We start from the raw sequence: 288,358 nt of genomic DNA, 5'->3' as shown, positions 1-288,358 counted from the left end.
CGGAACGCAGGGCAGGGCAGGGTTGTGGGTTGTTTCTACTCCTTTTATGCCATATAAATTGTGTAAAGGGAGTGGAACAGGACAGAGAATCTGCCCGAATGTATTGATTGTGGCCCTTAGACAAATTATTTCAAAAAGGCCAGTTCGACCCTCAGGCTGAAAAAGTTAGATGCCACTGTCTTGAAGCAAGACATAAGAGATGATTATTATTACATAAGAATGACCATATTGGGTCAGACCAATGATCCACCTAGCCTACTTTATGGTCTTCTGAAAGTGGCCAATACCAGGGGCTTCAAAGGGAATGAACAGAACAGGCAATCATCAAGTGATCCATCCCCTGTCACCCATTTCCAGCTTCTGACAGTCAGAGGCTCTGGATGCCAGAGCATAGGGTTGCATCCCTGATCATCTTGGCTAATAGCCATTGATGGACCTGTCCTCAATGAATTTATCTAATTCTTTTTTGAACCCCATTATAGTTTTGGCCTTCACAACATCCATGGCAAGATTCCACAGGTTGACTATGTATTGTCTGAAGTACTTCCTTTTGTTTGTTTTTTAAACCTGCTGCCTATTAATTTCATTGGGCGACCCCTGGTTCTTGTGTTATGTGAAGAAGTAAACAACACTTCCTTATTCACTTTCTCCACTCCATTCATGATTTTATAGATCTCTATCATATCCCTTCACTATCCTATTGGCTCGTTTCCAAGCTGAAAAGTCCCAGTCTTTTTAATCTCTCCTCATATGGAATCTGTTCCATCTTAATCATTTTTGTTGCCCTTCTCTGTACCATTCCCATTTCTAATATATCTTTTTGAGATGGGGTGACCAGAACTGCACCCAGTATTCATGGTGTGGATGAACCATGGATTTATACAGTGGTAGTAAGATAGTAAGACAGAAAATATCAATATCTTTCCTAATGGTTCTTAATGTTAGGTTAGCTTTTTTTGTCTGCTGCACATTGAGCAAATGTTCTCAGAGAAATATCCACAATGACTCCAAGATTTCTTTCTTGAGTGGTAACTGCTAATTTAAATCCCATCATTTTGTGTATATATAGTTGGGATTATGTTTTCCAATGTGCATTACTTTGCATTATCAAAGTTGAATTTCATCTGCCATTTTGTTGCTCTATCACCTAGTTTTGTGAGATCCCTTTGGATCCCAGTCTGCTTTGGAATTAACTATCTTGAGTGATTCTGTATCATCGGCAAATTTTGCCACCTCACCGTTTACCCCCTTTCTCCAGATCATTTATTAATATGTTGAACCGCACTGGAGCCACTACAGATCACTTGGGGACCCCACTATTTACCTCTCTCCATTCTGAAAACTGACCATTTATTCCTACCCTTTGTTTCCTGTCTTGTAACCAGTTATTGATCCATGAGAGGAACTCTTATCCCATGACTGTGTACTTTGCTTAAGAGCCTTTGGTGAAGGACCTTGTCAGAAGCTTTCTGAATGTCAAGTACACTGTCTCAACTAGATCACCCTTGTCCACATCTTTGGTGACGTCCCTCAAAGAATTCTAATAAATTGGTGAGGCATGTTTTCCTTTAACAAAAGTCGTGTTGACTCTTCCCCAGCATATTATGTTAGTCTATAATTCTGATTGTTACTATAGTTTCAACCAATTTGCCTGGTACTGAAGTTAGGCTTACTGGCCTGTAATTTCTGTGATTGCCTCTGGAGCCTTATTTAAAAATTGGTGTCACATTAGCTGTCCTCCCATCATCTGGTACAGAAGTAGGAATCACCAGATGGTGCTGCTCCACATCGTCTTACAAATTATTTGTGTGCTGGCTCAGCTCAATCTCTGAAGAAATGCTGTGTTGTTAGTTTTGGGAGACAGCTCCTTTTCGGGGGGAGCTGTTGGAACCAGCAAGGGAATTTGCTGTCTTCCTTAATCTTCCTAACTACAGTCAATTCTTGGAGCAGAGTTGCATCCTGGAAACACCACATTGGTGTTTGTGCTGAGATCTCTGCAATAGGGAATTTACTGGGGGTCATTGGTGACTCTCTCTGATGCAGAACTGGTGTACATAACAGTTACACCAAGAAAATACCCCAACTCCATGTGACATTTTCTCCCCCAGTGAGAAGCCAGCCTGATAGGAAAAATGGAGGGGCACATGGTGCAGGTGGAATGTAGCTCAGGAGGGGAGGGTGTAGCAGTAGCTGAGCGCAGTTCAAAAGACAGAAAAAGAAAATGTCCAGAGTAGCTCAGCCACTCCAGTGGGGGTGAGAAGAGATGGAAAAGCTGAACATGGCTTGAGAGGAAGAAGTAGCTGTTAGGGGTTTTTTTTTTGTTGTGTAACCACAATTGCAGGACCAGGAAAACATGTGAAACATTTGGCTTCTACCAGCAGTAAAATATCCTGTACATATAAATAAGTTATGAATATTATTCACAAGTGTAAAAGCACCAGAATTCCAGGCAGCGAAGGATGAGAGATATTTAAAGAATAACCGTAACCAACTTCGTCTTAACAGATTCCTGGAGATGGAGTTTAGGGATTGTGCTATCACAGTAAAAAGAACATCAAATCTTCATTGATAAGAGTCTCTGGGATGGGCTCATCGAGAGGCGCATGCACAGCACAACTGAGACTATTCAAGGAATGCCACCTGCTGCACACAGTTGGAATGACTGACAGATTGGCGCTTATTCCATTCTTCCGTTTAGACCACCTATTGAGCAAGGGACACTGGACAGTGATCATAATGGGATAAATATCATCACAGAAAATGTTAAGTACACCCATTCTGTATGTATGTGCATGTATACTGAAAAAATCAGTCTGTAATATGTGAATAGTTAGGGCAGCTATGCAGCAGAATGGGCCTGAGCCAGTACACACTGAAATCAATAGCAAATCTCCCATTTATTCCATTTACTAATATTTGGAATTCTACTATTTTGTCTTTAAATTGTAGCTATACAAATGTGTGTTTGTATAAACATGCTTTCCTCCCCCCCCTTAAGTTACAGCAGTGACCGCTAAATAAATTCCCAGGCGAGATCACCACTTGGTAACATTTGTGCACAGTTTAGCTATCGCCACTCTAAGTTGTCGTCTTTTGAAAATGCATTCCTTTCACTAGGATGTTTCTGGTCTGCTAAATATCTATGAATATTGTCGGGGGGAGGTAAAATGTGCTGTCTGGATCATATATTATTCAGCAAATAATATTCCTGTTTTTGTTGAATAATTTATTCTGCGAATTTTTTTTCTCAAGGGTTCGACCAGCTTCAGTGTTGACATAATGGAAATTAAATTATGCTGCTTTTCCCCCTGAATCTGTATGCAACTGACTGTATGCTTTCTGGTTCATAAAAAACTGATTAAATAAATCATGGAATGTAACTTATCTCCAACAGAAAGTTAATGAAATTTCACTGTTCCCCATCCCCCATGGTGGTAAAATCACTGTTTTATATTGCAGTCTGCAGACACATATATAAATCCAGGTATTTATATACATGGACAGTCATGTAACCTTTTCAGGGAAAGGGGCTTCCACAATTGTTCTGTCTGGTTGTGTAAGGAAATTAATAAGTAATGCTCTATATGGTACAAAGTTAAAGGGAGAAAAAGGAAAGCAATTATAACTACCCTGCTGTAAAATATCAAATTTAGCAATATAGACAAGCAAATTAGAATTTAACCAGTATTTACTCCAATATCTTGCCATGGATACAGTAGCTCAGAATATGATTGCTTTTGTCTCCTTAGGGATCTGTTTTATCATGGTGTATGGACCATAAATAGTGCAATACAGGTGATCTTCTTCTACCCTTTGTAACCAGCTTTTCTAGGTACTATATGTATGTAACTTCTGCTGGCCCCTGGTCAGGCAAAGGGCAAGCGTAACAATAATACCACACTCTCTGTCCTGTCTGAGCTGATTTACAGCACTGGTAAGTCCATCCCTAATAATAGAGCGCTGAAGCCAAGGAGCACTGTAAGGCAGAACAGGGACTTAGAGTAGGCAGAAAGATAATTGCAAGTTGCAGTATAATTAAATGTTAATGTCAAGTGCAAAATATTTAGGAGCTGACTGGTATGTGTCAATGCCTATTCGCACAAAACACATACACATTTCTTACAGGTTTGGTTGACATTAAAACCAACAATCTCAAAATATAGTCCAGCTTTTGAGCCTGATGCTGCAAGGTACCAAGTGTCCTTAATTTCTATAGATAGCAGGGGAATTGGGGGTTCTCAGCAGTTTCAGTACAAAATAAGCATCTGACCCTGCAATCAGTTACATAAATTGCATTAAAAATGCTTGGTTATTTGTCTCTCGAGTATACTAATATTTAGGCAGATTCTCACCTGAGTTAGGGTTTCTTTGTTGGCAAGATAAATTCCCTGGCCGGTGTTGCCCTAAATTTCATGGGAACGGGGGACAGCTTTGTACATGTGTTATGTACAATGACCTCACAGTGAGGTGCTAATCTGGATTGGGTGCACTGTAATGCAATAATTTGTATTAAAATGTGTTATGGTTAGTAATAGACCAATTAATACAATTAGAGACATCTGGGACCCAGATTTCAGATCTTGACTATCCCAAGGCTTTTGGGATGTTTGAGATATATGGGTCAGCGCATTATAGCAATAAGGATCAGTTGTAATGTTCAGATCTGGATTCAGATTCTGAACCCTTCAAAATTAAGGGGAGGTTTCATCTTGGGTTAAGTTGCAGGCCCATCTCTATGGAAAACTTTTAAAATAAATATATATGAATGTAATGGAACGTATTAGCCCTCATAATGGTTGGTTGCCAGTTTAAATCTAGCTCAAGTCATTATTGTTTAAAAAAAAAAAAAATCCCCATCTAACTACAGATTCATGGTCTATATGAAATAACTACACTGGTCTCAGTCAGTTCTTACTGGATGTGTATCCATGTGTCACAAACCATCCACACATTTGGCACCCTTGATCCAGTGCCTATATAAGTCAATGGGAGTCTTTCCATTGATTTCAGTGGGTGTTCTATCAGGACCTTAGGTCTTATCTACATGGACAAATTTACCAGCAGAACTATAGCAGTATAATTGTACCACTATAGTTATAATGGTATAACTCAGTGTGGACACTCTTATTCTGGAATAAAAGTGTCCACATGGAAAGTTACACTGCCATAACTGTAGCATTAGAATTATACCAGTATAATTCTGCCAGTACATTTTCCTTTGTAGACAAGCCCTTGATCACATTGGAGAATGAGCTACCCTTTTACCTACAAAGCTGGTGCCTCAAGAACTGCATGTGGGCAAGACAGCATGAGGAAGTTGCAGTGCTACTGTCTATGCAGTATTTATTCTCTGCAGAAATGAAATAAAGAAAATTCAGGGCTGCCATTCCAGTGCCATTCATGAGAACTACGTTCAGTAAAGTTTTTTTTTTTTAAACAAAACTTTATTTTTAAAAATCAGGAATGTTTGAGCATCCATTACTTAATGTGTGTGGGTGTCTGTGTATAAATACACAGAGAATTTCCCCCCAAAAAATAAGAGAACAGAAAAAAAGACACGAAAGGGAAAAGAGAATGCCATCTCGGTTTTAATCTACTAGGAATCAATCAGATTTCTAAAAAGGTAGCCAAAATCTTTCCAAATTTTCATCTTTTCCAAATGGTTAGTCTTCAAAATGTTACCCACTCTTTAGCTGCCAGATCAGCCATGTTGTTGAGCCAAGCTTCTACCCCTGGAGGCAGATTGTTCTTCCATCCAAACAATATAAGCAGTTTGGCTACCAGCACTGCTCTAGAGAACCAAGCTTGCCATGAGTTAGGGAAGTTCTCAACCTTTCCAGACTACTGTACGCTTTTCAAGAGTCTTGTTTGTCTTGCATACCTAGGGTTGTCAGGTGTCTGGTTTTTGACCGGAATGGCCAGTCGAAAAGGGACCCTGGTGGCTCCAGTCAACTCTGCTGACTAGGCCGTTAAAAGTCTGGTCGGTGGTGCAGCAGGGCTAAGGCAGGCTCCCTGCCTGCTGTGGCTCTGTACAGCCCTCGGAACCAGCAGCATGTCCCCCACACCGGCTCCTAGGTGTAGGGGCAGCCATGGGGCTCTGCACGCTGCCCCCGTCCCAAGTGCCAGTTCCGCAGTTCCCATTGGCTGGGAACCACGGCCAATAGGAGCTGCAGGGGTGGCACCTGTGGACAGGGCAGCGTGCGGAGCCACCTGGCCACACCTCTGTTAAGAGCCAGAGTGGGGACATACCACTGCTTCCGGGAGCTGCTTGAGGTAAGCGCCACCCAGAGTCTGCATCCCTGACTCACTCCCACGCCCCAACCCCCTGCTTCAGCCCTGATCCCCCTCCGAATCCCTCTATCTCATCCCCAACCCCACCCCAGAGCCCGCACCCCAACTCCCTGCTATAGTCCTGATCCTCTCAGCCCCAGGCAAGAGCCCCCTCCTGTGCCTCAAATCCTCAGCCCCACACCAGAGCCTGCACCCCCAGCCGGAGGCCCTCCCCCCACCCCAACCCCCTGCTCCAGCCCAAAGCCCCATCCCGCACCCTGAGCCTCTCATTTCTGGCCCCAGCCCAGAACCCACACCCCAACCCCCCTGCCTCAGCCCAGAGCCCCTTCCCATACTCCAAATCCCTCGGTTCCACCCCCAGCCCAGAGCCCCCTCCTACAGCCCAAATCCCTCATCTCCAGCCCCACCACAGAGCCGTCACCCCCTCCCACATCCTAACCCACTGCCGCAGCCCTCACCCCCTCGTGCACCCCAACCCCCTGAGCCAGTCCAGTGAAAGTGAGTGAGGGTGGGGACTGTGAGCGACATGAGGGAGGAGGGATGGAGTGAGCAAGGGTGGGGCCTTGGATGAGGGGCAGGGCAAGGGTGTTCAGTTTTGTGTGAGTAGAAAGTTGGCAACCCCCAAGTTTCACCTCACTTAAAAACTACTTGCTTACAAAATCAGACATAAAAATACAAAAGTGTCACAGCACACTATTACTGAAATATTGCTTCCTTTATTATTTTTACCATATAATTATGAATCAATTTGAATACAAAATTGTACTTACATTTCAATGTATAGCATATAGAGCAGTATAAACAAGTCATTGTCTGTATGAAATTTTAGTTCATACTGACTTCGCTAGTGCTCTTTATGTAGCCTATTGTAAAACAAGGGAACTATCTAGCTGAGTTGATGTACCCCCTGCAAGATTTCTGAGTACCCCCAGGGGTACACGTACTTCTGGTTGAGAACCTCTGAGTTAGGGAATTTCCAAGATGATGGCTATATCCCAAAACACAGTTCTGGAAAGTAATTTTTAAGGAGGTATATCCATTATCTCATTAATCCTCCAACCTATTTTTAGCCAAAAGAATTGTATCCTCCTTGGACAGTCCTAAAATGTGTGAGCCAGAGTGGCTCTGGGAGACTTGCATCTCCAGCAGCGCTGTGACAAGGCCTATCTACTGTAGCTGTTGTGGGGATCAGTGTGAACGAAATATATATTTCTGCCTTAATTGTAGATCAATAGTAGAGTTTTTAATGTTTTGCAAAACACTTTCCCACTCCCCTGTGCTTAGCATCAGCAAAGGGAATCGGGTGACCAGACAGCAAGTGTGAAAAATCGGGATGGGGTGGGTAATAGAGCCTATATAAGAAAAAGACCCCAAAATTGGGACTGTACCTATAAAATCAGGACATCTGGTCACCCTAAAAGGGAAGCTGTTTGTAACTTTCACCGTATATTAAGAATTCAGACTAGATTGTGATCTCTGATCTAGCATTGCTTGAAGCTTCTGACTTACCCTTTTTTGTGGAAGACACAAGCTTGAAGTTGCTGAGGTAGTTGTCAATGGAGATCCTTTAAAAGTGGTGCTGTCTCCCCACTGTCTTTGGGTTTTCTGCTTTTATTGGCTTCTCACCTGATTCTGCAATGGCCTTTTAAATGAAGAAAGCATAATGGGTAATATTAAAAATCTGTGAATTTCGTTGTTACTATAGAGTCAAAGTTTAATGTAGCCAGATTACAAAATAAGAAGATTTTTAAAATTCATGGGCAATCTGATGTTGAGAGAAGAAGGCAAGAAAGTACTCAGGTATGTCTGCACTGCAAAAATAGGTGGGTGGTTTTTGTTTTTGTTTTAACTCAGAGTAGCTAACCCAGGTTAAAATAACAGTGATGACATAGTAACTGTGCCTTCAAATTCAGATTGGCACCTTGAGTTCAACCCCAGGCTACCCTATAGGCTTTAGCTTGAGCTGCTAACCTGAGTTAAAAGTACAGTTGTTGTCTTCACTGCTTAGCTAACCTGCTTTTAAATAACCGTGAGGACACAACAACTGTACTTTTAATTCAGGTTAGCCACTCAAATTAAAACCTATGGGGGTAGCCTGGGGTTCTACTCAAGGTGCCAACCTGAGTTAAAGGCAGAGTTATCATGTCATCACAGCTATTTTAACCTCGGTTAGCTTCCCTGAGTTAAAAAGCATACCTTTATGCAATATAGATATATCCTTAGACAAAGAAGGTGGAGGAAGCAAGAATAGGAAAAAATAAAATGAGTGAATTTATTAGCCCAAGACTCTTTCCCCTCCCCCAATGTTTATTTATAGTTCCTTAAATACAGCACCAAATTAAATTGTTATAATAAGACTTAACTCTCAGAAATTAAATCAGATGATAAGCAGGCACATATTTATATTGTCCTGAAATAGGCCCTTATTCAGCCAGTGCACTTAAACACATGCCTAATTTGGGCAAATGCATCATCCCAATGAAATCAGTGTGATTTACAAGCTGAAAGTTATGCATGTCCTTATATATCTTGCTGAACTGGGGCCCTTATCTGTCAGTGTGAGACATCATTTTCTTTCCTCATTTTTACAGCAAGAACTGCTTTTCATCTGAAGTATAAGAAAGGCAGTGTGATCCAACAGACAGGGCAATGGACTGGACCTCTGTTTTATTCTCAGCATTCATTCATGGTGAACTTGAGTAGATCACTTAACCCTAAATGTTCAAACCTAGGGGCCTAAAGTTAGGCATTTATATTTGAGCACCTAAATAAGGTTATTTTTCAGAAGTGCTGAGTATCTGTGGCTCCCATGGGCTTCTTTTCTGTCACAATTGAAATCAATCTGAGAGTTGTTCAATGGGATTAATGTGAAAGCTCCTTTTTTGTTGTTTGGTTGGTTTTTACATTTCCTATAAGCAGTCTAGTAGAATGTTTTAGGTCATTATCCCCTTGAAAACGGCAACTATGGTCAACTGGCTGCTTTCCAGAAGGGGACCATATGATGTGTATGTAAACTGTGGCATATTTTCTGGTGCAGGATTCCTTCAGTTTTCCCTCTACTAACCCCAACTCATGGTCTGTTATCCATGGTTTATTGCTGGTACTATGTCTTTTCCCCTGGGCATTGCTGAACTTAAATTCTCTTCTTCATGTACCACTCTGGTGCCCTGCCAACAATTTTTTAAAAATGTTATTTCCTGGTTTCAGAAAAGGTTTTGATGAATTCAGCCTGCAGGGTTTGCTTGAGCTCCCGTGACAGCAACCCAGATGATTATTTCCTGCCACACAGAGTCTATTTAAGCAAACTTGTGCTTAGTTTAGATTTTCCAGGCCAAATTCTTAGCTGATAGAAATTGTCGTAGCTTCATTGACATTGCTCATGCCATAAACAGATAGTGCCCATCTAGGATGTACTTCTCAGGATGAATACGCAAAATCATTTATCCTGTATTTCAGTCCAGCAACATAAAGGATCCTCACTGTTATCTTTATTTTTGTTTTCACCATCTCAGTGCTATTATTTCACAAAATTATCATATGAGTATTTCAGATGACTTTGAGTTTATGTGCACCTGAACCCATTATATTGTATAATTTATAGTTGATATGAAATGACAATTTCTAGCTATTGTCATCAACAGAACTTTATTGTAGATAATTACTCAACTGGTATCATTCTGAATGAATTAATCAGATTGAAAATCCACTTTAATTTTTGTGGCACTCCAACCCTGAAAAATGTAACCATACACATTTTCTTCAGCAAATTGTAGCTATTCATTTTTTTTTTTAATTATTAAACTCTTTCAGGTAAATTTTGCCTCCCAGAACTCAAACCTGTAATGCCCATACTCAGCTTGTGAGATTTAATTAATTCACAACGCAAAATGGAATTACTATAGGTATATTGCTCATTCGTAGATTTGCTGGGATGGCAGGTTTTCACTAATTTTCAGGGGTGCAGGTAGGAGCATATATAGAAATTAGGTGCTTGAGAAACTTGGGAGCTTCCACATTCCGTACTATTATTGGAAAGAAGATTTGCTCTATGCTTCTGGGAAGAAGAGAGGATATAGAGTATGTCCCTCACGAGACCCGATGTCACATGAAGGTGTAGTTTTCCTTATTGAGGCAATTGTCAATACTTAGAATCACTGGGTATGTCTACAATTACTGGGGATCAACGCTGCAGTGATCAATCCACCGGGGGTCGATTTTAGCAGATCTAGTGAAGACCCACTAAATCAACTGCAGATCACTCTCCCATCAACTCCAGTACTCCACCAGAATGAGATGCGTAAGGTGAGTCAATGGGAGAGTTTCTCCCATCAACCCAGCACGGTGTAGACACCACAATAAATCGACCTAAGCTATATCGACTCCAGCTACATTATTCACATACCGGGAGTTGTGTAATTTAGGTTGACTTAATCCCATTGACTTCAATGGGACTACTGACAAGTTTAAAATTAAGCAAATGTTTAAATGCTTTGCTGGATCAGGACCCTAGCGCTCAGTGCCATGCAAATTGAAGCCCTACAGAAAAATCAACTATTACCAACTTCAGTGGCTGTTTTTGTTTTATCTTTGTGTACTTTAGTCATTTATTATCCATATACTAACCCATCTCCCCTAAAAGAAATTCTTGAAGTGAAAGCCTAAAAGTATATCTTCCATTCTCTTAAATTACTATATATCATTTATAGTGTGAGATGGAAGCCAGTACCTACCGTATTGGTTTTCCTGTAAGTATCTATCTTTCTGCTGAAATTTTCCAGAAAAAGATAAGCAATATGAAGAAGACAAAGTACCACAATAAACTCTGAAAAAGAAAAGAGGAAAAAAATAGGCAATACTTTTGAGATACAAATACATTGTTTCACACAGAGATGATATTCATTGGCTACAATAGCTTATGTATTCTTGATCTGATGAGTAGAATAATTACTATCCACACATATTGAAAGAATTTATTTCATGTCCTGCTCAAAAATGAGTTGAAGCAGAAAAGCAATAAAGTATACTAAAGATAGAAATATAGACAGAAAAGAAAGCAGAAGGAAAAATTATGCTGAGAAACAATGTTGAGGGCAAGCGTGCTGTCGGTAAATTAATTCTTTCATAGGCTATTAATTATAGGTTTAGTCACTCTTTGTTAAAGCCTTATTGTCCTAATACATTTAGACATGGAGAAGTGGTGCAAGAAGTGGTGTCCATGCGGTTTACGAGTGGGTGCAGAAAAGCCACTGCATGCAATTCAATTCCTCCTTTTACATGCTGTGGTTTAAAAATCGCTGCCACTCCCCATCTACCATTAAATATTTTTAGCGTATCCTCAGTGTGTTAAAATCATTTATATTATTGTGCTTAGACTGGTTTATTTGCATTAATTTTCCTTTAATCCATCTGGAGTTGTTTATTGACAAGTGTTGCAGCATATCATTGTGTAATTGTTGTTTTTGTTTGGCTGTGCTTGCTTCCTGTGTATGTGCAATGTCAAAATAAAGGCAGATCTCAAATACTGCAGGCTGTACATATTAAGGGTCTGGCAAACCTGTCCCATGAGGCCACAAGTAGTTCAGTGCAAGATAGAGGCTGCTCTAAGTTGCGACAACTGGGGAACTAGCCCCAGGATGAGGCCAAGATTGAGTGAATTCCTAGCATGAGTTAATGCTCCCACTCCTAGAATTAGCTTACACTGGTTCCCCCCCCACTACTCCATTGAAACTCCCAGAGCGAGATGAGGAGCTTAGGGTGAAACAGCAATTGGGAACAGCATGGAACCACAGATCCTGCTGGTGTTATACTGTCAGACAGGTGAAAGGGTAGAACCAGGAGTCAGTGCAGAGACACAGGACATGTACTAGTAGATCTCGGCAAGTTCCCTCACCACTGATGAAATAATCAGTTGAAAAATCCACAAATCCAGACTTGCAGAGCTCCTTTTCCCCTAAGCAGGATCTACCTGGATGGAGGGTGTGATGTTCTGTACCTCAGGGGAAAACCCAGCGCCTCCATGTTCATCCTTATAATATGATTGTGTTGTATCTAATGCAAAGTTTGTCATGTCCATTGTCTTCAGAAGGCTCGTGATGCCCTGAGCATTGTTGTTATAGTAATGTTATAGGTTGTAATTTCATGTATATAGTTATGAGGCTGAGAATGTGTCCTCATGGCTTAAAGCAAGCCCAGGCAAAAACTCTCCAAGAGCAGAGGGGCAGTTGACACCTCATCAGGGCACGTATGGGACAAACCCAGCCCAGCCTCACAGGAACAAAGGACACTGGCCTAGGCGACAACAAAGGATCTGTTGGACTCTTGAGTGAGTCACCCCCCCCCCCTTCCTTTGGTCAGTTTGGGACTGCAATGAGGTAATGCTCACCTGACTCTGAAGGGGCGGGGTCAAAGCCAAGAGGGAAGAAAGAACATGATAAAAGGGAGAGACATTTGCCATGCTCTTCCTCTCTCTCCCACTTCCATCTACAAACATCACCACCAAATGACTGAAGCTCTGATCAAAGGGGAGAGTCTGGTTGAAGGGCAACCAGCCAGCCTGTGTGAGAAGTATCTAAGTTTGTAAGGGGATTGAAAGTATTAAGATCAGCTTAGAATGCGTTTTGCTTTTACTTCATGTGACCAAATCCGACTAGTTATGCTTTGACTTATCACTTAAAACATATGTTTCATAATTAATAAACTTGTGTTTGTTCCACCTGAAGCAGTATGTTTGGTTTGAAGTGTGTCGGAGACTTCCCTTGGCATAACAAACCTGGTACATATCAATTTCTTTGTTAAATCGATGAACTCATATAAGCTTGCAGTATCCAGTGGGCATAATTGGACACTGCAAGATGGAGGTTCCTAGGGTTGTCTGGGACCAGAGGTATTGGCTAGTGTCATTCACTTGCAACTAGCTGGGAGCAGCTTACATGCCAGAGACTGTGCGTGAACAGCCCAGGAGTGGGAGCTCTCACAGCAGAGCAGGGTAAGGCTGACTCCCAGAGTCAAGGATTGGAGTGACCTAGTAGATCATCAGTCCAGATAACACCAGGGGAATGTCACAGGGTAATTTGGTCCTAAGAATTTGCAGTGAACTACACACTAACTTTTATTCTTGCTGTTAGCTACTAGTAAATGTTATCAGACCCTTCAGACTACTGAAAAATTCCATAATACCCCATTAATTTCTTCTAACATGAAGAAAAATTGTTACAGCAGTATCAAGAAAATAAATAGTATTAAAAGTGTTTTGGGGACAGGAGAGCATACGTGATTGGAAAGATGACATTTTAGCACCCATATACAAATAGGAATATAGAATTTAAAAGTGAAGAAAATTTAGAGTTGTAGGGAGCATGATCATTGAAAAACACTTAGAAAATGCACAAGGACTCTAGCTTGAAAAACAGGCTTACAAGAGATGGGGCATTTGAGCTACCTACTGGGTTTAATAGTCAATAGACAAACTTGTTATCCATTAAAGCTTCCCAGAAAAATCTTATGAAGTTTTTCCATGTACCTCAGTTACCATTATTTTGGCTTTCCAGAGCCCCTCATTGTGCTTAATTCTCTACTGCCTTGCACCTTTTGTAACATCTTGCACTCACTTTGTTCAGGTGCAAATAATTACACAAGGATCAGGCTTGGCAGAATTTTATTTTGATGGATTATATTAGTTTATTTTTAAGCATTTTTTTTTAATTTTTATTGATTTACATTTTCACAGTTGCACAAGATGAGGGGCTCAACATCACGTCAAAATATATGAAGTAAATATCTATCTATCTATCAAACTCTAATTAGTTCTCAAGCAGCATTTTTCTTTCTTTGCCTCTCTGTTAATTCTGATTATTATCAATGGAAATATTGTTCGGTCAGTCTGTGCCTGTGTATCACAGACTGTGTCACAGAATGTTGTCAAGCGTCACCAGTGTGGTGCTTTGCTCTATCCAATGTTGATAACTGTTAGCTGCATGTGTGTGTTCGCTCTGTGTGCTGTCCCGGCTCTGTGCAGATAGTTGGCACAGCTGACCCCGAGAGAAACCCCAAGGACTACAGACTCCAATAAGGTACGAAGGCACCCTGCCAGTTTATTGCCAAATGAAACAGTCTCTAGCTCCCCAGATCAGATGTCTACAGTTCTGCTAGTACATATGTACTTCCTGACAATGGACCGGCTCAGTCAGTGGCGGGATTTACCACTGCCCCCTAGGCCAGACAAATGCAACCCCTTGGGGTACATTCTTATTCACAGGTACAAACAAGTTACACCTCACTCCTGACTTATTGAGGTACAACCCCGCTACATAGTAAGGGGTTGCCTATCACCTTGTACATGTTGGTTCGATCAAAACAACCCCATCCATCATCTTACCCTTTTACCCTGTCTTTAGGATGGGTCAGCATGTTCCTTGTTATCTGTGTGGAATGTGCTAGTATCGGAGTGTTCTGGTACCATCCTGGCATATGTTTATATCTCTAGTGTCCAGTTCCTTGTAGATATGTGTGTTTTGCAACATCAGCCCTCTCCTTGCCAGACTCTGAGCAGGGCCTGCCTCTTGCTCACAGCTTAACTTTGCTTTATGTTAACAAGGTCTTGACCATCGCTTTAGTTCAGGCCTTAAGCCTCATACTGGGCCTCTGATACAAGGGTTTATGTTTCAGGGCCTCATCTAACAACATATGTGGTGAAATTGAAATTTACCAACATTTACTGATTAAAAATCTAATCCTTCAAAGACTACCCATAAATGTTGGGCTCAATTCTCCATTTATTTTGCATTCTATTGATTTAAATGGAGCTACTCCTGATGTGCCTCAGTGTGACATAGGGTTGCCAACTTTGGTTGGATGAATGTCATGTGATGAAATCTCCAGGAATTAAAGATTAATCTTTAATTAAAAATTTCCTGGAGACTCCAGGACAATCCTGGAGGATTGGCAACCTAGTGTGACAGGCGAATCAGGCTTGCATACAGCCTGGATCTGTTTCTTCTCTCACTAACACCAGTTTTAGAGAAGTGTAATTCCACTGACTCCAGTTAACTAACTCTTGATTTACATTGTTGCAAGTGAGAGGAATCAGACCTAGGATGGCTAAAGTTGCTAATAGATTTTCCCTACCCTGAATCTTTGCCAAATATGCATAGACTTTCCACGAAAAGAAAAAATCTGCATGAGAATTTTCCAGAAGATGTGTTTCTTGGGTAGGCTAAAGAAAGGAGTCGAAAATAGAGTGTCTAGTAGGAAGTTAGTCACAGAGATAGCTATGGAGCTGCTACAGGACATAGAGAAAGGTTGTTAAAGAGACAAGGTGGATGAGGTAATATCTTTTAACAGAAAAACTTCCATTTGTGAGAGTGAAACTAGCTTCTGAAGTTGCGTTGCTCAGCTTCATTGCCATACTTGGCCTTGTGGCTCGTCAGTGCCCTGGGGTGGCCAAGTACTTTCTCGTATAAGTTATTTAAACCCCTAACTTGGCACTAAAAAGAGAAGAAACTAATTGGGGGGAAAAAATAGAGTGGCTGTGTTGGAAACTACCCTCTATGGACGGACTGACTGTTTCAAACAGCAGGGTTACTTTCAACATACACTTATTTCCATTGCAAATATTAGATGGGAAGCTGCTTAACATTCTCTATGTAGGTTTTGCAATAGAAGGTAAAAGCTGATGGCCCACAGTTCAGTTGAATGCACCAGCCAGCTCTTTGGAAAATAGGAGGATCTGAGCTAAAATTCTCAAGTATCTTAACAAAAAAAAAAAAGGGGGGGGGAGGGTTGGGGGTGAATTCTGTTCCCACTTACACTGATGCAGTTAGATTTCACCAGCATAACTGAGGGCAGCATTTGGAACAACTTGGTCCACAATGTAATTAAGTTCAACATCCTTGGAGGAGGCAATTTACCAAATACTAGCCCAGTGACACTACCTTTTAGAAAGGAAGATTTGTATTTAAAAATGAGGAACTTAATCAAAATGGTACTGCAGTCTAAAGTAAAGAAAAGAGAAATTCCTTAGACGTGACCTGGATGCTACTTAACGAAACAATGCAGAGCCTCAGAAGTCATGCATACCTCTGAATACAAAAGGAAGCAGGAAGGCAAGAAATAAACTAATATGATTATATGGCAAGGGTCAAGAGGTTATTCTAGCCAAAGAGAGATCCTGCAGAAACTGAAAATCTACTCTAGTAAAGCCTTTAAAAAGAAGCATAAACTATACCTGGCAATATGTAATGAGGTTATTAGGAGGGCTGCAATAGAATTTGAAGGGCAAATGAGTAAAGATATTAAAAAAACTAACAAGAAATTATTTCAGTATATCAGAAGCAAGAAGCCTGCAAAAGAATTGGTGAGTCTTCTGGATCACCAGCGGTTAAAAGGAGCAGTTAATGAAAATAAGGACTTGACTTGACTCTTGTCTGAGGTGCCAAAAAAGAGGAACAAACTGATGACAAACGAAAAAGCACCAGGTCACCATGCCCAAGAGTTCTGAAGGAACTTAAGAATGAAGTAAGTGGCTGAGCTGCTTGCAAAAATATGGAGTCTTGCATTAAAATACCTATTATACTGGAGGATAATAAATTCATAGATTCCAAGGCCAGAAGGGACCACTTTGATCATCTAGTCTGACCTGTATAACACAAGCTGTAGGACTTCCCTGAATTAATTCCTGTTTGACTTTGAGCATCCCTTTTAGAACAGCATTTAATCTTGACTTAAAAATTGCCAGTGATGAAGAACCCATCCCAAGCCTTGGTAAGTTGTTCCCATGGTTAATTACCTCACTGTTTAAATGTTTGCACCTTATTTCCAGTCTGAATTTGTCTAGCTTCAATTTCTAGGTATTAGATCTTGTTATAAAATGTTGTATCTATATTATAAAAAGGTTGTATAGGTGAGCCAGGGAACTACAGCCCAGGAAGTCTTTCTTGTGTACCTGGTAAATTGGTTGAAATTATAGTTGACATAGAATTATAAAACCTAGAAGATCGTGATATGGTATAGCCTAATTGTCAGGGCTTCTGCAAAGGAAAATCATAACTCACTAATAACTTATAATGCTGTGAATATGTCAATAAAATGGTGGCTAAAGAAGAACCAACTATGTATTTTCATTTAGACTTCCAAGAGGCCTTCGGTAAGATCTTCTCACAAGAGGTCAGCCTTCCAAACCTCCTTTCGCAATCCTTCTTGCACATACCCCTTTCCCAACATAAACTTTTCCAAAACAACTACTGTACCAAATATCCACAACTACTACTGCTGGGAACAAGAATTTGGTAAAGGAGTATATGCAGAAGGGCCAAAAGAACACAGAGATGAGGTTGTGATGCATGGTCTGTGGCGGATGGCAGCTATAATAATGGTCAGGTGTGTGCTTGTGAGTGGATAAGAGGGTATGGGCTGTTAGGTGGCTTAAATTTTCATTTCCCTGCTTTTGTAGGTTTATCATCAGCCACGTTACAGTAAGCCTAACTTGTTCAAAATGATGTTTTTGTATATTAATATAAATCACTATGTGCTCACCTAGAACACTGTTTTCAAAAGGATATAGCACAAATAGATGAGAATGTGTGAGAATGATTGGGGGCATAAAAAAGAGTGAGAGTGAGAGAGTCCAAAGACTGGTATTTGTCTTAGAGAAGACAAATAAAAGGGGGCATGATAAATATATGAAAAATAACAAATAGTCTAGAGAAGGTAGATTAGGAACTTCTATTCACCCTTTCTTGTAACACAAGGACAATGGGACAAACAATGATATTGAAAGGTGTCAAATTCAAAACTGACAAAAGGAAATAACTTTTCACACACAATTAGCCTGTGGACCTCATTCTGACTTCATGGAATCTGGATTAGATATTTATATGGATCAAAAGAATAACAGAGTGAAGATTAAAAGACCTCACAAGTTGGCAGGAATATTAAAACCTCATGCTTCAGGGCATAAACCAGCTTCTAACTATTGGAAGATTAGGAAGAGATTTCACTAGGAGTAGAAAGAAAAGGAGTACTAGTGGCACCTTAGAGACTAACCAATTTATCTGAGCATAAGCTTCCGTGAGCTACAGCTCACTTCATCGGATGCATCTGATGAAGTGAGCTGTAGCTCATGAAAGCTTATGCTGAAATAAATTGGTTAGTCTCTAAGGTGCCACTAGTACTCCTTTTCTTTTTGTGAATACAGACTAACACGGCTGCTACTCTGAAACCTGTCACTAGGAGTAGGTAATCCTATAACTGCCTACTGCAGAGTTTCCTGCATCTTCCTCTGAAGAATCTGGTTCTGCCTGTGCCAGGATACTGGCCAGGATAGACCACTGGTCTGATGTTCTATGGCAATTTCTATGGAAACTCTTACTCCATGTAAATGTTATTTTACACTGCAATACAAGTCTTATGCAGTTTCATTGTGGATCAAAATTGTGCCCTGTACTATTGTTAAATCAGTGGTTCCCAACCTGTACTTTGTACTGGAGTTTTGCCTGAGTTAAGTTTGCAAGATAAGACTGCAAGATACACACAGCTGGTGACAGATATGCGGCTAGTATTCAGAGGCTCCCATTCCTTTGCTGAACCAGCTAGAATACACTTCTCTCACAAGGTATGAGCTAAAATCTTGATGATGCTCCAGTGTCCCTTTCATTGCTGTATAATCTTGGGAGCAAATTCTGCCTTAGTTCAATGGATGCAACCCCCATTGATTGTGGGGTTGTGCGAACCCCACCTGTGTAACTGAGAGTGGAATTTGGCCTCTGGTTTTACTGGATGGAACGATAGAGTCTACTAATGTTCCCCCAAAATTTTCTTCTTTCCCTCTCAGCCATGTGGTTCAAACTGAAAGTCTGAGTGCTATGCATATTCTTATTTAGACTTCTATCTCAGAGATTCCAGACTCCTTGATCTAGCTTGCTATAACCAGTGCTGTACTGAAGACACAAAATAACCAATGAGTGGCATCCAGAAGATCCACGATTTCTTTTTCTGAGGGTTGTCTCAGTGACTCAGAAATACAGAAGTTCTCCTTGAAAAAAGTGAACAGTCATTTATGTGATTAACTAGAGCTGGTTGGTTTAATACTAGAAAATAATAGTTGATAACTATATCACTGACATTTGCCAAATAATATATTCCATGTATAATACTGAACCAGCTCTAGTGCTTGGGTGCTTTTCCATATCTTGACTTGCATGGAGGTATTAAAGAAATTGGACGTCAGGGACCACATACTTAGAGCAGACAATGGTATGGATGTGTAGCTACTATATGTTGCAGCTAATCACATCTGCTCACCACCACATAAAAAGATAACATAAAAAGTTAAGAAAATCTCTTTTGAATGAGTTCTGTAACCTTGCTTTAGAAGAAATTCTAACATGGTTACACCGTTAATTTTTCCCCCTAGCCATTCGTGTTGAAATATTTTGTACAGATTCATACTGTGTGTTAGAATCTTGGACTAAATATTAGAAATGTTCTAGCATTGAAAAGCTAGGCCCAAAGAAAACAATCCAGGGACCTGATCCTGATCCTTTCTAAGGTAAATCTATTATTTGACTTTTAAATGGAGTTTCTTCTGAATACAAAGTACAGGACTGGTCCTCATATTTGTTACCAACATCCCCAGGAGTAGTCAAGTGACTCAATCCCCCCTTACTGTAGTGGAAATATGTGAGTCAGTATTTTGCAATACTCAACCTTAACACCTGCAAACCAATCTCACTGAAATAATGATGGCCTTTTACAAGAGTGAAAGAATATAAAATATGCAGCAAGATCAAGAGATATATCTGATTTTTTTTTAAACTGAAATGAATGTGCCTTTGCATTTTTTCTCTTGGTCTGGGAATGCATCTCTTCATCTTCCTATGGCAAATAATCCACGGAAAATTTGGTCACCCCTGTCAGATTAAACAGTCCACTTATCACATAAATTCTCAGTGAACTTTTGTTTTTTTCACAAGTTAGAAAACGTTCAGTATTGCATAATAACTATAAGCATGAATATTTGATTACAAAAACTTCCATAATTGTAACAAATCTGATATACTGCTGGAATCCATTAGCTATTCTGTTTACTCCATAAATGTACATTTTAAAATATCTATTGAAAGCTAGTGTCCCCAAAGATTTGAAGCTGGGTATTTATTATGGAGCTAGGTTTTGAATATAAATGATGTACTTCCCTGGGAGTTTAGTCAACATTACATTCACAATGTGTATTTCTAGATTTAATGAATGTTTATGCAACAGCATCACTCTTGCTGCTTACTCTTATGTGATGAACTGCAGCTACTATTCTGCAAACACTCCACTGTACTGCGTTTGAAAGTTACATGAATATGCCTAGTCTGATACACAAATAAAGTAGATTACATAATTTAAAAAAAAAACCCATACAATCTGGTAGTAAATACATGTTACTCTAACTCTGCTAAAACTTTTTGGTGTTTTGACCACTTGCAAGAAAATCTGAAATTATCCCTGGATTTGTAAACAGACTGTTACACATCACTAACTTTCTTTAATGCAGTGAAGATCTGATTTATATGTGCCAAGATTATCCAAATGTATGGATATAATAACTTGTACTGTGCATACCATTGGTTTTTAATCTGAAATTTGGGGGCTCTTTCAGATGTAAATAAATTTGCTGTCTGATTTGGGTGAACCAGTCTAGCACTAATTTGGTAACTATAGCAGAAAAAAGGGCAGATCATCCAAAATGCTCCTCACCAGAGCAAAGAGCTCAGCTCTCCTTTGGATACTTAAATATAGTGACCAGATTTTTAAAAATGGTCAGCACCCTATAAGTCCCAGGGAGCGAAGCTGTTGCTGCCGAGCACTTTTGAAAGCCCAGCCACTTAGTTAGGTTCCTAAATAGGAGCTGTTGTATGTTGAGCTCTTTGGAAAATCTGGTCCTAAATGGAAAATACACCAGACCTACTGTGCAGTGAAAGACCAGGGATATGTGTGCAGCCCAGCTGAAGATGGAACCTTAACTATTGAATGGGTGCCGGCAGTTTCAAAAACACAGAACATGGTGAGCGCTGACAGAGGTTGCAAAAACTATTTAAAGGGCTACCGCCCTATTTCTATATACTACATTTGCATTTCCGGACTTTTTGTGAGCTGAACAGTGCAGTTTACTTAATTTATGTGGGGGAGGAAGGCTGGGTTTTGTGTTTTAGAGCTTCTCTCTCCCCTTCCCCCCCCCCCCCACCGCTTCTTTCCCCCAAGGTTAAAAGAAAATTAAAGAAAAATAATAGGGTGCTAGCTGACTTGGAGAATTTCACCAGAACAGATTATAAAGTCCTTCAGCCAGAGCTTCTGAATATGGTAGATCCAATAAACTCTGCCAACTTTGCCAGAAATGCTTGTGAGCCCCCTGAGTCTACACAGACTACTATAAATATTTCTATTGAAGTCAGTAGGACTATTTGTGATAGTTACATGTAGTACTGTTTGTGAGATTGGACCCTAAAGCAGATAGAAGAGCAACTGATGATAAAAAAAAACGAACAATTTTATATCTTTTTAATAAGGCCTAGATAATGAGACCAGTGCTGGACCTAATTTGCCATTGCCCGGCACCTTTGACTCCAGTACAAAGTGAGTATAGAAACCTACCATTCTGATATGGTGTTGCAAGGTGCAGGACAATGGTGAATCATGATCCTTTTTGCCAGATTTTCTCTCTCAGAAATACAAGCAGCTCATCATGCCTCTTTCTTCCTGGCAGACAAAGTCGGTGAAGTCCAGTAATGAATCTGACCGAGCTGATCATTTTAAATCTGCCAGTATAGTATGAAAATGTTCACACCACTAGGGTATAATTTTTTTAAAAAAATATTCAGAAGGTTAAAGTGATACTGTCAGCTGCATTTTTAAAATAATTTTTCTCCCCTTGCCAATGTTTATAATATTCTCCTTCTAGCTTGAAATTATATCATTTCCCAGGTGTTTTGCATTGGCCTTCTCCAATTGGAAAAAAATCAGTTCTGCTTTCCTTTTTCCTTAGCATTACAAAAGCCCTTTAGGGCTCCCCTTTAAAGAAATCTGTGCAGTTATTTAACACAATATGCAACTTTATACTTTATAAAAATACTAGGAAATACACACCTGGAAGCTGTTTGAGAAGGAAAAGAGAGAAAAACAAAAGCATCATCCAACACTTTTAAATGAAAGATATACTACTTTTTGTAATCCTCTTTAAAGTTTACACACCCAATCACGTTAATAATTTGTTCTTCACGTGTGTCTCATAACCACAGCCCAGAGAGAATAGTGCATGGCAGTCAGCCTCCCCGTACTTCTAGTTGTGCAAAGGCTGTGCCCCCGCACTGGTTACGCCCAATTATGAGGTGCAGTTTATTCAGCTGCCAGCTGAATATGTATGTGGGTAAGGGGGGGGAGTCATGTCCCCAACATCTCAGTGCACTCTGGGATTGCCATGTACTCCCAGGAGTATAGGGAAGGAGCAGCACAAGGACTGCAGTTCTGCCTGGCCTTTATGATAGTGCACAGAGGGTGGGGGCACACAAGGAGCTTTCCCCTTTGTACGGGCCAGTCAGAATCTAATAAGGGTCCCAATCTACACAGTAACATGCAACCAGTCATAAAACCCATCCTTCAGACAGAGCACCACACACACTGAATGACAGGACATGTTTTATGTGTCTTTCGTCTCACTATTGCCCATATGAAACAGCAGTAAAACTCACCCACCATGACAAGGGCTGAGGAAAACAACACAGGAAGCTTCTATATTAGAAGAAGAAGCTGCTTTATTTGTGCTATGTTGCTCATCATGATAAATGCATCAAACAGGAACTAAGCAATGCCTCTTCACACCCCTGACTCCTTTAGCTGTCCTGGCAGAAGTCTGTAGTGTAGATCTGCCCTAAGCAATTTGAAGAAAGTTTAGAAGGAGTCCAGAGTGGTGCCCTACACTAAGTAGCAGTTTATTCCAGTCCCTCAATGTTTGTCAGTCAAGGTAAACTCCCTCTAGACTTCCTTAGACTCCCAGGTACCAGATTCTGATGTCATTTACACTGGTGTAAATCTGAAGCAACTCCACTGACTTCAATTTTATGCTTGTGCAGCTTTGGGTTCAGTATGTAAGGCAGTGCAAGTTAGACACTCAAGGCTCCATTGCCCTCCCTTAGATCCAGTCTACTGCTATTGAAGAAAGTTGGAGGAGATGTAATTCGCCTGGCAAGAAGCCAACAGAAGGTGTAAAAGGATGCGAGTTAAAGTAGCCCAGACACAGAGGCTTCAGTGGAATTTAAGAGACCTGGATTTTATTCCCCTGATTTGCTTTGTGACCATGGGCAAATCACTTCACCGCTTTTCCCCCCGCCCTTCCATGTTTTTTTTTCTGTCTTGTCTGTAAGCTTGTCAGGACAGAGAAAGTCTCTTTATGAAGTGTGTGTGCATAACAGAGCTCCAGTTGGTTAGGGCCTCTTGACACTGCTACAGTACACATGGTAATGTTGAGGCGAAGACTCCTGGCATACATAACTTCTCCACTTGGCAATTGCCATTAAAGTACAGAGCAGATAACGTCTCCAGGATCTTGGTAGCCACATGCACTATTGCATTACCATAGCATTAAGGGACTCCTACTGCAGCACAAGGAGATACGATTTAATCTAGAAAAATTCCTTAGGCTAATTCCTGCTGTCTAATTCCAGGCAGTCGTTACCAGGAGAGTTAAGAACATCAGGCATGTTACTGGTCTGTGCTTGAGACAAATTAAGTATAAGGGAAACCAAGAATTCCCCCCAAACCCCACATAAAATATTTGAACCATGTAGGCATACACACTCCTAAAGGCATTGCTGAACTCTGCCTATGAGTAGTAATCTAATGACCTATTTTCCAGGACTGCAGTAGCTATAAACAGCCCCAGATGTGTAAAAAAGGTAACTAAGCTTTATTTTTTTTTGTAATGGATTTTGTTTGTTTTTATTCCTATGCTCCCATGCAAGCGAGATAAGTAGAGCATGCTTCTTACTCCTGCCTACAAATTTCTCTTCCTTGATCCTTCTAAATCCCCTGTTGAAATGGATTCTGTTCACACTTCCACTGGTGTAATTCTGGAGTAACACCATTGACTTCACTGAGGTTACTCCAGAGCTAGACTTGTATAGCTGAGAAAAACTGGCTCTTTATTTTTTCAGGGTCTTGACTTCATATTCTTTCTCCCTTCTTGAATTCCAGCAGGAATTTCCAGTTTGCTGCCTCCTGTTTGCTGTTGCTGTTATAAAAATCTATCCTGCTGTTTGGTTTGCACTCACTGAAAAATTTGAGCTGTTTTTCCAGTTCCCACGCAGAGCTCCTAAACTAAGCCTGTGAAGCAGCTCATCAACCAACTCTCTGGATAGATCACAGGCTATTGCTTCATGTTCAGCCACCCACCACTCCCCAAAGAAATGTCACCTTGCTGCTTCTCTGGTAAGCTACTATTCTCTTGGAAATTCCCATGCACTCCCCCGTCAGCTAAAGAGGAAAAGAACAAAAGGGTATCTGGTATGAAAGAACAAGTTACATCGAATTATATTGAGCTCAGTATGTTAATTAATTTTAAATGAGCTCGGTATGTTAATTACTGCTTCTGTCTTTATGGATATTCTTGCCTTTAATCCAAAGGAGTGGTTGAATTCTACAGCTAGGGCTTCTAGTTTTCAACAACGTGCTCCAGACTGTACAATACAAAAATAAAAGGGAGACTCTTTCCTGAAGAGCTTACAGAGCATCTGTGAGCTAAATGTGATCAAGTAACTTGCTGGAAGTTAACTATTGCTCCAAAGATTACCTATTTTGAAAACAAATTACATGTGGAAAGATGATAACTGAGATGTAAACATATAGATATTGCCAGACTGCAGCTGGTAAGAGGAAAGCGTCTGCATGTAACAAATGCAGGGGTTTAAGAAACATATTTATTGAGGATAAAGGAGAATTAACTGTTCCCACCATCTTTCTCTCCCCCAACACACCCACAGAATCACAAGTGGAAGTTTAGAATGTGGAAGCAAAATAGGTTTTTAAAAGTACAGATTTCAATTACACATGGTCAAATTCACATAGAATTTCTGTTTCTAATAAGGGAAAATAATTCTTGGTTACATTGTACAACATGGATTTTTTCTTTTATCTAATAGCTTCAGTCTTTATCCCAAAAAGTCTGATTGTGATAATATGTATTAGCATATGCAATTCTAATGAAGTCAGTGGGATGATTTACCGTAGAAAGAACTATGCCTCATTTCAGGTTTCAGAGTAACAGCCGTGTTAGTCTGTATTCGCAAAAAGAAAAGGAGTACTTGTGGCACCTTAGAGACTAACCAATTTATTTGAGCATGAGCTTTCGTGAGCTACAGCTCACTTCATCGGATGCATCCGATGAAGTGAGCTGTAGCTCACGAAAGCTCATGCTCAAATAAATTGGTTAGTCTCTAAGGTGCCACAAGTACTCCTTAACTATGCCTCAGTAAGTGGTAGGATTTAGGCCCCAGTTCTGCAACATTCTCCATGCAGGTAGACTTCTGTTCCCATGTACAGCCCTATTGACTTCAGTGGGGTCCTGCACAGGTGCTAGGATCTCCCCACATTGAGTAGCTTGCAGGGTTGGGGCTTAAGTTTGTTTGCTAGGGAGCAGGTAGAGAACTAGGTACGCCTTGTCACAGTTTAGGGCAACTGCACCCATGTTCCCCCCTCTGTGGTCCCTCAAGGGCACCCACTTAAATATTTCTGGCTCCCAGCCATCATCTCTCCTGATCAGAGACCTATGTCTCACTCCCTTCTGATGGGGGATTTTAAGGCTGCACAGCTCCCTGATTTACACTGTGATATCCCCAGACTGCCTAAACAGACAGGAGTCTGAGCTTTGCTTTCTCTCCAAAGATTATGACCCGTGTATTGCCTGTGGTTACAAGTTACCACACAGCTTCTTCTCAGCAAGCACATTTATTCTTAAGGTAAAAGCATTGCAGAGAAAACATGAAAATAAAAAAGTGCCTCCATGCATGCTAAAAAGCTTAAAAGAGGTCACCCTGCCCCCCAATCCAACCTAGAGCTCTGATAGGTTTCAGTCTTTCAAAGCCCACATCTGGGTTTTCCCCAGGGTTACAAGTTCATATACATTTTAGATCGAGAACCAGGACAAAGGCTGGGTAGGTCAGCTGTTTCTTTATACAAAGTGGGCCTTTGAGCTTGGCCTTCCATAACAGGTGATCAGCAGACAACAATAACCCTCTGCTCAGGGCATAGCTTCAAAAGGCTGGGTTTTTGCATAACTGGAGTTGGGGAATATGCATTAGCCTCTCCCTAGTATTCCCCAAGAAATTCACTTACTGTTTATTGTCCATACTTGTCAGCCACATTTTCAGTATAGTCTTTTGAACTCCCAGGCCTCACATCTATCACATCTCCCCCCTACAGATGTTACATACAATCCAGGCCCACAATAATACACAAACATAATACAATAAAGGATATTGTAATCCAAGAATATTACAGGAAATTGCCATCTCTGTCACACTCCCATCTTTCCATGTTGGTCATATGTAGCTCTGTACACATTTGGGGAAATATTGTATTAATGTATATCTATAAAATGACTGAGGTTAAAGTTATTATAGAGTCTAGAATATTGTGCTTGGCTGGATGACAGACCAGATCAGTTTTAAGGAATCTAGCGCACTGGTGGATCATTTAATTAAAACTACGAGACACACAGCAGTTTTTGGAAATCTTCATATCCTGTGGATTACCAGCTATAATAAATGGATTCTGACTTAGATTCCTGAGAACTTCTTAGAACAGGAACCATGGCTGCTTTTCTCTTTGGAAAATGCCAAGCATGTTGTGGCTGCTACTGGAAGTAAATAAATTAACAGTAATAAATAAGTGAAATGATTGATTTTATAATATCTAGCTATGGCTATCAGAATCCAGACTAGGGAAAAAAACCCATATAGATATAATTAAGAATAGGATTTGGACTTTTATGAACACTGGAAGAAGACACATAAGTCTCCTCTTCATATTCTGTGCTGTTTCTGAAACATGTTGATTGTAGGTATATGGATACTCATATCTAGATACCTTCCAATAAAATAAAGAGAGAAAAATTAACGAAAAAGCAAAACTATTTAAAATTGCCTAGTGCCTCCAATCTTCAGTACTTTATGGGACATAGTTTAAAATAATAATCTTTTACGACTAAAGTAAATTTGTAATGGCTCGATTATGACTTACAGCTTTTCTGTTTCAGAAATATTACTCTGTTGCATTTTCATGTACCAGCAGATAGTACTAAAATTGACTTGTTCAGATCAGAGCATCAGATGGATTACCAAACTAACTGAAGAATAGAATTAATGGAACCATTCTTACTGTCAAGTATCTTATCATTCATACACAGTAGATAAGTGTGGCAACTGCTGTAGAAGCTGAAGCCGTGTGCATGTGTTTAAAGGAAATAAAGATATGTAATTATTGTAAAAAGCCACTTTATGTAAAATTCCTTCATGTACAATATTCCCTCTGTCCTCAACTTGTACCTCCTTTTCCCCCTTCTAAAATGTGATACTTAAATGTTACTGCTGAAAATATGGTGGTCTAAACAACTCAGTCATCCTGGCCACTAATTTGCTAATTGGCTACTGGCACTTCCTGCAAGGAATATGCAAAGCAATAATACGTTCTGAAACTCAGTGTAAAACCACTTTATCTAAAATGATTTTATTACTATTCTTATTTATTTGTATTACAGTAGCACCTAGGGGCCTTAACTGAGATTGGAGCCTAGGGCCTGTACAAATGGACAGTAAGAGACATTCCTGCCCTGAAGAACTTACAGCATAATTAGATAAGGCAGACAAAGAGGATAGAAGGAGAAAAAGGCACAGACAGGTGAAGTGACTTGCCCACACTCACCTTGATGGTTAATGGCAGAACTTGGAATAGAATCCATGTTTTCTGAGTCCCAATGCAGTGTCTAATCCATGTTGCCTCTCAGATTTCCCTTCCATCTGAAAACATTAATTTTGCAGTTAATTGTATTCTTGGAGTGATAGGTCAGCACAATCTAGCTGAAACAGCCTTTTAGGAGGTTCCCTCTGAAATACATGCAGTCCACAGATAAGCAGAGATATGCGGAGACAGGTAGCTCCATTTCATGGAGAATTTCAGAATTTTGAAATTTGGGTTTGTTCCAATTTGGAACAAACCCAAACATTTAGAAGTACTCTGCAAAAGGGAAAGCCCTGAAGTCCTCAACTCTGGGGCAGTCTGCCTGGCTAACTGGCACAGAGCCATGGACTCTGGAAGCACTGGGGTCCCCAAATCCAGGGTGGTCTGCATGGCTGGCTGCCTTGAAGCCATGGACCCTGGAAGTCCAAGCTATTGACAAGCCACAAGCTTGGGAGCTGATGTTCCCAGTCTCCCTATCAACCCACCTGGTGGCTGTGGAGGAGCTGGGAGCCCTCCTCTACAGTAGCTTACCAGGCAAGCTGCAGAGGAGCTTGGGAGCAGGGTCTCTCAGGACTTCCGGGCTCTCAGCTTCCCCACCAGGCGAGCTGCTGAAGACCCAGAACCCTGGAAGCCTGTGAATTTCAGCAGCCCACCAGGTAGGCTGCTGAGAAGCTCAACAGACAAGCTGGCAGGAAACCAGAAAGGTTGCCACTGGACCAGCATGAAAATTGAACCACCTCTGCAAAATATTTCGATGAATCAATGTTCTGTGACGGAAACATGTTCCGTCGCATATACAGCTCTAGAAATAGTTATAGTGTCTGAATTTTAAGCTATAAAACTGTACTTTACCTCTGATTTAATAGAAGAAGAGCAAGTACCCCCACCATGGGCCTACTAAACCAAAGTGTCCGAATGCTGCAGGGGAGCAGTGTTCCCTCTAATTTTTCCCACCCATGTGGGGAATGAATTTTGTTATGTGCACTGTTATGGAGGTGATGTGTGACACATCACCTTCATTTCAGTGCACATAACAAAATTCATGTGGTGGGGGTGGGGCCGAGGGGTTCAGAGTGTGGGAGGAGGCTCAGGGCTGGGGCAGAGGGTTGGGGTGCAGGGGTGTGAGGGCTTTGGCTGGGGGTGTGGGATCTGGGGTGGGGTTGGGGATGAAGGGCTCAGGGCTGGGACAGAGGATTGGGGTGCAGAAAGTGAGGGCTCTGGAGTGGGGCCGGGGATGAGAGGTTTGGGGTACAGGAGGGAGCTCAGGGGCTACGGTGGAGAGAAAGGACTCCCCCCAGCTCTCTCTCCCCGCAGCAGCAACAGCACGTGGGCTGGGGGGGAAGGGTGCCTCTCCCCACTGCGGCTGCTCTGGGGTTAGGGCTGCAGGATAGGTGCCCCTCCCCCGGCCCAAGCAGGTCCGGGTCGAGGGAGGGCTGCCCCGGCTGTGGCTGGAGCTGGGCCACTCTGGCCTCACCACCCTGCAGGTCTGGGCTCCCCGGTCACAGCTGGGGTCGGGCTGCTCCGGCCGTGCCTGGGGCCATGCCGCTCCACCCCAACCGCGGCTGGGCCCCATCCGGCCGCGCCGCCCCAGCAGGTCCGGGTGACTCCGCTGGTTCTGGGCCGCGCTTGGGGACGGGGGAGGGGTGCCCCACGCCCTGGCAGGTTAGGGGCCAGGCTAGGTGTGGGCTGGGGGAGGGGCGCCCTCCCCCGGCCACAGTAGGTCCCCAGGCAGGTTCCTTAAGTTCTTGCGCAGTGCTAAATAGGCTGCTGCATGGCCACGCAGCTTGCAGGGAACTTAGAGGAACTCATAATGTTGGCTGCATTCTCACTTGGAAATACATGTAAAGGTTTCAGACCCACAGTTAGGAAGTGTTTACTCTCACAACCAAATTGTGCCATTAAGGGCCCAGTTTTCAGAGGTTCTAAGTATCCACAATTCCAGCTGAAGTCAGCGGGAGCTGTAGGTGCTCAGCATTTTTGTAGATCAGGTCCTTGAAGCACAGGCTTGTGTTGGGGTGATGTGGAGCTGAGCCAGCTCATGAAAGCTCTGAGAAAGAGTGGGCCTCAGGAGGCACAAGTCTCTTCCTCCACTGCCCAGTGTGCAGAAGAGCGTGCAAACTTGTACCAGCTTTTTAGAACAATGCAGCCTTGTCCCCTGTCCACATCCAGCCAGTTCTTTGGGCCAGAGCAAAGGTGGAGGAGCAGAGCTATGACCCACCACCTCCCCGCCCCATTGAGGCACTTTGTTTCATTGGGCGTGCAGGGAGGAAGCACTGGGGAAAGCGGTACATTTTGAGAGTGGCACTTGGTGGCAGAGGAGGTACTGGATAGGAACTTGGGACATTTTGCAATGATATTTTTTCTTTGGGCTTCCGGGCTGACCACTCCTTCTTGCTTTTCTTGGGAATTTCCTTTAGTGCATCCCTTACTGGTAGGCATTTTGTGCTCTGCGGTGAATTACATTTCAAAAGGAGTCCTAGTTAATCCTTTCCCTCAGTCCTTAATCTCAGACTCTTTTGCAATATTTTTCAGCTTTGGAAGCAATCTTGATTGGAGGAGCCATGCCCCCCGTGACTGTCAGGTCTGACCATCTCTCCTCTGAAGCCTAAGAGGAGGAAAGCCCATAGCTGGAAAGGTGAGCCTGGAAGCTGAAAGGAAAAAAACACCAATGTGTAACATAAATTTATCCTTCCTGCACATGTTCATGCTAATCAACCTTGGTGATAGAATGTTCCCAGAAAGGAAACACTAAATGGGCAGCCAAAGTGAATTCACTGGAAAATTAAAGCAAATGTTCAGGGTCATGTATTTGCCCAGCTCTAGTTGTGATTGTGATCTCTTTTTGCCCGGTGTGGCCAGAGCCTAGTGAGAGCGCTACCCAGGCCCAGCCGTGATAATTGACAAGTGTGTGCAAACTCAGCCTATTGTTTCAAATATCACACATGCACTTAATTGCTTGTTTCAAATATGAAATGGATCAAAAATGAACAGACGAGTAAAGTGAAATACTCTGTAGAATTCATATCACTAGTCTGATTTTATAAATACTCTGGGGTACATTCTTCTCTCATTCAATGCTTGGGAGTCCCATTAGTGTTAATGGAAGCTACGTGAATGCACTGAGAGAAGAATATCCTCCTCTGAATTTGAAGAGGAACTTTCATACTGGGTCATACATGAATGAAAGAAAGAATATTTATATCACAAGCAATTTGCTTTGCCAGGGAATGGTTAGGAGGGCAGAGGGAATAACAAGCAGCGTAATGATGGGGTTATTAGCAGTGGGGACTTAACAAGGGAGTTAACAAGATAGTGGATTTGGAAGAAGTAACAGGGGGAAGAGGTATTTAATGGATGGAGGTTGTCACAGTTCATGGCAACTGCATCTGTATTCTCCCTGTGTGGTCCTTTGAGGGCACTTACTCTAGTCCCCCAGCTCCTCAGCCATCACCCTTCTTGGGCAGAGACCTGTGTCTCTCTCCCTCCTGACTGGGTTGCACAGTTCCCTGTCTACACTGTGATATCCCCAGCAAGCCAGGCTGTATCTGCACTTTGCTTTCTCTCCAGACGCTATAAACTGCATAATGGCCAACAGTTATAACTAACCACACAGCCCTTCCTAAGCAAGCCCATTCATTCTTAAGGTGGAAAGCATTACAGAGAAAATTTATTTAAAACAATAAAAGAACCTACACACATGCTAAAAAAAACCTTACCAGAGGTCACCCCAACTCCAGCCTTGGGCTCTAGAAGGTGTCCGTCCTCCCAACCCTTCCACAAGGATTGGAGCCCTGCTTGGACAGAAGATTCTGTCCATTTGCTGGATCAGAAAGAAGGCCCTGAGCCCATTTAAACTCAGGCTATTTATCCAAAAGCTTTTTCTTTGTCTGTTGGTCTCTGGAAAATCCTATTTGCACTAGTATATGTGAGTCTTTCTGGGAGATGGTACCGCTCCGGAAGGGTTACAACCTGGCTGATTTGTCTTAATCACCATCCATTGCTTTTAGTTCCTGGAGGAGCTGTTGTAGCCCTCCCCCATGAAGCAGAATACATAAACCATTCATTTAAAACAATGGACCCCAAAGATACTTAAACTTAATTCAGTAAGTTTCCCCAAGGATATAAAGGAAACTGCCAGATCTGTCACAGAGTTAACTAAATAATAAATGGACAGGGGCTTTGTCCATCAGGAGAATCATTGCAAAACAGATTTTATGTGGAGGGGAAACACATTTTTAAATTTAAAAAACTGGGACATTATCTTTGGCCCAATGGATTTGAGGTAATTGGAAAGTGGAGTATAAGCAAATGACTCTGCACAAGATTTTATGTGAATGATGTTACCAATCTTCTATCAGCTCCTATTAATTCTACATCCAAAGTGTGCTCCCATGAGGACACTAAATAAGCTACTTGTTAAAAGCTGCTGATTTCCAACATATATTCTGTTCTGTTTTCCTGGGCCAATGGATCTGTTCCTGTAGCTCAGCTGTGGGGAGCCAGAGAGGAATGGGGAAAGAAATTTGTCACTAGGAACCTGGGCAGCATTTTCCATCTCAAATTTAAATTCTTTATATGTGTCCTTTGGCTCTTTAGAAGGTTTATTTTGGTGTCTACTAGATTCTGTTATTCATTTGTATACCAAGTTCATTTATGGAGCATTGCAAGTACAACTACTTCTACAGGAAAAGTAGGTCATAAACGTTTATCACAAGGGTAAATTATTAGTTTTCAGAGTAACCTGTGAGTGTGACTTCACAAAGCATTTTCTTGCATATACTAACTTATAAACTTGAGCACTTGCTCCAAGCTGAAGCAATAGTTCAAGCCAATAATTGTTTAAAGTCTAATTAAATTATAAATCCCTTAGGGCAGAAATCCGGTTTTCTTCTATAATGTATAGGACTGAGGATATTGTTGGTGCTTAACAAATACATAATAATATATTATTTATTACAGGTGACACCTAGAGTTAAGGTTGTCTGACATTTTCCATTAGAAGATCCTGTTTTCAGTCACTTATAACTTTGCCAAACTTCAACCATTTAGGATGAGTGTCCATGCTAGGTGTCTGCCTCAGGCAGTTTTTCTGGTTTTTTGGTGTGTTTTGGGAGTGGGGGGGGGTTGTTGTTGGGGGTTTTTTGGGGGGGGGCACCATTTCCAAGATCAAGGATAGGGAAAATACATTATTTTGCTCATGTTAAAAAATTCTGGTGACCTTTTCTTTGAAAAGCTCAAGGGTCCCCAGGCTTAGGAGTAAGGAGTGTCCTTTTTGTCAGGGTTATGTCTTTCGCTATCCCCATGAAAATGTGCTCAAATTTGACCAAGTTGCAAGACTCTGAAACACTGCTGTTTGCACATGCTCAGTAGAGACTTCTTTGATTTTAGCAGCTAAAATCCCTGAAGATTCCATTCTCACTGAGCATGCTCAAGCCTCTCACAGTTCCTAGTGCTAATCAGACTCTGCATACACCCATCCCCACAAAGTGACTGATGTGCTTCATCCCCTCACAACTCCTATATGTGACTAGAATACACATGTTCCAGCCTAGGACTACAGGGGTGAAGCTAGACTTTCCCTGTAATTGCTGCTTCCAGCTGCTCCAGGCTCGGACAGGGCCAGAGACCTGAACTGAGAGCAAGGAACCTTTCTCTCTGGTGCTCTCAATGACTCTCCTTCGCCTGCTCGCACCCAGGCAGTATGGAACACAAAGTCTGATTTGAATGCATCAGATCTGGAACTGGTGGGGAGAGAAGCCTGGACTGGGAGCTGGTGAAGGAAATTGTGGGTGGGACTGGGAGCTTGTTGGAGTGTACATTGAGTTTGCTGGGAGGAGGGGAGGAGACTGGGACTAGGAACCAGTGTGGGAGGAGTGGCGGTAGTGTAATGAATGAGGAAAGAAAGAAAAAGGAGGGTCTCAGGGTTAAACTAATTGAATGCTGCCCTGGCAAATTAGTTTCGATTCTTTGTCTCTGCCACAGAGCTCCTATGCAATGCTGGGAAAATCACTGAAACCAGACTTTTCATTGGTGGTCACTAATTCTGTGTACCTCATTTTCTGGGTGCCCAATCTGAGACCCTTGGATCTGATTTGCAGAAGTGCTGAGTACTCACAGTTACAATTTAAGTCCATGGGAGCTTTGCTTTGAACATATAAAATGCTATTTTAATGCTAAATACTCTGAAAAATGAGGTCCTAGGTGTCTCAACTTGGGCACCAAAATTAGTGGAAATTTATTACTTTAATCTCTCTGTGCCTCAGTTCCCCATCTGTAAAATGAGGATAATGTCCCCTCATCTCACAAGAGTGTTGTTCAGATAAATTCATTAATATTTTTGATATTATAGTTATGAATGCCACAGAGAAGCCCTTTAGGAAATTAATATTCCTGTCTTCATACCAGGGTTTGAATAGCATACAGTAAATAACGCCCAGGACTACACATTGAACAATAAGGAGAAAACAAAATTTTGAATAGCTGCTCATTCAGAGAGAACTATCCATCTTGTGCACTGAATGAGTTAGGAAAGCTTGTGAAAAAAATAGTATCGTGATAATATAATTAAATGACTGGATTTTGACACACAAGGGAGCCAAATTAAGTTACTCTGGCATTTAATTCTGGCATTTCCTAACTTTGAGTGCTTGGTTTCACAGCCTTAATAATATTCCTTTAACATAGGTAGAGGTGGTTTTTTTGTTTGTTTGGGTTTGGTTTGGTTTTGTATCTTTTCATTATGTTTTCTTTATTGTACTCAGAAACTGCTCAAAGGCAAAAACCCCAATCCATATGAAGGCTAAACTCATGTTGAGTTTATCAAGCAGACCTCAGATTGAATATTTCCTTAGGCATATAAGAGACACTAAGAACCTTCTGGTTTGACAATTTAAATGTTAACAGCTGCTCTGGACTGTTGGCTGAATGACTGTTGGCCGAATGATATTGTGAAAAACTGTCTGTGCTGATCCATGTTTGCTGTCTCAAATTAAGTGGAATGCTCCTTTTAATCAAATCATTGTGTAACATGTTTTAGTTGTGATTAATTCACTGCTGCTTGACTCCTGTTTTACACCAGTGCAACACCATTGATTTCAATGTTTTGTTTTTATTTAACACCTTATTTATCTCAACATTAGTGTAAGTAGGAAGACACATACATATATCCATTGTGTATCACTTAGAGTGCATTCTGTGTTGCTTAGTGTCTCTTAAATACATAGGCCCAGATTCTCAGTTGTGCCCTCTATGAACTGAGCAGAAAAAAAGTGGAGGTCACAAAAGAAGTTTTTTGGAACTCCCTGATCCTAGGGCCCAGATCTATACCGGCACTGTCTCTGGTGTAATTTAAAGCAGCCTCTGGGCTGACTACACCAGCCTGGGACTGTTGGAGCAGAGTTATACTCCTCCCACATCCTCATGACAGGAGATTGCTCATCTGGCCACTTTTAAACCAGAGCAGCTCAAAGCAGCCAGACCAGGGGTTAGGACCTGAGCCCTGTGGAAACATTAACCAAGTATTCTGCTTGCTAGCTGAAGATTGGAGATTTTTCTTCAAGACTGGATGTTTTTCAAAAAGATCTGCTCTAGGAGTTATATTGGGGAAGGTCTATTGCCCATGTTTTACAGGAGATCAGACTAGATTATCACAGTGGTCCCTTTAAGCCTTGGAATGTATGAATCTATCATTTTGATCAGGCTATAATTAGATTCTTGTGCCTTTGATCATTTCCTGATGCACATGAAGAAAATATAGCAAAAAGATCCAACCACTTGTAAGCAGTATCTAGTGCTCTCAGTGCTCTTCCTGCTGGGAAGGAGCATAACATATAAAGTACTCTAATAGGTGCGCTTATCACTACTCGTGCCTACTTGCGGCATAATTATTCCATACTTCAAAATATTTTTTTTTAACAACTCTCCACCCCAACATACAGCTTTCAGACTGTTCAGCAATATCACAGACCTGTGTTAAGATGAATAAAATAAAGGTGCCAATTTGCAATCTGACTGTACATTTATGAAGATCTACTATTAAAAATGAGAGGAACCAATGTTGGGTTAAAATGTGGATTCTGGATGCAATTTTTGTGTTTTCCAACCATGGAGTTGCTAAACACTGTGTCCCAGGTCCTTGGCTGCAACAAAGTAGTGCACAGAGCAATTCAGGGGTCTAAGGAGGGAGGCAAAAGTGGCTTTAAGACATCTTTATGCTTCGCCAATCCTAGGTGAGCTGTGTACCATGCCAGTGTCCTGACATAAACTGGAGCAGCCTGAAGACTTGTGCTAGTTTCCTGTGGCCCCAAGGACTGTTCCAATGGTACCAACTGCAAACAGTCCCGATACAGCAAGCAGGTCAGCTGCGTAGGGTGATGTGCTGACCATTTCCCCGTATGCGAGTCACAGGGATGGTGAAGGGAATACTACACTAACTCTATGATCTCCAAAAAGCTCCTCTACCCTGAGGTAATCCTTCCATGGCCAACTCTTCTGTCTTAAGGGCTGTTCCGCACTGGCCATGCTATTCAACAAGGCTATAGTCAGTGGAGAATCTAGCCTGTGGGCCTGATTCTCCACTGCCTTGCACCTTGTATAGCAGTTTACAACTGCGTAAAGGGAATGTAAAGTGGGTGTAAAATGCTTCTATTTTGATTTGGGAGGCTTTACCACTGTAAAGGGTAGACCATAACAGGGTTCAAAAAAAGAACTAGATAAATTCATAGAGAATAGGTCCATCAATGGCTATTAGTTAGGATGGGCAGGAATGGTGTCCCTAGCCTCTGTTTGTCAGAAGCTGGGAATGAGCGACAGGGGATGAATCACTTGATGATTACCTGTTCTGTTCATTCCCTCTGGGGTACCTGGCACTGGCCTCTTTTGGAAGACAGGATACTGGGCTAGATGGACCATTGGTCTGACCCAGCACAGCCATTCTTATGTTCTTAACTGTAATTTACACTCACTTTAAGGCACTGTACACTGAAAGAATGATGGAAAGTGCTATTAATGTAAATGAGACTCAGACCCACTTTGTATAGGTTTAAAAGACAACCCAAGGGGCAACACAGCAGAGAATTGGGCCATGTAGAAAGCACCTCAAATTACTTAGGAGAACAACAGAAGCACAGATAAAGAGGACGTGGGTCACATCAAGAGCAACTAATCCTCCTCTTAAAAAAGAAAGTTTGTGGGGGGGAATCCATAATTCTTTTAAAAAGAAAATTTTGTTTAAAGGGAAAGTGTTCACATGATAAACTGAGTATTCTAGAGTGAGAGAGAGCTTCCTGTGACAATTCAGCCCTGCTAATCTCTCATGGCATGTCTACACTACAGCAGCAACAGATGCATAATTACGGCCCTGCAGCTGTGCCGCTACAGTGTAGATGCTTCCTACATCAATGGAAGGGGTTTTAGGGTCAATGTAGGTAATCCACCTCTCTGAGAGGCGGTAGCTAGGTTGATGGAAGAATTCTTCAGTCATCCTAGCTGCATCTGCAGCAGGAATTAGGTCACAGATCTGAGCAATGTAACTAAGTCAACCTAAGTTTTAGGCCTCTGTAATGGGGAGGAATCTCTGATAATATTAGAGGTTAGCAACATGTCAACCATCTCCTATACACAATCTGTGCAATTGATTATGTAAGCCCTGACTAAAGTAAACTCTTGAAATCTGTCATTCTGTGAAAAACTTCCAAAGGCTAAAACTGTTGTTTAAACTCCAGTGATGGGGCCGATTTCCAGCTTGGCTGATCTATCTGTTATGTTCTGTCGACCTAAAATTGCCATGATAGTCTCAGTTGGAAAAGGCATTTCTTATTTCCTGCCCTCAACTGATGTGTAGTGTTACTGTGCACTGTTAGGCAGCGGCCATTTCTCACCTCCGAGATGGCTGTATTTCGGTGGGGAGTGCTGTATACAGGGCTAGACTGGGCCTCGCCTTGCATAGTTATTCAAGGGAGGAGGGTACATGGAACTGCACACAAGCTCATAATTAACCAAGGCACAATTCCATGAGGCACCATAGCACCCTTTTTTGTTTGCGCTAACCACACAACACTAGTCTATCAGAATTGAGGAAGGTAAAACCCCTCCCCACCAACCAACCAAACTGGCCCAGCTTGAAGAGAAGCATATACTTCATCCTTTCAAAGGGCGGCACAGCTCTGGTATGCAAGCCCCTACAAGAATTCTGGGTGAATCAGCCAGAATTCCTCCAAGAGCTCCTGCTGTAGTATGGTTGCCCAACCTTCCCCCCTGCAGCGTGACCATGGGTTTAAGAGCTGCAATCTGATCATAGCACTTTGAGATCTTTCTGGTTGCATTGCACTATATAACTGTCAGTCACCATAATTAAATTCAGCACATGAAAGCTGCTTACTGTGGCTGGAGTTCATCGGGTGTCCAGTGTGTTTGTCTTGGAAGTTTCAAAATCTGAGACTGCCCTGCTACTTTTGGTTGATGGTCTCCTTCTGGCAATGGACATACATCAGATGTCCATGACAACTGTGTTTGATCTTTCACTGCCCTTTCAGAGGGATGAGCATGAGGTGCCATTGAATCATCTGTGGGACCTGGAAGGGATGGCTTTACAGTGGCTCCATTCATAGGAGGACCCAGAGGGGGCTGTGTCAGGCCATTGCTCATTCTGCCCCAGGACTCTCATGGGTAACATCCTGTGCAGTTCCATCTCATCACCGTCATCCCTGCTCACTGTGAATATGTAGCTACTGGGGGGGATTGTGGGGTATTTCGGCATGCAATATCATTCCTTTTTCACATCGAACCCAGATTTTGCAGTATCCTTGCTATTCTGGTACTTAAATGAGTTAGGTTCCTCCATGAAAACTAGCTGGCTTAAACTCAGTCTATTTAGTGGAGATGATGTTTGTGGGCAGGGGAATGGATAGGTTTATAAAGAACAAATAATTCTAGCCCAAACTGAATTAAAAAAAAATCTAATTACAAAATCAATGGATGAGGGCAATGAACTATAGGTAATACGAGGACCTTATTAAAGCATTTGATGCAATGGGTGTATTCACAAATTAAATGTTTCAAAAATTCATTCAGCATGGTTCAGATATGAATGCTTATGGATTGAAAACCAGATTGCAAACAAAGGACAAATTGTATTAAATTGGGACATTAGGTGCAGGAGATTATTTATTATTATTACTAATATTTATATTACAGTAGTTTACACACATGTGAAGACAAGATCTCTGCCCCAGGGAGTTTACAGTCAAAGGCACCTTTCTGAAAATGGGTATGCATGAGCAGAACACACTGCTGTCTCCACACAGAGTCATTTGCAGGACGGAGACAAAAGAAGAGACATTTTTATTGCAATTTAGGATACTGCCGGGATGTGATGGGATACACCCCCACTCCCTTAGTGGAAAGGCTAATGAGTATTCCTGCAATCAGGCAGCACCAATTAGGCACACCTGCAGAATGTGCTCCACCTTGAGAAGTGATGATTAAAAGGGATGAGACTGGCCACAGTGGAGGGAGTTTTACCAGGAACAGGGAAGTTACTAGAGGAGTTTTCCCAGGAAGAGGGAAGCTACTAGGCACTGCTAGCGAGCCCTAGTAACAAGGGGAACTCAGCCTGAGGCAATTGCTAACCCGTTCCTTCATCCTCACCTCCTACTTGAGACAGATGGGCACTACTTCACTTGGTAAGAATGAAGGCCTTGGAGGGCTGCTTCTAGCCAGTGACTTGTGGTGGTTCTGGGAAATGCTGCCTGGGGCTAGAGACAAGGGGACTGTACTCTGTGGTCTAAAAAGACTCTGGGAGTGAGCTGAACTCCTGCTGGGAACAGTAAGATTGTCCAGGAGAGGGGATTTCTCTAGGGGACCCAGGGGGCAAGATACTATGGCTTAAGCCTCATAAAAAAATACAAAGGGACCTGGAAAGGTTAGCATTATGGGCTGGCAGCAACAACAAAAGGAGAATCAACCTGGGAAAACAATCCAAAATAGGCTGTTTTTAATGGCTGGGAGGAACATGGAAAGCAATAATAGCAAAAGGAATGTAGAAAAGTGTCACCGAAATATCCTCTGCATCAGAATCATCTGTAATAATGTAACATAAAAGGTCCTTAATGTGGGTTTAAATGTAACTTACTCACATTTCAAGGCCTCCTTATGCTGCCACAGAAATAGAAATGAGAATTCAGGTCCTATTGTCTTCAGGTAGGAATTTTTAGTTAGGGTTAGGCTTACTCAACCTCTTCTATGGCAACCATAACGCTTCTTAACTTTTCTGACTCTCATCTTACAGATTTGCTCCGCTAAGTTAAAAGTCATGAGTCAGACTCTTTACAATCTGGAGCTATTTTTTTTTAAATGATTTTTAAACTTCTCTTACCCACTCCAGATGCCTGTGCATATGCAGGCCTGCCACTTAGTGCTGCCAGCTCCTCCAGATATGTAGAGTAAGGGGACGCTGGCTGCTCCAGCGGGAGCTCATGCTGGCACTGGCTGCCTGATGATGAAACGCTTCAAGCTCCTCCCCAAACACCAACATTTTAATTCATTCCTTCTAGGCCTGCCCATCCCTGAGCAATTAATTGTGCGCCTCTTAACTCCTCATGAACTTTGCCTCCTCCCAGCCTCTGCATCTGTCCTTGGCCCTTCAGCGTACTGCTCCTTCTCCAGCTCCAGGGGTTCTTCATTCCCCTTTTCCAGGGCTGGGAGGGAGGGGAAGGGCTGCAGCAAAATCAACTTCTCCCTCTTCCTAGGCCTGGGAGGAGCAGGAGAGAAAGCACCTGCTTGAGGTCTTCAGTCCCCCACCCTTCCTTCTTTCCTAGGCCTGGTGTTAAAAAGATGAGGCGGAGGAGGAGCAGAGAGCAGACTAACCCATTTTTCCAGGACAGGAGGGAACAGAGCTGCCCTGAGCTACAGGGATTTTTCTGCTTTCCATCCTCTATCCAAAACCCCATCTTGGTTCCTGAGGGAAGGCAAAGAGCTCTGTCTCCGGCAGCAACCCTGACTGTCTATTCTTCCCCTGGAGATGGGTAAGGGGAAAGGTAGCCAACCAAAGGGCGTTTTCCTTTAGACTGGGCTGGAAATCACTAGCAAGCTGGAGCTTCTGGCATCACTGGGAGACTAGCTCCAGCAGGGGCCAAAATCCAGGTACTCAGGATGACATCATGAGACATGGCAACAGTGCTAATATATAAATAAAATGTGCTATATATTTGCTATAACTGCATTAATAAATCATGGATATGTTGTAAATGCAAGAATGTGCAATATGCAAAAGAATGCTTGAAATATGATGGTACTGTTGCTACTCCAACCACAAATGTCCTCAAATCCTATATTCTCCTTTAAACTAAATCAATAGCTCTTTTACTTTCAGATGTGATGGTTCCCAGAGCAATTTATGCTGGCATAGTTTCTTCACAAAGAAGGAAAATCCTTCACTTGATGTTTCACTTCACTGGCTTGATCCTGCAAAACTTTGCTTGTCTGAGAGAGTTACACAGGTGAGTAGTTCCATTGATTGCAATGAAACTGCCAATTTAGGAATTATGCAGCTGAGTGTCTTCAGAATTGGGACCTTAGTTACTCTACATTTGATTTTTCTGCACTGACCCTGTTGCATTTGGGTATGACCACATACTCGGGGAAAAACACATTTGTGCAGGCAAGGCCTTTACATGCAACTTCATGGCATTTCTGTGTGTTCGTCTGGATGTAATGCGGTAAACTTGAGCGCTACATCCTCTCAATTCCAAAATCTCAGGGAATGTTCTAGGCACTGATGAGCAGAACCCTGATGATTCTTTTGAAAACTGGAAGACTGGAAAAAGCTATTTGCATTTACAAAGTTCTTTGCTCTGCCTGCTGAGATCCACCAAACAGCTGTGGGGAGATGCTCAGCCAGCAGCGGGAGCCAGAGGGCAGGAGGCTTCCTTTTCCCCTCCCTCCTAGCATGCTGCCTCCCCAAAGCCTGCTGCATGATGGGGGGAGGGAAGAGTGGGAGAGAGAGAACAGTTACTGTTCGGGAAAGGTACTTGGGGGTTCGGGGGCGGGTGAGGAGAGATGCACAGAATCCCTGGGATCTAGTTGAATGGGGAATGTGAGTGGGGGCAAGAGGGAAAAATAGGGGGCACACAGAGCGGGGAATGGGAGGTAGATAGAGCCCTTGTCATGAGGGAGGGGACAATGTGGGGGAGAAGTCCCTGCAACAGAGGGAAAATGGGAGGGTGGCACACAGGGAGCTTCTGTGTGGGAGGGGTACTGGGGGAATGGAGGGATGCAAGGACCCTGTGGTCTTAGCTTGCAGAAACAATGCAGTGGGCAAAATTCTTAGTTTATTTCAATTTCTTAAACTCTTAACAGTGCTGAGAAGTAATTCTGTATTTCCTGACTTGCGTGATTAAAATCTTAAATTAGCTTAATGTTTGCGTGTGACTAACTTTTGAAGAAAATAAAATGAAAAAAGTAGTTTTTCGTTGTTGGTTGTTTTTAAATAAACATACAAACAAATTTTAACCAAAGAAGGAACTATAGAGTGGCACAATATAACCCCACCTCACTCTCATAAATACTACTAAATGTGATTAAGAGTTGCAGAATCTTTTTGCCTGATTAACCAGTAATAGTTATCAGTAGTCCTGTTACACTTTATTACAAACTATTTGGTTAACTTTTTTTGTACATTTCTTTTTCATTTTTGTTTTATTTTTCTCTAATGTTTGTATTTAACAACTACAGCCACATGCTTGCAAACACTTGACCACATGAGTAGAAAGGTGGCTAGAAAGCTGGCTAGATCGTCAGGCTCAACAGGTAGTGATCAACAGCTCAATGTCTAGTTGGCAGCTGGTATCAAGCTGAGGGCCCCAGGGGTTGGTCCTGGGGCTGGTTTTGTTCAACATCTTCATTAATGATCTGGATGATGGGATGGATTGCACCCTCAGCAAGTTCGCAGATGACACTAAGCTGGGGGTAGAAATAGATATGCTGGAGGGCAGGGATAGGGTCCAGAGTGAACTACACAAATTGGGGGATTGGGCTAAAAGAAATCTGAGGTTCAATAAGGACAAGTGCAGAGTCCTGCACTTACGACAGAAGAATCCCATGCACTGCTACAGGCTGGGGACCGACTGGCTAAGCAGCAGTTCTGCAGAAAAGGACCTGGGGATTACAGTGGACAAGAAGCTAGATATGAATCAACAGTGTGCCCTTGTTGCCAAAAAGGCTAATGGCATATTGGGCTGCATTAGTAGGAGCATTGCCAGCAGATCGAGGGAAGTGATTATTCCTCCTCTATGCAGCGCTGGTGAGGCCACATCTGGAGTATTGCATCCAGTGTTGGGCCCCTCACTACACAAAGGATGTGGACACACTGGAGAGAGTCCAGCAGAGGGCAATGAAAATGATTAGGGGCTGAGGCACATGACTTAGGAGGAGAGGCTGAGGGAACTGGGCTTATTTAGTCTGCAGAAGAGAAGGGGGGGGGCAGGGGAATTTGATAGCAGCCTTCAACTACCTGAAGAGGGGTTCCAAAGAGGATGGAGCTAGGCTGTTCTCAATGGTGGCCGATGATAGAACAAGGAGTAATGGTCTCAAGTTGCAGTGGGGGAGGTTTAGGTTGGATATGAGGAAAAACTTTTTCACTAGGAGGGTGGTGAAGCACTGGAATGGATTACCTAGGGAGGTGGTGGAATCTCCATCCATAGAGGTATTTAAGGCCTGGCCTGACAAAGCCCTGACTGGGATGATTTAGTTGGGGTTGGTCCTGCTTTGAGCAGGGGGTTGGACTAGATAACCTCCTGAGGTCTCTTCCAACCCTAATCTTCTATGATTCTATGAGTAGCTTTACACAAGAAAGTACTTACTGACTTCAGTGGGAATTAAATACGTACTTAAGTTTTATTTCCTGAATTGAGATGCTTGCTTAAAATAGTGACTATAACTTAAGTCAGAACCAGACTTTGCCAAGGTGTGCTAACCTCTCTGAGGATTCTGTTCTGTTATTTATAAGTTCTTAGACTACCCTCACCAGTGTAATATCTGACCCACTCAATAAGGACTAACATCTCATAGTTAATTCTTTTTCTCCTCAAGTCAGGACTTCATCCCCAGCCATTTTTATCTGGGCATGCCTGGCCTCCATGCCTACCCTCCATTTGGATATCTTCTTGTGTGACATCTACCCTTGCGTTTCTACCTCTGTCATTTTTCTACTCCATTATTTTTAGGAGGTGGCTAGCTGGCCCCCTCATATTCTATAGCCTGGCCAGTTGCTCCTCCCACCTCAAATAAGATCCCAATAGTAATGATATTTCAGCCAGATTGCACATACAGTATTTTGGATCTCTGGTTAGATGGTTGGATTATAGGCAATGTGGCCAAGTTAATGTTACTATTACAACCTTGGGTCAGAACCTCCGCTGCTATAAAGTAATGTAGTCCCACAGACTTCAATAGAATTATGCCAGTTTGCACCAGTTGAGGATCTGGCTTCGTAACTTCTGCATTTCCTTACATTGTAATGTTCGCATTTGTAACCTTAATGTTGCATCAATATCAATTTTTTTTCTATTTTATATGTGAGAGCAGTTATGTCACAGTTATATCCAAGTGTAAAAATATACTGTATCTTTGACATAGAGGAACCTCAGCACTTGCAGTAGAAAGGAGGCCGCAACATTTTCTGGCAGGTAACGTGATTTTAGTAAGGCTTTTGACACAGTCCCACATGACAGTTGTTCCCTCTGTCCATTGAAGGTAGGACAAGAAGTAATCAGATGAATCGGAAGCAAGGGAGATTTAAGAAATCGAGAAAAAACTTCTAACGCTAAAAATAGCAAGCAGTGGAGCAGGCTTCCAGGGGAGGTTGTGGGATCCTTGTTGTTGGAGGTTTTTAAGAATAGGTTACACAAATACCAGTTAGGGATGGTCTAGGTATATTTGGTCCTGCCTCAGCACAGGAGGCTGTGTTAAATGACCTCTCGAGGTCCCTTCCAGCTGAACATTTCTATGATTCTGTGCCTCTCAAGGAAGTGAAGCATGTGTTTCAAGCACACACGCATTTTTCTGTTGTGACAAGTGGTGAGCCAACAATTTAGCAGTTTTAGTGGCATGTCAGTGCCATTTACTGTAACGTTTTGATGTTGCCTTTTAAGTTGTTCTATTTAAACATAATCATATTTCCCTTTTCAGAGAAAAAGTGCCTAGCAATCAAATAGTTTACAGGAAAATAAACACCTTCCTTCTGAATGGAAACAGGAGGTAACTGAAACTGAAGAAGCACTACCAGCATGCACTCTGGGTGGCCAGAGAGAAATGGGCAGGTAAGGGATGCCAGCACTCGCTCTAACTGCTTACCTAGGAAGGTCATGGCATGGAGATCCAAAATCCATGGTATCCAAATTCAAATCTAGTTCCCCATGTAATTTACTGGATAGAGAAGCTAACTTTGGGCCAGGTTCTAATCTCATTTGCACCAGTGTAGCTTTACTTGCCTCTTATATCGTGTAGGCATTTATTTACACATGTGTAAGATGCACCCACTCTGATTTGGTAGCATTTTATATCCACTTTCATTAACTTTGCACAGGTGTAAATGACTGAGTAAGGTGCATGGCTGTGGAAAATCAGGTCCATAAACTTTACTGTGGAGATCTTGCAAAATGGTAGGCATGCCATGACAACAGTGCTGAATTGCAAGGTATGTCCTCAAAAGATGCATGTGTGTGATATGCCTCGCCCTTGCATTTGTTTGCTAAGATCTTTTTTTGAAAAAATTTAACTCCTCAGCATTGGAGCCTTTGGCATGTTAGTAATTTAGCGTTAACAAAAGGTTTAATTTAATATATTTAAAGGTTTAGCAAAATCATTGGCTGCAGCTGTCAGGGGGATGTGTTAGAACAGTGGTTCTCAACCAGGGATACATGAACCCCTGGGGTTGCACAGAGATCTTCCAGGGGGTACATCAACTCATCTAGATATTTTCCTAGTTTTACAACAGGCTACATAAAAAGCACTAGTGAAGTCAGTACAAACTGAAATTTCATAGAGACAATGACTTGGTTTATACTACTTTATATACTATACGCTGAAATGTAAGTACAATATTTATATTGATTTATTTTAATAATTATATGGTAAAAATGAGAAAGTAAGCAATTTTCAGTTATAGTGTGCTGTGACACTTATTTGTGTTTTTTATGTCTGATTTTGTAAGCAAGTAGTTTTTTAAGCAAGGTGAAACTTGGGGGTATACAAGTCAAATCAGACTCCTGAAAGGGGTACCGTAGTCTGGAAAGATTGAGAGCCACTGTGTTAGTGGACGCCACTGTGTTAGTGGACCCCACTGTGAGAAAATAACAGTAGTATAGCAATCAAGCCTTTGGAAGAAGAGGCCCCAAGATAATTTTAAGCAAAAATATGAATTCAAGAGATCATTGCTATCCCCTTTTTCATTTAGTAGGGGACTAACCTGCAGACTAACATCAAAACAATGGCAAATGGTACAAACATGAGAGCTGAACACAACTAAATAGTTTAGTGCTGGCTTTTGACACACCACAGCAAATACCCTGCATATGGCCTGCCTTTCGCTTATGGAGAAGAGAGAGTACAAACCATTTTGTTTTTAATGTTTAATTTTCAAAAGGTAAACTTGTATATTCCCTATATGTTTGACATTTTGTAAGGTATGTTTATGCAAAACATTCTGTTTTCCAGTAATTCTGGCTTAGTATGCCCTGATAATCAAAAGGTTACAAATCTGATAGCAATTTTTGTAACCAAGTTTCCCCTGCGCCCCTCTTGAATGTTTTGTTAAATGTGTACAGGAAAAAATCCTCTCCTGAAAAAGCAAGTCTTGCCCCCACAACCTTTGAACTTTCAAGCAGATCCTTTGCTCAGTAGGCTATAATGGAGTACTAGAAAATATACTTTTTAAAATGTCAGACATGTTAGTACAATAGCACTGAACCACAGAAATGCTTCACAAAAAACCACTGAATGAAATGCCTTTCAATTACGTAGGTGTGATAAGGTGGTTATTGAGGAATTTAAACAAAGAGAGCATGCCATGGAAATAGTATCCTATGAGAAGCATCTTGTACGCTCACACGATTCAGTAGGCTTTTAAATGGATGAAATAAAAGAGAAAAGAGATTTATTAAATACACATGTGAACTACATTATATTTATGCGGATTAGTATGGAATCTGTAGTTAAGAAAGATTTGAGTAGATTTAACCAGCAAGCATGAGATGAAGGACAGAGTGGAAAATAAGGGCAAGTTTGTGAAAAAGGTTACTGATGACCTGTCTGTCTCAGTTGAAGTGGTACACATACAAAAAATGGCAAAAGTGCAGAGATGTTGAAGAGATAGTGTCACCACTATAGGGTGAACTGCACCTTAGACTCCTGTTAGTTCCTCTCAAATGCACCCCTTACATGGTAAGCCTGGCTTCCGGCCCCTCACTCTGGGTGAAACCATGTGGCCAACCACTCTTGGATTGGCTCTCTGGGCTGCAGCATTCTGGTTCCCAAGGTTTTAACAACACAGGCCCAACTTTGTTTTGATGATGCTGTTTCTGTCATTGCAAACTTATCCTGTCACAGGTTCCCAGAAGGAAACTATAATAGGTGCCAAAACCAAGCATGATTTATTCATTCCTCTAAAGTGCAAAGCATATAGAGCAGAAGTTAAAACAATAAATAAGAGGCCTATATGCATCAGTCTGTCTTACACCTTTGTAAGTTCCCCTCAGCCCAGCTAATACCATCTCTGGCAGGGAGAAACAGACTGCTCCTCCTACTGCAGTTTTTACCTCTCTCCCTTTGTGTGAGTGTTTGCCAGGCAGTCAGCTTTCCACTGACACACATTGGGCAGCCTATCTGAGCCCACCCAACCCCTTTCCTTTTTCTAGGATCTTTGAGGTTTTAGACTCCCTTCAATCCCAGGCTTTAGCTTTGGGGAGAGTAAAGCATTCTAGCCTGGATGGAGTCAGACAGGTAGTTTCTTCCCTATTGATGTGTCTAGCCATCGTTTCTTCAACGAGCCTTATCATTGTTTTGTTTTTTGTGGGTTTCAACCTTACCCACCTCCTTTAATTTAATTCCTGGCAGCCCACCCAGTTAATATCAAACAGATAACTTGAGAGGCATATGATATTTCTAAAAAAATAACACACATGACTCTCTCGTTCTCCACAGATGGTGAGAGCCAATCCTTGATAAAAAGACAGAAGACCACATTGCATTTTCAATAGAGAGGTCATCGGGCATGGAACTCACTTCTCCTAGCTGAACACAGTCAGTTGGGCAGCCTTCTGGGTAAAAGGGAACAATGTGAGGCACAATATGAGCAATAAGTAGGCTTTTTAAAGGCTTTTATTCTGTGAGACAGGGAAGACAGTCATTGGGCTAAAATAGTCTTGGGTGTTGGTGTTTTAATCATAGATTAATGTTTTAAAATAAACTATAATAGCTGTTGTATATAAATCCTTCCCCAGGTGGATGTCTTTAACAATTTCTTGAGTTGCTCAGGACTGTGATTCATCTTGTTACGCACATCCCCCGTCTCCAGCAAAAGGAAGATTTCCTTGTGCTAAACTGAGTGTGAGTTCCTTGACACCACCACCCCTTACTTTGCCTTGCAGGTTAACAATAAGCGCACCCCAAGTCCCCTTGAAGCTTTCCCCTGCAGTGTCCACCCCTTAATCACAGGATATTCACAGAGATTACCAGGTAAACTGTCCCCAAAGGAACAGTGCACACACCAACTTGTCTGGTTCCACGGAGGATTGGTTCCAGAATAACATCACAGCACTGAGATACATTTGTAGTGAAAACAATCATAAGTTTATTAAAGGCTAAGATTTAAAAGAGAGAGAGAGTAAGGATAATGATGGAAACAGAAATAGTTACATATAAAACAAGAAGCATAACATGTTTCCTAGAGTCTAAACTTAATTGAAACAGGCTAAAATCCTCTAGTTTCTCACCGAAAGCAACCTCCCAGCATCTCCAACCAAAATGGCTGTTTCATGAATGCAGAAAGTGCTGTCCTTTGTTGCTTCCTCAGTGAAGGATGAAGGAGTGTCTCTTTGCCTTCCTCTTATATTCCCCGAAGCCATCAGTTTGTTCCTAGAATCAAGAGGATCCCTGTGGTTTATTCCCTGGTGTACTGGCTCCATGTTAACATCAATATGAGGATATGATGGTGCATGCAAACAGGCTTCCATTATGCTGGGTTACAATGGCAAACCAAGGCAGACCGGTGAATATGCATACTTTGGCTGGTCAAACTGCTCATCAACGCTGCTTTGATTCAGACTTTAAAACGTTTTCCAATATATACCCACAACTCTTTACAAATCATCTGTATGTACATCTTGCAATGATCATGAGGATCAATATGACATAAGCTTTTAATAAATACCTCACTTGTCCCTCTTGGCTTGAATACTGTGAAAGCAATGGGTTGGGTGTACTGAGTTTGTCAGGACCGTTAAGAGTCTTTCCTTCACAAGAGTGAACCCTTTGCCAATTGGCTACACTAGAGAGTTTACAGCAGCGCGACTGTAAGCTCTCCAATATAGCTGCTGTAAGCCGATGGGAGAGAGCTCTCCTTTCAGCTTAACTATTCCAGCCCCTATAAGGGCCAGTAGCTACGTCGGTGGGAAAGGCTCTCCCGCCGACATAGCGCTGTCCACACCAGCGCTTATGTCAGTGTAACTTATGTTGCTCGGGGGTGATTTATTCACCGCCCTGAGCAGCATAAGTTATGCTGATATGGGCTGTAGTGTAGACATAGCCGTAGGGTCACAATGTCACCTGGACTTATTTCCCAAGGTTTTGCATGCTTGCTAGAGGGAGAGTTTTATGGTTGGAGGACAGCAGGGCTGAGTTAAGACCTTAAGGTGGTGAATCCATTTCTGATTATCCCCTCAGGCTGGTAACCAGGAGTGGGAAGAAGGTCATATCAGGAAGTCATGCTGGTGGGGATAGTAATTTGTGTGTAATCCTCAATATGTGTTCTCAGTGAGAGGGTGCAGAGGCAGGAGAAAAAAGCAGGTGGAAGGGGAGGTGCCAATTTTGAACTGTTTCTCAGGAGAAACTGCTTAGCAGGCTTGTCCAGGCTGCTGGGAGTAGGGGAAATAAATAGTGGGCTTGCCTACTTTAAGGTGTTTATGCCTTCTTTATGATTTCAGGATTCTGGGCCCTGCTGGGGATTTGCCTGGTCCTGGGTGTAACTTTGAGGAACCACAAGGGCTGCAGTGAGTTGTTATAGCTTCCGGTGGGCTATTCTCTCGCAGAAACTGGGAGCATTACAACCCCCTTCATGTTCTGCCTAGCTCCTGTGTCAGGAGCTGCAAGGGGGGATGGCATAGGACTGCTCTGCCAGTGCTATATCACCAGAAAAGCCCTTTTGCACAGCTGTTTTCTTTTCTTTACACTCCTGAAGCAGCATAAATGGGCTGCAGTGGCAGACTGAATTGGGGCCAGAGTATGAAGTGCTCGGACTCTCTGTGGGGTTGTTGCCAGATGGGTGCTCATAGAATCACAGGGTTAGAAGGGACTACAAGGGTCATCTAGTCTAACCCCATGCCAAGATGCAGGATTTGTTGTGTCTAAACTGTCTAAGATTGATGGCTATTCAGCCTCCTTTTGAAAATCTCCAGTGAAGAAGTTTCCACAACCTCCCTAGGCAGTCTATTCCGTTGTCCTACTGTTCCTACATTTAGGAAATTTTTCCTGAGATTTAATCCAAATCTCCTATGCTGTAGCTTGAACCCTTTTGTTGCCCACCAAATCCAGGAAAAGTCTCAGGAGCAAAATCAGGACCTGTACATGGCCTTCATTGATTTGACAAAGGCCTTTGACTTTTGGCTGCCCTCCAAAATTTATTACAGTCCTAAGGCTTCTTCATGGTCAGATGACTGCCACCATTCTCTGTAATGGCCTGGAGACAGATCCTTTCATCAAAACTGGGGTTAAGCAAGGATGCGTTATTGCCCCAACTCCGTTCTCCATCTATTCAGCAGTCATTTTGGTCCTCATTAAAGACTGCCTCCCCACTGGAGTTGACATTCAATACAAAATGGGTGGGAGGCTTTTTAATGTTCAGCGTCTCCGCTGTTAGTCTAAAGTCCTTAGGGCTTCAGTATGCTGATGACTGTGCCATCTTCGTGCACACTAAGAAGGACCTTCAGTCCACACTGGAGTTTTTTGCATAAGCTTGTCAAAGCCTAGGACTCTTATTTAATATTGAGAAGACTAAAGTGCTCCATCAGTGTGCTTCAGGCCTTGCACATGACCCACCACAAATCACCGTCGAGGGCCAGACTTTGGAGACAGTTGAGCACTTCTGCTAGCTCAGTAGCCAACTCTCTCAAAATGCAAAAATCGACAGTGAGATCAGCACAGCATCCAGTGCACATGTGCCTCCTTGGGAAATTGCTCTGATGCATTTTCATGGATCATGACCTACAGAAGGACACCAAAATTCAGATCTACAAGACAATTGTTATTCTTACACTTCTTTATAGCAGTGAAACCTGGGTGACCTATTGATAGTATCTCAAGTCTGGAGAGGTACCTCCAGACTCCAGTGATGTCTCTGGAAGATCCTTCACATCAAGTGGGAAGATTGTGGCACTAACACCAGCATCCTTACTAAAGCCAGTGTCCCCAGCATTGAAGCAATTGTCCTATGCACCAACTCCTCTGGGCTGGACATGGTGTGCAGATGCCAGACTCTCGCCTCCCAAAACAAGCCCTCTACTCTTAGCTAAGTAGGTCAGAGATCCCATGGTGGTCAGAGGAAACGCTACAAAGACACACTGACAGCATATCTCAAGAAAACTGACGTGGACATCACAAGCTGGGAGGAGCAAGCCACAACCGACCTCAATAGCGCCACATCCTCCATCAGGCAGTGGCCTGCTTCGAGGAGAAACGCCTTGCCCTTGAAGCTGAAGAGCAAAAAGGAAGGAAAAAGAAAGAACTTGCTTCCAGCAGGCAGCTGACCCACCAGAAAATGTCTGTACCTAGTGTGGGTACATCTGTGGTTCCAGGATCAGACTCCTGAGTCATCTTGGGACCCATATGTAAACCTTTGGTAGAGATCATCCTAAAATTGAGGGATTGCTGATGAGTTTGAACCCATTGCTGCTTGTGCTGCAAAGAACAACTTTTCTCCATCTTTTTTATGGAAGCCTTTCAATTATTTGAAGACCGCTATCATATCCCCCCCCCCCTTTGATCTCCTCTTTTCCAAATTAAATATACCCAGTTCCTTCAGCCTTTGCTCATATGGCCACTTTCCATCCCTTTTGATGATTTCTGTCACTTGCCTCTACATCCTTTCTATACATTGGTGACCAAAATTGGACATAGTAATCCAGCTGAGGCCTAACCAGCGCCAAGTAGAGCGGTACTGTCATCTCCCATGACTTGAATGCTATGCCTCTGTTAATGCAACCTAAAATTGCATTTGCTTCTTTTGTACAGCTCCGATATCTTTTTGTGCTGCTGCCAAACCAGTTTCCCCCTATTCTGTATTTATGTATTTTTCCTTCTCTAAGTATAGCACCTTACTTTTGTCTTTGTTGAATTTCATTTTGTTGTCTATAGCTCAGTTCTACAATTTATCAAGATCCCTATGAATTTTAGTTCTATCCTCCAAAGTGTTTGCAGCGTTCCCTAGCTCTGTCATCTGCAGATTTGATCAGTATGCTCTCTATTTCTACATCCAGATTATTAGTAAAGATGTTAAACAACACAAGACCTAGAACAGATCCCTGTGGAACCCTACTTGAGACCTCCCTCCACTCGGACTTCATTCCATTAATAGTTACTCTTTGTTTGTGGCTGTTTAAGCAATAATGTATCTACTTAATGGTAGTTCTGTTGAGATGGCAATTCTCCAGCTTACTTATCATGTCCTGTGGGTCTGTGTCAAAAGCCTTGCTGAAGTCAAGGTGTCTTATGTCCACCACATTTCCCCCTATCCTCCACATCAGTTACCCTGTCAAAGAAGGAAATCAAGCTGGGTTGGCATGCTTTCTTCTTGGCAAATCCATGCTGGCTGTTAGTAATTTACCCCTTCATCCTCCAGGTATTCGCAAATTGAATGGTTTATTCATTGCTCTAATAGCTTCCCAGGTATCAAAATTTCCCGCTCCTCCCTTTTTCCCCCTTTTTCAAAAGGGGGAAATCCCTTCTCCAGTCTTCTGGGACCTCTCCTGTCATCCTTGAGTTTGTAAATATTATTGCCAGTGGCTTTCATTCGGTTAGGAATGAGAAAACATAAAAGTAGATAGTGGGACTCTTGTAGGGATGGGGCAGAGATACTGAAAACAATACACTCACCGTAATAGTCGTTCAGTGCAAAACATGAACAAGTGTACTCATCTTAGATACTCGGATAGTATATGGTGATTAGTGTGGTATCAATGACTTAACAGATCTTCAGTGTTTGAAGGGTTAATTGAATCTCTGGGGTAGTGTCTGGTTAACAGTCAGTTACTGATTTAAGGTATAATGACATATCAGTAAACTATATTCTGGCTTATTCCACATCTGCCTAGTGTATGTCTACACTACAGACTTAAATCTACCTATGGTAGGTTAATTTACAGCCAACGCAGTAATTACTGCAGTGGCTGATGTCCACACTACCCTTCTTCTGTTGGTGTGCATCCTCACCAGGAGTGCTTCCACTAACTGAAGAGGGGCAGTGTGGGGGGCTGAGAGCCAGAGCTCTCAGCTCCATGCAGCTCCCCACAAGGAGCCCAGCTGTCCCACTGAGCTTCTCGCCTCCCTGTTTCCAACTGGGAGCAGGGGGCAGCCACCTGGGCTTCTCACCTCCCTGAACGGGGAGCTAGATAGGGGCAGCTGGCAGGGAGCCGGGGGTTGCCAGGCTCTAGCTGCCCAGCTTTCTTGTCAATTTCACTGCTCCAGCATGAAGCCCTGAAATTGAGAAGTCGTCCAACAGCTGATGTAAGTAGCAGTGTCTGCAGAGACAGCCCTGCCCTAACTGCACTGATATAAGCCCTATGCCTCTCGTGGAGGTGGAGTTATGTCGGTGTGGTAGGGCACTTACATCGGCGGCTAAGGCTGACATAATTAGATCAACGTAAGCTGCCTTATGTCAACCTACCTGTATAGTATAGGCCAGGCCTAAGACCCCATTCCCCCAATAAGACTCTGTTCTATTCAAGGGGTCGGCACTAGTATATCTCCTTGAGTGACTAAAGTCTGTGAGAAATATAAATCTAAGCTTGCCTATTATAATATGTCATTGTGCAGTGGACAATATAAACAATATCAATAGTTGCTGCCCAGAGTAGTTAAATTTGCCACAGTTTCTGTAATTAGTAAAAACTGTGGTAAAGTCAAATACCATGGTGTGGTAAATGCTGAATTATTTAAAGCTACTTGCTGTATCCTGGCTTCTCCTACTTCTAAACTTTCTATGTACCTGTATGGTAGACTCAGGAGTAGTACAAAGAGCTCCTGTTCCAGGACTAGGACTTGTAGGTACTATGGTAGTATAAATAATAACTAGTAATTATATGGAAGCACCTTTATACAATATCACCTGTTGCCAAGTATGGATGCTTTATACATACCCTGTAGAGGGAAGATATTGAAATTTTAAAAATTAGTCCCTTTTTGAAAGTACAATAGAATCAAAAGTAAAATGTTTTAATAGCCCTTCCTTCCATTCGTTCATTTGATAGGTGACTCATGTACATGGGATTAATTTTAGATGCAGTTGTGACAGGTTGAGTCACAGAAACCACCTTGGGACTGCTGCCTGTTGTGCTGGGACCCTCTGAGCCCGTTTTCCCTGACAGCTTAGGACTTCAGTACCTTGCCTTGTTGAGCCAGACACACTAGCCTGCTACAAACACAGGCCCAGGTCCAAACCACGTCCCCCAAAAGCTGCAGGCTTAACTGAAAACAGCTTAAGAAGTGCTTCTGTCTCCAACACCCAGATACCCAGTTCCTAATGGGATCCAAACCCCAAATAAATCCATTTTACTCTATATAAAGCTTATTACAGGGTAAACTCATAAATTGTTTGCTCTTTAGAACACTGATAAAGAGAGATGCACAGCTGTTTGCTCCCCCAGGAATTAATTACTTGCTTTGGGTTAATTAATAAGTAAAAAGTGATTTGTATTAAATATAAAAAGTAGGATTTAAGTGGTTCCAAGCAATAACAGACAGAATGAAGTAAGTTACCAAGCAAAATAAAATAAAACACGCATGTCTAAGCCTAATATAGTAGGAAACTAAATGCAGGTAAATCTCACCCTCAGAGGTGTTCCAATAAGCTTCTTTTACAGACTAGACTTCCTCCTAGTCTGGTTCCAGCGATCACTCCTACCCCCATAGTTACTGTCCTTTGTTCCAGTTTCTTTCAGGCATCTCTTTGGGGTGGAGAGATTATCTTTTGAGCCAGCTGAATACCAAATAGAGGGGTTTCCAGGGGTTTTTATAGTCTTTATTTTGTGGGTGGCAACTCCTCTTCTCCTCTGTAAAATCCCCTCTACAAGACGGAGTTTTGCAGGCACCTGGGCAAGTCACATGTCTATGAATGATTCAGCTTTTTTGCAAGCTGACACCATTGTTTACATATTAGTTTGAACGTTCCCAGGAAAGCTTAAATGTGGATTGGCATCTCCCAAGGTCCATTGTTAGCTAAGTACTCCCAATTACTCGAATAACTCCTTCACACTATGTTGACCAAATCTGCCTTATGTGCTTCCTACAGCAAACACTTTAAAGACAAGTATAAAGTTAACGCTCATAACTTCAGATATAAAAATGATACATGCATACAAATAGGATGAATACATTCAGTAGATCATAACATTTGCAAAGATATGTTACGTGGCATATCTAGCATAAACATATTCCAGTTATGTCATATTTACACTCATAAGCATATTTCTATAAAGCATTATGGAGTGCAACATCACAGCAAGTTTTAAAGTATCTTACTTTTGTGAGAAGGATTTTGCAATGTGTTTCAATGAGACCTTTAAAATCTCACTGATTTATTTTTTGAAATCTCCCTCATGCACAGGGCATGAAAAGATTACCAGGCACCTGCTACTAATAATACTCCATAGCACTTTTCATCCAGACATCTCTAAGTGCTCTACATAGGTGGCTATGCATATTTATTTCCATTTTACTGATGGGAAAAATCAGGGCAGAAAGAGATGAAATGACTTGCCCAAGGTCACACAGCATATCAATAACAGAACAAGGAATAGAATCTAGATTTCCTGATCTGCCTGCCCACCCGCCCTTCTCTCCCCCCCCCCCCCCCAGGCCTGTGCCCTATCCAATGAATGATGCTACCCCATATTATCTAGAGGACTAAATTTAGTAGCCAGAGACAGATGGGAAAGGACCTCACTAGCAAAATCTAGAGGCAAATCCCTGCTAAGAAGCTTGCTTCACCCCTTTCTGCTGGAAGTGTACGTGGATTCCTGTCATGGTGCTGCCCCGGGACACTGCTTGAAGGCCCCATTTTTAAATCTGCATCTAATTGTAGGTATCTGATAACTTTTGAGTCTCACCCCAGCCTCCAAGTTGCAGAAGGGCTGGTAGGTTGGAAGGTGGGATGTCTGCTACTTTAGTCTTCTCCTGCCCTGTGAATAGTTCTATTGCTTCTGCTGCTACTGATTCAACAAGCAACAATGTGAAAATGACACTATTCTTGTAATCCTTTATGTCTATTCCCTGGGTGTATTCCCAGTTGTCAATTTCATTCTGCTGCTTGGGATATCTATGAGCACGGCAGAGACAATAGAGCTGTCTGTCTGCAGACTCTGGAATGTAGCACTTCATTGGTTCACATCTGAAAAATTATACTTGCACTCTAAGGGTTTGTCAAGGTTCCTTCCCCACTCTGAACTCTAGAGTACAGATTTGGGGACCTGCATGAAAGACCCCCTAAGCTTATTCTTACCAGCTTAGGTTAAAAACTTCCCCAAGGTACAAACTTTGCCTTGTCCTTGAACCCTTTGCTGCCACCACCAAGCGTGTTAAATAAAGAACAGGAAAAGAGCCCACTTGGAGATGTCTTCCCCCAAGCCCTACACCCCCTTTCCTGGGGAAGGCTTGATAAAAATCCTCAACAACTTGTACAGGTGAACACAGACCCAAACCCTTGGATCTTAAGATCCATGAAAAATCAATCCGGTTCTTAAAAGAAGAATTTTAATTAAAGAAAAGGTAAGAGAATCACCTCTGTAAAATCACGATGGTAAATACTTTACAGGGTAATCAGATTCAAAACATAGAGTCCCTCTAGGCAAAACCTTAAGTTACAAAAAGACACAAAAACAGAAATATACATTCCATCCAGCACAGTGCATTTAAACAAAAGGAAATCTAACTCATTTCTAGCTTGATTACTTACTAACTTTACAGAAGTTCTGAGTCTGCATTCCTGATCTGTTCCCAGCAAAAGCATCACACAGACAGACCCTTTGTCCCCCCCAGCTTTGAAAGTACTTTGTCTCCTCATTGGTCATTTTGGTCAGGTGCCAGCGAGGTTATCCTAGCTTCTTAACCCTTTACAGGTGAAAGGGTTCTGCCTCTGGCCAGGAGGGATTTTATAGCACTGTATACAGAAAGGTGATTACCCTTCCCTTTATATTTATGACAGGGTTAGAAACATTTTTTTCATAAAAGCTTAAATTCTTCAGATACTGATGAATTAGTGCCTGCTATCACCAGGAAAGTTTTATATTCACCGTGGGGAGCTGGGCTTTTCAAGACCTCCTTATTCAGACTGATGTAGGTTGACAACACTGTTTCACCTATAGACACGGGGCTGGTGTACTCTGGGAACTTACATTGGCATAGCTACATCTCTCAGGAGTGTGAAAAATCCATAACCTTGGGAAATGTAGCTATGCCAACCTAACTCCCAGTGCAGACAGCGCTAGGTTGATGGAAGAATTCTCTCAGGGAGGTGAATTTTTTACACCCCTGAGAGATGCAGAAGGGGTTTTCCTGTCAGTGCAGGTAGTGTCTGCTGTAGGGGTTTAAGTGTAAGCATACCTCTGGATGATCTTGCAAATATACTATAACCCCAAAACATTCTCATCTTTTTCCCAGGGGTATTGAATTTGTTAAGTAAGCGTGCATTGTACGTCACACATTGCTGTCAGGGATGTGATATTATTTGTATTCAAGTAGCACCCCAGAGTCCTAGAGAGGAAGACTGGCCCAGTGGTTAGGGTGCTAGCCTGAGACTCATGACACCTGGGTTTAAGTCCCTGTGTAGTGTTGGACAAGTCACTCTGTATCACTCGGCTTCTGTTCTCCCTTTGTAAAATGAGGATAATAATATTTCCTAGCTTTGCAGGGATGTTGTGAGGATATATACCTTTAAAAAATTGTGAGGTGTTCAGATACTATGGTAATGGCGGCTATATAAGTACCTGAGAGAGACAGAGAGAGCCCAAGCAACGGACTGGAATCCTGTGTTGATGACACTGTACAAATGTACAACAAAAAAGCAGTTCCTGCTCCAGAGAGTCTAAGTGTAAGACAAGCTAGCTGAGGAAGCACAAGTAAACAATGAGACAATATAAGATAGACTTAATGGGAGGTCAGTTAATTAGGTTTGTTCTGTTAAAAAAAAAATGTGCTGGATCCAAATGCAATATAAAGGAGAATCTCGTCTAAAACTCCAGTGGCAACAGAAACTTCAAATATCTGGTTGTTAGGATAATATATTTTAAATAATAATTAAAAAGCTGTCTGGTTTTTAACAAAAGGCAAGGGTTTTTTTTTGTTTGTTTTGTTTTGTTTTTTTTTTAACCAGCGATCCACCCCCTTTACTTCCCTGCAACAAGAGGAGGAGGAATCCCTCACCACAAATCTTCCCCATTCAAGATGACACACGCAAAATCTATATAAACAGCTGATGTAGTAAACCAATCAGCGCAGCACGACTAGAACAGCAAAACCCTAGGCAAGGGCCAAAAAAGGGGAGCAGCAGCAGAGAGCATTAGGCGCCTCCTCCTCGTATTTCCTCTCACGCCCACTTCCAGCAGAGGAGGTTTTTTGCGTTCAGCTTTTGTCGCTTTATTTTAAAAGTTAACTGCGAAAGAAAGTGCAAAGAGTTTGAGCATTGGGTGAGTTTCTTCTTTTAATCTCGTTGGGGAAAATTGTACGGGGAGGGTTGGATGGCCGGCTGTCCTCAGCAGGGGGAGGTTTTATTGGTATGTTGCAATGGGAAGGAGGAGGGGATTAAGCGTAGCTGCTAGCGAACGGGAAAACCCAGAGAGCAGAGGAAGGAGGACACAGCATGTGTGACCTGCCAGTGGCAGCAAGGAGGAACCTCCGGGATCTCCGCGTCAGCAGCAGCAGCCCCAGTTATGCGCGTACATGGGAGTGTGTGCGTGTTTGTGTGTCTTCTCTGTCTGTGCTGGAGGGATGGGCCGCTGTAGGGGGGAGTGCGACACACACCTGCGTGCCCACTGCATTGCATTGTGACAGCGGCCCCTCATGTTGGGGTGTGAGAATGCAAATAGCTTTGTAATAAGTTTTCTTTAGGTTCTTAATCAAGTCCTGACTTTCTGGTCATGTCTCCTAGGAAAAACAGAATTCTCTTTAATAAGACTTTAACAGCTGCTTGCTGCTGCTGCTGCTGTTTGGGATTAATTGCTTCATGGTTGAAAATGTCTCCAGTAATACCAGTTGACCAAATAAGATGTCATGATACAACTTAACATGGTGCTGCACCATCTGACACGTTCTAACATGTTGCATGGGCTGGTACGGTGCTACATCATCTAACGCTGTCCCGAAAGCCTGACACACTTTTGTGAAGTCTGGCGCAGTGACGCTGTGTTTGGCACAATGCTGCATGGCTCCATTGTAGTGCTGGGCAGCCTGTTTGTTATGTTAACACGACTTTATCTGACATGGCACTGCCAAGCCCAGTGTGGCCCTGGGCACTTTGGCACGATGTCACTTTTGCAGGGTAGGGATGGTGGGGGCAGTGTGGCTGGGCTGGGGGAGAGGGAATCCTTGCTGGCTGTTTTTTTTTTTTTTTTTTTTTAAATCTTAGCCTGGGTGCGTATCTAGTTTCACTTCTGTCCCTTCCCACCAGCCTGCGAGGAAACCCCCTCAGTGACCCCTCCCCCTCCCTTGCAGACAGGGAAGAGGGCGGGACCGGGAGACCCGATGACGTCACTGGACCGGGCCGCTTCCTGCAATAGAAAGTGAGAGACGGTAACCCCCCCCCCCCGCTCCCCTCCCCCCGGACTCGGAGCCGCCGCCGCCGCGCGCCTCCCCTCGCGCTGCCCAGCTGCTGCCCCCAGCCAGCCCCGTGAGTGATCGGCCGGGGAGCCCCCAATGGCTGCGCCGCCAGCGGCCCGCCCGGCCCCGCTGGCCTGAGCTTCCCGCTCCCCAGGGGGACCCGCCTACCCGCTGCCCCCTCCGCACAGCCCGGCCCCAGGGACGCCTCCCCCTGCAGCCCAGCCCGCTGGCCCCTGCCCGGGACATGAGCGGCTCTGCCCAGCCCGCCCCGTGCAGGGAGCATCCCCCGCTGCTGCCTGCGCGCCGGGGCGGGACTAGTGTCAGACAGACAGACAGACATCGCCCAGCGGGGGCTCCCTGCTGGGGCCTGGGTGGGTGGGTGGGTGCGGGCGGCGTCAGCGCTGCTGGGGCGGTGGGTGTTTGGGCGGGCCGGCCGGGGCTGTTTCGGGGCGGCACGGTGGGGGCGGAGGCCGGGGCTGTTTTGGGGGGCTCGGGGCGGCACGGATACTGGAGCGGTGGGTGTTTGGGCGGGGGGCTCGGGGAGGGTGGGTGCGTGTGTGGGGAGGGTGTTGGGGGCTGTGCGGATGCTGGAGCGGTGGGGGCTTGGGGGGGGGTCTGGGGCTGTACAGATGCTGGAGCGGTGGGGGCTGGGGGGGCGGCACAGATGGGCGGGCTGGGGGCGTTTTGCACGGCTGCTCAGGCAGGGGAGGGAGCCAGCCCCGGGTTATGTTTGTCCGAGGTTGTCAAGTGAAGGAGGCTCCCAGGCGCCGTGTTTCCTAGCTGCTGCCTCCGCCGCTGGTGCCCCCTTACACCGGAGCCGCCGCCATCAGCCGCGGCAGCCAGCAGGGCCGGCTCCAGCCGCCCCCCGGAGGAGGCCGGCAGTCGGGGGCACAGTCCGGCGCCGCTGTGAAGCCCCAGAGCGGGTCCCATGCGCCCGGCGCGGCCTGGGGAGCCGCCCCCTCCGCCTGTCTGAGCCCCGTGCGAGCCGCGGCGGCGCCCAGACACGCCACGGTAGGGCGATCGGGGCGGGCGGGAGGCAGGGACCAGCAGGCCCGGCTGCAGCTGCCGTCTTCCCCCACCCTCATCTCCCTGCCGGGGGGCTGCGGTTTGTGCGAAACCCGCCTTTACTCCTCTTCCAGCCGCGTGTGTTTGTTTCCCAGCCGGGCTCTGTGAGTGTGTGTGTGTGTGTGTGAGAAGGAGAGGCGCCCGCAGGCAGGCTTTGCTGGGTTGTGGCAGGGAGTAGGCAGGCATCCCGGTGATTCCCCCCTCCCAGGCCTTCCCATCTATTCCCCACCCCCAAAGCCTCTTCCCCGGGTCGGTCCCGGTTTGCGGTGGCTCTCCCCCTTCCTGGCATGTGGATGGATGTGTGCAGCGCTTTGTTCGGTGCAGCGTTGCAGAGGGGTTTTCCCAGGCTCCTCCCTCTTTATTCATTCATGTTTTTCCCCTTTGCAACTTGTGTTTGCAGTTCTCATCATTTCGTGCTTCTCTCGCTCTCTGCATTTTTTTAATCTTTCTTTTATTATTATTATTTTTTAAATCCTTGCCTCTAACTTACTTTGCTGGTGATCATGGTATGGGCATGTTTTTAGGGCAGATAACTGAGGAGGAAAAAGAAGATTTCAGATTTCTTTAGTTTTTAAAAGATTTCTACCTGTACCCTTGCTATTTGCCTGATTTTCCCCTCTCTTCCCCCCCCCCCCCCCCGCAGCCAAAAAATCTTATTATTTTATTGCTGGTGGAAAACTAACCTATGGAGTTTTAAATATTATGTAACATGTCACTTGTGTTGCAACTAAACACTAGGAGATGTTCTAAGAAGCCCTGTTCAAATATATGTCAACATTTTGAAACTTACTTGGATTCTTAACTTTAAGCACTTAAGTGGTATACCTTTTACAAAGGTGCCAGGTGATTACCCATAGCTCTCACTGGAGTTTATTATTATCATCAGGATTCAGAGATGCTCAGCACCTTTTAAAATTTGGCTACTGATGTAGGTGCCTAACTTCAGTCACCAAAGCTTGAACATTTTGATGGTAAATGCTAAATTTCATTTATAATATATTCATAATTATACCAAACATATTTTAAAGGATGACCAACTTAAACATCACACTACTGCATGGGATTTTATTTACATAATAATTTATTATTACAACTAAAAGAAATTTGTGAAAAAAACCTATTTTCCAGTTTTCATTTGTGTAGTCAGTTCTCTTTTTTTGTTTGAGTCTTTCACACAACAACAGATAAGAGAAAAACGTTTAAAATTAATAGCAATGTGTCATTGTAAATACAAAACAATCTGTAAGCTTCAGGAGTAGGTGTAGTAACTGAAACATATACACTTTATTATTGACTTAAATTATTTCAGGTTTATGATGTCCTTTTATAAACAAAGAATTGGAAACAAAATACTATATCTTTGTTGCACCTTGAAGATAAGGTGTGTGAGGATGGTCTTTATCTCCCCTTTCCTTGTCAAGCAGTTTCACTTGCTACCTAGTCCAATTAAAGGCTCAATGTCAAGTAATTAAAAAATCCTTACCTGTGTTGTTGTTAGTACTGTAGACTTTATATTTTAAAATTAACTCTATAGTTATATGGATTACTTTTTCATTCTGTTTAGCTTGGATAGTGGAAATGTACAGGTCAATTTCAATAAGCAGTTCTCATACATGAGCAGGATGCTGCAGTTTTAGGGTTGTAAACACTGCAGAGAGATTTAAATCCAAGCAAAATACTGTTTAAATAGAAATAAAAAAATCATGAGAACATTTCTTTGTATTAAGCTTTGTAGAACTGGGGGGGTGGGTGGGAAATCTAGCTCTTGTGATTAAAATACTTATTTGTGTCCCTTTAAATATATGGAAAACCGAGTTGTGGAATATTAGAAGAGTGTCACTTCACCTTGGTCTATTTCAGATATTGGCCTTACACTTAGACCCTGATGTTGCAGTTTCTTTGGTGTGGGTGGACAGCTACACCTATCTAGAGCTCTATTGATTGGCTTCAGGGTGGTTCAGGAGTCTATCCGCATGCAAGATTGGGGCCTGATTTTGTTTTCAATGTTATAAAGAAATGTTGCAATGAAATCACCAGCAAAATTTCTCCTGACTTTGTCACAACTGCAGAGTCCTACAGATACCTAGCGTCATGGAGGGGAAGGAGTGGGAAGTATATATGAGAGGATCTCTAGTACAACATATTTCTGTTCACTTCCTTTCATCATGGGTCAAGATCTCAAAGCCTGAGGCTGAGTATTTTTGTGGGGAAAAGTGCATGTTTTTGGATGTTAGAGAAGAAACTGGTAAATGGTATGAGCAGTCTGTCAATGACATCCTTTTTTGTAACCCTGGAAATCTGTTTTTGCTAACAATAGCGATAAAAGAAAGTTTGAGTTTCTTGGAATGAAAGATGCTATACAGGTACAAAGGATTATTATCTGTGCTTTATTAATTTGTGTAGCAGCTTTAGGGTAAAAAGGGTAGAGAAAGATATGTTTTCATATTAACATTATATGTCTCTCTTAAAAAACAAACACCTTTTTTCTCCCTCTCTTTTTAGCACATGGATTAATTGACCCCTTTGGCAGATTTATGGAGCTGCCTTTCCTCTGCTTGCTCTACTTGCTATATTGGGGAGGAGAAAGTGGCCTCTGATTAAAGCAAAATGCCTCGGACAAAACAGATACATCCCAGAAATCTGAGAGGTAAGAAGCTCATACCTAAGAAAGCAAAATCTCCAGGAAACTTGGGAACAGTTTAAAATGGAAAATTAAAGGAACACACAACTTGAAAACCAAAGTTTCTGTCTGAAAAATATTTTACACACTAGTGTTAGATGTAATGTCTAAGATTACTGTAATAGAGACAATTTTGAGAGAGGTTGGGGGGCACTTTTTCCATTCTTGTAGTTTGTTTATTTTGTGCATGGACAGCACGTGGCTGTTCTACAGATTGCAGAAGTGCCCAACATAGACTAGGAACTTTGCAAACACAGAGGAAGACGTGGTTTCTTGCTGCAGAGAGTGTACAGTCAAAGGCCATGTCTACGCTTACAAGCTTATAGCTGTACTGATACAGCTGTGCTCGTGTAGCTGTGTTATGCTGACTGACATAATAAAACTAGCGGTGGTAGTTATGTCGGTGGGAGGGTGTCTCCCACTGATATAGTGCTGTGCATGCTAGCATTATCATCAGAGTTTCTAGTCTTCTACAATTAAGTGAGTCTTTCGTTAAAAAGCAAAGAACTCGTAGAAGGAAAATCTGGATATAGAGTAAGCCCAAATTGTGTAAAATGATTTTTTACAAGCGTTCCTTAGCACTTATCGTTATAGTTAAAATTGCTTAGAGAGGCTATAAACTATATATATATATACACACACATTTATTATCATCTTAGGTTATAGAAATGAAGGAATTTTAAAAATCAGTTTACTTTTCATTATTTATATTGTTTCCATTTCTCTCATCTTAAATAATGAAGCAAATTTAGTCAGTTTCACTTCTGTTTGGTCAGTTTCACTTTTCAGGTTTAGTGTTGCTTTATCACTGTTTGCAAGCACTGCAGGAAATCTCTGCTTAAAATAGTTGTTTTCGCTGGAATTTTGTAAAGTAGAAGAAATATTTACATATTTTAATTTTAGAGACTGTTTACAGTGTCTCTTTTAATAAATAGAACTTCTAAATGAATCAGACATATGTATGATGTAATCAGTTATGGCAGTTGGTTCAATTAATGATTAGATCTGCCAAAAGAAGAAATGTATGGATTCTAAGATGAAACTCAATGAATATTTTCAATTTCAATAAAAGCATAATTTATTAACAGTATAAGATTAGGAAATCTTTACTGTATTTTAGGGAGGGCATCATGTACTTTGTTCGGTAGGTAGATTGTCAGCATCTTAAAATCACTTGTAGCAATAGTTTTATCATCTCTCCCCACTCCTAATGAATGGACTTACCTGACTTCTCCCTTCCCTATTGCAAGTGTTATGTACTCAGCTTCTGAAGTTCAAGCAATCTGAACGTTTTCACTTCCATCAGAGCTCCTTACAGGAGTCACTATTAAACATCCTGTAACACGATCTGTTTCCAAATGTGCTATGTCTGTTGCACTTACATCCCGGGCCACTCTGGAGAGTGAGCAACCATGACCAAGAATTTAACATTTCTATTGCCTCTTAGAGACTTGAAAATAATCTCCTTTTTAGTTAATACTAGACTTTTCATAGCATGGGATAAAGTTTAAAATCGTTGTTTTAATATGTTCTTGTGTTTTAAAAGTTGGTTGATTATTGCATGGTTTGAGAGAATGAAATAGCATCTGTTGATATTAAATCCAGAGATAAGATATCCAGTGAAATATGGCTTTTTCTTCAGGTGAGGTGAATTTCATTTACTCAGGGTTTTAAGTAAAGACATTTGACTATCACTTGCAGACGAGATGTGTCCCTAAAGCATTCTTTAATTTTATGGGCGTTGAGGTGGTTGGTTTTTTTGTTGCCTTTTCACTGTATTTATATAGTGCTGTACTAATCTGACTTTTACAGAGGGAAGAAAATTTAGCAAGAAGACAGGACGTTGGAAACATTATTTCACAAATAATTATGTGAGAATAAGATCATCTAGTCACTTGCTTTCATGATTATACAATACTGACATAGGGGTTTTTATGTCAAACGGGTAAATGAGCATTAAATTGGAACAGTCTCAGTGGAACACATTGCATATACCTGCTTTGTATCATTTTGTTTCCCAGCATTAATCTTCTCATTTCTTTATGACTGTGTTGAATATATCCTAATGTGATGAAAATTTTTTAGTGACATATTGAGTGTTTTGGCCAAAGGTCTCAAAGATATTTTCAAACCTAGGCTCTTGATTGTTTAACCTGAAGATGTTAACTCCAGCATTGGCGATGATTGACAAAAGTCTGAGACAAGTTGTATGTTCTCAGGTCTCAGAGTAATAGGATAATTATACTACCAAAAATATTCAGTAGTTCCAAATGTAAAGTCCAAAGGCATGCCCAGGTTAAAGCAATGACGGTCTATGCTACCCATAGGTTAAACTAGAGTAACGGTTCATAAACAGAAGTTCTCTGCACTTTTCTAGTTAGTGCTTTGTTTTCAGGCATTTCTGTACTTTTCTAGCCTTATGAGTAATCTGATGGGATATCATGCTTCTAACTAAGAAACATCAGCACGTTTTAAAGAAACAAGAAGAAAACATAGTGTTTTCTCCAATAGCTAGGCACAAAGACTAAAATCATTAGGTGTTATAGTTCAGTTCCTAAACATCTTGGAGGTTACATTTTCTTACCTATTCCTTCCTTTTCATCTTTTGAATACTATTCATGTCTTATTTAATACAACAGAATTATAAAGGGAAGAATTGACCGGTGAAGAGAGCACTCTATGCAGCTAGTTTGTCTATTTTCATGGGACAGACCAGATTAGCCAGTTGTTCCACAAATATAACAAACATTTCTCACTAATCTATTCCCCGAAGTGTAATTACATTAGAGACTCACTTTTAGCAGTGTTGATTACATTTGGTATTTGTTGTCAAATGGCTGTGCGGATATAGAGCAAAACATTCACTCTCATGCTTTTGCTTTCTTGAATATTTATTGAAGGTCACAGTAGTGAGGTATTTGTAATTAAAGCTGGTTGTTTATTATTTGTATTCTGGTAGTGCCTAAGAGTGCCGTCATGGACTAGGGCCCCATTGCACTAGAAGCTGTATAAACACGGAACAAAAAGATGGTAGCGCACAATTTGGTTCCAAAACTATGGGCCAGCTTCTTTATAATTATATTTTAAGAGTATGAATTTTAGTTATTGCTTGTATTTTCCCTTTACCATCAAATATTTTCTACTTGAAGCAGATGATTGTTCTGTCTCTAAAGCTTAACAGCCCTGTTAGGCTTTTAACATTTTGTGTCTGCTAAAGAAATCTGAGCATAATGTCAAACTAAGTTATGTTCTACTGTAATCTAAACAGTGAACAGAAGTTGATTGGAAAGCTGGATATGTTCTTCCACTGACTTCAATGGAGTTGAACAAGTGTTCTGTTAAGTAATGAAAGTAGAGGGTTCTTTCAGTATGGTTAAAATTAGAAACTATTTTTCAGTAATGAAAGGTGCCAGTGTAGATTGAAGATTAACAGGTTGATCTTTCTTACCAGTATTTTGGCGCACATTTCGATATAGCTTGTAAATCAGCTGCTGTGCCAGGCTTACAAAGCATGACTAAGAGTAGATTTGAATCAAGTGCCTAACACTTTAAAAAAAATAAAAATCGGATTCTGTATTTTAGTTTTTCAGTTTAAAAAACTAAGAATAATGTTGACATGCTTTTTACTTCTGTTACTACTGCACAAATAGTGCTTTGTTTACAGGCATTTCTGAGGTGTCATTACTGTGGTGCTGGTACGTCTCAAAAATTAATGATTTAAGCCTGTACAGTGTACCTGTGAATATCAGAGATAGGGGAACATTAACTTGTCTGTCAAGTCAAAGAAAGCTGAGGCACGGAGAGGATAAATGACTTGTCCAAAGTCACATAGCATGTCTATGGCAAAGCCAGAAATAGAACTGTCAATTTCTGGACTCCAGGTTGTGCTTTGCCAGAAGATTTCACATTATTATAGAAGTGCCCATTGAGTCTATAAAGGTTGGGGCTTCTGTACAGCACATACTTTGTTTTGTGTAGCTTTTTTGTACAAATTATTCCAAAAATCTTTACAGAACTAGGGAGGAAAAATGGTCTGGTGGTTAATGGTCTGGCCTGAGACTTAAAAAATTGGTGTTCAGTCTCATGGTCTATCGGAGACCTGGGAAAATTATTTAATCTCTCTAAGTCTCAATTTCTCATCCTTAACATGACAGTAATGATACTTCATTTTCCCCCACACTTTTGTCTGTCTTGTCTATTTAGATTATACGATACTTGGGGGGGAAAGACTGTCTTGTACTATTTGTAAATACAGCACCTAACAGGGTGAGGCCAATCTTGAGCGAGTCCTCTAAGTGCTACTTCAACACGAACAATATGTTCTATGTAATTACATACAAAAACACTGTTAGTAGAACGTTTACTGTTGTGAAATACTGAAAAGTTAAGAAATGCCAATTAATTCCCCTTGTGCACATGCATTATGATACAGTCTTTAAATATGTGATCACATAATTTTTTCCTCCGTGCACAGGATTGATTGTGCTCATGAAACGAACCAGAGTTGTGTAGTGAAAGAGACTGTTGTCTGTAGGACCCCTGCCTCATTTGTTGCAGAAGCTGAAAGTTGTGTATCATATGATGCAGAGGATTGCAGGAAGAGAGAGGATGATCTCATGGTAAGGCAGTTGAATGCTGCCCTGGGGAATTGGATTCTACCACTGCTTCTGCCACATAATTTCTATGTGATGCTGGGCAAATCTCTTTAAAACAAACTTTTCACAATAGGCCACTAATTATATGTTCCTCATTTATTAAAATAACTCAGCTGAGACACATGGGTCCAAGTGCTGAGCTCTCACAATTGCAGCTGTTCAATTAGACCTGTGATTTGAACATGATGTGGTAAAAATGGTCTGAAAAATCAGGTCCTAGATATCTCAAATTGTCAAAAGTGTCGTCTAATTTTGGGTAGACAGTCTCTTAATCACTGTGCCTCAGTTCCCCATCTATAAAATGGAGATAACAATATCACTTCGCCTCACAGGGCTGTTGTAAAGATAAATTAATTCGTTTGTGAAGCACTCAGATACAACAGGGAGAGCACTATGGAAAAGTTGATGAGGAAACGAATAATTTTGTGTTCTGTTCAGGATGTGCTGTAAACAAGGCCTGGAGCCACATTTTGTATGATAAAGATTAAAAGAAATATTTAATAACTATCCAGTCCGTGAGTATTGTCCATCCTGTGCTCTGAATGAGGCAGGGATTCTGTGGATAAAATAGTATGTGATCATGTATTTAAAGAATGCGTGTGCCACCTTAATTCTGACACTTTCTAACTTGTGAGTGCTAGACGATGCAACCTTAGCATTCTTTTAATGTAATTTTTATATAATTTCCTAAGTTTTTGAAAAAGCAAAATGGAAAAAAATAGTCACATTGAACCACATTGACCCTCACATACATAAGTCATTAATAGGGTTGGGACCTCTAGAACTACAGCACAGAAACTTCTATCACCTGAATTAATTGAGTAACTGGTAGCGCTAGTAGGTTGCTATCCTCTGTGTGGACAAGCCACTAGAGGTGGATGAGACACACTTTTGTCAGTGGACTCTGCAGCTCTTTGTTCTCAGCAGAGGAGTGTTGAAATGTGGGAATCCTAGTTCAATTCCAGGTTCTGGAGAGGAGTGTGCTCTATAATTTGTATTTCCATCCCCCTCACTGGGTTTCTGTCCCTGTTCCTCTTACTCCGTTCCTTCATATACACCCTGGCTTTGGGACCCTCCCACCTTGCAGGGTCCCAGAGCCTGGGCTCTAGCCCGAGCCCTAATGTCTACACTACACTTTTATAGCCCCACAGCCTGAGTTAGTGGACATAGGCCAGCCACATGTATTTTATTGCAGTGTAGATATACCCTGGGTTTGTTAAGCCTTTGAGCCCAAGAAAACTTTGGCTTGTATTTTATGACAGTTCAGTAAGCTTTTATGTGAACATTTAAAGAAAAAAGTCTTTTTGCTGACTGAATAAAGATGCTTTCTTACACTCAAAATAGCTTCTGTTTTTGCATCTAATCCATATATGAGATAATTGCTTTGGTATTCTGCAGAAAAAGTTATTTTGAAAAGTAGCCACTACTTATGTGTAGCCATCAGGATTTATAATGAACTATCCAGTAGGCTAAAATAGCTGTAGTGCAAATATCTAGTTGGAAACTTCTTTAGAATTTTATGAGGGAGTGTGTAGTGAACATCCTTATGAACAGTAGTTAAGATTTTTGGTTTCAGCTCTTTCCTAGTGGATTTTTTCTTTAGAAAAACAAAAACGAATATGTAATTCTGAAGACAGTGACACGTGAAGGTGAGGAAATGTATAGACTCAGTATATGTTCAGGCCACTGTTACTACAGAGGGCTTCTGTGGTATTTAAGCCCAGCAGATGTGTTAGGTACGTAGCTGCCTTTTTAAAACAAACTTGTGACTTGTCTACATCTAGCTCAGTCTTTGATAACATTCATTTTTTCTTAATGTGCACCTTGCTGAACGATGAGTACTTTACATGCATCATCTTTTAAAACATAATTTAAATAACACTTTTATGCTGAGAGCAGAATTGTTGGATTTTTTCCAATAATGATAGGCAAAACACTGCTTTAGGTAATGGGAAGCAATAACATTTTACATGATGTATTGCCCTACTTAAGCAGATGCCTACATGCAAATGCAGTCACCTGTCTGTTAGAGAGCAGTTGGTGGCTGACACCCAGCACACTGCACAGTAGCTGTGGGAAAATGAAAACCACTTTGGTCAAACTGTCATCCCTCTTTGAACGCTTCCCAATAGCCCATTCTTACCCGCACAATTGCATTTATTCAAGAGACTGTGGAATTGAATCTTTTTTTTTTTTTTTTTTTTTAAATCCCAGGTTTATTTTATGGGATAAAATTGAGAGTCCAGAGGAGAGCAGCAAAAATGATAAAAAGTTTAGAAAACCTGACCTATGTGGAAATTTTTAAAAAATAAACTGGTCATGTTTAGTCTTCAGAAAAGAAGACTGAGTGGGGACCTGGTACAGTCTTCAAATACATTAAGGGCTGTTGTAAAGAGGACTGTGATCAGTTGTTCATGTCCATTGAAAGTAGGACAAGAAGTAATGAGCTTAATCTGCAGTAAGGAAGACTTAGCTTAGATACTAGAAAAAACTTTCTAACTAGAAGGGAAGTTAAGCTCTGTGGAAGCTTCCAGGGGAGGTTGTAGAATCCCCATAACTAGAGATATTTAAGAACAGGTTAGACAAACTTCTGTCAGGGATGGTCTAGGTTTACTTGGTCCTGCGTCAGTGCAAGGGGCTGCATTTGCTAACTTCCTGATATCCCTTCCAGCCCTACATTTCTATGATTACTTCTTCAATACAGTAATCTTCATTTGAGACTCTTTTGATGTTCAAATAACTTGATTTCCTATTGTGCAAAAATGTTGTATTTGTGCTTCTAAATGTTAAAGGGAATTTCCAGAGTTGTAAATTTTCCAAGAGCTTGTTTTTACTTGACTTACTGATGTAGAAATGGGGGTGAACTAGTTAGCAGGATTTCTGATTCAGTAGTGGCTCTGTGAGGTGGCATTTTTTTTTTAAATGAAGTCTCTGTATGGTAGTTGTAAATAGTGGAAATCAAGATTTAGTGCACTACAACAGACCTATAAACTACAGTCTAAAGCACTGAAGAAGATAAACAGGGCAGGGTATAGTATTTTTCCCTCTTTTTCATTCCTTAAGTGCAGTAACATCGAGTGTTTACATTTCATAAAATAAATTGGTCAAATGTTTGGAATCTGCTGTGACACATTTGTGGAGGAAGTGGGGAAACTCTTGTTTTGTAGAAACAACAAGGAGTTCAGACTAACTTTACAGACTAACTGATTAAAGACTTAATCTGATGCATCTGAAGGAGTGGGGTTTTTTACCCTCAAAATCCTATGCACAAATAAATCTGTACATTTGTTAGTCTTTAAGGTGCCACCGGACTCCTTGTTGTTTTTGTGGATACAGACTAACCTGGTTACCCCTATGATTCTTGTTTAGTAGGGCAGGAGACACAGTTTGTCTTATAAGTACATTTAAACATTATTCTTAAAATTTCTTTGACTGAAGTTGTTCAGTGTATAAACTGACTGAGTCAGCACTTCCCTTGTGCAAGTCGGTAACAGACTAAAACAAATGTTTTTATAATGATACACAGGGTCATGAAAACTACTTTTTTAAATGTTAAACTCAAGAGTCCTGTTTACCTGAATATGACCAGCAAAACCAAATCCTTTGGACTTTGAATTTCTAAGTAATGACTGGATTTGGTGACCCCTGGATTTAACAGGCTACCCTCACTTATTGTTTGTTACCATGAGAAGGGATGAATAGAAGTTTTAAAGAAGTGATTTGTAGTTTAAACAGCTGCTGAATTTTAGTTTTTCTTAAATAAAGAGCCCTATATATTTAAAAGAATAGGACCGTATTATACTGCCCTCTCTTATATGGCCCAATGGAGAGATGACAGTCTGAAATTGCATGACAAAAGATTGGGAGCAGCAGTGCTGTGGTATGATCTCATGACATCATGTTGCCTAGTTGTTGGTAGCTACAACTGTGTGTGAGATGCATTCAGTTACCTATGAAATAGGTGGGTTAGGTCCTGCCAGGGAAGAAGTCATGGAATGTCCAGTCTGAACAGCATGTTCCCTTTGATTATTGGCATAACTTGAAGGTGTGGGAAGTAGCATAATAAATCTCAGCGTTAGCTTGTCTTAACCAGTGAGCCTTGTCAACCCAGAGGGGAGGTCTTATGCTTGCCTTGAATTCTAGAGATGCCTTTGACAGGGGCAAAGTAGTGTGCAGAGCCAAGAAATAAATATATATATAAAAAAACCAGAAATAGCATGGTACTTACAATGTCACTTTCTATGAATTTTTGGCTTGTATGTCGTTTTTAGGCTATACCCCTACCTATTCAACATCACTGGTGGCCCTGCTGAGTGTAAAGGAGTATGTCTTAATAGCAAAATGCAGAGTTTAAAACTTTTATCCCTTCTGCAAGATTTTCGACAGAAGGAGAACTTCTGGCCCATGACTACCAAACACAATGATGTTTACACATTATAGTGTTTTTAAAAATCCTGAAGATTTTGTTTTGTTAATATAATGAAAATATTGCATTTTGTGATGTGCCGAAAATGTAATTCCTGAGACATCTTGTTAAGAAGCACAGTTAAATACATGTATTGTAACCAGTGTGGATAAAAGTCAATGATTTTTTTAAAAAGTCAAAAAAATCTGATTTTTTTAATTTAAATTGGATTTTTTTGATTAAAATGCTTTTTGAGGGAAAAAACCTATCTAAAGATAGTTTTAATTAAGATACATTATAGTTCAAAGATATCTCATCATGGAATAGGGATTATAAATTCTAATTCTATAGTATGAGACAATATATTCATGTGGCGTGGGCCAAGGGACGTACTGGCCATTGCTTCCCACAGCCCCCATTGGCTGGGCACAGCAAACCGAGGCCAGTGGGAGCTGCGATCGGCCAAACCTGCGGACGCGGCTGGTAATCAAGTCAGCCGGGCCCGCCAGGGGCTTTCCCCAAACAAGTGGCGTCCCAAGTTTGGGAAACGCTGATGTAATGTTTAAGAAAAGTTTTGTAAATGAGTTCCAGTAGTTCATGGATTAGGGACCCAATTTTATGGAGTTCCAGGGGCTTCTGTATAGTCTAGCAGATCCCATCAGAGGTGCTTAGTTTTGCAATTTTCAAACTGTGAATTTGTGTCTCCAGAGATAACATGCTTGTTAACAGCAAAAATGTTTTAAATAAATAATATATAGAGGTGAGAAATAACAGACCTCAATCCTATTGTCCCTCTGCAAATTTGTGTACATAGTCAGTCCCTTACCTCTCTCTAAAAGTGCGAAGTTTCAAAAAGTTCAATGAATAGAAGATTGTTGGGGAATAGATCTGGACAAGGAGAAAAAGTCTGGAGATAAATGTGAGACGGGAGGGACAGGCAGTAGAAACAAAAGTGAAACTGTTTGAGCAGCATATTCCAGAAGTCTTGAAGTATTTCTGAGTGTAGCCTTCGTGGATTTGAGATCTGCCATGCCATTCTCTCACTAGAAGGGAAAACCTATAATGGCAGCACGCCGTAAAAAAGACCCAATTTGGGTCTCATCTGTCTTTGAGTTGTGAAGAATATGTATCAAGGTTGTAACAACCAAAAAGAATGCACTTTTATGTAGAAATCCATGCTTAAATCGAGTCTTCCTGACTAGTGATTTAAATCATGATTTAAATCAATTTGATCAAATCCACCCTGATTGTAACAGTACAGTTTTGTTTACTCTGAGAAAATATTCAGCCTCTTCAGTAAAAGACCACAAGAGGTAGAACAAGAACCAGGGATAGTTGATATCTCTAAAATACCTTACCAGAGTGTTTTTATAACTTTCTAATAAGATGTTGTCATTACTATATAATGGGCTGTCTGAGGTTTCCTTAAGTATTACATAGAATCATTACTTAGATGTTGCTTCTGGGAGAAATAATCTCTCTATGAATGGATATCTTTTTTTTTCCCCCCTCCCTATGATGCTCTTCTATTACCTAGTTTAACTAGAAATCATCTGAATTGCTTTTTCTTGTTTTTCCTTTCTTTGTAGCCAGATATCATCTCTGGTGTAATGCCTTTGCTAATCAAATCTTAAATTGGTTTTAGAAAAGTATGCATATATTGTGCTTTTATTTAATTGTATCTAGTACCTGTCCAGCTACGCATTTCAAATGATATTGTCCATATATTCTTTCTTGCCTCCTTCCTCTAAGAAGATTAAGGTTAAGACATGACCTGAAGCAGTGATGTAACTTGGAGATATATAATAGGCTTTTTTTTTTTTTTACCATTTTCTGAGTGCATCATAGATTTCATTTTCCTCAGACTTCTGAATTATAATTTATTGCTCATTATATGGGCACATAGATATTCAGGTTCCTAAACTGATGTTTCAGATAAGCATCACAGTTGAATTTGAGCATGTTCATTATTAAGGTAACACAAATAATGAATAATACAGTAACACCTAAGAGCCCTAATATGATGCTGTCCATATACCATTATGCTAGGTGCTGTACAAACACAGAACAAAAAGAGAATGCCTGCCCCCAAGAGCTTGTTGTCTAAATGATTACCATTTTAACTGTTAAATCCAGATCTGCTTCCCTATTAAAAGTTGAATATTCTGTCTTTTGAGGGCTAGTAGTTGTTTGTAAGTACCTGAGTGTGCTCAGAAACTCCAAGATATGTTTGTCAACCTGTGCAATTTATTCTTTTTGTGTTGGGTCTGTGATTCTTTCAGTTGGCTAACTGAATTTTTTTCAGTTACACATTAACTAATTAAAGAGTTTCATAGTAATAAGGTGACTTTTCCGTAGCCATATTTGAAGTGTTTGCCTAAGGGTCTTGTATCCTCATAAATATGCACATTAGTACACAAATGGACTTGTGTACTCTGGTCCCAGAACTCCCACTGATGTCAATGGGAGGTTTGCACAGAGATCAAGGCCTTTTATCTAGTAACTGTACGTGTAATTTTTTTTTCAGTATTCTTTCAGTATTACCGCTTTCTGTATCTGGTTTTGAGGAAAGCATATTCCCATTTAGGACCACTGCTATTTTTGCCTTTTGTTTCTTTTTCTTCCCTATCCTCCTCCTCCTCTCTGTTTCTCTTCCCTATTTGTCTCTTCCTTTTCCTTTCATTTTTCTGCACGAGCTCCCAGTTCCCTCTTTCCTATAGCCCTCACTCTTGCCCCTTTCCCATTCCGTCTCTTAAAATGGTCAACAATGATATTAGTGTCAACGTTAGGCTTCAGAATTGATATTCAGTGGGATTAATATAGTGAGTAAGGTGGTTTTTTTTTGCAGACTTAGGAAGAGAGCACTGTATCAATTTACAGTCTGTTCACATTTGGAAATTTTCCAATACGAATGGCCATACTGGGTCAGACTGATGGTCCATCTAGCCCAGTTATCCTGTCTTCCAACAGTGGCCAATGCCAGTCGTGTCAGAAGGAATGAACAGAACAGGCAATCGTCAAGTGATCCATCCTCTGTTGTCCACTCCCAGCTTCTGGCAAACAGAGGCCACAAGGGGTAGATAACCTTGTTCTTTATGAAAGCTTAGATTGAACAGAATCTGCATATGTATATGAACACATCAGACTTGCAGGGTGAGTGTTTGGCACTGCTGGTCCAGTTGGTGTTTAATAGAGGGCACTATGGATTTTCCAATTTAACTTGCTATAGTGCATAGAAAACTTAGTAGACTAAATCTCTGTGGTGTATCCTCTTTATTTACATATTTTACATTTTTATTAGTTATATTTGTTTACTTTGCCACAGAAAGTAATACTTAACTTTCCCAGTAAATGTGTCTATTAAAAGAATTTTTTCAAAAATAAAAAGGAATAAGCCATGAATAATAATGCTTGAAAAATATTTGGAGACCATAGGACAAATAACCAACCAGTCAATTACCACCACAGTGGCTAATGAATTATTCAGGAAGTTTGGGGGGGAAAAAAAGTGAAATTTATAATGCACTCAAAGTGGTAACAAGTAATTGATTATTATTTCCTGTCTCTACAAACTAAATGTACTCCGAGGAAGAAGAGTGAATGTATATATGGTAGCATTTAAAATGTCTGCACAGATACACAGAGGAATGTTCTTAAGATTTGATTGGAAATGTAGGCTTAAAATGAGTGACTGTAGGAATAAAGCATTTTTTTAAAGTTGTGCAAAAAGAGTGGTACTTTCCCCTTTTATTGTAAAATATTTTAAATCTAATAGTTTTCAATTTGCATGTTTTGTGTCTGTGCTTCAATACTGACTAGCTTTTCCTGGCTCATTAGGAATAGCCTCCTATTGGAAGTCCTTTCTGGGACACTTACAGAAGTAGACCTCTTATAGGAGAGCTCATGTCCATTAGCTTTGGGTGACCTGCATTTCTTAGAGCCTCCATGTTTGCCACATATTTATGAGTTAATGATTATGAATTTTAGGACCTGTTACAGAGTGAAACCAGGCATACTCAATATCTGGTATTGTGCCCAGACATTAAAAAGCTTGTAAACTTGTAAATGTTTGATTTTTTTTTTTTACCCCCTCCCCCAATGTGAACAGAGAATTAAATTGCTAATGAGTAGTAATTTAGTAACGCTCTTGCCTTCTGCGGCCTTGTAAAGTTTTAGTTTACAGATTTTAGTAACTATAAAATGATATTTAAAAATCCCTGGATACAGTGTGAATCCTGATAAGTTAATGTTTTATAGGCAGAATATAAGAAATTAAAAAGGAGATGTAGTGATAAATGTTGTCCAGAGCTGAGTTCTGGTTAACCACTTATATCTGCTGTAGTGTTTTAAAAAAACAAAAACTCTTAAACTTTCTGGTTTAAAGGAAAGGGATGAAGAAGAAAAATTGTGCCTCTTACTACCTGAGCTAAGAGAAGGGTTAAGCTAGATGCAGTCATGTACTTGTATCTGTGTGTTAGTAGGAGTCCTGTTTCTCACAAATGCTGATGTAAATGTCTCTTGAGCCAGTACTAGAACTAATCAGCTTTTTCTCCATTAGGCTTTAAAAACAGTTTTGGCAACAGTAACTAAGACAACATGTTTAAAGGAGAACCTCTATTAAATGGAAAGAAGCCTGTAGGCATATTTGACTAGTTACATCTGTATTCTGTCTTTAAATGTTGATGCATTGAATAGCTGCTTATATAACGTTAAAAATAAGAGGATGCCATAGAATTTGTTTTAAAGGTGGAGATAAATTTCCTTCAAGTACCAAAGGCAATAAATAATGGAGGAAAATATATTGGGATTCTTCCTCCAAATCTTAAAAGAGAAAATTGTGCGTTGGTATTTTCACTGCCACTTGCAGAGCTTCTGAATCCACTGTGTATGTGAAACTTCTTGAACATCATCTGTTTATGGGGGCTTGGCTACACTTACATTTTATAGCGCTCTAACTTGCTGGCTTAGGGGTGTGAACAATCACCCCCCTGAGTGCAGCGAGTCAGAGCGCTTTAAAACTCTAAAAGCTTTAAAACAGGCTCCAAGCGCTGTGAGCTGCGCTTGGAGCTAATCCCCTCGTGGAGGTGGATTACCAGGAGCTCTGGGATAGCTCTCTCCCAGCGCTCACGCGTGACCACACTCGTACTTCAAAGCACTGCTGCGGGAACGCTCCCGCAACAGCACTTTGAAGTTTCCAGTGTAGCCATGCCCTGGGCTGGGTCAGTCACAATCTAGTTTAGATTTTGGTAATGTGCTGAATACACCCCAGGCCCTTTGTAGTTTCTTTAAGAGTCACTTCTGATTAGAATCCTCATCTGAAGCTGCCTTTTCCTTGTGCAGTATTCACTTCCACACCTACCAGTGGATCTCTCAGATATTACGGCTACTGTTTTTGATGTCACGGTAATGTGGATTTCTTCCTCACAGTTTTTTCAGATAAACAAAGATTCCATTAACATTAATTGAAAGTCCCAGAATATTTTGATTCACCCATTAGTTTATTTACACTGATCATTTAAGTCTTATGTGACCAAGAAAATAACTACATCCTTTTGGGTTGCAGCTCCGAGAAAAGCTGACATGCTACAGAAATGTTGGCCTGCCACGTAGGCACGTAATAAAAAGTGAAAATCTGACAGCTGTGTGGCTAAGAGCAGTGGAATTGACACAAGCACATTGAAAATTCATGCAACAAGCTCATGGGAAAGTCATGCAACAGGGACATTGTGTCAAAACAAATTCAGGAGTGAGGCACAAGGAGTCCCATTTTCTCCATGCTTGTTTGTTTTTTTTTTAAATTGTTCTTTAATCTTCATTTTGGTGTTAGGGTATTACTCTCCTGAAGTGAACAAGTTATAGGAGTACTAAACAGTTCCCCAAAAGATTTTTGTGTAAAATGATGAACTTTTGAAGTAACTATTAAAGGGAGAAGGCAGCAGGAAGATGAACAGTTTGAGAAATAGCCATAACACTTCTTCTGTAAGCAACGTTAAATGTGGTACTGCAGAAGGAGAAAAAATGCTCACCTACAATACATTTGAGAGGGAGCCCAAGCATGGAAAAACTAATCTCTTCCCTTCACCCAACCCTTCAATTTGCACAACATCTTCATTATCCTTCTTCAGTCTCCCCAAAACAGCTGTTATCCTTCCCTATCCTTGATTCCAGAACCTATTTATTTTTCCAGTATCCTCAAACATATCTGCTTTTTGTTGCATTGGGCTTTGAGTGATTCTTCCATTGTAATTTACAGAAGCAAGGTTTTCTGGGTACATTTAATGCTGTTTTGGCGGGTAGGGAGAGGATGGCTTATTTAAAGCACTAGGCCATGAAGGAGTGGTGATGGTGACAAACTTTTTCAGTTTAATTCTCCATACTGGAAAAATCCCTTATGAATGGAAGATGAACACATTGGTCCCTATCTTTAAATGTAAAGTAGATGTTCAAGAACATAGTAATTACTGACCATCAAGTTGATTAGCCTCATGATAATATGGCTGGAAAAATTTTCGAGAAAAGACTTTGGGAGGAGCTGAAGCCTCAACTAATGTGAGTTTATGCTAAGAGGGTCAACACGGATGCAGTGTTTAGAGCCTGATTATTTGATGAGGAATATGGGGAGAAATATAAGGAATTGTGCTTAGTGTTTGTGAATTTAAAGAAGGCTTATGACAGAGTTCGTAGAGAATCCTTATGGTGGTGCCTGCAGTCGCACAGTCTGCCAAAGACACGTGTTCAGACTATCATGGACACTTATGAGAGTAGCATAACAGTAGTGAAAAGCAACTGTGGCTATAGTGAGTAATTCACTGTGAGGGTAACTGCATCAAGGATCAGCTTGGAGACCATTTGTATTTATGATTGTAATGGACACCTTGATGCAAGAGATTAGGGGAGAGGCTCCATGGAAACATTCTTTTTGCCAATGGCATCATGTTGTGCCATGGAGATTAATACGAACTGGAAAGGGCCCTAGAACTGTTAATTAGTCTGTGCAATAATTTAAATATCTAAGCCATGATGGGAATGTGGATGCAGATGTTAGGAGCTGCATGAAGAAGAGTGCTTTGTGTAGATGGAGAAAGTTGACAGGAATTCTGTGCAATAAGAATATGCCAAGAAAACTAAAGAATGAAGGGTATAAGATCATGACTAGGCTAGCCATAATGTATGGGTCAGAATGCTGGCCACTGAGGGAGAAAAAAGAACTACTACTTCATGCTTCTGAGATGAGCATGCTAAAGTGGACGCTGGGTAAAATGAGATGTACCTTTTCATTACTTAGTCTAAGCCAGGATGCAGGTAACCCCTATCACAGAAAAGCTGAGGGAGTATCGAGTCAGATGGCTGGGTCATGTGGTGATGTGAGATATGGGAGGTGTTGGCCAGAGAGTACAAGAGCTAGTAGTGAAGGGACAACTACCATGAGGAAGACCTAGAAAAATGTGGTTGGAGATGCTGAAGGAGGACGTGAAGCTTGGAAGACACATAAGACAAGAACACTTGGAGATGAAGAACAGGACAATGCGAAGTCAAAGTCAGCAGAGGATGGATAATAAACTATTTCAAGAGCATTGAGGGTACTACAGGCAAGCATTAGAAAATATGCATAGTCAAGCAATAGAAAAAAGACTTAACTCCTGTGCACTGCTGGGGCAAATCCAAATCAGATTCACAAATAAATTGTCTTGCCTTTCTTTCTTTTTTTTTTTTTTTTCTTCTCTGCACCTTTTGAAACTATCCTCAGCGGCTAGTTTTGCAAATGCAAGTTTCCCACTTTAATGAGTAATTTCCAAAAATAATTGTTCAAGTCAGCATCTTTTTCAATAACAGTTTAATATTTGACATCTTACAATAGACTGTATAATAGATTTACAGGTTGTCAGAAACTAGGGTTGCCAGTTTAGTTGGACAGATTCCTGGAGGTTTCATCACATGACATAACCTTTAGTTAAAGATTAATAAGGCTAAGATTTAGGCATGACTGTTTTTTAGTAAAAGTCATGGACAGGTCACGGGCAATAAACAAAAATTCACGGCCCATGACCTGTCTATGACTTTTACTATAAACGCCCCTGAGTCAATCTTAGCTGCCCCAGCCCTGCTGGGGTGGGGTGGGGATGACCCTTCCCCCTCCTCCCCCGGGGGGGCGCTGCTGCTCTAGTGGGGGTGGGGAGGGGCATGGCTGGCCCTGGGACTGCCTGAGCGGCTGGCTGAGGGGTGGCTCCAGCAGTGGCTGGCATGGCTGGCCCCGGGACTTCCACGACCTCTGTGACAAACTCGCAGCCTTAAAGATTAATCTTTAATTCCTGGAGACTCCAGGACAATCCTGAAGGGCTAGCAATCCTGTCAGAAATAGAAATCTCTTTATTCTAAGTATGTGTTATGTAGAGTAACAGCTAGTATAAAGACAGGTTTCAGAGTAACAGCCATGTTAGTCTGTATTCGTAAAAAGAAAAAAGAAAAGGAGTACTTGTGGCACCTTAGAGACTAACCAGTTTATTTGAGCATGAGCTTTCGTGAGCTACAGCTCACTTCATCGGATGCATAGCATATCGTGGAAACTGCAGAAGACATTATATACACACAGAGACCATGAAACAAAACTTCCTTCCACCCCACTCTCCTGCTGGTAACAGCTTATCTAAAGTGATCATCAAGTAGGGCCATTTCCAGCACAAATCCAGGTTTTCTCACCCTTCCCCCCCCAGTATAAAATGAGTGAAAAAATGATTTGGCTTTAAATAGCATCCTGTAACATAATTACTGTTATAGTTTCTGAAGAGAAGAAAGAAATGTGCCTTTTTGGACTCTCCTGGAAAAATCCTAAACTTTTTTGGTGGATCTTCTTACTTAATCAGCGTTGGCAATACATTGTTTTTGCTTGTTTTGCACCCTTATAAAATATGCTATATAATATGTGTGTTCTACAACATAATGTGTACATACGCACTCACTGGAATTTACGTAAGAGTAGCCATACTGGGTCAGACCAATGGTCCATCTTCTTGTCTTCTGACAGCGGCGAGTGCCAGATGCTTCAGATAAAAAGGAGAAACAAAATAGTTTCCTTACAGGTGTCTTTAGAATCATTAGTAAAATATGCCTTTTACACATGGACTTATGCACCACAAACTTCCTGTGTGCCCTTGAACTAGTAATTTAGGCCTGGACTTTTAAAGGTATTGAGGCACTCAGCATTGCAATGCCTAACTGATTTAGGAGTCTAAATCATTTTCAGTGCCTCAGTACCTTTAAAAACCTTATCCCTAGTCTCCCTCTGCCCATTACCTTGTCTGTAGAGAGGTGATAATAGCATTACCCCATCTCATAAGGATGTTGTGAGGAGAAATGCATTAAAGGATGTGTGACACTCAGATACTATAGCCTTGAAGGCCATATAAGTACTATAGATAGCATGATACTGTTTAAACCATTATTTCTCCAGAGACAAAGAGAGGGGTGCAATCTTAAGGTAAGGCTAGGAGAGTTAATTATGCATGTTGTTTGCCCCTGTTTTCCTCAATAGAGATAGAAAACAGCTGGCTCGCATGAATGGCTCTCCAATGCTGATACAATGATCAAACCTAGCAGTTCAGTAGTGTATGACAAAGAACCCCCTCCCTTCCAAAAAAAAGCCCCCCAAAATGGGCCTGAACAATGGCCATGCTGAAGAATTGAATTTTTCAGTGTATGTGGATTAGATTTATGTTAAGGATTTATATAAAAGATTTGTATTAAATAGTTAGAAAATGTAAAAGAAGTAAATAGTAATGTCAGTTCTTATGATTGGGGTAGGAGCAAGGCAGTACATCTGAGGTGCAGTGTATGATAGATTTAAAGATGACTATCAATTTAAGTGCTAGTTTTGTAATTTAAAATTTCCCTGTGAGGTGTGTCTTTCTGTTTATGCAAATACCTAACTCTGACTGATATAAGTGCTAGGTCATACACGTGGAAAGGAAGAGATGAGTAAACATGCTGGTTTGGTCAAATGTTGTCTTTTCTTTGCGCGCTCTCTCTCTCTCTTTTATTATTTTTTTTATTATTATCCCCTTTCAATTTACATAACATCCATGGAAATAATTGTGCATGCATTTTCTTAAGGCTAACATAAACATCTCCCTTCCTTTTTAACAAAAAATTCAAGCTGCGGAATATGTTGGCTACATGAAAACCCCTGTGAAATGAAAGTTATTTAGGTTGCAAAGTCAAACACTTGAAAGTTAGGAAATTCCAGATTTATGATTACCCATGCAAATTGTGTTCTGCTTCCATGTACATCTGTCTTGTGCTCTAAATGAGGCAAATGTTCTATGGAAAAAATTAGTATTGATCATGTAATTTAAAGACTGGATTATAATGAATACGTACAAGAGGCAGAATTAAGGTTATATGGGCCAACTGTACATTTGACGTTAACTTTAGAGGCTTGACTTTGCAACCTAAATTATTGTTTGTTTTATATAGCTTTTTTAATATGAAAAAGATTTTAAAAAATTCACTATGTATAATTATTACAAGTTCCTTCTCAATCATATATCATCAGAAGGGTTTGAACCCCGAGCCTACAGTACCGAAGCACAAGTACTGTGATTTGACCTAGAGGATTTGCTACCTCCTCTGTCATTAAGAAAAGCATGTTATCCCAGAGGGGAAGATGGGTTTCTGTATCCGGGGGAGTGGCTGTGGGGAATTTGGCTTTGTTCTCTTCCCACACCAAGAGTTTGAGGAGCTTCTACTCCATGTAGTGTCCCTGGAATGGGGGCACTATTCTGGAGTCATAGATAGAGGTGGAGGGGAAGGCTGGCCTAGCTTCCCACCCACTCCTGCTACTGTTCTGGCAGCTCCCATGCATTCCTAGTGCAGTGGTGCTGGTGCTGCTTTGGTTGTGAGGTCAGTGTGACCCAATAGAATGTTCATGTTCAGTTATTGTTGGGCATGCTGCCAGTGGTGGTTTTTTTTTTTTTTTTGAAGAACCCATGTGAGAGAATGGAAATAGCAGTTTTTAACCATTTATAACTCTGCCAGCCTGAATAGAATTTCATGGGACAAGCTTAAGAAACCTCTCCAGGTCTCTACTCAGGCTTAAAGTACATGATTTCTCTAATGCCACCATTGTTTACAGCAAGTCCTTGGAAGTCAACATGGACAAAATAATGGCAGAATTAGAGCTTCTCATAAAATCATTGAAAAGTCTTTTATAATGGAAAGTGTTAAGCAACCTAAATACAGCGGTAGCTGTTAACTCCCTCTGTCATGCCGCATGTCTGAAACAAATGTACTGTGGACATATATCAGCTTAGATGGAAATTAACTATTGTCTGTAGGTAATATCTGAAATGGAAAAACATGTCAAAGGAAAACACGTCTATGTCCAGTGCAAAAAAATTCTTAACCTATTTGTACTTTAAATTGCAGATATAATACTTTCATTTAAATTTAAAAAAGTGTGATCTGTATGTTGTAATGCTCTCTTGACGTTTCTCACTTGCAGATAATTTACACATTAGTAGGACATTGTTTATGCAATGTAAACATTTGTATTAGTCTGTGAAGATTGTTAAACTAACCGGTTCAGGTAAAATGACTTGAGTTTTTTAAATGATATGCTGATTTAATATTTATTGCATAAGTTGTAAATTTAAAATGAATTTTACAGTGTTTCCCTTATCATGGTCAGTGATATTATTTAAAGGGTTGTTGTAATGAATGAAGTGATTGTTAGTATAACCAGTTATTTTTTTTTGGATAATGTCAAAAATAAAAATGAAACTGAGATTGAGTAGGAAAATATTCATAAAATGGTTGTTAAACTAGTGTTGAAGATAGAAGGTGGAGTGATTTGGTTGTTTGTTTTGATAAGACTTTAACTTATCTTTCATTTTATGGCAGAGATAATGCCCTTATCTGTTTTCATCTAATACTGATGAATACTTACAATTTATGAATGTAGTGGGGAAGAAGATATGAAATACAGCAATGTGAAAATATGCCTATTGAAAACATGGGTCCATAGTGTGTGTCTGTTTCTCTTCTCCATTATTTCTTGTTTTCTGTGAAGAACCGTTTTCCTTACTCACGAAGAATTGGATTTTTGAAAATGCCTTGGGAGTACAAGTCCTATTGATTGTCATTTGCACTTGTGCTCCAAAGATGCTTAGGCACTTCTGTAATTCCTACCCTGTAAATGAACCAGACTTAATGCTCTTTACCTCAACTTTCTTTTTTTGTTTTTTAAAATGATGCGTGTTTTTTTCAAACTATCAAAAATCCTCAATGGTGAATTCCAAATGTGGGAGCCATGGGTTTAAAGCCTCAAATGTTTTTCATTCCCAGAAACAGTCCACGTATACTCAATGGTGGATTATGCAGCTATAATGAAGGGAGACCTTCTGTTGATGGTTACCAGAGTGAACCTGTACTAACTGAGCCAATTGTCTGACTTGTTCTGGTGGTTTGTCTTTGGTCACATACCATCTCTGTTCATCTGGGTAGGCTACAGTGGTTTAAAAAAAAAATCCAAGTAACTGTGGAATATTCAGGAATCCTGCAAAGCCAGTAAGGGAGGCAACCTCAGTGGGGCATAAGTTTCCTCCATGTAACAGATGCATTGTTTTAATTGGGGCCCCTAAAATCTTACGCAGCAGGCAAATGGACATGTTTATGCTTGGAAGCAGAAATAATGGGATTTCTTCAAGTGACTGTGTGGTGGTAAGAGGCACTTTTCCTGTGAATTATTTCTGACTTGAACTAGAACAATAATTTAAATAATGACTCTTCCCAAAGTTTTTGGGGTCATGAGAAACAAAAAATCTTTTTAAAACATGGTCAGGAAAAGAAGGGGTCTAATTTAAAAAGGATAAAGGGCCAAGACTGATCATTCTAAAGATTATTCTGGGGGAGGATGAGGGAAGCTGAAATGTTTTAAGGCTTTTTCTTAAAGTGGGGAAAGAAAGGACAAAATAAAAATGGATTGCGGGGGGGTGGGGGGGGGAGGAGAACAGGTTTAACACAGCAGAAATATTGCTGCCTTGAAATTATAGTTACAATAGTGGAAACTCAAAGTGAGTTGGATGAGAGTCCAGATATTCATCAGTACAGACCTCCAATAATAGAATTTGTATGTAGCCATGGCCAATACCAGTAAATTCTGAGAATCAGTATTGCCGAGAGAAAGACAGTCTACCACTTCATAGAACACGTCTACGCTGCAATTAAAAAACCCGTGGCTCGTCCACGCCAGCTGATTTGGTCTTGAGCTAAGGGGCTTTTTACTTGGGGTGTAGATGTCCTGTAGGGCTGGAGCTCAGGCTCTAGGACCCTGTGCAGTGGGAAGGTCCCACAGCTCGGACCTTAGCCTGAGCCAGAATGTCTACACTGCAGTTAAATAGCCCCTTAGCCTGTGCCCTGCGAGCCTGAGTCAACTGACATGGGCGTCTAATTGCTTGTTAGGATTGGTCATGGAGCAAATCATGGTATTCTTCCTGTCACTCACTGGCTGAACGAGTCCCATGTGATCAAGCAGGCCTGCTCAGCTCGGCTGGAATTGTTTTCACCTGGTCTCTCAGAGAGAAGGTCTGCATTTCAGTTAAATTGTCCTCCCTTACTGGGAAGTATGGGAAGGGAAAAGTTTTTTCTTCGATCCTGTATCTGCCTGATTCTGGCAAGCATTGGCCTACTGTATTTGTCATCTGCTGTAATTACTTTGAGAGCTGTTATTTCTATTTTTTATTTCTCCTGATGTCCGTATATCCCAGTTTTACAATGGGATGTTTGTTTCACTGAGTTCCCTTATGCTATCAGCCTGAGGGCTCTGGTTCACTATTCCTGGATATAGGGCTACGTTCGTTAATTTCCACAATTAGGGGAAAGTTTCTGAACCTTTGCAAACTCTTTATTTAATAGTCTGCCTGAAATACCTACTTCCCATTTTTACAAGGGGTAACATGTTTTACCATTGATCTTGATCACACTAAGGAATTCTTGCAAAAATTCCCACTGGGGCTACTATGGGGCCAGTTCTACTGGTGGTAGCAAAAGTGTGAGCCCTTCTGTAGATAGGGATATAGCAGCTTTTTTCCAGCCTTTTTATTACCATGTCAATTAAACCTACTGCTGCTTAATTAACCTGGTGGGAAAAATGGTGGAAGCTTCTGGAGCCTTGTCTGTATTAACACTCCCACCAATGCAACTGCAACAGTAATAACACCTGTGGGAATTGTTTGCCAAAATTCCCTAGGGTAGACATAGCCGTTGCTAGCCGAATCTTCTCTTGTTGCATCAGAACCAAGCCTACTGTGTGCTGTTCCTGGATGGAGGCCTGTACTTCTAGGCTTGTAATACCCTCTGGAATACCCACAGTTCTTTGAAAACTGCTTTACTATTTGATGATAGCCTTCTCTGTTGGCATATTATGTTGGCTTCAGCATCAGTCGTTCACCATATCATGAAATGGTTATTGCCAGTAGCAGTACCAGTCATAGATGAAAAAGATACATCAAGTGGCCATAGCTGGATGGAGAGGGTCGGGATTGTGTAGCTTGTTTAGAAATGGTCACTTTACAGCTAGACATTTCCACCTGAAAACTTCTCAGAGCTGCTTCCCTGAAATTTACTTTTTATTTGTCAGATTTGACCAGGATGAAGCATTGATTAGGGAGAAATGTATAACTATCAGAGACTGTGGAGAAGGCTTAGCACCGGTATAGCAGCTGCTTCCAGTTCTGGAGAGAATTCTTTGCCAAATTTTTGAAATCAGTAGGAAGCCAAAATTGTGGCTATGAGACTATGTAATGGGAAGGAGAAGAGCAAGAACAGCAGGTTTATATGCACGCTGGTAAGAAGGGGAACAAAATGTTTTGGATCCAGGTGCAGGAGACTAACTCTTTGCTCTATGGTAGCTGTGAATGAGGATCTCCCACTTTAACATCCTGTTTCCCATTAATTACAGCATAACATGAAGTACTGTGTTCTGTATTCAATTCTGGACTGAGGGCAGAGGCCTGGTCTACACTTAGAACGGTCAACCCAGCTACATCACTCAGGGGTGAGAGAATTTGTATCCCTCAGAGATGTAGTTAAACTGACCTAAGTCCTGTTGCCCTGAGGGGATGGATTTATTACAGCAATGGAAAACCCCTTCCATTGCAGTAGCAAGTGTCTACAATACAGTTGGGTAGCTGCAGTGCTGCTCCTATACCACTGTAGCATTTGTTGGGTGGGCATACCCAGAGAGGTCACAAGGAGTGGTAAGGAAAATGGTAGTGATTGTGCTTGTCTTGTGCTGTTCCATCATCCAAGGAGAGGGAGACTGAGTACAGCCATATCCCCATTCAGCATCAGTAATACCAACTATGAGTGGTACAACTGGCAGAATTTTTTAAAAACAAATCTCCTTGTCATTGAGGCAGAGTGGTTTTAGTTTTGTAGATGGTGCCGTGTCACACCTGCAGTTTGTTGCAGGATCCAGGACATTGGGCAGCATGAGGTTGGGGATGGGTACCCATTCGTTATACGAGCTATAGCAGAGAGCCACCTCATCCAAGTCAACTGTTGGAACAAGTACTCTGTTGCTCAGAAGTAGGCAGAATTGAAGCAGCGTGACCTATCCCTGCATTGTGTGGGAAGGAGTGGCAGTGTTTATGAATGTACAAAGTAGTAGATGTTTCTTGTACAAACACACAGTTTTACCTCTTACAGACTTACATCTTCTGATTCACACGTTAACTGGTCTGATAATGTTTTCGAAATGCTGCATGAACTGGAAATATTTGCAAAACTCATAAAGAGTACCTCTTGTGTTGTCAGTGCTGTGGGAACTGCAAAACAAACCAGTTTTGTCACCAAGTTTGCAAATGAATCACTGGCATTATACCTTGAGAACTGGATGTCTTGTATTTACTTTGTATACATGCAGTTTCCCTCTTGCTGTTAGTATTCTGTGCTGTGGATATGGAATATTTATTTATTTATTTATTTATTAAGCAGAATACTTATGATAAATATGGAAAGTTACGCCAGGAGGAAAACACAGTGGAACAGTTGATAAACCAGTCAGTATTCTGAGAGGACAACTTCTGTTCGTGGTACTGAGAACATTTCAGAGCTGTGAGAAGTTGTGAATGTTGATTGGAGAAGAACTAATGATTTATAAAAATCAGGACTCTCCTCAGTCATAATATATGCGATTCCTGAATTTGTTTGTTTGGAGATGCACAGTAGAAAACAATATGAGATTAGTTAAATAATTGTATTTACAAAAGTAGTTTTTATGAGTGTTTATGGGTGGGAAGTGCAGACCATAAAGCTCAGTGACTTTTTTTTTAATGTTTTTGTGTAGTTTGCTTCAATGAGGGCATCTTGGATTTTATAGCATTTTTTTAAAATTGAATAATTTATAGTAACGTATGTTTCATTCAGTTATGTATAATTACTACTTTTCAAGTTTATCTGTTCAAAAGAGAACGTAAGTATTTGTCTAAACTTGGAAATTTAGTTTGGATTAAAGTAGAGTCCAAATTAAAAGTGCAGTAGCTATTCCTGAATAATTCCATTTGTCGATACACTTACTCCAGAATAAGAATGTCCATACATGGAGTTATTCAGGAATAGCTGTTGAATAACTCCATGTGTAGACAAGCCTTGCACATCCATCTAATTTTTCTTCTTAAAGAACTTAAGAACGCCCATACTGGATCGGCCTGAAGGTCCATCTAGCTCAGTATCCTATCTTCTGACAATGGCCAATGCCAGGTGCTCCAGAGGGAATGAACAGGTAATCATCAAGCGATCCATTCCCTGTCGCCCATTCCAAGCTTCTGGCAAACAGAGACTAGGTACACCACCCCTGCTTGTTCTCGCTAATAGCCATTGATGGACCTATCCTCCATGAACTTATCTAGTTCTTTTTTGAACCCTGTTATAGTCTTGACCTTCACAACGTCCTCTGACAAAGAATTCCACATGTTGACTGTGCGTTGTGTGGAAAAAATACTTCCTTTTGTTTGTTTTAAACCTGCTGCCTATTAATTACATTTGGTGACGCCTAGCTCTTGTGTTAAGAGAAGAAGTAAATAACACTTCCTTATTTACTTTCTCCACACCAGTCATGATTTTATAGACCACTATCATATTATTCCCCTTAGTCTTCTCTTTCCCAAGCTGAAAAGTCAGTCTTATTAATCTCTCTTCATATGGCAGGTGTTCCATACCCTAGTCATTTTTGTTGCCCTTTTCTGAACCTTTTCCAGTTCCAATATATCTTCTTTGAGCTGGGGCCACCACATCTGCACATAGTATTCAAGATGTGGGTGTACCATGGATTTATATAAAGGCAATAAGTTATTTTCTGTCTTCTTCTCTGTCCCTTTCTTAATGATTGCCAACATTCTGTTTTCTTTTTTTGACTGCCGCTTCACACTGAGTGGATGTTTTGGAGTCATTGTGGATAGCTCTCTCAAGAGCTCTTTCTTGAGTGGTAACAACTAATTTAGACCCATCATTTTTTATGTATACTTGGGATTATGTTTTCCAATGTGCATTACTTTGCATTTATCATAATTGAATTTCATCTTCAAAGCCACACTTAAGACTGAATGCTTTTACCCTTTTTGTTGTTAGAAGTACATAAGATTACTATAAGATCAAGTGGGTAAAGAAAAAACAAATTGTGTACTTTGTATGTAGTCACTTCTGGATAGTTGGTTGACTTGTTCAGAGTGGTTCTGTCACACAGCATTAGGGGAAGGATTTTTTTAAAGAGGAAGTGTGATGGTAAAACCACTGACACTGGCAGAGAGAGTTAAGAGTAAGGGTCTTATCAAATTAAAAGGCAAAAATCTTCATTAAAGCAAATTTAGGGTTTCCTGATGATAGCTGGTGCCTTTCCAAAACATCGAGATCAGCAAAACTCAAATTTCAGGAAACCAGGAAATACAGAGTTGAGGTACATGCACACACAACCTTAACTCTGTCCCTCTGGAGCTTGCAGAAGCCACTGCAAACTATCCACGTTCACTGCAGTCTTCTGTTTGTGAGTTGTAGCTGTTTTTTGAATGTCTTGAGTTATGACAAGGCCAGGTTGGTAGATGCGTGTTTTGTGAGATGAGGAGCATCGCAGAGCTGTAATTGTGAGATGAGATGAGGAGATCAGGGTTTGTGTGTACCCCATGTGTGTAAGGAAAGGAAAGGAGAACGTGACTACCTTCAGGAGCTAGTCTGCATCATTTTATTTCAAAATGTTACAGGTTGTCTCAATAGCAAGACACTGGGAGGTGTTTCTTGCCATGGATATTGTCAGTAGTGAGTGCGGAGGTGAGAACGGTCTGTGGGTTTCATGATGGGTAAGAGACCACATAGGTTTAGGTCGGGGCAGGCAAACTTTTTGGCCTGAGGAGGCCGCATCGGGTTTCCAAAATTGTATGGAGGGCCGGTTAGGGGAGGCTGTGCCTCCCCAAACAGTCAGGCATGGCTCGGCCCCCCACCACCCAGGACCTCTGCCCCATCCACCCCACCCCTTGCTCTTTGTCCCCTGACCGGGCCCCCACCCCTGACTGCCCCCTGCTGCCCCATCCAACCCCCCCCCTCCTTCCTGACTGCCCCCTGGGACCCCTGCCCCCATTCAACCCCGCTGTTCCCTGCCCTCTGACCACCCCAACCCCTATCCGCAGCCCCTGGAACACTAGTGGCTGGCGGCACTACAGCCGTGCTGCCCAGAGCACCGGGACAGGCAGCTGTGCCATCCACCTGCCACACCACTGTGCAGCAGAGAGCACCGGGTCAGGCATCATGCAGATGCGCTGGCGGCAGGAGCTCGTAGCCCCGCCGCCCAGAGCATTGCACCAGCAATGCAGTGATCTGAGGCTGCAGGGGAGGGGGAACAGCTGGGGAGGGACTGGGGGCGAGGCTCCTGGGCCAGAAGCTCAGCGGCTGGGCAGGAGGGTCCCATGGGCTGGATCTGGCCCGTGGGCCATAGCTATCACTGGGAAGCCTTATCTGTGGTGGTAAAGCTTTTTGCCATTTAATCTCCTAGGGTGTGGTTTTTTTTTTTTTTTTTTTTTTAATTTTTTTATGTATAAACAAAAAAACCTTGTTAGTAGGAGTTAGGAGTCATCATAGTAGTTATAGGACAAATAGACTATCCATCCTGGCCCTATACCCTTCTGCTGCTTGTTGCTCAGTCCCATCAACCAGCCTTTCCCTTCCAGTCTGGCCACCCTCTCAGCCAGCTCCCACCATGCTGTTTTATCCACACACACACAGGCAGGGGAGGTGCCCCTGGTGTATGTACATGGCAGTGTACCCAGGTTTCTGACAAACTTAGCCTTGGACTCTGGCTTTCCCCTTATGGATAAGAGAGCATCAAAAAGCTCTTTTAAGAGTCATCTCCGTTTTCTGAAAAGGAACTGGATTCTGTGTGCTTCTCGGCCTTACTGGATTTCTGCTCAGATCACTCACTCCCCACTGTCCCCCTATTCCTTTGGTAGATGGTGCACCCAGCCCTGCATATCCATCTGCAGCATAGGAGGTTATGAGAGGTGTGAAATGGCCCATTCATCTCAATGAGGTGCTCTTAGCTGAAAGAGGATACCCAGGGGAGATTAATACAGCCTGAAAGAATAGCTGTGAGATGTGTGAACTGCTCTGTTCATGTCACTGGGTGTTCCCAGGCCCCCTCCCCACTACTAGAGAGTGTTAAGCATGCCCATTCTCAGCTCCTCACAACAGTGTTTTTGCTTCATCCTTTGAGCATGCCTGTTCTTAGCGCTCCATCCAGAGGGGTCCTCAGGCTTCCCCAGATAGTGGCCTACATTGGGGTGGCTAGGGTGATGGGCTCAGAGCCCCTTAGAGGTATAAGGCACCTGAGGGCTCCAGCTCACGTGGGTGTGGGGCTCAGACACCCCCACTATGGCAAGCCTCTCCCAGAACCTGGCTTACATAGTGGGGAGTGAAGGAGGGATTGACACTCTCCACCCAGAGGGCAGGGACCCCTATATTCCAGCTCACACTGGTGGGGTACGCAGGGACACACACACACACTATGGTGCTGACAGGCACCCCTATTCTTTTCCAGTCCCTACCACTCACCCCGTGTCCCCTTCCCACCAGTGTCTTTTCCCCCTAAGCTGAGTCCCCCAGCCCCTCTCACCGCCTCTGCCACCCATCCACATTTATCTCCCTCACCTGATGCATTCTCACCCCTATTCCCTCAACTCCTCCACCTGCTAAAATGCCCCTTCCTGCCAGCAAGATTCACATGTCTGATTTTTGTTTTGTTACGTTAGTGGGATTACTTTCCCTCAAAACCAACAGAGAGATTTTAGCAACGTGCCTTCCAACCTTTTCCAGATTTTCAGCCCACGGCGGGACTCAAAACTCACACTGGCTGGATGGGCTAGGTTCAAAGGACTACTGTTTAGCCCATTGAGCTGGCCAACTGATGTAAAACTTTATAGATTAAAAATGCTGTTAACTCTGTGTCTCCATGCTCAGTGTAAGTCATTAGGCGTGTGAGCCTTAGCGCCCCTAAGTGCAGAAGCAACTCTTTTTTTTTTTTTTTCTTTTTTTTCTTTTTCAAACTATATTTTAATTTGATATCCTCCAAAGGTCTGGTGTAGAGGCGATGCTTGTGGGGGGGGGAGCGCGGGGGGCGGGGCGGTACTCAAGGTCATGTGCCCCCTAGATTTCTGCCAGGGTTTGTCGGCCCTGCTCAGTCACATTGTGCGGCCGGGGCCCTGCTCCCTGCTTGGCAGCTAGGAGGGAGGAGCAACAGCTGGAAGCTGCAGGGAGGAGCTGCTGCTTTCCAAGAAGGGAGACTGAGAGTAAAGGGGGGGCCCTGCCTGGAAAGGGCGTGGCTCAAGCTGTTCCGGGGCTGGCCAAACCTTTACAGCTGCAGCACTGTAAGTGTAGACAAGCCCTGTGTCAACTTTATGGCTATGTCTATACTGCGGACCTTAAGTGGCATAGACAAAGCCTAAGAAAAGCTATGTTTTTCAGCAAAAAGAAAAGGAGTACTTGTGGCACCTTAGAGACTAACCAATTTATTTGAGCATAAGCTTTTGTGAGCTACAGCTCAGATGAAGTGAGCTGTACCTCACGAAAGCTTATGCTCAAATAAATTGGTTAGTCTCTAAGGTGCCACAAGTACTCCTTTTCTTTTTGCGAATACAGACTAACACGGCTGCTACTCTGAAACCTATGTTTTTCAGGAGCTATTTCTCAGGAACCCGTTGTTCAAGCTGGATCACTGACTATATCTTGCACCCCCATGAGGCATACCAAATTTCAAGGCAATCCAATTAACCGTATGGACTTTAAAGCACTTAGAATAGTCAAGGTTTAAGCTGAAAGCTTGTCTGAAGCTTAACTTTAGCAGAGCTGCTGCTCTGCTGTACTACTACTTGTCTTTTAATTTACTTGATTTCATGTTGAATTTGTCCCTTTAAAATTTTGTCTTAGTTTGCAGAAGTTGAGATAAATGTGATTTTGTGTGTGTGTGCTTTTATTAATCATCTGGATTACATGGAGATAGCATAGTTTTAGCACCTTCACGCTGTTTTCAGTTTTTTTTTTTTTTTTGGTTTTTGGTTTTTTTGTAATGTTGCTTTACACTCTGTTTGTTTGTTTTTAGAAAGAGCAGAGGAAATAGTTTTTCTGTAGATGCATGCTGTGCTTTTCAGCATAGTGAGTTCTTTGAAACATAGGGCCCAATGTTGCAAGTATTCTGCATTCAGAAGCCCTACTGACTTCAAAGAGAGTTCAGTGCTTGGAGTGCTTCCAGGTTTCAGGTCTTTAGAGGTGTATCCACGGGCGGCTCTACCAATTTTGCCGCCCCAAGCAGTTGCCACCAAATTGCCGCCACTGCACCCGGAAGAGCGGCGGAGCTGCTGCCGAATTGCCACCGTGGGACACGGACTTCCGCCCCATTCTGAATGCCGACCAAGTACCTGCTTGGAAAGCTGGTGCCTGGAGCCGGCCCTGAAGGCATGGACTTTGCCACAGAACCTACCCTTTCTCCCAAAATTGTGGTCCCAAATCTACGCTTTCATTACAAATTGCTTCTTTATCATCCTGAAGGACACATTTAGAAGGTTAACAGCGTGTAATCTTAATGTAGTGTTGTCTGTCTGAGGCCTTGTCTACACTGCCACTTTACAGCGCTGCCACTTTCTTGCTGGGGTGTGAAGTCAATGGGAATCTTTCCGCTGACCTCCATGAACTTTGGATCAAGCCTAAGTGTGAAGAAAAGAAGTGATACATGTCCTTCCCTGTGCCAATAGCTTTAGTAGTCTCCTACATGCTCAAAACCCAAACCGCTTTTTCAGGAGCAAAATTATTCAACTATCTCCCATGCTGCTGCCCAAACTCCAGAGTTTGGGAGCTATGGGGAAGGGGCAGAGAATTAATATATGTATACACTTTAAGGCCAGAAAGCCCTGTTAGAAATTCTAGTCTGACCTCAAAGGAGCCTCAGATTTGGGGTGTTGGGAGAGTGACATTGGATGAAGAGCCCTCATGGGAGACTGGGACTGGCTGAGTAATGAGATTGGCAACCGGTGGGGATGCGGGGGAGGAAGACACATCTGACAAGGAACCAGGGTGTGTGGGTGTGGGGGGGGAGGGGGAAGGCAGGGAGAACTGGGACTTGCTGGACAAAGAAACCGAGACAAAGCCAGAGCATAGGGATAGCTGATTGCACAAGGAGCCCATGGAGGAGACTGGGAATGGGAGTCAGTGAGACAAGGAACGTGGGGGGTGAGGTGAGAGAGACATTGGATGAAGAATCAGGAAGGGGTAGCTGAGATGGAATGAGCAAGGCAACTGGGGATAAGGAGCTGAGGGTAGGGGCAGGGAACTTGGAATGTCTGGACAAGGAGACTGGGGATAAGGAGCAGAAGGTCTGGGGGAGGGGACTGGGAGCAGGGATGGGGGAAGTCTGGGAGTGGAAAAGTAGTGGGGCAGAGGGGATCAAGCTGGGGTGGAGGGAGCAGAAAGTCTATGCTTACTAAAAGCATGCTTCCCTCAGAGCCTGGAATGGAATCCATGGTTTCAGAGTCTTACCATTCACCTGTTGTAAGTAAATGTCTGTGAAACCCAATGACAAACTATCTCATTTCACATTAGTTCTGGTCTGTATATAGAATTTGTTAGTCTCTAAGATGCCACAAGTACTCCTTTTCTTTTAGCCTACTACTGCTATCAGTTACTCTGTTAGTTCAAGTGGCAGAGGTCTGAGCAGTGGACTAAAGGTAGCAATTCTGCTGATGGCCCATGTGGATGTCACTATGATCCCATGTGATGGAGTTTGTTTTATTTCGGTTTCAGGGGTCCTGTGGAAAAAGTAGCAGTGAGCATGTAATTAAAACTATAGCATGGTGCATGTACACAGTGGGGTTGAATTAGGGTTCTAGAGGCAACCTTAAATCTGGCATTTCCTAACTTTTGAGTGCTTCACTTAGCAACCTTAATAATGTTCTTTTAACTTAATTTTGTGTCGGTGTCACTGTAGATTTATTTATTTAGTATGTCTTTTCAGTAGTTTGCCCTGTACGGCTAGTTGCTTAGAACTATACTAAGGAAATTTTGCGCGCAAGATTCTTCTATCTTCCAAATTAAAAATATTGCCTTTCAAAAGGTGCGAAGACAACACCAATAAGCAACTCAGCAAGCTTGAATTTTCTTTCAGTAGAGGAGGTTCATTATTAGCATGGTAGATTTGTAGTTTATAACTTGGCATATGTGAATCTGAAACAAAGATAGCTATCTAATTTTGTATGTGACCTGTATCACCATAGGATCTAAGTATCTACCAACACTGCTGGATACCAGTTTTTCCTCTAGTTTGTTGAGACCATAATTTTAGCTTTATACTCGCTTTCTGTCCCCAGCTCCATTTTGCTTTTGCACTTTTCTAAAGAGGTAAAATTACCATTGTCAGCTTTAAAGTTTTTGATGGATCAGAAGTTCAATAAAAGATAGTGTTTTGGAATCACATGAAAAGTAGTGAGCGGAGCACATTTTGCAAGCTTCCGTTTTGCATACAGAAATTAAATGTGTAGGGAGGGCCGCACACTTGCATATGTTGTTTGCATTTTTGGAGGGTGGTTTTTTTTTTTTTTTAAGTTTTTAGCTATATATAACTGAAGGTGGACACGGTCACCAACAAAAAGTAATAGTGCACACAAACTGCTTGATAATTCCAAACTGTTTTTCTGCTCCTTTCATGTCTGCAAACTGCTAAATGCTATCCTTCCTGGTAGCTAAACAGCATTCTCTGGCGTGATTTTTAACTTCCTCTTATGCCTGTGTTACAGACTAAACAGATGCTTTTTTCTAGCTGAATATAGTGGTTAACAAGCTATAGATTACAACTCACAACATGCCTAAAGTAGAACATTTTTTGTATAAAAAAAAAATGGGAGCCACTGAAAAAGGAGATGTGGGGAGTGTGTGTGTGTGTGTACAGATTCATCCAGATATGAGAGAAGCTGGGGAAAGTTCAAGGGCCCAGTATGTTTTTCCTTCTGATTTTTTTTGAACCACACCCTTTATTTCTTTATTGATTTTCATTACTAGTGTTGTGGGTCAAAGGCCATCTCTTTTATGTGTTTGTGTACTGTGTAGCATAACGGTGTCCTGTTATACGACTAGAGCCACTGGGCACTTCCATTACGCAAGTAATTAATGATAATAAATTCTCCCCCCCCCCCCCATTCCATGCTCAGAAGGTAAAGTTAGGTGATTGTCTCTTCCTAGAATGGCATTGTTGCTATTCAGAAGGAATAGTGGTTCCGTTGTACATAGTAGATGACGACAAGTTACCATATAGCATGGTATGGTTCCTATAATAAGAGACTGAGGGTAGAGCTCTCCAGTCTATTACTTTGCTCTGCAGGAGGAGCACAAAGCAGCTTTAAAGTAGCTGGTGAATTCCCCACTGTGCAGGGAAACTCTGCTGCAGTACAGCTGGAGAAAACCCCTCCTACACCAGCGGCCGCCTCTCCCTCCCATGAGAAGGGGAAGGAAGCAGATGTAGTGGGGAAGGATGGGCAGGTGAGGTGGTGTGGTGAAACAGAGAAGAGTTAGGCCCAGTCTTCTACTGACATTAGGCTCCTCCCCCTTGCAGCCCTACATGCACCAAGTTTGGGTAGCTCTGACTCAGGGAACCACAAGTGACAGCTTGGACCTTGAGTGGATCACTGTGGACTACGTGGCTCTGGGAAGAAGGATAAAGGAGTTTGAGGCGCAAGTGGTGTTTTCGTCCATCCTTCCCGTAGAAGGAAAAGGCCTGGGTAGAGACATGGGATGGTGTTCCAAGAAGGAGGAGTGCTAGGCAGAGACGGGCTCCACCTAACGAAGAGAGGGAAGAGCATCTTTTCGCAAGCAGGCTGGCTAACCTAGTGAGGAGGATTTTAAACTAGGTTCACCGGGGGAAGGAGACCAAAGCCCTGAGGTAAGTGGGGATGTGGGATAGCGGGAGGAAGCACGAGCAGGAGAACGCGAAAGGGGAGGGCTCCTGCCTCACACTAAGAAAGCAGGACAAACAGCAAGTTATCTCAAGTGACTATACACAAATGCAAGAAGCCTGGGAAACAAGCAGGGAGAACTGGAAGTCCTGGCACAGTCAAGGAATTATGATGTGATTGGAATAACAGAGGCTTGGTGGGATAACTCACATGACTGGAGTACTGTCATGGATGGATATAAACTGTTCAGGAAGGACAGGCAGGGCAGAAAAGGTGGGGGAGTTGCATTGTATGTAAGAGAGCAGTATGACTACTCAGAGCTCCGGTATGAAACTGCAGAAAAACCTGAGTGTCTCTGGATTAAGTTTAGAAGTGTGAGCAACAAGGGTAATGTCGTGGTGGGAGTCTGCTGTAGACCACCGGATCAGGGGGATGAGGTGGACGAGGCTTTCTTCCGGCAACTAACAGAAGTTACTAGATCACAGGCCCTGGTTTTCATGGGAGACTTCAATCACCCTGATATCTGCTGGGAGAGCAATACAGCGGTGCACAGACAAGCCAGGAAGTTTTTGGAAAGTGTAGAGGACAATTTCCTGGTGCAAGTGCTGGAGGAACCAACTAGGGGCAGAGCTCTTCTTGACCTGCTGCTCACAAACCGGGAAGAATTAGTAGGGGAAGCTAAAGTGGATGGGAACCTGGGAGGCAGTGACCATGAGATGGTCGAGTTCAGGATCCTGACTCAGGGAAGAAAGGAGAGCAGCAGAATACGGACCCTGGACTTCAGAAAAGCAGACTTCGACTCCCTCAGGGAACTGATGGGAAGGATCCCCTGGGAGAATAACATGAGGGGGAAAGGAGTCCAGGAGAGCTGGCTGTATTTTAAAGAATCCTTGTCGAGGTTACAGGGACAAACCATCCCGATGTGTAGAAAGAATAGTAAATATGGCAGGCGACCAGCTTGGCTTAACAGTGAAATCCTTGCTGATCTTAAACACAAAAAAGAAGCTTACAAGAAGTGGAAGACTGGACAAATGACCAGGGAAGAGTATAAAAATATTGCTCGGGCATGCAGGAGTGAAATCAGGAAGGCCAAATCACACCTGGAGTTGCAGCTAGCAAGAGATGTTAAGAGTAACAAGAAGCGTTTCTTCAGGTATGTTGGCAACAAGAAGAAAGTCAAGGAAAGTGTGGGCCCCTTACTGAATGAGAGAGGCAACCTAGTGACAGAGGAAAAAGCTAATGTACTCAATGCTTTTTTTCCCCTTTCTCTTCATGAACAAGGTCAGCTCCCAGACTGCTGCACTGGGCAGCACAGCATGGGGAGGAGGTGACCAGCCCTCTGTGGAGAAAGAAGTGGTTCGGGACTATTTAGAAAAGCTGGACGAGCACAAGTCCATGGGGCCGGATGCGCTGCATCCGAGAGTGCTAAAGGAGTTGGTGGATGTGATTGCAGAGCCATTGGCCATTATCTTTGAAAACTCATGGTGATCGGGGGAAGTCCCAGAAGACTGTAAAAAAGCTAATGTAGTGCCCATCTTTAAAAAAGGAAAGGAGGAGGATCCTGGGAACTACAGGCCAGTCAGCCTCACCTCAGTCCCTGGAAAAATCATGGAGCAGGTCCTCAAGGAATCAATTCTGAAGCACTTAGAGGAGAGGAAAGTGATCAGGAACAGTCAGCATGGGTTCACCAAGGGCAAGTCATGCCTGACTAATCTAATTGCCTTCTATGAGGAGATAACTGGCTCTGTAGATGAGGGGAAAGCAGTGGACGTGTTGTTCCTTGACTTTAGCAAAGCTTTTGACACAGTCTCCCACAGTATTCTTGCCAGTAAGTTAAAGTAGTATGGGCTGGATGAATGGACGATAAAGTGGATAGAAAGCTGGCTAGATTGTTGGGCTCAACGGGTAGTGATCAATGGCTCCATGTCTAGTTGGCAGCCGGAATCAAGTGGAGTGCCCCAAGGGTTGGTCCTGGGGCTGGTTTTGTTCAATATCTTCATCAATGATCTGGAGGATGGTGTGGATTGCACCCTCGGCAAGTTTGCAGATGACACTAAACTGGGAGGAGAGGTAGATAGGTTGGAGGGTAGCGATAGGATACAGAGGGCCCTAGACAAATTAGAGGATTGGGCCAAAAGAAATCTGATGCGGTTCAACAAGGACAAGTGCAGAGTCCTGCACTTAGGACGGAAGAATCCCACGCACCGCTACGGACTAGGGACAAATGGCTAGGCAGCAGTTCTGCAGAAAGGGACCTAGGGGTTACAGTGGACGAGAAGCTGGATATGAGTCAACAGTGTGCCCTTGTTGCCAAGAAGGCCAGTGGCATTTTGGGATGTATAAGTAGGGGCATTGCCAGCAGATTGAGGGACGTGATCGTTCCCCTCTATTCGACATTGGTGAGGCGTCATCTGGAGTGCTGTGTCCAGTTTTGGGCCCCACACCACAAGAAGGATGTGGAAAAATTGAAAAATGTCCAGCAGAGGGCAACAAAAATGATTAGGGGACTGGAACACATGACTCATGAGGTGAGGCTGAGGGAACTGGGATTGTTTAGTCTGCGGAAGAGAAGAATGAGGGGGGATTTGATAGCTGCTTTCAACTACCTGAAAGGGGGTTCCAAAGAGGATGGATCTAGACTGTTCTCAGTGGTAGCAGATGACAGAACGAGGCCTAATGGTCTCAAGTTGCAGTGGGGGAGGTTTAGGTTAGATATTAGGAAAAACTTTTTCACTAGGAGGGTGGTGAAACACTGGAATGTGTTACCTAGGGAGGTGGTGGAATCTCCTTCTTTCGAAGTTTTTAAGGTCAGGATTGCGAAAGCCCTGGCTGGGATGATTTAGTTGGGAATTGGCCCTGCTTTGAGCAGGGGATTGGACTAGATGACCTCCTGAGGTCCCTTCCAACCCTGATATTCTATGATTCTATGACATAGTGGAGAATCAGGGCCTTAATTTCAAAATACCAGTTTTGCCAATAACAAATGTTCAAAGATCTTGACTCAGTGCCTCCCTGCGGTGCCCCCCCCCCCCCCAAAAAAAAGGCTTGAAATCAAAAGATTCTTCTTTGAGTAGTATCCTTATGGGTGCGCTCCACTGTAGGTGTGCTTGTGTCCCTGAGCTTCTTATCGGAGCACTTCAGTAGCAGTGTCCATTAGGCCTGCACATCCACTGTCTCTCCTCATGCCCCACTACAAGGCTAGCCAACATGCGCGAGCTAGCCCCCCTCAGTTCCTTCTCAACTGCCCCTGGCTAGAGACAGAACTATTAGCAATCTGTTTCCAACCATTCCCTTCTTTTGCATTTCTATAGTTAGTTAGTCTTTCTGGTCTTAGTTGTTGTTTCTTCTTCTTCTTCTTCTTCTTCTTTTACATTGTTCCGGAACAAAAAAGCAAACAAGCAAGACTTTTATTCCCCCCCACCCTCCTTTTCGTCAGGGACCCTTCCCTCTACAGGTATGCCTGGTTCACTGGGCATTAAGAAGTCCCTCTCCTGCAAAGAGGCCATCCCTGTAGCAGACAAACTCTCCCAGTGCATATCCTGCCTCAGGGAAGGCCACATTCCATAGAAGTGTGGTCTCTGCCAGCAGCTCAGACCCAGGTCTCGCAAGGACAGGGAGTTGAGACAGAAGATCATCTTCATGGGTCAAAAGGCCCTCCAACTCTCCCTGGACCTGCACTGAGAGTTACCTGGCAGACGTGAGTCTTTCCTACAACCCTCAAAATACTGCAGACCCCTCTCGCAAGTCATCAAAAAAGAGAGGGAAATCCCCAGAGTGAGCCCTGTGTCAGCTGTAAACTATTTCTGGCATGCTTGGTATCCTTGGTATCATCGGCATTGAGACAATCCCTGCCTGGTACCCATGGCTCATGAAGATCTGGAGTAGCAGGTGCTGTTGATGCACCTAAGGACCCGATGGGCACAGGCACTGAGTCCACGGCACTGAAGGACAAAGACAGGAGCCAGCACTCCACTAAGAAGATGCTGCCGAAATGTGCCATACCAATGTGGCACCATCATCAATGCCCCATCCAGCACCAGAGTGGTCGGTGTGGGCAAGATCTCTAACCCCCTCAGTACCAGCACTGGCACCGAGTCGGTCGGTACTGCTGGAATTGCGGCACTCGAGAGACCTCCACATATTCGATGTATTGGAGTCTGCTCTTCTCGGTACCAGGACCTCGGCTGGAAGTTTTCTCCGCTGCCCTGCCATGCACACCCGCTCTCTAATGCGGTCTCGAACAGCAAACCAGAGGAGGCAGTATCTCATTACTTCTGTCATGCTCCCTATGGTGCCCACTACCAAGAGGGCCCCTCAGCATATCCTCAGATGGCCCACCACCACCACCTTGGTATGGCCAACCATGGGCACCACCACCCCAGTGGCCATACTGGGATCCTTGGGCTGCATATTGCCCCCACGCCTCTCGGGCTTTTGGCCTCACCCTTGACCATGGCATTCAGAGCCTTGGAACTGCCAGAAGAGATCGTAGAGGCGCAGGAGGGAAGCATTGAGGAAGATGCGACTTTGAGGACCATACATTCCATGAGGCTAGTCTCTTCCTCTGTCGCCGTCTTCAAGAATTTCCCTATCTCAGAAATCGGTAGAGCGGCGACATGGGCGTCCGTCCACACCTTCACAGAACATCATGCGATCACTGGGGACTCCGCCTCCGATGCCATGTATGGCTCCCTCACAATAGTGTCATCTGTTATTGACCCAACTCCGAAGCCCCAGAGCTCTGGCAGGGGTACTGCTAGGAAGTCACCTACAGTGGAGCACCCAAAGGGATGCTACTGAAAGAAGTAGTTACTCACCTTGTGCAGTAATGATGGTTCTTCAAGATGTGTGACCCAAGGGTGCTCCACTGTAGCTGTGCTTGTGTCCCTGCGCTGCTGATTGGAGAACTTCAGTAGCCGTGTCCATAAGGCACTGTCTCACCTCGTGCCCTGCCAGCGCATGCAGGGTAACCCACCCCCCCTCAGTTCTTTCTCTACCGCAGAGTCATGGACAAGAAGTCCAAAGTAGAGGGCGGAAGGGTGGGTTGTGGAGCACCCATGGGGGGGAAAGGGGCAGAGAGGTACATCTCGAAGAACCATCGTGACTGCACAAGGTGAATAACTTTTTTTTTTTTTTTTAAATAATGAATTTGGAGTTAGTTATTTGCCTTCTGGTTTTTGAGCCTTTAGGGTTCACTTACTTTGCATTTTTAAAGTTTTCTCTGCAAATATGAAGGCTAGAAACTCAAAAAAAAACCCACCAAAAAACAAACAAACAAAAAAACTCCCTAAAGATGAGATTTTCATTCAGCCTCTTGGTTCTAGCATCTGGGGCTTTAAGAAAAACTCCAAACATTGTGAGACTTGTGATGAAATCACGAGAGTTGGTAACAGTCTTCAACCTAAGTAGCTACGCTCTCATTTTAGTAGGAAAGAACTCATCTTCAAAAACATGTACAGCAGTCATTGGCCAAGGTTTTTAAAAACAGGAGCCCAAAGTGAAGTTTCTAAATTAATATTTAGGCACCTAAATAAATGGCCTGATATTAAAAAATCCTAAGCACCACTAAGGTCAGTGGGAATTGTTGGGTTCTCAGAATTTCCCCAGATCCTAACTTTAGGTTCTACTTTTGAAAATGTGGGCCATTAGCTTTTTGCAAGTTAGTGAACCCTGCACTTAACAACCACCTCACTTACATTGTCTCTGTGGCACAGGCTGCCACAGTCTGATGAAGCAACTACTGTCAAGCAGCTATACTTGTGTCAAAATTTAGGTTAAGATTTCATACTGTGCACATTATGTAATATCCTTTTTGTGTGCACATGCATATAATTGTTTTTTTTCCCTCTGAATATAGTTGTTAGTTACTGCTCTGGGAGATTTCTGAGAGTGCGTGGTTTTCTGATAAATAGTTTTTGTACAAACCAGGAGGAACTGGCCTCTCCTTTCAAAATGAGTTTAGATGTAGTGCTTAGGTACTTTCCAAATGAGTAAAGCATGACATCTTATGTGGTGAGCCAGTGCAAATCCTGTACCCTGTCAAGTGTGTCTGTTATATTTTACAGCCCTTGTTTGTATAAGGTTTGGGGTATTTTGAAAAATGAGGATTACTGTAACCGTATATAAATAATGGTATGACCACAGATCAAAGGTTCATTTATTTTTCCTCCTGCTCAGGATTATATGTTTGCAAAGACCAATGTTGTTATAGTGATATGGGCTGACTGAAACAGTGAAAGGATGTAAATTCAGTTAAGGCATACCTAGGCCCTGTCTATGCTACAAAAAATTTGTCATATGCAGTTTTGAAGATCAGTTTCAAAAACCATTGCAGGTAACATAACTACGCAGGTGGATATGGATAGGGCATGACCTTTTGAAAACACACTCAGGATCTGCAAATTTTTGTATTGTAGACATAGCCTTAGGCAATAATAAGTAAGGCTATGATTTGGTCACAGCAGTCACGGACTCCGTGACTTTACTGGACTGCTGTGACTTCTTGCGCTGCGGGTGATGGAGGCGTGGCTGTGTCCGCCCACCATGGTGAGGGGCTCAGCCTGTCAGTTCTTCCCTCTCCCCCATAAGACTCCATTCCTCTCCCCTACTTAGCCCTGCCCGGTTAATTTTAGTAAAGTCACAGATAGGTCATGGGCAATAAACAAAAATTCACAATCTGTGACTTTTACTAAAAATAACCGTGACAAAATCTTAGCATTAATAATTAGTAGACCAATAATATGGTTACAGTGGTGTTCTGTTATGACTACATTCTGTTCCAAAAGAGCCTTAACTCTGAAGACACTTGCATTTTCTAGACTGCTTATAAAAGCTGTGTATGTACTATGTATGTACCCAAGTGTGTGTGTATATTGTGGATGAGATCTTTGCCCTCACTCCAGCCACTTTATGCTGGAGAACCCAGTTTTCTCCTCCCCTGCTAAAAGCATCTGAGGACTGCTCTCGCTTTTCACTGGTTGGTGAAATGAGGGTTTGCCACACAGGGAAATCTGAAGTAGGATTAGCAAAATGAGCTGACAACTGTCTGAGGACTCCCAACTGTCCTGCATGTAGGAGCATGGGTCACCTCAGTGCTAGTTTCTATTGCCCATTACTCTGCTCCCCCAAGCACCTTCATACTTCTATCTTCCTTCCAGACCCTCATGCTTGGAACACAATCCTGATTTAGACGATGAAGCCATTACTCTGTCCTCCTTTGCATCTTTGTGCCAGACCCCTTTATTCATAATACCTTTGGGAAAGTGCCAACTGATAATGGCAAGATGGATTGGCCAGTGAGGACTTCTAATAGCGAAATAATTTACTGGACCCTGGTGGACGCATGTTCCTATTCCTGTTTCCATTGCCCTTCCTTCTGTGTACTACTTCAGTGTTACAGTCACTTGTTGCATCTTGTCTTTCTTAGATTGTGGGATCTCCAGGGACTGTTTCTTAGTCTCTGTTCACTCGGGCTTTGATCCTGATTGGGACTTCTAGTTGTTACCATAATACAGGTAATTAACAGCAATAAAAGATCTGATTCCCCCTCTGAGGGAAAGTGTGATTAAAAAAGCCTCTTCTTCCCCATCCTCAGCTTCTTTTCTCCATTAGGAGCAGTAGGAAAGAAGAGGTGGCAATTTTTGCTTTTGCTTTCCTCTTCCCTACAGGATCCACACTGCCAGCTCTCCGTTCCTTCCATGGATATTGGGAGAAGAAAGGGAGTCTGCCCTGCCAGCAAAATCTCCTTCTTAATGGAGTTAAAAAGAGAAGTTTAGCCCCATCTGTGGAGGAAGAAAATAGCTCTGTTAGGTTCCTTTCCTCTCTGGCATTCAACTTAAAAGCCCAATTCTAACTCTGAAGACCCTGCTGACTGACAGTGTCACAGCAGGTGTGACCATTTATGTGTATTATGGTAGCACTTAGAGATCAATTGAGAACAAGGTCTCATTGTTCTAGGCACTGTACAAACGAACAAAACAATGTCTGCCTCAAAGAGCTTACAATCCAAATAAACAAGACAGACTAAGGGGAAAGTGATGTAACATACATGCAGAGTAAAGATGCTCAGCAAACATCATGTGTAAGGATACAGTTTTGTCACGGAGGTCACGACTCTAACAGACCTCCATGACTTCCGACTCGAGCTAGGGCAGTCCGCCCCCCACAGCAGTGGGGCTGGGGCTTCTGTGATTTATTGTTCATTGCCCACGTCCTGCCCGTGAATTTTAATAAACATTTCGGTGTCAAAGTCTTAACCTTAGTCATGTGTCATACATTGGTGAATCCATAGGAAAGTCCAAACTAAACAGGACACAGATGTACCAAATTTCTTCCCCCTGCTATGGGCAGACTCCTCCTCCCATCAGCTTCCTGTTGATTCTTGTCTTACTCACATGCCTGAGCCCCCAAACTTCTTACCAAATCAAGCAACTTAGTCTCCCCTAACAGGTAGCCAGCTGACAACAATCAGCTATATGTTGCACTAACTATCCCTTTGACTCATGGCCAGATTGTAGCTGGTACCAACTCCAGGGTCGCAAGCTGTGGGCGTGCTTAACGGATCTCTGTCCCTTACATCTCTAAACAGCGTGGCTGGGGAACATAAGCCCTACTCCTTTCTAGTGCCCCATTGGACTAGCTGCTAGAAAGCATAGGTGCCGACTCTGTGGGTGTTAAAAAAATTAGTGGGTGCTTAGCACCCATTGGCACCCCGCTCCCCACCTCCCTCCCAATGCTTCCTGCCTGCCACAATCAGCTGTTCCATGGAGTGCAGGAGGTGCTGGGTGGGAGGGGAGGAGTGGGGATAGGGCGTGCTCGGGGGAGGGGGTGGAACTGGGTGGGAAGAGGTGGAGTGCGGGTGGACCGGGGTGGAAATATGTGGGGTGGGAGCAGGGCATGGGGCGAGGGGGGTTGAGCAACCCCAGGGCCCAGAGGAAGCCTGTGCTTGAAAGGGTTTGGAAGAACAGGGTAACATCACATCATGGGAGACTGGAAAGGATGGCTCATGGCATATGGAAATTGGAGGTGGCATAAGAATGGGAAGATTGAGATGGAGGAATGGATGAAGAAAATTCATCATAGAGAGACTAAGAAACAAGGAAAATATTGCATTGAATTGAAAGAGCAAAAACTTGAGGAAATTGGCAAATTAAAAAAAAAGAGTGTTTATGAAATCTTATGCCAGGATTTCAGCGAAACATACGTTGGTGTTTGATTTAGATGTTGCGGACATGACCTGGCTGTGGATATAAGATGGGTACAGAAAAAACAATATTCTTGCACATAAAGGGGGAGATAACTTGCTGGTTTATGTGGGTTTTTTTTGGGTTTTTTTACATGATCAGTGCTGACATTTAGGCACGTTTGCATATGTTTTAATGTTTGTGTTTGGGAAAAACACATTGTGAAGTTACTTTTAAATTCAAATTTTTGTGTGTGTGAATAAAATTTCTTTAGAAATGTCTTAAAATCTTCTAAACCGCAGGAAATCTCATTATTTAAAAAAAATGCCTAGAGAAAAAGGTGACTAGATCCCCATTTTTATTTGTTTTTCCATCCAGTCTCTGTCTTGATCAAGTCTAAGTGATGATGCTTATAAGCGCCATAAACTGCACACTCTTGCTTACTTTTGTTTGAATGGCCATCGGCCTGCTTGGAGCCATAACCTTCTTTTAGATAAATTACATGCTATGTCCCCATTATCCACTTTGTGCTCTATCCCATCAGCATATGAGGCCAAGATCTGTAATGATGGCCAGTATTGGTGAACTTCTCTTCCTGTTTTGGTGTACTTAAGCCACTCCCTAAGGAAACCCATATTGTTCCCCGGAGAATGTGCAATCACTTGTACTAACATTTAGTCTTTCTACACTATGCTTCACCAAAGTTCTTTGAGTATGGAGACTGAATACTAAAGAACTCTTATGACATTTATGCTATTTAAAACTTGCCACACACGCACAGTAAATGTTTCCTTTAAAAGGGGTGGAGAGGGGGCGGAAATCCCTACTCATTTAAAATAACTTATTTTCCAGATTGGACAAGAAAAAAAAAACTGTTGGTCCTCACTGCTGGCTAAATGCCTGTAAAATTTCACCACTATAATTTTTTCCAGTAATTCCAAAAACTATTTGTTCAGCTGGTTTTATTCACAGTAACATTTATTAGGGCTCTTTTATAAAGCTAGGTGGCTAAAATATATGTTTTATAATGCTGGGGTGATGTTCAAACAGCTTTTCTTATTCATGATGTGACTCTTTTTTTTTGGGTGGGGGAATAAATTGTACTGTGGGTGAACATCCCCTGGAGGTATATTAGCAACTTTGTACTGTTGAGTTGCTGGAAAATGGATAGAAACAGAGTAATTAGAGAAAGCAGCAGGAATTCACCTTCTATTATTTCAGACAGGTTATGGACATTGAGCCGTTTCTAACAGGCCTGATGCTGTTTATGAATGTTTTGTGCTATTTTCAGAGATACACAGAGCTATTCATGTTAGAGATGACAAGAGGAAAGACTCCCTTTGGTTGGTCCCCTGCCAGAGTTGACAAGCTATTGTGCGAAAAGGTGTAGGTGACAATTTGCTTACTCCTCAGTTGACTGCTGCCATGGAGATGGGCAAAGTATATTTCCTGTAAGCCAGAGCATTAATCAAATACATAGTTTATTAGTTTGCAGAGTTTGAATCAGCTTCTAGGTGATAGGCCAAAGACTGTGGAGAAACAGATCAGACTCTTCGGGCTATTTTTCTCCTTTGGTGTTCTACTCTGAAAATCCTTGTCTCAAACTCAAAATAGAAATGTTTTTAAATTAACATTTTTTCCACTTACGTCATTTAGGATTTTTTTTTTGTTAATTTTTCTAGAAATAGAGACAATTGCATTGACAGCATGGTTCCCAGCTCCTATGTGCTAGGAGGTGCTTATCATAAACACGTGTACTGTTCTGAGCATCTGGGCAGATATTATCCTTCCCTGTGAAGGAAGGAGCAGTGTTAGAGTTTTCTAGATGCTTTGTCTCCAAAGAGCTGCACAATGTTGAATGCATTATTTGCTGTTAATGTATTGTTTGAGTGTTAAAGTTAATAATGGCATTGTTTTCCGAAGTGCTGAGTACCTACAGTTTGTGTTTTATTTATTTCTGTTTAAATAATTTAAAAAAAATGCCTGTACAATAGTCTAGGTGCCCTAACACATAATTAATACTACCTCAAAACCACAGCATTAAAATAGTTATTCAAGAAGGAACTCTGCTAGTCTGCCACTTACAATAAAAGCACCTTTCCACCCTTTTGTCATCCTGGGAATCATATCCTCAGCCCTCTCCAAAAACCCTTTTGAACAGATTTTTTTAAATGTTTTTTTACACAGTAAGCCTGTTTGTAGGATCAGACTTTTAAAAGATGCTATTCATTTTATACTGTTATGACTATTTTATATGTATTGTGTTAAAAACCAGGGGGGAAAATTGAGTGTGACTCTTTACTTGTTTATCAGATTGTACAGCTAACCTGAATTTGTCAGTATTACTTACATTATAAGGGAGCAACATTTTGATGCACTTTGGTTGAGTATCAGAAGGGTCTTTGTCCCTGGTTACTTAATTGTTCAAGTCAATAGTAAATTCTCTAGGCATAAATATTGGAGTTGATACTCACTTTGCTGTACAGGAGAACAATTTGTACAGAAATGGATAAGTATGAAATTGTTTTTTCCATGTATATTTTAAGTTAAAACATTGACATAACTGTCAAGCTAATGCATCCATTACACTAATGTGACTTAATATCATTTTGTAAGGCATTTCTGTGACATGAGCATTTCTAAGATTTTTTATTGCATTTACCGAAACCAGTTTTTTTCATGAAGTAACCGTAAGTTGCATACCAAACACTTTTTTACTTTGTCTTGTAGAACCTCTGCAGAATATATTGTAGGGTAGCCTAGACAGAGACAGGGTATCCACCTCAAGGATATCCTTGTTGAGTCATACAACTGATCATTCTTACCTTAATGTGCATAACATTTGAAGTATGTCATAGGGCAGTCCCACTTGGAGTGCCCTCTTGCAGCAGGCCACAGCAGGACAAGTGTGCCTGCCTAATTTTCCCTCTCAGGTAACCCAATAACTTCATGCAAGGCTTATCTTCTAGTCCATCAACATGGTTTGTTACTAAAACATAATTCAAAACAGTCCATAATAAAGGCCCCACAGATGTAGTCTGTTTCTCACCCTAGTGTAAGCAGTCATCAATACTCAAGTTATCTCATCTCTTGATGCCCCATGTGTCACAAATTGTCACCTTAAACCATGCCTGGACTCTCTCAGTGCTCTCATGTGCTTGTACCAGGACAGCCATCCCAGCCCTTCCAACTGGAGTGCAACCCCAGTCTTCCCAGCAGGAACCCCTATAGCCTCTCAGCTGCGAAGCATCCTGCCAGGAGAGTATCCTTCACTCCCCCGGCCCTCTTAAGGATTCCTCTGGGTCTGGCTCTCTCACTCTGGAGATGTCAGCAGGTAAGACCTGCTGCTGCTCCCCTGTCTTCAGGCTTTTGGCTCTTGGATGTGGTTCTCTTGCTTAGAACGAGCAGGCAGCTCGCACTGCTGCTCCTCTTGCCCTCACTCTTCTCCATCCCTCTGGCCTTGGCTCTCTGGCTTGGGGACACCAACTAGCATTTCCCTCTTGCTGATCTTTTGCCCTCAGACTTCTCCCAGGAACCATTTTCTGCTTTCTTCTGAGACTCCTCCAATCTCCCGGTCTCTGGCACCTCTCACCTGCCCTTCCTGATTGAACCAGTCTTCTCTGACTCACTGGGCCCTTGATAGCCCCCTGTCTGCTGCCCTGCATTTTAATTGGCCAAACGGGAACACCTGTCCAGGCACCGGTGAGCTGGACCTACTTTATTTACCATGGCCAGCCGCTGTGTGACAATGCGCTTTAAATATTCTTTGGAATTTGATATTTTTTAGAAAATGTGAGATTTTTAACCTAAACTTGGCATTTTGTAAAAATGCTAATTTTTCTCTAAGATGCGTAATAGGTTTGAGGAAGAGATTACGTTTCTTCCCAAGACAGAGCTAGCAGATGGTGATAAGCAAGCAGACGAGGTTCCGAAATAGTCACCACCTGGGAATTTTAGTCATCTTCATTCTGGATGGTACAAGCCAGTGTAAGCCTCCTTCCTCTTAAAGATGTTCTACTTTTACTAATATTTTGCTTCAGTGGGTTGACTGCATCTCAAAAAAGAAAATAGTGTTTGCTATTCCTGTTGCTAACTTCTCTATCGCTGCAACAGATGTTGAAAGCATGTTTCTTCTTCATTAGGTCTTTTAATAAAGCTATCTTGAATTTACATATGGTTTAAATTTGCTGGGGCACTCTGTTTAAATATAGGTTTCAGAGAAGCAGCCGTGTTAGTCTGTATTCGCAAAAAGAAAAGGAGTACTTGTTGCATCCGATGAAGTGAGCTGTAGCTCACGAAAGCTTATGCTCAAATAAATTGGTTAGTCTCTAAGGTGCCACAAGTCCTCCTGTTCTGTTTAAATATGATTCAAACATAGCTTTTGTTAAATCTGGTTACAGCATAGTTTAAAGGGACAAAACCATGTTAGGACTATATTTTTTTTTTTCCTCAACCATGTATTAAAAACAGTTGCAAAACTACTTCAATCCATCCACAATAGCTCTTTAAACTGTGTTAGAATCTGGTTTAGTGTGAACTCTATTTTAAACACAGCTATTTAAGCATAAATACTTAGAGGACCTTGATATAGTGCCTTTCATCTTAAGTATCTTAAATTGTATTTCATCTCCTCTGTTTCCCTCCCACAGTTGAACTGCATTTACCTCTGCGGTGGAGTAAGGCAGCTGGTAACTACCCAGAGCTACACTGTACAACAGCTTAGAGCAGAAAATGAAGTAAATCCTATCCAAATGAACCTGCAAGAGGAGTTTGGAATTTAGCCAAGAAGCTGGAGTCAGCTGTCTTTGACACAGCTGGCCCTGAGTAGATCCTAGATGGGGTGGCTGGTGTGGCCCTGAAAAAAGGCATTATTGCTTCTGAAATCTCAGAGGGTGTTCGGGGATAAACATCTTGTCTTCCCAAGAGAGTTCTGATATGTGGCTCTACACCATTATTCCTACGGCTGTTTATGTATTGAAGGCCAATGGGAGCATTAGCGAGACTATTCAGGCTGAAGCATGATCAGCAGGTGGATGACAAGTATGTCTTGTTTTCTTCAGCTCTAAATGGCATGGTGTGTTAGCTTTCCTGGGATCTTGATGATCCTCTGAAAGTTATAGCTGATTCAGAACACAGCTACCTACCTGGAACACCAGTTTTCCAGAAACTTCATAGGCTTCCTGTCTGCTTACAAATGCAATTCAAGGTGTTGACTTTGTCCTGTGAAAAACTTTGGATCCCGGTTGTCTGAGAGAGTCCTGGTCTCACTGTGTATCACCTCAGTAGTTCAGATTAAGAGAGGTGCTGAGTTAAATTGAATGATAAATACAAAACACATGAGGGCTAGAAGAAGCAGATAAAACATACCAACAAATGGGCAAAGGTGCTGATTTATTTGTATTTAGCCCTTCCTCATCCTTGTTGAAAAAAACCTTTGCCTGTTCATTTGTTGTAACCTCGGAAATCCACACTTTGAGTGAAGAATAATAGCATCCTGTATCCCCTTTATATCCCCTAATGCCAGCCTCCTTCATGTTCTCTCCTCTCCTTTCTGCCCATTATCTGGGCTTAGTGATGATGAACACAGTCCATTGCGAGGAAAAAGGTTCTGCTGACATCACCTCACATCTTGCCACAGAGTTCTCTGCTGGGGTGGTGTTAGCAGAGCACCCCAGAATACTGAGTCTTGAAGTTAATGTCCAGTAGAGATGAATGGGTCATTTCATTCAGTCCCCGCCCACCTTTAGAGCTGTTGTTTCTGGCTGTGTGCAAACTCAGGCAGACACCTCTCCATTGAAAGAAACTTACTTTTATTTTACATAACTGAGGCGCTGATATAATCTCATGATTTGGGGGGGTCTGGAGCTGTTTCTTTCTGGTTCTCGGTGCAAGGATGATGCAGAGGGGCTGACGTGTCTGATCTGCCCCCTACTCTGCTTTATTGCTCCTGCTATTAGCTAGGGGCTTATTAGAATTCACCCCTGCAAGGAGGAAGTTCCTGGAGTACCTTCTCCCTGTGGTGGGTGATGAAGGTACCTGCGACTGTTCCCTGGTTGTGGTTCCCCTAACTCTTTCCATGGAAAGAGGTCAATTCCCCACCTCTTGGATTTCCTTTCCCATTTGGGGAACCAAGCGTGCAAAGTCAGAGCCCTTATGACCAGTGCAACTGTTGTGACCCTTGGGGCTGGTAGTCTGTCTCCACTTCCTCAGGAATCTTTCTGAGGGTAAGATCACTGAGCAACCACATTGTCCAGCACCAAAGCACCCTAAAGAAGTAACTGAGAGGCCACTATTTCCTGGAGGTTCCATTGTCCATTTAGAAGAGGATGTCTCTGAATCAGGGCAGAAGGAGGAGGAATAGATGTTAGATATTCCTACCACTAGATGACTTCTTGGTCAATTCTTTGTTTCTTCATCTTTATAATTTCCATGAGATGATGATGCATTAAGTTCAGGTCTTGGTTGTGTGAGTTGCAGCAAGCCAGGAAAAGGCATCCAAACTCTTTGACATCTCGGGGGCAAAACATAAAAGTGTTTGTCTATTAATGAAAGGTTGACCAAGAAGAGCTTGGAGCAACCAGGTTTTAGTGTCATCTTCTACCAGGATACTTAACTGTGTCAAGTCCTGCAGTAGGAGACTTGCTCCCCCCCCCCCCCCCCCCATGCCTCTTATTCCAGGAACTTTGCTTTTAGCTGCCTCAGAACAACATAATAAAAGGAACAGAAAAATTAAATAAAAGCATCCCACTTCTAAAGCATCCATTGTAGTGTTCAACCAAAACTCTGATTGGCATACAAAAAAAGAGTTAATCTTGACAAAGGTGGTTTTCCTCGCTCTTTTTATTTGTAGGAAGAGAGAAGAAACATCTTAACATACTTTAACAGATTGCTGATTGGGAATAATATCCCTACATGATATCAAGGGAAAGGATCTTTGGAACAGCCAAAATTGTGGGTGGCTTCTCTGTTTAAGAAAGCCTCTTTCTGAGGGTGGAAGATCCTTCTAATTTTAAGAACACAAACCACTGTGAGCGCCAAGGAACACCCATCCACTGTGGAAGAGAAACTGAAATACCAGACTGTTTGGTTATTTATATTGTACCCATAATCATAATGTCATGGTGCTGAACTTTAAGGCCTAAATGCTACTGATCCGTAGTGGTCTTTAAAGTTCATAGCTTGTTATATCAGTGCTTGGTGTCATCTTTACCTATGTGTCAGAAAGTGGATGTGTGGTTGCTTTGTGTGTTTAGTTTTTGTTTTTGGGTAGTTGTCATTTATGCTATAAAGGGAGTCCTGTGACATTAGAGGTAATGGTGACCTTACTTCATCTGGCAAACACCTACAATCCATGTTAGCTGAAATATATTCATAGACTAGAATATTGTAGAGCTTTACGTCAAAAAGGAACTAGTGGATGTAGCATATGACCTGCTATATGTAACCCTGTCTTGGCTCATGAACAAGATGTTGAGGGGAATTCCAGACATTTCTAGAGTGTTAGAGCTCTCCTATTTTCATGTGCTAACTTTTTTTTCCCCGCATAAAAGAGGCTCTTTCATGGGGACACATTGCAGTCTATAGTCTGTTGGTCTAAAAATATAAAGGAAAATAAATGTTTTTTAAGGAAAAAGCTTGTAAGTCTAAAATGACACTTCATTTTCTATAGTCTGTTTGGGTTCTGGTGGTTTAATTTGAAAGAAGAATTATGTGATATGAAATAAAATAAAATGATATATTGTTTTGTTGCTTCATAGCACATATGGAAAAATCAGGCCAGTATATCTGTGCTATAAGGCTCTGATAAAGAAGAGCATACCTATTTAGAGCAGCACTTAGTACATATTTACATCCTTCAAGGGAATTTAAGAATAAGATTAAACTTAAGCACATGTTTAAGTGCTGCCCTGAATAGGGATGGATTTAAGCACATACTTCAGCACTTTCCTGAATGGGGGCTTAAGAAGTTTGACTGCTATTTATATATGTTTAATAGTCCTTTGTGATAACTTCTTATAAGTCTTTTTGTCTTGTTTTGTTGAAAGGTACCAGGTTTAAAGATTTTTTTTTTTCCTACATATTTTTAGCTTGCTTTCTATGGACTTGATGCTGCAATCTGATCAGCACAGGCTGAGCTTCAGTGGTTCTCCATATGGGCTCTGGGGTCCACCTACTTGGGTCACATTTCAGTGCCAATGTCCATATCTTGTTTTCATCTTTAATTTTTGCCTTTTGAGGGTCTAATTTATCATTTTATTAGGTTCAGAAAGTTAAAGTCAATTCAGATGCAGCAATGACTTACTGGGAAAAAATGTAAATATCCTGGTAAATTGCTTTGGTATTAAAAACAAAGTTTTTTCACAGTTTAGATTATATATTTGTGGGTTAAATTTTAACATTCAGAAGGTGATTGGTGGCAGTATCGTAAAATAATCAGTATCCACAATCCTAAAGTAGATGTAAAATTCTTTTGTCTACAAGAATATCTCTGCAAGGATAAAGAATATTCTGCTGAAGTGCTTGTTACATGAAAATATAGGGGGGAAATCTGTCGTTGAAAATATTGGTGTATTATCCGTATGTACTTGGGTTGCAGCTCTAATTTCCAAGTCTGCTTTAAGCTGTTTCTCATCCAGCAAAAGGTGACTTGAGATATTTGAAATGTAAGGGAAAAGAAATATAGACTACTATTTCTTTAAGGCAGAAACTAAATGGGGAGGGGAGAGAGTGATGTTTTGACTGCTGACATTTGTGGCCTTTTGGCCGTGTTTCATACTCTTTTTTCGCTTGCGTAAGAGGTAGACTGTCTTTACTGTAGCTACTGTTGCCATGGAGAGATAGCGGGGGAGGATTCCTAGGATCCCATAGCCTTTGAGAGATTGTTTTAGAACTGCACTCTGAATGTAATGTGATGTGGCAGGGTAATTCAGGTGTGCTGTGGCACAGATAAAGGGGGATGACCTGTCATCTGTCTGGTAACGTGACTATTAAAATACTTCTTATAGGCATAATATTAAAATAAAAATAAAGTGGTGCATGTGAATTAGCTTTGAGAGTAAAGAGGATTATGTTTATTTGCATGTTGGCTGTGTTTTTAAGATGTGACAGCACCTTCTACAAGGTTGGTTTACGCTATTTGGCAGGCTTTAATGAAAAGGGGATTTATACATATTTATACATGGTGATAACATCTGCTAAGGGTCTGGCTGTCATGTAGCAGAATTGTATTTGTTTTAACTTTAATCTGCAGATTTGATTGTTAATTTCCTTTTATTTTCTTATTTAATCATACAGCAAAAGCTGTGTTATGGTGCTGACAAATATATATCCTAAAAATGTTATGCTGTAGGATAACATGTAACCGGCAATAAATTTGTAACTGACTTATGTTAGCAAACATTAGCTCAGTGCTACAGGCAAATTATCTAGCAGTCTAGGCGAAAAAACAAGTCATTGATGGATATTTTAACGTGAGTGGAAGGAATGACGGGAAGCAGGTATATATGTCTGCTTAGGTAAGTTTTCTTTTAGTTATTTTTAATAATTGATGTTTTACCCCAATACTCACTGGGCATCAGAGTGAGAGAGACTGTTATTAATCTGGTCTTTTAAAGCTTTTGAGTATTTGTATTTCCCTGCTTTTAATTCCTAGAAACAGATGATCATTTATTGATTACTGTCATTGTAGTCTCTTCCTTTGCTGCTGCCAAGGAAAATCATCACTGTGGGCAGAAACTTCATAGATAATGGGACTTGATTTTAACTTTGAAAAAGGTGATTTACTGTCTAGAAGTAGGTGGGAGAAATATTTCACTCTGAAAATATTTTCTTTGGGAATATACTTCAAAGAGAGAGAGAGGGCCCTAACCAGGTTACTAATATTTTGCAACTTATTTTTCTGGTAATATGATGATCAGAGAAAAATCTAAGTAAATGTAACATACTTAAGTTGTTTTTGCAAAAGCTAGGTGAGAAATGAGTTAGAATGTAAGGGAGTATATTACTGGGAAATGAGCTTGCATTACACCCACAGAGCATTTACTGTACATTAGTTATAACCCTGTTGTTTTTGTTGTCTGAAGTTAATTGAGTAATTTCTTCCATGACAGAAACTGCAGGCTAAGCATATTTAGTTTGAGAGGCAGTCTCTTGAATCTAGGCAGCTTTTTCTCTTATAATAGCGAACTCTTATGAGTCACATTTTATGCACCATGGGTATGAATTCTTGAAATATACCAGTGGGGGTTAATTCACTGTTATATAAACAGCCAATAACAGCATTTCATTATATTAGAATTGCTCTAAAATTGTTATTAGTTGCCAGGCTGTTGCTTGCAAAAAAAAAAAAAAATTGTGGTACACACGAATAAAGGAATTCTGCCTTTGTAAAACTTGTAGGGTGAAGAAGAGAAAAGTAGACTAATGGAATGTCAAAATATATACATGTCTTTTGTATAAATAGGGAAAGCCTGACTTTTTTAAAAGTGACATGGGTTTTAACATTCCGTTTTAAGATCAAGGTAAAATCTTTATTTCCAAGTTCCATTAAGACAACCTACCACAGCATTTTTTGTGCAAGCTGGATATTTATTATATGAAAACATCTGAAAAAGCATTTTTTGCTTTAATTATTATTTTCTCGTTTCTGCTTTTTGTGTGTCTATTTTCTAAAGATGTTAGAGGCTAGAGTATGCTGCATTTGAAAAATGGTGTAAAATAGCTTCATCAAAATATAAGTAAATTAACAGCACAGTGGAACGTCAGATTTATTGCAGTAGTGTTATGCAATAGTTCATCTAAGGAGTGTGGTAAAGAGATGAGAAACCGTTTTTTGATAATGATTGAATGCCATGGTACAGTAATGGAGTTAATTTATAGACAACTATAATAGTAACTGAAAGTACGATGAATTGTAATAGTTCTGTTTTAAAAGCTTGCTAGAGCGTCTGATTAGATTAGATAGGCTGTTGGAATGTTTGTTTGGTATGCCAGGCATGCTGGTTTTTAAAGATTATTTCTGAACTAGCATTTTCTTCATATGATTTTATCTTATGTGAAGATAAGAGACCATGTTTATTGAAGGAATTTAATGCCATTTTAGACATTATGACGTTGCTTGCTCATGTTCCTTCTTGGTTGAATACAGATTAATTTACTGCTTGTGGTGCAGTGCCATACAAAACACCATAATGCTTTTTATTATTTTTTGTACGTGGGTTTTCCTATGCCTATGTGCGCGCGTGTGATTTTTTGGTGAAAATAGGCAACTGCCTTTTAGCAGATGGGAATATTTTACATGTTGATACTTTTTATATTCGTCTTGTTTTTAAGAGGCAGTGTTATTCAGCAACCATAACATTTCTTTATTTAAAGACGTATCCATGCATACCAATAACCCCATTTTTTTTTGTTAAATGTTTCAGCCTGAGACTTGATAAGTTAATGACAGTTACCTTGGCAAAGTATAAAACAAATGAAGATGGATGATCCTTGACTTTAAAGTTATTTTTGGCTGGACTGGGCATATGCAGCTGAAAGTGGAGAATTAATTGCTGTTCTTTTGGCAGCAAGCTTTGACTGTGTAGGATTTCAGTAAATACTTCCTCTGTAAAGGAAGTGACACATGACCCATCTTCTGATTTGATTCTGAAGTCTTTAATAGCTCATTGGATTTGCATGTTTCTGATCAATATAATGTGATGTGATTATGCAGCTGGTCAGATGAAGGAAGTTAGGAGACTAAGGGACTTAGCCAGTTAGGTTTGCCAGCGAAGCAAGGCAGGAAGGTGGGGTTGTTTTTGTTTTCCCCCTTGACTTGCAGGTACAAGGAAGAACCTTGCAAGGGGCAGGGGTGGCAGGTTTGTATAATTTTTGGTGGTGCCCAGAATGGGTCCAAGTCCTGCCCTCTTCCCCCCACCTGCCTTGTAAGCTGATATATATATTTTTTAAATAATGTAAAACAGTACTGGAAACAGTAAGCGTTTAACAGTTTTCCTATACTGCACAATATGGGGTTGTGTGGGGGATGAGGGCTCTGGCTGTGGATGCGGGCTCTGGGGTGCGGCGAGGCCAGGGATGAGGAGTTTGGGGTGCAGGCAGGCTGCCCCGGGGCTGGGGCCAGAGAGGAGGACTCCACAGTGCCCCCCCCAGCCTTCTTTTTTTTCCCCCCTTTCCCCATCGGGCAGCACACTCACCCGGCACCATCACTGCACGTGTTCCTGTGGGCTGGGCCCCTCTCAGGTCCAGGAAGCCCCCTCGCCTCCCCTGTGGTGGGTGGGTGCCATCACATGTGGCCTCCTCCCTTGCTGCAGCCTGCTGCCCCTCACTGTAGCCTCACGGGGGATGGGGCTGCCCTTTGCCCAGCGTGGGGCAGGAGTGGTGGCTGCGGGGGGGGGGGGCAGATCACATGGTCAAACGCTAACCCAAGCCCCAGCAGCTGCTCAGGTGAGGTCCAGACTCCGTCTCCCAGAAGCCCCCTCGGTATCACCTCCTGGTGGGTGCCAGTGGAGGGGAGGGCTGCCGATCATGCATGCACTTCCTTCCTCTGCAGGTGCAGCAGCCGCCTCAGTCTGCCGCCAGTGCTGATCTTGTGTTGTAGGCAGCAGTGGCCGCAGCGGCAGTGAGGGAGCGCAGCGTGGAGCGGCAGGGCAGCTGCCCGCTTGAAGCAGGGATGCTCCAGGGCCTGGCGGTGGCTGGGGCACGCTCTGGGGGAGGCACGTGGGGGTGGCAGGCAGGGCTGGGAGAAAGACCTGGCTCCAAAAATTTGGTGGAGCCGGGCCCTTGGGCTCTTAATATTCCTGGAGCCTGGGCACCAGGGGGCATATAACTCGCTGCTCCTGGCAACAGGAAGAAAACGGCATGTCACCAACAGCACTGCTAGTTCTTCCACTGCCTACACATGTGGAGGTGCTGGCCAGACAGGTATCCTGGCTCTGGAGGTTTCTACTCAGATCCTGGTCTTGACTAGCTGGGGATGTGGCCTGCAGGTGCCTGCCAAAGAAAGCCAGGCAAGCAGAGCCACCCAGTGTGAGAGGAGTCTTGGTGAAGTCCCTCAAGAAGCAGGTGAAGGAGAACGGCTTATCTGCATAGCATCCAGTAGCATGAGGACTTCATCAATAGGATGCACATAGACAGCTAGGATGGAGGATGCCAGCTGACTAGAAAATACTAACGCAGCACCAGGGGAGGAAGGAAAACCAGCTGTTCTACGGTGAGGAGACAGGTTGCTTGCCACCTCCTTTGATAGGGCACCATGTTTCATCCTCCACCCAGGATCCCCATCCATTACAGCCAAGAACTTATATGCTGTACAGCCTCCACGGCTGAGAGGCTCCCAGCCACCACCACCACGAGGAGGAGACATAGCATAGTGGCGGTCGGGGACTTCCTTCTGAGTGGGATGGAGGCATGCATCTGCTGACCTGACCTAGTGTCCCAGGAGGTGTGCTGCCTGACTGGAGCCCACACCAAAGATATCACAGGTTTCCGAGGCTCATCCATCCGTCTGACCACTACCCATGCACATGGGTTCTAAGATACTGCCAGGTATGGCCCTGAGCAGAGCAGCAGTGATTACAGGACCTTGGCAGCGAGAGTGAAGGAGTTGGGGGCACGGGTTATATTCTCGTCCATTCTGCCCTTTGAGGGTAAAGGGCCAGGCAGGCGCTCACACATCCTGCAGATGAATGCTTGGCCACACAGATGGTGTTGACGGAAAGGCTTGGTTTCGGCTTCATTGACATGGGTTGCTGTTCCAGAAACGAGGACTGCTGGGAAGAGATGAGGTCCACCTGACCAAGAAGCAGAAAAGCATCTTTGTGCACTGACTCGCCAACCTTGTGAGGAAGGCTTTAAACTAGGTTCAAAGGGGGCAGGTGACAAAAGCCCACAGGTAAACATAAAAAATGATGACCTTAGCGGGGGTTAGATGATGGGGAGGAAATGGAAAATTACAATAGAGTCATAGGATCAACAAGAGGGAAAATAGTGGAGGAATCTCTTCCACATCTTAGATATCTATACATAACTGCAAGGAGTGTGGCAAATAAACAGGAAGAATTAGAAGTATTATTATATAAGCTAAATTATGGCTTAATTGGCATCTCTGTATAAATCTCATGACTGGAATATTGGTATGGAGGACAGGCAAGGGGGGAAAAGGGAGGATGTGTTGCATTATACATGTGTTCTGAGGCCTAGAATGAGGTGAGAGGCATACCAGAGACTTTCAACTGGGTAGAGATAAAAGAGGAAAAAAACAGAGGTGATGTCATCATAAGGGTCTACTATAGATCAGGCTGAGGATGTGTATAAGGAATTTCTAGAACAAGTAACAGAAGTATCCAAAACACAAGACCTTGTAGTAATGGGAGCTTTTAACTACCCAGACATGTGTTGGAAAAGTAATATACTAAAAAACAGTATCCAACAAGTTCTTGGAATATATTAGGAACAACACATTTCAGAAAGTGGAGGAAGGTCTACATGACTGGGGACTCCTTACTGAGAAGAGTAAACAGGCCTATAACCAGAGCTGATCCAGAGAACAGAAGGGTGTGCTGTCTACCGGGTGCTAAGATAAGGGATGTGGACCTGAGGTTGAAGAGGATCCTAAAGGGAACAGGAAAGAATCCACTGATCGTCCTTCATGTGGGAACAAATTATACCGATAAATTCTCGCTGGAACGTATGAAGGGAGACTATGCCAGACTGGGGAAGACGCTTAAGGAAATGGAGGCTCAGGTGCTCTTCAGTGGGATTCTGCCTCTTCCTAGAGAAGGGTAACAAAGGTGTGACAAGATTATGATGCTCAATAGATGGCTCAGGCAGTGGTGCTATAAGGAGGGCTTTGGGATGTATGGCCACTGGGAGGCATTCATGGACAGAGGACTTCTCTTGGGATGGACTCCATCTGAGTAGGGAGGGAAATAGACTTCTAGGATGGAGGCTTGCACAACTGATTAAGAGAGCTTTAAACTAAGAATTTGGGGGAGATGTTTGGGAGATGTCCAGGTAATCTCCACGCCAGATTTTAACATTGAGAGGGAAGAAAATGAAGTCGGAAAGGATACAGCTGTGGGTAGGAGAATGGACATGAGGAGGAAGGGCAGTGTGGATACCAGTCTAATAGGTGATACTGGCGGTAGAATGTCTGTGCCTAATCGGGTGAAGAAGTGACTGAGGCCAAACGGCAAAAATTAAGATGTTTGTATACCAATGTGAGGAGCCTAGTTAACAAAATGGAGGAACTAGAGCTACTGGTGCAGGAAGTGAAACCAGATATTATAGGGATAACAGAAACGTGGTGGAATAGTAGTCACGACTGGAGTACAGGTATTGAAGGGTATGTGCTGTTTAGGAAAGACAGAAATAAAGGTAAAGGTGTGGAGTAGCATTGTATATCGATGATGAGGTAGACTGTAAAGAAATAAGCGATGCAATGGATAAGACAGTCAGTCTGTCTGGGCAAAAATCACATTGGGGAGGAAAGCTACTAGAGCCTCCCCTGGGATAGTGCTTGGGGTGTGCTATAGGCCACCGGGATCCGATTTGGATATGGGTAGAGACCTCTTTAATGTTTTTAATGAAGTAAATACTAATGGGAACTGCATGATCATGGGAGACTTTAGCTTCCCAGATATAGACTGGAGGACAAGTGCTAGTAATAATAATAGGGCTCAGATTTTCTGAGATGTGAGAGCTGATGGGTTCCTTCATCAAATAGTTGCTGAACCAACAAGAGGGGATGCCATTTTAGATTTGGTTTTTGTGATTAAGATTAAATTACTATGAGGTGGGTACATAATTGGTTGAAAGACCATACTGAAAAAGTAGTTATCAATGGCTCGATGTCAAACAGGGAGGATATGTTAGGTAGGGTTCTGCAGGGGTCAGGTCTGGGTCTGGTATAATTCAATATTTTCATTGATGACTTGGATAGTGGAGTGGAGAGTATACTTATGAAATTTGCAGATAGCACCAATCTGGAAGGGGTTGCAAGCACTGTGGAGGAAAGGATTAGAATTAAAAACTACCTTGATAAATTGGAGAATTGGTCTGAAATCAACCAGATGGAATTCAGTAAAGACGGTTGCAAAGGAACTGTGCTTAGGAAGAAGAAAATCAAATGCACAGCTACAAAATGGGGAATAACTGCTAGAAGGTAGAGGGATCTGGAGGGTGTAGTGGCTCACAAATGAGCCAACAATGTGATACAGTTGAAAAAAAGGCTGATATAATTCTGGGGGTATTAAGAGGAATGACACATGTAAGACATGGGAGGAAATTGTTCTGTTTCATTCAGCACTGATGAGGCTTCAGCTGAAATATTGTGTCCAGTTCTGGGCCCCACACTTCAAGAAAGATATGGACAAACTGGAGAAAGTCTAGAGGAGAGCAACAATGATATAAGGATTAGAAAACTTGACCTATGAGGAAAGGTTTTTAAAAAAACAAAAACAAAACTGGGCGTGTTTAGTCTCTCTCTTTTTTTTTTTTTTTTTTTTTTAAGCCTGAGGTTAGACCTGATAAGTCATCAAATATATTACAGGTTGTTATAAGGAGGATCATGATAAATTGTTTTCCATGTCTGCTGAAGGTGAAACAAGAAGTAATCAGCTTCATCTGCAGCATGGAAGATGGGGGTAAAAGTTTCTAACTCAAGGCATGTTTCAGAGTAGCAGCCATGTTAGTCTGTATTCGCAAAATGCTCAAATAAATTGGTTAGTCTCTAAGGTGCCACAAGTACTCCTTTTCTTTTAACTCAAGGCATAGTTAGCACTGGAATAGGCTTCCAAGAGAGGTTGTGGAATCTCCAGCATAGTTACAGGTTTGCCAAACCCCTGTCAGGGATAGTCTAAGTATACTTGGTCCTGGCTTAGCACATGGGGTTGGACTAGATGACTTCTTGAAGTCCCTTCCAGCCCTACATTTCTGTGTTTCTTTGTAGATTTGTTTTTTGAGATGTTTATATTTCTTTACATATAAACAGTATTTACTTATTTCTGTATCATGTTGGCATGTGTACTGAACACTTGTCATCATGAGAAGTGAATTAAATGTTTGTGAAAAGTTTAAAAATAGGAGACCTTTGCAACTGTCAATGTAATTATACCAGAATAAATGACAGCCTTAATCAAATGGGGATTGTTGGCTCCTTTGTACTCTGCATACTGTGATTTGAATATAAATCCCAATACTGCTCGAAGGCACTGGAGAAGCTGCATGACAGAACTTGGCCTCACTAAACCTAGTATTCTTCTTTAGAACAGTGGAAGAAATATCTGTGTTGGTTCATCCATTCCTAGCTTGTCTCCTAAGTAGTTGCTGAGGAGGATTATGAAAGGACAGCGACAATTTGTTTAGGAGGAGATTTTCCAAAGGCACAAAGGGCATTAGGTGCCTAATTATGCTGTTGAAAATCTCTCCCTTAATATAATATCATAATAGCATATATTCATATAGCAAGTTTGATCCAGAATGATCCAAAAGCTTTTTTATACTTTGTAAAATTTGCTTTAATTCCTACTTATGGAGAGCTTATAATGTCTGAGCAACAGGGGGAAGGAAGCTTGTGGCTGTTTGTGGGGTAGTCTGCTCTTCTAATGGACTGTTCTACTCGCCAAGAAAAAAATTGCAATAGCCAGGTGGGGGGTCATGCCAAATTAAGGTAATCTTGGGGCCCCTTTTGGGGGGTCTCCCAAATCAGGCACTATGGAGTGTTTCAGATCTAGAATGAGCGGATTGCGGCACACTATCATGTAATAGAAAAATAAAATAAATGCTAAATAATAATAATAATAATAATAATTTCTTTAAAAAAAAAAATCTTATCCCAGCATGCTGTTCTGATCTTTTACAGTCTAAGGCAGTGGTGGGCAACTTGCGGCCCATCAGGGTAATCTGATTATGGGCCGCAAGACATTTTGCTGACATTGACCGTCTGCAGGCACGGCACGGTCCTCCTGCAGCTCCCAGTTCCTGCGGTTCACCATTCCTGGCCAATGGGAGCTCTGGGAAGAGGTTGTCCACCACTGTTCTAAGGTCTTTGGGACAGGGACCACATCGTCTTGTACGTCTCTATGGTTCATAAAACAGTGAGGCTTAATCTTGATTGTACCTTCTGGGTGGTGGTGTAAAATAAACATTAAACAATAATAAATGTCCTCACATAGGGCATGCACAAGAACTTTGTATCAGATAATAAGCTTTCTTATCACAGAACCCTTTTTTAAAAGAAGGCTTTGGTAGAAAATTTACCCAGAATTAATGGGTGGGATTTTAAAAAGAATTTAGCATTGGCTTAATTCAGCGCCCATTGTAGTTAATGGGAGTTTTACCATTGGTTTCTTTGGGAGCAGAATTAGACAAAAGTTGAGTGCTCTTGAAAATCCTGGCCTATATTTTTAAGATATTTAATTTTGAAATAACATTCTACACAATTAGAAGAGGACTAATTTCCAAGTAGCCTGATATAAATTGTGCTTACTAGAATAGTTTGTACATTCTTTCTAAAGAAAACAAAGATATATTCTGAGGTCAAGGTTTTCAATGCAGACCTCTGTGATTTTAGGTAACTCAACTTTAAAAGGCCCCAATTTTCATAAGGTTCTGCGCAACCAGTCACTGAAAACCAGGCCCCTTTAATGTGTCTGAAGTTGGGCACCTCAAATCAGTAGTCAGCTTTGAAATTCTTGGGCTACATATGTACTTTAACATCTAAGAAATTTCTCTATGGGCTGGTTTACACTGAAAACTTACATCAGTATAGCTACATGTCTCAGGGGTGGGATTAACCACAGTGAGGGAGAACTATTGTTGTAGCGAGTGTCTACACTGAAACACTACAGTGGCGCAGCTGCAGCTGTGCCGATTAGAGTTTAAGGTGCAGACATAGCCTCAGTTAGGAGCTAGTACGCCATAAGGGCTGCGTGATAGTAGCACATGATCAGATAGCAGAAATGTGAACAGCCTTCAACTTTGTGTGCACTGTAAAAATATTAAGAGTAATTAAGGAGTGAATTCAAAAGTTTCTTCCCTGTAGGCTGATGGCAGTAAATTGCTGATGTGTGTGGATTTATATGGCTCCATCAGTATACCAAGTGAGCTCCTCAGAAACATTAATGACTTTATCCTTACAACAACCCTGTGAGGTATGGAAATATTATCTCTGTTTTACAGTTTGGGAGGTCAGGCACAGAGAGATTGCCACTTGCCTTTGGTCACACTGGGAATCTGTGGCAGACATACGAACTAAAGTCTGATATCTTTGAGATCCAGTCTAGTGCCTGAGTCCTTCCCTCTCCCCCCCATGTGTGTGTTACTCCTTCCATTTGTTTCATTGGACTGCTTAGTCAAGAGCAGTTACTTCCTCCCTCACTCTGCTCTCTGTGTATAGAGAGCTTCGTGCTGCTGGTGTGCATCCTGTCACCTGCTTATATTGCTATACGGATGACTACTTCCCACTGCAGTCCATTCCTGCTTTTGTCTGCACTGTGGGATCCCAGAAGAAATCTGAAGTAACACCTTTGGGTGAAATTTGGCAGGTCTACAGAATCACTTGCCATTGGGGAGTAGAAGTAGCAACAAGAGTTTCCATAGATAGGTGGGTGTTGTAGTGCTGGAAGAGTTTATGGAATGCCAGGAGGTTTTGTCATGGCTCTATTAAGTCCACTGGAACGTTGCTGTTGACTTCAGTGAGGTCGCGTTTTCACCCAGGGCACACATGGCTTTTCTGGGTTAACAATTTCTGCTTTCCCCTGGTCATTATAATTCCCTATGTTCTGGAGATTTTTAAGTTCCCAGAGCATGAACTTTTCATCAGCTATCCTCTCCTTATAGTGATCTTATGCTGGAGTGGAGTGCTTGCAGTATGGGGCCAAAAAAGGCATTTCAGTTTGATCAGACTTTTTCCAGTCAATAGAAGGTAGTATGAAAGCGATTGTTCTTTCCTAAAAAATAGAAAACATACATATGCATATTGGATATGTAATTATATATAAATATGCATAGAATGAGTGTGTGTGTCTGTGTATATATGGCAGAGAGAGAGGGTGAATATTGTGGAAGCACCATTTGCAGATCTACACTTAAATTTGAGTTGAACTTTACATTTTAGTCGTCATCTTTGTTGTGTGAAAGACAGAACTTAGCCTTCCCAAAATTGTAACACTTCGTGGAATAATTTTTATGAAACCTTACAAGTAAATCTATGAATATGTTTCAGTTGAGATTAATTTTAAAATGGGTCTTGTAAAAATTTAGCACTAGACGCCAAACATTTGTGTCTGTGCATGCCTTATTATCTTAGTAACAGGATAACATTGTCTTTAAGCTTTCCTTATTGCTAACTCATTGAAATGTCCTGCATGGGCTACATTTGAAGAACTTTTGTTTTTGTACTGTTTTGTGGGGTTTTTTGGCCATTTTTCTTCATAATTGAAAGTTTCTTTTTCAGCAGTGCTGGCTAATTAATTTTCAAAGAATTCTAAAAAGTATCACTGTCTTTCAAATTGCTGCCATTTCCCATCATTCACAGAGAAACTGAAGCCAGAGGCTGTCCTTTGCAATAATGGTCTCTGCCTCTTTTCACCTGCTCCTCAGAGTGTTCCTCTCCACTGGAGCTGTGCAGAAAGTGGTTTACTTCTCCCACAAAGGTTTTGACAAGTCAAATTTGTTTCCTTCAAGACAAAAAACAAGACAACAAGTTGAAATCACAATTTTTAACTGACCATCCAAAAAAAAAAATTGGTTTGAGTTGGTCAAAATGTTTTGTTTAGGGAATTTTTGAAACATTTCATTTCAATTTCAACCTTTTTTAAAAAAGGTAACTTTTATTAGTATACAAATTAACTAAAATTTCAAAAAGAAAAGTAACTCCAAATCAAAAAACGAAGCTTCTTGTTTAGAAAATGTCATAACTGGACAGTTCAACATTTTTTGAACCTTTTTTTCAAAAATTCTGAACTGGGAGATTAATCAGAACCAATTCTTTCCTCTGAACAGTGTCAGTTTGGAGGAATCAACATTTTTCAAGAAAAAATGTTTGTTCAGAAAATTCCCAACTAGCTCAACGCTCCTCCTCCTCACAGTGCAGGAGGCTACTCTCTTGCCTGAGTGCAGCTTGGCTTCAGTCTCAGATGGTATGAACACCTCCAGGTATAGAAATCTGGGATCACTGTGACATACCAGGGTACAATCCAGACCAGTGAGGGGCTCTGTCACCCCTGCCCTGCAACCTTAGGTGCCTTACAATGCCTTACTGGTAATAGCTTCCAGCCGGACCACCCCCAAACAGCCTTCCAGCATGCAGTTCACATCCTGAGTGTCCGTGTGTAACTGCAGCCTGCCAGCCACACTTTGGTTACATGCTAGCTCTTGCCAGTCTGTATAATACTGCAAGGTGATCCCAATGCATTACCAGTCCTGGACTGTCTCCGGAAGTGTATGTCTTGTATTGCCCAGCCTTCTCCTGGACAGTCCAAATATATTAAGTTCATTATTCCTTTAAAGAAATAATATACACCCGTTTATCACCTTAAATGGAGTTACGCAGACACTTTAAGTTAAACGCACTGGATTAGATAAAACAATGAAATGTTTATTAGCTAACTACAAAGAGATTTTAAGTGAGTACAAGCAATGAGGCATAAAGGTCAGAATTCAAAGCAAAGTTTCTCACCACATGCTTCCAACAGCATTACTGAACAAACTTGCTGGTCAGGACCCCTCCCCCAGAGTCCAACAGCTGTTGCCTTTTTCTTCTCAGGTGGAGAGAATGAGATGGGCAGAGAGAAAGAGGAGTGCATTGGGATGTTTGCCCCTCCTTTTTATAGTTTCAGCCCCTCTTTGAAAAGCATTTCTGGGTGAGAACCAAGATACAGGGGGCTGGTGGACGAAGGAGACATCATGCTGTTTCTTTGCTAAGTTGCAGATCTTTATACCTGCCCTCCTTTCTTGCCAAAGAATGGCCACTTGATAGGTGATAGCTTTTTTGACAACTCGCTGGGGGCATCAGCTTGCCCTTTGTCTTTGAGAAACTGGTTTAGCCACTCCCTAGACTTATCTTGGAAACACACTTCAGTCATGATTTCGGCTTACGTTCATAACTTTACAAACATGTTGCTACATGAATTTTAGCATGATATTACTGATTAGCAAATTGATTTTTCAAATGATATCTCACAAGATATGTCATGTACAAAGATTATTATAGTAGTGTGTAGGATGTGAATACAAGGGCACATTCCATCACAATCAAAAACACTAATATGCCTTAATCATACAGTTATTTCATGGTGTCACTATAGACTTGAGTTAAGGTTGTTGAGGTACTTCAACTATGTATTTGCATACCTTGCTATGTTGAATTTATTTTAAATTTAACCTTCCCTGAATTTCCTGGGTGCGTTTACTCTCAACCCTAATTCTATTTTATCCTAGTTTTTGTCTGTGAATTTTAAGGCGCACTATATCTTGTTACATCACATCCAATTTGTATCACCAAGGATTAACAGTATAATATTAACTGACAGAGAACGTGAAGATTCCTATCAGTCTTTACAGAATATTCCCAATATGCATTCAACAGTGAGATTTACTGTAGCTCTGTCTCTTTTCTGCTACATGAATTTATTAGAATCCTTGAGTTCAAGGTCAGAAGGGACCCCCAGATCATTTAATCTGACCTCCTATATATCAGAGCCACCAACCAGCATACTACACCCAACAACCAAGCTTTACTCTGGTATCACCAATGATTTTGCAAGATCCTCTTTTAAATTGTATTTTTAAAATAAATAAAACATTGACATATTATTAAAGCAAAATCCTGTAAATGTTGTGTTGTAGCCAAGACTTGACTTGATGAAACAAAAAGAAATCTGCAAAGCAAGCCCAAATGTTATTTATAATATACTGTGTCAGTCAATTGTTTGATATGGCAACATTACTTCTGATATTCTGCATACAGCAGCATTTTGACAGTTACTTGGTATACTACTATTTATTCTCTCTTCCACTTACCTTGTTCATGTTCACAAGTTGCTTAACAGAGGCTTAGAATGTTTTTTTAAATATATTTTTGGTTACACACATTGAACAAGAGAAATGTAATGGAAATTGGACTTGCAAAGCATGACAACTCCAATTTTGTTCCAATTTACATTAAAATTCATTTTTATTTTCCCTTATGCAGGTTAGCATTATTTTTTCTCTTAAGTAGTAACAAAGAAAGTTGACTCAAGTCAACATCTGTTGTTGAGACTTTCATTGCCTCTTCTATGTTACATAGATTTGAAAGAGCTGATGTCACGTTGTGCGTCCGATGCGCAAACCATATATTGGAATGTGGGTGCCTATTTCCATACTGTTATGAGTATGTCCACAGACCCATAATTGATAAAATGTTACACTCGGTCCCAGGTAGGGAGGTAGTTTGAAGTGCTTTCCTCAACTATCTGTGGTATATTCTATTTTTTGAAAACTCTGTTTTTACTAGGATTTTCCCTTTTTAAAATAAATAATCTTGGAGTTTGGGTGTGGGAGGGAGTGAGGAGCACAGGCTCTGGGAGGGAGCTTGAGTGCAGGCTCTGGGCTGGGGCAGTGCATTGGGGAGTGGGAGGGGGTGAGGGGGGCGGCTCTTACCTTGGGTGACTCCCGAAAGCAACTGGCATATCCCTCTGGCAGTGGCTCCTAGGCAGGGGGAGGGGCAGGGGGTCTCCATGCGCTGCCCCTGCCTGCAGACACCATCCCCACAGCTCCCATTGGCTGCAGTTCCCGGCCAATGGGAGCTGTAGAGTCGGCATTCGGGCCGGGGGCAGCGCGCGGAGGCCACCTTTTCCCCTCCCCGGGGCCGCATGGGTGTGCTGGCCGCTTCTGGGAGCAGTGCGGGGGAGGGGTCCCTGCTCCTTCCCCTCCCTTCCAGCTTCCCCAGCATGAAGGAGGTGCTGGGAGCGAGGGACAGAGAGGGGAGGAGTTGATCAATGGGGCTCGCGGACCGCCTGGAGTACCTTTGGGGACCCCGAGGGGTCTGCAGACCCTAGTTTGAGAAACGCTGTGCTACACAGTTGTTTCATGTGTGCTCACTGCACTGTGATTTTGAAAATGAGGTTCAGTGTACCATATTTCTTCAATTACTGCTGCTTTTACACCTCTACACTTTTCCTCCCTTTTCCTCAGACTGCATTTTGAGAGTAGCTACCAAAGTGACAGCCAGTACTTTAATGTCTAGCTCTATCCAGCTTTGAGATGGAGCTTCCCTAGCCTCTTTTCTTTCCTCCAGCAAAGCAGCCATTTGAAAAGTATGGGAAATAAAGAACAGGGACTATCCTGGCCAGCTTACCCCTCTCTCTCCTTCAGCAACATGGGAAAGAAACCCTGAACTCCAAGGCTATGAAAAGAGAAAGAGGTTTCACACGGTAAAAATTAAGGAGTTCCAATGTGCAGGATTGGCTAGGACAGAGCCTTTCTCTCCTTTTGAATATGAGGGAGTACAAAAAATATAATATGACACCTCTTAGGCGTGGTATCATTATCTTACTAGCATTCTTTTTGAGGATGCAGTGAATTTTCTGTACTGTCTCCTCCTGATATTGCTGAACTCAACAGCATTCCTGAAGTGGCAAGCTGTGACTAGGAGAAATTTCTCCATTTTTGTAACTTCACTGACTAAAACGGAGTACCCAGATGCCCAAGATAACCAGGGCCACTCACAGATTTCAAGGCCAGGAGTGGGGTGGCAGAAGCCTCTCTTGCAGGAAGGCTTTTGCTGGAAAGGAGGAAGAATGCTTTCAGTTTGGTATAGTGGGAACCCTGGAATCCCATTAAAAATGTAAGTTGGCTTCCTGGCCAGTGAATTTCCCTTTCTCTACATATACATGGGGAAGATTGTTCACTTGCAGGTCTATAGGCTGACTTAAGGGTGACCTTGGCCTTCATGAGAACCTCCTCCATTTCCACCCTTGCCTCCAAAGAGAATCTCTCCATCCTATGGCAGGTCCTCAAGCTTCTGATGAAAAATGCAGCTATATATGCTAGCAAGCTTCAGTGCCAGAGACAACTGCCCTTGCTGCCATATCACTGATAAAAGATGACAGCACCTCTGAGACATGGCTGAGTCTACTCTCTCACAAGTCAGCTTCTTGGACTGTTTATATCTCCATTTGGAAAGAGAGGGAGGAAAAGAGCCTTTTGCTACAGCTCAAAATGGTATTTGGCCATGAAGAACAGATACGAATGTTATGATAAAGTCTGCATCAAAGGGCAATCCAGCATACTAAATCACAGTCTTTGAATTTTAGATCAGAGATTAAATTGAACTCTGTATTTAGAGCACCAGGGTGATATGTTCACCATGGTAGTGCTACTAAGTAAATGGAATGCTGTATTTTGTACTAGTTAGTTTTTTTTTTTCAAGGTGTGTGGATTCATTCCTAGACATAGGGCATGATGCAAAGCCCATTTGAAAACACTGGGAATCTCTCTACTTACTTCAGTGGGCTTTGGATATAGATAGATCATGAGTTACTGTATATGCATCCGTGGAGGTCACAAGTATATGGGATTACCATAGACATATCTATGTCTGATAGAATGGAGCACAGTCTTCGGCCCAGCTCTAAGTGAGCCTTTTTCAGTGTATATTTGAGTATCCAAAAGCACTGGGGAGTCCAAAAGGAGCTAGAGACTTCAAACTGATGTTACAATCAGCAGGTCCAGTAGCTACATAGGCAGATTATTATTGTTTGTATTACAGTAACATCTAGAAGCCACTAACCAAGGATGACAGCCCTCTTATGATAGGTACCGCATATACAAAAAGATGGTCCTTGACACAACAAGATTACAAGTTAAGAATGCCAATAGAACTTCCAGTCCATCAGATGCCATTAACAGATTCTCACTTAGTGACTTGTACTAGAGGAAACTTCACAGGAGCTGTCTAAGCTCACAAGGGTCTGTGAGTTGCAACCAAAATGCACTACTAGCATTTACTAATACTTCTTTCATGTGGCTGGTATAGAGCAACTACAATTTCACCTGAAGTTGATCGGCGACAAATGGCTACATCAGGAATACCAGAATTTATTGCAGTAATGCCTCCTTCATATTTATAAATTGGGCAGTAGGTAGTGATATGTTTGATGGGAACTACACTTGCACACCGGGGAGTCCTTGATTTTCCATTTGTGCATTAGATATCTGCATCTACCATGGTTGGTTCAAATTCGGTTAAGAGTTGACCAAGATGACTGCGGAAGGTCAAACCCAGGAACCTTCTGCGTGGGATCTGCCACAAGGTGCTTATTTTTTAAGTCTTGTTTAGCCCAATCTGCTTTCCAAGCCTCCTTCTGATCGTAGCCTGGTTGTATGAGGCTAAACTAATGTTCTCAGAAAGGCTTGCAGGACTTTAAGACATTGCAGGAGGGCATTGTCAAAGTCTTGGTGAATAGGAAAACATCTGTTTTCCTGGATTCACTGAGCTTTGTGGACTGTCGCAGCAGTTCGGTGTATCAGCGGGGGAGCGATTCTTAGACAGAACAGGTGGCCAGGGTGTTGGAGATGACTTAAGAGTTCCCGTAATGCACCGCATCACTGTATTCAGCTGGGTATCCACAAGTCGCATGCAGCTGTATCTGCTCCATACCTGTGTGGAAGATGGCACGGGGCCCACTCTGTTAAGTGAGAGTTCATGACGAATGCCATCAACTCGGTGACCAAACATTGCTCAGCAATCTCCCGATCATCAGAGCAGCAACTCAACAAATCCTAGCACTTATTGAAAATGGAGGAGGAATACTGAGTAGGAAGTTGCAAGACAGTGTAACTTGTTCAGTAATAAATTGAATTTATACCAGTTACTGCACCCCAACCCCTTAGGGGCCCCAGCCTGGTGAAAGTGAGTGAGGGTGGAGGCGAGCATGTGATTGGGGGGGTGGAGTGAGCGGGGGCATGGCCTTGGAGCAGGGGTTGGGGCAGTGGTGTGGCCTTGGGGAAGGGGGTGGAGCAAGGGCTGAGCGGCGGGGCTTGGAGGTCCCCAAACATTTTTAAGTCAAAATGGGGGTTGTTGGATTGCTAAAGTTTGAGAACCGCTGGTGTAATGCTTAGACATTGGAAATGATGGTCAGGTTTAACTTGCGCCTTCTCTGTATATATCCATAGGGCATTTAAAAATCAGTATTCTCATAAATGCAAATGTCTATTGGCTCCATTTCGTACAGAGTCCTTGGTTATGTACAGAATGTATGTATGGATTATGTATATGGAAATGTACAGAAAAGATGTAGACTAAGTCAGTTGTAACATTTTCAAATGTATTTTATGGTACAGTGCACACAACTAACAAATAGATGTCACTGTTTGCTTATACTATAGTTGTATATGTGAAGAATACCAATCACTTTTAGCTTTAATATAACTAAAGGAAACTTCAGTGAAATTTTATTTTAAGCATCACGCCCAGTATAATTATATTTAAAAGTAAAATTTAATATTGTTCAGTATATCAAATTTGGAAGGTTTTGCAGAACAACAAAGAAGGTTAACACATTGCTTAATTTAGCAAAATGGTCTCCCAGAGAAAAATACTCAGCTTGTCAAAAACAGATGAATAAATTGAGTTATGATTCCACTGTTTTGCTGAATTTGATATCTGCAGTTTTAGTTTTACATATTGTTTATCTCAAATGTTGTGCTTCTCTCTCTGACCAACAGATAGGGTGACCAGGTATCCGGTTTTTGACCGGAACACCCGGTCGAAAAGGGATCCTGGCAGCTCTGGTTGTGACCGGACCGTTGAGTGTCTGGTTGGCGATGCTGCGCAGCAGGGCTGGCAGGCTCCCTGCTAGGCTCTGCGCAGCTCATGGGAAGCAGCTGGCATGTCCCTTCTCTGGCCCTTATGCATAGGGGCAGCCAGGGGGCTCCTCACACTGTCCCCAACCCAAGCACCTCCCCCACCGTGGTTCCTGGCCAATGGGAGCTGCGGGGGCAGTGCTTGCGGATGGGGCAGCGTGCAGAGCCACCTGGCCGCACCTCCACATAGGAGCCAGAAGGGGACATGCCGTTGCTTCCGGGAGCTGCTTGAGGTAAGTGCTGCCCGGAGCCTGCACCCCAACCCCGATCCTCCTCCTGTCCTTCGAACCCCTCTGTTGCAGCCTGGAGCACCCTCCTACACCCCAGACCCCTCATCCGTGGCCCCACCCCAGAGCCTACACCCCCAGCCAGAGCCCTCATCCCCTCTTGCATCCCAACCCACTGCCTCATCCTGGAGCCCCCTCCTGCACTCTAAACTCCTAATTTCCGGCCCCACCCTGGAGCCGGCATCCACAGCCGGAGCCCTCACCCCCTCGTGCATGCCAGCCCCCTGAGCCTGTCCGGTGAAAACAATTGAGTGAGTGAGGGTGGTGAGAGTGAGCGGGGCGGGGGGGGGAGTGAGTGGGGACGGTGCCTCAGAGAAAGGGTGGGGCCTGGGCAGGGTCTCAGGAGGGGCGGGATAGGGGACAGGGCAAGGATGTTTGGTTTTGTGTGAGAAGAAAGTTGGCAACCCTACCAACGGAAGTTGTTCCAATAAAAGATATTACCTCACCCACTTTGTGTCTCTAACAATAGGAATTAATTTTACATATTTTTATATAACTGGTTTGAAAACATATATAATTAAAGGAAAACTATATTTAAAAAGTAAGCCAAAAATACATCCATTATACTGACATGTACAGCAAAATCTTCCTCTAAATGACACATATATTAAATTTTAAATTTTAATGTGGTTGTAAGGTCAAAACAATCTTTTGATTAGTACCAATTTGAGAAGTCTTAAAATCCCAGTTAATTATATTTTTTTCTCATTTTAAACAATAGTAATAGAAACTAAGTATGTATTTAATTATAAGTAATAAAAATGCAAAACTTGTTCCCAAATCACTACAGTCAAACACCTACAAGTGGATTGTAAAAGGTAATAAACTGCACTTGGGTTTAGCCTTACGCAGTAAGCATCATGAACTGCTGTAGTCTTATTATTAGAGTGAGTGAGAGAGAGACAATCCCTCCCCCAAATAAATAAATATATATATGACAGAGTGATATGGAGCTAAGTAATGTTTTAGTGCCGGGTCAGAGTAAGACAAAACAGTAAAATCAAGAGCCTTTGGAGTTAAGTCACAGCGTTCTTGTTATAGTACTCTTTTGCCTAGGCATTTTAGTATATTGCTTTTTTATTTAATTTTAAAGGTTGCTTGATGGTTAACCAGCCATCCCTGGATTTTGCTTATTTCCCCATGTCCTGTGAGCAGGCCATGTATTGAAATAGGAGACTTGTGCTCCCCTAAGCACTCCTTTTTTTTCTATATGTCAATGATCTGCTACTCAGAACCAAGGAAACAATGGGTACAGTGCAAGGGATGGCACAGCATTAAGTGGCTGTCATCACATGAACATGTGTAACCCAAAATAAATATTGTAAATCCCCTTTAGGTCTACCAGTCTGGACAGCAGTCCTTTCATTGTTTGCACTCATATGATTAAGATATATTTTGGATGGAACATAATAGCGGTCCATGTTTTACATATAACAAAACCTAGACAAATAGGCTAGCAGTTTTGAAATCTGTTTTTTTAAATGAAAACCTGGTTCACCATTGGTAGGATAAGTGCCCCCAATAATATAGATGGGAAACAAAGTAAGAAAGCCATAGGGCAGAATTTCTGAGTGAAGTGTAAGCTAAACATTTTGGTATAACAAAAGGGAGCCCTTCCCCCATATAGTTTAATACTCTTGTATTTGGAAACATATTTCAAAAATGAATCCTTTGATTTGAAAATACAATAGGTGGCTTCTACGTTGCTTTTGATGATTACAGAAAACATTTTTTTAATGTTGAATAAGTTTTTGTTTTGTTTTTTTTTTAATGAAGCACTACTAGACAGTGGGTTATTGTAATATCTTGTGGTCCCAATCTTACCCCCAAACTAGACATTGTTAAACAATTTCACTTGATATCTGTGGTGGCAATATTGTGAATTACTGCATGGTCTGTGAAGAAAAAACGTATAGTGAAAGTACAATTTCTGTACCTTCTCATAACCTTTTTGGTTATGCTTTCTCACAAAAGGGTTAAAGTGGTTTCTGAATCTGTGGTACAGGTGCACTGTAGTAGTATGTATATAATCTTTTTTCATGTGTGTCACAAGTTGATATCTAGATTGTTTAGCCATCTAACTGCTGCATCATCAAGGTAGCGAGGGGTTGCAGTCTTCTGACTGTGCACTTCTAGTTGTTTGATGGTCTGCAGCGTTGCTGCATAGTCATGCTGTGAAAACTGGGCCAAGCATATCTGCATTGTGGCTGCCATTCTTGCTATTCCCAGCAGGAGTCTGTTAAGTCTGGTCCAGGATATGCGTTCCAGATTGCAGAAGGTGATGTGAGTTAGGGATTCTGAAATTCATCTGCATACCTGTCTCTCTGTCCCAGAGTTTCTGCCACTCTGCGAGGACATAGCTGTTGGCCCTGATGTTCTGTTGTTCATCCAAGATTGGCACTAAGCCATTAGCACTGGACATGAATGTTTGTTACAAAAGGTTGTTTAGAATTCAGTCATGGCAAGTCAGCAGGAACTGCAAATGTAGGTGTTTTCTTCTGGAGGTGGGCAGATCTTATAGGAAGTGTGTATTGCTTATGTGCCCCCATTGGAACCATTATTAGCCTTGCATGCAGCAGGCTGTTTTCATCGGTCATAGCCCTCTTTCAGTTTTAAGGGAAACAGCATCTCATCGAAGTTCTGCGGAAGATGAGTCAACACGTATACATTTTATGTTAATGTGTGGCTAAGACAACCACTAATGGCATCAGTGGCTGTATTGAGTTCCAGATCGAGACACCTATGCCAACTTCTGTCCCAAACTGTTCCACAATATTCCATTGGAGCAAATACCAGTACTAGGATTGAGGTTTGTAAAACACTTGCCTGAGTTCCCCAGGATGTCCTGGCTAGCTTCTGGATCAAGGAAATGTGGGAGGTGATCTTTTTCTTCACTTATTCTAGATAGGACCAATATGTTAGAGTGCAGTCCAGTTTCACTCCTAAGTAAGTGTCAGCTGGCTGGAAAGGGAGTGAAATCCTTAACGCGGCCTGTATGGGTTGGATGTCTGGGCAGTTCTTCGGACAGAAGGTTGTGGCCACCGTTTTAGACTCGCATAATGTAAGTCTCTGCTGACGAAGGCAAGTGGCCAGAGCATTCATATTCTGGATGAGCGCCTCTTCAGTATTGTGTATTTGTTTACCACATCAGCAAGTTATGTTATCTACATATATGTACTTATCAGCCTTAGTTGTTGTTAGGTCATAAATGCATATGTCTAAAAGGAGAAGAGGTGGAACAGATCCTTGCGTTATGGAGATGCCTAAGTTGGCTGACTGTCTCCAGTTTTCAAAATGAAGCTTTGATTCGTTATCGTTTCCCTAATGAACCTCACCAAGAAATAATCTGCAACAACTTGCTGGTCAACAGTATCATATGGATGTGACAGATCAACCAGAACGGCGCCAACTTTCTTGCCCTTCTCGAAGGCATCTTCGATGTCTTGTGTTAGGCAGATGACTTGATCTTGGTTATGCAGTCCTTGTCTGAAGGTAGACTGAATGAAGGGCAATAGTCTTATTGATATGCCTCAGAGTCAGTCTCTCCGTAGCTTGTATGTGACACAAAAGAGATAGGTGGTTCCATAGCTCTTGAGATTTTCCAGTGGTTTTCCTGGTTTCACAATGTCTGTGAACCTTGCCCTGCACCAGATTTATGGGATGCAATTATCCTGGAGACACTGGTTGAGGAACCAAAGCAGCCAGCTTTTGGTCCTAGGTGAAGTAGAAACTCCATATTTATATAATCTTCACAGCTGAAAGACTTACCCAAGTTCTGTATATGACCATTAGCCACTAGCTGGGTGTGATGATGATTGTGGTGACTGGAAACTCTCTCTTTTTTTGCTGAGGCTGGAATCTCCAGGAAGTCTTTTGATGATCTGCTACGTTTTTTGGCTAGAACGAGTAAAGTCTGTCTTTGTGACTTTCTCTCTCCATCAATCATGCCTGGTTTGAGCGAGTAATGGATTGAGTTCCTTGCTCTTAATAACAGCAGATTTGAATTCCTGGTAGAGATTAATTGCCTCTGGCCACATAGGAACAGCGATAGCTTCTAGGGCAGAGGTCCCCAAAGTTTTGGTTTTTTTGTGTGTGTTTGTTTGTTTGTTTTTGTTTTTCTGCGCCCCTTTGAGAGATTTGTATCTCATGTGTACCCCCCTCTTTCTAAGAGACAGTATGTCCATGGATGTGTGGGGGTCCAGGACCCCATTCTGGCCAGGATGTCCTAGTGCTCCCTCCCCTGCAAGGATCCCTTGCCTAGGACATTCTTCAGGTGGGTGGCCCAATCAGAATGCAGTCTGGCTGCACCCCCCCCTTCTCATGCCCTGGGCCCTGGTGCGATCCCTGGCATGCACGCACAAGAGCCTGTGCAGGTAGGGAGGAACTAGCTCTCAAGGGAGAGCATGCCTCAAAGAGGCCAGTAAGCTGGAAAGCCCTCCTCCACACATACACTTCCTACGTAGGGAGGGGCCGTGCCCCTCACTCCTCGTCTCTTTTCTTGTTCTTCTGGCTTCACAGCAGGAGCTGAAGCTGGAGACTCAACTAGTGAGAGGAATTCTTATTTTATCAACAATATTTTGAAGAAACAAGAAAAAATTCTTAACCAGTCAGGTCTTTGCACCCCCCTCTGCCCCAGATAACTTCTTAGGTTCCCCTTGCCCCACAGCTTGAAAACCAGTGCTCTAGGGATCAGGTTTTTAAGCAGCTGCTTGAACTAATTTGCAGAAGTTTGGTAGGAGTTGTTTAATATTGCCTGGACATGTGAAGTTCATGGCCAGTTCACTGACTGACATCTCTAGTTCTGCTTGAAAGACCTCCCACTGAGCTTTCCGATAATTCCACTGGGCCTTCTGTAAGCTGTTTTGTTGTTGATATCCACAGGCCCGTGGTGATCAAAGAGAGCCTATGCTGAGACTTTGGGAAAGCTTCAAGCATCTTCCACTTTTGACTACTGGAACCAGTTGCCTGGAAGATGAAAAGACAATGTTGGATGAAGAGCCTGTTACCCATCTGCTACTGTGAAAGCTTGGCATTTGCTTTGGATTATAGAAGAGTTGTAGGTCAGCGGCTGAAGTCCACTCCATTAATCACTCTCCGTCTGCGCTGTTTTCAGGGTATCACAGATGGACATTGTGGGAATTGATGTCACCCCAGTAGATGGAAGATCCTAGAAGGGTGGGCAGAGCCGGGTTTGGCCAGTTAACTGATGGAGGGTTGTAGACATTAATCAGCATAGGTTTGTTTACCTTTTTTGCCTTCCATTCTATGAAGTCATTTGGACTACATGTTTAGAACTCTGCAGGAGATGCAAACCACTGTATGGAAGGGACTCCTGTTCGGGAGCGTGCAAGCCGCTTGCGAACACTAGCTCGACCAGCGAAAGCTGCTGGTGAGCCTAGTGCTGGCCCCACCGGAGGAGCTGCCTGGGCTGGGCGCTGGCTCCTGTGAGCGGTGGCCTGACATACTGCTGCTTTCGCTGCTGCGATTCCTGGTAGAGCCCTGCAGCTTCATAGATATCCACTTTATATCCATGGATATCAGCATCTGCGAATATAAATTTGTATCCGCAGAGGGCTCTACAGAGAAGGGCTGTCACCATGTCAACATCTAAGATGGCATTCCAAACTGCTTGTGATGGTGATGACCCATGACGGTGTAGCCTGCAACTGGAAGCTGCACATCTCCTGAAGCAAGATAATGTGTGTTTCAGTGTTTGTAACTAAGTGGAGAAAGAGAGCTCTTTTCACTGCCGATATTTCCTTGGTATTAAAATGCAACATCTTGAGGAACAGTCCCACGTCTAGGGTTTCTGGTGCTGGCCCTAAAAGGGGCCCCATTAGAGGACAGCTCTTTCAGTCAGATTGCATTTAAAACATGAGCCTGTTCCACGTTTTTTTTGGTCTGCTTTCATTTTGGTTGATGCTACTCATGGAGGGGACGCCATGAGATGGTAATAGACATTTGTCCACTGTGCATCTAATGATACCTCATATAAAGCAAAACCAAGGATGTCAGCTTCTGAAGCAACCAAAATTATTTTAAACTTTGTTTTTCTTTTCTTTAAAACAAAAATCTAGTGGTCCATCTAATGTGAAATCCTTTTTCCAACTTTAGCTAGTACCAAATGATTCAGAGGGATGCTGTAAGACATCCATAATGGACAATTATGTAATAACAGCCTATAGGCCAGAATATTTCTTCTTAACCCCAGGCATTCAGTAATCTCTCCCTTGAAAGTTTTTAATCTAGCTAGGGTAACTATATATGCCGAGTTCCTTTTTGTATCCTGCTAAGCTCTCAGCCTCAATAATGTCAGGTGGTAGTGAATTCCACAAGCTGATTGATTATGTATTGTAAAAAAGGATTTATTTTTATTCCATTCTAAAGAAAACTGATAACTCAGTGTAAAAGCTAGGTCTAACAATTATATATTTTTAAAACAAGTTGGAAGAGAATTAAGATATACTTTTAAAATAAATAAAGCTTGAAAGATGCTCAACTACTAAGATGAACTTCATGATATTAAACATTTCGAGATCATATTTATTGGTCTTCAAATTTGTCTTTTTTTCCCCCAGTGGTTTGTCCTTGCTCTTATAATATAAGAGAGAGTAAACAGGAGTGCTCCCATTGACTGTCTATATGTCTCTTATTATTTTGTATACCTATATTATATCAACTCTTTTACATCTCTGTAAATTAAGATTAGAGAAATGTTTAGTCTCCCCTCGTATTGAAGCCTTTCCGTACTTCTGACAATTTTTATTGCCCTTCTTTGGACCTTGTGTACTTTTGCTATATCTTGTTTGCTGTATCCTATGCTGATCGTAGTACTAATGGGACTATAATATTTGTCATAGTATTGTCTGTCTTTTTCTTAATACTGCCTGACATCTTGTTTACATTTTTGACTGCTGTTGTGCATTATATAGTTCTTGACTGTGAGCTGTCTGCAGTGACATCTAGGTCTGTTCCTAAGTGGTTACAGTTAATCTACAATCCATCAATGTGTTTGAGTAGTTCAAATAAGCATTGTGATTTGCTTTCTGTTTAACTCTGTCTCAGTTTCATAATATTTTGATAAACATTGCTCCCTTAGCAGATCAGGCAGTAACTTAACTATCTGAGAAGAAGCATTTTTCATGCAAACAATTTAGATACATAATGTACTAGGAAGATTGCATTACTCTGTCCTGCACGCATGGAAAATAAGTGATTGTTAAAACTTCCTATAACATTAGGTTTTTTATACAGGTTTCAGAGTAGCAGCCATGTTAGTCTGTATTCGCAAAAAGAAAAGGAGGACTTGTGGCACCTTAGAGACTAACAAATTTATTTGAGCATAAGCTTTCGTGAGCTACAGCTGAATGCATCTGATGAATGTATCCGATGAAGTGAGCTGTAGCTCACGAAAGCTTATGCTCAAATAAATTTGTTTGTCTCTAAGGTGCCACAAGTATTCGTTTTTTATACAGTATTCTATAAATATTGAATAAACTCAAGTACTTAGAGTCCTGACCTGTACAGAGCTGACTCCTAGTGGTAACTCAGTGTGGTGTCTTTGTCTCTCTTTCCCTTTTTTGTCCAGGTTTGTTTTTGACAACTGTCACCAAGTCTGTCTTTGTGCTTATGCTAAATTTTGTATGGAACAATAGTAATTTCTGAATCCTTTGCTTACCATAACATATAAAGCAATTAAATTACAACTATCAAGCCTTTTAAAATGACCTACTAAAAGTGGGAGATTTCAATTTTTAATGACTGAAGTTTATGTAATTTGTTGTTAGTAGAGCCAAATTAGGCTATCATTACTCATGCTGAGTAATATATAACTCTGGGTTTAATGGGATTACTCATGGAGTATTAATTGTGAATAAATATGGCAGTTACTCTTCAGAAGTTATTAAAATTGATATTTTAATTGACCTAGAAAAAGTGATCACTAAACAGGATAAAATAAATGGGAAATCTAATATTTAAACAGGGACACAAACCACACATTTGATATTATGTCTCTTTGAACAGACACTAAATCTATTAACGAGTGAAATACAGTAACTCCTCGCTTAACGTTGTAGTTATGTTCCTGAAAAATGCGACTTTAAGTGAAACGATGTTAAGCAAATCCAATTTCCCCATAAGAATTAATGTAAGGGGGGAGGGTTAGGTTCCAGGGAAATTTTTTGCACCAGACAAAAGACTATATTATATATTTATATGTATACACAGTATGAGTTTTAAACAAACAACTTAATACTGTAACACAGCAATGATGATTGTGAAGCTTGGTTGAGGTGGTGGAGTCAGAGGGTGGAAGAGGGTGGGATATTTCCCAGGGAGTGCCTTACTGCTAAACGATGAGCTAGCACTTGGCTGAGCCTTCAAGGGTTGACACATTTTGTTAATGTAGCCTCACACTCTACAAGGCAGCACGAATGGAGGGAGGGGAGACAGCATGGCAGACAGAGACACACCCTGTGTGTCTGTGTGTGTGTGAGAGAGATGCACACTGCCCCTTTAAGTACGCTGACCCTTTTAGATCAGGAAGTTGAGACAGCAGCTGCTGCCTACAAGCTCCCTCCACGCTGAGCCCTGTCAGTCCACCTCACTGCTCTATGGAGATAGGGTAAGCGGGTGGCAGGAGCAGGGGGGAGGGGGACACCCTGATATTAGCCCCCCGCACAGCAAGCAGGAGGCTCCCAGGAGCAGCTCCAAGGCAGAGGGCAGGAGCAGCACATGGCAGTGGGGGAAGGGACAACTGAAGTGCCAGCAATTGATAGCCTGCTGGGCAGCTGCCACAGGGAACTTAGGGGAGCGGGGAGCTGCCGGTCCACCCTGGTTCCAAGCCCCCACCAGCTAGTTCCAGCGGGCTGCTCTTTCTGCAAGCAGTGGACAAAGCAGGCGGCTGCCAAACAATGTTATAAGGGAGCATTGTGCAACTTTAAACAAGCATGTTCCTTAATTGTTCAGCAACATAACAACAAAACAATGTTAACTGGGACGACTTTAAGTGAGGAGTTACTGTAATCTTAACAGTTGGACATAGGTGTCTTTGATTAATTGATGAAGCTAAATGCCAAATACTTCTGACCACCCAAGAAATGTGATAATCCTTTAAAACCATAATGTTGTATTTGAAATTTGGTTTGCGATTATGAAATACAATTACAGATAAAGGAAAAATAGACAAAAAGATTGTCAGCAATGTGAACTCCCGGCTTGTTTACCAGGGCACTTGTATTTCTTGACAGGGGTATATTGATGGCTACAACCATCGATAAAGTTTTGTCTAACATTCTAAAGCCACTTTATTTGCATCTGGAAATACACAGGAAATTTGCATTTAGTATTTTCTTACTTCCTATGATTTTCTGAACGGTAATATTCTCAAACTATAACTGATCTGTTTGTATGTATGTTTGTTTTTTTTTTTAAAGTGAAGGTGAATTTCAGCCCATCATTGGTTGTTATATAGCGTGGTTCTACTCTGGGAACACCTGTTTTCATGACTTTCTCTCCTCTTTCTCTAGTTCTGTGACTCTTTCTTTTTTCTTGCTTTTGCTCCTCTTTCCATATTTCAACACTGAAGAGAGAGTCCCTGTTTCTGTCTGAGGAGCACGCAGAAAACAAATTCAAGATGGAAGCTTCTTACCCATCTGACCAGTCTAGGTCCCACCCCCTCCAAAGGCACAAATTGAGGTTTCTGAGAGAGTACTTTTTGAGTTGTAGGACACAAGATATAAGAGAGAGCAGATACCTCCCTCCCACACTACAATACACAGCCTAGCAAAAGCAGCATCTACAGGGATGATCAAAGTAGTTCCCCCTCTTTAGAGATTTTGTGCTCAGTTTTCTTTTTTGTTTTGAAGAAGTTAGGATGAATCAGAGTTGTCCTTGGATCTCCGAGCTCTCAACTAGATACAGAAGAATCAGGATGAAAACTATTTTCCATGCTAGTGAGTGTCCAACCAAAGGTTTTGGCTAAAGTCAATGGACCTCCATGAAGCATACCTACATATTCCAATTGCATGCAAATGTCCTGGAAGTTACTTTGACTGATATACATTTTATATTATATTAAAGAAGAAAAAACCATAGGAAGTAGACTCCACAAGGAAGTGACAGTGTTTTTCATTACCTATGATTCATCTAATGAGTTCAGTTAAGGGCACCCTAAAAGTAAGAGCAAAGTGTCCAAACAGAGAAAAGCTGCTGCACGCTCTCTTCCCCGACTCAGCCATTGTAATGAATCACCACAGAGCTGGACCAGCCAGCGAATCACAATAAAATGATACCTTGCTCTTACTCACGGGATGAGAATATATTTTGTAAAGAAAATGGACCACTGGCTGATATCAATGGGCAATCTCTTCCAAGACTGGATGAGACACCTGCTATGTGACTTACCTTCATTCCATTGTTGGCTAAGGTGATACAGAAAATCAAGAGGGACTCAGGCAAGAGTCACGCTGATAGGGCTTCCTGTTTAAGGATGGCTCTGATTTTTTTGAGATCTCTTGCCTCACCATGTGTGAGCTCCTTTGTGTTCCACTTGAAGATGATCTTTTAACCTTTTGCCCAGTGACACATGGATCTTGAAAAGCCTGAGTCTATTAAGGTGGCTGCTGAACAAAACCAAATGAAGAAAAGCCTGTTAGGTCAGTGCTGTCATTAAGACCCTTCTGAACTCTCAGAAATTACCTTTCTTCCAATCAGCCAACTATGTTGTGAATAAATTTGGGAAATGGCGCACAAAAAGATAGATCAAGCCTTGAAGATCAGAAGTTTATATACTTCCTAATCCTCTAGATCATCTTCCTGGAACCTATCACAACAACTTCTGTTTTCATACAATAACATATTTTTAGGATATTCAAAATTTCATACCCAAGAGAATATTCATTTCATTAGGTCCCAAAACATAGTTATGCTGCCTTTCTGCCCAAATCCCAAGACAAACTGGCACATGTTCAGTGTAAGAACGCTGAAGATTTACCTCAGCAAAACTGAGCAATGTAGAAAAAATCCACAGCTTTGCTTGTTCACTGGCCTGTGAAGTGCAGGGTCCAAAAGGATAGTCTGTGAATGCAGCTGCTATTGTAGCAGGGAGGTGTGCAACGTGAGAGACTTGTTCTGTCTGAAAGAACTTGAGATTTGTCCTCATGGTTGGTATGAAAAGCTAATTGGAAGGGACCTGGTCTGCTATTTGCCCCCTCCACCTTCCCCCCCCCCCCTTTTTTTTTTTTTGGTTAACAAATGCTATAAGACCAACCATCAGGTGTTTTCAGATGCACATGTTGGCAGAAGAGTCTTCATTTAGTTGGTATCTATCTAAAATATTCTATGTAATTTGTATATGTATCTCCTATCTTCCTTCCCTTCATTGCTCTTCACTTCTGGTTATTTACAAAAGCAGAGGATCAGCAGACCTGACCACTGAAAGGGAAATGTTGCTCTAGTCACATTTTATCTTCTCCTCTTCTCTCACGGTTCCTCCCCCACTCTGAACTCTAGGGTACAGATGTGGGGACCTGCATGAAAACCTCCTAAGCTTACTTTTACCAGCTTAGGTTAAAACTTCCCCAAGGTACAAATTAATTTTACCCCTTGCCCTTGGAATTTCCACTGCCACCACCAAACTTTAACTGGGTTTACTGGGAAACGTAGTTTGGACACGTCTTTCCCCCCCAAATCCTCCCAACCCTTGCACCCTACTTCCTGGGGAAGGTTTGGTAAAAATCCTCACCAATTTGCATAGGTGACCACAGACCCAAACCCTTGGATCTTAGAACAATGATAAAACATTCAGTTTTCTTACAAGAAGACTTTTAATAGAAGTAAAGGAATCACCTCTGTAAAATCAGGATGGTAGCTACCTTACAGGGTAATTAGATTCAAAACATAGAGAATCCCTCTAGGCAAAACCTTAAGTTACAAAAAAGACACACAGACAGGAATAGTCATTCTATTCAGCACAGTTCTTTTCTCAGCCATTTAAAGAAATCATAATCTAACACATACCTAGCTAGATTACTTACTAAAAGTTCTAAGACTCCATTCCTGTTCTGTCCCTGGCAAAAGCAGCATACAAACAGACACAGACCCTTTGTTTCTCTCCCTCCTCCCAGCTTTTGAAAGTATCTTGTCCCTTATTGGTCATTTTGGTCAGGTGCCAGTGAGGTTACCTTTAGCTTCTTAACCCTTTACAGGTGAGAGGATTTTTCCTCTGGCCAGGAGGGATTTTAAAGGGGTTTACCCTTCCCTTTATATTTATGACATTCTTCCAAAACAGTTTTTGGGATGGGGATATGTAGTAATATTGCTGGGTATTTGCCTAAGAAACACAGATGCAGTAACACAATTTTTATTCAGTTTCCATGGGTTATAGCTCAGTTACATATGAGGCTTAGTTGAGATATTCTTGAAGTTTACTAATGCTGTCATAAGCTTCTGGAGGGAAGTAGGTGGATCGGTTATCTACTGGCTAGGTTCACTCCGATGCAAAGCTTTAGCTGCCTCAGTCAAGGAGACTCAACCCACAGGAAGATGGTTGGCAGATGTGCCCCTTCTGATAGAAGAGAAATTGACTAATAAGAGGTTGTTTATTGTTTTCCCCCTCTTCCATTGTTTGTATTTTTGTAATCAACCATACAATTTCAGGTCCCATTTTTAACCTGGAAACTTTAAGCAAAACTATATATGTGAATAGACCCATTCTTTTATGATGAAGAGAAAATGCTTCTGTTGGTGGTCAGGGAAACCAAACTTATCAACCAAGCTAGTAAGCAGTAAGGTACAGTATGTTCAGAAAGAGAGACAATTTTAAATCGAAATATTTGTAGAGGTTCTAAGGGAATGTTTATTAAAACATGAAGCTTAGTGGTACCCTAGTAAAAACCAAAAAAGCATATTTTAAAATGCTAGCCCCAGGACACTACACCATCTCTGTGTTTCCAGTTGTTTTAGTATAGTAGCTTATCATGATTTCCTCTCCCACTCACCATATTTTCTAGAAGTCTCTGTTCCAAAAATTAAGTATCTTACTGCAAATGAGTTTAATAAGTTGGATGCAAGTCTTTCTACTGTTCTGACCAAGAGTTGATTTGTGTAAATCTCTTTAAAGGACAGAAACCCTTTTGAAGACTTGGGCGTCCCTTGACACGCTCTTCGGCACATAACGGTTCAAGTGAGCTCCCTCCAGAGTTAATTGTTCATTTCCAAATGCAGTATGGAATAGGGTGCTTGTTTTTGTGGCAGCTTACTGTGGCTTTCTCCCATGCAGTCCTCACCAACCCCTCATCTTCAATCGGACTGAATGAAATTGAGCATGAATTTAAAAATAAAGGAAAAACAGGGTCTTGATGTGCAGGTTGCATAGCACCAGTATTTTATAGGTGTGTAAGATGATAGTTAATTCTCCTCCTAACTTGTAAGTTAATAAAGTAACTTTGTAATGAATGTTTTTCAGAAAGGAGTTGGGTTTTTTTTTTAAAGAAACAAAACGATACATGGTTCTCCCAAGAGATGTTTTACAAGGTTATATATAACGTGAAGTTAAAATTGGTAAAACGTGTGTGCATATATCTTTTCATGTGTCATGATGCCATGTTTGATTAGATTAGGAGTCTACTAAATATTTGTTAGATTGTTTGTTTTCAAATAATCATTTCATATTTGCTTTTTGACTTAGGTCCAGATTCTTAAATGTATATAGGCATTGCAACACCTAACTGACTTAGGAGCCTAAGGGTATGTCTACCGTTAAAAAGCTATAGCTGGCCTGTGTCAGCTGACTCGGGCTCTCTAGACTCAGGCTAAAAGGCTGTTTAATTGCAGTGTACACCATGGTTCAACAGCTCCTTAGCCCAATACCTGTGAACCAGAGTCAGCTGACATGGGCGAGCTGTGGGTTTTTAATTGCAGTGTTGACATACCCTAAGTCTCATTTTCAAAAGTGAAATAGGCATGTGAGAGCCTAAATCTCACTGTAAATTAATGGGATTGGGTCTCCTGAGCCAGTTAGGTGTAGCAAAGCTGATCACAGCAATGCCCAAATATATTTTAAATCTGGGTCTTTGTCAATAAAATACACTTAGTCTCATATAAAGACTAGTTTTACGTGAGAAACACAAAAGTTACCATTTATAGACATTTCAGTTTTTCTCTTCTGCCTTTCCATAGCTTGTTTTACAAACTCATGTTGTATTGTAGCTTACAGGTAATGGAAAAAGATTGCCAACAAAGGATCTAAGCTTTACCCCTTTTTATTGCTCTTCATTACAAACCTCATAGTCTGAAGAGTATTCTGGATCTGCCCTTCCTGTGCACTTACAGCTGATTAAAATCCAGAATGTAGCAACAATTTTGCTGAAAATAATAATTAAGAAGTTGTCTGACTTGGAAATCAGGCTTTGTTCAAAATCTGTTCAGAGTGCATTGTAAATTTTCCTTCCTTTATTCCTTTACCTGTCTTCTCCATGAACTCCTGCCCCACATGCAGACCTGTCATTGCAACATGTATGTTTTGTTGATCGTGATTAAAAACATTACATACTGTGTGCTTTCCCTTATTCCCTGTTACCAAACATGCATGACTTGCATCACTTCGAGGCTATACTATTTTTAATGGTCAAAGAGTTGAATTCTTTATCTCCTAGGCCTATAAGAATATGGAGTTGAAAATGTGTCGGTAGTAGACATTATTTATCTACTTAGCTTGGAGGGTAACCAGTTACTCTCAGGGATTTTCTTTAGCATACTTTCTAAAATATGTATTAAACTTTTTTTTTTCTGTTTTGTGTAGCTGCTTTAAAATTACCTGTTTCGATCACAGCAAATTCATCAGTTTTCCGATCAGTAATGACTTTATTAAAGAGCACAAAGTTTATACCCTACAAAAACAACGAGGAGTCCAGTGGCATCTTAAAAACTAACCGATTTATTAACCCACGAAAGCTTATGCCCAAATAAATCGGTTAGTCTTTAAGGTGACACTGGACTCCTCATTGCTTTTGTGGATACAGACTAACACGGCTACTCCTCTGATACTTTATACCCTACAATTAATAGTTGGTCATTTGTGCTGCTTGTTTTATGGGTTTAGTCAATTTATGAATTGTACTTATTTTAATACTTGTGATTGGTATTATCCACATTTAGTTATAAAGAATAACATTTACTAGTATTTACTACATCTTAGGTCTGTTGTACAGGTGAATAGGGAGAGTGAAAGTGGAACCTGTGAATTTATTCATTATTATAAGTAGAGAAGTCACATACAGCAATTACTTATTAGCCAGGAATCTTTATCAAAACGTTACAAAGATCCAATTCATGAACAATTACACCATTGTGATATCCCCCTGGGTGTGCACTATACCCTCTTTGGCTGTGTGAGTTGACTCCCTGCTGTTCACCCCAGCCTCTAGCATGCAAGCCACTCCCAGACATACACCAGAGTGCTATGCCCAGCCATTCTTGAATTACACATAGGGCAACACATATCACTGGTCCCAGCGTTGCACCCCAGAAATGTACCGTCTGGCACTCTTCAGTTACTTACTGAACAGTACAACCTCATAAAGTCCGTCAGTTTGCAAAGAACTTGATTATGCATCACCGTTTGTTAACCTGAGTAGATTCCCCAAACACTTCAGCCAAAAATACGCTGGTTTAGATTAAACATAAAACAGATTTTAAGTGAATAAGTGGTACTGGCATAGAAGATCAGAATTAGCTACAAAAGGAAACAAAATATAAAATTGCAAGCTAATTCCTAAACTTTACCATGCTAATAATTCTAAAAGCAAAAAAGAATTTCTTTCACCCAGCACTTCAGCAGCAGTTCTTGCTAACTAGAATGCGTTCTAGTCAGGACCCAGCCCCTCCCATAGCCTCAAAGGAGTTTCTTTGTCTTCCTGATCTTTCTTGCGTAAAGATGGGGGAGGAGAGGCAGGTGAAGTGATGATGTCACTGTCCCCTATTTATACTCTTCTTGCTTTCAGGCATAACTCTCCACCCAACTGGGGTGCCGTGCAGTCTGTAGTGTGTCTCAGGTGAATTGCAAATTGCTTGCTCACACCTTTTTGTCTACCTGAGGCTTGAGCCCTCTCTGGGGATGACATGCACGTCTTTTGTTTATAGGCCCTTCATTTTTTTTGAGAGATTAGTCTGTGGGCATTTCCCAGACTTACAACATGTTTCAGTAACAAGACATATAGCAAAATGTCATCACTTGCTATACATTGATGCACACATTTAAACAGGACAATGAGTTTCAGCAAATAATGACGTTTCAAATGATATCTCACAAGGCATACTTTGTACAAAATATCATAACGATATACAAGTGGCGAATATGGGAGTACAGGGCAGTGTTCCTTCTAATTTTTTACATCCATGTGCGGAATGAATTTTGTTATGTGCACCAATATGGAGGTGATGTGTGACATATCACCTTCATATTGGTGCACATAACAAAATTCATGTGGGAGGTGGGTGGGCTGAGGGATTCGCAGTGTGGGAGGGGGCTCAGGGCTGGGGCAGAGGGCTGGGATGCTGGGGGGGATGCGAGCTCTGTCTGGAGATGCAGGCTCTGGGGTGGGGCTGGGGATGAGGGATTTGGGGTTCAGGAGGGGGCTCAGAGCTGGGGCAGAGGATTGGGTGCAGGGGGTGAGAGCTCCGGCTAAGGGTGAAGGCTCTGGGGTGGGGCCAGGAATGAGAGGATTGGTGTGCAGAAGGGGGCCAGGGATGAGGGGTGTGGGGTACAGACTGCCCCAGGGCTGTGGTGTGGAGAGAGGACCCCCTACGGCCCTCTCTCGCTGCAGCAGCTCGGGGCTGGGGAGAGGCACCTCCCACCGGCCGTGGCAGCTCCAGTGGGGCTGGACCGAGGGAGGGGCTCCTCTCCCCCAGCTGCAGCAAGTCTTGGGCAGGTCCGTGCTGGGGCCACCGTGGAGGGGCGCCTCTCCCTGCCGTGGAGGTCCGCGCTGTGGGAGAGGCATCTCTCCCCGCTGCAACCCTGAGCCCCTCCATGGGGCTTAATAGGCAGCTGTGCAGCCGTACAGCTTAGAGGTAATTTAGGTACAGGTGTTATTTTGAGGTACAGTGTGTCACAACCATCACAGAGGATTTCACATTTGTAAATTGTTATATAAATTGTCTTTTCTGCTGTTTCCATAGCACCTACTGTAATGTTTGGCACAATACCAATAGTGAAATATGAATTATGTTGTGACACCTTGGTAATGAGTAGGGTATTAATGGGTCCTGTTTTTTCTAATCTTTTTTTTTAAACATCAAAGTATAAAGCAAATACATAGACAAATTGTGATGCAGAATAAAAGTACGATTGACCATAAAATATCTCTAATGGGATAGGTCAAAAACTGTTTCTAAGGTTGAAAGTCCTTTAGGGGGGAGAGAGAGGTGTCTTCCTGTAGGTTTATCTCCAAATATTCCAGATTTGGGGTTCATTTATTATAAAACACTTAAGTTCTGGTTGACACAGTACACAGTTTATTCCATTAGTAGTGTATCTTACAGGGTTCATGCAGTATGGCCTAACCCATGCAAATGAAGAGAGTGCAGTTAAATTCTCAAACCTGTCTGGTATGTATGGGAACAATTTCAGGGAGAAAATAGTAATGTGAGAAATACTACTCATTGGCTTAAAATTAAGAATGTGCTTAAATGTTTGCAGGATCAGGGCATGAAAGTAATCCATTTTTAACAGTGGATGTATGACTGCCTGGCCTCCTTTAATATGAAACTTTAAATCCTCTTTTTGTCAGAGGAAATCAGTATTTGTTTGAGACATGGTCCTGCTAGGTGCCAAGTACCCTGCAAGTTCAGCTTTCAATACCTACCTGAATTGGTGTTAACAGGTTAGTAGCTACTAGAGTTCAGTTTCTGGCATTTCTTTTAAAAAGATAAAATGACTTTATAGTTGTTTGCTCCTTGAAAGACTGCTGATGTGCTTTGAATATAGGAGTGAATTTTCTTAATACAATTTTATTTGTCTTTATCTTTGAGCGAGCAGCAGTACAGGACTTCTCCCTTATGCCTCTAATCTCATCTAAGCATGTATGCCAAAATGTTTCCCTTCCATTCCCAAGGCAGTAATTTGGGAAGCATCTGGCTAAGTTAGATGATTTAGGGTAATCAACGCACAACTTTCCTGCTGATTTCCATTTTCCCTGATTAATTCTCCTCCTCCCCCTATGAGCAGCATTTTCCATTTGGAGCTGGAATGCCACTGAAGCTATGTTGCCAAAGAATATTTGAGAATATTTAAGTCTGTACCACTGCACTTTCCATCCTCTGTAAACATCTGACAGAATTTCCTTATTAAGAGCTCCATATTGCCTAGAGATTGCCTGGGTTGCTACACGTCTCACACAGTATTCTTTTACTCAGCATTTAAGTTTTATCTTAAAAATTGACATCTGAAATCTAATTTCAGGTTTAATAGGCTCAGATCTGTCAAGTTTTATTCACTGTGACCCTGATCCTCTGAGCTGCTGAGCAGTGCCTGAGAAGGTGGTGATCACTACACACAGCTCCTTTGACTTGAAACTGAACGGGCTGAGGGCACTCAACAGGTCGCAGGAGACTTTTACACCAAATTGCTGGTAGTTTTTAAAACTTAAAAAAAAAATTAAAATAAGTTGTAAAATCAACTTTGAGCCTAATTTGCCAGTTTTAGTTTAAACAAAACTAATTTGTTGCAGCTATAGGAATAGAGCAAAAACTAGGGGTGGCTATTGGATAAATCTAGTTAGAAAGGCTAATCCCATGTTCACATCTCGAATTTTAACAAAGCAGTAATGTATCCTTGTGGTTTTATTTCATTTTGTGCTCAGATAGTTTCCTAAATCTTTTTCTACTGGCCAACTCATATCACTTTTCACCATTCACAAAAATGTGCACATTTTGTATTGAATACAGTGCCGAATTTATTGACCATGGGAACAACTGAGAAATCTCCGTGTTCATTTTTAATTCAGCTAGCCCTGGGTCTTAGTAGGGTGGTGGTGGTTAGTTTTTCAAAGGCTTTTCAATTTTATCAATTCCACCTTTCTTGTAATTTACCTTTGTCACAAATGATATTTACATTTCATGGAATATGAAATGAATATGAGACAAAATAAAGAATTAATATGAAAAAGATCAACTTGGAAAGGCAAAATTTTAATTAAATTAGGGCTATTAATTGCACTTAACTCATGCGATTAACTCAAAAAATTAATCGCGATTAAAAAAAGTAATTGCAATTAATCGCAGTTTTAATTGCACTGTTAAATAATAGAATACCAATTGAACTTTATTAAATGTTTTGGATGTTTGTCTACATTTTCATACGTATTATATTCTGTGTAGTAAGTGAAATCAAAGTGTATATTGTTTTTGCTTACAAATATTTGCACTGTAAAAATGATAAAAAAGATAGTATTTTTCAGTTCACCTCATACAAGTACTGTAGTGCAGTCTCTTTATCGTGAAAGTGCAGCTTACAAATGTAGATTTTTTTTATTTGTTACATGACTGCACTCAAAAACAAAACAATGTAAAACTTCAGAGCCTACAAGTCTACTCAGTCCTACTTCTTGTTCAGCCAATTGCTAAGACAAATAAGTTTGTATACACTTAAGGGAGATAATGCTGCCCACTTCTTATTTACCATGTCACCTGAAAGTGAGAAAAGGCATTTACATGGCACTTTTGTAGCCGGCATTGCAAGTTACTTACGTGCCAGATACGCTGAACATTCGTATGCCCCTTCATGCTTCAACCACCATTCCAGAGGACATACTTCCATGCTGATGATGCCCATTCAAAAAATAAGCGTTAATTCAATTTCTGACTGAACTCCTTGGGGCAGAATTGTATGTCCCCTGCTCTGTTTTACCCACTTTTTGCCATATATTTCCTGTTATAACAGTCTCGGATGATGACCCAGCACATTGCTCATTTTAAGAACACTTTCACTGCAGATTTGACAAAAGGCAAAGAAGGTACCAATGTGAGATTTCTAAAGATAGCTATGGCACTCGACCCAAGGTTTAAGAATCTGAAGTGCCTTCCAAAATCTGAGAGGGATGAGGGATAGAGCATGCTTTCAGAAGTCTTAAAAGAGCAACACTCTGATGCGGAAATTACGGAACCAGAACCACCAAAAAAGAAAATCAACCTTCTGATGGTGGCATCTGACTCAGATGATGAAAATGAACATGCTTGGGTCCACACTGCTTTGGATCGTTATCAAGCAGAACCCGTCATCAGCATGGACCCATGTCCCCTGGCATGGTGGTTGAAACATGAAAGGACATGTGAATCTTTAGCGCATCTGGCACCTAAATATCTTGCGACAACGGTGCCAAGAGAATGCCTTTTCTTGCTTTCAGGCGACATTGTAAACAAGAAGCGGGCAGCATTATCTCCTGCAAATATAAACAAATTTGTTTGTCTGAGCAATTGGCTGAACAAGAAGTAGGACTGAGTGGACTTGCAGGCTCTAAAATTTTACATTGTTTTATTTTTGAATGCAGGGGGGGTTTTGTACATAATTTGACATTTGTAAGTTCAACTCTCATGATAAAGAGATTGCACTACAGTACTTGTATGAGGTGAATTGAAAAATACTATTTCTTTTGTTTTTTACCGTGCAAATACTTGTAATCAAAAATAAATATAAAGTGAGCACTGTATACTTTGTATTCTGTGTTGTAAATAAATTCAGTATATTTGAAAATGTAGAAAACATCCAAAATATTTAAATAGAATACCATTTATTTAAATATGTATTATAGATTAACAGTGCAATTAATTGCACAGTTAATTTTTTTAATCGCTTGACAGCCCTATTAGTTATACAAAATAGCGCTGTTTTCCAGTATGAACTGTATCTCCATTAATGGGCTTTGCTGGCAAAACCTTTTCAGTGTAGGCTATCCCTCAGTGTCTCTCCTGCAGGGTCTCCCCCTCAGCAGCTGCTGATCACTCACATGTCCCCATCCTCCCGAGGCAGGTTTTTTTTTTTTTTTTTTTTTTTTTTTTTTAACAGTTTAGTGTCCTTTGATCTTAGGCCCCAGCCTTGGAAAAATATAAACTTGTTAACCTATGTAGAGGCAGGCAGATAGGTGCATCCCAATCAAGAAGCCAACTGTTCTCTTAATGACCCTTGAAATATTTCCTCCCCCCATATTTTATCTTTAGTAATTGATTAGTTTCCTTCTTGTTCTTTTTAAAAGCCCCTTTTAAAATCAAATCCATGTAGTTAGAATAATATTAATCAAGTAAACTGAGGTACATATCATAAAAAAGAAAAATACTGATACCTCCACAGCTTGCCTGCAGTATATCCCCTGCCATAGACCAGTGCTAATGATACCTTGTCATTCCATGAATTGGCAAAGAAATCGCCATCCTTTGCTTACTTCAACCATTCCCTGTCAGAATCTGGAATGGATACCTGTGTTTTTTCTCTGATTTCTTCAAATTTAACTTGAAAAACTTGCCCGTTATGGTTGCATTTATTTTTTGTTTACCTTTTTCATACTGTTTCTATATTGTTCCTTTTTAAAAAATCCTATATTGAGTTATAGAGAGAGAGAGCATATAAAGCACAAATTAAATGTTGAATAGTGACTCCACCAACAACTTACATAATTAAGAACATGTTAGCTATAATGATCATTCAGCTCTATGTATATAGGTAACATTTGGCTTTCTGTATAGAATATCAGCATAGCTGTGTAGTAATTATCTCAGTATTTTGTTGATTAGAAACTCTGCAAGTGCAGACACTATCGCTATCTTTATTTGTACTTGGTTATATAATTGAAATAGCTATAAATAAACAATAATTGTCTTGTGTCACAGGTAATATCTGAGGTAAACAAAGTAATGCCTTGCTTTTTGGAGCTACTGGGATAGTTATTATCCTTCAGTGTAATGAAAACTAAAGATATTACATAATATACTTACTCATACAATGTAAAAAGATGCCTTCATCAGATGATTCAGCTGGTGATCATTCACCTTCTTTACTTCTGAGTGGTTTGCTTGATAGTTACTGTGGGTTTTGGCTGTCCCCACAGATTAGTAAAAGATACTTAATTCTTTGAGTTTGTTTGTTTTTTATTTTTCTAACCTAGGGGTGCTAGTAGTCCTCACCCAAGGATCTATCTATCTTTGTCAGCCTATTTTTGAGCAAGTTTAATAATTAATTCAAATAGTATCAATATAAGATAACATTCTGGAGGTGATTACATTCATAGTGTGGAGGATTGACTTTGACCTGATTTTTGAAACACATATAATTTATGTATAAGTCCCATTGAGCTATGTGTAGTTCAAAAGCTTGTCTCGTTCACCAACACAAGTTGGGTCCAATAAAAGCACCTCCCTCACCTTGTGTCTTATGCTTAAAGTAACACACAGATGATCGTAAGATTGGAGCCTTTGTGTATTACGTTTAATATATACACAGTTATGGCACTGAATTTTTCACTAATGTGGTATGTATGTTCACTGCTTATGTACATTTAGTCTGAAAATTATAAAGCATGTTGTTTAACATAATCAACCCTCTTTTTTAAAAAATTCAAAGCACTTCTTAAAATAAAAATGAGTGAGAAGGTTATTTTATTTTTTACCTTTTGTGTTTTATGTTGAATCTTTTTAAAAAATTATTTTAATTTTTAAATGACAAATAATAATTTAGGACATTGATAGTGTTCAAAGTCAACAGTAAGAAAAAGGTTTATGAAAATTTCCCTGAAACAAAACTTTTTTGTCTGATAAGTCACTGATCAAATAGATAATGGCTGGTAGAATACTTTACACCTAAAGAAATAACTTAAACTCAAAAAATTAATACTTAAACATTTATAATAGGTAGTTCCAGCAATTAAACCTTCTCTGAATCTGCCTTCCACTTTTTAGGATCAAAATATATTGTCTCATTTGTAAGAACTTTTTTTTTCATTCTGTGTTGCTGCGTGAAGGATCCACATGGTGAGAGACAACTGACTGTACAGGGGAAATGGTGAAATTGACAATATACAAAAGTGATGTCCCTTCACAAACTGGAAAAATAGGGGCAATTTTTGTCCCATGTAGTCTTTTAGTTACAATAATCATGGATGTTACTTGTAGCACTATTAGGTAAAGCACTTTCAGACAGAAGTTTGACTTTAAATTATTTAATACATGTTCTTATACTGTGCTCATCAATATAGTACGAGTACCTTTCAGTCATGCATTAAACTAACATCTGGCATGCATTAATTCTGCTTTTATCTTCTCCCCGGGGGAGAAGTATATGCTGTGAAGTGTCTTGTTTTGATAGGGCTTTGTTTGTTTGGGGGTCTGTGTTATGGACCATATATTTTTCTTTTAATATGCATGTTGCTATGTTAGAGAAAACAAGGTTGAAGAAGTGTGTCTTGCACTTGGATGTGCTGAAGTTTGTGATGGAGCAAGTTCATGTAAGATCGAAAGATGTTTGATAACATCATTTTTGTGACTTTTTATTGCTAATTGTCTATTTCACAGGGTTGGATTCTGTGGCAGGAAGGTAGTGGTGGGAGGTTTGGACCAACAAAACAATCTTCAGTACAAGGGATTTATAGCTCTGCCAGGTACTACACCTACTCGCTCATAGCTTAACTTGCTCCTTTACACGCCTCACCACGTCCAAGTGCAAGACTCACTTCTTCAACCTTGCCTTCTCTAACATAGCAACATGCATATTATAAAAAATAACCCCCCTCAAATCCCCTCCCCCAAAACAAACACACAATCCTATCAAAACAAGACACTTCACTGCGCACACTTCTCCCCCTGGGGAGAGGATAAGAGTACAAATAACATATGCCAGATATTAGTTTAATAGATAATTGGAAGGTGCTCGTACTATGTTGATGAGCATGGTATAAGAACATATACAGAATAGAATATAAGTGACTTTCAAGGAAAATACCGTATATATCTGAAGATGGCAGTTCTCTCTGTGATACAGTGTAAAGTTTTAGCTGTAGCCTGTGCTGCTGAAGAAAGAATCTGACATGGAACGATCCTTATGATGCTTGTCAAATAAAGATGGCTTTATTAGAAAATCAGGTTATTTTTAATAACATAAATCTGAGATGTAAAATGGTATTTATTGCCTAGGTAGTGATGTTTAATGAAAATACTGCGTAATGAATACAATTGAAAGTTTCAGTTAACTCATCTGAATCTCCTTGCTGTACTAATGTGTGATTGACTTGATACTTCCAGTTGTAACGTGTGGGTATATCTCACAGGTGCTCAAACACTATGTGATGAGGGAATATAAAAGCCTTGGTTGATGGGCAGATGGATGTTATCTTACAAAATTTAGGAGAGAATTCTGAGGATCAAGTAATCCATACTGTATGTAATCGTTTTCTAAACTGTGTTTTACAAATGACAGCTGTGGAATTGAATAAAAATGCAGCAGAAATAGTAGTTCACTAGTGAAACACATTTTAAGAGGGTACTGTATCCAGTTCCCTAAAGCGAGAAGAAAATCAGATGTATTTGTTAGCAGGATTATTCTGGTCAAAGCAGTGATCGTGAAATGGTTTTTTGTTTTGTTTTTTGTTTTACTAGAGTCAAGATAAGTAGGTCTAGAAGGAGCTAAATGTTTTCTCCTGGCAATGATATAAGAGCTGATGCTGCTATTGCCTGCGCAGATTTAAATATAGTTTTTGTATCTTGATATTGGTGGTGTACTTTTACTACAATGTGATTAAAATAAGGAGAGGTACCAGTGAAGAGTAAAAATCTATAAGAGGCCAGTCCTGGGGTGTGTCTTCTCAAGGGGAACCAGGACCCAAGCACTCACCTAAATCTGTGGGTGAGAGGGAAAAACAGCAGAGTTACCAGGACAAAGCCATTCCTTGGAAGTAGTAGAGAATTCCCTTGCTGGTGCCAGAACTGCACGGCAGCTTAGAGACTTAGGTGGAGTCTCCCTGCCCCCAATACCTTTAGAACACTTGTGTGCCAGTGGTGTTATCAGACTGCATTGGACTATTTGATTCCGGGTGTTCTTTTCTGTCTGCCCTTTTTTTTCTCCAGCTTACTCCTGCCTCTCTCCATTATTGCAAGCTGCAGGTCTTTTACTGCAGTATAGATTTACCCTATGTTTTCTAATGTGGCTTGGCTAAATATAAATGTATATATCTAGGAACAAAGAATGTAGGCCGTCCTTATAGGACAGAAGGCACTATCCTGGGAAGCTGAGATTCTGAAAAAGATTAGGGGTAATTTTGGATAATCAGCTGAACATGATCTCCCATTGTGACACTGTGGTCAAAAGGAGTAATGCAATCCTTGGATACCAAAACAAGGAAATCTCAAGTAGCAGTAAAGAGGTTATTTTACCTCTGTGTTTGACGCTGGTGGGACCGCTGCTGGAATACTGTGTACAGTTCTGGTGTCCACAATTCAAGAAGAATATTGATAAACTAGAGAGAGTTCATAGAAGAGCCATGAAAATGATTAAAGGATTAGAAAACATGCATCATAGCAATAGATTCAAGGAGCTCAATCTATTTAGTATAACAGAAAGAAGGTTAAGGTGTGACTTCATCACAGTTTATAAGTATCTAAATGGGAAACAAATATTTGATGATGGGCTATTCAGTCTAGTAGAGAAAGGTATAAGATGATGCAATGGCTGGAAGTTGAACCTAGAAAAATTCAGACAAATTAAGGTGTACATTAAGAGTAATTAACGATTGGAACAACTTACTAAGTTCATGGTGGGTATAAATCAAGATTGGATGTTTTTTCTAGAAGATCTGCTCTAGGAATTACTTTGGGAAAGTTCTGTGGACTGTTTCTTACATCAGGTCAGACTAGAATCTATGAAAATGACAATAATTTAATGTTATTTAGTAAGTTATTTTTAGTACACCTGATGCTTTTCTAAAGAAAAATAGGGAAGAAGTATTTATAACTTTTGTGCAGAGCTTGGAAAATATATTATGTAATCTAATTCCAGAAACCTTCACAGTAAACCAATTATTCCTGTAATTGAAAAAGCAGAATATATTATTTTATCAGACACATCCTGAGGCCATGTCTACAGATGGAAAAATGTGTTAGCTAGCACATTTTAACTAATTTGATGCTAAATACAACTTAGTTTCTGGTGTTGACAGAAGCAACACGTTACCTAGTAGTGGTTAGTGGTAGGAATCCCGCTTCGGGTAAAATCATATGTAACATCATGTTTCATTAAAATGTGTTAGCTAATACATTTTTAAACACAATGCAGTTTTGCAGTATAGACAAGAACTAATGGTTGTAAATGTGTAAAAGATACAGTGTGGTGTACAGTTTTGTCATTAAGGGGGCTTAATTCCTCTCACACTTATCTGTCAGATCTGTTTTAGAATTAGTGCCATGATTACGCCACTGCCACAACACAGCTACAATGATCTAACTCTGCTGCTGTAGTACCGTAGTGTAGACTCTTTTTACATTGATGGAAGAGGACTTTCCATCAGTGTAGGTAATCTGCTCCTCTGAGAGGCAATAGCTAGCTTGACAGAAGAATCCTTTAGTTGACCTAGCTGCGTCTACCCTGGGGTTAGGTTGACCTAAGCATGGTGCTCAGGGCATGGAATTTTTTACAGCCCTGTGCAATGTAGCTAGGCTGACATACGTTTTAGGTGTAGACTAGGCCTTAGAGTGTAAAATCCTTGAGGCGGGGTACATATCTTGTTCAATTTTATAAAGTGCTATGAACATTTGAAGTGTTCTGTACATGATTAGTAAAGGTATCTGTCTGATAAGGATTGCTGCAAACATGTAATACTCAATGAAATGTTTAGTAAATTAGACCCATGCTAATCCATACACCTCAGGTACAAACAAATTTGGAAGCGTCTCATTCTCACTTCTCAGCAAAGATTTAGAAAGAGTGCTGTAGTAAAGTCTTATGAAGTATGAAAATTAAATCTTAAAAATAATTAAAATTGTAATTACGATTTAAAAATTAAACCGCACTTGTCAAATATGTGATGGAAGTAAATTTAGTGATGCACTATTCTTGCTTGTTTGGCCACTCTGTTCACAATTTCAGAATCAGAGGGGTAGCCGTGTTAGTCTGTATCCACAAAAACAAGGAGTCCGGTGGCACCTTAAAGACTAACAGATTTATCTGAGCATAAGCTTTCATGGAGGTTCACTTCTGAAGTGGTTTTTTACCCACAAAAGCTAGTGCCCAAATAAATCTGTTAGTTTTTAAGGTGCCACTGGACTCCTCGTAGTATTTCAGAATGGCTCTGTTATTAGTACAATATTGAAGTTTTTCTAAGTTCAGAATGCTTGAAACTCATCTGTATTGATGCATATATTGCAAAGAAATACTTGTATGCAATAGTTATAGTAATTTATTGAATAGCATGACTTGCAGGAAGCGAAAGAAATTTCGTGGCTGCATACAAAATGTGTAGTTGCCTAGTTATTATTTCCATTATCAGCTTCTCATTACTTAGCATAACAGACTATGCTAGAAGTGGTTAGAAATTTCTGTGGGCACTTGTTATAGTTTATTTGAAAAAAGGAAAACAGAATGCACTTGAGCTGAAAGTACTTTCTTAAGAATCTTCCTGAAGATCTAAGTAGAAGGCTTCCATAATATTTACATAATTGATTTTATTCTGTATACTATTATTAGACAGAAAATATCATATTGCCTCTGTGTAAATCCATGGTACGTCCACATCTTGAATCCTGAGTGCAGATGTGGTCACCCCATCTCAAAAAAGATATATTGGAATTGGAAAAAAGTTCAGAAAAGGGCAACAAAAATGATTAGCGGTATGGAATGGCTTCCGTATGAAACACTGGAATGCGTTACCTAGGGAGGTGATGGAATCTCCTTCCTTAGAAGTTTTTAAGGTCAGGCTTGACAAAGCCCTGGCTGGGATGATTTAGTTGGGGATTGGTCCTGCTTTGAGCAGGGTCTTGGACTAGCTGACCTCCTGAGGTCCCTTCCAACCCCGATATTCTATGATTCTATGATTACTAATCTAAATGTATGAATTTACTGTAACTAAGTGTGATATACTGAAGTTGTAAATTGTTTGAGATAAAACTGTAGCTCTTAATGTATTCAAATATACATTTAGATGGCAAACCTGCTAAATTATCTGAAGAAAGGCAAACATGTCTTATGTGTATATGTCAAAATGTTTGGGGAAATGAGGTGGATATCCCACTTACAGTTTTGGTTTGCTAAGTAGCATCTTAGGAATCTTAAAGATTATCTGGTTCACAAATACCAGTCAGGGCTGGAAGAATGTAGACAATGTTCATTCCCAGATTACCTGTGAATCCCAGTGATGTAATATACTTTAAAAGGTGTAGTATAGATGTTAATAAAATATCTTAGTGCTTCAACCGTTAAGTACATAAGAGCATAAGAGTGGCCATGCTGGGTCAGACCGCAGGTCCATCTAACCCAGTATCCTGTCTTCTGACAGTGGCCAATGCCAGGTGCCCCAGAGGGAATGAACAGAACAGGTAATTATCAAGCGATCCATTCCCTGTTGCCTATTCCTCGCTTCTGACATACAGAGGCTAGGGACACCATCCCTGCCCATCCTGGCTAATAGCCATTGGTGGACCTATCCTCCATGAACTTACCTAGTTCTTTTTTGAACCCTGTTAATCTTGGCCTTCACAACATCCTCTGGCAAGGAATTCCACAGGTTAACTATGCGTTGTGTGAAAAAATACTTCCTTTTGTTTGTTTTAAACATGCTGCCTATTAATTTCATTTGGTGATGCCTAGTTCTTGTGTTATGAGGAATAAATAACACTTCCTTATTTACTTTCTCCACACCAGTCATGATTTTATAGACCTCTATCATATCCCGACTTAGTCGTTGTCTTTTCCAAGCTAAAAAGTCCCAGTCTTATTAATCTCTCCGCATACGGAAGCCGTTCCATACCCCTAATCATTTTTTTTGCCCTTTTCTGAACTTTTTTCCAATTCCAGTATATCTTTTTTGATATGGGGTGACCACATCTGCACTCAGGATTCAAGATGTGGACGTACCATGGATTGACACAGAGGCAATATGATATTTTCTGTCTTATTATCTATCCCTGTCTTAATGATTCCCAACATTGTTTGCTTTTTTGACTGCCGCTGCACATTGAGTGGACTTTTTCAGAGAACTGCCCACAGTGACTCCAAGATCTCTTTCTTGAGTGGTAACAGCTAATTTAGACCCCATCATTTTATACGTATTGTTGGGATTATGTTTTCCAATGGGCATCCCTTTGCATTTATCAACATTGAATTTCATTGCCCATTTTGTTGCCCAGTCACCCAGTTTTGAGAGATCCTTTTGTAGCTCTTCACAATCTGCCTGGGACTTAACTATCTTGAGTAGTTTTTAAGTAATTAAAGAAGAATGTCAGAGGGGTTGTATTTCTCTCTCCCATGAAAGCAGTCGTGAAAGGGGTGTATAAAAACTGCACATTTGATGCTTCATATTTTATATTTTTTTAGTAATTGTCTTTGACAGGCCTTTTCCCAGGGGAAATTTTTTTTTAAAAAGAGTACATTTCAGTTATGTCCAGCTCTGAGAAGATATAAGTGTATAAAGTCTGCATTGTATAAAGTCAGTCAGCATGACTAGATACGTGAACAACTCCTTAATGCTGCCTCTTGCAATGGATTCATCATTGGGGGTCTGATGGTGCAAGCTGCTGACAAACCTTAACTCTCATTCGACGGAGACACTCAGCACCTCACAGGATCAGGCCCACTATACAAATTACTACATGTTGGTTTGGTTTTGAGACCATCTTTTATATGTAATGTACTTAATTTTTGCATATCTACAAGCGTCTAATAAGTACAATATAGGCTTCCAAATTGCTGTTTTCTGGTTTGCTAATGTTAATGGTAAGCAACTAATCACAACTAAACAAATAACAAATTTTAAATAAGACTTTCTGCTGCAGGCTGTGGGTCACATCCTGCTCCCACTGAAGTCAATGACAAAAACCCATTGACCTAAGGAGGAGTTCACCCACAGGACTACAGTTGTAGACTTTTTCAGCTGTTTAATTAGATATAAATTTGGGGGGGTCAGTCCTTTAAATATGCACGAGCTGTCCCATTGCATTGCCTGGGACTGTTTACAGGAGTGATGTTATCACAAGTGTAAATGTTTGAAAGATTGGGCCTCTGTGCACGTAGTGAATATAAATCCTCTCGCTTCTTAATTTTGAGACTTAAAAGTACAAGATAGAATAATGACCCAACACTCTCTCAAACCTTGGGTGAAAGGCCAGTCCTTGCCTACAGACAGCCCCCCAACCTGAAGCGAATACTCACCAACAACCACATACCACACAACAGAACCACTAACCCAGGAACCTATCCTTGCAACAAAGCCCGTTGCCAACTGTGCCCACATATCTATTCAGGGAACACCATCACAGGGCCTAACAACATCAGCCACACTATCAGAGGCTCGTTCACCTGCACATCCACCAATGTGATATATGCCATCATGTGCCAGCAATGCCCCTCTGCCATGTACATTGGTCAAACTGGACAGTCTCTACGTAAAAGAATAAATGGACACAAATCAGATGTTAAGAATTATAACATTCATAAACCAGTCGGAGAACACTTCAGTCTCTCTGGTCACGCAATCACAGACATGAGGGTCGCTATCTTAAAGCAAAAAAACTTCAAATCCAGACTCCAGCGAGAAACTGCTGAATTGGAATTCATTTGCAAATTGGATACTATTAATTTGGGCTTGAATAGAGACTGGGAGTGGCTAAGTCATTATGCAAGGTAGCCTAACCCCCCCCCCCCCCAAGACGTTCTGGTTAAACTTGGATTATTGCTGTGCACATTGTAAGATGAGCTATTGCCAGCAGGAGAGTGAGTTTGTGTGTGTGGTTTTTGGAGGGGGGTGTGTGTGTGGGGGGGGGGTGGCGGTGGTGAGAAAACCTGGATTAGTGCTGGAAATGACCCACCTTGATTATCATGCGCATTATAAAGAGAGGTTTCAAAGAGGGATGGGCTATTACCAGCAGGAGAGTGAGTTTGTATGTGTGTCTGTGGGGGGGGCGGGGGGAAGGGTGAGAAAACCTGGATTTGTGCTGGAAATGGCCCTCCCTTGATGATCACTTTAGACAAGCTGTTACGAGCAGGACAGTGGGGTGGGAGGAAGTTTTGTTTCATGGTCTCTGTGTGTATATAATGTCTTCTGCAGTTTCCACAATATGCTATGCATCCGATGAAGTGAGCTGTAGCTCACGAAAGCTCATGCTCAAATAAACTGGTTAGTCTCTAAGGTGCCACAAGTACTCCTTTTCTTTTTTCTTTTTACGAATACAGACTAACACGGCTGTTACTCTGAAACTTGGACAGCACTTACTCTCCGAACCCATAAAAGAGTATTTATATTATAGTTCTCTTCCTTGAATTTTTTTCAGATTTTTTTTTTAAAAATTGAAAAATAACTGCAGGCTGTTATGTCAGTTATTTACAAATAGTGCCAATGAGCCAAACCCTAACAAATCTTTATGGTGTGTTATTGTTTTGTCTCTCAGATATTAGGAAAGACAGTAAGAAGGCAGAGTCTGTCATGGGAAAAGTTCACTAGGGGATATATTATGGTGGACCCTTACATAGCCTCACACTGGGTAGTGGGAGGAGGTAAGGCCAGCCAGTTCCTGTTCTCCTGAGAGTACACTAGCTACCACCAAGATGCTCCCCACCAGGAACAACTTACCTGAAAGAGGGTGGGGAGTATGCAGAGCTAAGGTTTCATTCCTCCAGTGTGCAAATCAGGAGATCTAAGTATACTACACCCTTTAAATGCACTTCACCAGTACAGCCAGAGCGCTTCAGAGATTCCCCTGCAGCAGTGCAGTTCTGCATTACCATCAACTCTGGGCTGTCCAATGGGACTTGGGCTCCTAAATCACTTAGGTCCTTTTGAAAAATTTGCTTTGTATCTAAATGCTATAACCTGAACTCAGGTCTTGGTAGGGAAGTAAAACCTGAACTGGTTCATATCTTCAGTCACTTTGTTTTTTAAAGTGTTTGCATAGGAATGTCAAAGTTTACCCGTGTGTGTGTGTGTGTTGTTTCATATTTGGGGATATTAAATTTAAAAAACAAACTCACTCCCTAAGATGTTATATGCATCTTTAAGATTGACTTAGAATGCATGGAAAAGATACTACATCCCAGAGGTAGAAAAACTGAGATTAACTTCCACAGTAGTATGTCTTATTTAAGATGAGACTGAGGTATAGTTATACCGAGAGCTGAAGTCTTTGAACTTGATTGGGTTCATGCGATCTTCCTTGGGAAGAGATCTGTGTGCAGATTCCCTGCTTCCTTGTGGAGTACAGGCTCAGCTACTTCTACAGCAGCATTCCCTACCACCACCTCTTTTCCCACAGAGCACGTGGAGGACTGTTTGGAGGACCATAGGTCTGTACGTGGGGAAGCTGGGCAGGGGAATTTGTGTCTTCCTCCACCTGCACATCCACCAGAGTTCAGTACAAAAAGAAATACATCTCAAGGTTGTATTCGTTTCCCACTACTCCCCATCCCTGCTTGCGTGCACACATGGTGAGGTGTCATGGTACAGATGCCCACTGCAGAAGCCTTGCCACTGTGGCTCCATTGGATCCCTTGGTAGGGGTGGATTGCTGGGAGCACAGGTTCTCTGCACAGATGGACCTCCTGCTGGTCCGTGGGTTATGTAGGACAGTTCCATAGTTGGATAAACCATACACACCTGATGGAACAATTTCCGTCCCTTTGCCTCGTCCTTGGGCTTTACCATGGGGAAGCGCAGTTGGGCCTTTTGATTCTACCCACATCAGTATTTATGGAAAAACAAATACTGTTTGTGATTTATATTACCATAATTCTTAATGCTGTAATAACATTGTAACGTTTTAACAGCACTTGATGTTTTCTAAGTTGAGTTAAAAAATGTATATGTCAGTAATTCACATTAATACCTATTGTATGTAGTCCATTGGACTACATGAGTTACTGCAGATAATGTGAACATATTGTGATTTACTTATCAACTGCATATTCCATAACAATGCTTTTATTCCTTTGCTACTTATTTTGTGTATGTGAATGTATCAGTAGCAATTTAGTAAATGTAGGTGCTAACACAACACAGTAAGATTTTACTTGGCAATATTACTGTAATGTATTGTGTGACTTACACAACATATTTATTTACATGTAAATCATATATTGCCCATAAATGTAAATGAGATTATCCAACAAAGTAGCTAGCATATTAACACAAGCAGATATTTTCAAGAAATGACTTTTTTATAACTTTATTTCATATTTTAATATGATGTATTTTTTCTTAAACAGACAAAATTGAAGAAGCACAAAAAGAACTTAATGAGACAGAAGACCAGCAGAAAGGTAAAAAAGCAAAAACAATGTATGGCAAAGCTGATCAAAGCCTTTTGTAGTCTGTGGAAAGTCTCCCTTTGATTTTGCTGGGCTTAGGGATAAGCCAATAGAATGCATGACTGTAGAGCAAATGCTGTGCTAACACCCAGTCTTGCTAACAAGCACTTGCTTAAATTTAACCTCTTGAGTCGTCCCACTGACTTTGGCTGCTGAGGTGAATAAAGTTAGGTCTGTACTGACATTTCAGCTCATACTAGAGGTTAATTGATTATTAATAACTATCTTCTATCTTTGATGATCAACCTGTGATTGGTTTATATGGATTATGAGAGGACACTTACCAGTTATTTTAACATACAGATGACTTCTGACAGATGAAATCTGTGTAGCAGAGACACGTGGTGACTAGTGGTAGTGGTCATATAAGGTTGGCTGACAGCAGTAGCATAGGAGATTGGTGCTTTGTGGCAAATATTAAAGTCATTCTTCTCCTCCTTGATAGTATGTTTGAAGTGTTATCTGACATGTTGCAGATGGTGGACAGTTTGGTGAATCTTTGATGTTGCCTGGAACAGAGTTGCTTATTTTTTTTTTTAATACGAGTTTCATAATTTTTTACAGATAATAGTTTCAGACTTTACTGATAGCCCATCCTCAAAATAGAGATTACATTTGCCGACATCACAGAGGTGGTGTTGTATCCTAACTAAGTTTGCAAAGTACAGGGTCAATTAGTGGAAGAAATGAAAACTTTTAGTATGAAGAGAAGCAACCAAAGGGTCCTTTTAGGAAAAGTTGGATGCAATCTTTTGTTGTTCTGCATCTTCAGGGCATTGACATTTCACCTAATATTTGTAAAGGGTGAATAAAACAAAAATAAATGATTAAATGATAAAATCATCAGGCTTAAAGCTGCTGTGCTATATTTGAGTATCCTTTGCAAATTTAGAGACTCTTCCATTTCCTCAAATCAGACTTGATACTAAACTTTAACCACTTCTGGCACATTCTTATTTAGTAGATCCTAGATCCCTGTGCATCTTCAGATCAGATTATAACTGCTTATTTAGGTGATAAAACCAGATATTTTTTATTATTGTCAATCTTGCAGTCTAAAACTAGTACAGCTCTGGGAGAGTAGGCTAGGCATAATCAACCAAAATGTTAACTATGTTCAGGACTATGCATGCAGCCGGCATAGTTGAAATTATGCGCCTGGTTACACCTGTGCAGCCCCATTGAAGGCAATAGGGTTGCCAAGGTATAACAGAGAGTACAATTTGAAGATGTGGTTACAGAGGTTCAAGTGATGACAACATTTGACCTTCAAAATCTACTGTTAGTAATGACTTGACTTTCAGCTCTTAGGCCAAGTTTATGAGACTGGCAGTTACAGAATTTAATATGGAAATAATTGAGACAATAAGTGGAGAACCATCTGTTACCATTTTTAATGAAGTCTCTTTACAGAGTAGAAATGCACTTTTTCTCTTAGAAAAATTATTTATTTTATGTTTTGTTTGTATGTTGTACTTGGTGAACCAGTTGCTAGTATGACCTAGATTCTGATGGATATCATTTGAAGAAGCAATCAAATTCTTCAGGATATTTGAAAGATTGAAAAGAATATTTGTATAAAATTGAAAAAGTAATTTAAAATACGGACACTTTCATATAATGTTGATGAAACAAAGTAAAATATACACAAATTCACCTAAAGTATATGTGTTTCTTTCCTTCTTTCAGTTCTTTTGTATCTAAATTACCAAATGGTCTTTTCAGTTTAGAGATTCTTTAGATAAGTGTCTTTCCTATTTAAAATAAATAGGGTAATAAATTCCACAAACTTACAAGCCAACTACTGTTTGGTAATATTGTAATTTACATACCCCGCTTGGAGAGGAAAATGTTTTCATGAGGTTATTAGACATACTGTTTTTTCAGCTGGCGGTAATTGGCCAGTGATCAGATTTATAAATGACGGGGGGTGTGTGTGTGTGTGTGTAAAGAGCCACAAGAAGAGTTTGTGCTAAATACAGCTTTTTTCACTCGGTAAAGTAGTGAAAATAAGAAGAAAATTGTAATAGATCTTTCTTTATCAAAGACAGGGAGAAAAATAAAGAAGCAGAATAGCAATATTTATAGACATACTTCTCTACCTATGGACCCTTACATGTTCACAGCATGTCCCCACTCTTCCTATCATCTCTCATTACCTATAGAAAAGTCAGCCCCTATCTCTGGTTGACCCATAATACCAGCCCCTATTGCCATCTTGTTAAATTTCAAACAAGAACATTTATGTTTCCTCTTATGTGGCCTTTCTCACTTGGAGGAGCTCCCCATAACATCAGCAAAACTAACTCATTATCTTCCTTCAAAGCACTTCTTAAAACCTTTCTTTGCCATGAGCTGTACGACAACGGTTAGGCTGCTGTTGTGTCGAGATCACTGCCTGTCAAGCTGACCAATATTATCTCATTGTTTCCTTGTACTCTGCCGTGGGTCTGTCTGTCTATCCACCTGTTACATCTTGTGTTACACTTAGATTGTAAGCTCTTGGGATCAGAGACCATATTTCTGTTCTGTTTGTACAGTGCTTAGTACAATGGGGTCCTAGTACATGACCGAGGCTCCTAGATATTAAGATGATAATTTTAATAATATTTAGAATAAAGCTACAACTGGAAAACCAAGACTTTTTAATTTACAAATATCTTGGACCTGATTACGTTTCATATACATGAGAGAAGAAACAGTTTGACCATTCTTAATTCAAATGAAAAAACATATTAATTTATGCAATACATTGAACTCCAGTGTAACTTAGGAAGGGAAGGTTGCTGTCATAACTGAAGCACCGGACTTTGTCAGGTTCTGATAATACAGGTTCATCACAGTCATACTGTGTGTCCTAGGACAAGTCACTACTTCTCCGTCTCCATCTGTAAAATGGAAATAATAGTAATAATATCTGCCTCATAGGATACTGTGAGCCTTAATTCGTTAATGTTTGGTAAGTGTTTTCAAATCCTTAGATTAAAAGAGCTAAAGTAGTACAAAGTGTTTGTTGCTAATCACTAGCAAGAAAGCACATAGTGAATACAGATATTGTCAGCATATCCAGACACCATTCCACTCTTACATACTAAGCTAACTCTTCAGTGAATGAATTTTGAACATTGAAAAGTAGACCCTGAAAAGTCAGTGGCTAAAATTCTTAGTGTTCCATTCTTCTTTCCCTTCCCTTGTGTGCATTAAGGTCTGAATTGGCTCCAGCAGCAAAATTGTGAATTAAGGTGCATTAGAAATGTCTGCTTTAGGAATATTTGCATAGAGTGTTCAGTCAGGTCTAACATAAGTTGTCGTGAACTCAAGTAGTTCATGTACAACATACTATAGAGTCTGCTTCATTCTGGTAAAGTACCATGTAAAATGCGTGTAGTTTGATTTTGCTTTCCCAAAATAAAACATTTTAAAAAAGAAAAGAAATCCTACCATAATGGGGAGGGAGGAAGAAGAACTGATCATATTTCAGTAACCAGTAAGGTGTTCAGTAAGGGCTTTAATTTGTGATGTCCTGCAATCCTCAATCTTGTCACCTCTCTTGTTCAGTTCATGTATAAAGTCACTGCGTGAAATCATGGAAAGATAGAGTGCCATTAATAGCAATATCTCTTCATCACTCATAAACTGTGCTATATGCCCACTGTCCCAATGCCTGAGAAAAACAGGGACCTAGGATGACAGAGGGATGGCTCAAGATAAAATCTGGAAAGATGGAAGTGATGATGATAGGCAAATTAAAGCATTTTGATGATCTACCATGATATGACCTCACCCTCCACAGAAGCTGTTTACCCTGAGGTTTTAGTACAGTCTTTTTGGACTCCTCACTACTTTTGGATACTCAGTAATAGTAGTAGCCAAAAGTGCCTTCTTTTTATCTTATACTTGCTGGAGACTATGCCCTTGCCTCTGGAAGAGGACCTACTCACTGTGATCCATGCTTTCATTACATTCATTTTGTATTTGTAGGTTAGCTTCACAACCATAAAGAATACAAGCTTACTTATTTTAAATGAAAGCTTAAATTCTTCAAAAATTGAAGGTTTAATTCCCATCCCACATTCACCATGCAAAGCTCTCATTTGGCAATGGGGGATTTTTTAAAGCCCTGAGTTAACCTATTTATTCTGTTTGCTTGCAACAGAGCTGCCTAGCTTTGAATTTCTAAATGCCTTTAAAGTGCAAACTAATAATCATTTGTGTAATTCTGTTGCATGTTTTCGTTGACTGGTTTCATAAAGTCTTTGGTCCTGTACATAATGAAAACATATATAAGTGGCTATTTAGTGATTCTGGGTACATCAGACTACAAGATTTTAAATCTATATGGGATATTTTTCTAAGATATAAAATATAGCACAAATAGGAGTTATGGGCTTGACACAGGAATTATCATGTTATGTAGGCTGTCAGACTAGATGATCATAACAGTCTCTTCTGGCATTATAATCTATGAATAGGTCTTTCCTTACAGCAGCAGGTAGAGTACAGACACTGTATGCCCACCTAGCATGGGTATAAATAGCAGCGTAGATGGTGCAGCAATGATTAGGGAATCAGAACCCTAGGGTATATACCCCATCAGACTCTGTGCATGCCCAAGCCATGCCTCCCATGTCTACAGTGCTGCTTTTAGCAGTGTGGTGTCCCACTGCTTGAGCCTTTGCCCACTGCCTCTTCCCTGCCCAGCTGCGCACCATAGTGAGTGTGGACACCGCCTGCCTTTCACTGTGGCGTATAGCTGCACGTACCCTACATGTGGCCACAAGTGTAGACGAGGCCTATGGTTTTGAGTAACTCAAAATGGAGTGAGCAGACGTGTTAGACATCTGTTTGCTGCTGCTGAGAGTAAGTGTGACTTACTGGGGGGTAGAGGGTGTCTTTTCATTTTTAAAGCTCTTTATAAACTTATTCCTGCTCCCATTGAAATAAAGTAAAAAACTCCCATTGACTTCAGTGGGAGTAGGATTAGGCCTTACTCCTCACTCCCTGACTCCTCTGTTGGGTAGCTAAGTAAGTCTCAATATTCTCATTTTACAGATGGGAGGTGGTCAATTTCCCTAGGACAGAGTGGGAAGAGGTATTAGAGCTCGGTGTAACCAGGTATACAAACCCCACGCCAGGCAAGAATGGATTAAATAGCATCTTTGGGTTCAGGAAGCCCCCTCCCCCCACCCTACGGCACCTGTGAGGCATGCCACTGTGCCAAAAGGTGACCCTGCTGGAGGGCCAAGACACAAGACAACAGGGGACAACAAGCGGATCTGGTCAGCAGGACTACAGGGGAAAAAAATATGCAACTTTGCTCCTAGCCACAACGCGGTGTACCAGCTGGTGAATTTGTTTGCCATACTGGGCTTGAAACTCAGCCGTTCCTGGCTCCCAAGTCTGCTTGGACCGCAAGGCCATGTCTGTACCTGCTGTTTCTATTTTGGAGGGAAAGCTATTTTTGTTTTATTTATTTAGTAAATATATTGTGTAAATAAATTAATTGCTGGTGCTAGACGAAACAAGTTCTGGTATTGTTTTGACAGGGAGATAAACAGATTTACAATTTTAAAATTAAAATGTCATCCTCTGAAAGTGTTATGAGAACTTTATCATATTAATGTGATGTTAGAGTAATAGTATTTTGACTTTTTGACGAGTACAGCAAAGTTTTTGAATAACAGTTCAACAAAGAGATTCTAGGATGCATCTATTACATTTTTTTCAAAGGTTAGCATGCCCCAGATTACAGGTTAGCATGCCCCAGATGTCCTGAATCAGACCCCACATTAAAAAAAAAAAATCTTTCTGATAGTAAACAAGAAACATATCCTCCAAAACTAAGGCTATGCTGCAGTTTTAAACCTGCAGCTGGGTTTTGTGCCCCACCAACACCACACTGAGGATATTTGGTTTGTTTTGATTGCAGATATGCTTGTGAACTTTGTGGTGTCCTGCCAATGTTCCTGATAACTCAGTCCTTGTGAGCTGGTAAGGTAATGAAATTGAGAAGAATCTAGAGAGAACAGAAAGACTGCATGAGAGGCACTCATGTATCTGAGATCAGAACAAACTCATTCCTTTTAGATGGGTATATATCTAAGCAGGTGGGTTGCCTGTTGCATCACACTCGAACTGGCGTAAGCAAGCGTTTTTATTGCAGAATTTTGGACTCTGGGTTCCTGTTAGCTTCCTCAGTCTTGTGTGGACTCAGACATGATTACTGAGTCTTTCTAAAGGTTTCCCTACATCAGGTTTTTGCTCATTTAGTTAGTCCTCCACCAAAGGATAAAGGAGTGTTTTAAAATGGTTGATACAACAGAGTACTCAGATGAAAATATAAGTAATTCTCCTTTTGTGGAAAGATATTGTGACCTGACCTGGCTGAAGATTTGTCATGAGAAACTTCTAAAAAGTTGTGCCTATGAAGTAGTATTAATAATCTGCAGCTAGTGAAGAGCCACTTCCAGCAAACCAAAGATCTCAGGACTGGGAACTTCGCAGTAATGCATAAAAGGGACATGCCCTCGTGGATGTCATCCTTCCCACCTTCTAACCTTCCATATTTAACTTCCTTGCTGGTTAAGGCATTATTGGCTGCTAGAGCAGTGGCTCTCAAACTTTTTTACTGGTGACCCCTTTCACATAACAAGCCTCTGAGTGTGACCCCCACCCCTTATAAATTAAAAACACTTTTAATATATTTAACACCATTATAAATGCTGGAGGCAAAGCGGGGTTTGGAGTGGAGGTTGACAGCTTGCGACCCCCCACGTAATACCCTTGTGACCCCCTGAGAAGTCCCGAGCCCCAGTTTGAGAACCCCTGTGCTAGAGTGTAGTTGAATTAACCTCTTCTGCTTCCGTTAAGACCAAAAAGGAAGTGTTAACGTTTAAACTTCTACAGTTCCATCTTTTAGGGCTAAAATTGTTCCCACCATCTTCTGTCTAATGTATCTTTAAACATTATTGCCATTAAATGAGCGCTCATGTTTCCCTAATTGCCTCAGGCAATGTGGATTTAATTGAACCCATCTTTTCAAATGGAAATATGTATTAAAGAACTAAAGAGAAAGGAGCAGGGACTATTTGTTCAGAAACTTGTTCTGGCTCAACATCATTATGTACAGAGGAAGCTTAGATAGGGTGACCAGATGTCCTGATATTCAGGGCTTTTTCTTATATAGGTTTTCTATTTTTCCCGTCCATACTCATGGTTGAGGAATTGTCTGTAGGCAGGATTTCATGAAATCAGGCAATGGTTCGTTAACGACCCTTATATTGGCCACTCTTTCTCCTTTTCTTACAAAAAAGCTTTTGAAATTTAGTGACACATGCAATGAGATGTTATTCCTGCATGCAATACTAAGTAGGCAAATTTAGCATAAAATGCCTCATTTCATGATTTCAATTCAAAATTTGGCACACTGGAGAGGAAATGGGGAAAAAAACAGTCTGTAGGAAAAATCTTTCATTGGACTAAAGATTTTGGTGTCAAGATGTTGTTTTGGAGGTTATTTTGATTTTTTGGCTAAACATATGTACTGAATTGGAATATACTATAGCATGCCTGTTTAACAGTGGATGTTAGAATTGCTCCATTGAGGCTTTGGCATTACATAAAGTGGTCAAATGTTTATTGATCTTTGGTCCTTAAACTTGATGGATTTTTTGCTTGCATTAGTCGCACAGGCACAGTCACTCATGGAAGTGTTGAACTTTGGGGCAGCGAATTTGGTAAGCTCAAGCCTCCTTTCAACATCCCAGTCCTGATCTGCCTCAGACTGTGGGCGGCAGAAATTCTGAACTCCCACCCAGCCTCCCAGGCTATTCCCCAGGTTGTTTCCTCTTTAGGTAGGAGGTAGGGGATTTTTTGGGGTGGGGGTGCGGGAGTTGTGTGTGTTTTGTTTCCTCTCTTCATGGTGGTATATACAAATGTATAAGAAATCGGATAAAACAGAGAGGAAGAATGTGTTCCTCTCCTAGCAAAGCAGCACCAACTGATCATGTTGGGTTTCTGTTTTCTGTGTCAAGTTTCCAAAGCATCACCTGTGGTGGTCTCTGAGTAGTAAAATCACTCTCTGCAACTGTAAAATCACTCTGCTTCAGCAACTGAACAGCTGGTTTCTGTGGATTTGGGGTATTTGTACCAAGGAAGAGGAAATGCTGCTGCAAAGTTCTGGGGTGTGAGCCTCCCTGGCTCTGCCATTTCTGTCTCAATCTCTCCTTGTTAAGCAAGGCATTCTTTTGTGGCTGGAGCTCTGCCGAACATGACTTCCTTCAGCCAAACCAAGAAGCTAACTGTCCTAAATAGAAGTCTATTGTTACAAGGATGACCTTTCTTGGGCCTACTAATTAAATTATGTCCCCACTCCCACCCTGAACTTCTTCTGATAATTTTTCTAGGTGGTATGAGTCATGACATTAACAGACTTAACTTCAGGACAGCATCATCTTCTCATCTATATCCAGTCATTTAAGGCAGTGGCTCTCAACCTCTCCAGACTACTGTACCCCTTTCAGGGGTTTGATTTGTCTTGCGTACCCCCAAATTTCATCTCACTTTAAAATTACTTGCTTACAAAATCAGACATAATAACACAAAAGGGTCACAGCACACTATTGCTGAAAAATTGCTGACTTTCTCATTTTTACCATATAATTGTAAAATAAATCAGTTGGAATATAAATATTGTACTTACATTTCAGCATGTAGTATATAGAGCAGTATAAACAAGTCATTGTCATTTTAGTTTGTACTGACTTTGCTAGTGCTTTTTATGTAGTCTGTTGTAAAACTAGGCAATTATCTAGATGAGTTGATAATAGGGGGAGGGATAGCTCAGTGGTTTGAGCATTGGCCTGCTAAACCCAGGGTTGTGAGTTCAATCCTTGAGGGGGCCATTTAGGGATCTGGGGCAGAAGTTGGGGATTGGTACTGCTTTGAGCAGGGGGTTGGACTAGATGATCTCCTGAGGTCCCTTCCAACCTTGATATTCTATGATTCTATGATACCCCCTGGAAGTCCTCTGCATACCCTCAAGTATATTCATACCCCTGGATGAGAACCACTGATTTAAGGCAAAATTCACTTTGTCTTAACCGACTTCTATTTCTGGGAAGAAATTGTATCACAGAGGAACTTTCTGATGAGTCCAGGCATTATGCCTTTAGGATCTTCCCTGCCTTATGCTGTGATATTACTGGATTGCTAAGGCTGATCCTATCTCCCCTTGCTGATGAAATATCTCAAATTCATATAAACTGTGAGGAGGAGAAGCCAAGTGGAACACCTTCCTCTTTGCCTGCACATTCTAAAGCTGTCAGACATCTCACTCTCCCTGCTTGTTCATCCAAGTTGTACACATTGTTGATTCCTAGATGAAACATTTTAACTTCCAGTTGTCTCGATTGAGCACTTTTTCTGGTCTAGCTTAGTTATTTCCAATAAATTACTTTTTCCTTCTGGCTTCAGTATATGTTTAAGTGCTACAGCTATTGTGACTGGGCTGTGACAAGGAGGTTTCAGATCATCTATATTGCTGTCCCTTAAATTATTTTCTCTCTTGTGCCGGCTAAAATGTGAGGTAAAATCGTTCAAGTCATCAGTAAAAGATAAGAAATAACTATTCTTCCTTCCCCTTGCTCCCATTTTTCTTTTAATTATTAGAATTAAGTTCTTTAAAATGCGCGCGCTCTCTCTCTCTCGCTCTCTCTCTCTCTCTATATATATATATATATAAAAAAATACAGGATCAAACAATGTTTGAGTCGTCTTAACTACTGGTTATTAAGGTGAAAATATATCAGTCTAACAAACCACAAGCATGGACATTTCTTGATGAAATGTAAAAACCTTACTCGTTCAAAAAGTACGCTTTGCAAAAGACTGGCCTTAGCTGTAAGGAGATAAGATTATGACACTAGCAACGTCACACTGCCTCTAAGGTATCCTGTAGAACAGAGAGAAAATTGTCAGTTTCACTTTGGACCACTGTTTATTTTTGTTTCTGTGTGGTCATGGCTAAGATGCGGTGGGCAGAGTGCATGCAATTGTAATTTGATTGGTGGTGGGAGTTGGGAAAAAGAACAAGGAATAAGAGGCAGCTGTGAAAATGAAGGAAAAGGGAGAATCCACAAGCAATGTCTTCCTCTGTGTAGCCACTTTCATGGTTAAGTGAGGATCTCTTGGGCATATATTGTGGTCAAGATTTTTGAACAAGATGGAGACCTCTGTTTGGATACTGCAGGTACCCCAAAACATTTTAAACTGTTTAGAAGTTCTTCAACTCTGTATGTATTGTCCTGGTATATTGGGCTTTCCAACTTGGCAGCAGTAACTTTAAAATATAGAATGGCTGTAGTTTATTTCTAGACACCCTATATATAGATTCATAGAGTTTAAGGCCAGAAAGGACTATTAGATCATCTAGTCTGACGTCCTTTCATTGGCCATTAAATCTCACTCTGTAAACGAGTTGATCTTTTTAGTACAGTTTGCATTAGTATGTTTTACATACAGTAACTTCACAGCCATACTTGATTCTTGTAAATCTGATCTTGTAAATACTTTAAATTGTGCATAACTTTAGATAAATGAGTAGTCCCATTGAAGTCAATGGAACTACTCACACAAGTGAAGTTATGCACATGCCTAAATATTTTGAGGTTCAAAGACTAAAGGCTTGGACAGCTTGTATGTGTGGACTGCTTTAACTGCACTATCACAGTTCTAGCAGTACAATACACACACCAACCATGAATGCACCTATACCTTATGGAGTTGCTTATACCTGTACAGCTTATTCCCATAACGGAAAAGGAATAAGCTCTTCCAGCATGGTACCTTTGTACCCACACTAAAAGTGGTACCTGCGTAACTATTTTGATTTTAAAAAGAAATTCACACCCCTAACCAATAGTAATACTGGTACCAAAACTATGTAGAAGAAGCAAGCCTTAGAGAGCTGATCCAATGGTCACTAAGGTAAATAGAAAAATTCATAGGTTTTAGTGGGTTTCTAGTCAGTGTATTGGATCCTTTTGAATGTTGAAATAACATTTTGTTTTATTGACTTATTTCCAATTGTGATTTATGTAAAAGCAGATTACGTGGCTTTTAAGGTTTCATTCACCTCATGAAGAAAAAATAATCTTAAAACTCCTGTTCAGAAAAGCAATTAAGCACATGCTTGGCTTTTTAAGCCCATTGGCCAAGATTTTCAAAAGCGACAACTGATTTTGGGTGCCTCCAGTTTTGGGTACCCAACTTAAAATATCTAAAGGGGCCTGATTTTCAGAAAGTGCTGAGCACCCTCCCTCTGAAAAAAGTCAGGCCCTTTAAAGTGTTTCAAATTTGGCACCCAAAACCATTAGTTGCATTTTAAAATTTTGTCTGTTAACTTTAAGGGGACAGTACTGCGGTTCTCTTTTCAGTCAGCAGGCCTAGTGGTCAGGGCTTGCTGCTCCAGTCCTTTTTTATTCAATGTGTCCGGAACCCTCTGAATGGGGTTCAGCTGGATCAGCCTACTTGTCAATAACCCCCTAGTCCTGCCCATCCCAGGGCTATCTATAGGGGAATTTGGGGTGTGTACGGGGACATGGGTCCACCAGGTGCCTGCCCAGGGTCCTTGAAAGTGTGATAGTGTGGGATGGCCTACATTTGGCCCACCGCCTGCTCACCTTCCTCTGGGCCACTTCCTATCACACCAAATGGCTCAGTTTACGGCATGGTTGCTGTTCACTTGTAGTCCTTAGCTTCAAACCCCAGAGTCTCAGGACTAATGTAAGTGACCCTCTGATGCCCATGCACGCAGTTCTCACTGCCTCTTGGGCAATGTCTAAAGGGACAGGAGACAGACTCACAGCTGGACCTCTGTGGAAAGGGCTTCTTCTCCTACTGTAGTAGAGCAGTGCCCCTCTAGGAAATTGCTTCTCTCCTCCCTCCTGCCTGGGCTACTGGAGCTCTCTCTCTACTGCTCCTTTCCCCAGAAACATGCTCTGCAGTGCCTGAGAGGCAGAGCTTTCCTGGCCCAGCATTGCTCCAGCCTTTCCCCTGCATCAATTTTAGTGTACAGGGACTACTTGTCCTTAAAATTAAGCATGTGTTTAAGTGTTTTGTTTAATTGGGGACTAAATTTGGGTAGAATATGATCTTGGCCTCATTAATTATTTTCATATGTATGTATGTATTGACACTTAAATTTTTTTTTCAACTTTGAAGGAAAAAAATATTTTAAAAACTTCTGTCATTATTTGAATGTCCAGTCTGCTATATAAGGTTTAAAGAAGTTGGTCAGATACAGAAACAAACGGTTTTAGCAGTCTGCTGTTAATTTAAATGAAGATCCTTTGGCTTTCACCATTTAGACTTACTTTCTGTATCTAGCACTCAAGTTTTCTGTTTATTCATGAAAACACACTCACAGGGATGATTCATAACTGTTTTGCAATAGGTTCAGAGATCATTGCTGTAATTAAATAGACATCACATATAGGAATGTAGAAATATTTTGAATATTTTAAAATACCAAGTCCCTAGGGTTTCTAATTTTAGTTTGCGGAAGACCCTTAGCAACGGTCTGCCTCTCTTTTGACAGGCTTGCACATCTTTAACTGCATTCTTTTTCAGAAAATAGGCATTTTAAGAGTAAATGTTGGCCCTAGTATATGGATTTATAATGTGTTTTAAAATACTTCTAAAGAATAAACTAAAAATACTAGAAACTGAATAATGTACTATCTGTTCGATTGTAAGCCAGAAAACTATGAATCCAAAAGGTAACTTTCACAGAGTAGTACTGGAACGGAAGTAGATACCTTGCTTCTGCTCTCTGTTGCTCTTTCTTTTTTTATTAAAGCCCACAGCTTTTTTTTGAGAGAGAGAGAGGGAGAGAGTGGATGTTTAAGAACATGTGGGTTTGAGCAGACTTTCAGACAGGCAGTTCTAAGAATTACTGCCACAGAGCCATGGAGCATAAGCCAGTGTCAGGTTCCTGGGTGAATAAAAAGGAAGAAAAATTCAAGTAATTTATATTTTTCCTTTATTTGTCATGTTTGTTGTATTACTGGGTTGTTGTTTGTATTCTACTGCTCTTCTTCATGTGCATGGAGCAAAGAGTAACTGACAAATTGCAGGTCTCTGAAGTAATGTGTAGAAATCTTGGCAGAGTCTCTTGCTCACACTTGAATGCAGAATGAAGCAGAGTAACCATAGGTGCTGGAACTATTTTTGTAGGAGGGGTGCTGAAAGCTTTTACCATATATTTGGTTGTTATTACTACTTCAAGCCAGGGGATGCTGCTGCACCCCCAGCATCCCTAGTTCCAGCATCTCTGAGAGTAACCAGGGAGCAGGGAAGAAGAAAGGGGAAGTGAAAAGAAAGCAAAGCAAACCAAAAAACAAGGAAAAACGATAGTGGGAAAACATTAGAGATAAGCTGGTATGGGGTCTGATGGGAAAGAATGGAAGTACAAGTCAAAGAGAGCCAGTACAGCGCCCTGGGACTGCTTTCTGTATACTCACCATCTAGATACATGTGGGTGATGGCTTGGGTGACCAGATGTCCAATTTTATAGGGACAGTCCTGATTTTTGGGTCATTTTCTTATATAGGCGCCTATTATCCCCCACCCCCGTCCCGATTTTTCACACTTGCTGTCTGGTCACCCTAGCAACGGCTGCCGTACTGCAAGATAGACTGAGAAAAAATGTTTTAAGAAATTTTATTCGAATTTGACCAAGAAGCATTTGACCGGCCAACGGAAGTATTAGCGTTCATAGAAGCCCAGTGATTTGGAAGGATGAGGCTTTTGTAATTTGATGAGGGAGTTTATCAGTCTGTGATTGATTGCTTCTGTCTTGCCCAAATGTAATTACTATTTAAAAGCAAATCAATCTCAAACATTGCATTACTTTGATAAAGATTTTTGTAAATTAACACAGTTGTATAATGAAGTTGTGACAGATATGACTATTTCATGCAATATCCATAAAAACCTTAATACAATAAGTTGTGTATTATTGTGGGCCAGGATTATATGTAACCTTTCTAGAGGGAAGATGTAATGTGAGGCCTCGGAGTTCAAAGGGCTATATTGAAAATGTGCTGGACAAAAGTGGGCTTTTGATTCAATAAGAGTGACTATCTCGGGGGAGGTTAATGTAAATTCCCCACCTCCATCTATGCAAAAACCCAGCCTTTTGAAATTAAGCCCTGGATGTGGTTCATTGTCTGTTCATGGAGATCAAAGGCCTGAGCTGAACTGCTCAGCCTGAGTTCTGGTTCTGAATTAAAAATGGGGAAAATCCAGTTGCGGGGTTTGAAAGACTACCCACCTATCAGAGGCTGAGGATGGAGTTGGGGGCGTCTTCTGATACATGTTTGTGCATGTGTGCAGATTGTTTTATTTTTTTAATACAATTTTTCTGTAATACTTTTATTACCTTTAGAATAAATGTGCTCAGAAAGTTTTGTGGGGGAATTTGTAACTGCTGGCAATTACACTGTTCATAGTCTTTGGAAAGAAAGGAAAGCGCAGACCCTGGCCTGTTTAGGTAGTCTGCCTTGTTGTGGATATCACAGTTTAGTCAGGGAACTGTACAGCCTGGAAAAACCCTGGTTAGGAAGGAGTGAGGCACAGGTGTCTGCCCAGAGATGTCGAGGAGCTGGAAACCAGTAAGTGGGTGCCCTCAAGGGGCCACAGGCAGAATACATGTGTGGATACCCTGAAACTGTGAGAGAAATATCCTCAAGAACATTTACCCAAAAAGGGAGAAGAAAGTAAAAATATAGGTGAAGATTGGCTGTAAGGGAGCAGTTCCTTTTAAAAATAAAAATACTGTAGCTTGTGCAATTAGCAAGCATAAGATGAATATTTTTCACTTTTCTATAGTGCCTATTTTCAGAGGATCTCAAAACTTTCTGAAAACAATTGAAGTTCAGAATACCATTGTTAAGTGCTTTATTTACAATAGTTTATAGATGAGTAAACTGAGGTACATTTTAACACCTTCCCTGGTCAGGATCACAGAGGGAGTCAATGACAGAGCCAAGAATAAAAACAAGCAGCATGACTCATAATTCCTGCTGATTCAAAGTTCTTTCAGTATGAAAATCCCACTTTCAGTGATTGCTGAAGAATGAAACAAATTATAAACCATTTCTACAAGTTGTTTGCCTTTTGTGAGAGCATTTCTACACAGTCTTCATTCCCCCCCCCGAAATATATAGTCACCATATATTAGTATGTCTTTACAAAATATGGCACTAGATAACCCTCCAAAACTCTTGAGATTATTTTCACAGTGAATTTGAGATTCCTAATTACTGAATTGATAGAAGCTAGGCGCAGGTCAGATGTTGAAGCATTTGTACTTGTCTTAAAAGACCCTGTCCACTCTATAACTTTTAACCAAGTTTGTTAGTAGTTTACTAACGTGGTTGGGTCTAAATATGATGTGTGTCCTCACACAACATGTTTCAAACCAGAGTCATTTAGCACCATTTCTTCCTACCAGTGGCATGTGGTTGCCTTCCTGATTTAGTACACGGTTTGTAGCAGTTTGGACAGGACATTTTACCCTTGTGCTACGACATGTTCGGCCGCTGGGGCATTCCTCTTCATGCTGCTTATTTCCACTCTGGGCTTGCCTACACGTGAAATGCTGCAGCTGTGCTGCTATGATGCTTCAAGTGTACACAATACCTGCGTCAATGGATTCTCATATAGGCATCGGTAGTCCGTCTCCCCAAAGAAGCTGTATCTAGGTCGACAGAAGAATTCTTCTGTCAGCCTAGCACTGTCTACACCTGAGGTTAATTTGTCTTAATTACATAACTCAGGGAAGTAGATTTTTCACACCCTTGAGCAACAAAGCTAGGCCAGCCTAACGTTTTAGTCCAGACCAGGTCTATGTTCTTGTTCCATGGGCACGCTAGCCGTTCTGCTACAGGTGAGCTGCCTAGATTTTCTCGTACAAATGCAGGCAGTACAATAGGTGTGGAGGTATGGTTCTGATCGCAGAAAAGCTGCAGTATGTGTATAAGTGGAGCTGTGTTCCTTGCAACCTGTTAACATGACAGAGCCTCTTTCAGGTTACAAAATCACAGCTAAAATTTTAGTGCAGGCAGGGCCTTTTTTTTTTTTTTTTTTTTGTAATTACCTTAATATTTTCTCTGACTCATGTCAACTGTTTTGTTTGTTTGACCCCGGCTTAAAAAAACTGGCAATAAATGCTGCATCTTAAAAAAAAAAAAAAAAAAGCCATCATTAGTAATATTGATGGCAATTTATCGATGTAAGGCTCAGTTAATTGCAATATTATTGAAACAATAAAGCATCCTAATGAAGGCAGTTATATTTTGGATGTCACTTAGTTGTTTGTGATAAAGCACTAAATACATGGTTTATCCAAACATATGTATTACCGTGGGTTCCTGTCTGAGTCTGTGTCTTGTGCACAAGAACAGCAGGAGCTCCTGTGGCTCTAGAGTTCAGAGGCACTAGGTTCTAGTGACATCCCCCAGAGGCAGTGGATCCCTTACAAGAGTGTGGAACTTGCTCAATCCATTGCCAACTCATTGTGGTTAAATTTCCTCTAGCAAATGGGAGAGAATAACCTTTTCTGCCGAATCCATGTTTTTGTTTATATAGAAAAATGTTTTTAGCCCTCAAGGTAAAGAAAATCTTCTAAATGTGAACTGGCTGTAAACTAAAGCATTCTGTGCAGACATCAAGCCTGAAACAAGCGTGTGAACTGCCTAATACCCAAATTCTGGCCCCACCACACAGTCCAAAAAGCCAGGCTATGTGCTGGGGCATTTCTCTGAGATGAAGTGAGAGGGACTCTATTTCCTCGCCTTCTCTCCCAGCTGCTCTGGTCTGCTGTTATAGCTTCAGACTGAAGCTGCCTCTGCATCACTTATATTCCTGATACGTGGGGCACAGGATGATTTGTGGATCTACGTTGAATCTGCCAATCCCACCACTAATTCCCAACTGCCCTGCGGCACATCACAGTCCCCTCCAGAGCTGCTGGTCTCCTTGAAATATAGGAAGCATATATGACATGTGTGCTTTCCACCTTCTGCAGAATAGAAGCAGACTGATGCCTCTGCAAGAGCCACTCTCAATGTACAGCAGAGGAGGCAGAATTCATCCATACTAGAAGTATGACTGCCACCATTCATCTCAATGGGATGTTAATTGTAAAAATTCTTCGCCTGTCTGTATGCTCTGGAATAAGAGCACTTTGTTGCTGCTTAGCTAAAGAAAAAGTATGGAGTGGACACTTATTTCCGAAAAGTGCCCATACATGTAGTTACTCAAGAATAGCTGTTCCTGAATAACTCCGTGTGTATACAAGCCCATAGTACTACCCCTCAAACTACCATTCATTGGAATCTTTTGAGGGGCATCTGCCTCCCACTCTTCCCGTACCTTTCCTTCACTTTGAGCATCACCAGTCAGTTCGGAAGTCTTCTGGCTAGTGACCTACTAGTTTATTTGTAAAGGTTTGCAAGGGTGAGAGAGCACCCATATACAATTATTAGCTTCCACTGGGATAACCATCAACAATGCTACTTGAGGTGGTGGTGTTGATTTTCTGGATATTTGTGCATTAGGAATAGAGAAATATTTAGTAGATTAGAATAGGATACAGAGATGAGGTAAACAAAGGTACATAACAGCAAGTTTCATATACACGTGAGTGTGTGTGTAGAGTAAATATTACTATTTATTTTTATTTTATATGTGCTGTGTTACGCTGTGCTTTGATGCATGCTCCGTACAGAATAATATATGCCTATGCTACAAAATTATACTTTTGCTTGATATTATAATCATTTGCTATTCAGGAAAGCCCTGAAACTCCCAGCATATGCCTAGTTAAATAGAGCAACAAGTGTAGTTAAATATGGAAATAATTCAAATTTTGTTAGTTTTGTTTCATGAATACACAAATGGAAAATTTTAAACTTGACTGATTTCATTCATCTGTGGTAGTAGCTCATCTGAAAAGATACTGATAAATCCAGTCACAAAAATAACCATGAAGGAAGGTGTCTTCATTCCTCGCTGTTGCCAAATGTAGAGGCGGGGGGGACAGTCCTGACAGAAAAACAAATTTGTTGCTCAGTGCTTCATTTGTTCCACTATAATGATTTGTATTTTTAAACAAACACAAAATGAAGGCTTAATTTTACCATGACTGGAAAGGAGTTGCTATAAATGCAAAAATATTATTTAAATAGCTCAGTTTCTTTATATTTTCTTTGCAGAATTTCATATATACCAGCATAGTGGATTTGGTAATATCTTACAGCATCAACAAGCAAGAATAGTTTTCAGGGGAAAAAAAAATCTCTCTCAATCTAATCTAATCAGAGAGTCTAGATATGGAAAATACCTGTTCAGTCATCTGGTCCATTTCCCTGGTAGTACAGGATTTACTGTAACTGACTAGTCTTATTTTCATGGTCTTAAACTGAAAGAAATTAAATCAGTAAATAGTATAAACAAGTGAATTACATTCTGGCAGTTTTAATATTCTAAAGTAACATAAGGTAGGCTAAAAAATAATTGTTACCTGATGAAGCCTCTCTAATTCGAAAACTAAAAATTTAGAGCCTACAGACACGCACAAGTCTCTGTACTTGTTTGCATAGAAAACCAATATAATAAAGTAAGTTTGAATAATGAAGTTTGTAGCTTAAGCCATTATTTTTAGGTTTAACTGGCCAAAAAAATTTAAAGTGTTTCAAAAAATTAATATCTATGGTCCACCCATCCAACCCAATCAGTTTGTCACAGTTTCAGGGCCACTGTACCTGTATTTCCCCTCTATGGTCCACCAAAGGCATCCAGTTTAGGCTTCCCGCTCCTACCAGTCACCTCTCTTGCGGAGACCCACATCTCACTCCCTGCTGACTGGGGATTTTAAGGCTGAACAATTCCCTGCCTTACTTACATGGTGATATTCCCAGCAGCCAGACTACCTAAAAAGACCAGTGTCTAGGCCTTTTTTCCTCTCCAAGGGCTATACCCAGTGTATTGCCCACAGTTATAAGTTATCACACAGCTCCTTCTAAGCAAGCACATTTATTCTTTAGGTAAAAGCATTGCAGAGAAAACATATAACAATAAAAGTTGCTACACACACGCTAAAAATCTTACCAGAGGTCACCTACATTCCCTGTAAGCTGCATGGCCACGCGGCAGGCTCTCAAGGGCTGCACTGGCAGGTGGGGAAAGGCACCCCCCCAGGCCTGCCAGAACTGCCGGGGAGAGGAGCCCCTCACTTGGCCTGACCCGGCCCAGCCCCACCAGAGCGGCTGGGGACAGGTGCCTCTCGCCCGGCCCCGAGTTGCTGCGGTGAGAGAGGGCTGGGGGGAGTCCTCTCTCCCCACCGCAGCCCCGAGGCAGCCTGCACCCAAAACCCCTCATCCCCGGCCCCACCCCAGAGCCCGCACCCCAACCCTCTGACCCCAGCCCTCAGCCTCCTCCCACGCTCCAAACCCCTCAGCCACAGCCCCCCAGCCCTGAGCCCCCTCCCGCACTCCGAACCCCTCGGCCCCACCCCCACCACATGAATTTTGTTATGTGCACCAATATGAAGGTGATGTGTCACCCATCACCTCCATATTGGTGTACATAACAAAATTCATTCCACACATGGATGTAAAATATTAGAGCGAACACTGGAGGTCACCCCCAATACCAACATAGGGCTCTGGTAGGTTAAACCCACAACTGGATTTTCCCCCATGGTTACAAGTTATAGATTCATAGATACTAAGGTCAGAAGGGACCATTATGATCATCTAGTCCGACCTCCTGCATAACACAGGCCACAGAATCTCACCCGCCCACTCCTGCGAAAAACCTCTCACCTATGTCTGAGCTACTGAAGTCCTCAAATCGTTGTTTAAAGTTCACAGTTGTCTTCACTCCAGAATCAGAACAAAGGCTGGGCAGATTAGTTGCTTCTTTATATAGCTTGGGCCTTTTACCTTGGCCTTCTGTAACAAGTAATCAACAGACAATAACCATCTACTCAGGGTATAGCTTTAAAAGGCTGGGTTTTTGCATAACCAGAGTTGTGGACTTTACATTTGCCTCTCCCTAAAAATTCCCCCCAAAATCAACTGAACACTTGTCTCCAAAGTCCACACTTTTCTGGCACATTTTCAGTATAGTCTTTAGAACTCCTAGTTCTTACATCTGTCACATTTTCCCGTATAGAGATTACATACAATCCTGGCCCACAATAAGAGATAAACTTAATACAGTAGTACAGGATATTTCAGGAAATTGCCCTATCTGTCATAGTGTTTTTGCCATCCTGTCACATGGATGTACTCTGTGTGGCCCACATCACATACATTTAATTTATCCTTAAAACACCCCAGTGAAGCAGGAAAATATTAGGAAAATATCTGTTTTACAGACTGGGAACTGAGGCACAGATAGATTAGTGTGAAATCCACACCCCATTTAACTCAACAAAAATTTTGCCATTGACTTAAATGGGGACAGAATTTCTTCCGAAGGGTATGTCTGCTCTGCATCTGGGAGCAAGCCTCTAAGCCCAGGTCCACAGAATTGTGCTAGCAGGACTTGCTCTAGCATGCTAAAAATAGCTCTGTAGAGCCCCCTCCTGCAGGCTCTAGCCTGAGCCACAACATCTAGTGGCTGTTTAGCATGCTAGCGCAAGCCCTGTTATCACAAGTTTGTGGACCTGGGCTGGGAGGCTCAGTTCCTGATGAACCTTGAGTGACTTGCTCAAGGTCACATAGGAAGTCTAGCACAACTGGAAACTGAACCTAGATTTTCTGAGTCCCAGTCCCAGTGTCTTAACCACACAATCATATTTTCCTCAATGACAAAGTTGGGTGACATGATGGTAAAAACAGCATTGCCCAGTTAACATCTGTACTATTATTGATCGTAATGCAGCAGTGAGATGTTACTCAAAAGAAGCCTAGCATTAGTAGCTGAGAGAGAGGTCTTGCAGCTAAGAAGATAAAATGTTAACAGTGGGAAACATGGGGCTGGTCTTAAGTGTGTTAGCAACACAAGTCACAGAATCAAAATTCAGCTCTTGCTTCCCAGGACAACAGGCACAGGTTTCAGCATGTTCAGTCCCTAGAAATGAGGAACACTCTGGAGGAACTATCTCCATCCCTTCTCTGCTAGATAGTTTAATGCTCATGATAAGACAAGTGTTGTATGGGACTATCAAACAGACTTGTTAATTCTGAATAATTTGTAGTGGAATGAAAACTATTTCCATTTTCATTTTAGAACATGTTGAAATGTTTTACTAGATTTGTTAAAATTGTAAGATGTCATTACATTGTTATGATGATATAATGTATTTGTGTTGTAATAATAATTCATACAGTGATTATGTGAATTTACCATTTCTTTTTCTGTTTTGTTTTAACATATCTCAGAGGCTGGTACTAGAGGAACTTCAGATACAGTTAAAGGCGTGAAACGGAAAAAGATTGTAACTGAAAACCATCTGAAAAAGATACCAAAATCACCTTTGAGAAACCCCCCTCAGGCCAAGCATAAACAAAATGTAGAAGAATCTTCATCATCTAAAATTCTTCCTGATGCTTCGGAACACTTACAGGCAAAGAATCAGTTACCTGTACAAAATGGAAAACAATGTGTGAACCAAAATGGGGAAACACATAGTAGCAAGGTAACTGATGAAACAGTCACATCTGAGACATCGATGCAGACAAATCTTTCATTGTTACGTAAGTCCTTGGATTTGAGTAAATGGACAGCAGAAGACTGTGATACAAGCCAATTAAACTTGCCAGAGAAGAAGCCTCTCTCTAATTCCTTGTCAAGTAAATCAAAGACTGACAATAATGAATGTATTACTTTTGTTGATTGTAGTACTTCATCCTCAGGTACAAGTACTGCATTTGATGTCTTATTAAAAGCTATGGAGCCTGAACTGAACATCTTAGCACAAGAGTGTCCTCCTTGTGGGATGCAAATAGAAAAAGTGAGACCAAATAAAACTACAAGCGCCTCTTCAAGTCTCACATCCAATACAATGAGTGTCCAAAATCATTTTTCTTTGTCACAGCAAGAGTTTGTAGCTGGATCACACTACTACCCTTCACATAATGCGCATGCAGTAACGTCAGGGAAGAGTGAACAAGCACAGACCCAGTCAATTTCTCATTCACAAGAACAATTTATTGCTAAAACTGGACAGCAAAATCAACAGATTGTTGTGTGTCCAGGTTTCACTAGATCACTGGTACGTCAGCAGGGTCAAGAAAACCCCAAACTCCAACAGATATACAGTATAGCAGTAACCTCTTCTGTAGTACACCCCCCCTCTTCTACTGTTGCTCAGGTTTTTCCTCAAAACCAGCTAGTAGCTAGTTCATCTTCATCTTTGTCAATTAATCCATCTCATTCAACACACTTACCTGTAGCTCCCCTGTATAATTCAGCCCAAATAGCATCAGTTGTCAACCATGGTGTAGAACAAGTATGTAATCTGCTGAAAGACCAGAAACCTAAAAAACTAGGAAAATATGTTTGCGAGTATTGTAATAGGGCTTGTGCCAAGCCTAGTGTTCTCCAAAAGCATATCAGATCCCATACAGGAGAGCGACCGTATCCTTGTGTGACATGTGGATTTTCATTTAAAACCAAAAGTAATCTATATAAGCACAAAAAATCTCATGCACATGCAATCAAACTTGGACTTGTCCTACAACCGGACTCTGGTGGTTTATTCCTATCCCATGAATCAGATAAAGCACTTAGTATTCATTCAGATGTGGAAGAAAGTTGTGAAAGTGAAGATGAAGGCACTGCTGATGAAAGACAAGATGATCAAGGATCCTTAGAACTGGAACCTGCACAAATAATGAAAATCATTTCAAATTCTGAAACGTTGCGGAAAGGTAGCCCCATTCCACTAAGCAATCCAAACTATATAATAGGTGACTCTTCATTGCATGACACAGAACCACAAGTCAGGGCAGCGTTACCTAAAGTAGTAGTTCATCCTGTGAATGTTTCTCCTTTAAGGGCTGATAGTCCAGAAGTAACAGACTCCACGCCTGAGCTTGCTGCAGCACAGAGACAAGGAGATTTTAAAGTTACAAATATAAAATCAAATGTAACACACATGGTCTCTTTCAAGGAAACCGATGGTAAGCACCACCAGAAAATAGAAATGGGTTCATTAGAAGAACAGCTTGGGTCTGCTGTAGGAACAGTGCATGCACAGTTACAAAGACAACAGGCAACGGATTGTTCCCAGGAACAAGGAAAATGTCTTTTGAGCCCTAGGAGTTTAGGTAGCACTGATTCTGGTTACTTTTCACGTTCTGAGAGTGCAGATCAAACAATGAGTTCACCAACTCCTTTTGTCAGGGGATTGCCTGTCTCTGAAAAAGACCCAAATAAAAATCTGCCCTCTGTGCCACGAATAAGTGCCACAGTGGCATCTGTTGTACAAACAGTTTGTGCTGAAAAACATTTACTTCTCTCTGGTCAAATGCGACCACCAATGGCAACAAAAACACTTGAGGAACGCATCTCAAAGTTAATATCGGATAACGAAGCTGTAGTGGATGACAAACAGTTGGACAGTGTGAAACCGAGAAGAACATCTCTTTCAAGAAGAGGCAGTATAGACTCACCAAAATCATACATATTTAAAGACTCCTTCCAGTTTGATTTAAAACCGATGGGAAGAAGAACTAGTTCAAGCTCTGACATCCCAAAGTCTCCTTTCACACCAACTGAGAAATCAAAGCAAGTTTTTCTTCTGTCTGTACCGTCCCTTGACTGTTTACCTATAACCAGAAGTAATTCTATGCCTACTACCAGCTATTCAGCTGTACCTGCAAATTTAATACCACCTCCTCATCCAATTAGAGGAAGTCAATCATTTGATGATAAAATTGGCTCTTTGTGTGATGATGTCTTTATATCAGGACCTGTCACTCCACTGCACCAAGGGGGGCATACTCGCACTCTTGTTAGACAGACCGCAATAGAAGACTCCTCAACTAATGAAAGCCATGCTCTCGGCCCAGCACGATCTGTAGAAGAAGGTTATCATGGATGCAATTTGTCTAATGAACTCTCATTACCAAGGAGCAAGTCACTTGCACAAGTATCAAATTTGGAAAAAGTAAAGAAGTCACATCCAGGGCGAGGGACAATGTTTGAGTGTGAAACTTGCAGAAACAGATATAGAAAACTGGAGAATTTTGAAAACCACAAAAAGTTTTATTGTTCAGAGTTGCATGGACCAAAAACCAAGGCAGCTATCCGAGAGCCTGAACATAAGATAGTCCCCAGCACTACACAACCTCAAATTCTGCACTACAGAGTTGCCAGTTCAACTGGTGTCTGGGAGCAGACACCGCAGATACGAAAAAGAAGGAAAATGAAAAGTGTTGGCGATGATGACGAGCCACAGCAAAATGATACTGGGATACCATCAAAGAGTACAGAGGGTCAAAGTAAGCCAGGAGACTTTCCCAGTATATCTAAACCTAATGCAACAATAGTAGGTTCACAACAGCATGGTAGCATTCTGCTTCAAAGGTCTCAAGTTCAGCTTGTGGCTCGAGGCACAGAACAAACCACTGAGCCAAAGATCTCTCCACTTATGAAAAAGCAGACAAGTTCAGTTGCACAAGAAAAGGTAGAGTTGAAAAGACAAGGAACTGGCATTTCAGTAATACAGCACACTAATTCATTGAGCAGACCCAGTTCATTTGAGAAATCAGAATCTTTTGAAAGAGTTTCACCAGTTTCTTTTCAAGAGGTTAATAAGGCTGAGAAGCACCATTCTTTGAACACAGTTGTAATTCAAGAGGAAAGGCATTCTCATCTGAATACTTCCCAGCATCATCAGTCAGTGTCAGCAGAAGCACCCAGAGTAGAACTTCAGGAAAGTCAAATAGTCTCTAATGAAAGAAATGCAGTAATGCATCCATTGAAACTAGTTCGCCAACATAACATCCAGGTTCCTGAAATACTGGTCACGGAAGAACCAGACAGGGACCAGGAAAACCAATTCAGTGATCAGGAAAAAACAGAGAAGTTTAATTGGCCTCAGCGTAGTGAAACTCTGTCAAAATTGCCAACAGAAAAACTGCCACCGAAGAAGAAAAGGATCCGGTTGGCTGAAATTGAGCATTCTTCAGCTGAATCAAGCTTTGACTCCACACTTTCTAGAAGTTTAAGTCAGGAGAGTAGTTTATCTCATGCCTCTAGTTTCTCAGCTTCATTTGATAAAGAAGAAATTTCTAAAACTGAGAATGCTTCCAAAATAGATCTTAATAAATCATCAGAATTCCTTACGATTCCAGCTGGCTCAAATACACTTGGTGTGCCTGGTCCTACTTGCAGGGAAATGAGACGTGCTGCATCAGAACAAATTAACTGCACACAACCATCCATGGAGGTTGTAGATTACAGAAGTAAATCTTTTGATTGTGGAAATATGTCTTCATCAAAACCTACGCCACTTGTAGAGAGATCCTCTCCAAAGTTGTCTTCTGGCTGTGGAGTTACCGGACATGTGCCTCTGTTAGAAAGGAGGAGGGGGCCACTTGTAAGACAAATATCTTTAAATATTGCTCCAGAAAACCATCTGCCTCAAGTTAAATCTTCATCTTCATTTCAAATAACTCATGCAACAGACGTGTCTACAGTACCATTTCACAGGCTGAAGACCTCTAGTAGAACTTCAGTGGAGTTTCCTTCAAGTTCTCAGCACTCACAGACTTACTCTAAGCCGTTACATGAGTCTCAATCAATAACTCAGAACTGTAACCCTCTTAGCCTCCCTTCTGTTCAGCAGCCTTTAGGTCCTGTTTTGCATAATCAGGGACAGCAGCTCTTAACACAGCATTCACAGACTTCTCTTAAAGTACTGGCCCCAGGAGAACAAGCAGACACAAACACTTTTTCTTGTCAGTCTGTTGAAAAGGAGTATTACTTTGCTCCCAAGTATCAGCTTCAAGTTAAAGCTCTGCATGTAAGTACGTCGTATTCTTCTAAACCAATAACAACTGCTTTCCCAATCCACACTCTTCCAAGTCAAATTAGTGTGGATCAGAGTGGGACTTCATTATCTGTACCTACTAAATTAGCTGACAGTATGTCTAATCTGTATTCAATGCCTCCCCAAAAACATATGATACCTGAAAACTCCAGTGGTAAAATATATCAAATCCCACCTTTTGTGGTGCCTGTTCGTGTTCATAGTAATGTTCCATCTTATGGATTTGCTACTGTTACACCTCTTCCCCAAATTTTAGTGACGCAGGATCAGGTAAATTCGTCTGTCTGTAAAACAAATGTTGTGACAGTGCCAACTCTTGAAGGGAAAACTCCGCTGCCAAAATTACACAGAGATCATCAGAGGGTTTTGCCAAATCTACAGTCAGCATCTCTATTTGATCATTCATTTTCTGAGACTGGAAGCAGAAATTCACCTTTGTCAAGTTCCTTGAATATTATTCAGAAATTGCCAGTTAGTGGACTCTTCCCCCAACAAGAAGCTACAGCATCAAGTAAACGCATGCTTTCACCAGCCAATAGTTTAGATATTGCCATGGAAAAACACCAAAAGCGTGTTAAAGATGAAAGTGGAGCAGCTTGCACAACAGATGCTAGATCAATGTATCCATTGAACATTCGAGCCAATGACCCTAATAGGCAAAAGAAACCAGTATTGGTGCGACAGATTTGCACCACAGAGCCTCTTGAAGGTCTCTTATTAGAGCCTGATGTTATTCCACAATATGAAAAAAGCAGCAAAGATAGCAATTCACCAGATGTGCTGTTGACTGACCAACATTCATCTGAAAGTGTTAAAACTGGAGTTTCTGAAACCATAAAGGAGTCACCAGAATTTGAAAATCTTACATCTTCTGCACCTCCAAGTTTTGAAGTTAAAAAGCCATCTGAACCTTCTGCAGTGAATAATCAGACTTCTCTTCTGAAGGCTTTAAGTAACAGTCAAGAAAGGTGGTCCCCACAGGTTAATAATGAGGACACAAATTTTAATACCCAAGGCCAAGCAAACTCTGGAACCACTCTGTCTGTGGCAAATGCAGGGGATACACAACGGTTGTCATTTCCAAGCCTAAAGACTTCAACAAATTTTACATGGTGTTATCTGTTAAAAAGAAAGCCATTACATCTGCTACAAAATGACCAAAAAACTTCAGCATATTCTACTTGGACTATTAGTCTCAACAATCCCAATCCACTTGGTTTGTCAACAAAGGTTGCTCTTTCCCTCCTAAATTCGAAACAAAAAGCTGAAAAACCACTATACACTCAAGCAATAACAACTCATGCCAGATCCGACGTATTGGTTTACTCAAGCAAGTGGAGGAACAGCTTAACCAAGGTACTTAAAGTACATTTAATGTATTTTAATTTTAAGGATCAAATTTGTGTATAGAGTACTTGCTTTAAAAAAGCATACTGCATTTATATTTTTAATAATGTATTGTGCCTTGATTTTTTTCTACCTTTAATTATATGCATAATGTGCTTATGTGTTACAGTTGTGCTGGGATGCACTACTATAAAGATATTATGCTATTTCAATTAAGAAACTTGTTCTTAGGGGTTTGTCGCTGTTCATAAAAAAAAATCCTTCATGGATTAAAATTGGACAGGTCTTTGGACAGAAATCCATTTGGCTAGTTTTAAATTGTGACAAGAGTGTACCAAAAATAGCTTCCATTTAAATACTTTAACACTGTCTATTTAAAAGCAGTTTTGTTTGTAAATGAAGATTTTGCAGGTATTTGACCCTATAAAGTGAGTATTATTGTCTGATGTAAAATAACAGCTCAATCTGAGAGCACTATCCATGGGTGTTCTACAAACACATTTGATATCATTGCTAGTTGAAACAAGGTGAGTGGGAGGCAATGTTCCCTCTAATTTTTTATATCCATATGCGGAATGAATTTATAATATGCACCAATATGGACATGATGTGCGGCGGGGGTGGGGCCAAGGGGTTTGGAGTGGGAGAGGGGGCTCAGGGCTGGGGCAGAGGGTTGGTGTATGGGGGAGGGGGGCAGGGCTCCAGGGTGGGGCCAGAGATGAGGAGTTTGGGGTGCAGGCTGCCCTGGGGCTGGGGCCAAAGGACTCCCCCCAGCCCTCGCCCCACCGGCAGCAGCAGCAAGCTCCGGGGCTGGAGGAAAGGCCCACGGCAGCCCTGCAAGCCCCAACTTGCTCCCCTCCCCAGTTCCTACCGACCCCCTACCTTTCTCCTCTCCAGGCCCCTGTGGTGCATAGCCCTTTATAGCCTACTGCGCAGCCGCACAGCTTAGAGGGAACTTAGGTGGGAGGGAGGGAGGGAGAGAGCATGTAGTATTCCCACCCCAATCCCCCAGTTTGATAGTTTGGATGAAATAATTGCCAAGATAATGTCATTTAAAATGTGGTTACTGCTTTCTTAAGAATTTTCACTACCTGTTCCATATTATTGATCGATATTGTTCCAAAGAACCCATTAAATATATAGAGGTAAGAACATGTTCAAAATAATATAGGTAATCCACATACATATGAATAACACCATTGACATGGAATCAGCGGTTAAAGAGCATCAGACTCCTTTAGTGGCTCATATGTCCTCAACAGAAAGCCCTATGCTATTCAGCGCATTTGACCGCCTCTAACTGAAGAGAGGCCTCTGACTGGAATAATAGATTAAGATTGAAAAGTCCGAATTGTTGAAGACTCTTGCACAATACCTACCTGCACAATACCTACTTACAGCTAATGTTACAGCATTTCATTTGCGTGAGCACCGCAATGAGGTAAAAACGTTGAAGTCTGAGAATGATATATGACTATACAATATGTTGTCTTCAGCTAAACAGTGTTGAATCCTTGCTTTGAAATATATGCATTTTGAATGCTGCCAGGTATTATGGGCCATTACAGGATTTCTGTTTCAATCCAAAGTATACAGTACAAATTACTTAATTGGACTTCAATACACTTTTCAAATGATTGTCTTGTATGTGCTTGAATATCTAGGCAAAATTCAGTGAGTTAGAGGCAGTATAACTGGCTACAATATAGATGTTTATAAAATATCGCTGCACTGCAGAGTGATATCTCATATCACGTATTTTATATCTATAAAGTTTATTCTCAAATCCATTTGAGTGTCCTGAAAATTGTTTTTTTCCATGAGTATTTCACTGCAGTTGGTGCTTCCCATACATGATCAGAATCTTTATCAGAGTATAATATGCTGTGCACATTTTGGGTGAATTTGAGTAACTTTTACTTCTGCACTAAAACATTAACGGAAACTAGACAACTGGAAATGCATGATGGTCACCACATGCAATCCATTAATTACCCTGTTTTTGTTGTTAAAAACCCACACAACACACACAAGACTATGCAAGTTGGTTCGTATATTGGGCCCCTCCTATGCACTCCCTCTTGCCCAGGGGTGGCTCTGCAGTGCCCTGCTAACAATTTCTCACTCAAAGGGCTTCTTAAACAAATGGCACCGGGGCTTTTCTTCTTCATTCACCACATTTTCTCGAGGGTCCAGGTTTATTCACATGCATAAAGTTCCAAAATCAAGCTGAAAGTCCCAAAACACAGTCCGTCAGGTTTACCCTCTTGTTGGGTTACGCCCAAGCTTTTCCTGCCCCTCATTCCAGGTCTGTCTTCTGGAGATTGCTCACTCCCAGAAGTCTCCAGTTCACTCCCAGGGCTTCCTGCCTGGGGCTTTTCCTCCTTTGGCAGGCCATTCCCAGCCCTACTTCACTGGAGCCTCAAGTTTCTGGCTCTGGCTACTAGACCCCGTGGTATCAGGGTTTTTTCCCATAGAAACCTTTCTCACTTCCTGCAGTTTCCTAGGCTTCCCCCTTCACTAAAGCCAAATTGCTGCCCTTTACAGGGAATTTCTGATCCAACCCAGGTGTGCCTCTTTAGTAATAAGGGTTGACTAGCCCTAGGTCTTCCAGCCCTTAAGAGGCAAGCCACCCTGTTACAGTACAGTACTGTTCTAGAAGGTCTGTAACCAAATGCACATCTTGGCTGGCATAGTCTATCTTGTCCTTGAACAGTCAAGTAAGCCTCCAGAATGTCAATGCCAAGGACACCAGCATTAGAAGCAGCAATGTAATTGCCTGCCTGCCTCAGAGAGATACAAGGACAGCGAGCTATTGATAAATGTTTGTTATCAGAGTATAAAATTACTTTTTTTCAAACTAAACTAAAACAAATTAAAATTTATTTTTTCATTGTGTGGGGGGTGACAGTCACCCTTTTGTCTGACAAAAGGATTTCAGTTGGTTTTTGCTTTAAGAATATTTCCACTCCCTTCTTCCACCCCCCTGCCTCAAAAGTTAACAGGTGTGATCATTAAAAATTAACTACTCTCTAAGCTGCAAGGTGATAACATTTTTAATGCCTTGGTGCACTATAAAGATGTGGAAGAAAGGAGACCTTTTTTGCAATGGCCATGTATTTCAGTGTTTTTAAAACTAACGAACAGAGCTGTATGCTAATTTGCACTGAATTTGATGTTCTTTAGTAACTGATGTACCTTTCTGCGAATAGATTAAGAAGACTCTGTACCTTAAGAATGTTTCCCTATTGATGCTACACCAATAGGATATTATAAATTGGCAACAACGGTCAGTGTTTATCTAGTCTGCCTGAATTTGTCGTCCCAGACACTGAAAGGTTAATTACTAAGAAAATGTAGAAATGTGCACATTGAGCTGTATCATCATCATCTTATAAAGAAAACTGTGCACTGTACAGTACAGTTAGAGATTCCTCTTTATATTTTCCTTACCATTTTGCCTGATGCCAGTTCTGTGCAGGTTTTTTTTCTTTTTGGGTACAGCTGTAAGGCTTCAACATTAGCCCCAGAGATCAGTTTGTCTAGAATCCCGCAAAGAATGTCTAGAACATACAAAATTATTATTTGGGGGATTAAAAATGATTATTTTGGGTTAGTCTTCAGTGTACTGGCAGCACAACATTCTTTGTGTTGTGGCTGTGTAAGGATTTGAATCTGGGTCAACAGGGCCTGCAACTGCTGTGGAGGAAACATACCACCGTCTGAGGGAAAGAAGTGTTGCTGTTCAGTGGCAAAGACTATAGTTGAGCAGCTCCAAAAGGATCTGTCTAGTACTTCTGTGCTGAAGAGAAGGTTAAGATGCAAAATATTCATAGGTGGGGAGAGATAATACCGTAAGGTTAGAAAAAAAAAAAAACTTCAGAATTGCAAAAGGAGCTGTAAGTATTAGGGTGAAATCCTGGCCCTATTAAAGTCACTGGATGTTTTACCATCAATTTCACTGGGGTGAAGACTTAACCCTTTGTGTTAACAAAAAAATGTGCATTTCAATACAGACTGCTGTTTCTGTATCCATATTGCCACTGAATTGTATTCTGTATTGCAAATGTTTCAGAGTAGCAGCCGTGTTAGTCTGTATCCGCAAAAAGAAAAGGAGGACTTGTGGCACCTTAGAGACTAACAAATTAATTAGCGCATAAGCTTTTGTGAGCTACAGCTCACTTCATCGGATGCATACAGTGGAAAATATAGTGGGGAGATTTTATATACACAGAGAACATGAAACAATGGGTGTTACCATACACACTGTAACGAGTGTGATCAGGAAAGGTGAGTTATTACTAGCAGGAGAGTGGGTCAGTGTTTCTCTTTTTCTTGTTTGTACTCATCTGTTTCAAGATGTCTCCTTCATATAGTAGATGAGATGTATTTAAATGTTACTAAATTAAAACAAAAAAAATTTAAGGGATACTGTCAGGACAGGTAGGATTAAATTGGCCTTTTTTCCAGTTATGTGCATTTAGCCATTTTCTTTGGGAAAGCGAAGTTTTGCATGGGCTTTTCACGATACTTTAGTTTTTGGTTTTTTAAAAGAACAGTTTAACAGTTGTGAGCGGCCTCTCCAAAAAGAAACCCATGTGCGTGATGATGAAGAAAAGAAAATTCTGTCGGAAAATAATTTCAGTTTAGAGTATAAATACTGAGTAACAAGATTCTGAAAAATATTTTGACAAGTGTCCTTTTAAACAGAGGCTGCTGTCATATGTGGCCATTACTTACATTTACACTTACTCTGCTGCCAAAGAAGCAAAGTTACTAATTTTTCTTCAAATGTATATGCTGATTTTTTTTAAAAGTATATTATTATGGTGAAGCTGGAGAGAAATTCATCTCCATTTCTCCAGCTTCTGACTGGCATCAAATTGAGTGACTAGCACTTGTACTTAAGAGTTATAAAAGAAGAAAGTGCTGAAAGAAATAATCACGTGAAGATTAATGTATACCTCAGATTGTGCGAAGGTTAGGATGAAAAAATAGAAATTAAGGATTGAAAAGACCCAACGTGTCTAGCATATACCTTACCAATGCAGGATTTTTTCCCTATAGTATATTCTCAGCTGTTTCCTCCAGTCCAGTTCAGGTTTAACTGACTCAAGCAGTAGGGTTTGAACTGTTTTTCTGGATGCTCAGAATGCTATTACGATATTATCACCTTTCTGAGCTAATCCCAATCCTTAAAAAGGTATTTCTATTGAGATTAGATGTCAGGAGAAGAATGAAGATATGTTGAAGTAAATGCAGGCAGTAAGGAATCCAGGGCTCTTTTCTGTTCTTTACCATTGACTGGACCAGAGGAAATAGTGTGGGCATGGACCATTGATTAAAGTACACCCCAAAGATGTGTGTAATGGATGAAGGGCTATTGCTCCTAAAATAAATAAATACAGTATGTTCAAATAAATTAAAGGCCCAGTGAGCTAATGCAGCCTCTTGGACAGGAGAGGTAGCTACTTGGTCCAAACTCCATTTTCTTCCCTAGACATTACAAGCTCAATCACCTGATATTATTCGTGGTGTCTCAGTAGCTCTCTTAAGACTAGATATTACCTAATTTTGTGTACAATTCTTTTAAAATTTGATTCCCTCTCTGAGGTGATTCTTGGTACAGTTCACTGTGAGGATTTTTTGCTATCAGTAGGCTGAAGAATGGAAAATACCTACTAATCAGATCATTTCCTTTCTTGGATTATGTTTGACAACAATCCAACTCACCATTGGAAAGAAGTTAAATCGGAGCAGTCTTATATTAAACTAGCAAACTATCTCGAAATATTAAAAACATTTTCCCTAAATGTCTCTGTGCCAACGGGGAAAGATGATGGAGTATTATAACATGAAAGTTATAGCTCTGGAAGACTTTGGTTCTGGGTGTAGTTTTCCATGGGACAGTTGTACGTGCCAGCAGTAGCTGTTAAATCCTGGTCTCTGTGCTGCATTAATCACTGTCACTCCAATTTTATACCACTAACTGAAGTTGGTGGATTTAGTGTGGCACAAAACTGGAATAATGCAGAGGTGAATCAGGCCCTTTGCCTCCAGTCATAAGAACAGGGGAAAAGCCACTGAGAGGGTTGTCAGGCATTAGTAATTGAAGAAAGGAAACTTTTACTGTCCAGTATAATTTTTCTTATCAGTTGACCACTAGCTGGGGTCTTTTCGGTTAGGAGCGGGGCACGTTAATGGATTGTATTGCCTGTCCCTGCACTGTACCTCTCAAACAGATAAAGAGAGGACCTGAGTCTTCATGAGGGTCAATTTGGTACTTTTCACAAACACTATTTACAAAAAATAAATAAAAATGCAGATTTTCCAGATTACTCAGTGATTCCTGCAATTCTCTCTGACAGAAATTCAAATAATATTTCTGTTCGTGCATTTCTGTAATAGCAGAAGTTTTGCTACAGCTCACTGGGGTTATCTTGTATGTTATGAACACTAAAAGCAGTGCTAAATTAGCATAAACCAGTTCATTAAAATATGTGACTGTGGGAAGTGGGATGGTAGTTTTGAACACATGGATTTGAATATCCTGTCTCACTGCCATTATGTATAGGTCATATATTTATAAAAGTTAAATTCACCTTGGTGCAGACGGCCCAAGAGCTTGTAAGCTACATAGACCAATTACCTCTGGATTCTCTTCCCCTTTTCCTTTTTATGCCATTACAAATTAAATGTGCAAAAAAAAAAGTTAATTCATTAAGATTGAAAGATCAAGCACTTAAAGTCAGCAAATTCCAAGTGCTGGGAATGATCACACACTGCTGGCCACATTGCACGTAAACTGCATTTTCTATTCCCCTTTCCCTTGTTAAACATAAATGTTAGTCTATTACTTTTTATAGTGTAAGCTATAACATATGCCATGAAATATACAGGAAGTTCAGTATGGTTGAGTAAAGTTTGCACAGCCACTTGAACTTCTGGGTATCTCCTGTCCAGAGTGTTAGATACCTTTATCCTTCATGTTGCATTAACAATATTTTTGCCTGAGGGTGAAATTTATGTTCCACTGTATAAAGCCAAAATTATCAGGCCTGATGTGGAAGAAGTATTTAGAGTCTGGAGAAATGAAAGACCAGCACCAGTCAGGGCACAGAGATGTATCAACTTTACATGCTGGAGTAGCAGCTGCAGCATCCTGCACTTGTGCAGACTTTTAGGGTCATTGGATATGTCAAATTATTAATATACTAGTTTCTTCTTTGACCCATCCCCAATGCTGCAGCTCTCTGCACCATACTTCTACACATGCAAAAAGCAAAAGCATGGCTCAAGTGGCACAGAGGAACTTGTGCAATCCCTTCATACCAGGATGACTGTCACCCTTTAAGAACTGTAGTTTACAGTGTTTTAATATGCAATCAATGTAAATAAATCGCTGAGGTATTGCCTTTCCTGTGAATCCTAAAACCTCCAGCATTCACTTTTATATCCAATAAAAAGCATTTAAAATAATGAGTCTAATATTTTTCTCCTACCATTTTATTGGCCTATTAGTATTAGAAAATGTGCTAGTTATGCCAGCTATACGGGTAGAACAATTTATAAATATGGCTGTAATAACTGTCAGCTAATTAGATCATTGCCTCATTTTATAAATACCCTAGACTTGGAAGGATTAGTTTTCAGCTGGTAAATGTTGTAGAATTCAGCCTTCACAGAAAAAAATGATAGAAAATAATCTCCTTTAATAATCAAGGGAAAACTAAAAAAATTCTTTTGCATTGTTAGATGACTGGTACACTCTTAGTTTTCTCTGGCAATAAGAAACAAATATGGAATACTGTTATCAAGGGTTTTTGGAATCTCTGCTTTGAAAGTTACTAAATTGTGAATGGACCACTCTTACAGTGAAAATCTGAACATAAGAATGGCTATACTGGGTCAGACCAAAAGTCCATCCAGCCCAGTATCCTGTCTACCAACAGTGGCCAATGCCAGGTGCCCCAGAGGGAGTGAACTTAAAAGGTAATGTTCTAGTGATCTCTCTCCTGCCATCCATCTCCACCCTCTGACAAACAGAGGCTAGGGACACCATTCCTTACCCATCCTGGCTAATAGCCATTGATGGACTTAACCTCCATGAATTTATCCAGTTCTCTTTTAAACCCTATTATAGTCCTAGCCTTCACAACCTCCTCAGGCAAGGAGTTCCACAGGTTGACTGTGCGCTGAGTGAAGAAGAACTTCCTTTTATTTGTTTTAAACCTGCTACCCATTAATTTCATTTGGTGGCCCCTAGTTTTTATATTATGGGAACAAGTAAATAACTTTTCCTTATTCACTTTCTCCACACCACCCACAATTTTATATACCTCTATCATATCCCCCCTTAGTCTCCTCTTTTCCAAGCTGAAAAGTCCTAGTCTCTTTAATCGTTCCTCATATGGGACCCGTTCCAAACCCCTAATCATTTTAGTTGCCCTTTTCTGAACCTTTTCTCATGCCAGTATATCTTTTTTGAGATGAAGGGACCACATCTGTATGCAGTATTCAAGATGTGGGCGTACCATGGATTTATATAAGGGCAATGAGATATTCTCCGTCTTATTCTCTATCCCTTTTTTCATGATTCCTAACATCCCATTTGCTTTTTTGACTGCTGCTGCACACTGCGTGGACGTCTTCAGAGAACTATGCACAATGACTCCAAGATCTTTCTCTTGATTAGTTGTAGCTAAATTAGCCCTCATCGTATTGTATGTATAGTTGGGGTTATTTTTTCCAATATGCATTACTTTACATTTATCCACATTAAATTTCATTTGCCATTTTGTTGCCCAATCACTTAGTTTTGTGAGATCTTTTTGAAGTTGTTCTTCACAGTCTGCTTTGGTCTTAACTATCTTGAGCAGTTTAGTATGATCTGCAAACTTTGCCTCCTCACTGTTTACCCCTTTCTCCAGATCATTTATGAATAAGTTGAATAGGATTGGTCCTAGGACTGACCCTTGGGGAACACCACTAGTTACCCCTCTCCATTCTGAAAATTTACCATTTATTCCTACCCTTTGTTCCCTGTCTTTTAACCAGTTCTCAGTCCATGAAAGGATCTTCCCTCTTATCCCATGACAACTTAATTTACATAAGAGCCTTTGGTGAGGGACCTTGTCAAAGGCTTTCTGGAAATCTAAGTATACTATGTCCACTGGATTCCCCCTTGTCCACGTGTTTGTTTGACCCCCTCAAAGAACTCTAATAGATTAGTAAGACATGATCTCACTTTACAGAAACGGTGTTGACTTCTGCGCAACAATTTATGTTCTTCTACGTGTCTGACAATTTTATTCTTTACTGTTGTTTCAACCAATTTGCCCGGTACTGACTTTAGACTTACTGGTCCGTAATTGCCAGGATCACCTCTAGAGCCCTTCTTAAATATTGGCGTTACGTTAGCTATCTTCCAGTCACTAGATATAGAAGCTGATTTAAAGGACAGGTTACAAACCATAGTTAATAGTTCCACAATTTCACATTTGAGTTCTTTCAGAACTCTTGGGTGAATACCATCTGGTTCCGGTGACTTGTTACTGTTAAGTTTCTCAATTAATTCCAAAACCTCCTCTAGTGATACTTAGTGAAACATATGTTTAAATTAATATAACCTATAAGTATCTCTTCTTTGTATACGTCTGTCTTTCTCCCCTCTTCATCTCTGTTGCCAGTTGTCAGCCACCCTTCAAGGCAGTGAGATACTAATGGTTCATGTGCCCCGGTAGAATCTGAGCATTGCAGCTACAAGACACGAATTTTTGAGGGAGACATGTCCCCCGCAGTCCCTTGTGACTGCTCTAATGAGCAAGTGGTTGGAATGTATGGTGCTCATGAAATGTAGTCCTGATACAATACTAGTAGTTCCAGAGGAGAAAGTGGAAATAACTGGTTTGTATGGCTAAAAGTTCTCACTTCTAGTCAAACTATGGAGGACAGCAGCATCCTGGTGCAGCTGAGGAACATCACCTAAGAGAGTCCTGAGGTTGCAGCTGGCATGACCGCCACTGACTTCATGGCTTCTGCCACAGAGATAAAAGGGGCCAAGAGACATGGAGAGGCATAGGAGGCCCTCTTCAGATTTCAGGGGACTAAGTAGGTTTGTGGCCCAAACTTCATGCTTGTTCCATAACCCCACCTAAGCCGAGCCCTTGACACAGAATGAGGAGGCCACTTTGAATGCAAACTCACAGCATTCCCATTTGCCATGAGAGAGTAATTTCCATAAAGGTCAATGGGTCCATAAACTCTCAATGTGTAGTAGGAAAAAGTAGGAAATAAGATCTGCAATCTGTGTTACAGGTATGGCTTCTAAAGCAATTTGTATATATAATTGGTTTTTTACTTTGTTTACTTTTAATTTACTGACTTGAATAACATAATGAAGGGTGCTAACATCAACTGTAGTCAGAAATTTATAAATTTCCTATTTTCTTTCAGCGGGCATTAAATAAAAAAAAAATGACTCCAAGTGAATTGAGCAATAAAGAAAACTCTGAAACGAGCACTGAGCATGATAAAGAAAATTCCTTTACCAAAACCGAACCAAGAAGAGTTAAAATATTTGATGGAGGGCAAGTATATATGTTTTTAACCAAAAACTGTTGGGGATAATTATTTCTTGGTTCTGGGCTTTGTTTGATAGTATGATGTTGTTTCCTCTTTCAATTTATTTCAATTAACAGTTCCTAAACTGTGGCATGTAGACCAGTGATGGTCTGTGGAATGCTTCCTGGTTTTCCCTAGAGAAAAAGCAAATCATATCTTCCATGGTGGTGCACAGATAAAAGGAGAAAGATTAAATGAAGAAACAGTAAAGAGTGGGATTAATTTTTTCCAAAGAACACGACACTCATCACATTAAAAATGTCTCATGTTATAGCTAGAGGCATAGGTATTTTCCTAATGTTACCAGTCCATGTAAGTGATTTCTGTTGCTGCCACAATTATGTTCTGTGATTGTGGATGGGAGGGGAGCTGGTCTAAGTGATCGGGCCTGGGCAGGATGGTGGTCCTCAATACAATCTCTGTTTACATGCATTCTGTGCTGTGAAAAAGTTGGAGAGCTCTAGCTTCCAAAGCACCCTGAAAATTTTACTGAAAATAATAAGTACTGTAACATTTTGCATCAGATATCAAATGGCTCATCAAAATAAGTCACTTGCATGTGGCACCCTCCATGTAACATATTTCAACAGTTCTTTGTAATAGTAAAGTAACACTGACATTTTTAAAGGTTTTGGGGGGGAACAAAGAGAAGAGAGACGACATGACTTAGGTGATTGGTGATGATGAGATCCCAGGGCCATTCATTTCTAGGCTGATGAATCCAATCCAGGGCAATGGTGAGCATAAGTTTATTACCATCTGCCCAGGCAAAGTGATATTGCTTTTCTCTGCCCATTTCCTAATGGGTAGGATCCACTTCACAAAAAATCATCACCTCAAGTGGCATCCTGGATGATGTTCTCAGCAGAGAAGTTCAGGTGAATGAATGGCAGTAGACTCTGAAGTACACTTTCATCCAGAGGGGGTCCCACTAGGTTAAGAGTGAAGTACATTGGTAGGGATGTGTGAGGAATTTTCCACTGTCATAACCCAGGCTATTCCTGTTACATAGACCTCAGTCTCCAACATGTTCTTCTTTTAGCACCTTCCTCCTCCCCACAAAAATTGACAGTTTTTAGAAGTGTGTGTATGTGTTAAACAGATTTAAGATTAAGTTTGGAATCTAGATGTTTGTTGTATGGGGGGAAGCCCATTCTTAGACATTAGGATTCCACCTAGTAAAATAACTGAAGACTAAAATGCCATGAGTTGATCAGAGACAGGCTTTGATTTGGACATCATTCATTCACATATTACATTATTTCTGGAATTCTGTTCATTCTACTGCAATTCTAATTTTCTGACTTTAGCTGACATAGGACTTTAGCTAGAAAATAACCCACTTCATAACAAACCTCCTCACTGTTACCATATTGTTGATAGGTACAAATCAAATGAAGAATACGTGTATATTCGGGGAAGAGGAAGGGGAAAGTATATCTGTGAAGAATGTGGTATACGTTGTAAGAAACCAAGTATGTTGAAGAAGCATATTCGTACGCATACAGATGTCCGTCCTTACCACTGCAACTACTGCAACTTCTCCTTCAAAACTAAAGGTAGAGGCACTTGTCACAGCTAGTTATTTTTTCCTTTTTCTTTTTCTTTTCTTTTCTACCTACTTGAAACTGCCTTTTGATTTCTTAAAAAAAAAAAAAAAAACAGCAAGACTGAATATAGAGTATGGAGGTAATAAAATGAATTGAACAAATGGTGTTACAGTAACATCTATAAAATGTTGTGGTGGTCTTCAAGCAATGTCCCTAAGCGTGCTCCATGTGTGCCTTTGATTTGGAGATTTGTTGTGTAGATCCTGGTCAGGCCACACATGAGTCATACACATCCTCATGCTCCTTATCGAGGGCATGTAAGGCCATGCAGACTAACCACCTTCGGTTCCTTCTCAACGGACTTGGTCTGAGATGGAGTGCTAGTGTACCCACTTGTCTTCAGTCTCATTTTCTTTCTTTACCTTTCCTTAAATTTAATCTTTTCAATAGTTCATTTTGTAGAGAGGTTTGTTCTATAATCATTCCCCCCCCCCCCATTTTTTTTTTCTTTTGAGATCCCCATCATCCCACGGTATACCAGAGTCTCTGGGTTTTAAACATTGCCACGGTTGCTGGGAAGCTATGCTGGTCAGTGATAGGCATTCCTGGCATATCTGTTGCTTGGAAAAACACATATCCCTCAAAAGTGTATCGTCTGCTCAGCTTTTGAAAGCAGAGCTAGGAAGAATCTGGAGACAAAGCTTAAATTCTTAACGATGGAATGTTCTCTCCATCCGGCCTTGGATCCAGGCAAGGAGACCCCCATCTCCATCCCCACACAGCAGTCTCTGAATGAGCATAGTGTCCCGTCAATATCTACATACTTGTCCAGGTCTACTTGGGAAGGATCATCAGAGAACTCAGGAAAGACTCCTAGAAAGAGGGCCAATTCTCTGCTTTGAGAAAACCTTCATCTCCTCAAAGTAAGATAACATTGAAGATCTCACATCCCAATATGGGTACTGCTGAGTCTCCATGTTCCATCAGTACCAGCCCTGTGCCTGGAGCTCCAAGCTCCTCTAAGACTAAAGGCACCAAACATGCCTTGGTACCAGGATCCTTCTCCATACCACAGCAGCAGGACACTGCAGTGAAGGAGTTTAAGCACTCTACTCCTAAAAGGACAACACCTAGAACATACTCAGTACTCTCCATTCCTAGGCCAGGGAGATGATGTGCCAGGGAAAAGGCATACTACTTACACTGTTTCGGTTCCTCCCAAGCCATCTTGTTCATTGCTGTCTACTTCCATCAGATGAGATTTACCAGAGCAGTCTATGCTGTTGGTTGACTCTGAAACTTGCCCCGTGCCAACCCACTCTGTACCACAGGAATTCAGACACTCCAGTTATTTATTCGTTTCAGATGAGCTGAAGTCTCACCAATAATGTTACCAAATGTCTGTTGGTAGCAAGAGTGACATGGTGACTGAGACTGGACCTTTCCCCAGTACCGTTCAGTCCTCCAGCACCTTCTAAAAGTGGCAGAGTACTTCCTTTAGATGAGGAGTTCTTTCTGACTCCTAATCTCAGTGCAGGATTCCCCTACTCACCAAAGGAACTTCCCTCCTGTTACTTTTGGGGAGAGAAGGGAGTTACACCCAGGACAAATCCGTGCCCCACACTGATTCAAGCACCATCCCATTTCCTATGGACCCCCCTCAGTGGCTAACCTGGGATCCTTGGCCTAAATATCAACAGCAATTCTCATGCGTCCCTAGTCTTTCTCTTGGAGACCACAGAAGGAGACTTTCTCCTACTTCATCTCTTCCTCCTCCTTTACCTCACGTGCAGGAATCCTTTGAAGAGCAGGAGGCCAGAACAGATAAGGATGCTAATTTGCAAATTAATATCTCCTCCTCCTCTCCAAATGAGATGATTATGCCGCCTCCACCTTTGGCTGATGATTTCAAACAGTTCCAGGACTTAATGAAATGTACTGCACACTCTTTACAGATCCCCTTAGAGGAGGTCAGAGTCACAGCATAAGCTCCTGGATATTCTCCAGTGGACACTCTCTGCTCGAGTAGCCTTGCCAATTACTAAGCCCTGCTGGATCCTACCAAGACCATTTGAAAGACTCTGGTAACAATACCACCACCATGTAAGCATGCCGATTTAAAAAAAAAAAAAAAAAAAAAAAAAGTCCAGACAAGGACTCTGAATTTTTATTTTCCAATCTTGCACCTAACTCTCTGGTTGTGGAAGCAGTGACTGAATGCAAGATTCCCAAACCACTTGCTGAAGGCACAAACATTCAGGATGGTGACTCTTGCAGCTATAACTTCATCATTGGAACTGGGGGATTGATTTTCAGCCTTTGACCTTCAGGATGCGTATGTTCATGTCACAATTTATCCAGCTCACAAGAGATTCCTTCAGTTTCTGATCAGTTGAGATCACTTCCAGTATCAGGTGCTTCCTTTTGGCCTGTCGTCTGCCCCAAGGTTATTCTTGAAAGTATTGCCAGTGGTCATTGCTTATCTTCATCTGGGGATAATTGTTTTTCCATGCCTTGACAACTGGCTATTCAAGGGCCAGTCTTACAAGATTCTCTCCACCATAAAGACAGCAATGTCTCTGGTTCCACGAGTTAGGTATTCATCTCAGCATCAGTAAATCCACTCTAAGACCTGTGCAAAGGATAGAATTCATAAGGGCATCCTTAGATGCACCATGAGCAAGAGCTTACCTGCCCATGGACAGGGTCATGTCCTTAACAAACCTCATCTAAAAAATTCAAATCAGTCCACAGACATCAACAAGAAATCGCCTTCAACTACTCAGACACGTGGCAGCTTGTACTTTTATGACACAACATGCTAGGTTATGCCTTTGATGTTTCCAGGGCTGGCTCAGGATGGTTTATGTCCCCGAACAAACGCAGCCTGCAGAAACTGGTGTCAGTCCCTCATCGAGCACAAGTACTCCACTGGTGGAAAGACTCAGGCAATGTTTGTGTAGGTGTTCCATGCATCCAGCTCTCCCCAGCCATCACCATAATGAAGGCTGCAACTCTGGTGGGTTGGGGAGCACACTTAGGGATCCACACCATTCAGGGCGAATGGTCTGCACAAGAAGCATAGTTGCACATCAACATCCTGGAGCCGAGGACAGTCAGAAATGCCTGTATCTACTTCCTGCCATTAAATCAGGAGCAGTTTCATAAAAATCATGATGGACAACGTAGTCTGCATGTTCTATATCAACTGGTGTGATGGACGGTGGGGTAGGCATGAGATCCCCTTTGTGTGAAACAGTGAGGCTATGGAACCACTGTATAACCAACCGCATCCTAATTTTGGCAGCCTACCTCTCGGGTACAAAACACTGAGGCTGATGACTTCAGCAGGCACTTCTCAAGCAATTACAAATGAGAGATGGAGTCCTGGATTCTCAGTCACATTTTCCTGACTTGGGGAGTTGCACTTCCCCTCACACACTAGGGGAAGTGCTTTCCTCATTAGTAGATGAGGGGCCTTCTGTATGCATTTCCTCCAGTGCCCCTGATATTGAAGGTGATAAACATGATCAAGCAAGACAAAGCCAAGATCATATTAATAGTTCCAGTGTGGCCCAGATAGGCCTGGTACGCTTACCTGATTCACCTTGCTGTTTGCCCAGTGATGAGTCTTCCATCCATCCTGGGACCCAGTGATGTGGGGGAAGCCCGGAACCCAGGCTCCAGCTCAAGCCTAAATGTCTACATCGCAATTTTACAAGTCTACTCCAGAGCCTGAGTCAAATGAAATGGGCCAGCCATGAGTATTTAATTGCAGTGTAGACGTACTCAAAGACTCATTACATCACATCACACCTTATATAGAAAATTTGTTATCTGAATTTCATATCTATCAAGATATCTATCTTCTAGTTTTCTTCATGAATCCACATTGCACCAGGATGGATGTTGCCTTCTATACCCTAGACATCAGAAGAACACTGGCCTCTTATTTAGACCAAACCAGATCATTTGGAAAATCTCCAAGACTATCAATTGCTGAATGTCCAAAGGATCCACAATCTCCAACCAGTGACTCTCCAGATGGATTTCTGGATGTATTATTCCTTGTTATGAATCTGCCAATTTACAAGTGTCTTCTAGGGTATTGACCATTCCATGAGGTCTTTCTCTACCTCTGTGACATTACTCAAAAACATTCCCCTTGTCCAGATCTTCAGAGCTGCAGCTTGGTCTGCAATACATATGTTTTCCAAGCACTACATGTTGGTTCATTCTTCTAGATGAGACGCTTGGTGCCTTGGGAATGCAGTCTTGTCTTTAGTATTGGACTCAACTCCAAAGCTTCTTCATGTTGAGGATACTGCTTGAAAGTCACCTGAAATGGGGCACCCAAAGGGAGACTACTCAAAGGAAAAAAGAGACATTGCTCTCCTTGTGCAGTAACTGGAGTTCTTTGAGATGTGTGTCCTTGTGAATGCTCTGCCACATGTCCTCTTTCCCCTGTTTCAGTGTTTCTTGTATGGGACTTTGTGATGGAGAACAAACTGAGGGCAGTTTGCCTGTGCAGCCCTATATGCCCTTGGTGTGCAGCACGAGCAGGCACTACCACCAAAAGTTTCCGATTGAAGGCACGTATAAGCGCATCTGAAGTGCAGCACCCATAGGGACACACGTCTTGAAGAACTCCAGTGACTGCACAAGGTGAGTAACCTGATGATAAATCATTACCTACTCACCTGACACTTAGTTTTCAGGATTCTCAGTGCTGCGAAGAACTCTTAATTGTCTGAGAGTGTAGTTCTGCACTGCTCTTAAAATATAAAATTTAGAATTCTGACATGGTATGTAACAGTTATGTTTCTAATTTAACTTAGTTTCCTTCTCTGAGTGGCCTCTGCACATTCCTAAGAGTGGGAATGTGCAGAGGTTATTTCAAAGAACTCTAGTAACAGGTGAGTAGCCTTCATTTTCAGATTTGCTTGTTCTAGGTTCATATATATTGTACATGTGATTAGATTGGCAAAGGATTAAAGTAATTACCAATCTTAATAGTTCTCACCAAGTGATTCTTCAAGAATATGGATTTTCTATTTTACTTGCTTTGACACCAGCTCTGGGCTCTCAACACTCTGTGTCACATCCACTGACCTTCTAGCCAAGATGAAATTGGGTGGGTAGTATCTGAGCCTCCCTCAGGAGCAGCCAGAGAAATTGATAGGGAGGGACTCCTATTCCTCACCATTCTCTCCACCTACGATCTGGGAGTTCTGAATTGCAGAGGCAGCACAATCATATATGGGTTTCTGAGTCTAGAGCAGGAGACTAAGCTAGCTTTAATTTGACCTTTTAAATGATCAGTCCTTTTCTAACACAATTATTTTCTTAACTATAGAATTCTGTCTCGTGTGGCTGAACTGTTTTCTTCTTAATTGAATGAGTAACAGAGTAACAAACACTGTACTAATGACATGCTTATTATAGTGTTTTTAAATTGTATTTTAAAAAAATTAAATCTGATCTTTGCTTTAAACTTTCATGCAACTATATCACTATGATCTCAGAGAAACTCTTGTGTTAAGTAGGGTCAGGCCTAGTCAGCACTGGAGTGGAAAACTTCCTACAGTATCTTGTTTTGTTTTGAAAGTGATGCACGTAATTCAGCAGGTGTGTCGGAACTTAGTACTCCATCACAGTGTAGGGAGTACACATGTTTGTGATGCAGTCTTTTCGATGAAATGTCAAATGGAGGCTTTTATCACTTCTGATCATGAAAGGTCCAATGGGAGTTTTTGCAAGAGTGGGTGTGCTGGCCATATTCCAAACTCCTAATTAAATTCCGCCTACCTCAATTCCCCTGTCACTTTAGTTGGATACAATATTCACTTCCTGTCCTGATTTTCATCAGCAGGGTCTACGCCTGCACCCCAAACACCCTCATGCCCCAATGCAATAGTATATAGGAAGGGGCGGACCTGCCGCAACTCCATTTCCTTCTCAGTTGCCTGCAGCTTGACATGATGCATCACAATGTCCATTTTCTAGCCATGCTGCTTTGTATACCTCTCGCTGATTTTTTTCCTTATTTTTCTAGTGGTACTTTTGTTTTATTATTTTTCCATTATTTAGCACAGTTGGAGTGGGGGTTCCCCTCATCCTCTCTTTTTGCCTGATATGGTCCTTTATCGCTTTTCTTGGTCCTCACTATATGATCTTGAGTATGGGTTATGCCCAAGAGCCCAGGCTTCAAACCCTGCCAGACCTGCCATCGGTTTTTCCCCACAGTGACGAATATTCAGGCTGCCTTTGGGAGTCTCACATCCCCTCCAAATTAGAGAGACAAGGTGAGTGAGGCAATATCTTTTATTGGACCAGGTGTTGGTGAGAGAGACAACAGAAGACAGACCAGTCAAAGATATTATCTCACCCACCTTGGCTCTCTAATATTTTGGGACTGACACAGCTGTGACAACACTGAATATCTTCTCCAAATGTAAGCTCTGGTCAGGATTTAAGAGCAGATCTAAGAAGTTGAGAGAAGACAGGCTAGAACTCCTGCTAATTGAGTGCTCACTGTGACTCATGGGTCCATGTCACCCCAATGTTCCCGGGACCTGTCTGACTGCTTCTGCTCTAGTGGTAAGCAAAGACCCAGGGGGCTCTGCAGCAGACCTTCAAAGAAGAAAAGACTCCATTCTCTTAAACAGGATAAGAAATGGGGAAAGTCTCCCTTGGGTCTGGGTCTCAGGAGACTTCACATCCTTCTACGGGTTCCTCTGAGACTCTCATCCCCTCCAGTACCAATTCTGCAACAGTGGCAAAGAAGCCACTTACCTAGAAGACTCCTTAAGTGGCATCAATGTTTGGACTGGACTCAGTGCCTTCAAAACAGGGATTGCAGAGTCTAGACAAAATCCTCATCACACGCTTATCATTCTTTGGTACCATCTCCACCTGCCATACTGACTCCTGAGGATCCCCATCTGGAGTCCCCAATACCATCCAGATTCCTGTTCGACAAGGACCTCTGTTCCCTGGAAGAGCCTGAATTGCCACTGTTGAGACACTCTCCACCGTATCAACTCATTTTTCTGAACCTGTTTACTCTCCGTCTATGCCTTCTTCGATGGTGTCTCATCCTCTGGTACCAACAAGGTCCCCATGGGCACACTTTGAGGGTACTGAGAAAGATTTCCAGTTGGTACCAACACAACTTTCCCTGGTGCCACCTCATCAGCCAACCCACCTATCAAACCTCTTTACCAATAAAGGTGCATATACCATGCCAGAGTCTGGTATCAACTAGACCTCCAGTGCTGGCATCATCCACTCCCCCAGTGGATATGGGGAATGACACCTCATCTGACTCTTAAGTGTCTATACATGGGTCCTCTGCCTTCCTGCCACCTTCTCTTAAGGCTCAACCTGAGGAGGAAACTCTTAGTGGGAAACACACCCATGGACCCTGGCAAGGACTACCGTGGGGCCCTTCCTTTTTTACTTTGTCCCAGTTCAGTGAGCAGTCTGGAACCCCTGCGACCCATATGGTGACCATTTCTACCAGGTCTCCTCTTGTAAGAGGGCATGTCAGGAGCAACAAACAGTGTTATTGAGCCTTGCTCTTACAATACTTCTCACTGAGGAGCAAGTACTAGTTGAGGAGGAAGAAACACCTTCCCACAAGTGCTCCTCCTCATCAGATGAGGCTGTCATGCCTCCTCCACCATTTTAGTGTGATAATATCAAGGCCTTTCAAGACCTGATGAAACATATAGTGGACAGTTTGCAGACTCATTGGAGGAGATACAGGAACCCCAACATTCCATCAGACATCTTTCATCCATCTCCCCAGGCCAAGATTGCCTTGCCCATCAATGATGTTTCATTAGCCCAAGTAATGCAAGGTGTGGCAAGCTCCAGCTACTATTCCAGCTCCTGCAAATGGGCTGACAAGCAATATCATATTTCACCCAGAGGGTCAGAGTGTTTTTTTTCCTCCTACTTTACAACCAACTCTCTGGTTGTTGAGACCGCAAACAAGAGGAACAGATAGCATCAGTTCCATTCAAAACCATCAGACAAAGAGCCGAAGCGACTGGATCTTCTGGGTCACAAGATACTCATTTGCTTCTTTGCAATTCAGAATAGCCAATTACCAAGCCCTATTACCAAGCCCTGATGGCGAAGTATGACTTCAAAAACTATTCTTTTTCTCAGGCTTTATTAAACACTTGCCTCAGGATCAGAGAGGGCAATTTCAGGCCCTCATTACAAAAGGCCAGACAGTTGCTAAGGCACCTCTACAGGCTTTGCTCAAGGCCACTGACACAGCTGCACTTTCCATGGCTACAGCAGTAGTCATGCACCAAGCTTCTTGGCAGCTGTCTTCCAGCCTCCTCCGGAAGGTAAAAAATACTGTTGAGGGCCTTCCTTTTGAGGGACGCAAGTTGGTTAGTGACACCACAGGCGGGTCTCTTCGCAGGTTGCAGACTGCTCAGTGATCTCGTCCAGTCCACTACTAGCCCCTGAGACCAGCTGAATCCCCCCACCCCAGGAAGAAGCCCAGGTTCCCTAAGAAAGGGCCCTCCTCTTCAGTGAACTCCCAACCAGTGATGTCCTCAAAATACCAGTTTTGACCTATTGGTCAAGGGCCACGAGCTACCATCTACTCTGGATCCTACGCTGCACCTCCCCCTCTCCCACCCTTATGGGAATCATCTATCCCATTTTCTACCTTTGTGGGAGTGCATCACCTCAGACACATGGATCCTGGAGTTGATTTTCACAGGCCATTCCATCAAGTTCAGCTCCTTACCACCCCCTCACCCTTCTTCCCTATCCCTCTTCAGGGCCATTCTCACAAGAATCTTTTGAGACAGAAGGTATAATCTCTCCTAACCCTGGGATCGATTGAACTTATTCTACTGGATTTCCTCTAAAAAGGTTTAAATCTTGGTATTGCTTGGTCCTGAAGAGAGTTGAAGGACAGAAATCAAGTCTGGACCTCAGGATTTTCAACACTTTCATCTGTGATCAGCATTTCAGAATGATAACCCAAGGAACAATAATTCCCTCTCTGGATCCGGGAGATTGGTTAATTTCCCTTGACCTCCAGAATGCTTATTTCCATCTCACCTTTCTGCCAGCCCAAGGTCTTTACCACAGTCTTATTGGTTGCCACAGTCCATCTTGCTAGATGGAAATAATCATCTTCCCCTACCTGGACAATTGGCTCCTGAAAGGTCGCTCATTTCTAGAGGCTCAGGCAGTAACTGGCAAAGCTCTAGCTCTTTATCACTCACTAGGCATCTGTCTCAACCTGAAAAAATCTACCCTTATACCCAGATAACACAGACTTCATCAGGGCCACTGTGGACTTCTCCAGTGCCAATGAGTATTTGCCCAAGGACAGATTTACCTTGAAGTTCAAAGACACAGTAAATCGCAGCATCGACTTGCTTACAATTTCTGGGCCGTATGGAAGCCTGTACATTTGTGGCACCCTTAGCAAAGGTACACTCTTGGTGTCTTCAGGCCTGGCTGAGAACCATCTATATCCCCAACAAGCACAGTCTATTGGAACAGGTATCAGTTCCTTGGAGAGTACTAAACACTCTAAGTTGGTGGAAAGATCCACAAAAAGAGTGTGTGGGAGTTCTGTTCCTGCAGCCTCCTCCTATAAGGACCATCATTCCAGGCATCTCGGTGATAAGCTGGGACGCATGCTCCCAGAACATCATAGCGCAAGGAAGATGGACTCCTTGGGAGGCCATACGCCATATCAACATATTAGAGTTCAGAGTGGTTCATTACCCTTGCAAGCACTTCCTACCCCGCAACAGGCGCCACCCAATCAGGATCATGCTGGACAACAGAATAGCAATGTATTATATCAGTTGTCAAGGAGGAGCAAGATCCCAGTCCTTATGCACCAAATCCATAAAAGTTTGGAAATCTAGTGCAATATTACACCATGGGCTAATCTCAGCAGTTTATCTTCCGGGACTACAGATCTCATTGGCAGATTCCCTCTGCAGACACCGACCACAATGGGAGCTGAATGACAAGGTATTCCCAGAGATATTTTACCTGGGGCCAGCTACTGATACATCCCTTCAAAACTCCATCCAGTGTGAAGTGCAGACAATTCTGCTATAGGGAATGGGACCTCCACAACTTGACAAGAAATACCTTAGACATTCCTTGACCTCATGTATTGCTTTATGCTTATCCTCCAATTCTCTTACTGCTTAAGGTTCTTAGAAATTGAAAAAAGAAAAATTAGTAGCCATCCTCTTAGCACTATCTTATCCAAGAGAGGTGTGGTTCCCAGAGCTGACTCGCCTGTTTCTGTGATTGTCTCTCCTTATTCCCCTGACAATGAACCTACTCACCCAAGAGTTGGGATTGATCACTCATCTGAATCTTTCAGCACTTCACCTGAAGCCTGGTTACTGGATGGTTCTCTGGTATAGAACAAGACTGCTCCCCAGAGGTACAAACTGTACTGCTTCATAGCAGAAAACCTCCAACAAGGAAAATGTACCTGCAGAAGTGAAAATGCTTCCAGTCTGGGTGCAGGCAGAGATATACAGCTCCTTTTGAGTCTTGTCTGTCACACATTCTCAATTACCTGTTCAATTAAAAACCTCATATTTATCATTGAGCTCCGGCAAAGTTCACCTAGCTACTATGGTAGCTTTTCACCTCTCAGTCAAAGGGTTTTCAGTTTTTACTCACCCAACCACAATGAGGTTTATCAAAGGCCTCTTCAACCTCTTCCCTCCTGTCAAGGAACCAACTCCACCATGGGACCTCAACTTACTCCTTATTGCATGGAGGAAACCTCGATTTAAACCTATGGCGAACTGTTCCCTCCTTCATGTGTCCCTTTAAGATCTCATTTCTCATAGCCATCCACTCAGCCAGGAGGGTAATGAAGCTTGGAGTCTTGATCACTGACCTACAGTATATAGTGTTCTATCACAACACGATGACTCTACATCCGTACCCTCGCTTCCTTCCCAAGGTTTCCCATCAACCAGGAGATCCACCTCCTTGTGTTTTATAGTAAGACTCAGACTTAGAGAGAAGACTCAAGCTTTCCCACACTGGATGCAAGGAGAACTCTTGACTTGTACCTAGACAGAGGTAGACCCTTTAGGGCTTCACCCAGGTTTTTCATCACAATTGCAGAATGCATGAAAGGACAAGCAGTGTCCACCCAAAGACTATCCAAATTGGTTGCAGGATGCATTTTACCCTGTTATGAAGCCTCGGGGGTTCACCTTCCTCCAAGACTTGAGGTCATTCCACCAGTGTTCAATCTACCTCAGTAGCCCTGCTGAAAAACATACCGTTGAGATATCTGCAGGACAGCAACCTGATCTTCGGTACAAATGTTTTCCCAGCATTACGCTCTTGTGACTGCACCCAGAGCTGATGCAGATTTTGGCAAGGCTGTTATATGAAAGTGCATCAAAGTTCATAAAATGTCACAAAATAAATGTTGATGGGAAAAGGTATAAAATGGAGACTGAAAGACTTAGTCTAACCAAAAAGACCTATTGACATAACCATGGACTAGGACTATGTTAAGATCATGCCTGGTAAACAAGAGAAGTGTGGGACTGGAAATTAGGTCTAATTGGTGGACAACATAATGAGGGGACGAGCTATTCCACCCATCACTCACTTTTGGAGCTCTTCAGAGAAAAGACTTTGGGGGTGAAAATTGAGTCTGACAATTGCTGACTGAAAAAAGGGGAAGAAGTGAGCTTCACCATCATGGTTTCCACCCTCACCGTCTCCTGGGACCCAGGATCCACTGTGACACTGTTGGGCCTTCGTCAGCCTAATCCTAAGAGATGTCCTGACCAAGCGAGACCAGAGAGAAGGACCCAGATAACATAGCCAGTGGAGGTGGCAAAATCCCAACCAGTGGGGTGTGAGAATTTGTCGAACCCTTCACCCTCTTTCTCCTCTCCCCCGCCCCCTGCCATATTTCCTTCCCTATCTTATTTCTTCTCTTTCCTGTCTCTCTCCTTTTGCTTTCTGTCCAGTGAGAGTCTGGCTTAGCCAGCCAAGACTGCATATTTTGCAACACTGCTGTAAGTTTGTGGCCAGAAAGGCAGCTGAAAGCAATGCCCTAAACAGCACAACTCTGTTACAAGAGGTCAGCCAGGTCTCAAAGTGGCTGAAAAGACCACGTGTTTCTCCAGCAAGGAGATTTCAGGTGAGAATCAACACCAGAGACAGAAGCAGCATTTTTCTGTCGTTGCTGTTCTTTTCTTTCCCCATTTGTGTGCGTTTGTCGTTTTGCCTTCTAGGAAACTGTTTCAAACATCAACAACAGCTCCAGCCGATCTCTACTAACTTTTTCTCTTTTCCTTAATATTTCACATTTCAAATGCTTTAATTGTTTTTCCTCCATTTCTATAACTTTAATAAAAAATTAAAAACACCTTTTATGGCATGTTTGCCATGTGCCAAATTCAGTGAGTCTTGAATCTGAATTTGTCACATGGCACCAAGCAGGTAATGCCACCCTCTGTATACCAAACCCCAAATTTGGTTTAAAATTGTTTAATGGTGGACAGTGACAGGGTCATGTTAACTCCTTTAACTCTTTTGAGTTATTTATTTCATCAAAATTAATATAACAGGCACTTCCACTGTGGTGGTGGCAAGTCCCTACCTCATTCTTGCAAGAAACTTTAGCCATCTAAGCAAGTGACTCCAGGAGAGGGGTTCTTGGTTGTGATAGGCAAGCAGAGATAGGTGCCTCCCTGAAAGGAGTGCGGCTTAGGACACACCCCTCTCCTCTGCATTTTCCATTGGCTAGCTTAGGCGGTTCTCCATCTCGCATACTGTTTTTTGTGGATCTCATTCTTAGATGCCTATCTGTCCCCATTCATTGTATAGTGAGCCTAGGCACCTAACTCAGGCATTTTTGATTGTAGTGTTTGTTCCGGTGATTTTTCTAGGTCCCTACAAGTTAGGTGTTGTGACACTCGGTTCAGGGTGTTAAATGTTTGATAACTGTGGACAGCTTATCCGGGTGTGGGGAAGAGTGAGCTGGTTATATATCATACACAAAATCAAAGTACGCCTGTAACTGTATTTGTCTCAGTGTAGATCCATGTGCAGAATGTGACATGGATACAGAGATATGTATATTTAAAGAGTAAATCTTGGGTACATAGATATGTATATTTAAAGAGTAATTAATTTTTGTTTTTCTCTTAAGGAAACTTGACAAAACATATGAAGTCCAAGGCACACAGCAAGAAATGTACGGATTTAGGAGTTTCAGTAGGCTTAATAGATGACCAGGATGGAGAAGAATATGGTACGGATTTTAAATCTTCATTTTTTTACTCCACCTTTGTACTGATTTTTCTGTCATCTCACGTATCTAGCCTTTCTCACCCAAAGCCTTTGACTTCTGTTAGAAGGAAATGCCAGTGTGATAGACACCTTAGAAATATGATAGAGAGAGTAAAAGATACTAGAAAGACACATAAGCCAAAAAAAAAAAAAAGATGGCATTTGCTAAAAGTTCATTGCTGGGAAAGGTTCAAAAAAATGCTACGCAGTTTAATATCACCAATTTTACAAAACCTCAATATATCTCAGAAACATAAATTTTCCTGCAGAACATGTAGTTCCATATCACAAAATTTCACATTTTTCACTGAAAATAATTTTTCTTAAAAACATCAAATTTTAATATAAAAGTCTCACAAAAATTGGACCAAATGTCAAATCTTCACTAAAATGCTCAAATTATGAACATATTGCTGTAAATATTTTGTGCAGCTCATCCCAGAAAGCAAAAAAGCAGTCATTGTGCTGCATGCAGAAGAAGACTGTGCTCTTGTAGCAGTGATTGAGTGTATATCACTAGGTGGGGTGATATGCCGTTAACAATTCTGCCGCTTTTCCACCTTCACACTTTTTACTGTTTCATTAATAACATGAACATCAGTAAAAGGCATTTATAACAATTGATAAAATTTGAACCAAATCCTGTATTCCTAAAACACTCTCAAAGCTGCCCATGGAAGAAGGTAGGAGGTTGACGCTGTTCCAGAAATGCAGAATTAGGGACATTGCAGATTTTGATTAGTTGAATAAGATGGATCACTAGCAGTGGGCATCTCTGAGAGGTAAGACAGGACATTATTTTAGGACTTAGTTTTGGCTCTAGAAATTCATCAGTGTAGTGATGGAATTCATCCACCCACCCACCTGTACTGCAGTAGGATCAGACATATTTTTTACTTTGGTATATTTTTCTTCTTTACATTGAATAGTTTATTAGATTGTGGAGGAGGCTTTAAAGAGAAAAGTAGTGAAGAGTTTATTGAAAGAAGAAGAAAGGGTAATAGATTAATGCACTTGCTCCCACTTGACAACTAACAGCAGACTAAGTGAATCAGTCTGAATTTAATTCTTAATAATGTTGAGAATGTGACTCAATGTTCTTCAGTTGGTATGACTCAGTAACGTTCTAAGTACAAAGGAAGCGGCATTTGCCCTTTCTGAGCACAAATTGATTTATTCCTTCTGAAGACCAGAAAAAAAAAAAAAGGTAATCTTTCTTATTTGACAACAAAATTCATGAATTAGTCCTCTTAGTAATTGATGTACAAAACAAGTACCACAGAAAATATGCAGCCATTACATAGTCACATTTATTTCTCACTTAGGAACAATTTTATTTCAAATGTTCAGTTTCCACACACAATAAAAAAAAAAAAATGCTGAACTGTTTATTTTTTTAAATACCATTCTGCAGGTATCATAATCTTATTTGGCCTTTTGTAGTATAGGTGATCAGGGATGTTCTATTCACTAGAGTGAAAAAACATAAGTGATTGATAGGTTTATGTTTGCATTGTTAAAGATCTCCCTTTGTAGTAGGAGATTTATGGTTTTGGATTTAAAATCCTCATTAGTACTCTGGACAATTGAGTTATTTTTAAATTATTATTTTAATTATAACTGTTAGACTACGTAGTAGTTCACTAGCATATATTAGGGCACAACATTTTTGCAAGAAAATTACTAAAATGCTATAGCTAAATTTAGTGGGATTTAAAAAAAAAAAAAGAAAGAAAATTGAAATTCATTGAGATTTAGACATTAATTCCATTAGGCTCTTCTGAAAATCCTAGCCTGATCTGAAGTGTCCACTTGCCAGAAACTGCTAAAATCATTAATAGGTGCCCAAATACCAAAACAAAGCACGTAGATAGTGCATAATTCTCTTCAGGGAAGAAAACTTGATACCCAGTCTTGAACGAGACATAGCAAGGATCTGTCGTGTTTCATGTACAGCTGTGTCCCAGACGTAAATTGACCCGAACATTTTTCAATAATCTCTGTAAAAGTTCTAATGTATATCAAAATTTAACCTAGTAGTAGTATGTACGATATATTGTAGAATGATGTATATTTTGCTCTGTTCTACAGAGAAAACAATGCAAGTTTTGGGGAACAGTTAAAATGTTTCTCCTTAAAGAAACTGACTCCATGTATCTTCAGTTTTGGAGTTGTGTGCCAGTACATGCAAATGTAACCCCCACACCTTCTGGGTGTGGTGTTCTGTCCCAGCTAGTGGCACTGACCGCACTTAGCAAGAGAGAAAATGAGTCTGTTCTACAACCGTAGCTAACAGGCAGTTGGCTTTTAGCACATGCGGTAGAGGCTCATGCACTAAGCTCCAGAGGTCCCAAGCTCAGTCCCCCCTGCCGATGACTGGGATCTGTCAGCGTTATACAAGCATAGGACCTTCTAAAAGCAGGGCTCTAGACAAGGTTGTGAATTTTGGGTATGCACTGTAAGGTGTTAAGATTGCATCAGCAAAGAAATGCATGTTGACTGTATGTGTGCCAAGTTTTTTCTCTGCTTACAGTTTGTACGTTTAAGTGCTGCTATTTCACATAGGCTTTTTTAAAGCCTTTATTAGTTTTATGATTTTACAGTTGTGTAAAGTTTTATTTCTCATCAATATTCTCTAGTCTTTGTTTGCCCAAACAAAAGAGAGAGAATTATTTTGATGTATGTAACCACGGCACCTGAATTCATGAAGGATGTACAGGAAGTCTCCCCTTGGGGCATGCAAAAGTAGTAAATGGTTGCTGTGCACCTCTCACCCTCTTTTGTTTCTTTTCCAAAGGCCACTTTCTTCAGCCTTTATTGTGCTCTTGTTGTTCCAGAGCAAAAACAGAAGCAAAACTACATATGGAACAAACATTTTTAAATTAATATGAGAATCTCCAGTAGAGGTGGGAAATTGGGAAATGTACTTGATATTTACCTTTGTTTACTAAAGGTAACATTTTTAAAAGTGCCTGAGTCACTTAGGAGCCTATGTCCTGTTGAAAATCCATTTGCTCTGTTTTATTAAAGGTCTGTGGTGTTCTGTGGAAGAAATTACACATCTTCTTTAGAAGAACCACATTATTAAGCTTCATCTCTATTATAAATTAAGAGTCTTTAACCTCTGAGTTAACACAGTTCATTTACAGTAACTGACCGTGTAAAGTAAATGGAACTTAGACTCCAAAGTCATGTAGGTACTTTTGAAAATTTTACCCTAAATAATTTAGTATCATGTGCTTGATAAGGTAGAATTTACTAACTGTACTATTTTTAAATTGGGGGGAAAAAGATTATTACCTCACCTTGCATGTACATTTACATGTGTATCATGCTGCAGCACTATTTAAAATGAATTATTTTTAATAGCATTTAATGCTTATGCTGCACAGTAAGATCTGATACTACAATACATCTAAACTGTGGCGTTATGCTTGTACTTTTATAGTGATTGAATCATGTTTATTATCTTTGGAGATTGTGTAAATCATCTGATTTCACCTAATAACATCAGTATTATTTGATCCTTTCACCTTCCACCACCTTGATTTTCAGTCGTGAATGTTTTATTTGTGTCAAATATGCTTTTTTTTTTTTTTTTTTTTTTTTACTTTAATAAATGACAGCTTTGCATGCTTTTATTTTTTATTCAAAGAGCTGACTGATTGTTAGAAGTGGCACGTTTATATCATAGGAACCAATGGTCCAGCTGACCCAATATTCTTCCTCAGGCAGCAGCCAATACCAGCTGTTCTAGAGGAAGGTGCAAGAAATCCAGGAAGGGACAATTAGGAAATGACTTGGTCACAGCGGAAATTTCATCTTTCCCTTAAGGCAGTTAATTGTTCGCTTCTGTCCTGAAGCAGCAAGGTGTCTATAGGTCTTATGTTATAATTTGTTATCCTAGCATATGTAATAATGCATATTCTTACTGGCCATACACATGTCTAGATTTTGTTGATACCTACTTAACTAAGCTGTTGTCTCCAGTAAAACTCAGTAGGTTTTTCTTCGGGTTAATCAGCTGAAATTAGTGTTTGGCATTTAAAGAAACTACTAGCTTTTTGTTTGAGTCTGACCGTTAAAATTTACCACTACTTATGTTATCCTACTAATACCAGCACTGATACCACTATGAGTAGCCCTGTTCTTTAAGCTAATATCAGAAAGAGGTTGACTCTCGCCTGGAAGTACTACACAGTTTAATATCAGCATATAGAAAAAGGGAATGGAAAGCTGTTGTAGATATTTCCCTATTGTGTGCACGCACTTAATGCTATCCATTTTTCAAACAACTTGAGACATTGCAGTCATTACACTTAAGAATTTACAGGACTACGGTGTTCTTTAAAAGAGAGCAAGAGTGAGATTCCCCCTTGCTGGGTAAGAATCTGTGGGATCAGAGCTTTTAACAGTGTTCTTTTGTTTGGATTTGTCATCATTTGGGTATTAGTAAATACTTTTTGGTTTCACCTTTTGTGTTCCAAACCATCCCCACATCCTTTTACCTTTCATCTACTGATCCATGGAATGTTCTTGTCCCCAAGGGTTACAATGTAAGGAATGTTAATATCTGAATTCAGCTGTCAGCAGAAGTGAACCATTTCGTGTGACAAAATCCAACTGGGGATATCCTTTTTGACCATGTTTGTTTTTACTTTGCAGTCTTTTTAATAAAATGAATTTGTATCTCTTCTGAACTGTAAACATTCTAGGCCTGATCCTTCCAAGTGCATATGAGTGAGGTTGCTTGCCTGAATAAAACTACTCACAAGTGTAAGAGTTTGCATACTTAAGTAAATCGCCAGCTACGTTATACAAGTTATTTAACAATAAACTCCAGTGATGAGAAGAATTTGTGAGCAGTCTCTATGCAGAAAGTTTTCATCCTAAAAATATTTCTTGCTTTCCACACTGTAATTGTTAGATATTTTTTTATGTAATATACACTGAATTGTAGTTTTCAAACAATATTACATGAGCCTTTCTAAAGATCAAATTTTTCCAAGTTAATTAGCAGTGTGTCATTTATCACAGTAGTTCATAAACTGATTTTCAAGGCTCTGGATTAGTTCAATGCTGTTTCATTCTGCGTTCTTAGCATAGAAAAGGTTAAAATAAGTGAAAACCTCAGTAAAAATCTACTTCTGATAATCTGGAAGAATCTAAAATTGACCTTTTTTTTCTTTTCCAAGGAAGATTTTTTTTTTAAATAATAATTAACATGATTATTTGCTCAGCTTAAATGTATGTAATATGCATTCTAACTCTACATCGTCTGACCTGGGAGTAGAATGTTTGTGGCTACCGGTAATTCATAACACGAGATATACACAAGGCAGGATTATGTGTGAATAACACTTCTTGTTTAAAGAAAAGAATGTGAGAAGCCATAAGCTCTTTTCTTTTTTTACGTAGTTTCAGGTTCAAACATCTACAGCTGCTTATCTGAGGATCTTAAGGTTCTTCCAGCAGATGTCACTATGAGTCTGTTAGACAGTAATGAGCAGAGACTAATAGCTGAAGCAGTATTTACACTTAATCTGTGTGAGTTTGCTTTAAAAAATAGTAATCCATCAAATTTAGAAAGAGGTGCTAATTTTGTTTCATAATTTTCTTGTTAACGTTTACCTATAAGTCTGTAAAAGCTCTCTGCCAAGTAGTTTTAAATTGTCTCACTGGGGAATTGGAGATGTCCAATGCAAGACTGCAATACTCTTCTAATAATAACTCTAATAATAATTCTATGCTACCTCAAGTATGTACCCGCAGTACTATTAGAAAAACAGGTCGGGTGGTGATGGTTTACAAAGGAGACGCTGCTGTATATTATTGATAATACAGTGTAATATTTGAAAATATTTCCACCTTCGTTGCCATAGTATACTATATCTTTCTTAAACTTGGATAAAGACTATAACTTGATAGTATGGAATAAATGCCTTAATTAGTTGTTAAGTTAGATGTTCCCATTTTCTGGACAAAATAAACTGCATTTATTGGAAATAGACTCAAGGCTGCAGGTAGAAGTGTTTATCAGCCCAGGATATTATTCAGTTAGTAAGAAGTATCTTCCGTCTGTTAGGGACACTTGTAGTTAAGATTGCCTAACATTTTCCATTATAATTCCATGCTTTCAGTAGCTTATAAACTTTGCCAAACGTAGCCATGTAGGCTGAAATTTTCCATGCTTGCCCTCTGCCCCAAGCTGAACAATTTTGGAACGTTGCAGCAAAAGCAGTTCCGCCCTTTTAAAAAACAAGGTTAAGGAAAAATCTTAGTTATGCTAATGTTAAATGTATTTTTTCCCCAACTGTTTCTTTGAAGAGTTCTAGTGCCTCCCTGCTTTGTAGCAGGAGCTTGGAATTTGGCAGGGGAATAGTCCTTGGGTCTTCTCCTTTTCCCACGAAAATTTACCCAGATATGGTCAAGTTATAAGCCCCTGAACTTTGCCATTTGCATTCAGTGGGAAGTTACTTACATGACTAAGTGGCTGTAGGATCAGGCCCTGAAAAGTCAAATCAGACACCTCGCTTATTTCTGACCATATCAGAATCAATATTGAAAAATTATAAACTTAGACTACGAAAACATTTGCTATGAGGCTGCGTGTAAATATTATTACTAAAATGAACAGCGGATTCAAGCAGGAAAAATATTTTAAAATAAAGGGCTTACAAAAGTGTGTAAAGAAATGCTTAGTATTATCTACCTCAGTCCTATAGTTCATAGCATCCTCATCTGGTAAGAGCAGGGCTGGAGTTAGTCAGCCCTAGGCTCTCTCAGTAATGGACATATTAAGATGCTAATAATTCCAACTAATGCTGCTGTGCGGAGGAACTTTAATCCTTTTCTTTCCCTCTTGGAGGTAAAATGCCATTATAGCAACTAACTAATCAACACCATTGTAAAAAATACTGATCTGATTGGCAGGCCAAGGACATAAGGACAAAATTAATCAAGAGGGTTTACCCATGAAGCTAGTGTACTTCAATAAGTAGGATTAAAAACTCAGTTTTGCTAGCTGAAGTGCTAGCAAATCTATAGTGAAAAGTTATGTCAGTGTTTCTATTAAATCGCTGTTTGCAGTTAACTTCCTGAAATTTTCATTTTTCTGGCTGGAAGGTTCAGGTCTCATTTGTAGCCTAAGGAGAACATTCTTTGGAAAAGTTTGAAGAAAAAATGGTGGTTCAGCCACTTTTTGAGGGAGAACAAAACACCCTCATCCCCCTTCTCCAAACGTGTTTGCCATTGATAAAATATTCTTGAGGTTGATTTTTTTTTTAAACAGTTTTTGTGCTAAAATGGTGGGATTAGAACTTTGACTGGGAAATAACCTTTATAGAACAGAAGAGCTGTGAAAAATTAGACTGCAAACAAGTTTTGTATTTGCAAAGTTATAAGTGCTTGAAAATCCTAGAATAAGCATTTGCAGAACTTGGGATACTAGATTTTAGGCACATTCACCAACGTTCTAAGCAAAGGAAACAAATCTGGGGAGGCTAACTCAGGTGCTCAGTGAACATACAGTATATGTCTGCTGAGGTACACACTGAAAAGAGCAGGGCTCCTTTGCCAGACTGAAGAATGTCTGAAGAATATTTACTTCAGTGGGTTTTGGGTCAGGCACCCTATCAATAAAGAGCATCTGCTTTATTAATTGTGGACATTGAGCAGGATAGAGCCTTTTTCTTCTTTAAAATACATAGGAACTTCAGTTGCATAAAACAAAAACAAAAAAAACACCTCTTAAAGACCATTAGATTTGCACAGTTAAGTCAGGAAATGCAATTAAGTTTGTGCTTTCATAAGATCCCTTGCCTCATTCAGTACCTGTCTCCCACATATAAATGATGCATGGACTCATCCATACACAGTTGTACTAAGTAGTAGAATGTTACCCAGGCATATCTAAGATGTTAGAGGAATGTATCCTTTTTTTTCTTTGAGAGAGGATTAAATCACATAATTAGACAGGGTCAAACTGCATACATGTAAGAGGGCAGAGTTAAGAAGGGTGCAGGAAACCTTAATTTTCACTTATCCTGAGTGCTTTACACAAACATCCTTCAAGTTCTCCAAGTAGATTTTCTTTTTTCCCCTTTCTTTCTTTTTGCTGTAGTAGACACTATTTTCACTAAGCTGGGTTCTTGTATTGGTTATTTTGTGACCAAGACGAAATGTGCCAAAACTTTTAAAACAAATATTTAAATATTTAAACACAATCATTATAACAATGCTGCTAATGTTAACATGTCCTATATTGCTTTACAAACTTACACTGATATCCACAGCAAAATGCACACAGCTCTTGGGATGTATCAACTATGTAATAACACTATCATACAGAACTTAGGTCAGCAAGCAAATAATACATTTTTCTGACTAAACTTTTACAGGGAACTTAGGCAGGCAGAAAGCAATTACCAAAGTTGGAATTGGACCAAGGCATCTTGGTTAACAAGCCTCAGCTTGCAAAAAAAGGTGCCATAGGCTCTTTCAGTTACAATAAGTGGTCACAGCCTCTGTTTGACATCTCTTCCAAAGACTGCACCTTATTATTAAAAACCTGTAACCTTCGTGGTTCTTCCCCTCCACGTAAGAAGGAAGCAGAAACCGTAGAGTTGGACATTATCACAAGTAACATCTCTAATATTAGATAATACTCTAAGCATTCATGAATTACAAAAGCTCAGGGACCTATCAGTGCAGTGATCACGCACACATGGATATAAAGCATAGTGTTCCTTTTTGCATTGCCAAAAGAACTTGAGTGATTTTTTTTTTTCATCTAATGTTTTGAAAGCAGTGTGGGAGTAATGGAACTACACTCATCCCTGTCAGGTTGCTTATAATGCTAGCTTCTGGCTCTAGGTCTACACTTTTAAGCAGAAGCTGGCAAACTCAAATGATGGAGGGAAGCTGGAAAACAGTGGGCGGGGGGGAATGATAGCCCCATATTAAGCCCTGCATTTAAGGAATCAGTGTCCCCTACATGCTTTCCACTTTTTGATGATGGGAGATTGAGGCATATGCATAAGTTTACAAAATATTGGCATAGGTCCTATATTAACAGTATTTCCCTGTGAGATCCATACTATTTTTAAATGTGTGTTTAGAGAAGTTAATTTCTCACAATGAAGTAGGGAATTTTGGCCTAATTACTTGGGGTCTCTTTTAGTCCTTATATAAAAATGTACTCTGTGCACATCAATGTAGTCACCTCAAAGTGATGATACAAACCAAAGCTTCTGCAATATATAATGCAGATGACAAAAATGTACTTAAAGTACAAAATATATATGTTAAATATCAAAATATATCCTTAAAGCTAAGTTGCAAGTTGATCTAAAAAAATCTCTCTCTTAAAATATGTGCTTAATGCATCAAATAACCAAGCTTACCTGTGTGCTGGATACCGCTCAGCTAAATCTTACTCCTGTATCTTTATTGTGGGCCTGGACCTAAAAAAACTCAAACCAGATGAATGCTAATCTAATAATGCAGGTGTTCTCCATTTGGGAAACCCTGCCAATGTTTTGAATACCCCTCTTTGCTTTGTTACTTGTGCCATTGAACACGCTTTGTTTTAAAATATTCTTTTTATTGGAGATTTAATTATAGGAACAAAAGAAAAGAAATGAGACTTAAATACTAGCACACAGCAGGCATACTAATGTAGAGAAAAGTAAAGAGTGAGTCGGAATCCAGATGTTTAAATAATGCTTAGGAGCTCAGTCAATCAAAATGCAGAGCTGCTAGCATTGACTACAGTGAAAGCACTCAGTTATGTAAATCCCTGAATACTGATTGGCTGAAAATCTGAATGACAATGATTGATGTTATTATTCAATAACAACCGTGAAATGTGTCAACCCCTGTGCAATGTTCAGATCACAACTATCAGTAACTACTCACAACACACTGTTTTGCATGACAGCTATGGTTATTTCTCACTGGCTACACAACACAGATCCCGCACACTTAATCTTTGCAGAATGTACGTCATATGTGCACAGAAACTCTGGCAACCTAAGCTTTTCACCTCTTCCCACTACCATTTTATGCCACCTGCCACTGTTCACGACCACTCACCATGCTCCTCCTTTTGCGAGTATTTGTTCCTATGGAAAAACTAAACCATTGTGACTCCACAAGAGGGAGTAATTCATGGAATCATAGAAATGGAGAGATGGAAGGGACCTCGAGAGATCATCAAGTCCAGCTCCCTGTGATCCACAGAGTTTATACTCATTCTCTCTATTCCATTGTCCAAGTTATTAAAGAAAATACTGAATAATATGAGACCCAGGACTGACCCTTCCTACAGGACCCCACTAGATATGTCTTCTCCGTGTGACAGCAAACTGTTGATAACTACTTTTTGAGTACTGTCTTTCAACCAGGTGTGCACCCACTTCATAGTAATTTAATCTAGACCATATTGCCCTAGTTTGCATATGAGAATGTCATGTGGGACTGTGTCAAATCCTTACTAAAAATAAAGATACATCACATCTAGTGTTTTTCCTCCAATCCACTAGGCCAGTAACCCTGTCAAAGAAGGAAATTAGGTTTGTTTGGCGTGATTTGTTCTTGACAAATCCATGCTGGTTATTCCTTAAAATCCTATTATTTTGTAAGCATTTACAAGCTGGTTGCTTAATAGTTTGTCCCAGTATCTTTCCATGTATCAAAGTTAGGCTGCCTGATCTGTAATTCGCAGGGTCGTCCTTGTTCCCTTTTTTAAAAGATAGGTACTATGTTCGCCCTTCTCCAGTCCTCTGGGTTCTCAAAGATAATCGCTAATGGTTCTAAGATTGCTTCAACTAGTTCCTTAAGTACTCTAGGATGAAATTCATCAGGCCCTGCTGACTTGAATACATCAAACTTATCTCTTTAACCTGTTTTTTTCACTATTTGCTTGCATTCCTCCCTCCTCCCCCCTCCCCCCCATTAATAATAATTGTGTTGAGCATCTGGTCACCACTGTCTACTGCCCGAGGTGGCCAACAAACAGTCTCCTTTCTCCTCTGGTGCTGCTGTAGTCATCCTTAGTTGGCTAGCATCCTCTGTCCCACATGTTTCCACGTATGTCCTGTCAATGAAGCCCTTGTGCTCCTGGTTGCTACACAAACAAGCCACCTCCTTTTGCAGCTCTTACCTGCTTCCTGAGGGACTCCACTTGCAGACGCCTCTCACAAAGGTGGTTCCACCTGCCTGGTATTCATCGGTGTAGATGCGCAGTCTGCATTCCCAGCAAGTCCAGACCAAACCAGAGTGGAAGCCTGCAGAAATTGCTTTCGTAGGTGCATTATATTGTTTAAAGATTCCCCTCCTCCCTGAAACACATGAGGGTGGATAGGTAACAGCATCCTAATCCATCCCTTCCCCAGCATAATCCATCTTTTAAAATTACTCAGAATGGTGAAAAACACACTTTCCAAAGAGAGATTGAAGTGTTCTCCAACTGGTTTTTGAATGTTACAATTCTTGACATCTGATTTGTGTCCATTTATTCTTTTACGTAGAGACTGTCCAGTTTGGCCAATGTCTCTCTCTGGTCACTCGATTACAGACCTAAAAGTAGCAATTCTTCAACAACAAAACTTCAGAAACAGACTCCAACGAGAGACTGCTGAATTGGAATTAATTTGCAAACTGGACACCATTAATTTAGGCTTGAATAAAGACTGGGAGCGGATGTGTCATTACACAAAGTAAAACTATTTCCCCATGTTTATTTCCCGCCCCCCCCCCCCACTGTTTTTCACACGTTCTTGTCAACTGCTGGAAATGGCCCACCTTGATTATTACTACAAAAGGTTTTTTTCTCTCCTGCTGGTAATAGCTCACCTTACCTGATCACTCTTGTCACAGTGTGTATGGTAACACCCATTGTTTCATGTTCTCTGTGTATATAAAATCTCCCCACTATATTTTCCACTGCGTGCATCCGATGAAGTGAGCTGCAGCTCACGAAATCTTATGCTCAAATAAATTTGTTAGTCTCGAAGGTGCCATAAGTCCTCCTTTTCTTTTTGCAGATACAGACTAACATGGCTGCTACTCTGAAACCTGTTATTAGATTATATTTCTGTTAATGGTTGTTATGAGCACAGAAAGAAAATATATATTATCCCTTCTTGGTTAATGCACAGATTACTAACTAGGATGCAAGGGCTGAATCATTACGCAAAGAATTATTTAAAGACTCAGAGCTCTTCCATATCCTAATCCTACTACTAATTTAAAAGCATAAAGGCTTGAAATGTTGCGAGGGAGTTCTAATGATACAATTTTTTTAACCTAAAGCTCAGTGCGTATGTTTTTCTGTGTGATGCATGTTTTGTTTGTGGTTTCACAGCTGGATAGAGTAATGGTAGTAGGTCTTAATTCTTATTAAGATCTGATTTTTTTTTCGTAAGTCATTCATCTTGACAGTAAGTTGTCTGTGTAAATTCCCGTAAACAGAGGCTCTTTTTGAAATTTTAACACTAAAACCAGACATCCTTGAATATTAGGGTTTTTTTCTGAGCCAAATGCTGTTTTGTGCTGATATTTTCTTTGGAGAGCTCAGCAGACTGACATTTAATCCAATATAAAATAAAATATTAGTGTATCCAAGCAGTTCATCTTTTGTCAAATATGATCCAGCCAGTTTGGCTTGGAATCGGATACAACAGATGGGGTTTCTCTCTTTGCTGAAGAAAATTCTTCTCTCTTCCCAAGGTATGGTACAAAAAAAGAAAAGAAAGAAAGAATATCTGTAGTTTAGCTTACCAACTAAAACTGATCAAGAGTTTGATTTCTGAGTGATGGGCAAAGACAGTAGTCTCAGTTCAGCTTTTAGACTTAAAGTCAATGGGACTTCTCATGTGAATAGAGTTACCCGCCTGCTTAAGTGTTTGCAGAATCAGGGCTGTTTTGTGCACTAGCTGTCAGTTAACTCCTAGTACATTTGGTTGATATAAGTGAAGAATTCTGGTAAAATCTAATTTTAGTCTCTTCTGCCTCTTAACTCATCACATTTCTGACTAGCACTTTCCATTCTTTTTGTTTGTATCTTTAAAAAGATTGTGTAGTAGTGATTCATACTAACTGCAAGGATGTCCACCTATGAGTCAGTAACAAACTTGGGAATATCCCACTGGTAAGCTTGGCAAACAAATCTGTCATCACTGGAAACTTAATGAACCAGGAAACCAATTCCCTCTACCCCCTGCAAAATAACTATTTATTAAAAGAAACACTTTATATAGAGAAGATTTAAGGGGGAAAATCGCAGTCTGAAAGGCATGAGAACAATGCATAAGTAAAAGATACAGGATTGGCATAAGTGTGCCTAATGATATACTTTGGAAAACGGAAGCTTAGAGCCCTTGGTTGTTTGTGACTTAGTAGTGGAAAGTAGCTGATGCACTTGTGTTGTACTTTGAGTGTTGGGTGATAGACGTTTGTGATTCTGTTTTGTATCAGCATTACAATTCAGATGATGTCAAGTTGTCTTGTCCTATTCCCCCATAGCTGATAACTCTGTTAGAAAAACTTTGCTAGGCCTTCAGTGGAATAACTATTTTTCTAATTTTTGTATTGGGTCTATTTTACAGGTGAGAAGCAAAGGTTTGGCTGTGATCGATCAGGATTTGATGTGGAGGATTCTGATGGCCCGGAGGATGATGACAATGACAATGAAGATGATGATGAAGACAGCCAAGCTGAATCAGTCTTATCTACAACTCCCTCAGTTACCGCCAGCCCTCAGCATCATCCATCTAGAAACATCCTACAGGAGACCACAAGTGCTGATGAAGACATCAGAATTACAGACTGCTTTGCTGGGGTCCACACAGACTCTATGGATGGTCTACCTAAAGCACTACTTACAAAGATGACTGTACTCAGTACAGTACAATCAGACTGCAGGAATTCCAGGTCGCCAATAGCAATCGCACATCAAGAAGCAAAAGAAGAGAAAATACAAGACAAGGAAACAAGTATAGAGCCTACCATCTCCCCTGGCCCTTCTCCTAGATCTCCATGTCATCAGATGTCTGTAGATTATCCAGATACAGCAGAAGCTTTGGGAAGTTCTGCAAAACCAACTACTGTTGTTTCAAAGGTTAGAGTATTCAATTTAGGGGGAGAAGGGAGACTTGTATTTTAAATCCTTCTCAAGAGCTGTGATTGGGAGCCAACCCTACTATCTATCCTTATTTTGGTGATTTTTCTAAAAGCCATCTAGTTTCCTTCCTTATATTCTTCATATAATTGTTGCAGACTGATACAGATTTAAAAAAAAAAAAAAAAAAAGAATTCCAAGTGCAGGAGCATAGTAATAATATAGAAACACAGTTTTTATCTCCCCCCCCCCCCCCCCCAAAAAAAAGTGTGTAGATTAGATTGTATCTCCAGGACTAAAAGGATTAGTTATAACATGGTTCTTTAGATTTTTGCAAAAGTTTTGAATTAATTGGCTGTACTGTTCAGACTAACTAGTGGTATATAGCAAATAGACTTAGTGCTAGAATAGAATGGTATGTTCTGGGATCCAAAAAACCTGCACAGTAGTTGCCCTTGTTCAATACCAAGGGCTGGGAAGAGCACAGAATTACTAATCTCAAGCTGTAAAAAAGTTAAGACTTGTATTCAAAGTTTCCAGCCCAGTGCACCTTCACCTAGGCAAAAGGATTAGTTGTTGGGAACAGGACAGCATCAACAGGAGGCGGCTCCATTGTGTCTGTCTGGAGCTTCATCTGCATATGGCATACTGAGCAAGATGCTCGGGTGATGCATGCGCCATGCTGATGGAATCCTGAGGGATATGCTCCTGAGGGAATTCTGCACCAAAAACTAAAAATTCTGTGCACAATTTTAAAATTCTGCATATTTGTCAAAAAAACACAATGTAATCACACAAGTTTCAATTATTTTGGTAATTTATTTCAAAATACCTGTCAGCAAGTATGTCTGTAACAATACAGACAAAAAAGATTCAGGAAATGTTTTTTTGACAAATAGATTCCTTACTTGGCATGTTAATACCAAACTTTGAGTAATAATTCATTTAAACTATAAAACAAAAATTTATTTCCCGCACCCCCTCAGAACCAGGACAAAGGCTTGGGGAAGTCAGGGTAATGGAGGAGCTGAGGGAGAGGGAAGTAAGTGCTGGGAAGGAGGCTGGGAGTGAATCTGGAGGGTTGTTGAGTGTGGGTGGGCAAAGTATGGAACGAGTTTTGTTTTGTTTTTTTGGGGGGGTAGAGGGGTAAGAGAGGTGAGATTGTTAGGGAGTTGGGAAGCTTCCCCCATGCAGACCTTGGCTGATCCCTAGCCTCTCCCATTCAGTCAGACACCTCTGCCCCATCCTAATGTGTCACTGCACCACCACTCCCCCATATCCTCATGTGTCCCTGCACCTCTCTTCAGCCACCCCTCTTCCATTCCCCCCATGGGTCCCTGCACCTGAACCCCCATTCAGCCCCTGGTTCAATGCTGTCACACCATAGTTTCCTGTGCCCTGCCCCACTCTGTCCCTCCCACTAGCCCTTCTGAATCCCAGTCTGTGATCCCCCCAGCAGCCCTGTGTGCTCTTTTCTGTCTGTCCCCCCCATATCCCATGACTCCTCACCTGGCCCTGCAGGCAAAGCTCTTTAAAGAACGCAGCCGCTGCTGCCTTCATCTCCGAAGCTGGCTTCTCCAGCCCTGAGCTGGCTGCCCTCTCTTCTGGCACAACTGCAGCCCCTGGTGGGAGAAAGGTGTAATTGCAGCGCCTCTCTGACAATCTGTTTTCGGGGGAGGAGGGGAATCTGCAGGGGATATGAATTCTGCGCGTGCAGAGTAGGAGTAGGGATTGAACCAACCAGCCTCTAGCAAACTGAGGAAAACACAGATGGGAAATGGCAATTTTCAGCGTCTTATAACTCAGCCAAATGGTGATGGCATAAGGCACCTGCCTCCTTAGTCTCTGCAGTAACCTGACGTATAAGGTAGCGTCACGGGATAGTAAGCCCTAGTAGTGGTGGTAGTATTGCAGTTGCCCCTAGAAGCCCCAGTTGCAATGAGGGCCCCATTGTGGTAGGCACTGTACAAACACACAGGACGAGAGTATCCCTGTATCAAACCGTTTACAGTCTAAATAGACAAGACAGACAAGGAGTATGAGAAGAGACAGGCACACACAGGCAACATTAGTTGTCCACGACCAATCAGCAGGTCAATGGCAGAACTGCGAACAGACCCCAGGTCTCCCAAGTCCCAGTTCAGTGCCTTCTCTATTTAACCATGTCAGTTTATGGTAACAATACTTTATCATGCATCTCTTTTCATTCTAATCTTCCAGATTAAAATCCTGTATTAACAAATGCGTTTAGCATTAGCCTTTCAGTGCAGAGACTGTAATGCTGCTGATGTGTGGCTAAATAAATACCCCCGAGGAGAGGAGGACGCTTCTAGATCTGGATGTCCAGTTACAAGATACCACAGTAGTTAATCCCCAGTCGAGAGCTGAGTTTCACAATGAATTTACTATAAGGGAAATGCCAAAATGCTTGTTAAGTATTAACACTAGAGAGAAAGCAGACGTACTAGACTTAGGAAAGTTTTATTAAAGGGTGAGGAGGCAGAGACATAGTCAATAATTGTTCAAGTCATGAGCTGCATTGTGAACTGATTTGCTGCAACTTCCTAAAGGGAAAGGAGGCTGTAATTCAAACTACCTCCTTGAGGGTATTCTGATTTAATTGAGCTGCATTGGCACTCTTAATATTGAAATGTTTTTGCTGCTCTTTCGTAGAGCACAGCGCCTGTGCGGCTTCCCTCACCACCTGTGGACCAAAGCACGCAGACAACAATGGTGGTTCCTTCAGCAGCCTCGCCCTATCCTGACATCCAAGAAGAGAAGCTGCATGCCACGGAACTGACAGCTCCTCTGACTCATTTATTTAGCCACCTTCCATTGCACTCACAGCAGCAAGCCAAGACACCTTATGGTATGATCCCAGTAGGGGGAATTCATGTGGTCCCTGCTGGCCTAGCCACGTACTCCACATTTGTACCAATTCAAGCTGGGCCAGTGCAACTCACCATTCCTGCTGTTAGCGTGATTCACAGAACTACAAGTGCGCTTGGTGACACGGCACGTGCAGTCTCTGCCACTGCAAATCCACTCGGAGTTGCTGAAGTGAACAGTGTTTTGCCATGTATTCCAATAGGTCAGATTAACGGGCCAGGCGTCCAGAGTCTGACTGCCCCAAGCTTACAACCTCTCCCACCATTAGGCATGGAGACAGTGAACATATTAGGCCTGACAAATACAAATATAGCCCCTCAAATACATCCTTCAGGACTCACGCTAAATGCTGTGGGACTACAAGTTTTGACTGCAAACCCTTCTCCTCAGAGGAACCCCAGCCCTCATACACACATTCCAGGCCTGCAAATACTGAATATAGCACTGCCTACGTTGATCCCTTCAGTCAGCCCCGTAACTACAGATGGGCAAGGAGTTCCAGAAACACCAGCTTCCAGTAACAAAGCCTGTGAAATTCACCAAGAGCGGACTCCTGTGAGTTTTCCTGCAGCTGACAGCAATCCGATCACTAGTGCTTTATCTCCTCAAGCGGCACCGACGGTCCCTTGGTACAACGTAAAAAAAGTTGCAGAGCCTTTTCCTTCGAAGGAGTATGAAAGACTCGATGGTCCTGGAAAAACAGATACTGAAAAGGCTGACCCAGTAAATCATGTCAAACCAAAGTGTGATGTCATTTCCATTCAGGTCAAAAGGGCTTCCACCTCAGAACCCCTCTTGAAGGTGAATTCTGAAGTTTTAACCAAGTCCCCAGTCCATCAAACTCTCTCTCCAAAGAGACAGGTACATAGGCCAGCAGGATTGCCACGAAGGCAGAATACCGTACAGTTTAGTGATGGCAGCAGTGATGATGAGGACAGACTTGTAATAGCAACCTAGATTTTTTTATTATTATTATAACACTTACAGGTTTCTTTGCAAACCTTCCTTTCCTTAAAGCACATTTTTCTGACACAAACTCATTACTAATCTTTGTGCAATCATGAACTCTTGACCAATAATTGTTGTTTCTCGTCAGCTCCAGCCATTCTTGTACATGTTGTATAGACAATTGTGCCTTTTTGGAGTTTTATGTTTAGAAACCTGTACAGATTGTTGAAAATATATATAAATATATATATATATATATATATATAATATGTATATTAAAACCAGGTAGTTGCTTGTGTTTAGTAAGTAAAAACATCTTATGTCAGAAAAACTAAAATGATTAAATTATATGTTGCACTGTTAAATGTAAATTTTTATGGCTGTGGGGCAAAGTTTCTGTGTACAGATCTAGTATGTAAAACTCCATATTTATTGTATCCATATTAGTCTTGGAACAAGGGTCTGTCCATCTTTCTTGTGTAAGACAGTAGCTTTACACTTAAAACAGAATACAGTATCTGTGTTATGAAATATTACAGTAAAATTTTGTTTACTGACTTTACCATTGCTTATGTTGTGCCTTCTTGATACTAATTAGTGATTGGTGAGCTGCCTAGATCATTTATTTTAATACAGCCCCCATAATTTGCTTTCTATTTTGAAACTGCTGATCAACTGCCTGCAACCATGGTTTCACCCATAAAGAGTGAATTAGCAGGTGTTTCATGCTCTCAGGAAGCAAAGGCTTCCTTTTTAAAATTCCTGTAGGGAGCGTATTTGCTTCTAAATTTTTCATATTTATTATCAAAGCCTGAATGTCAAAATAAGCCTTTTTTACTGACCAAAAATGACAAGGTTGGAGGATGATCTTGTCTTTTGTAACTGTGAACGATAAAGCCACATTTTAATGAAACTAAAAGATAGCTGAGCAACAAAGGAGTAGTTTGTGTCGTCTTGCTTTAGTATCACTAGTGCAAGTGGCAAAAGAATGATGCTGCAGCAGTGAGGGTTTTGCAGTACTAGTCAGGATACTTCCTTAGGGTCTCATAAGTATTTCATTTCAGGACATTGTTACTTCTAGCAGTAAGTGGCTAATTTTGCCTTAAATACAGTTTCATCTTATTCATTCAGGAAAAAGAAAATAGTTTGATGCATACCATTAACTTGCCCCAATTCCAACAATCTCATTGTAAGCATACAAGATATGGAACAATTCCAAAATATTGGAAGTGAATGAGATTCTGTGCATGTACAGTGCAAGCAATTTAAAATTACCAAGAGGCCTTGAAGTGTTCAAGAGACAATATACAAGTCTAAGCTGTCCTAAATTTGGAATTATCCTGAAATTGATGAGATTAAAAAAAAAAACTTTCTCAACACAAAGTGCTTCATTTTTTCCTTTTAATAAGTGTATGGAAGTGGGTTAAAAAGAGCATTTTAGAAAACAGCAGATTTATAAAGCCATTTTAACAATTGTATTCAAAATTCAGTAGAACAAAGTAATAAAACTGATAAGCAACCTTTCTGGTGAAAGTAAAGATGATGTGTGCATAGGTAATGATGATTGAAAAACTTGAAAATCACACGTGAAACTGAATGTTAGCTGGGTGTTGCATTGCTCACAGATTTATTCCTGTAAATTACAACTACTCTCATCTCGCATTGCTCTAATTCAAGTGCAATATTATATCCCTTAGCTGCTTATCTGTTTTTGTACTTTACTCACGTTGTCTACAGTATTACAGCACACAGTAATGAAATAATCCAATGAATACAATGTTGACCTCTGACTTTAAGAAATAACATTTAGCGTATAACAACATATCAATGGGATTGTCAACTAATTGCAATAATGCACAGCAGTTCGAACCAAATGTACTGGCAGAGAAAAATCACACTCAGTTCAGAATGAATTGTTATGTTATCCTTTCATAGAGTTTTGTTAGGGGTCTGATCACCTGACACCATGAGCATCCTCAACGCCCCCCAAAGTTACTGGGAGTTAAGAGTGGTCAACGCTTCTCGAAATTGGGCCTCAAATGTGTGCCTTGCATTTAGCTGCTGTGTATTGGTATGTTCATTTTATAACTGTTCTAATGTAAAGGTGGATATCTTTTACTACATTTTCATTATATTGGACATGTCTGGATTTATATGAAGTCATCTTTACTACTAAAGGTGTGTAAGCATTGCTCCATTATATGTTCTTTAATGGACTGATCCTGCTCCAATGGGAGTTCTTGATTTTAATAAGTACAAAATCAAGCCCTAAATATGCCTCTGATATTTTAACTGTTTTATCTAGCTATAGTTATTGAAAGAGTTCTTGCTTAGAGCTTTTTGAAAAGTGCAAATAATTTTCATATGACTCTTCTAAGAAGCTTTGTATTAATTTTAGCTCTCTTCCATAAAGTGCACACATGTGGATATAAACAAATGTGAGTTACACTACTGATTAATTTGAGGATCATTTGCACATATCAGGTTGGAAAAGAGATTAAATGGATGAGACAATGTTAAGCAAAAGAAAACCAGTCTCTAAAAAGTGTTCGAAGGATATAATTTGAGTGGAATAACATCACTGTGCACATATGATTTTTACATAAGGAGATAGCAATTTTTTGCTTATTTCATCACACTTACACCATAATCCTTAATTTGCGAACCGTGCGGGAGTTGGCAGAGATTTATTTTGCTGTATATAGTTCCGTCTAAGTATTCCCTTGGCTGGCACTGCATGTGCCAGCGTTCTTAGGGTTAACTCTCTCTGAGAAGCATTATACTAGCAAAGTGGAAGAGAAGTGATTGATTCACTATAAATGAAACCCAGTGACTCGGACCATCTATATGCAGCTCTGTTCTATTCTAGGTTTCATAACGACACCAAGAAGCGTGATGCAAGAGAAGAAGAGTGCAGTGACCAGACCAGTGTCTCACTTGGTAAGTCAATGGCAGCAATAAGGAGCAGGGGAAGGACCCATAGGCTGTCAGGTGGAGCGTTAGTGACACCAGTACTACTGCTAGGAACTGCTGGCATCACTTACCCCACACAAACAGCTGAGCTGATGTTTGAAGTAGTATTTCCGCTAATGACCAGGCTAAGGGGTAATTGCAGATAAGCCATATAGATAGTATTTTTATAAGGGGAAGTGGAAGGAAATAGTTAGATGTGGATAATTGTCACCCTTTTGCCTTCCTGTGTATTACATGGTAAGGTCCAGGCCTTATTGTGTGTTTGTACAGCACCTGACTCATTGTGGCTAGTATCAGAAATGTGGCCACAGCTTACAGATGCATGGGATTCTTGCCTACTCCTCTTCCGTGTCTGTCAGCTTGGCTTTAATTAACACACCTTGCCAACAGAAGCTTTTAGTTATTTAGGAGAACATTTTTTATTTCAGTTTTATGCACTGAAAATTGGTTGTCAAGAACATAAAAGGCATATAACATTCACATAGTGCACTTATTTTTCAAGTTACAGAACTTCTCTGTCACACATGGTTATTTTACCATTGATATAAGCATGTGACTACATGCAGAGCAATCCTGGCTTTCCTTTTTTTAAAAAAAAAAAGTTGTCTATACTTGTGCCCTCCCATATTTGCTTTGGCACCGTTCGTGATGAGGTGATTCATCCTTTCCTTGCCTCTAAGGGCCTACTCCTGCTGTCACTGAAATCAGTAGCAAAACTTTCATTGACACTGACCATGCAGGATTAGAAAGGAAGGGGCCGTTCCTCAGCTATCACAGTTCCATTGAATTCCATGCACCTATGACAGTTTATACCAGCTGAGGATCCATGCCTAAAACCCTGATTAAGGACAGCATATACACGCATGCTTAATTTTAAGTATGCACTTAAGTCTCATTAACTTCAGTAGGACTTAAGCACATACTAACATCTGTCAAACAGATCTTGAAAACCCTAATTACAGGAAGAATAGGTAAGTAGCATGTGACCTCCCTATTTTCACTGGTGTCTCGCGTAATGGTGGTGATGCACAGTGTTTATCAATAATGCGTGGCTCTAGCTTACCACTTTGGTAATCACCGTGAAGATCTGGAATGTAGGTAATATTTTCACCATGGATTTCCAGTAGTCCATCCTGTATAACTGCTTTTTTGGTAGCAATATTGTTTTTGGAATGTAGGTTCTCACTCTGTAATCTATGAAGCGATTTCTGTCTTAATCCCTCTGAGAGCTTTGATTTACTCTTTGGGCAAGATCCCAGAGTGTCGTGCAGCCATTTTTGTCATAATCAGCCCCAGATTCTCCCATTTTGTAGAGTGAGCACAGTAGCTCATCTATCCCTACCTTCACTGCCAGATCAGGTCCATGACCGAAGTAAAGGCATTGTGTCCACGGCTTCCCTCTCCTCTACTGACCCTTGTTGCTATTTGTGCTATTGGGTCTGCTGGCAGTACAGCTGGCTGAAAAGTTTTTATTCGAATGACTTTCTGATGAAAACTGCCCTTTTTGCAAAACCAATTTTCCACGAGAAGATTTCAGTTTCACCAAAAACTTGATTTTCCGTTGGGGAAAAATCAAAAGGCTGGTTACCGGGCTGCATGCCTGGAAAGCTGCTCAATTTCACTTTTGGTGGGTGCACTGCATCCCCCCACCCCACCTCCAGGGATGGAGAGACAAAGACCCCAGGAGCTGTCTCTGTCCCCCAGAGCTCAGGTAGGCAGAGTGGCCTGGCTCTTTGCCTCTGGAAACTGGAAAAATCAGTTTCCGTTGTCCCCAAGCTGAGGTTTTCTTTAAACCCTTTTCCAAGGGAAAATGTCATGTTTTTGATATTTTGCCCTGCTTTAAGGATGCTTTAACTTATTCTGCAAGGCTGGCCAAACACACATCTGGCCCATGTCAACTAACTAGCTGTCTAACTCCAAGACGTTAGGTTGTATAACAAAACCATAGGAACACTAGAATTCTGTGTTCCAGTGAAGTCGAAGTCCTGCCATGGACTTACTTTTTATTGATATCATTCTAGTTAGGTCGAATAGGAGGTGTTACCCCCAAAGAGCAAACATGTACCATGGCATCCTGGAATAGATTTAACAGTTTAATCTCCCTTGAGTTTATTCACAGGTGGTGTCCAAAAAGTAAAAAGGAATCTGTCACCATATTGCTTATCCCAGAAGTCTGAATTTTCACGATGATGCCAAGTAAATGTTCATAAACACACCTGAGTGTGTCTGCAGAGTTCCTTTTCACAGTCTGATAGTACTTAAATCAGCATGGTACACTATGGATAGATTTCAGAGTAGTAGCCGTGTTAGTCTGTAGCCGCAAAAAGAAAAGGAGGACTTGTGGCACCTTAGAGACTAACAAATTTGTTTGAGCATAAGCTTTCGTGAGCTACAGCATCCGATGAAGTGAGCTGTAGCTCACGAAAGCTTATGCTCAAATAAATTTTAGTCTCTAAGGTGCCACAAGTCCTCCTTTTCTTTTTACTATGGATAGAGTTTCCTAAAATTGGATAAAACATGGAGACACTATAACTGATTCACAAGTGAACAAAACCCAGAGACTCCAACTATTTACATGAGACTTGCTGTTCCAGGTGTTGTAAAAACATCCCAGTTTGAGAGTTTCCATAGACCATCACCTACAAGCTCCTACCTGCTGCTTGCCATGTGAAAGGAAGGTCTTTAAGCCTGTTGCCTTTGACCAAGCTCCTCTGGGGCCAGTGAGATGGCAGAATGAAGAAGGAAATCTCACCCCCTGCTTTAGGATTATTGTGGTTTATAGCATTGGTGATGGACTGTCATCAGTCTTAAATGGAAGTTTGTAGGCAGTCTATTCCTGTGCACTTTAAATTATGGATGATTTGAAGCATATTTTCGAGGATCGTCTTAAAACACTGGAACGATATTTCTCCCTTATTGACAAAAATGGGGATGGGTATCTAGAGAAGCCTATTTTACATGACAATATGATGTAACCTATAGGAGGCTGAAGATGGGATGACTTTAAAAACATATAAAAATCATTGATGGATTATATCCCTAAGGATGACACTATTGTATAAAGGCATTGACATTTGTATGTATAATTGTCACATGCGTAGGTTGTGGATTATTGGTTGATTTAGGATAGAAGCAAACTAAGTCTTTTCTCTCGCTGCCCTCCCCCATTAAAATACATTCCATTACCAGATTATCCAGTAACCTGGGAGGGCATAAGGAGAAGAAAGAAGCATATAATTGTGTGTTCCAAAAAATAATGAACCTAAAGTGTTTAATAAACACACTTCCCATATTTAAGAGAAAAAATATTGGACACTGCCTTTCCCCCCCTAGAATCACAACAATATTTTGAGTAAGATATAAATAAGATACTAAGATATAATAAGATACTAAGATATAAATGTTGCCTATGAAGTCTAAGAAAACCCTGCTAATTGAAAGATGACAAGGCATTGCATTCCTAAAGTTCAGCCATGGAAAGAAAAGCCTGTCTTGAGATCAGTCAATGAGCTAGGCATGCTTGGTTGTCTTTGGTAATGACAGGTTTATTTTGCCCCGTGAGGTCAAATGTTAAGGCCTGTTGATTCTGTGGTTATGCTCTTAGTATATTTAAAATCCCTTCCCTTGCAATGTCTGTGACCCATGAGACATTTTGTAATGCTGGAAACAGGCTGATTGAAGATGGCTTGTAAACACAGGTAATCCACTGGTTTCACTTTTCATGAAGTTACCTGGTTAAAATGTCCTCATTTTCAAATTAGACATCACTCATTTCATATTCACATATATCTTTAGACATGGAGTTAAATCCTATAACTGGTTTAGCCTTTCAAGATGCTAAAAATTTAAAGTGTAGATCAGCTTAATTACACATCAATACATTCTGAGTACAGCCGTCATCTCTTAAATTCATAGGGCTCAGTCATGACTTTCCTCTGAGCAAGCCTGGGAAACGGATTTGGAGTCTCCCTCCCAGGGAACCCACACCCTACCCCCAGAGGAAATACCATGCACCAGGATTCTGCACTGGTGTAGCTTTGCTGACACACTGCAGAGGAAAGAAGGACCGAGTCAAAGCATCATTCATTTGCATAGATGCAACAGCATTCAAAGCTGCTCAACTCCCTGTTATCGGAGTAGCTAGCGCAAGGAGATACTCCCTTGTACAATTTTGTAAACAAGGCCACAATCTCGCCCTTCGTTTTGGGCCAAGATTTTCAAAAATGGGTACTAAATCTGTAGAGTGAGCACAGTAGCTCATCTACCCCTACCTTCACTGCCAGCATCGGGTCCATGACCGAAGTAAAAGCGTTGTGTCCACGGCTTCCCTCTCCTCTGCTGACCCTTGTTGCCATTTGTGCTATTGGGTCTGCTGGCAGTACAGCTGGTTGAAAAGTTTTCATTCGAATGACTTTCTGATGAAAACCGCCCTTTTTGAAAACCAATTTTCCACGAGAAGATTTCAGTTTCACCAAAAACTTGATTTTCCGTTGGGGAAAAATCAAAAGGCTGGTTACCGGGCTGCATGCCTGGAAAGCTGCTCAATTTCACTTTTGGCGGGTGCACTGCATCCCCCCACCCCACCTCCAGGGATGGAGAGACAAAGACCCCAGGGAGCTGTCTCTGTCCCCCAGAGCTCAGGTAGGCAGAGTGGCCTGGCTCTTTGCCTCTGGAAGCTGGAAAAATCAGATTCCATTGTCCCCAAGCTGAGGTTTTCTTTAAACCCTTTTCCAAGGGAAAATGTCATGTCATGTTCTTGATATTTTGCCCTGCTTTACGGATGCATTAACTTATTCTGCAAGACTAGCCAAACTCACATCTGGCCCATGTCAACTAACTAGCTGTCTAACTCCAAGACGTTAGGTTGTATAACAAAACCATAGGAACACTAGAATTCTGTGTTCCAGTGAAGTCAAAATCCTGCCACGGACTTACACTTTTTTATTGATATCAATAAAAAGTAAATGGGTACAGAAGGCTCCTAAATCTATATGATGTATTGGAGGCACCAATGAAAACTCATCCCAGTCACTCATTAGTCAACACAAACTTGTAGTCTATGATGCCCTATTTCCTTGTGTACTTAACTTGATCAAGACTTTCTTAACATAAAAGTTTTCTGTTGTAGTTTGTGTAGAAATGTATCCCCTTTGTCAGGTATCTGAAATTTGAAAATATATTTTGGTTTATGCACAATATCTTATCAATTAATGCTGTTTTGTTTCACACACTGGGTACTGAATTCTGTGCACTTTGGTTTAGTAAGACTTTTTATTCTAGAATTCACACTGTACTGGGTCCTAGAGTCACAAAGAAAGGGGATTCTCATAGTGTGGCACACCTGAAAAATAAGAAGACATATTTAAAACCCTGACTTGGTCTGCACCTTATTTTGTGTCACCTTTAATTATTGAAATGTGTTTTGGGAGCTTTGCCTTTTTGCCTCGTATCTATCTCCTGTCTCTTGCAGAGAAGTCTTAACCTTTGTGTTGTGTAAGTGCCAGGCAAATCATAGAAATTAGAGAGGAATAAATATCCCCTGCCAATCTGCATTGATTGCTACCAAATATTCAGCAGGTTAGGTGGTTCAGATAAACTTTTTGTGATGCTTATCAGACCTTTCTATGGTCTCTCTCCCACATCTTTTATTCTCCTTACCTATAGTAACCCATAGGGCTGTCTGCTTGATCGTCATCCATCTTTAGGAGTCTCAGATACTCCAGTCTAGTACTTGTGGCCTTACTGATTGGTTTCTCTTTAGAAGTCATGGTTTCCCTGTACCAGCAGTGCCTCATAGTATATTCCTTAACCTAGAGCAAAGCTCTAGCATACTTCAGCTATGAAGACATCAACTGTCGCAGCAGATTAGAGAGGGCAAAAAATGTTGCAGGCCAGTTTCTCTCCCTCTGGTTGTGCTGAAGATTTATTTCCATAATAATGCCACAGACCAAAAACAACCACATAGGAAAAAATTATTTTACCTGGAATCTTTTACAAATTAACTTTTCTTGAGTAATTCCAGTTTTACACATTAACTTATTCTAATGTTTGGGGTAAACTGTGGGTCAGATCTTCAGCTGGTATAAATTGATCAAAATAATTTATGCTATTTGCAGATCTGACCCTATGGTTTTAAGTGTTAGTCCTGCATACTTCTCTAAATTTCCATATTTTGTTCAAATATGAAAATAAGGAAATAAGAGTATCAGACATGACTTCTTGTTAATCTATTACAGAAGGTTATGTACATTCTATTTTTTAGATTTTTGTGGATCTTCCATTTCATTGTTCTAGGTTACAGTTTTCTTTTTCAATTTCTAACACTGAAATGCTGAAACTTCAGGCCATGAGACCAGCAGTTCGCAAACTTTAGCAACTCAAGGACCCCCATTTTGATTTAAAAATTTTCAGGGACCCTGCAGTCCGCAACCCTGCTCAGCACCTGCCCTGCCTCCTTCCCAAAGGCCATGCTCCTGCCCCTTCTCTTCTTTGAGGCCCCACCCCGCCCCCACTCACTCCATCCCTCCTCCCTATGTCGCTCGCTCCCCCCCACCCTCACTCACTTTCACCAGGCTGGGGCAGGGAGTTTGGGTGCGGGTGGGGGTGCAGGCTATTGGAGGGAATTTGGGTGCAGGAGCGGGCTCGGGGTGCGAGCTCTGGGAGGGAGTTTAGGTGCAGGAGTGGGTGAGAGCTCTGGGCTGGGACAGGGGATTGGGGTATAAGAGGGGGTGATTCGTGCAGGCTCTGGGAGGGAGTTTGGGTGCAGATTCTGGGCTTGGGCAGGGGTGTAGAAGGGGGCTTGGGCTCTGGGATGGAGGGATTTTGGTGCACATCCTTCTGGCAGCGGCTCCTAGGCAGGGGGCCTGGGGTCTCCATGCACTTGCACTACCCCTGCCTGCAGATGCTGCCCCTCGCAGTTCCTGCCAATGGGAGCTGCGGAGTCTGTGCTCAGTGCAGGGGGGCAGTGTGCGGAGACCTCCTGCCTCCCCCCCCCCCCCCCCGGGGCCACAGGGATGTGCCACTGCTTCTGGGAATGGCACGGAGCCAGGGCAGGTAGGAAGCCTGCCTTCGCCCCACTGTGCCGCCGCACTTTTAGCGTGCAGGAGGTGCTGGGAGGGATGGGGGAGGAGTTGATCAGAGGGACCTGTGGACCCCCAGGGATACCTTTTGGGGACCCCCAGCAGTCCGCAGACCCCAGTTTGAGAAACACTAGACTATTATTGTTCCTTCTCCCCTTCAAATTTATGAAATCGATGAATTTAGGTCTTATCAGATAATTGAATGAATAACTGGTTGAACAATTTTCTTCAAGGAAAGTTTGATCTTGAAAATTGCACGTGGGATTAGTGCTTTGGGATTTTAAACTATATTTTCTTCTAAAAAATAGCATTTACATTCATTCAGGTACTAGCTTTTGTGGATTTCTTGTAATTCTTATATACTAAAAATAAGAGCCACATGGGCTGTAGTACATTGGACAGTATGTTTAGATTGCTCCCTCTAACTATTGATAAAGTATTTGAGCAACACATTGTTTTTCCCAACATCAAGATGATTTTCCTCCAGTAATGGCAAATAATTGAGTGAGAGCTCAGAGAACTGAACTTTTTCTATCATTAAGCTCATACAGTAGGAAGATAAATGTCCTGATCTCTGAGCTTGTAGGTGCCTGTCACAAGCTGTCATTTACTCATCATTACTAGCCTACCACCATAAGAGTTTAATATATAACAAGCAACCACATTTTTACAAATTTAGGCTCCAGAGCTTAAGTCGTCCCCTTGAAATCAGTGGAGAAAACTCAATATGGCACAAATATTCCCAGTAAAATCAATGGGCACAAAGTTAAATATATGCAGAAGTCTTTGCAAGATTGCAACTATGTTCTAGAGATGCATTAGTTTCATTTCTATCAAGATTATAGTTTAAGTGTTTTAGAGAAAGTTCACTCCTTATGCAAGTGATTTAAATGAATGTCAAAAGAGTGGGGCTCAAAGTTTAGCTTCTGCAAAAATATTAAAATTGAAATAAAAACGTTGGAAGCACTTTTGATGTAAAACTTTCCTGCAGTGTTACACTCCTAAAGCTTTTGGCTGTCATATAGAAGCCAGAAAGATAATCCTACCAGTCTCTCTTCGTTGTTCAGTGCTGAGGGAAACAAAAATGGAAACTTTTTTTATTTTTAATAATCCAAGGTACTGCTGCCATTTTTTGAAAAAACATATTAATTACAGAAAGACAAGTGAGATTAGCAATGCATTACCAATAAAAAATCCCAAGTGTTGGAATCTTTAAGAAAAACCTTTTCAGAAGAGGGAAAAATTATGAAATTTATCCCATCCTATGATTGTGTGATTTTCTGCTAAACCTATGAGTATATGCACGTGTAGGAAGACTCTCTCTCTCTCCCTAAAATTGCCTGTCATTGCTACAACGGGTGGGAGCACTAGTGTGGGCAACAGATTGACAGCCACTGGTATTTTAAGCATTGTGTCATCTGACCCTGCAGAGAAGCAGAAATAGCAGCAGCTCCCCGGTTCCTTATCTCCCCAAGGGGCCTGATTCACCAGTCAATTACAGGAGTTTTATGCCAAGGTGACAAGTTTTCACCAGCATGAAATTGGAATATTGGAGTGGTGAATCAGAACCTAGAGCAGCAGAACCAAAGGTGTGAAATATCAGGGGGGAAAGTCTAGCGTACACAGGGCTACATTATTCTATAATTTCTTACAGAAATGATCTAGTAAGTTTCCAGTATGGTCTGATACACTGAAAGAAGGGATTTCAAACTTTTTAGGCTACATACGCCTTTCCAAATAACGTAGTACAGGTGTTCCTGTATTGAGAGAGGCAGAGACAATACCGGGGGGAGGGAGGCGGCATGTAGTGTTGCATCTCCCGTCCCCCACGCAATTTCTGTCTTCCCTTTAGTAACAGTTTCCAGATGTAAGCGGGGGAATGGTCCCGCTATGGTGGGGAACTTTCCTGGCTTATACACTACTCCTGTGAAATGGGCTAGCGAAAGGATCTGAGTCCTCGCTCCCACTTCCTTTACCCTGAGGCCTGCCTGACCTTGAAGGCTCCCCTTCCACTCTCCTGTCTGGCAGAGTCCTCGTAACCCCAACAAGGCTGGGCCCAGGATTCCTGGGGGGCTCAACCCTCAACCTTATCGTGGTCACTTAGGACAGGGCTAGGGTGTCCCCACTCCAGGGTACTCTCTCTGCACTGAACACTTCCCTACCCCACTGATCATTACATACAGTTCAAAGCAAATACAATTTATTAAACAGCAATCAATTAAAAAAATAAGGAAAAAATGGGAAAGGTTAAAGGAAAACACGTCACCCCGCTCTGTGGCATGGGGACATCACAACCAGCGTCTCTGAAATGTCAGGGACATTTCGTCTGTTCCTCACAAGTCCCAGACCACCTTCTCAGGCCGTGGCTGTGCTGCAGGGAGGCTGCAGGTCGGACATTTGCTCTGGCAGGGGCCACACGCCCTCAGGCTCTCGCTGGAAGGACCCTTCTTCCCAGCGTTGTCCCAACCCCCTCCAAGTCTGGCCTGCAAGGCATCTTGGCTGGGAGCGTCTCCCTGCGCTGGGCCCATGGCCCGGGGTCCCCCCTCGCTCTCCCCAGCTGCTCACCGCACCTGGCTCCGGACTGCTCCAGCTCTGGCTCCACTCTGCCTCCAGCACCCTGGGCTGCTTCTCTGGTTGCTGCAGCTCTCCTCCAAGCGCAGGTCTGCTCTCTTGGCTGCTTCTGTGACTCTGCTACCTGCAGCGACCGGCTTCCTGGGCTGCTTCTCTGGCCCCTCTGGCTGGCACGGCTCTGCTCTCTCCTTAGCTCGGCCCTACTCTGTCTGACCCAGGCAATTCCAGCTCACACGGAGGATGGGACCTCCTGACTCCCTCATTAGCCTGCCCCCCCCCCCCGTCAATCAGGCTGACCTGGAGCATTGGCCTCTCCCCATTGCCCCTGGGGACTGTCAGTCTCAGGGTCCTGAGTTCCCATCGACCCTTCCCCTTTCTTTGGTACTGGGAGCTAGGCAGCCAAAACACCCTCACTGAGTTTTAGTAAGGGGACAACAGTCCCCTTACACGGGGGTGAGCAGCGATGCCAGGTGGGCCAGCCCAACGCAGGGGGTCAGGGAGGGCACACCATCTCCACCCAGACTCATCTCAGCGGGCCACCCAGCCTGTCTCGTGGGAAGGCAACCAAAAAATGTTAACTCCAAGGCAGGGGCTCAGGGAGGCTGGGTGGCTTGCTGAGGTGACACTCTCGCCTCAGCCCTGCCACACAGGGCTGGCCCGAGCCGCCTGGCATGGCCGCTCGCCCTCCCAAATGCTCCTCCGTGCTTCGCTGGGGGTGGCGCCCCACAGGTTGAAAACCTCTGTACTAAATAAAGCACGCTGTTCGCCATTACAGGATTTTTCTCACATACGCCCCTGACTCCGTTCCCCAGTTTGAAAACCACTGCCCTATGGGAAGAGGGGTTGGGGGGGGGTTGCTTTTAACTAATTGATTACATCAGAAATGGGGTGAAATCTTGGCCCTACTGAAATCAGTGGCACAACTCCCATTGCATTCAATGGGGCCAGCATTTCACCCATGGATGTTTAAGGACATCCTGAACCAGGGAGGAAATCTAGAAAAGCTGTGTGGGTGTTTCACAATTATTAATGACAGAGGGAAGTGCCTTTTTTTTTTTTTTTAAACCTGAGGTTGCTCCTTTGTGCAGCTCAATGGTTGATACATTTGCAGTTGTGCATCATTAACCCAGATGTCTGCAGGGGATGTAAGGCTTGTGTCAGCTGGCCAGACTTAATCCTACTAATGTGCTTTTCCTAACACATGGAGGGAATCTGTAATCTTTCTGTCTGAAGCTGACTTGCTATTTTGACTAATTGCTCATAGCAACAGTTAATACCATTTTGTAAAGCAGCTTCATCAGCTGACTGCAGATTGATGGAAGGAAGGGGTACAGTTCACACTTCCAAAAGGAACATCAAGAAACACATTACCAGCCTCCTTGTTCTGTCCATAAATAAAATTAAAGGACAAATAAAATGTGACAAATTGGGGTCTGCTGGAAAAGTCACTTTAACAGGCTCAGAATAAGGTCAAAACAGACACCATTTTCTGCTGCATTTTAACAGCAGAATAAGAGGAGGGCTTTATTAAAAGCTCTGTAATTAATCTGAGAGTACTGTAATTTTACCCAAATGATATAAGAGGAGTTTGACAAGGGATTTTTTTTCCTTGGGAGATTCAAAGAAATTAGAACATAAAGCTTTGTCACACAATCTAACTTTATGTGCTAATCCAATTTCACATGAAGCCTTATATATCCCCAGCAGAGTAGGTACTGTCCAGCTACCCTCACAGTCTTGTTCTTGTGACCCCTCAGCAAATTCACCCAGCAAAGTAGTACTAGAGAACATGGGGCAAAGCAGCCAGCCAGGTTCCATTGCACTAGGGAATGTAGCAGCGAGCTGCGGAGCTAGAAACAACCCTTATAGAGCAGGGAAGCCCTCGTGTCAAAGGCCCCTTTTCCCAGTAGGTAGCACCAGCCCAGCGGGACTCTGTGTGAACTTGAGGGATTTACATAAATACTGATTCGCAGGATCATTACAGAGCCATCCTCTCTCCCCCACCCCAAGGCTGTCCTCCCAGGTGCTACATATCTCTCATGACATATCTATCTACATCATGAGGGGAAATCTCTTAACATAGATACTACAGATAAAAATAAACCTCTCAGTTGGACCTGAAGATAGCACTGCTGAGCCAAAAGCTATGGATTCTGTTCTATCAGTATCCCATAGACACTATGGTAATGAGTTCTATAGAACAACCTCAGAGTTATCTAAGCTACACCTGTATAATAATTACCTTGAAAGCAATTGGTTGTAGGAGAAAATTTGAAGACAGAATTGCACACAACTCTGGGCTAATTTGGCCTGCAGAATTTTTTAGTAGGAACACCTGAAATAATGGCACAATTATTAAAAAGTATAACCAGACAATTATATATATACACACACTCATGTCAGGTATTAGGAGAAAGTGGCCCATAAAATTGGTCAACGTTAATAAAGAGCGAGACACCATATGAAGAATAATGCTGTAGTTTTCATTCCCACTGCTATGTCTTGATGATACTAATTTACCTAATAACAGCTATCTAGAGGGCCACACCCCAAGCACAGAGAAAGGTGAGGAATAGACACGGAGAAATGAAATGGTCGACTGGAAAGCAGGCATAACTGAAAAGATGAATTGGATGAAAGAAAGTAATGAGGAAAGTAAGAAGATTGGGCTGTGTGGGACTGTGGCAATTAGTGCTCGTGTCATACAGGTGGTGCTGTTTTTTAATTTAAAAAAATCAGTATCTGTCTATACAGTCGCCCCATCACATGGTATCCAGCAGCTGGTTTTCTGAAGCTCTGGGAGGGTACATGGGCATCTTTTCAGTCACGCCTGCTTTCCTGTCGACCATTTCATTTCTCCGTGTCTATTCCTCACCTTTCTCTGTGCTTGGGGTGTGGCCCTCCAGATAGCTGTTATTAGGTAAATGAGTATCACCAGGATATAGCTGTGGGATGAAAACTATAGCATTACTGTTGTCCATATGGTGTCTTCCTGACAAATCCTTCCTCTTAGGGAGGAGTTAGCAGTCAAACCAAATGGGAGGTGGGAGCAGTGTGGAAAGAAAGTATTTCTGCAATCTCAGTGGGCCAGAGGGAACAGGAACTAATGCCTAATAAATGCTGATTGGCCGGAGAACAGATAAATGCTGGGTTTACCGAGCAGGAAGGGAGTGGGGTTTGTGTAATGGGGTATTGTGGGTAGAACAAGGAAATGGAGTGGGAAAGAGCCAGTGTCTCATTAGCTGCAGCATTAATTTAGAGGAAAAAGCAACACGGGGGGGGGGGGCAGGCATACAGATTGCACGCAACAACACACAATATAGGGTTTTTAGTGATAGAGCAGCTATGGCACTGTTTGCACTATCAGCCTGAGCTCAGCTACTTGTATTGCTGGCTGCTGCTGGGATTAATATTGGCGTGTCAGGTTTACAGGTGTTATTATTCATGCTTTTTAGTTTGGGTTCAGAGGCAACCAAGTCTTTCATTCTTCATATACACAATCTTAAACACAACAGTGGATGATGGATAGACCTTAGTGTCACTGCTGCAGGTGTTGACTGTTGCCTAGATTTGAATTTAATTATCTGAGGTCCCATATTGCCTATTTTCTACATGTTTCTGCTTGTGCTGAATTCTTACTGATTACCTGCTACTAGAGTACTATTGACCATGTCTAGCCAGCCCATTTTGTTACTGCTGGCTGCATCTCATTACTGCAATCAGTTGCTCACACAGGGTACAGATATGCATAGTACTAACAAAAGAGGAAGCAAAATCTGTTTGCCTGTGCCTTCTTTCTTGATGTGGTTGTTATCTCTATAGAAACTTCCCCAAATACAGTCTGGCTGTGCTGTGTCCATCTATCCCCAATAGGCAACTCCCAAAGCAAATATGTTTCCCCCAATGCTGGCTACCAAGGGAAATTGACTACCAGTTAGTTTTACTCTGAAGCAAGGAGGAAGTACAAGCTTTGCATATGAAGCAGCTACAGAAGGACATCCCAGCATATCCCTTTGCAGCTTTCCCAGGTGTAGAGTACAAAGAGCAAACAAACAAAAATCACTGAAAGAAGACACAAATCTGGAAACATAAATAAGCCCCAGAATCAGTGGTTGTAGAAGCTTCTCTGATGTATTGCTGCATGCAGGCCCTATGACGAAAAGGAAATAGAAAATATCCTATGTGAGCTAAATTGGTTGTAAACAATGGGTTAGATTCTGTCCTGTCTTCTGTTCACCCCCAATTCCAGCTGTATATATTCACCGCTGCTATGGAATAGAGTGGGAAATATATACACAGTATATCTGATGGAAAAACTTGGCTTTTCAAGAGTCATTGATCAAATTCCAATCTTGTAATTGGTCTTTAAATGTTAGTACATATAAAGCTGAAAAGCTGTGTGCCCTGCAAAGGTACTGAAATTTCACTCTAAAAATGTGCCACATTTTGGTTCTGAAAATTAGCCTTTTCCCATGTGAGATGTTAAAAGAAACCATTTGGAGCTCTCAGTATTTTGCTTTTGGTCGGGTTAAAGGACGAAGCCATTGTCTTTGGTATGTTATAAAATCCTTGGAAAATAAAGCTATTTAGTGGGAGCACTGACAGTCCTTGAAAACGCTGCATTGCTAGTTTGGTTCATTTCTAGCCCCTTAGACACTCTCTCTGTGAGACAGCAGTTGTACTCAGTTCTCGTAGAACATGGGGCTCAGAGTGAAGAAACTAGGATTCTACTCCTGGTTCTGCTACTACTGGCTCTCTGGTGTGACACTGGTTAAGCTACTTAAGCGCTCTGTGCCTCAGTTTGGCCATCTGTAAAATGGGAATAATGATACTTACCCACATTTGTAAGTGTTTTGATACCGATGAATGGAAAATTATAAATTATTTTATTTTAGAGCAACACAAATTCAACCTATGATTTTACCAGTGGCTGTCACAAGTTAGATCCAGCATATCTGGTGAGGTTTGGAAGTAATAAAGCCAGGGAAACTTTGGGGTTGTAGGGATTTGAAATTGAAAAACAATAAGTGATGGAGGTTGAAAGAATAATTTATGGTATAAACTAGCAGAGCAGCTGAAAGAGCAACAGAGATCCTACTCGCTACCTTACCTAGTGGTGCCCACATAAGGAACTCTGCTAGAGGTATCCTCTGATCCTTCCAAGGAGGGGTTGTTCCCCCATCAACAAAAGAAAACAGGGCTCTGTCCCACAGATCCGATGGACCTCACAGATGTGCACTGGCTCTGCAGTCTCTTACAGCTCTAGCTTGGCTCCTTGCCACACGCTCCCCTGCTGGGTTCGCAACGTGGAAAATATATTGGCTAGATTAAGTGCAAATAATTAGCTTTGGTGCATCAGCATAGAGAGGTGTGATCTAAAGCCACAGTTTAAATGTTCTGGAGTAGAGAGACTCATGAAAGCCTAGATCATGCCCTGCGATCCACACATAGAGAGGGCTAGTCAGGCGTAGATTTCCTCCCTACCTTATGAAAGGTAGGTACAGCTGCATCCACAACATTTTACCCCTGCTCAACCCCAACCACACATAGGCTTCTCAGTGGGAAGGGAGGATGGAAACTGCGCTGGGGGGAGGAGCGGGTGTATTAGGAGCTGGGCACATCTCCCTTCGCCTCCAGCACAGTGGAGCACATTGCCCTATCCTTCCCGTGCTGAGGAGTCATGCAGTGTAATAAACCCCTCCACCTATACTGCGTTTTGCAGACACCTTCTGCTGGTCCCTGGAGGCATCTGCAGCCAGAGAGAAGAAAGCTCTAAAGCACTGCACTGTCACAGACCTGGGTTGACTTTACTATGGGCCAGAGCTAGGACTGGATGAAATTGTTCTAAATTTAAAACGTCAACATTTCTTATTGAAATTTTGACCCCCAAAAGAATAACAATGAGGGGAATTAGCCGTTGTAACAACCTAGCTGGAGATGTGGTGGCTTCTTCCTCACTTGAAGTCTGGGTATCTTTCCAAAAAATAACCGATAGCTCAAACAGAAATTATTGGGCGAGGTTCTAGGGCCTGTGTTATGCAGGAGGTTAGACTATATGGTTATAATGGTCCCTTCTGGCTTTAAAATCTATGAATTTACAGGGCCCCAAGCAAGGTAGTTACCATAAGGACAAGGCCTCATCCTCCTGTCATATGGCTGGAGGGAATGGAGCTGACTTAGGCTGTGGACTGAGGATGACGGTGCCAAGCACCAAGCAATTGCTGGTCTTGAGTAATTATATTACTTACGCTCTTTCTACAGTAGCACCTCTCTACTCAGCTGAGATTGGAGCCCGATTGTGCTGAGTGTTTTAAGTACACACAGTAAAAGACAGTCCCTGCCCAAAGTGTCCAAGCTTCCAAACCTGCCATGACTTATGCGCGTACTTAACTTTACCTACTACAAGTAGTCCCATTGGAGGAATCTCTGTGAGAACCACGGGGGGACAACAGCCAGTACATTCCAAATGATAATCACAGCTTTACTTGAAGCTCAGAGGACTACTCACAGTGCCAAAAGTTAAGCACATGCATGAGTCTTTGCAGAGTCAGGGCCTAATGAGACAAGTCATGAGACAGAGACCAAGGGAGCAACATTCGCCCCAGTTTGCAGAGGAGAGCGCAGTCACACGTGCCTCACTTTTAATACTGTATTCTAATTAGCTGTGCATGATGACAGATATGACCTGTTGTGCTGCAAGATGCTAATGACTACCGGCAGGGGTGATCTTGGATCTAAAGCCAATCCCAGACCTCTTTAACGCCAATGAGTGTGCCAAGCACTCTTTCAGGATCAACAGAAGGAATCAGCAAGCCCCTTTGTGTAGTAAAAAGAGTTGCAAACAGTGGGGCCCACCACCTGAGGAATAAGGCTGCATGTTATGGCAGAGCCAAGCCCTGTGGACTGAGGGATTTCCCTGATTGCAGACACAGGGACTGGGATATTGATTGCTACCTGTGTGGGTTGGAACCAGAAAGGCAGGTAAAGGTGCTGTGACTGTGACCCTGAGAGAAAGCAAAGGGACGGGGCTTCTTGGGCACAGAGCTCGCTGGAGTGGCAGGCTAGGGGATTTCTTAGCAAAGAACCTGCCTGCTGTTACATGTCTCTACAGTGTTCAGGGAAATGGGATGTTGTGTACATAATTTGTAAATTAACAAGTTTAAACCAAGAATACGCCTCACTCAGATCTTCACTTTCTCATCCTAATGGAAACAAACCTGCAAGTCCCTGACTATTGGCTAACTGCTCAGACTAAAGGGGCAACAGAACCTTAGAAGGAAAAAATATCCTGGAATCCAAATGCTAACTCTCTAAAAGGAGACCACCCACAATAGCCTTCCCATTCTCCTCCTCCTCTTCCCTCTAACGCTCATTTGTTTCTTATGTTCAGCAAGCTTAGCAAAATTCTTCTTGCTAAAAGATTCTATTTTCAACTGCTATTTCCTTCTCTTCCCTAAGTCATCCTGTGTTTATTTTGTTAACTGCACTAGCTGTATATCAGCATGAAGAGATGCTTTTAAAAAGTATTCTTCCTTGCTTTGATTATTGCCCTCCTTTTCTGCATTTTATTTGGGGGGGGGGTGAGTTATTTGAGGGAATATTACTATTTGTGCTTGAAGTTCCTGGGAGGAACCTCATCAACATAAGCAAGATTTTTACTAAGCTTTTCTACAGACATTTTAAAAAATAAACCCACCCTGAACTCAAAGAATTCTGTGCATGCTCTGGGGAAAAATAATAGCATCATATATGCTATTTGGAGAACTCTTATTATAGCTCAGCTATTCAGATCGTATTTTTGTCTGAATAGCTATTTAGCTGTATCTCTCCCTGGCTCAATCACAGGTGAGCATTAACGGTATGTGTGGGGTGAATCTGTTTTCCGGCTACCCACTCTCCTATCTACTTCATTAAGTGCCAAATGCTATTTGGAGAATTCTCCCAAGTTAGGAATTAGACCGTGTTTCACACTCTCTGTGTTTTACGTACTATGTGATCATAGGAAGCATGATTAATAATCACTTGGCTTCATTTTATATTCAATGCAAAACTCTGCTTCAATGGAAGGTTATGGTTACGCAGTTAAAAGCAAATTCAGGACATGGAAGCTTTGAACTTCCCACAACAATGTTCTATTTTGTTTTTTATTTTCTCAGCGTGCGTGAGGGCCCCTTGACTTTGGACCTCTCCCCTCCCATTGGTCCAAATAGCCCAAAATGTGTCTATGTTTCAGGCACGTTTGTTTCCTGAACCTCTTGGAGAGCAGGGAGAATTCCGAGCTCAGTACTGCAAGATGCTAAGCACTCTGACTCTAACTCAGCAAAGCACTTGAGTACAGGCTTAATTTGACTTATGCACGTGAGTACTCCCAATGAAGTCTCATTGGCATCACTGAAGTCAATGGGACTATTCACATGCTCAATTAAGATTCATAGATATTAAGTCCAGAGAGGACCATTATCATCATCTAGTCCTACCTCCTGCCTAACATGTTACACAGAATTTCACCCAGTGATTGCTGGGTCATAACTTGTGGTTGAGCTAAAGCATATTCTTTTAGCAGGGCATCCTGTCTTTTTGGTTATGCATATACTTAAGTGCTTTGGCAGATCAGCTTCAGACTGATCAGTAGCCTGCAAGATCAAGCCCCATCAGAGTGGTTAGTAGCAGAAAGAAGTGGGAATTGGGTCAATCGTTATTATGCCTATCTATGTCTCATTTGGGGTCAGGAGGGATGCAGTCGGGGGAATTGTTGGCACTGTAGGAATGGTGAAAGTCATTACATTCTATCCTGAATCATGTCGAAGGTGCTTGGAGTAAAGAATAGGTGCCCTTGTATGTTCCTCGCTCTTTATCAACATAACAAAACAAAACAAAACTTTAGGCATTGTCACTCCCAGGGCTTGTAAACCTTTTAAGAAAATCAAAATTTTGACCAGCATTTTTTCAGAAGAGAAAAAAGCTACAATGGTCCCAATTACCCTATTCACCAGAAATACAAAGCTAAATATTTCTCACAAGCTCAGCAGAAAGTGGGAGCTTCCTTTTGTGCACTAAATTCAAATCTCTAGGAGAACATCAGGGCCTATAATTTACAATTTTCAGTTGCCAGCTATTTAAGCCTCATTGAAGGAGCTCATAATTACCGAGCTCCGTGCTTACAAACAGATTCATATTTATATGAAAGATAAAAACAGCCAGCAACACTTTAACAAATTCAACTGAGGCATAATTTTGGTGATGCAAATTAATTTGACAGCAGTGTGAATTCAGGAGTGTGTGCCCAGGGGAAAAAAATGGGGAGGTGTCTGAAACATTCGTTTTATATTTAGATGAAGGGGGGGGGAAACTTCTTAGCCCTCTGATTGTTAAAGAGATACATGAACAATTTACAAAGAGCGAGGGTCTGAGATGGACTCTCTCTACGTTTGCTTTAGTAAAATCCCATGTACAATGGGGAATGTTTGAATTAGTACTAGTAATGTTTGAGGAACTGTGTGAGCATTAATTCCCCTCTCAGTGGGTGCTCTAGCTTTGCCCGGAGCTGAGCATCCCCTGTTTGTTTCCAAATACCCAGGTCTTTCAAATATCCAAATGTGTTGCTATCATCCAACCAGCCTAGCAGAACTTCCCTCTTAAAAAATGCTGCAGTAGCACTTCTTACGGAAATTTACTGTTTTCATAAGATCCTCTGACGCGCTGAAAACCAAACTAACAGCTGCTCTGAGGCCAGTCATTACCAGTAAATCCACTGAGTTGCTGGAGGAGTGTGAACATTTGGGATATACATTTAAATATTTCCAGAACTCAAGCCCGGAAGCATCCAAGGGAGAAGCAAGCTTTTGCTCAAGTTGAAAAGTGAGTTTAGAATTCAGGTCCCAGATTTTCCCTCTAGAGAGAACTCCTTGTCCTCTGTGTCTCCTTTCTGTTACTAATGGCATAATGCTAGAAAACTTTATGCATTAGGTCTAGGGCAAAATGGCACAAGTAAACCATAGCCTGCAGTAAGGAAGGGTGTGGAACTGTACTGCGTTAGCAAGAATTGCTGAAGAACTGGGTTTGGGGTTTTTTTTTACCCACAAAAGCTTATGCCCAAATAAATCTGTTCGTCTTTAAGGTGCCACCAGACTCCTCATTGTTTTTGTGGATATAGACTAACACGGCTACCCCCTGATACTTGAAGAATTACTGGAAGCTTTGGGTCCGATTCACCTCTCACTTACATCAGTTTATGGTGTGGCTCCATAGATTTCAGTGGAGCTATTCCTGACTTGCACCAGTGTAAATGAGAGGTGCCTAAGGCCACCAGAAATGCCAAGAGAACATGACAATGTGCCACCCTTTCCCCAGCATAGGGCCATGGGAGGTGAGGGCTGGAAGTTTCATTGGCTTGAAGTAGACCCTATGCTCCAAGGAGCATAAAGGCTGCCACTGCGTCGGGCTTCTGGGAGAGTATGCAAAGTGCGATGTCTCCTTGTTACCCCCTCTTTCTCTGTTGTACCTCCTGTGCAGGCTGCGCACAATAAAGTTCTTAGAGTTTGGAGTCCAGGTCTCTTTTGGGGCTGAAGTGTCAGGTTTCCTGTACGCTGTCTGGATTCCTCTCTTGTCCCTTCTGATTCATTCCATTCACTAATTCCTTTTTGCATTTGCTAAGCAAGCTTTAAAGATCTGATGCAGTTTAATTTGGTTAGTGTGTGTATTGCTCAGGAAATGAGTGTGAGTTTGCTATTGCCTTCCTAAATTAGCCTGATTCTGCTTGGGTAGACTGCAGAGGGTTTGCCATAACAGATCACACTTACACACACACACGGGTTGCCAATTTTGGCTGGACATACTCCTGAGGGTTTCATCACATGACATAATCTTTAACTGAAGATTAATATCTTTCATTCCTGAAGACTCCAGGGCAATCCTGGAGGGTTGGCAACCACAACACACACACTCACTCCTCCTCTCTCACACACACGCAAGCAAACAGAAATGTATAATTAAGCTATTTCTCCTACAGGCTGGGAAGGAAGATTGTTCTTTTGTTTGGGGGGTTTTGTTGTGGGAGACTGGGGGTTTCCAAATGAGACAAATCACTTCTGGGCAACACAGTAGATGAGGAGTGGATCATAACTTTTCTTTGACTATTCATACAGCAATTTTAATTATAAATATATATAATATATCACACTTGATATGCTTCATTAAAACAAAGCCTTGAGAGAATTTTTACAAGCCCTACAGAGTAATTGCTATAGATCTGAGGAGCCTTTCTTCACAGATTTGTATAGGAGTGTGAGAACTGTACCAGGTAATATTGTCTTCACTCTCTTAGACAGCACAGAGCTACTGTGTGGGATAGTGGTCAGCTCAGAATTTGTGATCCTGACAAGGTTTGACTTATAAAGCTAAACTGGACCACCTTTTGTGCTGTGCTAAGAAATCTCTAGGCCCTGGAGGAGAGGAAATTGGCAGTGATCTATTTGTAAAGGAGTTGGGGGAGGGGAGGAACCAAGATAATTCCACTCCTCCCTATACTCTCTGTTCCCTGGTGCTGAATGTTAAATAACTTTAAAATGGGCAATGGATTTTCCCCTTCTTCTCTATCTATCTGTTGGTGGGTCACATGATCATATGCTAACTATCATACAATGCATTCTTCATCTCAATCCACAGCTTTCAGATTTTTGTGTGCCTTCCGACCAGATCAAACTTAGCCCCCACATCCCTCCAAAAATGAGGGTGAGCTACAGCACCCAAAGAGAGGTGGGCATGTCACCCCTTTCTTGTTGAAAGCTAAGAAAATGTTCAGATTCCTTCCCCTCCTAGAAACAGCCAGATTGAAGGTTCATAGAACCGTAGGGTTAGAAGGGATCCCAAGGGTCGTCTAATCTAACCCGATGCCAAGATGCAGGATTTGTTGTGTCTAAACTGTCCATGATGTTGTATAAAGCAAGCATTCTATTCAATAAACAAAGGCTTCAGTTCAAGAAAGCATTCAAGCCCATGTTTGTCATCCCTACTCAAAAAAGGATTTAAGCACATGCGTAACGTATCATATGTTTAAGCTGCATTAACTTTTGTGTGCTTGTGTTTCTGTGCTTTTCTAAATGGAGGCCAAAGCCTCTACCTTTCCCCTGCAGACAGGCTCAGTGATATCTGGGAAGGGACAGCAAGTGCATCTGCAGTATGGAGAAGCCAGGTCCAGGGACAATAAGCCAAAACTAAATATTTATCCTCAGCGTAGGTGTGCAGATGTTTAAAGAGTCTCCTGCAGTTGTCCTGTTCCAGCAAATGGTAATGGAGGAGACAAAGGGGAAGCCAAGGCCAAGAAAAAGAGAGAATAGCAGAAATCACTGTTTGGGGGAGAACCTGGTGTGGGCTCATCTTGTACTGGCTGAGGCATCAGTAATGCTCCCTCCCACTGAAAAGATTATAATGAGTGTGTGGATTTAGGTGGATATATGTCAGATATATGCACCCTGGCCGCCACTTCAGGGCTAGCAAAAATGTCCCTTGTGTTATACTCCTCCTGATCCACAACAGGGTGCTTAGTTTTTATTCAGACTTGATGTGTGGCTGGACAGGTAGCCCTCAGAGTAAACCTGTAACTGCTGGGATTTCTTCCCATCTTCAAGATAATGCCTCCTATGGCAGCAGCTTCCTTGATTCTCCCAGGAAGCATATGAGTGAGTGCTGTTAACAGAGAATGGTTGCAAGCTCTGATAGCAGCGTGTCATTTTCATTCCAGGTGAATTTTAGAACCGTCTGATCAATCGACGCTCCACTCTGATGGATCAAATGTTAAATTAAGGTACAGGAAGGGAAATGGTTACCCAAAGTCTTATTTTTAAAGGACTATGTTGTGTATACATCCCTTTAAAACATCCAGGGCCTCAGTCTGCCCACCCTTACCCACAAGTTACAGTGCCTTACTCTGTGACTACTCCCACTGGCTTCAGTGGGAGTACATGTGTAGTAAGGTACCAACCAATATGAGTAAGGATGTCAGGATCAGGCCCCTAACTACTAAAACTATTGGAAAGGCTGCAGCAGACTCTCTAAAAATGTTGTGGGAGAAGAACTAAAAAAACCCAGAAAAACTGGAGGGATCGGGGAGTGAAGAGGAAACAGGTCATTTCTGAAGTATTACTAGGTCAAAGGACTTGGTGCAGAAAAGCCAGCCCAAATCCACATAAAGATCTTAGCATGGGATCAGCTGGAGAACACATCTGAGAGCTAATCCTTTAGACTATTCAGGACAACGGTGCAAGTCGCGGAAGATATTCACCAGTGCAGGACACATCCTGCCTTGTGAATGAATTTTTGAGGTGGTTCTCCTCACATATCCTTCCATTTGGGACACAATCACCCTTTTTCTCCTGGCTTTCCTCTCCCTCCTTGATGTTTCTGTTGCAGAGCTGTTCAGAGCTGCTCCCAAAACAAATGACCCAATGAACGCACCAAGAGGTAAGGGAGAATCCCAAGTGCAAATATGTCTGTGTCTGACCAAACAGAGGACACTACAGCCAGCATAATTTGTCTTGGGGTGCTGCAGTGTTTACAGATAGCTCTGCCTAGTTAGCAGGCAGAGCGCTGTGTTCTTTCCAACCCAGAGAGAACATATTCAAAGAGCTGTGTGGGGTTTCAGCCCTGTGGTTGATTGTCAAGGACTTTGATGGCAGTGACATGTCTGGGGGCCCATGAAATGCTTTGCAAATGTTGGGGTAAGAGTGTAACAAATGGCTTGTTTCAAAGCAGGGGCCTATGCTGTCTCTCCTGTGTGCATGTGCATGTACGTACACATAGGCATGAGTAATTGGGGGTGTCAAGGTTCGTTCCCCACTCTGAACTCTAGGGTACAGATGTGGGGACCTGCATGAAAACCTCCTAAGCTTACTTTTACCAGCTTAAGTTAAAACTTCCCCAAGGTACAAACTATTTTACCCTTTGCCCATGGACTTTCACTGCCACCACCAAACGTTTAACCGGGTTACTGGGAAAGAATTGTTTGGAAACGTCTTTCCCCCCCAAATCCTCCCAACCCTTGCACCCCACTTCCTGGGGAAGGTTTGGTAAAAATCCTCACCAATTTGCATAGGTGGCCACAGACCCAAACCCTTGGATCTTAAGAACAATGAAAAAGCATTCAGTTTCTGAAAAGAAGAATTTTAATAGAAGTAAAAAGAATCACCTCTGTAAAATCAGGATGGTAAATACCTTACAGGGTAATTAGATTCAAATCATAGAGAATCCCTCTAGACAAAACCTTAAGTTACAAAAAGACACAAAGACAGGAATATCCATTCCTTTCAGCACAGCTTATTTCCTCAGCCATTTAAAGAAATCATAATCTAACGCATATCTAGCTAGATTACTTACTAAGTTCTAAGACTCCATTCCTGTTCTGTCCCCAGCAAAAGCATCACACAGACAGACCCTTTGTTTCTCCCCCCCTCTGGCTTTGAAAGTATCTTGTCTCGTCATTGGTCATTTTGGTCAGGTGCCAGCGAGGTTATCCTAGCTTCTTAACCCTTTACAGGGTTTTTCCTCCAGCCAGGAGGGATTTTAAAGGTGTTTACCCTGCCCTTTATATTTATGACAGGGGAGAAGGGTTGGCAAGTGACTATCCAAAGGCTATGAACCCACCTGTCCCACTCTCCTTCCTCAATGGTGTAAAGCACGTCACTTTTACAGTGTAATACCCAGACCCTAAGTCTGCATTCCTGTACTTAGGGCTGCCTTAGCTAATGCTCTGGCTGCAGTGGCCCCAGTACCATGTTCCAGCCAGGCCTTCTCTCTTCCCCTACACTGGGGACTAAGATGGGGAGGGTGCAAAGCAGTTTCAGCAGCTTTACACTATCTGGAGATACCATTTGCACCACGGGTATTTCCTGGGGCAGTTTCTGCCCAGTTCTTAACCCCCTCATGCCTCCCAAATGGCAAAAACAGGCTCTAGGCAAGAGAAAAGGGGTGCCCAGCTTCTACAGCTGTCTCTGGCCCTCTGTCTGTCGCTGTGGAGAGAAGGATCCATGTTAGGTTTCGTTACTGATACCAGTTCCCTAGCTGACATGGTTTTTTTCCCCGCCATTAACTTAAAAACAGTGGGCTGGGTGTTTGCCATCATCTTCGCTTGTTTTCAGGAGTAAGGGCCTGATCCAAAGCCCCTGAAAGCCAACGGGAGGGAGCCTTCCATCTGACCTGAGCGGGCTTTGGTTCAGGCCCTAAATCAATACAGTAGATCTCTGGCCATGTGCAGGAGCTCTCTAGTTGCAGAGGTTTCCTTTGGCTAAAGAAGGGGGGGGGGGTGTTTCTAGCACAACCTTGGTGAAAAAGGCTAGGAAGGCACAGCTGCTTCAAGTTCTCGCCTATCTTCTGCTATCGCAGGAAGGGCATGTTTGGTGGTTGTAATGACAGAAAAAAAAACAGGAGTCCTTGTGGCACCTTAGAGATGAACACATTTATTTGGGCATAAGCTTTTGAAATGTATTCATCTCTAAGGTGCCACAAGGACTCCCGGTTGTTTTTGCTGATACAGACTAACACGGCTGCCCCTCTGAAACCTGAAATGACAGAGTTGTTCTAAGCTAATCCCACGGGTAACTTGTTGATGCAAATGCAGCAGCCTACATTTGCTATATTGCCAGTCTCCTGATAGCAAACTTTAGAGCAAAGCACCACCTAGTGGCATGATCTGTTTGTTAAAGCAGGAACGCTTAAAATACGTGCTCCCTTCCTTCTCTGTAAAATGAATATTAATAATATGGGGCCTATTTCCAGCTGAAGATATCAGTGCTGTGGTTGAATGACTTTTTCTGTTTCTTCTTCTTATAAACAAACAGGTGCTCAACAGGGACAATGAATGCAGATCCAGCAAAACTATAAGAGAAATTACCAGAATGGGTTTTGGATAAATATACAGGAGATGGGAAATACCATACATTAAAGCGGGGTTTCAATCTGCAAAGTGGCAGTAAAAATGGCACTGAAGTTCTGTATTTGGTGCATCTGAAGGACTCCGGATCAAATGTGTTCAGTTGACAAGTAATTCCTTTCAGGCTGTCTTGAAAAGCCCAGCGTCAAAGTTCATGCACTGAGCAAAGGCTGCTATTCCATTTGTTCATTATCATCACGTGTGGTATCTTTTATGGAGCAATATCAATGTCCTTTTTAATCTCGTTAGGGAGGGGAAAATAGTTGACCAGCCCCTTCAGTGTAGTGTGATATAAGAGTCTGATTTCTTTTTTTTGTCTCTAGTTATTTCCTCTGGGATGTTCGCTCTGAATCTTCATACCCATTCCATGTTTTGACAATCCTGAAGTTTTGATTCCTATCCTGGTGATCCACTGTCTAGTAACTGATGGACAAACTCCTTTTGAAAATCAACCATATTCCTGGTATTTCTGTCTCCTCCTCTTGACTTTCCCCTTCTTCTTTTCTTCTTCCTTGGTTAGTCTCTTCCTTTCTGTCCCTCCCTCTCTTTCCTTCCCCACAAATCTGTTATTTGCCTCTCTCAAACAGTAAAATAAAAGAATAAAACCTCCACTGTATTGTTTTCTGCCATGGAAGAGACACCAAGAGGCTTATTCTGCACTCCATGTGTGTGAGTAACTCTCACTGAAGGTGACTGCCTCTCAAGAGGAGAATAAATCCTTTTTTTTTCTATTTGTGCTTATGGAAGAGAGCTCCGACAGTGGGTATTGTGGTTTTCCTAGGCATGGACTGTATATCCCTTCACCAACATTGGGAGGTGTTGCAGTTGCCATTGCTGAGAATGGGTTGTGACCTAAGTAATATTTGATGCAAACCTACCCAGAGGACCTCATCGCTGATGTAGCTAAGCTGAAGGGCAATACCTATCCCAGTACCTTTCCTAGGAGCAATGCACTTGACTTAGAGACTAAAACCAAGGACTTCCCCCTCTCTCCCTCCCCCCCCACCCCAAAAAAGGAGAAGTGCCAGAGACTCCATGAAGTCCACTAAGGACTTCACTATTGCAACTGTTTTACATAGAAGGTGCTCAGCCACTGCTATGACAGACAGCAACATAAAAGGCTGAGGTTAGATAATATTAATAAATTTCACTTAAAGCCTCTGGTCTGAGCTTCATCTTTGCTCCAGTTTAACACTCAGTGCCCTGTATTTACCCAGGGTTGATCGTAGGTGCCTGCAAACCATGTGATGTTCCCAGGTTCCCAGGTACCTCTCAGTAGGAAGCAAGACTTGCATCGTTGTTTATTATTTGTATTGTGCTAGGCCCTGTCCACGCACATAGGAAGCCATGGTTCCTACCTGAATCAAAGGAAATTTCAAATTTCAAGCCCCAGTCCTACGAACACTTAAGTACCTGCGTAAAGCTATGCTTGAAGTCAATAGAACAACTCACATACTTAAAGTTAAGCACATGCATAACTTTGCAGGATCAGGGCCTAAATAGCTATTATTTTTACAACCTTGGGGTGGGTGCAGGGGCCCCATATGACCTTGGGCAAGCTCAGTAGATAGTATCTTTTTTTTCAAATTGGGATTCCAGTCCTTAAATGGTAAAAGAGCTGATATTTCTTCATCCTGTCCATATTAGGCTTAATCCCTGAGCTCCTTGAGTTTAACCCACATTGTTAGATGAGGGAAATATGCTGGTATGTGGCTAAATTACACTTTAGTGCTATTTTCTGTATATTGCCTAGAGGTTGCTTTGCATCCCAGTTCCCTCATAGTTTGATCATATTTCTCAGACCTTGGAGCACTCTTATACTTTGGGCTGTGAAATATCCTTTGAGAAAATAATCCTACTTGTCGATAAGGCAAAAAGAAGTCCTTTCATTCTTATAAAAATGTAGTTTATATTGTATGTGATTAATCAACACCTTACTTTACTCCAAGGCAGCGTGCTGTAAGTGCCCAACAGGAGTTAGTTGTGAATATTCCCTACAACCCAGTAATAAACAGTAGATGTATGTAATTCATAGTGATGAACTGACTAGTGTGTTTGTGTACCACTGTCTTCTATTGGTTAGAATCAGAACCATAGGCCGTAAACCACTGAGAGCCGATGGAGATTCTTCTTTAACTGAACTGGGTCTGTGTGTTTTAGGAGATGAAGGATTTGGGTTTTACTCATTAAGTTGCTGTGAAATTCCAGTTTACTGTGAGGTGCAGCAAAGTGAGAAACGTGAATTTCTAATGGCAACGGATTTGTAATAGCTGGTTTGTTTTTATATACTTGGTTTCCACTGTTTTTTACACACACACACACACACACACACACACACACACACGTTGTATGTACTGATAGTTGATCATTGTGTCCAGCAAAAACTACGCATTGTTTCCAGCCTTGGAAATGCCACCTACTCATCATAATGAAACCCTGTCAATCCTGAATGTTTTGTAGATAAACAGGATTGACTTGAAATGAAAGAAATCAAGGAAGAAAGAGTAATTTGGGGAAAGCTGTGTGAATAGTAAATAGGTCAAAAGATAACTGGGTGGGCTGCCCACTCTCTTCCCCACATATGAGTGGTGTAAAGATAGTAGCATCTTGGTGATGAATGTGTAATCAGTCACTTCTCTGGAAAGAGGAAATGGGCATTTCTGTGTTGCCTAGTATACATCTACAGAATGCTTCCTTTGCGATTAAAAACTTCTTGTTTCTTTTTTCCCCTTGGAAACGAGTTAGAAATAAATATGAATGTCTGAAGGCAAAGATGTCATTCACAGGGCTACAGAAATGAAAGGTAAAGTCCTAATTAGTTACATTTCTTTATTTATAACATAACATACCATATTTGTACTAGCAAACTTAGTGCCAACTCTTCTGAGAATAGATAACAGTTCTGGACAGGAATGCAAAAGGGCAATGCCAGGTCCTCTCTGATCCAAACCCCATCAACATTAAAAGAAAATCTATCAGTTTTTAGATCTGCCCCTTATTGTTCTCTGTGTTAAGTTTGGGTTTTGTCTATAATCAAAGTTGTGCTGGTTTAACGAACGGTGCAATTTTAAAACTGATTTAGTTAAACTGGTGCAAAACCTTAGGTTGACATTCTTAATCCAGTTTAAACCAGTCTTTTCTCAATTTAGCTTAATTCATTAAGGAACTGACTGATGATAAAATGAGATAAATCTCTTTGGGGGGAGGGATAGCTCAGTGGTTTGCGCATTGGCCAGCTAAACCCAGGGTTGTGACTTCAATCCTTGAGGGGGCCATTTAGGGATCTGGGGCAAAAATTGGGGATTGGTCCTGCTTTGAATAGGGGGTTGGACTAGATGACCTCCTGAGGTCCCTTCCAACCCTGATATTCTATGATTCTTAAATCTAAGAGAATCCACACTGTGGGATTTTTTTTTTTTAAATAAATCCATTTTTAAACTGAGTTAAAGATAGACTGGTGCAACTTTGAATGTGGACAAGCCCTTAGTTAAATTTTGAGGAAGGAGTGTCCTCTCTGGAAATATGAATTTGCAGGATCAAATATTTCTGGCACCAGGATTTCCACTTTTGTTATAATTTTAAATGAAAATGCTTATTTTATAAATGGAGGGCTGAAATTTTGTCTTGTGTTGCATGCAGTGCTTTCTCTTTACAAGCTCTTTATATACCTTGTATAAGACCTACTGATTCCTGGTTAGCTCCACTGAAATCCACTCTGAGCACCCTGCACCCCACTTTTATAACCTGATACTGGCAAGAGAAACACAAAGTGCTCATCTCCACAGAATGAGCTGGAGGGTGATGGGGGAGGTGTCATTAAGAACTATGAAGGGGCATTAGATACTGTGAAAACTTAAGTTTTCTGGAAATGTGTGACTGGCCAGTTAGAAGGTGGTGGATGCTATAGCTCTCAGTCTTTCTTCATTTCAAGCTCTATGTGTAACTCCCATTGATGGTAGTGGGATTTCTGTGGCAAGAATTGGTCTTAAAATTGAGATTGATCGCAGAAAATCTAACCAAGACTGGTCAGATGTTGAGTGTTTCCCTGCATATGTCAATATGCAGCTAAATATACACAGGAGTGCAAGCAGGGTGGTACCCACCAGTACCGGTGAGAGATTTTAAGCAGGTATGGGATACCGGAAAGACTTGGGGCTGCACTCTGCTCCCCAAGGACATTCATTCTTTAAATGCCTTTAACAGCACAATACATATGCTAGCAAACAAAGGCTTTGTTTAAGTTTGTTATCCTATGTTTTGTGCTGTTACATTGGTCAGGAGTCCTCAAGAGGGGAGGGGTATGGGGGACAGAAGGTGTTTAAACTGTATTTTTGTTTCTGTTTCTCCCCATTGGTCTGAATTATCCATGACATCACATCAAATCCAAATCATTAGAGGAATGCCTCTGTTTGCACTGTCCAGAAGATGTTTGATGTCAGCCCAGTTCTGCAGCCTGACGGGAATCAGGTGGTGTCCCCAGTGTACCTAGAATTCTTCTTTGAAGCCAAACTGGTCTAACATGCATTTTGTTAACTGGAACTGGAGCAGAAAAACAAAGAAAACAAATGCCTCATTTTCCAGCTTTGTGGGTAAGAGAACTATAAGTGAAAACTATAATGCTGGACACTGATGGCCTTAAACCAGCTGCCTCAGGAATCTGCCAAGAACTTTGCTGAAAATATGTTCCTCATCTTAGCAAGGGAGCTAAGACTTATCACATCTCTGCCCACCTTTATTCGAATGAAGCTCCTTCTGATCTGACAACTCAGACATTGTCAGTTTCATCCAGAAAAATTTACAAACTTGGAATCGAATCCTGCAAACCCTTAATCATTTGATCAGTGCTGTTGAAGACAATGGGACTATTTGCATGACTATGGACAACTTTTGTGGACCGGTAAGAGTTTCAGGAGTCTGTTCTGTTCCTACAGAGGAAGTTGAATCACCCATTGAAATTCAATATTTGGGTACAATACCATAAAGCAGTTTAGGATACAGTTCTACTTAAAATTTGTCTTTTAATAAATCATACAGATGCTGAAATGGCTCCTCACCCAACTCCCATATTCCATATAAACATACTGAATACTACATATGTGGGGAGAAAGTGAGTAGTTAAGCATGTTGAAGTTTGTATATACAAAGGGTGGTGTCGGAGGGGACTGGGAGAGGGAGGGGGATCTGGGCTAGGGGTGGGGAAGAGTGACATGGAAGGTCATGTGGGGAGGTTACATGCACCCCTTGTGTCCCTCCTGTGAGTGCAGGACCAGCAAGAAATGAGTTCTACTTGCACCACTGAATATATAGAAGTCCATCTCTTCCATGAATTATTTAATCTTTAAGTATACCATTCCAGGTTCATTCCATATTGCATCATATTGTTTTATACCCATTAAAGCCTTTTAAAGTGTGAGCTCTTGAGGACAGGCATTCTGTTATTTGTTTGCCCCACCTCATGTCCTACAGTGTACATCTACACTGCTATATTCATCTGAAGATGCATTTACCGTCCGGTCTCAGCTCCAGGTTTAGAACTACTGGTCCTCAAACCAGGCCAAACTGTAGTTCCCAATAGGAAAATTTGCATTTACAAGATGCCTCTTGTATTTTGCTGTTCCATCTGGGTCTAAATGGGGCAATCTTTACAAAATAAAATTCCCATTGGTGCTACCACCAGTTCAGCTGAGCTAGTGTTAGCACAGGTGGGAGGCCTAATGTAGACAAGGCTCCTTCCATTGTGTTTTACTGTGATATTAGATAAGCCTATTGAAAAGCAGGTTTAACTGACCCAATAGAAAAAAATTGATCCAGCTGCCAGTCATGTCTGCACTAGAGTTCCCACTAGCATTAACACCAGTTCTGCTGAACCTGGTGGTCACTCACATGGAAATATTTGGGTAAAACTTCCTAGTACAGCCAGAGCTCCAAACTGCTTATTCAGAGAGAGCCCTTAAAGATGGCCTCATTCCTTAAATTCCAAATTCCAGATGCTCAGATGGTCAATGGATAATTCTGCTGTGCTGAGAAGATTGGTTCGTTTGAGCTAGTTTCCATGAGACAATGTTAGGAAACCCTTGTGGCAATGAATTTGGAGGGGGAGCAGAAGTTTCCACTGCTTTGGAGACAGGTAGAGGCAGCCAACTAGGCTGCATCTCCTCTTCACAGCGGTGGCCGTTCAATAAAGGGTAAGCAGGGCCATATTCAGTGTAGCATTTCCCCAAACCTCTTTTAAACACCAACTCCTATAACTGTAAACATATTTCATGTTGCATAATGTGCATTGGTAGCTCTAAAAAAACAAAACAAACCCAAAAAACAAAACCCACAAACACCACTGGAACTAGCAAACACGCATCAAAGCCCAGCTAATCCTAGAATCAGTGCAAACTGTCTCACAATCACAAAAGGTGCTAACTGCTCCAGGGAAAGGGCTATTGATGTAAAATAATTATCTCCAGCACCACTCTCCGAACAATGCCTTTGCTAATTAAATTAATCTCCATGAATCCCTTATACAAGGAGAAAAGGGGAGAGCAGGTTGGATTAAAAATTATGTATTGTTTTGGGTCTTTTGAGACACAATCACACAAAAGATGGGAGGTCTGTATAACCTGAAGAGAACCTGGGAATTTTAAGGAAACATTAAAAGTCTAAAAATGAGTTCTAAGAAAATTCTGCCCCCAGTGAATTGTACAAAATGAAAGGCCTAGCCTTTTTGAACAAAGCAACAGAAAATCCTAGGAATGGGCAAACCTGTCAGAAGGTAAGTTCTAAAAAGCAAAAGTCGAGATGCTTCTTTAAAAGGTACATTTAGAGTATACAGTCCTCTTAGGTCTGTAAAATTTTTCTGGGCAATTCTAAAAAAAACATTGTCCCACTTTGAGTGGAATATGAGTCAATACACCCAGAATCCAGACAGAAAGATGCTCTATCAATTCCTTTTCATACTAGAAAGTTACGTACCGAAGTTGGAAAGAGAAATCAAAGCTGGCCTTCTAGCACAATGTTACGGTCAATTGTTTATAATGCCAACAGTTAGGGGAATGAGACCTTTTGGTACAGCATCTAGTACAATAGGATTGTGGATTTCCTTGGGCTACTACAATACAACTAATAAATAAAAATAGCTAGAATGATAAACATGATTAGGCGCTCAGATTCCATGGTTATGGGTGCAATATATTAGGCCACTCCTCAGGAGTTGCGGGGGAGGGAGAGAGTGACCCACTGTCATCTACATGGTGACTGCAGTAGAGGAAGAGTGCTAGGAGCCTTGGTCCCCGGCCCAGCATTGTCTAAGTCCACAGGGATGAAGCAGAGGAGGGCTCTGCTTAGTCCATTCCTCTGTTCCAGGTACTCTACTTCTCTTTAGCAATTGTGGGGCTGGTGAAAGAAGCTTCTAGAGCTTGTTGGGATGGAGGAGGATGAAGTACATTCAATATCCCCAGTCTCCTGCATTTATGGGACCTCAGTACAACTTCCCCTTCAGCCAAGATATTAGGGGTGAGACAACTGCACCCCCCAGGGGAATGGAGAAATGGTGTTACTGGCAAACTCCCTTCCATCTAAAGCTCCATGGATTCTTCATCTGTTTCCAGACTATTTAAATCTTCTCCTCTTCCCACATAATGTTTCCCTTTCCTAATCCTTGGTTTGGCTCCTAGCTAATTATTTCCCTGACATTCCTAGCTCTTTGCTGCGCAAAACAGAAGAAAAGGGGGAGGGGGGCATACAAAGCTATCTCTCCGAAACCTGAATCTTTGTATTTGTGTTTCAGGTGACATCATCCTTCACCCTCCAAGAGGCAGAAAACGGCATTCAGTAAGGCCAACATTCTCCGACATTTGAACGGACGGTGATTGGATTTCAGCTGCTGCACCCAAGTGTTCACTTCTTCTCTTTTTAGCAAGCTTGAAAATAATTATTAGTATTATTTTTATCACCATGGCTGCCCATTGCTGTTAAGATCTCCAAACAATTATGGCCCAAAGAATAACGGCCACATTCCACTCATTTAAAAGAAAGAAAAAAAAAAGATAAGCCCAAACACCAGCACTACCACCCTAGTCTTTAGCCTTTGGATCCCTACCTATTTCCTGGCCAACCTTACTAACCACGGATCCCTAAGCCAGTCTCACCATGGTATGACAACACTATGCAACCAAGATGAGCACTAAATACTGGCTCATAGTGAACTAAACAGAAAATAAATCCTTATTGATACTATGATACATTGGGGCCCTCTAGAACTTGGTGGTTCCACCATGCTGCACACAGCAGCCACTTGGAACTTTCCAGTGACAATAGGGATAAACCATATTTCTCCTCCTCATTTAGAGTATGACACAAACCATTAGTTAGACAGTTCTGATTCCATCCAGTAGAGGGCAGTGATACACATCTACACTAGCCAATATGTTAAAATACAGTCCCAGCACCTGATTTCTTAATGGTACAGGCAGCCTTTGTGTACTTTCCCATTAGGTTCTTCATGGCATCACATTAGACCATGTTTCCTGGCTGACCATGTTGATTGTCAAGACTCTTTGACAATGCCTGTGCCAAATGACTCCTGATAATGTGTAAGTGTCTCTTCTCTTCTCTTCTCTTCTCTTCTCTTCTCTTCTCTTCTCTTCTCTTCTCAGTATTAACAATGAAGTTCACCCCTATGCACCTCTTAAACACTCAAACTAGGGCTGAGATCATAGACCATGGGCCTTTGTGCTGGCCCCCTAACAGGTTGAATCATACCCTTTATGCCTGCCTTTTAGTGGCATTTTACATGGGAAGTGCTGTTTACAGGGTAATCATTCCATGTCTATAGTCTGCTGCTAAGGGTCTATGTCAGGAATGCTTACCCCATGTCCAGGTGGAGCAAAAATGTAGCACATAGATTCCTCCCGAGGAGTATATGGAATGGGAAAGTGTTGGTGGGGAGGGGGGATTGTTTTTCCTTTGTTTGTTGTTTTGGGGTGTGTGAGAATTATTGGTTGGACACTTTGGAGGAACCACATAATTATTAGTGATGTGTTGAATTGGGAATATCTGCTAATCATTATGGCTAGACACCCGAACACCTTACGGGCTCCAAAACTGTAGGGAGAGAGCAGTTTCTTTGTCCTTCCGGGAAGCTCATTAATTGGAGATAAGTAGGAAGGTTGGTTGACAATGGACTCACCTTTCAGTCAGCCAATGAGCAAGCAGAGCAGGCCAGTGGCAGCGGTGTTAGTAGACAGAGTGAATGGGGGTAAATAGAAAGCAAGCTATGTGGCATCAGATGAGATGACTCACAAGGGCCCTAAATTTAGGCCTTGAGTGTGGTGTTTGAGTAAGACTGGGGCTAAGTGAAAGAATGACTGGAAAGTCCGGGAGATAAGACGGGCAACCCTGACGAGGGAGGGAAGGATTGTGTAACTTTCATTTTGCTTAATATTATGTTTCAAATCCATAGAAAACAACAAGTTGCTCCCCTTGCTCTCGAGACACAAAGGACCAGTTTTGCAATCTCCGCTTATTGTTCCTGTGATAAGCCAGCATTTTCCATTTCTGACACTGGACAAAATGTCCTGCAGAAAATTCAGTCAGTGCCATGACAATTCCCAGCTGGAACTCTAGAGCCAGAACCTGTCTGTCTAGTTGATTTTGCTTCCCACACTATATTGCCAAAGCTGCCGTCAGTGGAGGTGCTGAAGCTGGCATTCCCTCAGTATAAAGGAAAAAAATCTGCTGGAAGGTTATTCTCCATGAGAGACTCTCAGCTCTCTAATTGTTCCAAAATATCCCTAATGTGTTAACAAGGCCCATCTATTCACCAAAGATTTGGGGGAGATGGGCTTCCTATGCAGTGAAGTGATTTACTGAATAAGTAAGAAGCCATAACGTGACCTTGGATTTCCAGGTTGCAAAAAATGACTCTCAGCCAAATTCTAGCCCCAGCTCTGGCTGGTTTGTGCCACTCCAGTGGTGCAAAGCAGCTGAATATTCAGTGGATCTAATCCTTTGTGGAATTTCATTTCCAAGCAGTCTTTGAATGGCATAGAAGTGCCATACACCTCCCAGCCTATGGGGCATGGCCTGGGAGAAAGAGTGTGCAGTCTTTCTTTGCCCTGGTAATCCCTGGCTGCTGAAATTTTCCTTTGGATCTATGCGCAGTTGGACATAAATCCGAGTCTGCTCTGATGCCAGGACCAGCTTATTCCCAGCTAGCTCCAGAATCAGAAGGAAATATAGTTGTCACGATTTGCTGAACCAGAATAGATAAATCTCTGTCAATGCTAATACTTAAAACCCTCCCATAAATCACCGATGTTTTTGTTTTTGAAAAATTGAATGGCACTTTAATAAACCCCCACCATGTGATGTTTTTGCTTTGCTACTCCAGGGAAAAAATGTTTCCGAGTCTACATGCCATTTCCACCAGCTAACCCAATACATTCTAGCAAGGCATTTTGACAGAGAAGAAAAAAATATCTTGCACTGATAGATGCACTTCTTGGAAATGGCAATTTTGGAAAAATCTCTTATTAAAAAATGCTGACATGCAATGCCATCTTTAAGTGACAGACCTGGCAAAGTTGCACATTCTTTGGTGTTACACAAAAAAACTGACTGAAGTAGAGAGACATCTTCCACCCCACAGGGTCGTTCTGCCAGCATTTTCCATTTTCTGAACGCAGTTCCCTCCTTTCCCAACATTTGGATAGAAATGAAAATAAAGTATATTGTTTTAATGTGCTACTAACACTTCTTATACAACCAGCAGTTTATTAGGCAAACAACCCAGAGTTACTTGGGAAACTGCATCTTGGGGCTCTGTGCTGGAGTGAAAGCATCCAATATTTAAAACGTATGACTGCTGGTGGATTATCATTCAGTAGCAGTAGTAGTGTGTGTGTATAGATAGAACCCTATTATTATTCCAGTAGTCACATCCTCAAATATAACATGATAGTTCCTGTACAGAAAAAATGATGAATGTATTATGATGGCACTTAAAAACTTGTCATTCTCCTGAGATAATTTAAACAAGATTTTCATTTAGCAACTTCAATATTTGCCATAACTGAGGAAATGTCTGTAAGCATAGGAAAGTAGAAGAAAATATAACAGATAATGAGGTAACTATCTGGGGTAAAATTGGCACATTTTTCAGTATTATCACTGCACATTTGATCAGAGGCATATTTTGTTCATGTGAGCTCCACTCAGATGAAGGCCATCTCAGTTAGTTTATCTAGTTTCATGTATTTTTATAATAAGGGCTGGTGTCCAGCAATAATCACTAAAAATGTATTGAATTGTCAAATAAAGAGCATGAGTCTAAATAAGAGACCACAATATAAATAGGACATCAGAAACCAGCACCTGGGGCCTACTCCTGCTCCTAATGAAGTCAATAGCTGGGGGTTCAATGATTTCAAAGGGACAGGATCCGGCCCGTGGTGTGCACACCATACCATGTCATTGCTATAATCCTTGTTATACCCAGGGACAGAAATACTGACAAACAAACCGGACAGTCATGTTCTAAAGGAACCAAAACCAAATCACAAAAAATAGGTATGAGTGTCAGCAATGCTATTGTATTCATTCTTCTTACAATTACTACTTCCTGTTTTATACCTGTGCTAGGTATTTCATGAAGGACACCGTTCTTGCCCTGAAGACCTTGCAATCTCTATTAATTATTATTATTATTATTAAAATCTGTATGGTGTTAAGTATGCATATCTCTTTGCAGTGGATTGGATGTAGCAAAATGACCTACATTTAATGCTATTTAATACACCTATGGTTTAATGGATGAAAGAGAAAAACAAAAGGAGACTAGCTCTTTTCTTTCTTTCTTTCAACTCATCAGGTTCCTTGGAGCCCTTTCATCACTAGGGAAACTCTAGTCTACCCTGACTCCTCAGTGAGATAGGCAGCTTCTTGCACTTCCCGATGCCGCCTCAAAAAGACTGAGTGTGATCTATAGCAAAGGTTCCCAAACGTTTGTTATTGCGGACCCCCTTCCAGATCTACCAATTGCCCGCGTACCCCTACCCTTCTCATTGCTGACACTTTGTGTGTTCTTCTTAACACTACCTGTCTTTAGCCTTGTGTCCATACTTCACTGTTACATACAGATATAGTTATAGTGGAAGGTATACAACTGAAAAAAAAAAAAAACCACCACTCAATTAGACTGGGTAATTGCTGGGCCATTGAATCTGCTCTGTAGGGTGACTGGAGGTGGGGGCTCTGTACCTCAGGGTCTCTGTGTTCTCACTGATAACATCTTGAAGTAAATTAACCACCTTATTTTATATAACAAATTCCAGGGAGTTTTATAGCTTCTCTGAGTAGCCAAAATGAAAATGCAATAAATAAAATAACTAATAAATAAAATCCACCATTGCACAATTTCTCCTGCGTCCCAGGAGAGTTGCCTGGTGTACCCCCAGTGGTACCAATACCAGAGTTTGGGAACCCCTGCTCTATAGCATTCAGGGAGCTAGGGTGTTGGAGAGGGGATATCAGCCTTTCCCCATCCAAAACTAGACTCTTTTTCGCCCTCTTCCCTAGAAACAGCCAAACCCTCACCATTAAATGACTGAAAACAGGCAGTACTGTGCCTTCTTCAGCCAGACCAGTAAAGGATGATGGTGTTGAACCACGTGGGCTTCAACGTGCTGAGGTTTAGGATGTTTTTAATCTAGCCAGCTGCTTGACAGAACCCCTTCCTCCGCACCCGTGTTTTCTTTTCAAACAACCCACTTCTGATTTCTACATGGTTGGCCACCTTGGAAGGGAGAGGGGAGGGGAAGGTGGCGGCAGCCGAAGCAGCCGCATCTGGCCAGGTGTCAGGTGCTCAGCGCTGGGGCTCCCCCTGCTGGCTCTATGCCGTCGGCGCCCTTTGCCCTCAGGTTTCTTGCTCGTGGGTCTGCCCGGGCTATTTATTTTCCTTCTTTCGCTCTCTCTCCACTCCCCACCGCCCACCCTGCCAGTGTGTAGCCCGGCCCCTGGATTGCCAGACGGCGTCTGCCTCTCTGAAGTTTGCAGTGGTTTCCTTTCCAGCCTGGCCTTATCTCGGTCTGCACGTTGCCTCTCGGTGACTAATAACACAATAACATTGTCTCCGGATAAAGCGAAGTAGGAGCCGTTGACCCGCTCCATGGGGGTTCGGTATAAAAGGGAGCTGGCGAGAGGTGGCCAAGCCAGAAGCGCTCAGGCAGTCGCGCTGGAGAAGGAGCCTCCAGGTTTCCCAGTGCTGCTTGGGGGACGGTGACTGGGTTTGCAGCTCGCCCTGTCCCAAGGGAGCAGCTTTCCTTTCCAAGGGCGCCTCTGGTGAAAAGCGCTCTGCAGTTGAGAACTAACCGCAGCAGGGAGCGGGGCTTGTGGCTTGTGCTTTTGGGCTGCAAAAGAGCGACCGGCGGGCGTTGGCGGGATGGACTGTGCACAGATGATTCTCTCCCTGCTGTTCGTGTTCTGTCCAGGAGCCCAGGAAACAGGTAGGTGTGATCTGGGGGGGCAAGCACGCAGTGCAGGGAGCTACCCACGGGCGCGGCGCCTCCGCTGACCTCCAGGTGGGACCGGAGGTGCTACAACTAGGGGTGCTGGGGTGCTGCTGCACCCCCAGGCATGGAGCGACTTTCATCATGGACAGGGTTTACGGTCGAGTTCACTGGCTCTCAGCACCCCCGCTGTGCAAATTGTTCCCTTGGGTGGGATTTCAGGAGAATGGTCCAGAGCTGCCTAGTCCTTTATACAGACAGCGCACGGTGTTCAAAGGTCCGTAGGACTAAATCAGGAGCGTGGCCATGTCCAGCAATGGGCTTTCCCTGGGCTTTCTTTCTTTCTTTCTTGTTTTCAGCAAACCTCTGAAAAGGGTTTGCTCCCCCCCGCCCCCATAACTTGCCCGGAGATGATTTAACTAGCCCGGGCAGAGCAGCAGTCCCGTCACACGCTGCTGATAATAAACAGCAGGCTGTTAAATGGATGTGAATCAGTCACCTCTCCCTACTGAATGGAACTCAAGGGAAGGCTTAAGAATCACCCCCCCGCCCCAAATCCTTTATGTCCCGCACACTGCTGCAGGTTTGGGGGCGCTGAAGTCCTGCTTGGTCTATATTCACTACACCCGGGCTAGGAAAAGCAGCTCTTATGGGCGTGCTGATTTCTTTCCATCATCTCTCCTCCCCAAACAACGTGCCTTCCCGGGAGCTGGGTGACCCCAACCAGAGGGAGGCGGGAAGACTTCAAGCCTGGTAGTTCTGATGCAGAATTACAAGCGCAGCCCCCCCCCCCCCCCCCCGTGGTGGGGAGAGATGCTACAGAGAGTCGTCACAGCCCCTGAGCATGGGGAAGATGGGGAGGGTTAATGGAAAGGACACCAGGGACAGGTAGAAGAGCCGAGGTCCCAACAGCAGGAGCGCCCAGAGCAATTTCCACGGCCCTGACTCCCTCGCCCGCAATCCCAGCTCTTCCCCAAGAGAGCATTGAAAGGGCGGGGAATCGGAAAACCACAGTCTGACGGCTGGGGAATCCTTAAACAACTGCTGGGGGTGTGTCTCCTTACAACAAAGCAGGGAAATGCACCAGCCTTTGAACGCCTCCAGCAAACCGCTGAGTTAAATGTCCCCAGAAGAACTGGGCAGAGTCCTGCAGGGAGAGAGCATGAGAACTGTAATCCAGCGCCCTGGTACAGCTGCTGAGTGTGACTGTGTTTCACACATTAATTTAATCTCAGCCATGCAAATGAGCTATTCCGCTTTGCAAGACCCTGGAGCCAAAGATCAGGACAGGGGCGGAGGGTGACTAGATAGATGGCAATGGGACCAATCAATCTCCCTTCCTACCACCGCGTTCCTGTCGGCGCGCTTGCCTGGGTCCGAGCCGCCTGGGTCCAGTTGTTACAAGCAGCAGCTCCCGGGGTCACTCGCCTGCTAACCCCTTTGCTCTCCCTTTCTCCCCTGCAGCGCTAGGTGCTGAGCTGAGCGCTCCTGCGACCGCTTCTGTGGCCGAGGTTCGTCCTTCTAGCGCCACCTGGCCGCTGCGCAGGGCCAAGCGCTGCTCCTGCTCCACCTTGATGGATAAGGAGTGTGTCTACTTCTGCCACCTCGACATCATCTGGGTCAACACCCCGGAGTAAGTGGCGGGCCCTTGGAACGCTCTAACCTCCCGTTCACCCGGGCTTTAGGGGCGATCGTTGTAAACCGGTTGCTATGGTTCCCTTTCATTAGGGCCCCAGTGTGCTTGGAAGGGGCACCACTGACAATGGCTCCCTGGGACACCAGCAAATGTAACCTCTTCCCTGCAGCTAATGCACCGGCAGGATCAGTGAGAGCGCCTGGGCTCATAGGCTGCATCTGAAGAGTTCATGCCATTAGACTGCTCTTCAGTACCCAGCCCAAGTGCAACCCTGCAATGAATCCTGTGCATTTTTAGCAGGCATTTTACTTTGGTTGAAAAATAGGTTTAAAAAGGCCATGCACTGCTCTAGAGGAATATTTTTTAAGATGGCTAGAGAGGAATGAGTGGTTGAGGATGGAAACAGTATTTATTAGCACAGATTTCTCTCTACTAATATAGAGCCACATCTCCTGCTTGTTGTACTCACACCAGTGTTCCCATTGACTTTAATGGAGAGACCACTCACATGAGGAAAGCAAGCAGGATTTGGCCTTATAGATGAAGCAAATAACTTTTAACACTAGGCACAGTAATTCTAACCTTTCCAGAATTCTTAAAGTGTTAAGATACAACCAAGACTATTTCATAGTTAGGACTGGATGTGTGATGCTATAAAATACTTTTCACTGAGAAGCACAGAAGGGTGAAATGCTGGTGTCTTGTTTCTGCCAGCCTTATTCCCGCAGAGTGGTAATTTTCTTTGGGAGTCTCTTCAGAGCAAAATCCGGCCCTAAATAACTGTAAATATATTCGGTGAAACCACACTAGTTCTTAAGAATGGCTGGGAGACCCCATTGTGAATTACTAAGTTTTCTAGACTAGTGGGCTTGTGTATAATGCAGAATACATTACAGTTTTACGCTTTCCTCATTAAGGGTGAAGCAGATCCTCAGTTAGTGTAGTGAATATTGACTTCAATAGAGCTATGCCGATTTACACCAGCTGAGGATCTCTCTCATTTTTTAAAATTGATTCTTGCTGTGCTTGCAATTTACCAAAGTTCAGACAGGTCAGGTTCTGTTGCATTCTATTGCATATTGATTCATATTTCTTATGGTTAAAAATGCCTTAGTCATGGAAGCAGGCACCGTAATCACAGTGCTGCAGTGCAAATTTTTCTGATAATCCCAAAGTCATGACCAAAAGAGCCTTCCCAGGCCCACAACCTTTACTCACAAAAACAGTCCCATTGATAAGATGACACCGAACACACACCGCAGTTCTAAGGCAATGAATTCAATTAATATCTTTCATGTTGATTTTCTGATCATAGGCGGACTGTGCCATATGGGCTTGGTGGCCCTTCTCGATCGAGGCGGTCTCTGGAAGATACAGCCCCTTGGAAGCAACCAGAATCTAGCAAGAGATGCCGATGTGCCCACCAAAAAGACAAAAGGTGTCTGAACTTCTGCCAGACAGGAAAAGAACTCTGGTGGGTTACTATTATTATTATTGTTGTTGTAATCAATTTTGAACTGCACTCATTGTAAAGGGCCAGGTTATGGTACATCTGCTCATGTTGGTATTTACTCAGGTGAATAGTCCCAGGGAAGTCAGGGGCACTACTTGCTCGACAACTCACCAGCATCATTAAGGATACCGCAATCTGGCCCAGAAGCCTCTGTTACATTTCTTAGCTTAAGAAGATGGATCATGTAAAAGTGTAACCAGGTAGTTTGAAGCCTTGTTTTTTAATAGCAATATTGTTTTCTTTTATTTAAACAGGGCTCAGTCCACAATGGAGAAGGGCTGGGATCATCTTAACAAAGGTGAAGATTGCATGGGACTCGGACTGAAGTGTGTGCACAGGCAACTACTTAACAGCAGGAAAATGAGAAGGTGAGCTACCGTACCCGCTCCTGAACAGGCTGATGATATGAAGTTTCAATAAAGTATCCACACAGCAACTGATCCTATTCCCAGTTGAATCAGTGTGAGTTTAGCCTCTGACTTCAACAGGGAGCAGAATGGAGCCCTAAAACATTGACGCTTTCTTATGATTGTTGCTCATCCTATAAATCAGGGGTGGCCAAACTTACTGACCCTCCGAGCCAAATAAGACAGTCTTCGGAAGTTCAAGAGCAGGGACGCACCTACCCGGGCTTCTGCCCCATGGGAGGCACTTGCTGGGGCTTGAAGCATTAGCCCCACTCCTGTTGAACCCCCGACCCCAGCAAATGCGCCCTGCAGGGCTGAAGCTCTGAGACCTCCCTCCCCACTGGGCATAAGCCCCTCTACCACCACTCTGCTGAAAGGTAGAGGGCTTCCCCACAAAAAATCTGGTAGGTGGAGAAGGGAGGTGGGGGTGAGTGCAAAATGCTGCCGGTGTAAACTACCACACAAAAGGGTAAGGCTGGGAAGAGACAGGACCTCGGAATTAGGACTTCTGGGTTCTATTCTCCACTTTGACACTTACTTCCGTGGGACTCAAGAGAAGGAATATAAGTGTGTAAAGGTTGCACTATCAGACCCTATGTGCCTACAGGAAATTCACTTAGCTTCTCTGTTTCTCACTTTACTCATCTGTAAAAAGGGGATAATACTGACCTATCTCCTCGGAGTGTTGTGAGATTAAATTAAATTAATGTTGAGAGGGCACTTGGAGATCCTCATGTAATAGGTTGAGTGGCATTAGCTGGCAATATTGCAATGCAGTGTAATCCCAATTGAATGACATAAGTGTTGCAATGTGATGAAGCCCTATAGGAGTGAACCCACTTTTTCAAAGAACAACTTTGCAGTAGCACCTTCTGTGAGGCAATTTGCACCTTGCCATTTTTGAAGCAATTTATGACTTATTCCATTTCTCTCTAAATAGAATTTGACTATGGGTAAAATTTTCAAAAGCGCCAAAGTCCCATTTTCAAAAGTGGCATAGGCATACAGGAACAGGAGTTCTATTGGCTTTAACTGAGATTTAGGCTCCTAAGGGACTAAGTTATTTTTGAAAATGAGATTTAGGTTTCTAAGGCCCAGATCATCAAAGGTATTTAGGCTCCTAACCTCCATTTAAATCAATGGAAGTTAGGAAGTTGTGGATCTGGGCCCAAGTCATCTAGGTGCTTTTGAAAATTTTACCCTTTAGCTGAGTTCACTAAAACTGGGTTCCACTTAATCTAAAAAAACCCAATAATAGTAAAAAGTAGCCAACAACTACAGAATATCATTTAATTTGAATACACACAATTTCTGGGGATTAGGGTTTTCAGACTTGCCATAATATCTAATGGGCTGGATCTTCAGTTGGTTTAAATCAGTACAGCTCCAATGGATCTACTGTAATTTACTCCACATGAGGACCTGACCCCATAAGTCTAGATTTAGATTTATTTAATCAAAGTGCTGATTATACACACACACACACACACTATATATATTCACAAAAGATTAATCTCAATTTTTATAATAGTATTTGGTGTTTTTCTTGTTTTTACAGACTAGAAGCCATTGGTAACAGTATCAAAGCTTCCTTCAGTATCGCAAAGTTAAAGGCTGCACTCCATGAAGTGAAGAGGCTGAAGCATAACAGAACACATAAAAGGCAAAGCATCTGGGAAAGTCTGAAAACAACTTCTTAGTGGGGAGATCACCAACCCTAACCCTCCTCCATCAACAGTAACTGATAGAGCATTGCCGGAGCTGTTTTGATTTTCACATTCCACGTGGCAAAGGCATGTTATCCTAAATATTAATCCACTCACCCACAAAAAAAGATAGGTAGAAGAGAACCTAAGGAAATCTTGTATTTGGACAAGGTAAAAGCAATAAAGACCTAGCAGGTCATCCTTCTGGAATCCAATTGGATGTGTTACATTAACAAACATTGATTGACAGCCGTCTGTCAGGAGGAGAAAGTGAACATTTGAATGTTGCTTCTGAAAAGAAGGTGTAAAATGGAGTGGTGTTGATCAGTTTGGCAGATTTCAGGGAGAAAAATAAAAGACTAATGCCAAAAGACGTTGCAAGGAATACCTGATACAGAAACTCCTAAAAAGAAGAGAAATCAAGATTTGAAAGGAGAGACTATTTTTTT

General features: G+C 41.6%; 2 protein-coding genes and 2 long non-coding RNA genes across 8 annotated transcripts in view; 3 read left to right on the top strand and 1 right to left on the bottom strand.

Moving 5' to 3' along the window:
- LOC141982621 (uncharacterized) overlaps window positions 1-3,320 on the top strand; it is a 57,334-nt gene extending 54,014 nt beyond the window's left edge. The window contains exons 8-9 of the long non-coding RNA XR_012638154.1: window positions 1,386-1,551; window positions 2,506-3,320. This is a non-coding gene — a long non-coding RNA (uncharacterized LOC141982621). The remainder of the gene's footprint in view (window positions 1-1,385; window positions 1,552-2,505) is intronic.
- Window positions 3,321-59,340: 56,020 nt separating this feature from the next.
- On the top strand, window positions 59,341-240,836 carry HIVEP1 (HIVEP zinc finger 1). Of its 5 annotated transcripts, none has more exons than XM_074944877.1 (9): window positions 59,341-59,441; window positions 64,138-64,282; window positions 169,599-169,652; window positions 191,159-197,133; window positions 207,580-207,713; window positions 209,131-209,306; window positions 222,508-222,609; window positions 236,258-236,769; window positions 239,443-240,836. In XM_074944877.1, exons 2-9 carry the CDS (start codon window positions 64,243-64,245, stop codon window positions 240,613-240,615), a joined length of 8,166 nt encoding a protein of 2,721 aa, XP_074800978.1. In that variant the 5' UTR covers window positions 59,341-59,441; window positions 64,138-64,242; the 3' UTR covers window positions 240,616-240,836. The 5 variants fall into 5 exon arrangements, with proteins under 5 accessions (XP_074800978.1, XP_074800977.1, XP_074800980.1 ...); XM_074944876.1 differs by lacking the exon at window positions 59,341-59,441 and adding an exon at window positions 60,858-60,941; XM_074944879.1 differs by lacking the exon at window positions 59,341-59,441 and adding an exon at window positions 60,948-60,982.
- On the bottom strand, window positions 128,668-147,128 carry LOC141982618 (uncharacterized). Its single transcript, XR_012638153.1, has 3 exons — window positions 147,047-147,128; window positions 146,567-146,784; window positions 128,668-128,701 (listed from the first exon to the last, which is right to left on the bottom strand). It is a non-coding gene; the product is annotated as an uncharacterized LOC141982618 (long non-coding RNA).
- Window positions 240,837-282,333: 41,497 nt separating the features above from the next.
- EDN1 (endothelin 1) overlaps window positions 282,334-288,358 on the top strand; it is a 6,704-nt gene continuing 679 nt past the window's right edge. Inside the window, exons 1-5 of the mRNA XM_074943168.1 lie at window positions 282,334-282,644; window positions 284,112-284,280; window positions 285,599-285,757; window positions 286,051-286,164; window positions 287,762-288,358. The exon at window positions 287,762-288,358 is cut by the window's right edge and continues 679 nt beyond it. Of these exons, the coding sequence (XP_074799269.1) occupies window positions 282,581-282,644; window positions 284,112-284,280; window positions 285,599-285,757; window positions 286,051-286,164; window positions 287,762-287,903 (648 nt within the window). The 5' untranslated portion in view covers window positions 282,334-282,580 and the 3' untranslated portion in view covers window positions 287,904-288,358. The remainder of the gene's footprint in view (window positions 282,645-284,111; window positions 284,281-285,598; window positions 285,758-286,050; window positions 286,165-287,761) is intronic.

This window comes from Natator depressus, chromosome 2 (genome assembly GCF_965152275.1).
Source record: "Natator depressus isolate rNatDep1 chromosome 2, rNatDep2.hap1, whole genome shotgun sequence".
Taxonomy (NCBI): Eukaryota; Metazoa; Chordata; order Testudines; family Cheloniidae; genus Natator; species Natator depressus.
The sequence above is the reverse complement of the archived record's forward strand: the minus strand, read 5'-3'. Positions and strand labels throughout refer to the sequence as shown.

Bases quoted from the DNA above. Each gene is read 5' to 3' on its own strand.
- HIVEP1 (XM_074944877.1), top strand. From the start codon at position 64,243: ATGCCTCGGACAAAACAGATACATCCCAGAAATCTGAGAG. The intron at 197,134-207,579 runs GTACTTAAAGTA...ATTTTCTTTCAG, and splicing joins GGAGGAACAGCTTAACCAAG to CGGGCATTAAATAAAAAAAA. The intron at 236,770-239,442 runs GTTAGAGTATTC...GCTCTTTCGTAG, and splicing joins CAACTACTGTTGTTTCAAAG to AGCACAGCGCCTGTGCGGCT.